Source organism: Podarcis vaucheri (genome assembly GCF_965113315.1).
Source record: "Podarcis vaucheri genome assembly, chromosome: 7".
NCBI classification, from domain to species: Eukaryota; Metazoa; Chordata; class Lepidosauria; order Squamata; family Lacertidae; genus Podarcis; species Podarcis vaucheri.
Window position 1 is genome coordinate 65,719,215 of NC_138765.1, and position 233,556 is coordinate 65,952,770.

Here is a 233,556-nt window from a genome sequence, read left to right on the forward strand (position 1 = left end):
ACATCATTTTCTTTTCAAGCGAAAGGACTCCCAAATCTCTCCTGATGACAATGCTGTGCTTCTCCAACAGTGGCAGCGCAGGAAGGATCATGTAGGTTGGGCCAGATGTGAGCTGGCAGTGCCGTAATTCTGGGCTTACTCCAGATTCACAAAAGGGCTACATTTCAGATTTATGGCACATGCATTCAGGGAACCTTTCCATCAAGAATAAGCCTCTCTTTTCAAGTCCTAGTACAAGGAGCTGTCCGTACTCAAGAGCGTGAAAGGCGAGACAAGTTTCTTCTTGGTTGGGGTGCTTCCAGGGACAGCGGAAGGCAGGCAAAGTGTGCTGGCTGCTTTTTTTCTGTTCTTCGTTCCCCAACTCAAAAAGGAAAGTTTAGGAGCCACCTTCTTGGTCTTATCTATTTTATCTTCTTCCATAGCCAAACAAATCAGAGAGTATGTTTTCTGCATTCCTGCAGAATAAGTTGCACTTTTGTTATGCTAGGAGGGAAAGAGCATAAAAAATATTAATAATCAGTCATCCATGATGGGTCAACATTTGGAAGACAACAAAAGGGCATGCAGTGTGTGAACCATTTGCTGAGACAGATTTTGCCATTCTTCAGCATTAATTATATTCCATGATGGACACAGGCCAATCTAGACCACTGAACTTTGCTTGTTAGGTCTGGAAAGGCTCATAGGGGGAAGCATGTTTTGTAAGAAGGCAATTTGTCCAGGGCTGCCTGCTTTTGAAAAGGGCTATATGCTCAGCATTAAATTCCTGAAACATATACTTGGACAGATCACTAGCAGCAACTTTGGAAAAAATAAGAATTTAATACTAGTCTAGTTAGCATGGAGACTGCTGAGAAAAAGTGAAATCCTTTCCCTAGTTCCTAGATTTAGAAAACATCCAAAACCAACATGAAGTCTACAGAATAGAAAAACAACTTTAGAGGGAAACAATCATAGCTCCTCGCCCAGACAGAGTATACTGAGTGGGCATGGAATGCTGGCAGGCCTTTTTTGTGGGGGAGGGAGAAGGAGAATGGAATGGAGTATCCTTAGAAAGGGAATGGCTGCCTAGTGCCTTCAACAAGAGCACTCAATGTGGCAACGCTTTGTTGTAGGTTCCCAACTCATATTTGAGAGTTACCTCTTTACTTACCATGGACACTGTGTTATCTTGGCAGCTGATGACCTGGATCTCAGTCTCTTGCCTGCTGACATTTCTCAATTTTTCCAAGACCTCACTCACTCCCAGCCATTTGCAATCCATGCCTTCAATGGAAACGACACAGTCTCCTTCTTTCAGACCTGCCAACTTAGGATCATTGGGTGCATCTTAGTATCAGCTGAGATTGGGCAGAAAGCAACATGGGCCCCACTGGACATCGTTTTTATTGCGTATATCTTTGATGCTTCATGCTCATGATGCTATCAGGACAGTCATACACAATCCTCTTTTCAATTCTGTTTGCACATGCAAATCTTTTGGGGCTTCATTTCATTACAGATTCTGTAACTTCCTGCTAAAATTCCATGTCACATATAACAAATTTTCTGGGGGTTTTTGTTTCATCCTCCAGACAGCAATAATGTGGTAGCTTTGGAGAAGTATTGCAGAACTGCTGAAGCAGGTTAAGTCCACTACTAGTGTATTATCACTGCGTCAAAAAGATGTCGCAGAAGATACCAGCAGAAAAGCCCCTGTCCAGAGCGGCCCCAGGTCACATTCTCTGGAAATATTTCCTCCTCTTCCCATATATGGCAAACAGTATGTGAGTGGTCAGGTGCTGCCTAACCCAGAGAAGGCTGCCTCTCACAGTGAAGGACAATCATAATTAAAGTCACAGGTATGCAATCCTATGTACATGTAAACTGGGAAGGAAGCCCCATTGAAGAACACCTAGCCTTTTCTCTCTACCTGCTGCTCTTTCTCTTTCTTATCCCCTTCCAAGGCTGTGCCCCAACTTCACCTTGTCCATACCTGACATAGAATCTGCCCCCATTGACCCACCCACTTCACAGGCCTGCTTTGTGAGCAAGACCTCAAGGTACAGGAGAACAGGTTTTTAATTTTCTGCCTCAGGCCTTCCTACCCCTGCTGTAAGGGGAAACCGAACAGCTGTGCAAGAGAGGGAAGGTTCAGCTTTTGCTAATTTTTAACTCTGAAAATTTTGCTGAAATTAACGCTATACCCTCTACACCAAACGTGGAAGGTCCCAGGGTGCAGTGAAGCTTTGCCACAGAGCCCTGTGAAGCCAGTGGAACGCAGCATAGGGAGAGTCCTACTTACTGATGCAGGGCAATCTGGATCCAGGCAGTAAACATGCACTGGGGGTCCTCCTTTCAGGGTAAACCCCAGACCCTCAGCTTCACACTGGAAACGGACAGTGCGAGGAGCAGTCCACCTCTGCTTTGCTGAAAAGACCGTCAGCGGACCCTGAAAGAGGAAGAGCAGTACGGACCATTATCCTCGGTGATCTGCAAATGTTAAGGTGAGCCATAGAAACTCTCCACCGCATGTGGGGGGCAATGGTGGCTGGTGCCCATTGAGACTGGTGGGGCAGAAGGCAGGGAACCCAACACTAGGTGGCGCCAGAGCCAACTCATTCTAGTCTTGCCCCCAGCCTCCTCCTTCCTGCTGAGTTCTATGTGGGAACCACCCCCTGGCCTTGTTAAGTCAAGTCAGAAGGCAGGCAGGTGAAGGCTGGCTGAGGGTACACTGAAGCTGGTGGGGCAGTGCTTCACTAGCACCAGTGGAACAGCCTCCACTACACATGACCATCCTCCCTCTTTTTCTCTCCTCTTTCATATTACCTAGAAATGTCCTTGCAATTTTTATGACATTTATGCCGCCCTGAGCTCTTTTGGGAGGATGGGTAGGATATAAATTTAATAAATAAAACCTAAATAATATTTTCTTAGGCCTGGTACAGATGTATGGCCATTTGATCAATTAGGTCCAATGTTACGCATTCTGCTGACTACTTTGCTAAACCATAGTTAACATTAACAATAATGAATAAGCCATAGTTAGAGCTGTGAATGTACCAGTTCCCAGAAACTGCAAGCGGGGAGAGTGCTGTTGCACTCAGGTCCTTATTTCAGGATTTCCAAAGTTGGCCACTGTAAGAACCAAATGCTGGACCGGATGCGCCTTTGGCCAGATCCAGCAGGTTCTTTTATGTTCTTAAGAGAAAGATGTACACAAGGCCAAGGACTGCAGGAGAGGAGCGCTGAAGCCTGAGGGGTGTTCCTAATGTCTTAACAATAGGTTCCAGGAAATGCTCTGTCTGCATCAGACTGTCAGTGAGGATCCAAGAGAAAAAGCAAATTTTACTTTTTACCCCTCTTAATCCAAGTGGTTCATGGTGGTGTGCGTGCACATGTAAACACAAATAGCTTAATCCACATTAACAACACACACAGATCTATAGTCCAGACTAAACAGACATGTACCTCAACGCACCTGACAAGTCAACAGATCCCAACTAGGTCTGGCTAAACTGGCATAACCCTGATTTGGGACGAGGATCTGAACAGAAAGCTAATTCTGTATTCAGATCACAGAAGTACAGTCTCCACTGCTAGTTGCAAGGGTTTAATGTATGCAATTTGAAAAGCTTCCCTTAATGAGCTCTATTAACTGCAGACTCATAGTGAATTTCCCTTTAACAAGAAAATGAATTTGCATTCATTAGAAGCAAAATTACAGAGGGCCCCCCGAGCAAACAGGAACAGGCAAGGTTGCTTCATACATACCAGCCTCTCAAAGAAGTCTTTGACTTTGACCTTGGAGAACAGAGGGGCAACCGCTTCTATTTTATGGTCTGTCTTAGCTATAAAAAAACAAAACAAAACAAAACTTAGTATTATTATTTCCCACACACACACACACTTTTGGCAAGGAGTGCAGAGCAGCACACATCACTTTCCCACCCAGCCCCCATTTTATCTTCACAACAACCCTCTGAGGTTGCTAAGGCCCCGATTAAGCCTCCATCTTGTCAGGAAGACAGAGCAGCTTCTACAAGAAGCAAGGCTATCTGGGAGCTTGGGAGCTCCCTTCCACAGAAGACTTGTTTCACCCCCTTCCTCACAACGTTGAGGCATTTATTTATTATTTACAGCATTAGAGGTCACCCAATAACAAAGCCATTTATAATGAAGCTGAAAACAATGGGTTTTGCTGTCATATTGTTGGGAATTATCCTTTTCTTTTAGTATATTTTTTTGCTCCTGGTTTTCAGAACAAGCTTGGCTTTCTTTTGATCAGTTTTTCTGAAGTGAGATTGTGATAAAGTTTTTCTAAACCACCCTGGTGCCATTTATTTGAAGAGCGGTATAAGAAGTAAACTAACAAAATTAGCATGCCAAGAACTTCCCTCTCCCCCTGCCTAGTGGGTCCTGGGCCGACACAAGATTTGGACGAGGCCCTTCTCAGCCAGCAGTTTAAGAGCTAAAGCTCCCGCTTGCTGCTGCTGCTGCTTATTTAAATCCTGCCTTTTTCCCTCACAGGGATTCAAGGCGGCTTTCAGATAAAAGAGAAACAGTATATGGAAGGGATTCGATTCTGGGGCACCCCGGACTATAAAGGACTTACGAAGGATATCTGGAGCCTGCAGCAAACTCGAAAAGTCATCTTCCTGCTCCTGCTGTGAATATTTGAGAAGGGACCGCTTGTGGGCAACTGACAGGATTTCCTGGAGCACCTCAATATTCCGGAGCTTTTTGCACAAGCCACAAACCCTCGAGGCTTCTTCATGATGAACAATGGCTCTCCGCAAGTGAGCTTTTGCTGGGGAAAGCAAATATACAGGACCATAATGCAACGGTTAGCTCCTAAAATATTCTCCCCGCTCCCTGCCACTTCATGTTCCGTAAATGTCAATGTAGATTGGCCCCATCACAACCAGAAGCCTAGCTGTTGTGGTCAAACACCCAACTCCCACAATCCTTAGCAAAACTGAACAAGCTTTGCAGAAGACCTTTCAAAGACCGGCATGCAATCGTAAGGATTGTTTCAGTGAGGACAGGAACATGGGATCTTCTGAAATTTAAAGGCCTGACTTGCTGGCCACAGCAAAGAAGTTACACACACACACACACACGCCTGGATTCACTCTTGCCAGCTGTATGGAAGAGCAAAACAATCCCCCGCCTTTGAGGCACTGTGCAAGAGCCAGATATGGGAGCCTTGTGTGCATATGGGGCTTGAGAGCTTAGCCATCTCAGATGGGGCATCTCAGTGCTTGGGGAAATGGGGGACACAGGTAACAATCCCTTTTGTGACTCACAAGTGGCCAAGAGGATCTGGCTAGCTGTGAGTGGCATAATCAGGTTCCTCCTCTGTCCCTCTACACCTTCAGTCATCAACCTCCCACTGAAGGCAGCAGAGCCACGTGGACAAGTCTTACTGAGAACAGGTGGGGTGGCTGTATCAAATTGCACCAGTTTGGGGAGGCATGGGAAGGTGGCTGTAGAAAAGACCAGAATCTGCCTGCTGTTCAATCCATGATTTTTGGTTCTAAACCAGGGTTAGTGAAAGCCCTGGTTTGAGGCAATGTCTGGACTGAGCCAAGATAAGGGAGCTTGGCCTCACCAAGTTGTTTCCGCTGAACTCGGTCCCGCAAAACAGCCAAGGGGGTCAGTCCTTCCGGCATGTGGTCATACAGCTGGGAAAAAGCCTTTTCCTGTTGGTCTTCGTCATCATTCTGGCGCACTAGAATGGTGTAAACAAATGCACATGAAAGAGAGGATAAATACAGGTTTACTTTCATTTCCGTCTGTTGGAGATGCCTCAAGGTCTGCTAAGTGAAGGTGTGGCCTGAAAACATGAACAACAATCTCTAAAACCTGTTTAAGTGGACTACTCTTTACATTATTTTGGATTCTTCATAGGCTCGTTTTGCTGACAGATGCCTGAATGTCATGGCATGCTCACCAAGGCTACTTTACTCAGAATGTTAAAAAAAAGCACACCTTCCATCTTCAAACCTGTTTGCAAACATTAGCTAATTGCAGAATAACAAGGGAATAGAGGGCAGGGGAACTTGAGCTCTACCAAAGTGCAATTTTATTGTTTAGTTTAAGATTTACTACCATATGTAGCAGATTTGTAGATCAAGTATGGAGAATGTTCCCAGCCAGAGGGCCACATTTCCCCTTGTCCAAAGGTCCGGGGGCCACATACCAGGTGGGGTATGGCGAGGATCAAGCACACAAAGTTTACAGAGCACCATTTTTGAAATTAGACAGAGGAGAAGAAATGGCAGAGCACAAAAGGATAATTTCTCTGGCATAAGGTACATATTAAGGTACACAAATAATATACTCTTCTTAGCTGGACCATTAGGGTATCTTTTTACCCACACTAAATAAATTGGTAGGTGGTACCACTGAATCATCACCAGCCAAGCTTAGCAACTGGGAGGTTTTTTAGTGATGTAATTTGCATACACGATATAATAATAGTTGTCTCCTTCTCAAGTCTGCATGTGCTGGCTAAGTAATTCCTCCCATTTCTTCCATCAGGCTGTCCAAGACTGCATTAAGCAAGCATCTGGTTGGCCACCATGAGAATAAGATGCTGGACTTGATGGACCATTGGCCTGATCCAACAGGCTAGTGTTATGCTCTTAAGTTTTTAAACAGACAAGGAAACCAATTTTCCAGATGGGAAATGCCAACGTTATTAAAAGGCTGTGTGTCCATGGGTTGTTTTTTTTGGGGGGGGTTGTTTTTTCTGGACAAGGGTGATATGATCCTCAGACAACAACCTGACTCCATCCCTACCACACACACATACATACATGCATGCGGTTTGGATGAATTAAAAAGAGGCTTTTATTTTGCTTATCAAAATATCCTATATTTCACCCATGGAAAAAAGGGACATTATTGCATTCAAATGCCTTCTGTAACAAAGTATAAGCACCTGTAACTAATTTTATTTTTTTATTTATTTATTCATACATAAATGCATGAATTTATTTCCCATCCAAATGCATAAGCATCATTCAGGTTAGCTTCCAGCAGTTAAAAATGCAATCATAATAGCAAACGGATTCTTACTACAAAATGTGAGAGAAAGAGGCCCAGCATGCTATGCTTCAAAGCTACTGATTCCCTGGCAAGGCAAAAGCCTAGTGGAACAAAAAGGACTTTTACTAGCCAGCAAAAGATCATCAGATAAGCCTTGCGGAACAAGGTGTACCACAATATTGGCGCAGTCACTGAGAAGCTCCCACCCTCTCTGTCTCTCTCCCCTTCCCAACAACCATGTCTCTGCCTTTGGTGGGAGACAAAGTAGAGCTTCCTCCTTGATCAGAGAAACCATATTTTGTGCAGTGTGTCATAAAAAGACTAGTCTTCCCCACCCTGGTGACCTCCTGGTGTTTTTGACTACAACTCCCATCAGCCCCAGCCAGCATGGCCAGGGGTGATGTCAACTGTAGTCCAAAAGATCTGGAGGGCATCAGGAGTGGGAATGCTGGCTTAAGAGTGTCCAAGATGTCTGCTGGGCTACCTCATGAGACCATAAGAGCCTGCTAGATCATGACAATGGCCCGTCTAGAGCAACATCCTGTTCCCACAGTGACTGAACAGTTGTCTGTGGGAAACCAGCAAGCAGGATTCGGGCACAAGAGCAACAATCTCTTCTCCTGTGGTTTTCAACAACTGGTATTCAGAAGCATTGCTACCTCCAACTGTGGAGGCCGAGAACAGTCATCATGGCTAGCAGCCATCAATAGCCTTCTCCTCCTCCATTAATCTGTCTAATCCTCTTTTAAAGCCATCCAAGTTGGTGCCCATCATTGCCTCCTATGGGAGCAAGTTCCATATTTTAACACACCAAAGTCTAACACCAGTTCCTCTCCTGTTTTTTGGCTTGCGCCATTTGCTGAAACAAAGGTAGGTAAAGAAGCGAATGAATACAAAACCTGACTTACGTTGGTGGTCACTCAAAATTGTTGCAACAAAATAATGTGCCAATGCTCTGAAATGGTCCGATTTGACTTGAGCCAGTTTTGACCAGGAATAAGGGATGTTCTCCTTGACTGGTGCTTGACTCATTGCTGTGTTAACAAGCATGTATGTTTCTCCAACCTGAAAACAAAAGCACAAAGTCCAACTCTGAGACATTTTCCTTGTCATTAAAAGCTCAGTCATCTGTGGGTAATGCCAACCATTTGCGGATAGTCAATAGGGTGTGCACACCCAGGAGGATTTGTAGGCTGGAAAGGTAGAAATTAGGAAGGATTCAAAACAAGAACTGTGAACCATTGGTGTTTTCTCCACATGCACTCACCCATGTGAGTGTGGAAGCTGAATGGCTGAAGCAAGAAGAGTGACTTTAAATGAAACAGGAAAAGCAACAGTCTAAGGCCTCCTCACTGGATGAAATCTGCTGTGGACCCTGAGAAGCGCAAGCAGAGTTCCACTCAAGCTTTCTTGCCTTTTCCTTCCTGATGAGGTTTGGGGGACCCTCAAGAAAAATGTGTGATGTTGTGTGCATGTACAGCAGCAGAAAGGAAATCCATGGGAATTGGTTAGTGCACCCCACCCCCTGGCCTAAGCAGAAATCCCTTCAGCTACTTTCAGCAATGCCTTAAGATCCAGGATGGCTTGGGAGTAACAGCCACTGTGGTACTATACAATCCATTATTCTTTCTCTGAGTCAAAACTTTGCCTCTTGTCCTGCCTCCTTAAAACACCAGGTTTTGCACAGGAAACTGCTTCATTGGTCCATCTGCCATGACTAGTAACACCTCTTCAGGGTCTCTGGCAGAGGTCTTGCCCATTGCCTGATCTTTTAACTTGTGAGGGTGGGAAGGAGAGAACCCCAGGCCTGAGTGGAGTTGAAATGTGGCCCTCTGGGGCACTTTATCCAGCCTCTGGGGTTCTCCTTTGGTCACCCCCCTTCACCAGCCCTGCTCTGCACCTTCCTCAAGTGCTTTTTCTTGGCTGGAATGCATCCTGCAACTACAACAACGCTTTTGTTTGCCTTAGATGAAGGATGGACCTGTTTGTCTCTCTGTGTGTAGAAACCTCTGACTTTTGCAAAGCCTGTAATGTAGACAATCATACAAAGGGAAAAGTCACACCCCTTGTTCCACCCACTTTGGCCTCTGGCCCCAACCACCACTGACATGTGGCCCCCAGAAGGTTCCCCATGAGAGAATAAGGTACTGAAGTAGAGGACAGCGCCAGATATCTTCTCCATGCAAAGCATGTGCATGTTCAGTACCAGAGTACTGAACCTTGAACCCACACTATCCACATTCTCTCATTACCAGCCAGGGAGTTTAACCCTTTTAAAAAAAAGGAAACAGTAGAAACTTATTTGTTTTCTAATTAATTTAAAATTTCACATTCTTAGTGTAATCTGGATTTTCTTGACTATGAAAGGGCACAGTCTGAGTCCTTATATACTGTGTAGAAACTGTACCTTTAAAGCACATAAACACCATCCATTCCTTCAAACAATTCTGGGCACTGTAGTTTCCCTCTCACAGAGTTACAATTCTCCCAGCAACCCTTCACAAACTACAGTGCCCAGAATTCTTTGTGGGAAAGAAAGTGCTTTGAATGTGCTTCAAGTAATCTGCCTGCTATAATGGGGATAGCATAATTGGTCGGCAAATCTTTCAGTTGCCTTAATGAGAAGAACTGTTGGCAGATGGCTAATTTAATCAACGTGCACTTGTTTCTGAAGAGCTAGATTAAAATCTGGATTTAGGTCCTGCTTGCAACCATGCCACTGGAACTTAGCATTTGCAAGCCAAAGTCTGAAGAGGCAGCTTTAAGTCATGTGCTCCATGACCTTCGTTGGCCGCTGCAAACTGAGGTACTTTATTTGCTCACCAGGTTATGCAATTTGGTCATCAAATCCAATTTCTCTCAGGCGCAATTCATGCACTCCCTGGCAACCTTCCTCTGCCTGTTTCAAATTCTGAGGAGGAGCCTTCTTTTTCTGAGAATCCCAAGGTAGGCAGGGTGAGATTCCCAGCTGGAATGTGCATGCCCAACTCCCCCCACCCTCCACTCTTTTAAAAGTTTGGCTGGCAGTAGAACAATTGTTTGCAAGTCAATTCCAGTAGTGGGAGAGATGGGAGGCAGGACCCATTCCACCTGATGGACGCCATCAGACTCCTCCTGTCCTTGAACTGTCCCCATTCCAATTCCATTTCATTATAAGAAATACTATAGAACTTTAAAAAACTGTGCCTGAGCTTGCCTTTTCCTCTTCCCTCCCCATTTCATCACATCTTTTTTACATTGCAAGCCTGTGGGGAAGAACTGCCTTGTTTTTAATTGACTGTTTGAGAGTGGCTGTCTGCTATGCGTGCAGGAGGCTCCGGTTTGGTTCCAGGGAGATCCAGATAGGGGACATTCCCAGCCCTATCTGCAACCCTGGAGAGCTGCTGCCAGCCAGTGTGGACAATACTGAGTTAGATGGGCCAATGTTATGACTCTGTGTAAGGTTCTATGTGTGTTCCTATGTTTCCATTAAAAAAAAAAAGTATCCCATTCATATTGACATAAATTATATGAAAGTTCTACAGTTACAATTCTAAGATGGCTAGTTCAGACATGCCATAATCAAATAATAAAAACATGCCTGTGTGAACAGGACCTTCACCTTGTCACCTACCTTTGCCACTTCCTGGGCCATTTTCACAAGTGTGAAAAATTCATTTTGTATTCCGGGAAGGCAAATCTGCTCAAAGTCACATTCCTGAGCCTGAGCCAACATCATCTTGACCAGCACACTCAGCATGGCAGGGCTCATGTCGTAACTTGGAGTGTGAGTAAAAGTCTCTTTTAGGTAATTTAAAACTCCTGAAATGGGGAGGGGAGGGAACAAAAAAAATGTTAGTAGTGATATGATGTTATAAGATATCTTGATTACTGGCTAACAAAATATTGAGTTTAAATTAAAGCTGTAACAGTGTGGCGGACACACTAAAGTATTCAGGTGTGGGGAACCTTTGGCCCTCCAGCTTTTGCTGAACTACAACTCCCAGAGGCCCCAGCAAGCATGGCCAATGGCCAGGGGTGATGGGAGTTGTAGTTCAGCAACAACTGGAGGGCCAAAAGTTTCCCATAGCTGCATTAGATAGCCAAGCATTCAGTATGCATTATCTGAAGCAGGCCAGACTTTTATCTCCAACACAGGTATCTGGCAAGTGGGTGGGGCTGCTTTTGCCCTTGCAGTTTTGAAATTTAACTGCATGGGCACAAGGCCCAGAGCAGCACGTGGATGTCCTGTGGCTCACTGGCACTGACCTGGAGACCTGAGTGGCTCTTGGAAGCCCTGGCAATTTACTGATTACTCAAAGGGTCAGGAAAGGGCAACAAAATGATCAAAAGGGTGGAGTGACTCCCTTATGAGGAAAGGTTACAGCATTTGGGGATTTTTAGTTAAGAGGCGACATGATAGGAGTTTATAAAATTATGCATGGAGTGAAGAAAGTGGATAGAGAAAAAGTTTTCTCCCGCTCTCATGATACTAGAACTTGTAGACATCCCATGAAGCTGACAGGACAGATAAAAGAAAGGATTACTTCACGCAGCGCACTGTTCAACTAAGGAACTTGCTCCCACAGGAGCTGGTGATGGCCACTGAAGTGTAGGTGGGTTTCCACAAGGCAAGACACAGTGACAACAGCAAGAACCTTTATTGAACTAACAGAACTGGACAACAGAGGCAAAGCAACTACTTGTATACATTTCTGAAGCCCTGGGCCACTCCCAATGTGATTGGCTGTCTAAACTTCCAATCTGCGAATCATGACTAAGCGTTTAAGGGCCAATGGCAGAGGTCCAAATCCTGAAAGGTTCTGTAATTGGATATCATGTATCGAATCAGAACACAGGAGCTCAGAATCCTTAGTCCAGACTCAAGCTCAGGCAAACACAGACCACCAATGAATACTTAACGGCCACCAACTTAGATGGCTTTAAATTATTATTGTTGTTGTTGTTGTTGTTGTTGTTAATTTATTTATTGAATTTATATACCACCCTATACCTGGGGTCTCAGGGCAGTTTAAAAATGATTAGCCAAATTCAATGGCTACTAGCCATGATGGCTATGCTCCAACTCTAGAGACGGAGGCAGCAATGCTTTGGAATCCCAGTTGCTGGAAGCCACAGGAGGTCCTGCTTGCAGGCTTCCCATTGGGGCCAATGTGAGAACAGGATATTGGATTAGAAGGGCCATTGGCCTGATCCAACAGACGATTCTTATGTTCTTAGAGCACCACACATAGTTCTATGCACACCTCTTTTTGGCCCAACTCACTCTTTACTTGCTCCACCCCAGCATCCTATATGACATCAGTTGGGCAGGTGGGTGAGTCTTGGCCAAAACTGCCTCAAAGGCCAAATGTGGAGGCCTGGTGGACCTAATTAGGCTGGAGGTTCCCCACCACAGAGTTAGACTGTGTGCACACTATGTGTTTAAAACACCTTCTTTCCCTCAAATAATTATGGGCACTGTAGTTTGGTACAGGTTTCTGTAACTCTGCGAGTGCCCAGAATTATTTCAGGAGAAAAGATGCTTTGAATATGCCCAAAGCCCCAAGAGTGCAGGACTACTACCAAGGAGACCCAGGTTCCAATCTTATTCTGCCACGCAGCTTGCTGTGTGATTTTGGGCCAATCTCCCACGTCACTCTGGCCTACCTCAAAGGGTTGTTGTGAGGATAAAAGAGTGGCAGTGAAGAGGAACACCGCAAGTGCTACCTGAGTTCCTTGGAGGAAATGTGGGATAAAAACAACTGACAGCAACACTGAAATGGCGTGGCAGTTAGGAGAGGAATGAAGAAGAGCAGAGACATTTGAGGGTCTGAGGAGGAAGAGAAATCCCTTAGTAACTGAGCCAGGGCACTCCCTCGAGCAGAGTCTGGAGCCGAGCCAGAGCTCTGCCATAGCAGCAAGCGAGCCAAAATGGAGTTAGATGACAAACTATCCTTTTGGAAAATTAAAACAAACATTTACTGTAGTATAAGCACTAAAGTAATACTTGCATGCTGGTGCTGAAATCTAATCTCAAAAATGCACCTTACCCGACCAGTTTGTCAAGTTTCAGAAGCAAGTTTTTAATTGCCCAATATGACAGAGAATGGAGCATTGCATTATTTGGTTCTGTGAATTCCCCCATCCCCCACTCAAGGGGGTTACTGACATTATGGTGGAGCTTTTGCTAGTTTTAAATTTCCTGCTTCCATTGTCATATGAAAAGCAGCCTTGGGTGGGGCAAGCTTTTATTAAATGCTCCTTTTCTAATACGTTTTGCCTTAAAAGCGGCTGTAAAATTCTGGGAGCAAAGGTTCTTCTCAACTTCTCACAGAAAAAGATGTCAGCTTTAGATAAAAATTGCCAGACCCCAATTTCTTAACAGATCCACAGACAAAAGTCCACAGCAGCTTGTCTTGGTTTAGTTCATCCTTACATCATAAGTACTTCAGCCGAGACCTTTTTTTTTTTTTTTTTTTGTCTCTTAAGTACATATATGTATGCACAGGGCTGTGTTTATAGACCAAAGCCATAGCAACAATCTTCCCTCTGTCCACAAAGAACTATGTGTGCAGTTATGAATGATAACGCATTGTGCACAATGCTATGTGGTCACGCCCCACAGGTACAATGAAAAGCATTTTGCTGGAAAGGCAAACTGAAGCACATCTTTGAAGCAGACAGATTTAGGCTGGGTGCCCATCTCAGAATAATCTCAGCTGGGCCTATGTGTAGTTTTGATTGTGTTCAAGGGTGGGGGAGGCAGAATCCTGCTCCAGTGGAGAAAAACAGATTCTGTGCTGAGTACAAATTATGCAAATTAGACAAACACAAGTAGGACCTGCAACAAAATGTTGCAGTGTGTAGCTTGTGGCTGCTGTTCAGAGATTAAGCCATTCCAATTCATTCCATTCCTGCCCCTGCCAAACAGCCAACATTCCATGACCACAGATAACACTTAGTCCTTGTTGGGCTGTACTTAGAGGTGTTGGTCACCCCCTCCCCAAAAAACCCCACAACTTTTTTGGACTTCTGAAAATCTTGGCTTTCTCCCAAGTCTTCTGATATTTCCCTCTTGTGCACAGATGGTACAATTTTGGAAAATTGTCCTGCCAGGCTTAGCTAGGTCACAGCCCCTCGCCTAGGGAGGAAGGGCTACCAACCCCTTTGGGTCTTTTTTATTCCACCATGTGAACCCAAACAGTACAGATGTCTAAGCTGGATGCTGGAAGCTTAGACCGTGTGGCTTTAGCAAGCCATATTTGTATTTCTATGCAAGTAATATAGAAAGTCTTATCATTTTGCAAGATAAACTGCCTGTCTTTTCTTGCTGCTGTATATAAAAGCACATGAATCTGACCTTTGAATAATTTGTAAGTAAACCATTTTTAACTTACCAAATGTATGGTCTCTTTCTATGCTAAGAGAAGTAGATAACTTTGGAAGCAACTTGGAAGGGAATATTTTAAAGGTCTAACAGCCTATATTTCCACACTTATTTTGTTGCATGTTTTGTGATTTTAAAATCTCTGCTGGGACTCTCTCACCAAAGAGTATTTGTCCCAAAAGTGGATCTGGGCATCCAGGGAATACTCCTTGTATTTCTCCATATTCTATTTTTCCCTTTAACTAAACCAAATTAAAACCAGCAAAAGTAAACCTTAGGGCACAGAAAATGCCCTCAGTCTCCTGTGACCACCACTGCAAGGAAATACAAACCAAGGTATGTGCTGGGACCCCTGAAACGACTCACCCATCAGAGATTGATGTGCACAATACAGGAAGCCATTGCACTTAGGGTGGGGATAATTTAAAGCGTGGATCATTGGAGACACAGGAAGCTGCCTTACACCAAATCAGACCCTTGGTCTCTCCAGCTTAGTACTACAGTGACTGGCAGCAGCTCCCTATGGTTTTAGCCAGGAGACTTTCCTAGCCCTCCCTGAAGATGCTGCCAGGGACTGAACCTAGGACTTTCTGCATGCAAAACAAGGGCTCTGCCACCAAGCTACAGACAGCCCTTACTTTGGAGTATAAGCTGCAATAAATTATATACCAGCCAGTGCAATGCCTACGTTAGGGAAGGAATGGAGAAAGACTTATGAGACTTAAAAAGCTGTTAATAATGGACCACAGTCTAAGGCCTTGAAACTACAGCTCATTAATTGTTAACCATAATATTCACTTTGGGTTGCATCCAAAGTTAGAAAGGAAACCCACGAAAATAGTATAACTAACACTGTCACTTCATTTCAATGGGTCTACTCCTGAATAAAACTTAGGCTGCATACACACCACACGTTTAAAGTGCACGCGCGCGCGCGCACACACACACACACACACACACAGACAAAATACTGGGAATTGTAGTTTACCCCTCACAGAGCTATGATTCCTAGGGTTTGGGGGAAGGGGTTATCAATATATGCTGTGTATGTAGCTTAAATCGGATACAACCCTTAGTCTCAACTAAATGAGTTACTTGCGCAGTTTCATATTTAATGGGATTAAACTTGAAAAGTGAATCTTTTAATTATGATTGTTTTAAGTGTGTGCCCCTCTCATGCTAAAAACCCGTTTAATCCTGGGTCTCTTTTGAGGGCAAATACGTTGAAATTAAATGAAGGCTGTGTACACACTATATCTTTTAAGGTACATTTGAAGCACATTCTTTCCCTCAAAGAATTCTGGGCACTGTCATTGGTTAAGGACTGCTGAGAATTGTAGCTCTGGGAGGATGAACTACAGTGCCCAGAAATATCTATGGGAAAGAACACGCTTTGGATGTGCCTGAAAGGTACAGTGTGTACACACAGGCTCATGTGGAATGTGTAAGGCTCTATGCATGCAAAAGAGAAGCAACTGGATCAAGCAACTATCCATCCAAAGGTGTTTGGAGAAGCAACATACAACTCTTCCCTACCTGCTGCTTTCTGAAAGGCTTCAATGGCCTTTTGAAGCCCAGCCTGCGTCTGCTGATGGCACCTTGTGCCAATCTGGGTGTAGAGGGCTCCGATGTTAAACAGAATACTAGCTTTTTCCAGCAACAGGTTCTTCTGGCAGACGGGAACACCAGTGAAAGAGTCGTACCTTCAGCAAAAACAGAAACGAAACCTAATATGTATGTAATTAAGAAGGGTGGTGTGGTGGTGAGGGGATTGGGACAAAGAATAGACAATTTTAAGACCCACTCCCAACCCTCTTAGCTGCAATTAAGCATCTGACAAGCATTACATTTGCACCAGCTCATTGATGGGCTCTTTTTTACTTTGACTAAAAGTCAACAATGCTCATAATCCAGGGCACGTAACACACATTAATTGCTGAGCTTTGTCAACTAGAAAGCACATTTCTTCTTGCTCTCTTAAAAGCAGCACACCCCTTCCTTGCAACGCTTGACTGGATCGCTAAGAGCTTTTTTGCCCAAATTGGAGGCTTTGCATTTTGCCTCCAGAAACACAGGGCTGCAATCCGCCATGTCAAATTTCAAACCCACTATGCAAAGCTGTGCTCCCAACGCATTAGAACCAACACTAACAACATTCTAAATGGAACTTACCAGGTAAATAAAATCCCCAGGTGTCTGCTTGGCGGAAAAAATCTATTCTCTACAAAGCCGAGCTGAACAAAATAGCTCATCAACATCTCAACTCCCGATTCATCTCTGCTGGGGGTACGGCAGGCCTTAGAATACAAAACATACATTCACCATGGTATGTCATCAACATGTGCCATGTAAATGGATTTTACATCATCACATTAGTACAGAGTTCTGAACACATTTTCATAGGCCGCAGCTCACTTTGTCATGCCCAAAGTGGCTTCTTAAATGATTGGGAGTACACTTACAAAAGTGAAGGTAAATGAAAACAAAGCATCACTACACTGTTAGGCAGTGTACAAATGAACACAAGATCCAGGCAGTGGGGGTATCCAAATTCCAATTATTCACTAGTAACAAACTAATGGATAGCAAGCAAACACCTAATGTATGGCGATTACTTTTTTGGAGTGAGCTCATTTCTGCTGGCATCTAGAGTCATAGAGGTGGAAGGGACCCCAAGGATCATCTACTCCAACCCCTGCAGTGCAGGAATTACAGCTACTATGTCCATAGTTTATACAGGTACAGGGTTTTTTGGGGGAGGGTCTAGTTCAAGTTCCTATGTAGCCAATGTTTCCATGGGGAGATGCCTAGGGCCAGTCTTGCATCTAAATCATTTTTTTAAAGTTCTCATCTACAGTTTTGTTTTGCTTTTTCAAAAACCACACCTGAAATCTAAGTCCATTTTCTAAATAGACTTAACTTACTTGTCTTAAGTCCATAAGATCAGCAATTTCATTTTCGTATTCAGAACCTTCTTCACTGTAGTGTTCCAGAATAAAGTCCTGGAAATGATAAAGGAGACATGGTACAGTTCAAATCCTGAATATCTTCACTATGGCTGTTCAAGTATTTTTAAAAACTTTGACAATGCTATCAACAAGTAATGAAGAGCTCACCTGATCATGTAGCCCTGAACTGACCTGTGCATTTGCCAAAAAGGAACTAACCTTAAGCAAGTAGAGTCCTTGACTCTGTATGAAGCCTAAATCCTCACCTAATTTTTAGAAAAGCTCCAAGCCTTGATGGCTGGTTTATAACACTGAAGCTTGGCCACTGAATGAGATTGGATTAGCATTTCTTAGTAAAGACAACCTTCATCCCCACAGCACATTCTAAGAGACAAAACACCCAGAGAAGCTCATGTCACACACACACTCTGAAAATTGAAATTGCTGCTTAAAGGCTATGACCACCACTATGCAAAAGATGACCCAGTTTCCAATTTTGTATTTGTCAACAACAATTAGAAGTATGTGAAGTATGCGATGAGACAGTATGCACACCTGGGGTGGAGGGAGTGGACCGAGTATTTTTCTCTCTCTTCTGTCACACTAGAATTTTGAGTCATCCAGCAAAATCAACACCACAAAATTAATTAGCAGAACTGACTGCCACAAGGCATGATTATGTCTGCTAGCTTTGCCTGAACACAGGAATGATCAAACTGAATGGAACGAGGGGGCATATACAAATCCGGTTCCCCTCTCCAGTATAGAACCTTCACATTCGCTGAGGAGCAACATCAGGACTGTGTTTTGACCTTGATGACCTGCTTGTTGGCTTTCCAGATGCATGTGACTGGTCACTATGAAGAAAAGGATGGGTGGCCCTTTTTCTGACCTAGCAAGACTCTTCTTACACTCTTGGGTATTCTAGAAATTGCTTCACGTCCACGTTGCTCCTCTGAGATTAAAAGGCTGACTATTCACAACTGACCAGGTTAAAAGGGAGCAAACTCAACTTCAAACCTTAGAAATGTTTGTTGGGAAGATCAGTCTGTTGCCTAATTCTGACATTTCTTTGCCCTCTGGCAAAGACAGGGTTTCCTGCACACACATCTGTTTCATAATCCCATTCAGGGCACAAGAATACTATTGAGAATGGACTCTGCATTTTAAAACGAAAGGGGGCAGGGTGTAAATCAGCAGAATAAACCTAAATATGCACAGCATTGTGGGAGGGTGGGTTCATTTGGAGGGATAGAGAATGGCCATGGAGAGGGGCGGAGAACCTGATTTCATTCATGGTGTAAATATTTGCCCAGCTCCCTAGTGCCCCAGACAGAATCTTGATAAATCTTTCTCTGTCCTTCTCTGTCTCTCTTTCCTGTTTCAAAAGGGGGGGGGGGTTGTTTATGTGATTCATTTACTGCACAGAAGCAGCAACAGCACTTGAAACAAAGCCTATTAAAAGTCACAACTGCCTGCCTGAGCCAAATCCTGCTCTCCATTCAGATTTCTGTGGAGATTTATTTGGTGTTTTACTCGTACCAAGAAAATTTAAAACCAGAGCTCTTCAGTCTTGTGTGTGATTGGCCCAAAGAAGGCACTTTGGGCAGACAGGGAATTTTTATACCACCAATTCACTGGAGCAAGGCAATACACACACATAAAAGCAGATCAGTAGTATCAGTCTAGGAAAGAGAACCATAAAACCTCACAACGATCTTGCAGTAAAGCCAGTAAAACCTGTCTAACACTCACTAAAAACTACAGGCCAACAAACCAGCCTTGGTCAACTCAGAACTCTGGGGCCCTTATCTAGGTTATTACACTGCAGGGCTACCAGTGGCCTCCAACATGCTACACTCACTGCCCTCACCCCAACCTCATAGTGGCTGCATTTAGATTTCAGCACCAGCAGTCCCTTCATTCCTACCTTTGCATGATCCTGGCAAACAGGCTTCTGCCAAGGCTTCTTCCATTAAACGTCACCCAAACCAACAAGTTAAGGGCTTTGAAACAAGTCAGGATATTAAGGCTACTTTAAACCATAGCTTAGCACCCTGGCTCATCCCAAAGCAATTTTGGACACAATGGGTTGTAACCAATGAAGTTCTACTTAAAGTAAACCCACTGGGCACTAGCACAATGAGAGTCCTCCCCACTGTGTGTGCCTTCCACCATCCCCCGATCTGCTCCAGAGAGTTGGGGGAAGCCCCAGAACAGATTGACAGAGGACATACAGGGGGAAGAGAGGGGTAGATTGTTCCATTGTGCATGAGAAATCCTTTCACTAATGGAACAATCTGCTTAATGCTACGTTGATAGCAACCCATTGCAATTAATGGACCCAAATTAGTATTGTGCAAATAACATTGGATATCACCCAGTGGCAAACTATAGTTCATGGATGATGTCTGGGTTTGCTGGATCATGCAATGGAACTGATTGTGCAGCCAAAAGGGTTTTCTATAGTTCAGCTTAATGAAGCAAAATAGGATTGTCTGAATATGACTATTGACCCAAGTCGTGTTCCTCATGCTGCTTTGATTTACTCTGCAACAGCCAGTCTTGAGCTGTTTTAAAAACCAAGGAAGGGGTTTGTTATTTCACGTAAATATATCTTCAAATAGCACAAGTGCCTACAATCTGTTATCAGCTGGGAAAAATGAGCCTCCCCAGTCGGGGGACTGGCAGGCTGTGCATTATGTGGTGCATTAATGCTCATGCATGTGGACTTGCACATCTCTGCATGAGAGTAAATCCAGCATCTCACAGTAACATTTGATAAGGGTAGGAAAGGCCCCTATGGGCAAAAATGGGCAAAACATATCTCCATATTCCTAAAGAAATGGCTCTTCGCTAGTGCCTCCACCACAATCTCTGGACACAATGGGACTAGCACAGTAGAAGAACCACAAGGTAGTGTGCAATTTTAATATTATGACAGCATGAATGAGACATTATTGTTTTTCTCAAAAGACAAGGTAATGCCTGGCCCATAATTGTAATCTGCTCTTGGAATTTAAAGCATGCAACTTTTTTTCTTTAATTCTCTTAACCATAAGAGCTAGAAATAATCTAGGTGGAAGTGATAAATTTACAAGATTTTTTTTAAACAATGAAACCCTGAGATTCACTGTCGAATCAAGGTTTTTATTGTGAACCTAAACCAACTTTTGTGGCTTGTAAATCTCTCTTGAAGCATTTCCCTGGAGAGCAAATTAAGTCATAATGAGAATTTGAATCTGTCTTATCACCCCAACATCTGCAGTGTATACTTTTTCCTGCTGGTGTAAAATATTGCTAATAAAAGTTGCTTAGTAGAAACGCTACCTTCAAAGGAACTGCGAAGTCAACCTCTTTGGTCTCTTTCAAGCCAAGTGGTATCAGAGGAATGCTAAAAGCCTCCCTGTGTTAAAAAAAGAAGAAGATTAAGATCAAACTTCCCCTCCCCCAACTTTTCAAAAACCGCAAATTGATGTAGGAAAGTGGTTGTTCTGTGAACCTCTATATAGTACCCATAAGTGTAGACTAGCTTGTTTGACACCTACACCCCAATAGGCTAAATTGCATCATTTAAAAAGAAAGCAAACCAAAAAGTGGTTTGCAAACTCTTCCTTCACCCTCGCAACAAACTGCTTCAGTGGGCAGTGATCCTTTCAATTTCAAGAAGAGGAAGTGGAGATGAAAGTTGAAGTGACTTGCCCAAGGCCATGCAATGAGTTAAACATAGGCAGACATTCATAGGCAGACCTCTCTTAAGGTTGACCTCCTGGTTCAGGGGTCGCCCACCTTTTATAAGCCTGAGACCACACTTACAAAATGGGGAAACTGCTGTGGGCACCACCCACTCCATGCCACCAAGCACACATGTCACTCAGCCTATTCTAATGGTGAACAGAACACTTCTTTCAAAGCCTAGTTTCAGCAAGGAAAGGAACCAGGCAGGCACCAAGTAAGGCCTCTATGGACACCCATGGGTGTATGTGTGTCACCAGTTCTGTTGTTGTCGTCACCAACTCAGCTCCTGAATCCAATTGCAGGGGATGGGGGGGCAGCGTTTCAAGGGAGGGTGAGCCAGCTAGAGCCAGCACTGACATTGACAAGGGAGGAGGGTGACTCCATCATTCTGTCATGATTCCAATTGCCATCAAGCCAGCTCTGCCTGAGAGAAGGACTGTGAGGCAGGAGCTGCCATATCCTCCCAGTCTGGACATTGTTACCTGCTCCACTTCTGAATCTGATCTGGGAAGAGGGCTTCAGGGAGGCGGGGGCTGCTCTTTATCAAGAGATAAAGCCACTGGCTGGAGATTGCTTCTTCTGCCTCCCTTTCCTCATGGAGGAGAGGGCTCTTTGTGGCTACTATCCATGGAGGCAGCAAGGCTTCTGAACGCTGGTTGCTGGAAACCACAGGAGGGGAGATGGCTCTTGTGATGAGGTCCTGCTTGCTGGTTTTCCACAGGCAACTGTTTGGCCACCATGGGAACAGAATGCTGAACGAGATGGGCCATTGGCCTGATCCAGCAGGCTCTCATGCTCTTATGTGTGCCATGGCTTTCCAAATTGTGAACCTGAGGACAGGAACCATCTTAACACTGTTTTTTGTAAGCCACTCAAACAGCCTTTTTGGTTAAAGTATGGAGTATAAATGCTGCAAATAATACAATGCAATGCAATGCAATGCAATGCAATGCAATGCAATGCAATGCAATTGTGTTGTTCAACTCTAGCATAGGGAAGGGGTCCGTGAAAGAGGGTAGGCCTTCTTTTAAATACAACCCCTCAGCATTTTCACATAAAAAAAATGCAAAGTCCGCCAAAGTAGTTTAAGGCTCCCTTCCTCCCAGCCTTCTTTTTCCTCATCACTGATGTACAAATAAACAACCTGACGCAGACCGGGTTACAAAACCAGTCCTTGTTATTCAGAGGCATACCACTCTCAGAGAAAAAAGAAAGGGAGGGGGGAACCACATGAAACCAAAACCAAATCCCTGGCATTAACCACGACATTAAAACGAACCCTTTGCTTGTTGATTTGAGGCATTCCCCTCTGATCCATCTTTATTAAGTTTGCCATGTTTGTGCACAAATTTCCATGGGCACCTGTGTCCCTGCCAGCTCTAAGATGAATGCAGGGTAGAATTCAATCTCTCATTGTGACCCTTTGAAATGCCAGGCTCATGGTGGGAGAAATAATAAACTTCTCAATTTTGACTGGCAGCACACACAACCTTTTGCATAATGTCCCTTAAATCTATGCTAAAGTGTGGGCTGTTAAGATCAATCAAGCAAAGAAACAGCAGCAACAAAAGCACAACAGAGCTACAGTATATTGTCTTTAAAAAGCAGGCTGGGATATATGTTTGTGACAGTGCCGACAATGGGCTTGAAGTTTAAGAGAATTAAAATGTATACCCCTGAGAGGATTATTTATTTTATTTATTTATTTGTTTGGGAGAGAAAGAAATTATTAAATGAGAGGGACAAATAACTATGAAAAGGGTAAGAACAGCTAAGCCTGGCATTAAATGTGTCACTGCAAATCAGCGCCCCATTTTGCCTGCTGGCTTTGTGCAGTTTAATACCAAGAGGAGAAGTTAGTTCTGGCCTCCTCTGCCACTCCCCATTCAAGCCACCTCTTCGAAGGCATTTCTGAGGATTAGGGATCAGAATTAATTGCTTTTAATACCTTTCCCAAGGAGGAAGGTAAATACCCGCTGTAATCTCCTCAGTCAACAGCCAGACCAAACTGAATATTTTCACCTCTCTCCTGTGCACCTTTGTTCTCTGCATTCCCCCCCCCCCCCGTCAGACAAATATTTGTTTTTGTGTATGTGTTTTTCATTCACAGGTAGCATACTTGTCTGGGGAACAATACTACAATAGCTCCTCCCCCACTCACTCTGTGTTCTGGTAAACCTCAACAGAGATGTTGAGTCCTTCCAACTCCTCCTTAAGGATCTGCAGGTCTGAGTTGACGAAGCTGAGTTCCAGTAGCACCTGCTCACGCACCTTGTTGCTGGTTGTCGCCCTGCCAGGAAGAAAAAGGCACACACGAACGTCAGAAGAGCCAGCTGGATCAGGCCAGTGGCCCATAGAGTCCAGCATCCTGTTCTCACAGAGGACAACCAGATGCCCCAAAAGGAAGCAGGACCCGGACACAAGAGCACTTTCCCCTCCTGTGGCTTCCTGCAGCTGGTATTCAAAAGCATTGCTGCATCTTATTGTGGAGGAAGTCCTTAGCCATTGTTGATAGCCTTAACCTCCCTCAATGAATGTGTCCAATCCTCTTTTAAAGCCATCTAGGCTGGTGACCATCATTGCCTCTCGTGGGAGCTAGTTACATAGTTTAACTATGCGCTGCACCTTTGAGAGCGCTTTTGAGGACAGCCTCTTTATTGTATAATGGGCCTCACCGGCATTCTCTACATTTCTGAGATTTCCCCCTTAAGAACAGACATGAAAAAACTCTGGTTTCAGAACTGATATGGCCCACTGCCAAACGAAAAGAATGTGGAATGGCTTTCAAGACAATATTCGTGGCACAGATACTATTGTTATGACTGTTAAGCCAAAGAAGACAAACAAAGCAATAGGCCTGCCTAACAATTCCACTGCAGTTTTGAATGGCAACGGTTTCCATTGACCCACAGCACTGTAGCCAAGGCCCACAAACACAGTTGACAGGTCGCCAAATGTTGGTGGGTGGCAGAGAGAACTTACAATTTATCCCTCACTTTTTTTTTTTAAGCTGTCGCTTAGGGTTTGCCCAAGACATTTTGCTACCCGAGGTAAAAAGGGCAAGATAGTAGCCGCCCACACAACTCTACCAGAACAACTGTTGAACCCTGGTGACAAGACTGTATCCTTCACTGAATGTGAGGGCAGCAGGCTAGAGTTTAGAGAGTACAGGGCAAGCCACACAGCACAAAGAGCTTAGCCCTCCATCAGAATGAAATGGTCAAGGGCCCCCAGGGAAGAGCAGCTCTCTGCTGTCCCTGCCCTCCCACTTGGGGAAGCTGCTTCATTCTCTAAAGGTAGGGCCTTAGTGAAAGGTTTAAAGGTAAAGGGACCCCTGACCATTAGGTCCAGTCATGGCAGACTCTGGGGTTGCGGTGCTCATCTCGCTTTATTGGCCGAGGGAGCCGGTGTACAGCTTCTGGGTCATGTGGCCAGAACCAGAGCAGCGCACGGAAACGCTGTTTACCTTCCTGCCAGAGCGGTACCTATTTATCTACTTGCACTTTGACGTGCTTTCAAACTGCTAGGTTGGCAGGAGCAGGGACTGAGCAACGGGAGCTCACCCCGTCGCGGGGATTCGAACTGCCAACCTTCTGATCGGCAAGTCCTAGGCTCTGTGGTTTAACCCACCGCGCCACCCGCGTACCAGTGAAAGGTTTACTTCTTTCAAAATGGTGCCAGGTGGGCTTTGTGAAGGGACACAGCATGGATCAGAGGAGTTGCTAGCAACAAAGGTTGCACACACATCATACTTTAAAGCACATTTCACCACTCAAATAATTCAAGGCATTGCAGTTTGTTAAGGGTTGCTGCAAATTTAATTCTTGAGGGGTAAGCTACAATGACCAGAATTCTTTGGGGGTGAATGTGCTTTGAATGTGCTTGAAAGGCATAGCATGTACACAGCCAAATCTAGGCTTAATATGCCCAGCTAAAATCTGCAAACTCCTCACCTTCTCCAAGCAGGACTAGCTCATATTTTTGCTATGGTTTCAGCTTCAAAACTCTGAACTAGATCCCTTTTAATAAAAGGGAGTCATTTTAATAGCTACATTTTGTCCAGGCTTTTGATGGACTATGACAATGCTGCTTTTGCTGCTCATGCGTAGTCAAAGCTTTCCAAGGTTGTCTGGGGCAAGGACTGTTTTGCATATTTTAAATTAATTGCATAGGTTTTTGTATGAATGTGTCAACATTATAATGTATTTCATGTAAGCTTATGTTATTAAAATGTGCCGCAAGTTCTTTGGAAATTGCTGTGTAACAAGCAACAAACAAGGCTAACAGACACCAACAGCAAATAGCAACATGCACAGCTTTCAGATGTCTGCTTGGATCCCAAGTTAACTTAAGAAAGTTTGGGGAAGGAATGTCTCCCCACCCCACTTCTGTGCCACTTTGTTTGGGATGGTCCCTGTGCCTGATCCCACTTTGCTCAGCAAATGAGGGCCCCCAAACCTCCAGTCAGGTTGCATGAAGAAAGAACGGATGAGAAACTTTCCTTCTGCAAACTTTCTTAAGTTACCTTATCTTAGAACCCAAGCCATTATTATTTATGAAATGAATGATTGAAATCATATTGTGTATTGAGCTATCCTAGCTGATCCCTACTACTGAAAAATATTTTTATTCAATGAATTATTATGGCATCAATTGATAGTTATGAAATTATCTATTATTGTGTTTGTTAGAAATGCTGACGTTGTATCTGTTTAAGATTGCTTTTTCATTATTTCTGTTATGCAGTTTGGAGTAAACATGGAGTGAGTTGTTTTAAATGGAAAGGCTGTACATAAATAAATGTGATTTCTTTTAAACAAAATAAAACACGTGTAAAGAAAAGCAAGGGAGAGCTTTTAGAGCAGACAGATTTCCTATAGATGAAAGTCTAAAAATACTACATGGAGTCTACGTGCAGGATTATTCCTAGCTACAATTTCTTCAGTGAGATGTTGAGAGTCACTGGGCAGCTGGCTGGGAATCAGAGGCTGCTCCTGTTGGATAGAACAAAGGCTGCATTCTGGGGCTGTGGGCAGAGGGAGGAGGGAAGTCGTGGGAACATACCGGAGGAGGTTTTCAGCGCCAGCTCTCATCCTCACCGCCTTCAGTATCTGCTGGTTGAGGACTGCTCTTTGGTTCTGCAGTTTGCTCCGTCCAGTCTCCGCAAGAGGGTTGCATCCCTGGATTACAGAAGCACACATCATTTATCAAAAGTGGGTGAGCAAAGAACTAAAGAATGAATGGACACCTCCCTAAGCAGATAACGCTGATCTCCACATTTTTTAATTAAAAAAAACCATATATGTCATCCAACACAGTGTTTCCCAATCCTCTTGCTAAAGAGGAAGCAAAGGGGAGTTGCATCTTTGACCCAAGCCAAGATCTCTCTACAGCCTTTGCCAATAGCTTCTGTCCTTTATAAATATTCTACAAATACCTCTGTGACTCCAAGCATGCCTCACACAGTAACAAGTGGAGCCTGCAACAAAATGCTGCAGCGTGTGGTGCTTGTGATCAGGACGCTCCATTCTATCATTCCGCCCTCCTGGCTTTTTTCCCCCAAACCCTCCAACAGTCAGCCCTCACTGGGCTGTTTGGGGTATCTATTTCCGCCCCTTAGAAGTTGTTTTTTCCACAGATTTATTTCATATCTCTGCAAACCTTGGGGTGCCTACAAGTCTGCTGATATTTCTTTCTTGGGTTATGCTAAAGAAGGCTCTGCCCCCAGTCCCTGCCAACCGTGCCTGTCTTGGCAATAGAATACATTGGAAGAGGAAGGCAGTTGGTAGGCAGGTTCAAGCAATAGTAGGTCATTAGTATTAATATTATTAAGATTTATATCCGACCCTTCATTCCAAAAGTTTTCAGAACAATGAGCAACAATCCATTTAAATAAAACAAAATGCTAGCAAATAAAAACTTGAAATCTCTTTCCAGTACTGGCTTTCCAGATGGTTGAAAACATGGCTGTGTATATGAGAGCTTCATAAGGACTTACAGTACGGGGTGTGTTTTCCTTCAACGTTCAATTACAAAATATTGATTAGATTAAAAGGAAAAGTCTTGGTTGCAGTCCTGGTGCAATCTCACAAAGAAAACCAGAAGGCATTCCACTTCTGCTATATTGATAAAACAGAAGTGTTTTCATTTTTGTGGTCAAAATCCTCTTACAGGTGGATAAGAAGTTCAAATATTATTATGACTGCAGAACAAAGTTAAAAGGGTTTGTTAAGAGCAAACCCAGTCATGGGAACAAGGCCTCGAGACCAAGAAAAGGATGGTATCTTATGCTTGTTTCAAGTTTTAGGGGCCTTATTTGGAACAGTTTGAGAGGACCCATAGCAAAAGTCCTCCAGCAGGGTGCCACATATGGGCTTACAACTGTGGGTCTAAACTGGCAGCATCAGACAAACAGTTTAATTTTCCATAAAGCCTCAGAGTGACACATTGCAGATATTATCATTTTGTATGCTTGTATTTTTTTTATGAAAGTGCAGTTTATAAATATTTAGAAAAAATAATATTGTCTAGAGTGGATGGGCAACCCTGTCTCATGGTGAGTCTGCTTCCTTTCCACAGAGCTGGAGTTTGCTGAAATTAGTAACGCCCATAACTATTAGCTATAGTGTTTCAGAAAAAATTGACATTTCTTTGAGCTAGGATAACCTGGCTACCAGCATTGCACAGGATTGTTGCTTAAGTTGCAATTTCTTGGATTAGTACCTAGGATAACTCTCTCACAAGACCGGTGGGTTGCTTAGGTACCTTGTCTCCATAACTTGTTCAGCATTCAAAGTCTTAAGTCTAAATCATGTCTTTGTTTAACCCAATGACAGAATAATTGCCTAATCACCAACACATCCTGCAACAGGTTTTCTCCAGGAAACACAGTGTTCTAAACCTCTACATGAAGTCCAATTTCAGCAAATGCTGGGGCTCTTGGTAGAAACACATATCATAGGTGCTGAGACTAAAAGCATCACCTGATGTTCTTCATTCATTAATGGGACTAATTCATTCTGTGATGTTGATGAAGTCTGAAAAGCACACCCACCAACACTGCAAATATGAAAAGAGGAGCAAGCCAGTAACACCTCCATCATAATTGCAAGTGATTACTGCCTAATTCCAAATTACGCATTTACTACATTTGGATGTCATGCAAAAACATAGCATGCATCTATGGGCAACAAAACAAGTTGTGGTTAATTTAAACCTAAAGCAGAAGCGGAAGTTTTCAAAGTCCTCTTCACAGCTGGGCTGGAGGTGGGAGAGAAGAGCCAGGGGCTCATTGTGGCTCATTCTCATGACATGAAACTATAGCTCTTCCATTGCTAAATCTCAAGTCTGTATTTATTTACTCTTAAGTATAACAGAAAGCCCTGCACTGTTCTCAAAACCAGTAAGATGTTTGGTCATTTAGTTGCCTGCCAGTTCAAACTGAGCTTCACCAGCACAGGAACCTTAAAGTTCACATGTGTGTGTATGCACACATTAGACGCACAGATACATCCATACCCTTAATTCAAAGAGGTGGATCCAGACTAAGTCAATTGGATACAACACAGAGATGTTAACTTCCACAGACCTGAAGCATGCCAAATGTCACGACTCACACTAACCGAATCTCAATAAGATGTGCCCCTAAAGGGGGGGGGAAAACAGGAGCAGAGTTTTCCCAGGGACATGTTCGCGAAAACAGGGGCTGTCCCTGACCAATAGGGATGGTTGGAGTATGTATGCAAATTGGCCCAAAAACTTGCATAATCATCTCTAGGAAGCTTCATGTTTGCCAAACTGCCTGAACAACATGTTACCGTGAATTAATCTCTTGTTACTGATGAGCTTTGCTCACTGAAACCAAGTACAAGGGAGAGGGGAAATGCAAAATCTGTGGGCCTGCTTGAGGCGCTCCTTCCAGGGGGGAAATCTCAACCCAATAAAAATCTCAAGTTTACATGCTCAGGCCTTGCCCTGTAGGGAGAAAAGCAATATTGAATCCAAGCTCTGCTGTACGTATTTCAACATAGGTAATGGAGCGCAGCTCACTGGCAGAGCAAACACTTTCCCAAGTGAATCTCCAACATCTCTAGCCAAAGAAGGACAAGGGTGAGCAGGGCCAGCCCTACCATGAACAATGTGAAGCTACATGGCTCAGGCAGCAGGCTGGGAGGCACAGCGGCTTGTGTTCCCCCATCCCTCCATTCAGCGACAAATCATTGTATGCCACTGCTGCCTACCCCAGCTCAACTGTCTGCTAGCTGCAAAGCAAAGTAGTGATGCGGGCACTCCGGGCCTCCCTTAGCACCTGTGCCAGTTTTCTGTCATAGCAGCAAACTACTATTTAACATTATCTGAAAAAGGGGGTGGGGGAAGCAGTTTGCCACCATCACGGTGATGGCACCAGAACTTTCCTGGTGACCTTGCCCACAATGCCTCAGAGGAAAGGGTAATCAGAGTTTAATCACTAGGTGGCACTGGGCTTAGATGCATCTGGGCGGAGTAAGGATCTCCCTGTGTCTGTAGCCCTCTAGATGTTGCGGAACAACAACAACAACCATATATGACCATTTGCCAGGCTGCCTGGCACTGAGAGGCACTGGCCTTCCAACAATACCTGGAGAGCCACAGATTCCTCAACCCTGATGTAAATCCCACATTTATTGTAAGAATGGATATATACTGGAATTCTAGCAGCCCAAAATACTTAAAAGCTGTCCTTAAGATTCTTATTCTGCAAACAGGGGCAGGAGGGAAGAGTCTGGCTATTGTGCAACTGATTTCACCTGGAGAGAGAGAGAGAGACATAAACCGCCAGTATTCACGTATTTATTTCTCAAGTGTACAGATTGCTTCATAGCCGGGGCTCTCAGAAGTTAGCAATAAGCTGACCCTGCTTAGGCAATATCCCACTCTTAACTGCCTAATGTGATAATTGATAGTGCTGCTAGCAAATCTGGAAAAGCAAAAGATGTAACACCTTGTACTTACATAAAACAGAAGCCAGATATACCCACCCACTTCCACACAGACTCTCCATTAAACACTGACAGTGTTGGATTTCAAAACTGGAAGCTGCAGTTGTGACATCATTAACAAAGCTCTGATTGCCAGATTATTCAGCGGAAGAGGTACAGTACTGAATGTTTTCAGTGCTGCCGGTAAATGAGATATTTCAAATGATGTCATTATAAGCTGACAACTGATAAGCTGAGATGCATGTTAATGGCACAGAGAAGTTGAAACAGAGTTGAATCTGGGTGTGCCTCAATGGTTAAAGCGAGGCATTCTGCTCCACCCTGTGTTACTGTCCTACCTCCAGAGCAAACAAACACTGACACAGCAAATACTCCCAAATACAAAAAGGTTTCCTCAGACAAGGAGCTCCATTAACCCCTTTGCTTGTATCCTCTGCATTCCCATGTCTGTTGAAAAATTCAGTCACTCAAGGAAACCGATGAAAGGAATTGATTCTTCATGTGAAATATCACCAGAGTGATACTACTCCACTACCCCAAAATGTGGCAATTGCCACTAGCTTGGATGCCTTTTAAAAAACAGAAGGATCCAACAATTTTATGGGAGGCAGGAGACTGTTCATTCAACCATAGGAATGGCTACATAGCAAGGCAGTGGACTCTCCCTTCCTGGGTGTCTTCAGAGATTGGACAGCCATCTCTATGGTTGGTCCAGCTACAGAGCTCCTACATCAAGCATACAGTTGGGCTAACGCCCTGCAGGGCACCCTCCAACTCTATGGTTCATTCTGTGGGGCTTCTGTATGTGGGGTAGTGGTGGGCCATCTAGTCTTTCACCTCAGGCAACAAAATATCCTGGGCCCAAGAGGGCATCTTGCTGGCCATTGTTTGAAACAAGAATGCTGAATTAGATGGATCTCAGTCTGAGCCAGCAAGATAATGTATTCCTATCACAGAATGGTGTCACTGAACATAATAGGGAACCTCTGTGTACAAGTAGAATTGGGCTGAATGGCTATTTAAAAATCAGCAGTTAATATATAACCACCTTCTGTGTGTACTCAGCACATAACAGTTACATAAATCTGATACATATTTGTGACAGCCAGAAGGTGGATCATAGCATAGAGGCCTGAGGCAAACTTGCCAAAACAAGCTTTTAGCAAAGTAGCTTGACTGGGGCCTGTTAAAAGCCTTTCAATCAATCACCAGAGGCAATGCAGGAATACCTCCAGGTTCCCAGGCAGAAAGGCTGGGAAAAGCTTGGAATCTGTAAGATGGTTTGCATATGCACACTTTTATCAGGCTGCCGCTATAGACATAAAATTAGACAAGCAGAGAGCCCTTAAGCAAAGAGAGGGGGCACCAATGGTGAATCCTATTAGATTAGGGATGGGGAACCTGTGGCTCTCAAGCTACTGTTAGACTCCCAACTCCCAGCAGCCCCAGCAGCTAGCCTAGCCAATAGCTAGGGATGCTGGGAACTGTAATCCATTAACATCTGGAGGGCCACAAGTTACCTGTTCCTGCCTTAGATAAAAAGTGTGAAAACTCCATGAGACTGTGTAAATAAAAACTGGCAGGTACAGCTGACATTAGCCTTCTGCCCAGACTTCCTGTATTTACATCTTTAAAGGCATGGGTGGATGTTCAAAAAAAGACAGAGGTCCATTTAAGAGCTTCCTCTTTCTGTATAATCATTGACAAGGGCAAGGACAGAAAGTTCTCTCTCCTTTTCAGATTTTCAAATGGTGAAAGCGGGCAAACAAACACATACCTAAAATGAAGCTGGTCATTTCTGCTTGGGCTTCTGCACCACCTCAACCTACACTAAAGCACCTGTTCCCTGTAGCATTTCTACCCTGGATCTCTTCAATATTTTAGACCGCTCCACACATTGTACACATGAAGGGGTCCTGACATAGTTACTAGGGACAATGATCACACTGCTGACCTCACCTCTGAGTCACATGGCTTCCTTTGGCTCACCTCTGATGTCCACACATTGGTCATGGATACCAGAAGGAGGAAAGCCTATGAATGCAAATCTCTCTATAAGGTTTCGTGGAAGCTGGTTGCTTGATTGCACAGGGTCCAGCTTCCAAGGAAGTCTATGGGTGTAGACTTTCCCTCTGCAAGTGTCTGTCAGATGCTGGGAAGGGGCGAAGCAGGGGAAGTGGGTGCAGTTACATCCTGCTCATGGGCTTTCCAAAAACATATGGCCGGTTGCTGTTGGAAAGAGAAATGTTGGCGTATGCAGGCCTTTGGGGGGTGTCAATGCAACATGGCTCTTCTTGAATTCCACTGTGAGAAAGGTCACTAGGACTACTGCTTCACAGATAATAAAAAGAGAACAGGGAATGATTTGTCGCAGGCCACCCACCCTGAATATGTCACACACAATTCACTAGAAATCTTTGCTTTATAACTTGTAGAACTATGCACCTTTCTCTCTCCATCTCTTTCTTACATGAGATTGTTTTGCCAGAGGTATCTGGTTGATATTCTGCTCTATAAGTAAAAAGGAACATTGTGGCTTTAAAAAAATCAGGAAAGAATTCCCTTTTCTCATGTCTTTGCTTCCTCCAGAGCTCAAAAGAGGAACACTATAGGAGAACAGGCATTTTTCTAACATACCTTTATAGGGGGTTTAAGTGAAATTTCTAAAAGTCTTCCCCAAGTACTTAATCAAATGCAAAGAAGCCCCAGGAAAAATGAAGGTGGAATTAAATGTGATCAAAAAGTATGTCTTAATTATTGAATCCACATTAAGAAAAGTGTTAATAAGATCACTTGCCAGCTGTTTCAACTGAGCAATGCAAATAAGAAAGTCAAACAGAATTTGAGCCAAAGCTTGTTTCCCTTTGTGCAGGTTTTCTTTTTCTTCTAAATGTGGGGAATGCACTCAACATTTCCCACCCATTGGCACATGCACTGTCCACGTGAAGATGAAGACTGGTCACAAATGTTCAAAGCCCTCATTCTCCAGAGTCAATTTCTCACTTGCCTGCATCTAAATATATAGGTGCGTACTTAGTAATAAGGAAGTCACCAGCTCCAGCTTCTTGCTAGTGAGTATGATTGTACATCACTGCGGAGCTACTGTACATGCAGCCATGTCATGCCCTGTGATTAATCATTCAGCTATCTGCTCCAACAGGCACAGGGCTGCAGTGAATGGCACCTCTTGCCTACATTTGCCAATGCTTGAAAGTTCATGCGATATAGATTTTAAACTCCCCCCCGAAGAGAAATTCGCAACTATCTCATACTCAACCATATTTACATAAGAAAAACAAAACTAGGTTACTTTTAAAAGCATGACTTTTTTCTCTTTTTTTGCCATATGAGAACATGCAACTGTTGCCTTTAAGATTATCTCAACATTTATTGGGCACATATTTCTTTTTTCTGGATAACTCTTTAAAGCTCACGTCCTCTATTAACTTTTACCACCTTCAAAGCCCCTAATAAGGACACCATCAGTTCAGTGACTAGCTCTGCATGAGCCATAGCTAAATTTTGTCCAAAGTTTCCTTCCCAATACACAACTTACTGTAGACTTCTCCTATGCTATGACTGATACAGTTATTAATGTTCTATTGATGCAAATGTGTTTACTGATAATTTTTATATTTGATTGCTACCATTCTGAAACTTGAATATTTTTGTTATGACCATTTGGTACAACATAACGTGACTACACATGATTTACTGTAAGAGGGGATGTTTTTTCCAGACATCAGGATTGCTTCTGATGGATATGAAAAGGCTCTGCCCAATCCACAGCAAGAACACCACCTCTGCCATTTGCATCACTTCAGTTGTCATATACATGATTCTAATGAGATATGCAAACAAATCAGCCTAGATTTTTTTTAACATGATCCTTGCTAACGATTATGCATGCAGCTGAGTGGCGAAAGCAAGGCTTTGAATGAGGTTCAGCTGACTGGCAGTTATGACAACTGCCATTAAGCTTTGACAGTTGTCAGCCACGATTATCATGTCAGGTGAATGACAGGCAGATGGCCTCTGGGTCTGGGTGCGAGAGATAAGGATCTGGCCCACAGATGGGATCCTGTTCCTACCCCTGCTGTAGGGCATGAAAAAAAATCAGATGAAAATTGAAAATGTTAAAATTCGAACTTTTCCAGAAAACCCACATCAAATCTCTGTGGCTGAGCAGGGGTTTGAACTTGGGTCATTGTAGTTAAATGCTCCAATACAGCACATGGTAGCTAGAATGTTGTCCCCAGGTTCCACAACTCTCAGAACTCTGCCTCCCTCAGTTACTAGAAAATAACATCTGCCCAGGGCTGAGATTGGATACATTTTCCTACAGGGAAATGTCCCAGCTTCTGCCAACCTAGCAGTTTGAAAGCACACTAGTGCAAGTAGATAAATAGGTACCGCAGTGGTAGGAACATAAACGACGTTTCTGTGCGCTCTGGTTTCCATCATGGTGTCCCGTTGTACCAGAAGTGGTTTAGTCATACTGGCCACATGACCTGGAAAGCTGCTCCCTCAGCCTGAAGTGAGATGAGTGTTGCACCCCATAGTCGCCTTTGAATGGACTTAACCATCCAGGGGTCATTTACCTTTACCTTTACCTACATCTTCCTAGACCGAAGTGCTTTCTATGCAGGAATTCTGATGTTTGTACCACTATTTAAAATGGAAATTGTTCCCTATCTACACATTATTAGGTCTGATGGTATGTTACATAGAATCATTGTAAAAGGGCAGAGGGTTCAGTCACGCACATATAGCAGCACTTACATAACTTTCTGATGAGGCACCTGATGAAACCTGTTGGGAGCTCACAAAATGAGCTGCCAGAGTTTCAGAAGTGCCCTAAATTTAACCTGGGTAATCTGATATGCAGGGTGAGGTTTACAAACCTTTTAAGTACTCACCTGGGGCTAGGTGCTGTATTGTCAGGCTCTTAGCCGGCTGAAAAATGCCCTAATCTAAAATGCCTTATCGTGTTTCCTTTTGAATAGCTTTCCCTTTACAAGCCTGGGGCCAGCAGTTCCCTTTATTAGCTGTTTTTAGCTAAAGTTAACTCAAGTTTCAGACCAGCTTCACAACCCATCAGAGTCAGAAGAATGTTTGAGGGGAAGGGGTGTTCGCACTGTGATCAAATTTGCAAGCCATTTTACCAAAGCTATAGTTGTGATCCACTTTGTTTATTTATAACCCATCTTTCTTCCATGGAACTCATCCTGGCATTGACCAGACCTGACCCAGACCTGCTTAGCCTCAAGGTGGAGGCGGCATCATGGAGTTTCAAACATTCCCAGACTGGGACACAAGAAGCCACCTTTTACAGGGTCAAATAATTTGTCCACCTTTCTCAGTAACATCTCCTCTGACTTGCAGCAGTTCTTCATACAGGGTCTTTCCCCCATACACACAATAAACCTGACCAGTTTAACTGGAGACGCCAGGGATCAAACCTGTGTGCCTCTGTATGCAAAGTTAGTGCTCTACCACTGACCTACAGTTGCATCTCCTGGGCTCAGCTTTAAGCCCAAGCACCCTTGCTGAAACGGCTTGTGGATCCCACTGCATGAGGGCTAGTCTAGAAATGTAGGCTGCAATACTTATTTTTTTAAAAAAACCCAAACTGTTTGCACTAAAGAAACCTTTACTTTAGTTCACTAAGCCACCCACTTGGTTTGGTCTGCAAACTGCAGACACGCACGCTTTAGTAAAAAATTAAGCTGAGCTGGCTTCTGGAAATCCCTGCCAAGTTTATTTTCTGCAAGGGGTGGTGGAGACAATGCTACATTTTTTAAAGAGGCTGTGATTCCCATCTAAAAGTACAAAAGTAGCAAAGGTCAGAGGTCACTTCTGTATCAGATTCTGATAATTGCAGCAACCTCCAAAATGGGAGGAATACACCATGCCATCTAGTCTATTAAAGAGGTTGCTTACTACTTGTTTTCTTACTTAGATGTACCTAGTGCTGGAATGTACCAAATTAGTACCTAACATTGCAGCAAACTATCAAGTTGTACCTATTTGGATGGTATAATAACAGCTTCCTTGTTTTATAATAGGATTGAATAAATCCTACTCTATAATGAGTTTCTACCTTCTGAAATTTTGAGGGCAATAGATTTGTCTCTCTCACACACAGTTTTGTAAAACTATGGGCTCTCTAGGCACTAGAAAAAAATATGTTATGAAGCTGAAAGTTGCAATCCTAAGTACACTTAAAAACTGGGAGTTTGTTAATTTTATTGCAATAAAATAATAATAATAATAATAATAATAATAATAATAATTTATACCCCACCCATCTGGCTGGGTTTCCCCAGCCACTCTGGGCAGCTTCCAGCACATATAAATACATAATAAAACATCAAACATTAAAAACTTCCCAACCAATAAAAACTGGGAGTATGTACTATTGAGTTCAATGTGAATAACTTCCACATAAAGACGAGCGCTAACAAAAATAGAAGGCAGGATTTTGTTAGATACAAACAAATTATTTTTTCATTTGGTAAATGTTGGCAGTTACTTGTGTATGGGCGTAGCCAGGATTTTTGTTAGGTGAGACAGACCTTTTGTTGGGGGTGGGGAAGGACATTAGTTTGCTATGTATTTCTATTGAATTTTATTTATTTAGGGGGCAGGACCCTTCCCTGTCTCCCCTTGGCTATGCCTATGTACTTGTGGCTACAATCCTATATATGTTTGCTTGTGAGGAAGCCTCACTGAACACAGTGGAAGTTATTTTTGAGTAAACATATGTAGGACTGTGCTCTCTTTTTCTCTCTATTTCCTCTGATAAGAGCTAACAGCTGTTCACAGCATAACAGTTCCCTGCTGGGAACATCTGTCCCTGTTGAATTTTTTTTTATGTCCAGACACTCATAGCTGTCAACTTTTCCCTTTTCTTACGAGGAATCCTATTCGGAATAAGGAAATTTCCATTTTAAAAAAAGGGAAATGTTGTCAGCTATGAGACACTATTATGGACAAGGTAGCCCTGCTAGGGAAAACGGTAGCAACTCTAAAGATTATGCACGCTCCTTCTAGAAGGCAGCACTGTCTCCAACAATTCCAGCAACTGCTAACTGCCCTCTCACGGTCATTTATGTTTCCATAAGATAACTATTGTTATTATCAACTTGCTCTAGGCAGATAAGCAAATACATTCACCCAACACAATGAAATAACTACTGTATTCAAATACCCCCGAGACTCCCCACTACACCTGTTATGCTTAGCTTTTACTAAGAGGGGGGAAAACACCCTTCAAAAAGCCAAATCAAAGTTTTGACCACACAGGCAACAGCATAACCGCCTCACTGCCCAAATTCCTGGCGGAGCGAAGGGTTCTTCAGGGCACGAAGTATAGATCGGGGTGGCAGGCAGATTCAATCGCGCTGCACCTTTGACTACGGAGAGCGGGGGGTGTGTGCGCGCTGCCACCCACCCACCTGTCGCCGCGATGCTTTTGCCTCGACTTACCTTTCGAAAGTAGCAGTCTCCCCTCTGGTCCGCCGCCCGGCAGCCCGAGGGCAGCAACGCGTCCGTCATAGCCAGAGCAGCAGAGTCCCGGGTAATTCCCACCTCGCCCTGCGATGAGAGACGATAGTCGCTGCGCTCGCCTTGCTCGCGGAGTCTGGCTCACCGGCGCTGCGCACCGTCCAGGCGATGAATGTCTGTCTGAGAGAGCCCGGATCCCGGCTAAACTCTCGATCCCCTCGCCTTCCGTCGCTCCTCCTCTACCTGGGGAAGCCCACGGGAGATCGGGGTGGGGTGAGGGAAGGACGGACGGACGGAGGGACCGCCTCCTCGGATCTCCTGTGTATTTGTGGAGCCAGGCGGAGTCCGCTCCTAGCAACGGCGTTATCAGGACAGCTGAGCCAGCCCTTCGGAGAGTCAACAGAGACACCTCGGGGTGTGCAGGGAGCGGCAGCTTTCCTCTCCCTAACAGCAGGCAGAGGGAGGATCCTCAGCTGATGCGCCGAGGAGAGTTTTTACCGAAAGTGACGCAGATTCAAGCAGCCGATTTGCCATGCAAAACTTAGGGGAAACACCAGCCAGGAACCCGATTCCGCAACTCCCCAAGCGACACTATTTGTGTCCTCCTGAATTCTGAAGAACCAGGTTGCCTCCAGACTGTCAGCATTTTGCAGGAGGGAATCAAGCACGTGCTGGATATTTAGGCGGGCACAGTTACAGTGAATGGCAGTGCTCCCTCCCCCTGGCGTAAAAAATCAACTTTTTAAAAAATAATGTTTTACAGCTTGAAAAGTGAGGAGGAAAGGCACTGAAAAGTGTAGGTGAATGAATGAGGAACAAGGAGTTGAGGTGCGGTATAAACACTCCACGGGCAAATCAGGAGCAAGGCTCCTTGTCCTGCAAACAAATCAGAACAGATGCTCAATCAAGGCCAGAGATAGACTAATAATCTGTGTGTAAGTCTTGTGCAAGCAAATGAATGCAAAATAAAAAGGGTCACCAGGAGGAAAAAGCAACCTCCCCCCCATGTCTGTGTGTGCAAGAAAAAAATCTCCGAAGTGTTTGTGCTGATAAGGGTTGGCCAAGAATTGCTTGCATCTGAAGGGGATGTCCACAATGCCATCCCCAACGCCTTTGAAGATAACACTAACAGTGGTGAGACTGGCCTAGCTGTCAAAGGTGGGCCATAGGCATCAGCCAGAGGGGATGAACCAGGAGAGGGCAACTAGCAGCTGCACAATAAGCCAGTAGTCAGGGCCAGAGCAAGTCAATAACCGCACATGCACCAAAACTTACCAACCATAGCAATCAAGGATGCCAAAGTTCAATAAGACCAGTTTAGGCAGGTACAGTTGGTCAGGGGCTGGAGTGCCTCTTCCTGAGAAGGTACCACTTGCAGTTCAGTGGTTTGCCAAAGTGGGCAGTGCCCACAGATCCAGCCAATTGAGTTTTTTTTCTTTTTAGAACAAAGTATTTTATGGGGCTTTTTAATCACACAATAAGCAAATTTGTCAATTTATTCCTACTCTCTGCTTCCTGCCACTTAACCAATTCCTGATCCACAAACGGATGTATCCTCTTATTCCTTGACTGTGCTAAGCTTACTCTGGATTCTTTGGTGAAGTATTTTGTTGAAAATAGTTTTGGCATCACCTGTTGCCAAGTTCCTTGGTTGTGAATTCTTGCGGAAAAAGTTCTCCATATACTGTACACTTTTTGTTGATACTTGGTCGAGTGTTTTGTAGAATGAATCATTTTATTAGTCACCTACGATCTTTGGAGAACATTAATTCTTAAGTTAATTCAGAGCAACCTTTCCATTGCCTCTTTGGCATGGGCAGACAATCGCAAGTGGCAGCTGTGTGAATCAAAGGAAAACAATTAGTTGCCAGGAAACTCTTCCCTGCTGGAAGCTTTCCTCTCCCTGGTGTTTTAGAGTTGCTTCTTTTGTCATCATTTTGTCTCTATTTCTGGAGAAGAATTTTCTTTCTATTGCTTCGCTTTATCTTCTGCAACACAAGAGATAATGTGGTCACTATGGCTCATTACCCTTCCCTCTTTCATGACTGAGTCATTCTCCATAGCGTGGGGAGCAGCTCCAAAATGCTGTTCATTCACAAAAAAAGGTCTCAGGATGAATTGCAACAGACCCAACATTCTTGAACACCCAGTGGTGTTCCGGTCAGTGGGAAGTACACATTGATAGTCTATAAAAATAGAAAGGCACTTAGGAAGGCTTTTACAACAACCACGGCAAAGATGACAAGTGCTATTTTTGTAGTGTTATTATTGAAAAACCCAAGCCTACTATTCTAAAAAGCTGTGAATTTAATTTTCTATTCATTTTAAAGTAACATCAAGGCAGAGCCATAGTTACAGGGGGTGGGGAGGGGCAGCCAGTGGGCTTCAAGAGTACTTCAACACAGAACCCATGGCCTGTACACTGCCTTGTTGCACAGGAGGGAGCAAGGTCAAAATATGTCCCAACCCCCACCCCTCATGCTGCTTTCCCAAAACCAGATAAGTAAGGTGCCAGATTTTAGAAAGGAGATGTGAGGCTCTGGCAGAATTCTAGAGCCCTACCACCTTCTTCCTAATGCTGGGAAAGCGCTAACTAGGATTTGGGAAGGAGACTGGAGGACCCAAGGATCCTGTCAGAGCCCTCATGCATCCTTCCCAAAACCAGTGGCTCCTCAAATGCTCCGGTGGGCTGATACAAAAGGCCTTGAGGTGGGCCCTGGGTAACTTGTTGGCCCGCCCTGTTTAAATGTAGCCCATCAGAATCAAAAGGCCGGATAGAAATTAAATCAGTCAATAACTGTGCACAGGACTGCCTAAATTAGTTGCTACTGAGAACAAAAATGATTGATTATACCTGCAGCGGTGGTTCCTAAACTCCCCCTATCCCCACAAACTACTTGAAAATCTCTGAGACATAATGAGCTCATGATTCTGTATATATCTGGTATGTTTGATCAATCCCAGCTTGTTTATCTTAACTATTATAAAGCTCTAGGTGGGGTGAGTGTGTTGTCAATTGTAAAAAGATTTATGTGTGTGTGATGCTAGTGACGAATGCACAACTCTAGTTCTAAAGGTCAGGTAGAAATTTTTATGGGTTGTCCAGCTAATATGGCACTCTGATGAGTGAGTTAGGATGACTATGTTGATAAGAACTTTTCTCTTAAGGCTGCCAACATGTTCCACAGAACAACCTTGCGATGTAGCTTAGGCTGAAAAGGGCTGACTGACACAAGCTCATCCAGACAGTTTTGTGGCCAATTATGAATTTGAATACAGATCTCCTGTTACGTACTCTAACAACACTAAATGTACAGTATTTATTTATTTTTGTATTGCATTTATAAATCACTTATTATATAATATCTCAAAGTGATAAATAATAGGCAAAGGTAAAGGTCTTGACAGACTCTAGGGTTGTGCGCTCATCTCACTCTAGAGGCCAGGAGCCAGCGCTGTCCGGAAACACTTCCGGGTCACGTGGCTAGCGTGACATCGCTGCTCTGGCGAGCCAGAGCCGCACACGGAACGCCGTTTACCTTCCCGCTAGTAAGCGGTCCCTATTTATCTACTTGCACCCGGGGGTACTTTCGAACTGCTAGGTTGGCAGGCGCTGGGACCGAAAAACGGGAGCGCACCCTGCCGCGGGGATTCGAACCGCCGACCTTTCGATCGGCAAGCCCTAGGCGCTGAGGCTTTTACCCACAGCGCCACCCGCGTCCCTACGTGATAAATAATAAAAAACTACAAATTAAACAATCAAAATAATTCTGTTTTTAAAAAATCATAACCAATACAGATACAGGCTGGGATAAAAATATCCACTTAAAAGTCTTGTTGAATAAGAAATGTCTTCAAAAGGCACCAAAATGACACCAGAGATGGTTTCTGTCTGTTACATAACAGGAGGGAGTTCCAAAGGGGAGGTACCACCACACTTAGAACATGATTCCTACTTCTACAGAGTGGACCTCCTGGTGCAATGGTATCTGCAGAAGGCTTTCTCCTGTGAAGTGCCGTGATTAGTTGGGTATATAAGGGGTGATATGATCTTTTAAGTACAGTACTGTATTTAAACAATAATACACATCCAATGAACTAGTGCATGCATTTGAATTTCTATATGGAATCTCTTCTGCAATTTTATTTTGTTTTTTCAGCCTTAAGTCATTTATCTGCACTCAACCTGAGGGATGTAGTTTTTTGCATTCAAATTCTGTTGGTTCGGATCAACATGAGTTTTTACTGTTGTTATACTTCATGCCAACTTTGTGCATGGACACAAAACTTTAAATTCAATTAACAACAACAGCAACCACTTTCCTTCAATAATTCTGAAGTCATGCTTGAGTATGTTTTATAGAGATATCATTTTACAGTACCTTTAAAGATTAAAGTGAGCCAGAGGGAAAAGTGCAGTGACAACATCCTTGATGCAATGGCTTATACTGTAGTTCTGAAAGTTTATATCATAATAAATGTATTAGTCTTTAAGGTGCCCCAAGTTGGATCACATCCATGTCATACATTTGAATCCTGGAAACTGGCCACTGTCACTGAGCTGCAGTTCCCTGGACTCTTAATGAACTGCACTTCCCAGGATTCTCTGGAAGAAGCCATGACTGTAAAAAGTGGCACAAGAGTGCTCCTACTCTACTTGCTGCATCAAAATGACAGGGCAACCCTTCCGGCAATTCTTCACGCCAAAATCTAGACACTGATGATAAGTCCTTGACTGACCTCTTCTGGCCAATGTATGACAGGTTTTAGAAATGTGTTCTTCAGAGACATGGGGTTAACGGCCTCATAACTTTTAAAACTGGGGTGGGGGAAATCACACATGCACATATAAACCAGCCAACTAAGGATCAGATGCATGCATCATGCATCTGGCAAAGTGGACTCTTAACCCAAGAAAGCTTATGCTACAATAAATCTGGTAGCCTTCAATGTGCCACCAAAGCCCTTGGTTGTTTTCACTGTTAATCTTTCAGGTGCCAGAGAATACTGGGGTGGGGTTATTTTTGTAAGAAATTTGACCTGACTTCCTGGCCCTTGAATACAAAGTATATATTTGAGGCACATTATTTCAATCAAAGAGTTCAGGGCCCTGTAATTTATCTGTCATAAAGAGACATTTCTCAACAAACCTTCACAAATCACAGCACCCAGAATTATTCAAGGGCAAAAAATGTACTTCGAACATGATTTAAAGATGACAGAAATACAAGTGGAGTTCATTCTACGGACCCTTTGTTGTAGGATGGGGTCCAGGGTGCATCCTAGGTGCCTAACAGTTGAAGTCTGTTGAAGTCAGGTTGGTGTAGTAGTGGTTAAAGTGTTGGACTAAGACCTGGAAGACCAGGGTTCAAATTCCTACTCAGCCATGAAGCTCACGAGGCTCACTAGGTGTAGTTGGGCCAGTCATGGCTTCTCAGACTAATCTACTTCACAGGGTTGTTGCAAGGATGAAATGAGAGGGAAAATTTCCTTGAGCTCCTTGGAGAAAAAGTGAGATAAAAACGCAACAACTACTAATAGTAACAATAACAATAGTTGGGGAACTGATGGACTGGTATCGACCTGTTTTTAGCACTATAATTCATTTCCCCCCGTTATATCGACGTGGTTTTAGCATTGTAATTTTAGCATTATAATTTGGTCTCCCCGTTATATCGACGTGTTTTAACAGAGGGCGCTCCCGAAAGGTGCTGAAAGCGCTCGGTTCCCTAGGACTTTTTTTTGAGATCCGAGGTGCTTATTTTCCACGACCTACCTTATCCTTGCTGTTGTTATTATTAAGTTATGATCGGAAGTTGTTCCCGGCTGTTTTCAATATTGTGTTTTGACGTTGCAACCATAGCTGTCAACGTTTCCTTTTTAAGGGAAATTCCCTTATTCCGAATAGGATTCCTCGCAAGAAACGGGAAAAGTTGACAGCTGTGGTTGCAACCTGCCTTGGGGCACCTTAGGGTGAGGGGGCGGGTAAAATAAAACAAGGAAAGAAAGGAAAAATCCGTGCTATTGTCCGTCGTTATAAAAGAGTCCTGCTGGCTGGCGTTGTGGTGGTTGTGTAGTCGCTATGGCGTTTTCCGTGCAACCGTTGCCGATGAGCCGACGGTGTGGGGTTTTGCCTTTCACCTCAGCAGCAGCAGAAGAGCCGCCCCGTCGGTTTCTCCGCCCGGCCGGCCGGCCGAGGCGTGTCAGGCCGCGGCTCTGAGCTCGAAGGCGCCGCCCCGCTGAGGGAGGCCGAGGAAGAGGCGGCACCGGGGCTCCTCCGCCCCTTTAGAGGCCCGGCAAGATGGCGGCGGGCGAGAGCAGCAGCAGCGGCGGCGACGATGACGAGGAGGCAGAGCTGGTGAGCTTTGGCACGCCGTTGGAGCCCCTGGAGGAGGGTGAGTTGGCGGCGGGCAGGCCCACCTCCCTCCGCTTCTTCTCGGGGCCTCTCTGAGGGGAGAGCACTGCCTGTGCTAGGGACCCCGCGCCCCAGAGTCCACTGGGGAGAAGGGGCGGGGGGGGGCTGATGTGCTCCTCTTGTTTGGGAGAAGGGTCCCAGGGAAAGGGGCTCAGGCAGGCTGGAGGCTGGGGGGTGTTTATTGGTTATGGGGGGCGGACCCTCACCCTGCCTAGAAGGATGTGCCAAGCCTTTTATTTCGGGGGTGGGGAGGTGGGGTACACACCTCCAAATGCTGCTGGACTCCAGACTCCATGGCACCCGATCTTTTTGATCATGGGGGTAGCCAACTGGTGGGGCTGTGGGGGGCAGTCCTTAAATTCTCTTGAAGTGTTTAAAAGCATTAAAAAATATTTAAGAAACTGAGGTTCTGCCCCTCCCCAAAAAGCAGAAGCCTCCCTCCATAGTATCCTCTTTTTGGTGGTATTTTAAAGAAAATGTCTGTGATTCCACCATCCCCCCAAAAAGCTCAGCCATTTTTGGGTCGATCTCACAAAGAAAGCTCAAACACTTTTTAATACACGCACCCTAACAAAAACGCCCATGACTTTGTCGGTGATCGCTGCTGGGGCTGAAGGGTGATGGGCACATGGAATTGTAGGGCTGGAAGGGATCCCCAAGGGGTCTTGCAACGCAGGAATCGCAGCTCAAGAGCCCCTGACAGGTGGCCTCGCAACCTCCACTTTAAAATCTCTAATGAAGGAGAGTTGTTGCTATTCGTAGGATTGTACAATTGTAGAGTTGGAAAGGGATCCCAAGGGTCATCTGGTCCAACCCCCTGTAACACAGGAACCGCAGCTCAAGAACCCCCTGACAGGTGGCCATCCAATGTCTGCTTAAAAGCCTCCAAAGGAGGGTCCACCACCTTCTGAAAGTTCTTCCTAATGTTTAGTCTCCCTGCATGTCCCCACAGTTAATGTGTAGATCACACTGGTTCAGGTATTCTTGCTTAAAATGGTGTAGGAATTAGGACTGCAGTTCTACTTGGGAATAAGTCTCATTGAACTTGATGGGACTTGCTTCTCAGTAGATAGCCATAATCTTGCACCATAAGACTGTTAAGCAAGTGGCTGAACTGAAGAAATTGATCATACGAAACCAGCCTAATACTTATGATGCTGTGTGTGTGTGTGTGTGCGTGCGTGTGTGTGTAGCTCAGTACTCCTAAACTGAAACAGTACATATTCCAGTGGTTTTGTTTGACTCCTCACTGGCGCCATATGTAGCTAGAAGTGCATGTTGGAGGTAGGGTGTAGTTGGAATGGAAAAGTAAGTGAAAATCACTGTATTTTCTACCTTTTGATCATATTGATTAGTGAGCCTGTTTGTTGCTGCTCTAGCATAATGTTTAGTTGACTCCCCCCCCCCCATGTCTCATCTTGTTTATATGAATTTGGGAAGAGAGCTAGTAACATGTGAAGGAGCCGCCCTCTGTGCATAAACCAGGAGAGGAATGGCTTCTAGGCCCTTTCTCCCCTGAGTCTGCCTTGATAAATTGGCATTGCTGGGCAGGGTGCAAACTAATTTTCATAGTGGAATAGCAAACCCATATGCCTCCTCTTTACACCTTTCATTCACTGTTCTGATTAATTTATGCTTCTTAAAACAACAATTGCAGGTGAGCGAATTAAGAAACCAGTTCCTCTCCAAGAGCAGACTGTCAAAGATGAGAAGGGACGATACAAACGTTTCCATGGAGCATTTAGTGGTGGTTTCTCTGCTGGCTACTTTAACACAGTGGGCTCAAAAGAAGGTGGGTAATTACTAATGTCTAAAAGTTCTTTTCTTTCTATCTTACACAAAACTCCTTGGGCTACCTCTTAGGCGAGCTTACTTCACAGGGTTATTTTGAGGATAAAATGGTGGGAAGAAGAACCACCTATGCTACCCTGGGCTCTTTGAAGGAAGAATGGGATATTTAAAATATTTATAAATGTGAATAATTTTCACCCTGGCTTTTGTGGCACATTGTCCTTGCAATGTGACTTACAAAAAGATTTTAAAACAAAAAACATGAATATGATAAAGCACTATCCAGTTAAAGCCAGTGGCAGTTAAAATATAACCTACGTTTGTTCAGTTTCTTGCTGATATTTTTTCATTATACACTGTTGGTATTCTTTAGCTTTGGATATGAATAGATATATATTGTTTGTTTCTAGTTGCTATTAGATGCCATTACATTATTTTTATATATCATATGTATTTACATTATTTTGTGACTAGTTTTTATCCTAATCTTTTTATCATGCCTCCAGTTTGTTGGCATTTATTTCCTTTTTTAAAAAAAACCAACAACACTTATTTGGTTCTTATAGACATTTGGAGGAGTACCTCTCAAATCCTCTTATGGTTCAGGCTTGCTTCATTTAAAAGACATCTATATTGTTCCATCTTGAACTCAGGGAAGTCTTCATGGGGTTCCAGACAGTCCCTTATCCAAGCAGTGACCTGAACTGCTTGGCTTCAGCAAGGCCCCTGTACCACCCACCTTCAGCCCATGCTTTTGGCACAGCCAGAAAGCTGCTCTGTTCACGTAGAGATCACTATGAAACAAAGTGAGGATGGTAATTGCAACAGTATGAAGGACCCAAGTCATTTGGGCTCTCATAGAGTAAAACTAGCATCTTGAATTAGGTCCAAATGCCTTAGGGGCCCCATGTAAATGCTAACTTATTGGCACTGCATAATTACAATGCAATACTATGCATGTTTACTCAGAGGTTAGCACCGCTGATTTCACTGGCACTTACTCACTTGTGAATGTGGACAGGATTACAGACAGGGTAACGTTATGTAATTTTAAACATAACTTTCCATTTCCACTATGAAACATTATGCTAGTGTTTTAACTACTCATGTCTTATAAGAATGAACTGTTATTGTCTTTAAAGGATGGGCACCGTCAACCTTTGTATCATCACGTCAAAACAGAGCAGAAAAAACAGTTCTGGGGCCAGAAGATTTTATGGATGAAGAGGTAAATTTGCAAATAATGCATTTTAAAGAAATATATAAAACACTGTCATAATCCTTTGAAGTTCCAGGTAAATGGGATGTGTATGTCTGTGTTCTGGTTATTCATTAGTCTTAAGTATATATGTATGTACTGTTATTTCTGCATTGCACAATAAATATGAAGTATGTTTTGCCAAGAACCAATACATTTTATGTTACAATGAAGCTGCTCTTTGTTTGTTTGTTTTCATTTCAATATAATTGTTTTAATATGTGGATTGAGGAGGAATCCTTTCTAATTTGATTTGTTTCTTCTTACTTTCTCCCCTTGCTCCAAAGGATCTTGGTGAACACGGGATAGCACCAAAGGAAATTTCAATTACAGATGAATTTGCTTCCAAAAGCAAAGATAAAATAAAAGAGAAGGCCAAACAACTTGCAGGAGTTGTTGGCCCGATCCCTGGAGCCACTGTGTTGGATGAATTTATAGCACCTGCAAAGTAAGTACCTATTATGGAAAATTATTTGTGTTCATGAATAAAAGGCAATACGACTGATAATGGGTTAAAATTGGGGAAGGGGACATAGACTCGGCAACACCAGCTTTTCCTCCTCAGACTTCACTGATGCGAAATCTAGAGCTCTGAAAACTTAGCCTGTGTTTTGCTTGATGTTTGCAGGTATTGTTTACACAAAGTTTTTAGGATATGTGGTTACAAAAACTAATAATAAATTTCCTTTTCAGAATAACCATTGGTATTGACTTGTTGCGAAAAATGGGCTGGAAAGAAGGACAAGGAGTTGGGCCTAGAGTAAAGAGGAAACCACGGAAGCAGAAGCCTGGTATATTCCATGAAATGTTTTGTATTGTATCACTCAACAACATAAAAAAAGGGATCTGTCTATTCCAGTCCACTATAAAGTTGTTTGTATAATCCCCATTTATTTATTTATTACACTTATATGCCACCTTTCCTCCAAGGAGCTCAAGGTAGTTTTCCCCTCCACAGTGAGTTAGATTAGGCTGAGAAATTGTGACTGGCCTTGGCATGAATCCTCATGGCGAGTGAGAATTCAAGCTGGCTCTTGCATTCCATTCTATGTCAACCTTATTGTGACCCACTTCAGTGGAGCCACAGCAGTGTAGCCCTTTGCATAGTTACCATAATGAAGAATGATAGAAATTTAACCTTGTGTCTTCATACTTGGTTGCAGAGCCTGAAGTGAAAATATATGGCTGTGCTTTGCCCCCTGGATCTGAGGAGTCAGAGGTATTGCTTGTGCAACACTTTACTTTGGGTGGGGGCCACTTTTTTGTTTCATCTGCAGTTGTGCAAAGCACACAAAGGATCATTTCCGATGACATTAACATTCTTCTTAAACTGTTACTCCAATTTTCGAGATCACTATTACTGTATGTAGACATTTACTAGATAGCATAGCTAACCAAAAAGAAGTCTCAGCCCCAAAAAGCTTGCAAATGTAACAGCTCGCAATGGAGCAGAGCAGGGCATCCTGGAGCCACATGAGTCCATTGGCCTAATTTCAAAAGCCTTTTACAAGTGGTCAGTTTAGATGAGAGTTATCTGTCCCTGCAGCCTTCTGGATGAAGAGAAATGGGGTTGGGGAGAGAGCAGAGGCTCATCTTTGTTCTGGCCTGTCCCTCCACTGGATTCAACTCTGCAGTTAGCCTGTGGCTTCTGGACACAAAACTGTTGTCCCCTGCAGCAGAGGAAGGATTGAGGCAAGGTTTTCTTGGGATGAATGCAAGCAAGGTCTTTTTGCTGACCTCAGTAACAATGCTTAGTTACAAATGTGTGTTAATTTCCTAAAGGAAGAAGAGGATGAATATCGCCCAGAAAACGTGACGTTTGCACCCAAAGATGTAGTGCCTGTAGACCTGACTCCTAAAGATAACGTCCATGGACTTGGGTACAAAGGCTTGGATCCCACCAAAGCCTTATTTGGCTCTTCAGAAGAACACATCGATCTTTTCAACCCCAGTACTGAAAACTCAAATTTTAGAGATCTGCGGCACAGTAAAGGACGGAAGCTTGGTATTTCAGGCCAGGTAAAATGCGGCTGGTTAAAACTTTTTTCACCCTTGTTGGCTGTGAAGATAGATGGGCTTATAAGTGAACGGATGATGCCTGTTAAAATGTTTGAAGCTAAAAGAGGATTTCCATGGGTGGTTTCAGTGCCCAGTGTAAATTACTATTCACCACTGATTAGGAGAAGGAGAGCAAGGGAGTCAGCTTCCATTGCTTAGTTAGTTCAGCTTATCTTGCTGCAGAATTTGAGTTAAATTCTGGGTAGATGGTGTGTGGGTTTGCGCATGTATACAGTGTACCCAGCCTTGTGTGTCATGATATCAATCTCACCGCTTGCCTTGTGCAGTTAATTTTCAGTGCCAGTGTTGTGGGTCATCAGTGGGCAGCTGCCAAGTTTGTGTGTTGACATACTGCTATACATAAAGTATGCTCACTCAGCTGCACTAGTAGCTGCCCCCACTTGCATCTGGGCCTGGATGGCAGCAACAGTGGCACTAGGTCTGGCATCTCTTCCTCCACCCCCTTCTGCCTGCCTGCTGCCCTTGGAAACCACCCCTCATCTACCCTCCCCTGCCTGAGAAGTTGAGGGAAGCTGCCGTTGACCTGCTAGTATGTGAGCCAAGAGCGGTGGGAGGCAGGAGCAGCTGCTGTGAAGGGAGAGGATAGAACCAGCAGCTGCCACTCATTTGCTAGGTGAACAATTGAGCGGCAATGGGTGGGAGGAGCAGAAGCTTGCGCCACTTGCTCATCGCCCCCACCCAATCCCTCCTAACAGTGAATGGTGGTTCTACCATCCACCCACCTGAGTCAGCAGCAATGGCACCTAGGAGCAAAAGGTATCATCATTCGCTTGCCTGTCTTCTCCTGCTTGAAACTGATGGTTGTTGCTAGCAGCAGCCATCGCTGTGTGCCCTCTGTCCTGAGGAAAGAAGATCCCTTCTTTGATGTTTGTTGCACCTACATGGAGTGGGATTTGGGTACTCGCTCACTGGCACATTGCCAGGCCCCTTCTCCCAAAAAGCCTGGAGCCAGTCATGCTTGTTGATGAAAAAGCTCAAAGTACATTTAAAGCAGAACAGAAGTTTTGCTGTTTGCAGAATTCTAGTAAATGCCTGTGTGCTACGTGGAAGCTCGTCCACATCTTTATTTCCATTTCTGTGAGTTCTTAAGTGGTTTCTCAGAAACAAGACACATGACTAGTATAAAAGGCACATGGTTTGTGTAAAAATATCAGGAAATAAATAGCACCTTGGTACATCCTTCAGGCAGACTTACTGTATTTTTCGCTCTATTGGACGCACCAGACCATAGGACGCACCGGACCATAGGGGGGGGGAGAACAGGGGAAAAATTTTTTTCTTGTTCTCCCCCTCTAAAACAAGGTGCATTCTGTGTGTTCACCCAAAGCCTCCAGAGCTTTGGGTTCCTTTCGACCTGCTCTTTGGGGCTGGCTCCTTTCCCCCACTGCCAGCCTCAAAGACCAGGTCGGGGAACAGCGGGAAGGCGGCGCTCCGCCTCCCCGCTGTCCCCCGAGCTTGTGGGGTTGGCGGTGGGGATAGCAGCGCTTCTCCCCACCGCCAGCCTCCAAACCATGTCGAGGAACAGCGGGAAGGTGGTGCTCCATAGTATCCATAGTTGCATTCGTGTTAGGTAGAGGTTTTGCAGGTAATGACATGTGCTAGGAGGATAAAGAAGTATACTGAGGTAATGTGTGTAATAAATTCTTTTAGGAGCCCTGCTTAATCCATATAGATCACTAGCTTTTGCAGCTTGTCATTGAAAAGGCCCTGTCCTGAACTATTGCCAGTTTTGAGTCCCCGTGTGGTGGTGCATGGAGCCAGGCCTCTTTTGTTTACCTCAGTAACTAGAGTGGTTCATATGAGAATTTTTTTAACCTTTTAGATTCCCTAGATTAAAACAGTATACTGCCTTGTATATATTTGACAACACTTTGAATTATCCTTGGAAAGGACTTGGCTAAATAGCATCCTAACTTGACAAGCAAGATAGCCTGCGGCCTGGTAGAACCAAACAAGGGAGTGCATTGACTTCCTTGTGAATTCTGTGTATATGACCTTGTGCCCATGTTGGTGCCAGGGTGGCAGTAGGGGCCCTGCCAGGGTTGCAGTGTACACAGTTATAAGTGCAGCACCCTGAAATTAACTGTAGATCCCCATGTGCAATTTTTGTAAGACAAACACTTAGTGGACTGTTGAAATATTCAGTTGTAACCATTCTACGTTATATTGTTTTCCTTAGGCTTTTGGTGTAGGAGCTTTAGAAGATGAAGATGACGACATTTATGCTACTGAATCACTTTCTAAATATGATACTGTTCTAAAAGATGAGGAACCCGGAGATGGGTTGTATGGATGGACAGCACCTAAGCAGTACAGAAGCAAGCAGGGTATGAATGTGGAATTTCTGGAACCCCAAAATCCTGTTCATCTGAAACTTCCTAGAGGGAGGGTCTTGTAGAGGAGGTTGCCATATATTGCCCAGCTCTGCTCCCATTTGTTTTTGCTTTGAAACCACTTACGCATTCTAATTTTGTTCATAGGAACAGAGAGAGAACATAAGTACATTGGGAAAATTTTGGATGGGTTCTCACCACCATCTAAGTCTATAACTTCTCAAAAGGTACGTAAACTAATTTATTTTTCCCCTGAACAAGGCATTTCATAAGATAGCTCCCTTTCCCTACATACCTGCAGATTTTTGCTCAAATTGGTATGGGGGAGGAGATCAGGAGATATGTTAATGGTTTATGGTAGGAAACTCGAACTGCCAACTACCTCCCTATTTATGCTGGTGATGGCTTAGCTGTATAAACAGAAGTGCTTCTAGTGGTATCAATTCCTTTATCTGTTAAATTGCCAACAAGATTATTTTTCATTTTCAAAATCCACAGCACAAAAAAACCCAAAAAGCATTTTTGTCAAACAATTCAACAAGATGAATTCATTCTTGCTTGCTTAACCCAAACAGGCATCTTACTAATTCTGTTTGAAAGTTAGGAGGATCTCTCCAATGCAGCTTATCAGGTTTTCACAAACTCTCTGTACTTCTTTATTCTTTCTCTACCCTAAAAATAAGGCAGGGAAGGTGTGAATGGTTGGAACTCCACTGCCCTGATTTGAACCTGGCAACTGAGAATGTATTGCCGGGGGAAATGACACAGATTTATTCTTCCAGTGATTAAGTAGCATAGTTCTAGATGCAATTTAACTTGCCATATACAGTGGTACCTCGGGTTACAAACACCTCTGGTTACAAACACTTTGGGTTACAGACTCTGCTAACCCGGAAGTAGTGCCTCGGGTTAAGAAATTTATCTCAGGATGAGAACAGAAATTGCACGACGGCGGCAGCGGGAGGCCCCATTAGCTAAAGTGGTATCTCAGGTTCAGAACAGTTTCAGGTTAAGAATGGATCTCTGGAACGAATTAAGTTCATAACCAGAGGTACCTCTGTAATGGAAGATGGCGTTTTTGCAGAGGTTGACAAGATTATGAAAACAAGAGAAGCTGTGGATGTATTAGGGCAACTTGGTGCCATGTGATGGTGTTTGATGGTCTGTGGCTATCAGGGATTTTGTTTACAGGTGAAATATTGCAGAATGAGCAGGACCTAATTCTGTGTACTGGTTTGTACACCTGATTTCAGTCTTAAACTTGGACTGTGTCCTGTGATTGATAGAGACATTGTATATATTTAAAGCTTAAGTAATCAAAATGAGACTACGTCTACAAAATATTCAATGTTCTCTGTTGCTTTTCCTTTACAAGATTTATCCTCCTCCTGACCTGCCAAGGGATTACAGACCAGTCCATTACTTTCGACCTGTGCTAAAAGTTAGCAGTGAAAACTCTCATTTAGTGCAGACATTAGCAGAATCCACTGGGAAACTTGAGAGTGATGCAGCACTGCAAAGCAGACACCAGAAGACTGCTGCTCAGCGGAGGGAGTTGCTGGGCGAGAAGAGTCTGGAAGGTACCCAGGATGCTGTATAATTCCTTGCATTTCACATGTTTCTATTGTAGGTTCCTGTTGCTTTGACCATTTTGAGGGGGTTTTTATTGGCAAATTTGTATTAAAGGCATTCATTTCTGAAGTTTACAGCAGTCCTCTCCTTACTGATCAGACCCCTCCTTAGTGAACATTGATTAACCCAGTGGGTTAATGGGTATCCCCCTTGTAATCATACATAACAAGCACAGATATTCTGGGCTGTATTTACTCTGGTCTGTGTGTGTGTGTGTGTGCATGCGTGCGCTTCATCTTTTCAGACTTCGCATACATTTTTACTCAGTAGGTTCACAGGCTCTTCAGCATTGAAAGCTCACTGAGAAAGTCCGTGCATCCTCTTGTTTGTTTTTTCTTGACCATAGGCTAAAGTTGAAGGCCTAAATTTGAAGGCCGTCTTGCTTGTCAGGTTAGGATGCTATTTTAGCCAGTTCCTTTCCAAGGACAATTCCAAGTGTTGGCAAATATATTTAAAGCACTGTACTGTTTAGATTCTTAAAACAAAAGTTTTGCTTGTTCTCTTTTTACACCATAACGTTTCTTTCTTAGGTCCAGCGACTTCCATTTTGGAATATTTGTCAGATAAAGACAAAGAAAGAATCCGAGAAGTGAAACAGGCAGCAGAACAGCAAGTGAAAGCTCCAGCCCTCCAGCCTCAGGGGCCCTTGTCTGACAAATCCCAGGTGCCTGTGTTACCTGTTACTCCACAGAGGTGGCAATTGGTGCTAGGAACCCAGCTGGCCACCACTGGATCTAGTGACTTCAAACCATTTGCAAAAAATCCAGAGAAACAAAAGAGATACGAAAATTACATAGAAGGTCTTAAAGATGGAAAGAAAGGTAATTGGCAAAATCACATGCAGCTCTTCTTTCCTGTCATGAAATAGGTTTTACATCTGGATCCAAATGTTGTGCTTGTGAAAAGCAGAGGGGTAACAAAATGCAAAGAAGGGGCAGGGTGTCAGACTGGTACTAATATACAGAAATTTACTATGATGTTGACTATTGGTATGTCTAATACATTTTGACACCATATTCTTCAGGAAATCTTATGTGATGTCATTGTACAGTTGTATGATAGTGATTCACTTAGAATTTGTATTTTAATGCAACCATACAGTTTTCTGTTTCCTAGAACCAGAATGACACTTTGGCTGTTCATGGCTTTTTAGTGCTTCTTTTGAGGCCGTTGTCTTGTAGTTTTCCTTTTTGTTTATGCTTTTTTGTGTACCATTTATTGGTGTGAACAACTTGATTGAGATAAGAAATGCACTCCCCTTTGTATATGTGTTGTACAAGGTTCGTTTGTTTGTGTGTTTTTAGTTTAGTTTTATGGGCTCCTGTTCACTCCTCCTCTCTTTCTATAGATGTGCTAGAAAGCTGCTTAGATCACAGTATGACCGAGTGGGAGCGTGGAAGAGAGCAAGATGAGTTTTCTCGTGCTGCCCTGCTCTACAAGTCCTCCAGCTCTGTGTTGGCCTCAAGGTTTACCACTGCAAAGCATGAAGACGACACAGAAAAAGTCGAAGTTCCTCGTGATGAAGAGGTCTGTTCTGCTTCAGTCCTTCAGTAACCAGTGAATTGTGATGACCTGTATTCACCTCCACAAAGCTCCTCTCTTTAAGATCATTCCCAAAGTTTTATTTTTCATAAATTTCAGTTTTTAAAAAATTGTGTGTGGAAGCGACTAAATTCAGAGTCAGTGTGCATTTACTGTAGCTAGTACATTATTTCCCCTCCAGCACTCTAGATACTAATCCCTTTGTGATTATTTTAGACAGCTGTCAGTGACAAAGAGGCTGCTGCAAAGATGAAGATGTTTGGCAAGCTGACAAGAGAGGCGTTTGAGTGGCACCCGGACAAATTATTGTGCAAAAGGTTTAATGTTCCTGATCCCTATTCAGAGTAAGTTGCTTGAGTTTCTAAATAGCATTGAATAGCTGAAGAACAGATGCTTAGATATGAAAAAAGCTAATTTTAGAAAATGTAGATTCCGCATGAAAACCTTCTTCTTTAGGCCTTCTTAGTCACATTGTTAATTTTAGTCTTGATTCTTGTCAATAAGTCATTTTCCACAAATGTCTAAAATTATGCTTCACTTGTAAACAGCTTGCTTGTTTCTCCTTTTGTGTGATCTTATTTCTATGTGATAGCAAAAAAGAAACTTGATGTGAAAACCCCATTTTTAAAATTTTCATCAGGTCATGTATTGTTGGACTGCCCAAAGTGAAATGTGACAAGTATTCTGTGTTCAACTTCTTGACTGTATCAGATGCGACATCAAGCATGTTGAGCCAACCCACAAAAGCAGGAATGCAAGAAAATAATGCTTCAAACAGTAAGTGGTCCATTTTGTTATCACTTGGGAGTAAAAGATTCAGGCCACTGAAATGCTGGTACTTGAGGCATTTTAAAATAGCATGCTATCTTTTAAGGAACACCAGAGGGGAATCAAACAGGACAGATGCACAATGCCAAGCACCTGGTGCATGAATAGCAAAAGAAAAACAATAACCTCCAACTGCTATTTAAATATCAAATATGCTTTAAAATATAAGCAGTAATGACAAAATCAATATAACTGGAAAACTAAAGAAATATGGGAATTTTGTTTGTATCTTTTAAGAGCCAAAGAAACCATCTAGATGGGATGTATCTGACAAAGAGAAGAAGAAAAATGATGCCATTAGTGAGTTCATAAGCGTGGCTAGATCAAAGGTTGTACAGGAGGCACAGTCGCCAGCACTGGTTGAAGCAAAGGACAAAAACAGAAGTACTGGAGCTGTTTCTAACAAGGTACAGTAGTGCCAGAGTTTTGATGCTTTCATTGTATGTTCTTCACATGGATCTTCCTTGTGAAGAAGTGGGGATGCAGCCAAGTGGTCAAGTGATTGTACACAGAGCATTTAGGGTACTTCCTCGTCACTGATTTTCCCTTTGTCCCGGTGCCCAGTACAGGCAGAAATGTGCTACAACTAGTTGTAGACTGTTGTAATACAGGAGTGGATTCTTCTTTAAAATGAAAGGTCAAGAGCATGAGACTGAAGGAAGCACAGACTTAGCAAGAGCAAGCAACAGCCACCCTCATCCAAAGGCCAAGCAGTTAAGAGAGCTATAGCTGGAATTTGAATGAATTGACGAATTGGTGGCCCCTTCTCAGGGGAAGAAATCTGCTCTAAACAAGACATTAAACTCTATCTCCAGATGAGCAAATCATCTGGAAGACCAGGGGTTTAAGCACTTCTCATGAGTATCTAACATAAATCTTACAATAAGCATTTTATTTCTGCCATTTTAGCCACATTAACATTGTGTGGAGCAGAGCAGAGCAGTGTCTGAAATGTTGTGGTCATCATGGCTCTATAGTCTGCTGATCTTTAGAAAACCTGTGTTTGCTATTCACATTCATAAAGGGGCATTTAAATCAAAATATGTTAAGTAAACCTCTTTCCTTTTGGTTCTCTTGTGCAGACACTAAGTGAAAGTACTGGTCAGAATGAAGAAACAGAAGAAGAAAGCAGGCCATCAATGGATTTATTTAAGGCCATCTTTGCCAGCTCCTCAGATGAAAAATCATCTGAAGAAGAAAGTGATGGAGAAGAGCAAACAACACCAGTGACAGAACCAGATTCTGAAAGTCTGAAGCCTTGTGATGTGCCAAGTGCTCCTTCACTTCATGAACAAGGTAAAAATCAGTGGCTAGTCCAGGACGGTGTCAAACTGTGCTTTGGTGCTATGGTAGTGAGCCTTGTACTCCCTTTTCTAATGCATAGTGCTTCAGGTACCATAATTTTCGCTCCAAAACACACACTTTTTTGCTCCTAGAAAGTAAGGGAAAATGCCTGTGAGTGCTACGGAGCGAATGCCCTGGATCGGAGTCAGTCAAGCAAAGCGGGAGCCGCTTGCAGGGCTTTGCTTGCTTTACAGCCAGGAGGAGGGGCTCTCTGAAAGTAAGCAAAGCGAGAGCCGCTTACACGCTCTACGAGGCTCTCACTTTGCTTGCTTTAAAGCGACCTACGGCTCGGAGGAGCCGGGGAGGAGGGAGGGAAGGAGAGCCATGGCAGCAAAGCGGGCAACAGCCGCTTACATGGGAGTAGGTAAGTGTATTTTTACCATTGCACATAAATGGCGAGGAAGTGGAGAGGGTTGGTAGTTTTAAATACCTGGGCATTTATATCTCGGAGGACCTCTCATGGACTGCAAATATTAATATGGTTGTGAGGAAGGTGCAGGGGAGGTTGTATTTCCTGAGAATGCTCAGGGGACTGAATCTATCCCAGCACCTACTTCTGTCCTATTATCATAGTACCATCGAGAGTGTCTTGACCTATAGTATATTATCGTGGTATGGGAGCAGCTCTGAAACGGATAAAAAAGCTTTACAGAGAACAATTAAAATTGCCCAGAATGTTATTGGGCTCCGACTACCAACCCTGGATGAGATCTTCACGTCTCGCATCTTGAAGAAGTCACATAATATTCTGAGAGATCCCACCCACCCTGCTCACAACTTCTTTGAACTATTACCTTCGGGCAGAAGATATAGGACAATGAAAACACGAACCACACGCCTTCTGAATAGTTTCTATCCAAGAGCTCTGATTGCACTAAATAATGATCTCAGGGCCAGTTGCAAGGTTTAGCAAGCAGGGAGTAGGAAGGAATGAGATAGGTTTTAGGTTATGTTGTGCCTTTAGTGGGTCATGCTATGTTCTGGATTGTGTTGTGTTTTATGGATTGTGTCTGAATGGGATGGGAGTGTCAGAGATGCGTGCAGATGTATGTGTGAACCCGGTCTTTGGGTGGGTGTTTGATTTTCGTTGTTGTGTATACTGTGTATATACGGACAATGACAATAAATTTATCTAATCTAATCTAATCTAAAAAGGAGGGACAGACGGGAGCCATAGCGAGCTGGGAGGAGGCAGGCGGCTCAAAGCCAGCAGGCGCTTTTAAAGTAGCCAGCAACAGCTGCTGCAGCCTCAGCTAGCAAAGGTCCGTGCGCTCTCTAAACGGAGCAATGAGGCTGCAGAGGGGACAGCAGGGCACAGGAGGGCTTGGATCAGGAAGGATAAAATTTAAGCAACCAGCAGCAAAAAAAAACCAACCTGGAGATCTCAGCCAGGATCGCAGTGAAAACCAGGAAGTAAAAAAAAAAAGGCTGGGGAGGGCAAGGGATGAGGGAGACAGGGAAACTAGGCAAATCCCCCGCTTCTCAGCTGTTTTCAGGCAGGATAGATTTGAGCATTGTCTGGGTCCTAGTGCCCCTATCGCTTTTTGTGCTCCATTCTATTGCTGCTGGTGGCTGCTTATCACTGATACCAGTAGCCACGTGTACAAACAAAGTGGAAGGCTGCAAGGAGGAGCGCTTTTACACAGCTAATGGTGAATCCCCTGCAATCCAAGTCCTACTCACTTGCTCAAATCTATTCTGCCTCAAAACAAGGAGCAGAAGGAACAGGCTGCAAACTGTTAAATGGAAAAAACCCCAGGCACAGGGCAAATACCTTAAGTATACCTTTAAAGCAGCAGTGCTCTTTTCCTCCCTGCTCAGCTCCCCGAAAAGCTCCTTCTTCACACACCCCACACGTGCTCCTTGTCCCTTGAGTGCTTTTCCTTCCTCCCCACTTAAAACGTAGTTACAAAGCACGGATCCACATGGATCCTCAGGATTTTTGCACTGGGTCACCCCAAATTCACCATCAGATCACATAGCATGTCCATGGCTACAGCCTGCACCAAAAAACATACACGCACCCACTGTTTCATGGGGCCGCAATGGCGCAAAAATGTGGTTACAAAGCATGGATCCTCAGGATTTTTGCACTGGGCTACCCCAAACTCACCGTCAGATCACATGTCTGTGGCCACAGCATGAACCACAAAAATCATACACCCACTGTTTCATTTAGAATATTTTTTTCTTGTTTTCCTCCTGTAAAAACTACGTGTGTGTTACGGTCAGGTGCGTGTTACAGAGTGAAAAATACGGCAGTTCCAGTTTGATCCAAACTGTAGTTTGCCACTATGTCCATATGGGGGCTTGTGCTTTCCTTCGTAACCAGGATTGAAAACCATGGTTTGAACTTAATTGTATCATACTGATTTGGAGGGCAAGTGCAGGCTGTAGTTTGCTGCCACATCCTAGCAAGTTTTGGCTTCTGCAAAAAAGGAAGCAACTGATGGAGCGCAAGAAGAGGGACGCACAGGGATGGTTTTGTGTTGCGTATTATGTGTGAATCAGCCCTAAGTGTCTGAAGAATTCTTGTGTGGTCTTGAGACCTTGGTGAAATCCTGACACTTTCTGATATACCCTGTAAGTAGAACTGGAGATAGGATAAAGTTTACTAGACCAACTGTACATTAATTGTCGACAGAAACCCTTAAAGTCCCTTTAAATAAGAGAAAAGGCTCTGATGTGGCACAAGCTCATAGAAATATATTATAAGAACCTTTTCTACCTTATCATTGTCAGAGATGGGATTCTGAATGGACCAACAAATCAAGGGATATATGTTTGGCTTAGCATGGTGATTCTTGTTGTGGTATTATACTTGAGACATTATTATCAAAGCGCCACTTCATCTTTTTTTAAAATTGTGCTTTTCCCATTAAAGAAAGTGAAGTAATCACACCCAAGCTTCCCGTTACCTTAACTCCACTCCCAATGGACATAGCTGAACCAGGAGAGGAATTTGGACCAAGATTGCCACCAGCTGCTGCTTCTGGTAAATACATTTCAGCATAATGTGTGAACATTTTGTATGAATTGCAATTCTGTAGTTTGTCTGAGTGTATATTTTTAAAAGTTTGCATACAGGAATATTGAGGACTTTCTTTATGAAGTTAAATGTGAAGGCAAACTAGTTGTGTAGACAATTTTGAGCTTGTATTAACATCATGCCTGCCAAAAGGATTTTTCGGCAGAGTCACAAAATGTCATCACAGCATTAAGGGATTTTCCTCCCTGTTCAATTTCTTCTATCATGAGAGCATGCAGTAACCTGTGAATGAAACACATTTAAGATCCTTTATTATTTAAGTGCACCTGGATCTCCTTGTAGCATGGTTGGGAGTGGGGGAGAGATCCCTTTGGGGGGGGTTATGATATTAAATTGGGCCTTTTTTCCCTAGGAATTTTCTTACCTCACAAGTATTTTTCTCACTAGAAAATGTTTATTTACTTTTAAGAATGTAACAAACTTTGTTTCTGTCATTTTTGAGAAATATTTGAAAGTTGATTGAAAATACTATCATTGAACCACAGACTCCTGAGCAAGGAAAATTTGAATCCTGCTGAGGCCCTGTACAGTTTCCAGAATCAGTAGATTTGGAAGAAGACAGAACTTTTTTTTCAGTATCAAAGCCTGTAGCTTCTATGAAGATATAAAAGCTTTAGTAGGATGTCAAGTTCTTTGAAAGGACTTAAAAACTAACGGTTGACATTCCTTGAGTATTTTTGATGTTTCTTGATCAGGCACTTACTCTGTATGTGATTTGATTTTAGACACTCTTTTGAAGCATGAAGAAATCCAGCTTACAAGTTCTCCTGAAGCCACTAAGAAAGCAAAACCTAAAAAGAGCAGAGAAAAACACAAGACCAAGAGAGAGCACAAACACAAAAAGGAGAAGGTGATTTTTCAATTTGACTTTTTGGGTGCAGAAACTGAGATTTATGCAAAACCATAGAAAATGCATACAGTATAATAATTGTCCTATGGAGATGCTGTGCAGTTCTCTCCACTGAACAGAATTGCACTGGTCAGCCCCTCCTCCTGCTGCTGCAAATGTTTTATTGTTGGGGCTTCAGCTTTTATGCATAAACCTTCCCTGCATGGATCTAGTCTCAGCAGCTTGTGGTGTGCAGATGATAGAAATAGCGCTTAAATTTGTTGAATTCTGCACATGTCAGCTCCTGTACAATCATGAGGTTCCTGCCCTATGTAAATTCTGTGCTTGGTGTTGACATGCCTTCATTGGGTAAATCCCATAAGGACTGGAGGCTTGGAATAACTGAGGGTGTTAAATGTAGTTATTTATTAGTAACCTCAGAGTGAGGGGGACTCTTCAGCTACATTTTGGCTAACACCTTCCTAAGAGTAAAACCCACTAAAGTTGATAGGGCTCATTTTCTGACAAATATCATCAAGCCAACCTTATTGAGCTTCTTCCAGCTTTTATCTTGGAATAACCATTGTGTCATCTCATACATGACATGCTCATACTATAAAAAATTCATTTTTTTGAGTTTTGGATTTCTCTTTGTAAGGTGCATCATATCAGTCCTAGAACTTGTTTTGCAGAAAAAGAAACACAAGAAAAGCAGGCACAAGGGCAAACACAAGAATAAGAAATCGGAGAAAAACAGTGACTCGGAGAAAAACAGTGGCTCGGACACAGCTGATAGCAGCAACAGTGAGGAAGAGACCACAGAAATCCCACCACAGGAACTTCTCAGAAGGTAAAGAGATGAAGGGGCTGATTTTCCAGTGGGGGGGGGCGGAGATCCTCAGGTGGGTTGTCCCTCCCACTTGTTCCTTCCTTCCTGCCCCCCCTGTGCAGGTCAAGTGACAGAGAATGCTTCCCCATATTGTACTGAACAAGCTTTGGTCTTTTTTCATCAAAGCAGATTAGAGAGAAGACATCACTAGTCAGCTAGAAATGGCACACTTGCCTCAGAGGGTGTTTTCAGCAGACCCTTCGGATGACAAGATTTGGGGAGCAGAGGCCACCCACGGTGGTGCTTGTATCTTCCCAATGGCTAACATTCCTCCCACCAGGGAAGAGATTGTGATCCAGGAGGTGATAGGAGTGTCTTGGACCAGCTCCAGAACTTGGCCATTGGGGCCACATGTGGCCCTGAGACCTCAAAGGGACCTGGCTTCTCCTGGGGCGGTGGGGTTGAGGGGAACACAGGGTTCCTCTCTGGCATCTCCTCCTCCCATTGTCATTGAAAGACTGGCCTTGTTCCAGTTCTTCTCTTAGGTTCAGCAGATTCTGGTGCAGGGCTGTATTCCCCCAACTGCCTCTGCGGCAGCAACTGAACCTTACCTGGGCCCCATCTGTACCTCAACTAAGTGGGAAGCCTCCCATGCACCCCCTGTAGTGGTGCTTCAGGGTTCTTTATCACCACAAATATGTGTAACAATCCGGATACCTTTAAAAAATCCCTTAGGAAAAAAACATTTTGTAGTAGGGGGGAAATAATCAACTCTTTTCTCCCCACGTAGCCTCCAAATTGCCCTTTGCCTAGTTTCAAATGCTTGTTTCCAGGGGATAAGGCTCCAGATTTTTCAACAGTTTACTGTTTTTTGGGGGGGGGGGGGTTGGTAAACTTTCTTGGACAATTTAGCTGAGTCTTACCAAGGCTCCTTGTTTATTTATTACACTTCCTATAGAAAAAATGCTTTAATTTCTCAATTTCTAATAAATCTGTCCCAGTGGGTTGTATTTTAAGTTGCTTCCAAAGAAATTGTGCACTATAGCCTACACTGTCCTTTGCATAGCTTACCTATGGCTCTGTTCATCTCAGAATTTACTAAAAGAAAGTTCTAGAATTTTGGGAGTGGTTCCCCCCCCCAAGTTTGTTACCTGTAAGGTAGCTTCATATGCACTATCAACTTGCAGAATATACACGCCTCAGAAAAATTCTCCTAAAACAGGTCAGCAAGCAGAGGGAAAGGAACCCTACTGGAAACTCATGAGGCAAATTATAATGGCCATAACAGAACGCTTGACTTTAATATGAGTACCTGCATCCCAGTATTTTATGGTCTGGTCACTAAAAGCTGTCAAGGCAACAATTACCAGAGGAAAGGGAAAATTGAGACTTTGAGACTGTTAATCAGGCTGTTCAGAAACTCTTAATGACTTCAGCATTAGCACTTGTCTTGGGCATTTAGCATCTGTAATTTTAGTTAGCAACAATATCACTGACCTGGTTCTCTTTTCCCTGGAGTACCTTATTTTAAGATTTAGCACATCACTGACAGACGTATCAAACAGTGTTTTGCCCATGATGAGCCAGACTAAGATATTGTCTAAACTGGGATAGATCTATTTGAGATACTTTATCTAAAGGGAGTGGAAGAAATAAACAAGTAGTTGCTGTTTGCTTCCCGAGTTGTTCAACAAAGTTTACAGCACTATCCTAGGCATGTCTACTCAGGAGCAATTCCCACCAAGTTCCATAGGTCTTAGTCCCAGGAATTCTAGCGTTCTACATCTAATTTCATCGTAATCACTGGGGCATAGTTCAGTTAAAACATGTTTATTTTTTCTGGCAGATATATTTGCCCATTTTCTTCCATAGATCACTACAAAAATTAGATACGAAATTGAAAGTCTGCTCGTCTAAATTTAAGTTCCCAATAGCTCTGATCTTGTTCCATTTCACATTCAACAAAAATGGAATGTGTGTGATTAAGATAAACCTTTATCAGGTCTGGAAAAATCAATACCACAGTTGTCTCCTTCCATCATTCAGAGGTTTTATTGGCAGTTACAGTGTTTGCCCTATTATAAGAAAAATCTCCCTGGATCAGATTGTCTGACTCATTTTTCAGTCTGTGCATCTCTTTGCTTACCTCGTTCACTAATATTGGACCACAATAAGGGATTCATGCTTTCAGAGAACAGCTAGTTTAAGTGGTGACTTTTTGTCAAATTTATTTATTGGGGTTGGGAGATTTGTTTATACTGGGGAACAGTGGCAGATATGTTGTTCATTGTTTAGCTCATAATATACCTGGACTTCTTTGGATTGCTGGTCAAATCAATATCTTGAAGACTCTGTTTGGATTAGCTGATAAGAGAAATGGATTATAATGGTTCAATTCTAGATGTTTATTTCCATTATTTACTTATTCAGTTCTTCCCATTTGCTTTTTTCTAGGCTGAAACATCTTCCACTTGTGAAGCGATAGTTTGGATTTTAAACGTCTTTTAGTCTCAAAATGGATCTCCTCTATGATGGCAGATCAACAGTGCAAAGCATATTTGAATGTTCTGTAAATACTGTATTTATGTTGGCTTTGATAGCATAAAAACATACAAGTTGAATTTATGATTTCAGAGTTAAAAATAAAAGGAAATGTGGTTTATGCTAGAGAAGTTTGTTCAACTTTATTGTAATATGAAAAGAAATCATGAAAATTATGCATTTTAAAGAGGATGAGCATGAAGAAATTTTAATAAAGTAAATTTACTGATCTTATGCCTAATGTCTTACAATCATTTTTCAAGCCTGAAGTATAAATATGAGAATATTGTAAAGCAGTAATATTCACCAACAGCTGCCTTTTTTGAAATATTTGACCACTGAAGTAGTATAGCAGTGTTCTGCTATTGTTATGAGGAAAATCAGTCTTTCCTTTAAAAATTACTATTTTGGGGACCCACTCTAAAGAAAAACCCATAATGATGGGGTTTGTGACTAGCTTTCTTTAGACCGGGGCTTTTTTGTCTTATTCAGGCTTTTCATGCTTGCTTATGCATCCTAACCCCCTGCAGGCACGATGGTTTAAAAGGCTGAAAAAATTGTTTACAATTAAGAGACAAGTGCAGTTGATTGGAAGTGGGAGAGAGCAGGCAAAGGTGAACTTGATTTCTTGTGGTAGCCCAGCTTTCCAGGAAACATTTCTTTGAGGACTGGAGCTTGCTACATAACCCAGCAATCCTTATTTGCAGAAGAAATGCTCCACTAGTTATCATCATTCCCATTTTTCTGATGCTTAGGTTGTGTGGGTGCCATCGCTCATGTACAGGAGAAAAGTATCAGGAGACTCAAGAGATCCCAAGATTTGCATAGGTGCAGAAAACCTGGAGGAGGAGAAAACCACTAAAAGTGTGTGGGAGGGGAGAGGATGGCCCAAGGAGGACTGAGCATGCTCAATAGCTGCAGAAAGCATCCTCGGTGTGAGAGGGAAGAAATGGAATGACCTCTACCATGGGAGCATCTGCATTCAAGTGTCAGATGTAAGTCGTGCCTATTGATAGTTGCTTTTGTACCGTAATAGAAATTCTATGGGATTTAGAGGGGTTTTATGGAAGGATGGGAAAGTTCAGTACTCTATAACCACTACAGCACATTAGAGAGCGGAGGGAGAAAGCTGAGCTTCCAATGTATGAGCCCCACACAACATATACCCCACACATCCAGAAAAGTGTTTTCTGCTATATGGCACTGAATTGCATCGAGCCCAATACTTTTCCTTCAGCACAAGACCTTGTCAAATGTCTGTCCCTACAATATTGCTCTGTACTATGGGGCATTCCAGGTATGCCAAATATCCCTTATATTCTTGACAAAGCAAGCATCCGACAGCCTTTAGAGGAAAAATGTGCTAGACCTGGGGCTCTTGTGGATACTACCATTCAAAATATTAATATGGTTGTGGTTTGTTGTTGTTTTAAAAACCCTTTTAGTTTGAGTACATTTTCAGTATGGAGATTATGTCAAAGTTCTCATTTCTCCAGTCTATTCACCACTGACCACATTGCAGTCTCTTACTCCTGTTTTGGATCCTACCTTATCGTAGGGTCCTCTCAAAATGGGAAACAAGGCTATATCAGAATGTGTAACTTTTTTCCGGTATGATGTTCCTGTCACCCAGGAGCAGCTTCATCTGGACTTTGGTGACCTGGATGCAGGATAGATGCAAGTATATCAGATAGACCATCTGTGGTCAGATCCACACACTAGACCTCTAGCAAGATTGGGAGGCTATCATCTTAAACATGGGGTTTGGAAAGGGCCTAGTTCATGGAAATAAAGGGTTTTAGCTGAACAAAAATATATGGGAAGGTAAGACAGTAGGATAAAATATGGATGGAAAAAACCATTGAAATCTATTTCAGTCCATACTAGGGAAACTGCATTAAAACTTTGGCATAAGTGAGACAGAGCCCCAGTTCAAATGTCTTGTCTTTTGTCTAATGTGGCCCCTGAATGTGGTACTTATTTTCACTTTATAATAATTTTATTGTTTTATCTTTTTTTGTAAACCCCTTTATTTTTTTATTTTTTATTATTTTATTTGCATTCAAGCAGTGTATAAATTTCATGAAATAAATAAAGTGATGGTGGAAATGCCTCAAGACCCAGGACTGCAATAATAGGAGTGATTTAGATGAGACTGCAGCTGGCCCTTCTCTCCATCTTCAAAGGAAATAACCAAGATGTTCTGTTTCAAGATATTTTGCTTTTCTTTAGTGGTAGCTGCCTGAGTTGACCATTGTGCAAAAATTGAAAACTTTACAAAACGTAGACCTCCTGGTGTAGTACAAAAAGTGTGGAACATGGCTCTTTCTGAAAAGCTTACGTTCCATCTTCAGGCACTGCGGGATCTTGCTAAACCTGATGCCTTTCCCACTATTTGGTGAGATTTTGTAACATGCTTTGGCAAACATTACTTGCAACAGGAACACCCAGCAAACTCTCTTGAGATACGGAACGCTTGATTTGATCCCTTGTTAAATTACAATGATCAGCATGATGTGTTGTTTTCCTTACTGTTGGGTTTTGTTATTATACCTACATTATTGACGTGCACTTTTCCTGTTCTCCCCCTTATATATATCAAAATTAAATTTAAAAAAGGTTTATACAAAAATGCATGCCTGTACATCAATGAGATCTAAATAAAAACACTAGCATTTAAAAAGAAGTGTAGGCTCAGATGTGATTCAAGACTTCGTTTACAGAGGAGATTCTGCTGGCATAGCCAGGATTTGGGGGGATGGGACAGAACCTCAATATGCTATGTATTTTTATTTATTTTTATTGATTGGGGGGCAGCTACGCCCATGGCTGGGTGTGTGATTATGTGATTAGTTGTGTGACCCAAAGCAAACCCTCAGCTCCCTGCTCTGGGCCATAAAATCTGAAGTTCCTTTTTTGTTGTGTTTTGTGTATCAAACTTAAGGGCAAACAAGATACTGGGCTATTAACATCAGCTGTCACATGACCCACCTACCTCCAAGTCAGCACCATTGAACTCAGCAGGAATAGAAATGCCTAAGATTGCGTTGCAAATTCCCACTGCTGAGGGGCAAACACTTTGTTTTGGGGTTGGTGGGTTGTTGTCTATCACCTTATAGTAGTTTCCTTCTAGCCTTCCCAGAAAATGTTATTGATTTTGATATGTGTGTGTTGTACATTCCTATCACAGTGTGTTGTACTTTACTGTACGTACTCAAAATACTTGTATTTTTTTAAACTATTATTATTATTATTATTATTATTATTATTATTATTATTATTATTATTATTATTATTTTAAAAACTTGCGCTCTGAGGCGTCAAGGAGAGTGCCCCAGGGCTTGTGCAGAGTACAAATTCCCGGTTTGTTTTCAGAGGTGCAAACTCTGCTCCCATAAGCGGCGCTGCGCCTTTTCCCGGGAGGAAGCCGAGAAGCGCTCCGTGATCTCGGAATCCGGGCGTCCCGCTTCGCCTCGGGCCTAGAGGGGAGGCGCGGGGGAAAGGCGGCTCTTTCCCCGACGGCGGAGAGGAGGAAGGGGCTGGCGGGAGAAGCCGCGAGCCAGGCCGGTTGCTAAGCGTTTGGGAGGCCGCCGCCGGTGGAGGAGCAGAAGGAGGGAAAGCGACCCTCGGCGTAGCTGCCTCCGCCGTCGGGGACGGGAGGGGAGGGTTCCCGCCCTTGGAGATGGCGCCTCCGCCGATGGTCTGCCCGGACGACCCCCTGGCCACCGAGACCCGCCCGCCGCAGGCCTGGGAGGGGGACCATGAGAAGCTGGCCAAGGTGGGGTGGCGGAGGCGAAGCGGGTGGGTCGAGTTGTAAGGAACGAATGATAAGGGGGCGGCGCAAGTTACCTGTCAATGGATTGATTTCTTTGATTAGCATCGACTTCTCCTTCCTGCAAGAAGCGGTGCATCCCTGGGTGGTATGGTATTAGTCCTGTTGTAAGGGCAGACCCCTCTTAAGTTAGTCCTGCTGCTTAATTTCAATGGATCTAATCATGAGTGTAGGCAGGGCGGGGCAGCTGCCCCCCCCAATCAACAAAAATACATAGCTAACTGAGGTTTTGCACTCCCAGCAAAAGGCCTAAAGGTAAAGGTAAAGGGACCCCTGACCACTAGGTCCAGTCGTGGCCGACTCTGGGGTTGCAGCGCTCATCTCGCTTTACTGGCCGAGGGAGCCGGCATACAGCTTCCAGGTCATGTGGCCAGCATGACTAAGCCGCTTCTGGCGAACCAGAGCAGCGCACGGAAACACCGTTTACCTTCCCGCCAGAGCGGTACCTATTTATCTACTTGCACTTTGACGTGCTTTCGAACTGCTAGGTTGGCAGGAGCAGGGAACGAGCAACGGGAGCTCACCCTGTCACAGGGATTCGAACCGTCAACCTTCTGATCGGCAAGTCCTAGGCTCTGTGGTTTAACCCACAGCGCCACCCGTGTCCCAAAAGGCCTCCCCCCCCAATCCTGGCTACGCCCATAGATCTAATTCTGAGTAGGACTGCAGACCCTCCAGATGTCCCTATTTTCCAGGAATATCCCTGATTTAGAGAATCGGTCCTGGTTTCTGATTTGATCCCGGAATGTCCCGCTTTTCCTTAAGACATCCCTATTTTCATTGGAGAAATGTTGCAGGGTATGGCGTTATCTGAACCCCCCTGCCGTCTGAAGGCAATCCTGTATAGGGAAGGGTTTTTTTAATGTTTAATTATGTTTTTATATATGTTGGAAGCTGCCCAGAGTGGCTGGGGCAGCCCAGTAAGATGTGTGGGGTTATAAATAGTAAAATTATCGTTATGGAATGAGACATCCCTATTTTCATCGAAGAAATGTTGGTAGTCACCTGATAAGGGAATCTCTTAAAAGTCACTCAGTGCAATTCTAACTGTGTCTGTTCAGGAGCAGTGGCGTAGCGTGGGGGGTGCAGGGGGGCCGGCCGCACCGGGCACAACATCTGGGGGTTAGGGTTAGGGGGCGCAAATCCACGGGTTAGGGGGCGCAAATTACTTGCCTTGCCCCGGGTGCTGACAACCCACGCTACGCCACTGCTCAGGAGTAAGCCCTATTGCATTCAATAGGATTTACTCCCTGGGAAATGAGATTAGGATTGCAGTCCTGGTTAAGATAAAGTATCAGGGGTGTCATGTAGCACCTTTCTTCAGACCCAGATAAAAACCGTTGTTAGGAAGCCAGTGGCAACCACTTCACACAACCATCAGCAGCCACCAGGAACTAATTCACATGTGGAGAGATTTAAAATAGACTCCAGTGAGCCATTTGCTCAGGATTCATGTAAATTGGCTTCAGTGAACGTGCAAGAGAGAAACTGACAGAACAGAAGGTATTTCTAATTACACTTTGTACAGCCCTGTTCTTGACTGGTGTATCTACAAAAAAACATTGACAGAAGATAACATGAGATACTCTGTTCTTTCACAGATTCATTTTAAAATTTTAAAAGGACATTCAGCAGCTGTGACCTCCTGTCATTTCTGTTTTGATGAAACAAAAGTTCTTTCAGGCTCTTATGACAGCACAGTGAAACTCTGGGTAAGCTTGTTACAGACCACAAGCAAGAAATCTAATTGATCATATTGCTTTGAAGTCTAAACCGTAGTTTATCATATTAGCACAAAGGTTAAGTGAATCATTGTTGAAAGTACCAAACATACACTGTCTCTAAGGTCGCACTCCTTTGCACACTCAGCTTGGAGTAAGTCCCCTTATACTCAGTGGAATTTATTTCTGAAATGACATATATAGGATTGAACTGTAAAGTATTTGACACAATTTTACTTGCCAAATTAAAGTGGTAACTTTCCCACTACTTGCACAATGAACACTTGGCCTGCAGAGCTCATTTTTGTAGGGTGTGGTGATGGTTCGGTATATATTATGTTTAAAAAAAGAGTAGAAAGGTTAGAAGCTATAAATAATATACAGTAAATGGAAATGTGGGGAAAACATTCCACTTTTGCATTGTGGGTACCTCTGAACCTGAGACACTGGGCAGAGAATAAGAATACAATTTATGCCCTGTGTGGTTGCATTTGCCTTCAAATAGCCCAGAATAGTTCTTTTTGAAGAGATAAATGTATCATGCAGCCAGTGTATCATGTGGCTTCATCAGGTAAACAGAGGTAATTGATTTATCGGATGCAAGTTCTGCGGGCAGCTTATAAGCAGAACTATTTAGAATAATTAAGTGGAAAAATATGTCCTACGAATTAGCCTTCATTGTCTTTTTCAGTCTGAACACACTACTGAATAACCAAGTTTATCTTTATTTCTTAAAGGATATTGCCGGTGCTGTCTGTATTCAGACCTTTGAAGGTGAGCACACTGGGCCCATTTCTGAATGCTGCCTGAGTCCTGATAATAAAAGGTGATAACACTGTTGCATTTTATATATTAATTAGTAAGCCACAGAACTAATTATATTCAGCAAGTGGGTTTATAGGAACAGGGAAAAGAATGATGACAAAACAGAACGGTCAATGCAGTCCTGCCTTAGAAAGCCAGTAGGAAAAATTATTACCACAACTGTGTTGTTATATATATCTTATAAAATACTTGAATCTTTTTTTATTAAAAAAGTAAATAGATTAATTAGATTTTAACTCAGTGTTGATATAGTATTACTACCACATGTAATGAAGTCCGCAAAAGCTTATGCCATGTTATATATGCCAGTCTTTAAGGTGCCACAAAACTGTTGTATTTGCTGCAAGAGACTAACAGTTATTCCTTGGGAGAGAGTATTGCCACTGAGTCTGGCTGCTACAATGTGGAGGAGCCAAGAGAGGAGCATATATCTGCAGTGCTACTCCATGAGTTCATATTGGGACAAATGGAAGATGGTGGGGTGGCTGGGGTCTCACCAGACACTATCATCATGCCACTTGCAGAGATCAGATGCATTCAGTGAGTGCAGCTGATAAGAGAAGAAAATTCTGTGTGAAGATGTACAGTTTTGCAGAGGCATCTTCAAGGGACGGAGATAAGCTAAGCCTCCTTTTGCTCCCACATTTATTTGCTACATTGCTGAATTTAAGTGCAACTGTTGTCAGAACTGAGTGGAGAGCCAGCTAAGAAGCACGAAGAGTTTCTATAAACCACTGTTTTGTTTTTTTAACTCTTTTCATTAAAAGATAACAGCGATGCAAATCAGTACAATATATTCAATTAAATCAATGCTTTCGCATTATGGCTAATTAATTTAGAAGAGACATTAGCTATCCAGACTGGTTATAGATAAGAGGAAAGCAAACAAGCATGATAACAAAATCATCTTCATGCCATGTTAAACCATACCTAATGTTTAACTGCAATTTCACGCCAATGCCCAGCATTCTCGAAAATCCCTGCTTTGCTCCTCCTTTGCTCCTGACTGTGCTGAAACAAATCATGAACTTTGCATTGTCCTGTCTTCTGAACCTGGGCTGCTTGTTTTCCCCAACAACCCATGAGTGCTAAGCCAAGAACAAACCTGGGCTACTGTTCATTGAAGAGAAAATAACCCACAAGCTGAGCCTGAGTTCAGACAACACATCAAGTCGAGACTTTGCGGTTTTTTGCTCATGGCATTGAGTGGCCAGGAGTAGCTGGGACTTTTAAGCTACATGAACCAGCTCACTGCTCATTCATCTTACACCAGAGCTAAATGCCTTTTATGGTTTAACAGGATGTGCAGACCAGACCACTGCATTAGTTGTCAAAATACTGAATGGCCATTAAGATAACAGTGCTTACGTTCTGGATTAGTCAAGAAAAATTGTTATTTTGGTCTAATGGAGGGTGCTGAAAAATAAACCGTGGGAGACAAATATAGATACTTATCCACCTTGGGATAAATATAATTGAATATCTTTGTTGTATAATGGACCTTAGTGCTTTTTTTTTTACTGCTGTGTCAATGACAGAGCAGTTACCAAGCAACATCAGCTGCCGGAAAATGCAGAGGAAAGCTAGCCCCAGAAAACCTCATATTCAGAATAGCACGCAAATTCTAAATTGAGTCCAATGACAGCTCAATCCTGTGGTCTCAGTACCTCAGGCATCCGTCACTCCATCGTTGGGATTCTGTGCACAGCCATCAGCAGCAGAGGCAACATTTCAACAGTCGCCATAGGAACAAAAGCCATAATAGCAACAACATCAACAGTGAAGAGACTGCATCTCTGGCAATCCTGCCCCGTTTCCCAACAGCAACCCCATATTAGCCATGCAGGGGGCGACAGCTGAATGACCCCGTGATATAAGGCAGGATGTGATGAAGCTTGAATATTTTCCTGCCTAGTCTATGCAAGGAAAACCAGGCAACCAGCACAAGACGCAGTTGCTTCTCCGCCGTGTTGCAGTTGGAAGGAGGGCATCTCCCACAGACTCCAGGGCTGTCTGACATGGGTACAAATTGTCTGGCAGCGCAAACACAAGCCGTCTGCAGCAGCTAGCCTTTTGCCAAGCAGGCCAACAAGGAAGAAAGGAGGACTGTTCCAGTCACAACTCCCAGCCAGCTTCAGAGCACAATAGGTGGGAAACAAGCATGGGAAGTCCGAGGTCTACCTAGGAGAAAGCTCAAGACCTGTTGTGGCCCAAATGCTTCCTCAAAGCACACATCATCAGACCATGCCAACCACTCCCATTCTGCTGGGTGTCTGTGTGAACAGACTATTTTATATTCTTTGCAAGAGGAGATGGTTGCATGGTAAAGGAAGAGCAGAAATGTCTATACAGTGGTACCTTGGTTTTCAAATGCCTTGGTTCTCAAATGCCTTGGTTCTCAAACTCCCAAAACCTGGAAGTAAGTGTTCCAGTTTTTGAACGTTTTTCGGAAGCTGAACATCCATTGCGGCTGTCAGCTATTGTTTCTGGGGCCCTTGCACCAATCAGAAGCTGTGCCTTGGTTTTCAAACATTTCGGAAGTCAAATCGACTTCTGGAATGGATTAAGTTTGGCGCTTTTGTTTTTGCTATTTATTTTTTGTTTTCGTTTTTGAGGCTTTTTCTGTTAATTTGTTTTTGTGACTGTGTGGAAATCAGTTCAGCTACTGATTGATTGATTGATTGATTGATTACAGAAATGGATAAAAGCCCCCCATTCAAACAATGAGTACCATTAGTGCAGAGAAGAAGAAAAATTAAATTTTCATTTTTATCATATACAATACTGTCTTATTTATTTTATAGTACAGTACATTGATTATTGCTTTCATTTTATGGATCAATGGAATTGTTAGATAGTAAAATTCATGTTAAACTGCTGTTTTAGGGGTTGTTTTTAAAAGTCTGGAACGGATTAATTTGTTTTGCATTACTTTCTATGGGAAAGCGTGCCTTGGTTTTGGAATGCTTTGATTTTGGAATGGACTTCTGGAACGGATTAAGTTTGAGAACCAAGGTACCACTGTAATAGAGTCAACTCATACAGAGCAGCACCAGAAGCTTCCGGGAGGATTAGTGTGAAAGAGCACCGAGGTTGGATTTGAGTTTCAGTTCAGGAGGTTATAAAAACGATGCCCACAAGGCAAAGTTTACCTGCCACATTGCTCTACCAGCAGTTATTTTAGTTGAGGGCACAGCAGGACTGCTCCAGACAGCAACTGCACCACCACATAGGCACTGCAGAAGGCGGACTGGCTTGATCAGCCTCCCAGGATCCCAGCCTTCCTGCTCTCTTAGCACCCAGGGGCACAGCCAAACAGAGCTAACTTGGAAGCGTGGGCCAGTGGAACAGCACAGACTTGTGACTTATGGGAGTCTATGACTCTGAGAGTGATGTGGCTCCATTCAGCAGGCCTTAATACACAAGGTACAATTTCTCCAGAGGCACTTTGCAACCATGCGGTGATGAGCTGTGGAGGCTTGCAAACTTATTTGGGCTCCTGATGCTGTGGGACTGAGAAAAGTGGTTGTCTGGGGCTGTCCATTAACTTCAGTGGGAGAGATTTAATGTATGCCGCTTCTGCATAATGTTACACAGGGGGAAGGAACAAGGCCCCAGAGAACATAGGATTCCTCCTAAGTTACATTCCACCTGGCTCAGCTCCTTAATTGCTATAGGGGCAGAAACTTTTGTTGCCACGTTAAAAGTGGGCTGGCCCAGGGATTTGGAGAAACAATTCCATCCTACCCAGTGGCCACAACTAAGTCATATGATTCCCCCCCTTAAATATCTTATAAGCCACATGAGCGGTTTGTATTTTCCTGCTTCCCAGGGTTTTCTGCTTCCTCCATAAGCACATCACATAAGAGAGAGAGCACCAGTTGATTTGCAAATGTGGAACATCCCAGTTTCCAGTTTGAGTGTAACTCTAATGAACAAAAGGGAGCTGTAGTATTTGAAGACATATCTATAGTGTCATTTCGCTTATCCTGAGGGCTTATCCATGCTTCCTCCTTTCCCGCTACTTTCCCCCAGGAAAAACAGCTCTTTAGCAGTCAATCGGAGCAAACACAACTTGGGTTTTCTCCAGATTGCCATTTGCTCCTATTTTGCACTAAAGAACAGGTTTTCCCTGCGAAAGGAGCTGGGCAAGGGGGAAACCGCTTGGACCCACACTTAGAAATCCCAGGTTAAGCAGAAAACCATTCCAACTCGTGCTTTTGAGGCAGGGAACAAGCAGAAGCACTAAATACTATATATGATGGAGGATGAATCTTTCCAGAATATGGGAGCGGAGCATAAAGCATATTCATAAGCTATTTGTTATTGCTATCATAATAATAATAATAATAATAATAATAATAAGCATGAATCAAACATTTTTGCTGTCTTTCAACATGTAAATGTGTTTATTGTTTTAGGTTGATAACAGCATCATATGATAAAAGTCTAAGGGCCTGGGATACGGAAACAGGGAAAGTGCTTGTATGTATTGACTTTTTAATTAAAAACTCCCTATTTAATCTCTAGAAACTAAACTTCCCTTTTACTCAAATGTTTATCCTTGCAAACACATGCAGTCATTTGCAATGGGGGAATAGTTTGGTGAAGCTTCTTGCAGTGAAAATTGGTGGTAGTGGGGTTATAGTTTTTTTATTACTATTATGTTATGCATTTTGTGTTTTTATGTTGTCAACTGGCCTGTGATCTTCAGATAAAGGTTGGTATATAAATTTAATAAATAACAATAATACAGTAATCTCAGCACTTGTCTGCTGCAAATCAACTCCTCCCAAAACGACTTTTCTCGAACAAACGTTGATTTTTCTGTGGGGATTTCTACCTGGCCTTCAAACGGATTCCAAGGATAAGCTTACAAAAATCAGAAATATAATTTTTAAAATTAAGCATACAGTCAGAAACTGCGTGAAAACAGCAGCCAGTGACAGAACACCTTGGAGTGAAAGTCCTGGGAAAACAGAAAGGTCTTTGGCACCAACCAGCATGACATATCTGAATGGGTGTCAAGTAAGCGTTCGTGTGGAGGGCCTTCCATAAAAATGGGTTAAATTCATTTGTGTGTAATGTTTGGTTCCACCCTAATGGTCTAATTCAATTGGTACAGATTTTGATCATGTGATTAAAAAACCAAAACAATAAAAAAATTATAGCAAAAGATAAACGTGTGCTGCATTTCATGTATTCATATATGACCAGGATTCTGGCTCTGACCAGGATTAAGCTTTCAGTACGTACTTACTGTTCCTACTAAACAGGACTGGGGCGGGCGTGAACCATAGGCTTATCTCAGAATGTTCTGAGGCATAAATACAAGATGTGACCGGAAGGTTTGGTGAATGGTCACAGAAATCGGACAGTGGGAAATATTTGAACATACACGCCTTACAGGCCTTCAAAATAGGCCCCCTCTGATACAATGCACCATTGACAAGGTTTGTAAAACTGTTGGAAACTTCTAGAGAAGTCCTCTTTTCGTACTGCTTTCAGTTCCCTTGTCACAGCAGCTTGGACATCTTCAATGGTTTGCAGACCTTCGTGGAAACGCTTAAACCACTCAAACACTGTCTTTCAGGTTACAGCTTCATCTCTGTACACAGTTTTGAGCATTTCGTGGGTTTCCAATGCCGGTTGTATGTTCGAATATTTCTTGCTGTCCGATTTCTGTGACCATTCACTGAATTTTCTGGTCACACCTTGTATAAATGCTTAAAAGTGAGTTAAATATTCTTTTTTTAAAACCTGTGAGCGTGATCCAGTCTGCCCTCTGCACGCTGCCAGGTACATGGTGGGAGTGTCGCCTTGGTCTCAGTCACAAGTAACTTGAGCTGCATCTGGTTTCATGTGCATATGCTTGGTCCTTGGCTGATCGTTAACCCTAAAAGCATAACCTCAAGGGCTTCTCTTCTCTTCTCCAGTGGACTCTAGAGCAGGATGGCCTTGTGACTTCATGCCATATTTCTCACGATGGCAAGTACGTCGCCTCCAGTTCAGATTTGGAAAATGCTTTATTCATTTGTGGTGTAGAAAATGCGAAAAAGGTGGCATATGTCAGAGGTAACATTTTAAAAACTTGGTCACAATCCTTTTCTTTATACCTGTTGAAAGACTCCCAGACGTACACATGCCTCTCACTTCAGTGGGACGTGTACAGGATACGATTCTGTTTGGCTGTGCCCCTGTCCGTTTGCATATTGTACATGTTTACCTGCATCTAGAGTATATAAGGATTTCTTACATATCACCCTAGAAGGAGCATGTCTTTGTACATGCTCCAAAAATTGTTAAATATTATAGTTCTGCTCTATTGCTTTGTTGTAGAGCACAATACAGCACACAGCACAGCTGAAAGCTTCAGCGAGCCTATTTATGTGGCTTATCTTGACAACTAATGCAAATATGGCTATAAGTGGCAAGCATTGTTTGCCAAGTACCCAATGAAATTGTGTGTGTATACATTGTTGCATGCACCCCAATCTCTGAGTAGCAAGATACTCCACAGGTTTCTGTGCTTACCGGTACCTAGAGTCTGGTTTCCTTTGAATGACAGCCAATGGATATACTGTGGTATCTTTTGAATATATGGTTTTATTGAAACATATATGATCAAAGCCAGGGGTCAGCAACCTTTTTTAGCCATGGGTTGGTCCACTGTCCCTCAGACCATGTGGTGGGCTGGACTATATTTTTTGGGGGGGTGTGTGTGAATGAATTCCTATGCCCCACAAATAACCCAGAGATGCATTTAAAATAAAAGCACACATTATACTCATGTAAAAACACCAGGCAGGCCCCACAAATAACCCAGAGGTGCATTTTAAATAAAAGGACACATTCTACTCATGTAAAAACACGCTGATTCCCGAACTGTCTGTGGGCTGGATTGAGAAGGTGATGGGGCCGCATCCGGCCCCCAGGCCTTTGGTTGCCTACCCCTGATCTAAGCATAGGATGGAGAGGCTCGCAGCATGAACACCCCAACAGATCTTAATGTACTAGGGAAGCCTCAAGTCACAGTTTTTGAGTCCAGCACAGAGCAAGACATATCTCTGCAGTCTCCAGCTTCCAGTGTCTGCCAAAATTCACACATGCACAGCCCGCCTCCCCCCTTAGCCTATTGTTCCCCATCCTAGGATGACATCAAGCCAGGTGAGTTGGGAAAAGGCCTGTCCATTTGTCTCTATGGCAACCTCTACGGACATGTAAATAGCAATACTTAAGGCCATGACCTTAACAAAGGAACTAGTCTGACCAGTTTACCAGGTTTCCTCTTGTAGATTCTAACCTCGCACAGGATCACAGGTTTGGAAGGGACCAATGGGTATCATCCAGACTGACCCCCCCTCCCAAACCTATAACAATACACACACCACATCTATCTCCTGAGGATACATTCCTATGGCACAATATTGAGCCAATTGAATTAACAGAGTGAATTCTAAGGCTACTTTTTGATGTGTAAAATTGCTAAGAGTTGAATAAATTGGGAATCAAGTGGTGGGTGGGCAAACTGACTTAAAAAAAATATCAAGTATTAGTGTCACTACTTCAGAATTATTAAATTGACATTTTGCCCCATACTTAGATGGTTAGTTGTTGTATGTGCAAGTGTTTCAGTTCCTGCTGTGTTTTGGAACTATAGAGACGTACATTAAAATAACAAAACCATGACAATAAGCTGAAACTCAGATGTGAGTAACCATCAGACTAGCTGGTAGCTCTAACCTTGTCCAAAGTGCTTGCAGCCTGTTACTTGGAGTGTTCCTTTCTTTCAGAGTATCACAGAAGCACAGTGAGAAGATGTCGTTTTGATCCTCAGAACCAACGAATAGCTACAGTGTCATCTGACATGTCTTTAAAATTCTGGGATATTATAGCACAGTCTACCACAGTCACAATTGAGCGGTAAAAGAGACAGTGAAGCAGCTACTGATGTGGCTCTTCATGAAGTCTGCTTCCTATTAGTGTAAAATCTGTAGCAGTTAAATGGGTAATGTGGCCACTTCCACTAAACTAGATGTTAATTTTGGAATCTACTTTTCACACTCATTTCATGGGAGGCCCATCCACATAATAGTCACCCTCCTGTGTTTTCCCACTTGTGAGTGCTGAGAGTTCAGTTTTTCAAAATATTTTTATGTGCTTTTCGGGCAGTACTGTTTTAATTTTGGCAGTGACGTATCAGGCAGCTGAGCCTACCACAGCTCAGTATATCCACACTATCCATTTTTTAATGCTTTTCCAGATATAATTTTAAAAAATATTAACAAAATGGTCCTTTAATGAAAGAGTGTTTATTTCATTAATTTCATAGCACTTCTTCTTTTTCTTTTTTTCTTTTTTTGAAGCCAAACCATTTTTCTGAGAAAGAAAGAAAACAGGAGTCCATTTTTAAAAGTATGTCTGTTTGCACTCAGAACATCCAACTCATCTTTTCCCCTTATCTACCATGTCCAGACTAGTGTTACTTTTACTTGCACTTCACAGGTGATTCTCCAAAGCTAGCCTTTGGAGGGCATTGTGTGCCTGGGACAAAAAGCATTTGCAGCTATGAGGATAGCCAGAAAGAGCAGCAACTGACCAGTAACTGGGTTTTTTCTGCAGTACCAGGGCTGAGGTCTAATAGTGTGCCCTACAGAAGAGTCAACACTGTAAATTTGAAGGTATCCTGCTGCAGTGATCTGCACATCTTTTTCAGGGCACACACCAACGCAATTGCAGATTGCCGTTTCTCCTTGGATGGCCATTATTTGTGCACAGCAGGTTGGGATGAAGTCATAAAGTTATGGGATATCAGGACAGGGGAGTTCCGTTCCCATGGACCCATTATTTTGGATCAGGGCCACATAGGAATAGTTGGCTGCTGTGATATTAGTAAGGATGGTGAGTAATGTGAAATGTCATATAATGGCACCTTCTACGCAAATGTATAAATGTGAAAGAAAAGTGTGTTTATTTCAGATGAGTCACAGGGGTCATGCTCAAACCACTAATTAAGTTCTCAACTTTCAGAATGAAATGATTTTCCGTTTTGATTAAATGGTTGCTCATTTAATTGAGGTAGACCGAACTTGATGACTTACGGTAGATTGTTGTTCAGTCAGCCTTCTAGAACACCCCTTAATTGATAAGCTCATTAAGATCTATTGTTAGGTGAACATGTCTGAGCAGAGAAATAAAATGTCAAGCTTTATGATGCTGTGTCAGCCCCTGCTTATTCTATTCAAACCTCTGCCACTGTTTAAAATAGCCACTTTCCCCCTATCAGTATGCTTCCATCCTCACTTTACTCAAACTCCTGCCATTGTTTTAAACCACCACTTTCCCCCTTCTCGCTCTCATGCCATTACCGCAGTTGTTTTGCAACACACCTTCACTTTTGCTCCCCTCCCCTACCATGACTTCCTGCAAATCCAGGCCTGTGATGTGGCCTAGAAATCTCCCAGTGGGAGCTGCGTGATGACATTTTTACATTTTCATTATATAGAAAGATATGGCTTAGTATTCTTAATGCAGTATTTCAGTTGTATTAAAAGTCAAATATTCATTCACTTTTTCCTGCATGAATGAATCTTAGTTTATTTAATAACAAAGCACAAGGCAGTCACCTGATGTAATTTTATATTTCAGCATCGCTTGTGGTGTCTGGAGGTTATGACAAAACAATCGTTATCTGGGACTCACGAGAGGCATATAAAAAGCTGTGTTTAAAGGTACTGTGTAAGCATTTGCCTGGGCAAAGGAGGACTTAATTTTGCTTAAGTTAGCTGTGAAACTCCAACTGACTATGCAAGATCAGTTCCTAAATGAAAGATAACTTTTTTGAAAATGCTCTTTCTATAAGAATAATTAAATTGGTGTCTCTTTTTTCCTCAATCTCTTCATGTCATGTTTGATATCCAGTAACAATGTTTAAAACACTGACAATTTCACCGCTTTTATAGCTGATCCATTGGGCAGTGCCCACATATCTCCTGATAGTGCAATTCAGAAACCATATTCTGCACATTTCCACCTCTGGCACTAAGCCATTGAGTTGTAGTTGCTAGGAAACTAAGCCATAATTCCTAGGGTGGTTCATGATCAAGCATCACAGTTTTTTGAACAGCAGTTGTACACCGAATATTTTCACTTGTAGGTAACCATAACATTGTGAGGCCTGTATATTCAATAATGCTTGAGGTTGGTTAAGGGTCCCCAGCCTCTTTTGGGGCTGTGGGCACATTTCAAAATTTGAGAAACTCTTGCGGACAGGGCAGGGCTGGCTCACCCTTGAGGCAAGGTGAGACAACTGCCTCGGGTTGCCAGATCTGCAAGGACAGTAGATCCTCTGTGATGCCCCTTTGATTCTGACTTGGGTAAAGATGCTTTGACACTTCCCCCTGTGCTTGATGTCAATATTCACTCCTTCCTTGTTCCTGGTGTAGATATTCATTCCTTGCTTCTTCCCTGGTGGCGGGGGAGGGAAGAGTGCCAGTTTGCGATTCGCCTCAGGTGCCGAAATGTCTTGGGCCGACCCTGAGGCAGGGCACCACCACAACAGAAATGGCTGCCCTGCAGGCTGGCTAGCCATGAAAAGCAAATAACTTGCCCAGGGAACTGAGTAGCAAGGCAGAGGTTGGGTCTGAGCCCCAAGCGGCAAAACGTATTTGCCTCCAGAAGGCGATTCAACTTCGTGGAAGGAAAAGTGATGGTGCTCAGAGAACTCCCCTCCCCGAAAGCACGCACAGACGAAAGACACAAATCCCACACAGAAAACAAAATATAACACAGGTCTCTCTCACACACACACACTGAAACTCACAGGCAAAGCATCTCCAGTTGCTTTGCTCCCCACTTCCAAGCTTCCTAGGCAGTGGGACGGTCCCATATTTTTTCTTTTTTAAAAAGGCAGCCTCCACCTTCTCCCTTCCTGAAATATACTCAGAGTCGCAAAGTGATTTCATGCTCTTTATTCAGCTCATAGTGGTGAGGAGGAATGAATGAATGTCCCCTCACAGTATCTGCTTTATATACATTATTTACACAATGGGCTGCACATGATTGGCTAATTCCGGAATTCTACTGTAAGCCAATCAGGTTGTGGATTCACTTCTATCTGGAGCAGGATTGGGTGGTTCCTGCCAACCAATCAAACTGCTGCATTGTTCCAGGACCAATCAGACTGCTGCATTCTGAATCCTATTGTTCTAGGACTAATCAGACTGCTGCAATTTGGATCCTATTGTTCTAGGACCAATCAGACTGCTTCAGTTTGGATCCTATTGTTCTCAGTACATAACACCCCTCCCCTCTAAGTTCCAGTCCTGCCCGGGAGGTCGCATTCATAGTCCTCAAGGTATGCCGGCGGCCTACGTGTGCGTTGCGGCCTGTGGTGTTCCCTGGTCCGGGCCCCAGGTTCTGGCTCATGTTCCAAGGATGCTGGCTGTGATGGGGTTGTTTGGTCTGGTGCAACCGGCTCGCTCAGTCGTGGTTCTGGTTCTGGTGTCCTTTCGGCCTCACGGGTCCTCTCTGTATTTACTGATTCTGCCTCTCCTGCTGGCCCCTCCTGCTCTATGGGCCTCACTGTCCCGCTGTTCCCTTGGGACTCCTCTGACCTGTCCTCCTCCTGGGTTTCTCCCGGGAATCGTCGCCGTATCTGGTCGCAGTGGCGGCGCCAGCATTGCCCCCCATCCGTTAGCACCTCGTACGACACTGGGCCAGTGACCCTGGTGACTGTGGCGGGTACCCATGCCGGGCCTGCCCCAAAATTCTTTGCGTACACTGGGTCCTGGGCCTCGAAGGTCCGGGGGTTCCTGCCTTCCCCCACGACTACCTCATCCTGAGCTCTATCGGGGTGAAGGCGGTCCAATCTAATTGCAAGGCGCCGACCCATTAGTAGTTCCGCGGGGCTCCGGCCAGTCGTTGAGCTGGGGGTGCTGTGCTGTGCTAGAAGGAATGTGGCAAGGCGGTACTCCCAGTCCCCTTGCGTCATGCGGCGGAGGGTGTCCTTGGTGGTCCGCACCATGCGTTCTGCTTGGCCATTGGTGGCAGGGTGGAACGGCGCTGAACGGATGTGGCGGATGGCGTTCTGTGCTGTGAAGGTTTGGAATTCTCCTGACGTAAATGCAGTCCCGTTGTCTGAGACGAGAGTGTCAGGGAGCCCGTGGGTTGCAAACAGCCTGCGTAGTACCCGGATGGCTGCGGACGTGGAAGTGGACGGTACCAGTGCGACCTCCAGCCATTTGGTGTAGGAGTCCACCACTATGAAGAATGTTTTTCCCTGAAAGGGGCCAGCGAAATCCACATGCAGGCGTGACCATGGTGCTCGGGCGGACTCCCAGGACTGGACTGGGGCCCTTGGGGGATCTGGGCGGGATTCTTGGCAGGCCTGGCAGTGTTTGACCCAAGCCTCTATCTCTCCATCGATCCCCGGCCACCACACATAACTCCTGGCAAGGGCCTTCATTCTTACTACCCCTGGATGTGTCTCGTGTAGGGCTGTGAGGACCCTTTTGCGGAGGGGCTGGGGAACAACGACTCTGCTTCCCCATAACAGGCACCCCTTGTGGGCCGACAGTTCATGTTTGCGGGTTGTGTAGCCGGCGAATTCTGGCCCGGGGCTGCTGCTGGGCCATCCCCTCCACACCCAGTCCAGGACCCGGGAGATGACCCTATCTTTCTTGGAATGGTGTGCAACTTCTTGTGCCTGAATGGGGCGGTCAGGAAGCAGCTCCAGGCTCATAACCTCTTGTGCAGGTGCTGGGTCAGGGCCTGTTTCCGGTAGTGGTAGCCTGCTGAGGGCGTCCGCATGGCCCATTGCCTTCCCCGGGCGGTGAATCAGTGCATACTGGTAGCTGGCAAGGAAAATTGACCACCTGAGGACGCGAGGAGACAGCACTTGGGGGGTCTGCTTTTCGGGGGCAAACAAGCCAAGCAACGGCTTGTGGTCAGTCACCACGGTGAAGGGCCGCCCGTACAAGAAATCATGGAATTTTTTTACTCCCTTCACGATTGCCAGACCCTCCTTGTCAATTTGCGAGTAGTTCCGCTCGGTTGCGTTGAGTGTCTGGGAAAAGTACGCCACCGGTACCTCTCTTCCATCCGGGAGTTGGTGCCCCAGGACAGCGCCAATGCCATAGGGTGAGGCATCGCATGCTAGCACCACTGGCAGCCTCTCGTCGAAGTGTGCCAAGACAGAGTTTGAGACAAGCAAGTCCTTGACTGCCTGGAATGCAGCCTCCTGGCGCTGGCCCCACACCCAAGGGGCCCGCTTGTCCAGGAGTCTGTGTAGGGGCTCCGCTACCGCCGCCTTGTGGGGAAGGAAGGAATGGTAAAAGTTCAATAATCCCAAGAAGGCCTGAAGTTCAGTCTTGCTCTTGGGCGCTGGGGCATCACAAATGGCCCGTACCTTGTCCCCCGTCGGGTGGACCCCTTCTGCGTCCACCATAAATCCCAGAAAGTCCACCTGAGGCACTCCTAGTAGACATTTTTCTCGCTTCACCTTGAGACCCGCCGTCTGGAAACGGTGCAGAACGGTGCGGAGGCGGTCCTCAAACTCCTCTGGTGTGGGCCCGGCAATCAACACATCATCGAAGAAGGGGGTGACGCCAGGAATCCCTTTAAGGAGAGAGTCCATTAGATTCTGGAATATGCCTGGTGCCACGCTGACCCCGAATTGCAGCCGCTTTACCCTGAACGCTCCTCTGTGCGTCACAATCGTCTGTGCCTCTGCTGTGGCCTCATCTACTGGCAGCTGTTGATATGCTTGGGCCAAGTCCAGCTTGCCAAAAATTTTCGACCCAGCCAGGGTGGCAAGGACATGGCTGACCACTGGCACTGGGTATGCGTGGGCCGTGAGGGCCTTGTTTATGGTACATTTGTAGTCTGCGCAGATGCGGACCGAACCATTAGGCTTGACGGGTGTGACGATTGGCGTTTCCCAGGGGGCATTAGGCACCGGCTCCAGCACTCCTTGCTCCACGAGTCGGTCCAATTCCTCGTCTATACGGGGTTTCAAGGCGAACGGGACCCGGCGGGCCTTGAGCCTGACCGGTCGTACTGCGGGGTCAAGCTGTAGCGCAATGGGGGGGCCCGTATACTGTCCCAATTTTCCGTCGAAAACCCCTGGAAATTCCTTGCATATGGCGTCCACGTCCACTTGTAAGCTAGTGTGGTTCACCCCGGTGACAGCTAGCCCCAGTGGTCCAAACCATGCCAATCCCAGTAAGCTAATGTAGGGGCCCTTGACCACAAGCAAGTCCAGTTGTCGCGTCCGCCCTCGGTATTGCACCCTGAAGGTCCCCACCCCCATTGTGGGGACCTTACGTTTCTGGAAGTCCCGTAGGGTGAATGGGGCCGGCCTGAGTTTGGGACCCCCAGTAGGACACAGTTTCCTTAAGGTCTTTGCCGAGATTATGGATAGAGTTGAACCCGTGTCAAGCTCCATGCGGCATGGGGCCCCCTCTATCTGTACCTCTACATAAATTTTCTCTACGTTGGGGTGGGGCAACTGGTATACCTGGCAGTCCGTGAGCTCCGTCGAGTTGCCTTGGTGCGTTGGGCCCCGGGACCTGGGGCTCTTGGGTTGGTCATCTGATGCCTGGTGTCGGGTGGGCCGAGCCCGACACACCCGGGCGATGTGTCCTGATTTTCTGCACTGCCTGCACTCTGCGTTGCGGAAACGGCAGGTCCTCCTCTCGTGACTCTCCCCGCAGCTTGCGCAGTTTCCTCCTTCTCGTCGAGGCAGCTGTGGTCTGTGCGCTGCTTGAGTGCGCTGCTGTACTCGGTGCACCTCCTCCCTGTCAGATCCTGAGTCGTCGGTGAGGTCTTCATGGTGGACCCTCGGTTGGGATGGCAGGCTCGGCCGTGCCTCTTGCGTTGACCTCTCGGCAGCTTCCGTTGCCAGGGCCTCCTCCAGAGCGACGTGGAACGTTAGGTCCTTCTTAGCGTAGAGGCGTCGTTGCAGCTTCTCATCCTTCAGGCCACCGACGAGACGGTCACGAAGCATGTTCTCCAGCTCTGAGAAGTTGCAGAACCGGGCGGCTTGGCGGAGAGAGGTCACAAACCCAGTTATGGTTTCCCCAGGGGCTTGTCGCTTTGCGTAGAAGGCATTTCGACGAGCCACCACTGAGGGCTGCGGCGAAAAGTGCCCCTTCAGCTGTTCCATTATTGTTTTGTATGGAACAGTAGCGACGTCTTCAGGCGCAAGGAGAGCCCGGGCGATTTCAAACGTCTCCTCTCCGCAGACGCTGAAGAATATCGCCCTCTTCTTGGCATCTTCTTCGTCGGTGACCCCTTTGGCTTCTAGGAGGAAGGTGAAACGGGAGGCGTACGCTTCCCAGTCTCCAGATGCTGGGTTGAATGGCGAGAAGCTGCTGTTGGCTGCCATTCTGAGTTCCTTGTGTCCCGGAGCTGAAGCCTGGATACACGGTGCGAGGCAGCAGTGCGGCAGGTGGCGGTGCTGCGGTGCTGTGTGTGGCAGTCAGCTCAGCGGGATCCCACCTTCATCGCCAGTGAAATATACTCAGAGTCGCAAAGTGATTTCATGCTCTTTATTCAGCTCATAGTGGTGAGGAGGAATGAATGAATGTCCCCTCACAGTATCTGCTTTATATACATTATTTACACAATGGGCTGCACATGATTGGCTAATTCCGGAATTCTACTGTAAGCCAATCAGGTTGTGGATTCACTTCTATCTGGAGCAGGATTGGGTGGTTCCTGCCAACCAATCAAACTGCTGCATTGTTCCAGGACCAATCAGACTGCTGCATTCTGAATCCTATTGTTCTAGGACTAATCAGACTGCTGCAATTTGGATCCTATTGTTCTAGGACCAATCAGACTGCTTCAGTTTGGATCCTATTGTTCTCAGTACATAACACTTCCCTTTCCTGTCAAAGATTCTCGGCACCACATCGGAGTGGAAGCTTCACTTTCTGGCCAATATAGAAACAAAAGAAATGTGAAGGGCTGAACCCCGACACCCGTGGGTGCCATGGGAGGAAACGGTGGCAATGTTTGTTTGCATCAGAACAGAACTTCCACCTTGGCAGGAGGCCCCTTTCTTGTAGGGCTGCTCCCCTTCTCATAACAGACAGAATGACAAATGCATCGGCTGGAAAAGGGGAACAGAACCGTAGTTCTTCCATAACAGTAATTAAAACTATTCACTATGAAGTTCTGTGGAAGATATTATATTTAAAATGATATATTAAAATTGTATGTAAGTGCTTAAGAAAAAATACAAAGTATTGATTAGATTATGCCAGAAACAGATGGGGTTTTTCTCCCTCAGAGTGTCACAAAAGACTCACACCACAAAGATCTTGAATGTAGAATACATCTTATAATGCACCTCTAAGCTTTTTTCATCTGTGACGTTCACAACAGAAAAAGGCCTTCAGTAGTATTGAAATAAAATAACAATGAAACTAATAGTGCAACCATAAGCATGCTTACTCAGAGGCACGTTGCACTTAGTTCAGTAGGACTTGGCTCTCTACAAATGTCTTAAGGGTGAACAAAATCCCATTTTTGTGTAATCGGAAAACTTTCTTTACAGGGTCATGCAGGTTGGGTGACAGACATTGCCTTGAGTAGCAACAAGAAGTGGCTTGTATCTGCCTCAAAGGTATCATCAGTAAGCTTAGTTAAATAATTTGAAACATAGTTCAGTGGCTGTCTTCCTCCCACTCCCGACTGTTTCCGTAGATACCTCATTGTGATACTTCAATCCCATAAGGTTTTTTGTGGGCCCCTCAAAACCCCGACAAGTTTGTCCTAAAAAAAGAGAAAACCTTGAAGACCATTCTCGTGGGCCTCCTGCTATGAGTCTGTGGTGCCAAAAAATATGTGTAACTGTACACCCACCCACACCTCGATCCCCTCCATTTTAAATATTTTAAAATTGGCCACAACCACTTTTGCATTTCATTCATGCCCACATTGACATGCAGCCCCCAAAGGTGTGGCCCTTGGCGTGAAAATGGTTATCCACCCCTGCTGTAAATTGATAGAAATGCTTCCGTTGTTTCAGGACTGTACTTTGAGAGTTTGGGACGTTGCAGATGCCCATGAAGTCCCTGTGGTGGTCCAAGCCATTAGAACAAGAGGCTCCAAGTTAGCAAAAGTCAGTCTTATTATTCCTCTCTTGGATGTAACTATCCTACAAGAATGTTTCTCTCTATTTGTATGTCCATATGCTTCCTCCTTTTCCTTTTAGCAAACCCCAACCTCCGAATCCTATGTGCCCTAAAGTCCATTCTGCGAGCCACAGGTGCATTTCACAGCCTTTGGATCAAAGAATGTTGAAGGGCAGAGCATCATTTAAGTCAGGGATGAAATCTGGAACTGGTTTTGAATGTCACACTTGAATATCGGAAACCATAATACAGTGGTGCCTCGCAAGACGAAAAAAATCCGTTCTGTGATTCTCTTCGTCTAGCGGTTTTTTCGTCTTGCGAAGCAAGCCCATTGACGGATTAGCAGATTAGCGCTATTAGCGTCTTATCGTCTTATCGGATCAGCTGATAAGCGGCTTAGCGGCTTAGAAAAAAGGGGGGAAGGGGAAAAAACCCCGCAGGAACTCGCAAGACATTTTCGTCTTGCGAAGCAAGCCCATAGGAGATTCATTTTGCGAAGCACCTCCAAAATGGAAAACTCTTTCGTCTAGTGAGTTTTCCGTCTTGCGAGGCATTCGTCTTGCGGGGCACCACTGTAAAGGAGAACATCTGAATAACAGGAAGCTGCATATCCTATAGTGCATAGCAGCCTTCCCTGGCCTGCTTCTTCCAGATGTTTTACATTACAACACCCAGCAGCCAGCTGGTGCTTTCCCCATATCCTTTCCCGACAGGAACAAGAGCTACCAGCATGACATTCCTATGGCAGCGAAAAAATATTTGAGGGGAAGGTAGGCAGGCTCACATATGTATGTGTCTTTGTGTCTGGGTACATCGTTGTCCCTGCACAGACTAGCGGCAGTGCATCTCAAATTCAGGATGCAATACAGTTGCCGAAACAATGTATTGATACCAGATGGAATTGCAGTCTTAACTTACTTCTGAGCACACATGGTTAGGATTGAGTTGTAGGGCTACAATCCTGTTCTTTCCTGGAAGCAAGCAGCATTGAACACAATGGGGCTTGCTTCTGACTGAACGCATACAGGATTGCACTGCACTGCAACCAAGAAATTAAGTCATTTTTATCTTGCCCCACTCATTTTGATGGGACTTAAGTGAACCCAGTATGGTCTGTCACCTAGTAAAATGCTACTAAAAAATTAGGAGCACATGCTGAATGTCTCTTATAGAGTGATTTCTGCTAAGCATTCATTAGCATTTGCAAAAATGGGTCTGCGTGTCAGTTTGTTTTTAGAATGGAAATTCCTCTTGTTTGAACCACTGATATGTTATTTTTTTCTATATAAAAAAATCTAGTGTGAAGAATGTAAGAAGTCTTTCCTGCTCTTCCACAATGATGAAGATAAAGTAGAAATCAATTGTGTTTTCTGTCGGCTGGCAAGTTACAAAGAAAGTGTTCCGCCAGATCCCCCTCCATTGCCTCCACTGCCTCCTGATTTTTAAAGGAATCGGCAACAGGCCATTGCTGGAAATTTTTTAAGCGATAAAAGTTATTTGCCTGCATTTACAGAACTCGGAACTGTTTTTTTAGTCTTTAATTACATACTGAAATTCCTATGGAATAGAGTCATTTGAAGGATCCACTGCGTCCTACTGGTTGACAAGCATAAAATAAAAAAAATAAGTACGGCCAAGTGGATTTACACAACTTCTAGTTCCACTGTGGTCCTCTCTTAAGTGTAATTGAAAAAGTAACCCAGTGATGCAAGAGGAAAGTCGTATGAATCTCAGTCTAGTGCGGAACATGCTCAAAAACATGTGCACCATTAAGCAACACGAGTCTAGCTGAGAGGTGGAACTTGCAGTCTGCGAAATTCTGAAATCCACATTAGAGCAATACCTTTATTGGGGCAATCAAAATGTCACAAAATAGTGTGCAAGCCATGAAGCTTCAATCTGATCAAAGCCTCAAAAAGGAAAGTGGGAGAAGGTTGCTGACATTCAAGGGAAGCTCTGTTAGGTGTGATTTCTATAATTTAGCAGAGCATCATTTGAATGTCTCCCACATTCAGTCTTGGAGATTTTCATCAGTTGCAGACCCCATGAATTTCAGCATCAACCAAATTTTTTCCTCCCCTCTACCTTAGGCTATCTTCTAGCCTGATTTAATATTATTTTACTTAACAGAATTATATGCTGTTTAATCATACATAACCTCTAAGCAGTTTACATAGAATATGAAATGTTCATTAAAAATATTGATAAAATCAAACATTAATAGCAAGTTAACCTGAAATTTACATCTTAAATACATCTTAAAACTATTTCTGGAAGACTTACCTAAACAAAAAGCCTTTAGCAGGTGCCAGAAATAATACAGCAAAGATGCCTTTTAATATCAATGGGAAGGAAGTTCCAGAGACTAGTTGCTGCCACACTGAATAATCAATTCCTTGGAACTGAAGAGTTCTGGAGAACTTGAAAGTGTGACCACAATTGTCTGACATTTTGCTTGGCCCAATAAAAGCATTGCCCCGATACAGATTTTGGGATTTTTCTTATGGACCAAGATGGCTACTTCTACGTTTTGAATCTTTGAAGTGTGTTCATATTTGGTTACATTTGCAAATGTAGATATACATACGTGCATAAATGTAGACTGCCAGTTTTAAGGAACACGGGAACAAACCGCTATTCTGAATAATGCTTTTTGTAGGAAAGGATAGGGAGCACTGGGGATGAGTTTATGGAACTTTGATGGCCCAAAAGGGTTTGAGAACCACTGATAGATGCTGCTACAATCAGGGCCATGAGGCAAGGTGAAGTGACTACCTCAGGTGTCAGGATCCGCAGTGGCACTGGCAGCAGATCCCAATGTAGACTTTTATTCCTCTTTTGTTCCTGAGGGAATTGGGTGCGTTCGGCCTGGAGACCGACAGGAGATCTGAGAGCCCTTTTCACATAACTTAAAGGCTGTCACATCGAAGATGGAGCAAGCTTGTTTTCTCCTGATCTGAAGGGTAGGACTGGAAACAACGGATTCAAGTTACAAAAAGAGAGATTCCAGCTAAAACATTAGGAAGAGTTGTTTGAGATTCCTGCATTGCAGGGGGCTGGACTAGATAACTCTTGGGGTCCCTTCCAACTCTATGATTCTGTGTAGATCTCCACTTACTCCTTCCTTGGTGGGGAAGGGGAGGGGTCGTCACTTTGTGGTTTGCCTCAGGTGCCAAAATGTCTCTGGCAGACCCTGGCTACAACCCACCATCTCTGCTCAGAAGCACAGGCCCATGGGGTACTGAGGCCCCCAGTCCTTCCAGCGACAGCCCCCTCCCTGTGGCCTTTCCTTGTTGTGATGGCCTCCTTAGTCTGTACAAGGCTGGTTTTTTTTGGGGGGAGGGTATTCTACACCCTCCTGGTCCCTTCCAACTCTACAATGCTGTGATCTATTCCAGCCATAGGAGCCAACTCTCAGGGGCCGAGGGGCTTTTGCCCCCCAATAAAATATTTGAGGGCCCCCCAAAAAGTTAATGAGCATCTCCAAATATGGTGTGTGTGCGATCGATTGTGTGGGGCGGGAATTGCCTCCCCCCACCAAAAATATTGTTTTTCAAGTTGGCGCCGCTGATTCTAGCAGAATCGACCCTCGGAGAAGTGCGATGCCGCTGGAGGGTCCTATTGAAGCCTACCCACGTCTACTCAGAGTAAGCTCCGCTGGAGTTCCGCGGGTCCCACTCCCCGGGAAATTGCATCTTTGCAAGGGGCTCTCCCTCTGCGCATCTTTGCAAAGCGCTTCTCTCAGTCAAAGCTGAGCTGTAGTACAAGCCCTACAAACTATCAACACCCCGCCCCCCAAAATACACAAATCCCGATGCCGGTCCCTGATCCTTAGGAAGTGCGGTGGGTGGGCATGCAGAAGAACGCTTCCCGTCCACGTGCGGATCCAGCCGCGGCTGCATCTCCCGCAGACCGCTTCCTCTTCCTCCTCCTCCTCCTTCCTGCTCCCTCACGGAGGTACATGAAGGCTGCTCCGCTGCTCACCCTACCGGCCGGCGCCGTGGCTTAGTTGGTTAAAGCGCCTGTCTAGTAAACAGGAGATCCTGGGTTCGAATCCCAGCGGTGCCTGCAGAGGAGTCGCCTCTGTTTTGCCTGCTCCTGCAGGAGGCGGCCTTATTTTTATGCCCACCCGCCCTACTCGGCGGGAGAAAGCGAGAGAGGCGCGCTCGGATCCTCCGCCTCCTTCGCTCCAGGTGCTGCTTAAAGGTTTTGCTGCTGCGCGCCGCTTTGCAAGAGGCTCGTGGCCAGGCGCCCGCTTTGCAAGATGCCCGATGCCCTTCCTAGGCGCTCTTAAGCCCCCATGCCCCACCTCCCGGCAGCAGCCCCATCGCGGATCCACGCGCGGGGGGGGGGGGCAAACCCACAGCTGAGCCCTTTGCAATTGCAGTCACGAGTAAATGTACACCTTTTTGCAAAAATGGGTTATCATAACAAGAGACAGAGATAATCTTACGTGTGGCAGTAGTTTGACATCTTCCAGAAAATACGTTTTAATTATTATTTTTTTACACGGAAGTGTGTTTGTTGCCTGCATCTTTTAGACTTGAACTGCCGATTTGTGTGTGTGTGTGTGTGTGTGTTTCTCCTTCCTTTAAACAGGGCCACTTTTAAACTATGCCAGGCATAGGGGAAAACACCCTCCAGCTCCCATGGATGACCCTCTTTATTCTTTAATGTTTCCTATTCTTTCATGCTTCCTTCCTTGTTGCTTAACATGGTGACGAGGATGCTCAGCAGATGCCCACTGGTGACGCATTATTCTTAAGACAGGCACACACAGAGAAACTTGACAAGGTATGGTATGTTTTTCAGAATCCTGCTTATTCCGACCACACAGACTTTGAAGGGAAGAGTGTTTGTCACATCATTCTACATTCATTCATTCATTCATCTATTTATAGTCATGTGTTTGTGTAGTTGTCCAGATTAATCCGGAACCACTGCTGTCCCTGCTTATTTCCTTGCCGTCATCAATACAGGCGAAAACTCGCAGAGGGACATGCATCAATATGTGCCAGGAAATGCTTTATCAAGTTGATTAATCCAACCCAAAGGGTCGATCCAGTTTAGGCTACAATCCTAAACACCATTACTAGGGAGGAACTCCCATCGGACTCTGTGAAATTCACTTTGGATAGTGGTCAGAAAGTGTCACTGGGACTTTCACAAGCAAAGCTCAGTGATGGTGGAAGTTTGTACCTTGTTGAGGTTTACAGACTTTATCCTGACCTCTTCCCCCATCCTCCCATTCAGAGCCTCCAGAGCTGCCCATTTCCTCCTCATTATGCCAAAGATGGAGACTTGCACTGACTGGACCTTATGTCGCCATAACACTGTCCTACCTCCCCGTACTATAATTAATTAGGGTCATGGGCGTAGCCAGGCCTTTTGTTAGGGGGGACAGAACCTCAGTTTGCTATGTATTTTTATTTATTTTTATTGTTGGTGGGAAAGCTGTCCCTCTCCCCCCCCCCCCCTTGGCTATGCCCATGCTTAGGGTTGCCCTGTGGTTGATGTCTTAGTAACAATCTTACCCTGGTCCGACCAGCATAATTCAAGGGCAATATTGCAGCCTTACAGCACCGTCTTGATTATGTCTACTCAGAAGTGAGTCCTGAATTCATTGGGGATCATCCCAGGCAACTGTGGTTAGGACTGCAGCTTTAAGTGAGTACAGTCGTACGTTGGATTTCAAACACCTTGGCTCCCGAACAAATCGACTCCCGAATAATTTTTGGAAGCCGAACATCCGGTGCGACTTCCACAGCCTCCGATAACAGCTCCGGGAGTCGAACAGCCTCCCGGAACACATTTTGTTCAAGAACCAAGGTATGACTGTAAATGATTTCTTAGATGCTAACACAACCACTGGTAAAAATGTTGTCTGGGTTACCGTGATTACAGTAAGCCAACAACTTACATACATGCTTTTAACTTGTGCGCATTCAGCTTTACATGTGTGGCAAACAAACAAACGAACAAATAAGGGTGGAAAGGGAAATGACTTTGGCAATCCCACCTGCCATCCAACCCAATGACTATATTGGTTTTGGCTTTATGTGTGATCCCCGGAACATAACACATGGTAAGTTGCAGGCTTACTGTACCCCAAGTCTCAGAAGGAGGATCTCCTCCCATAGAGGATAGGATATGTGCTGAGTCCTGCAAGGTTGTGGTGGGCTCCTGGAAATTCCACTGCCATGTGAAGTTCATGCGGTGGGGGTCGGGGTGCACGCAATAGGGCCTCTTCTATAGTGACCTCCAGAATATGGAATACCCTCCCCTCCTAGATGTGTCTAACCTCGTCAATGAACACATCTCAATGGCATGTCTAAATGTACTTGTTCCCACAGGCCTTTGTGGGTGGGTGAACCCTTGGGATAAGTAATCCCACCCCAGGACTGTGTGGTGAAAGGTGGAATGTAAATGCTAGTGGCAACAACAACAACAACTTGGGTGGCTTGCACTGGAAAAGTCCACAGGGGCCTTGTGAAGAATAGTGTAGATCAGGCTTCCTCAACCTCAGCCCTCCAGATGTTTTTGGCCTGCAACTCCCATGATCCCTAGCTAGCAGGACCAATGGTCAGGGATGATGGGAATTGTAGTCTCAAAACATCTGGAGGGCCAAGGTTGAGGAAGCCTGATGTACATACTTGAAGCAGAAATTTAGCCTGTGGTACTTCAACATTTCTGGAATATTCTGGTACTTTTCCGGTCTACAGAGCAGCCTCACAGGAGCAATAATCCACTTCTGGAGGATGTTCTCCGTTTTGGGCATATTTAAAATGGCTTTGCAAGCATTTTCAAAATGGACTTTAATTTTCTTTGTTAAGATGCCAAAGATCAATTGGTTGGGAACGTGTATAAAGAACAAAGCGATGGGGAAGGAGAGGTGAAAACATGAGGACAATCCGTCTTCTCAGAGGGATGGTTTGGCAGAAGGAAATACTGTGCAATTCAGGGACTTTTCTGAAGTCAAATGGTGTACAGGTATGTCACGTAAAATTAAAACAGGCAGAAGGAACAAAGTCACTTCCCAGAAAGAGGTCAATGACCAAAAGACAAGCAACACTGTGGAAGGCTACCCTTGGAGCAGCATCACCAAGTACTTTTCCTGAAAAGGACAGGACTGCCAAGGAGAGAACGCTTGCGGAAAAGGAATCACAAACAAAAGTGGCAACAGAAATCAGAGCTGGATGTAAATCTCTTAGAAGCTTGGCTGTCACAGGTATGGGACTCCATTCTTATGGACAAATTAATGGCCTTATAACAAGAGCACTGTACTGGAAAGAAAAACAGCAACTTCTATGCAACATGGCATCCTTTTATTGAATAGTACAAGCTATTAAGCATGGCTTCCATCACTAGCAACACACGGAACATTGTGGAATGACACTTTCATCTGACTACTGTACATTTGATGGACCACAACTGGAATCGCTTCATGTTATATTTCCTATATTTCCTTTCTCTCTCCCCCCCCCCAAGAACAAGCCATGACTAGATTTTATATGGCTTGCGGGTGGGTGGGGAGAGATTTGCAGTAAAATAAATTACAGTCTATTCTATTAACTATTAAAAGGCTTGGAAGCAGGCATAGAAAACAATAAATGCAGCCTCTTAAAGTAGATCAGAATCACTTAATACTGTCATGTTATGACTTTTGAATCAGGGTAATAATAAAAGCCACAATATAAATCAGTTGTCGGAATAAGGAATGACAGGGAAGTGGGGAGATGCTTGTGTATTATTGTTCCAGCTGTTGCGTTGTTTGGTTGGAAGTGAAAGCAGCACTTGGGGAACTCCTCAGAGAGCTGAAGGGCAAGGAGTGGATGTGAGGGCAAGATTTATATACCTTAAAATGAGCTTATTAAGGCCTCATCTGCACTATACATTTAAAGCAGTATTACCCCACTTTAAACAGTCATGGCTTCCCCCAAAGGATCCTGCAAATTGTAGTTTGTTAAGGGTGCTGAGAGTTGTCAGAAGACACCCCTCACTTCCCTTCACATAATTACATTTCCCTGGAAAATTAGGAGTCGATGGTTAAATCACTCCGATAACGGTTCATATGGGAAGAGGTGGTCCTTGACATATTGCGGTCTTGAGCCATTAAAGGCTGCATAGGTCAAAACCAACACTTTGAATTGGGCCCTTAAACTAATTGGCAGCCAGCGCAGCCAGGTCAGGATTGGTGTTATATGCTCAAGCTGTATTGCCATGGTGAGCAAGTGATTCCTGCAACCATTGAGGAAATACAGTAAGTCTGCATGTGTCTCAATCAAAAAATCACTTATAGTCAAAACCCATTGGGTTCAATGACAGGTGGGACTGCCAACATCATTTTTCCCAGAACCCCACCTCTTTTTCTTTTTTAATTTCTTTTGCTATGCACACAGGTTAAATGCATGTAAATGGTGGGCTTAAACTTCTTTCTGAATTAATGCTTTCCTGTCCAATCTCTCAACATTATATCTGTTCTCAATTTTAGATTGATTGATTGATTGATTGATTGATTGATTTTTACTGGACTCTGTCTTCTGTTGCTTTATTGTAGCTCTGGAGGTATTTGTGTTATTATTTCAAGGCCTTGGGCAGCAGCCACCAGTAATGTGTAGTTCTGCTCTTTCTTCCAAGTAAATTTTTAGGTTGGAGGTGTCAAGTAACTCAACACGCTCTGCAGTAAATGATGGTTGTGTACACATACATTCAAAGCACATTTCACTCCCCACCCCCAGAAAAGAATCCTGAGAATTGTAGTTTGTTAAGGGGGAGGGAAATTATAGCTCTGTGAGTGGGTAAACTATTGTTCCGGGATTCTTTTTTTGATGGGCATGTGCTTTAAATGTATGGTGTGTATGCAGCCCATCATGGTTATCCAACTGTGATCTTAGGGGAGCTGGGAAATCTAAACGGGCCTGCAAATATATATTGATAATCTTAACAATATGCACTTTATACAAGGAGTTTAACAAGATTGATTTGTGCTGCCTTGGTAACAATTAGCGAAGGCTACTGAAACCTTTCAAGGGAGAAATGAATTTTTTCTAAACAATTGCTCTAAAGTAATTGCTAATATAAAGCAGGCCTGTCACAATATAAAATGCTTGGCTAGGTGGTGGAACATTGCTTAATTTCTAGCAAAAGGGATTGTGGGGCTCAGTCTCCACTAGCCTGTCTAGAAACAACACCATCTGATCGAGTAGCTCGTCTCCTTGATTCCTGCTCTATGGAGACTCTGCATTGTATGCAGCTAAATTATGCCCACATTAGCCCCACTGAAATTAATGGACTTGTGTTTGTCATGTCCATTAATTCAATTGGATTTGCCATGAGTATGAATAGCTTTGGAAACAGCCCTCTGTACCGGCTCAAGAGGGCTTTCACTTATTTTTACTTCATATCTTCCAGAGTCAAACCTTAAAAGCACTGAAAACAAAGGTCAATGAGCCCTTGTATAAAATAAACCCTGCAGTGGAATAACCAGAATAGTTCACGAGAAGGAACAGTCTTGCAGATTTAGGAATGGCCTCTTGCAGTCTGGATGGGTTGGAATGATAAATTGCTAAGTGCAAGATCAAGTGTCAGTTCAGAGGCGCTGTTGCCTGTTGTGGGGACTTGGGCTAAACTCCAGCGCTTTCAAATAAAAAGCACACGTGACAACATCTTCTGAAGACCAATTCTTTAGGACAAAATGCAGAATAAGAGACCTTTGGCCCAATCATTAGTGGTAGCACTGAATCACTGACATGCTATTTACCAACCTACCATCCATTGTTTGTTTCTTTACTTTTACTCAAAAACAAGCCACCCTTTTTGAAACTGCTAAGTGTGAATTACCACAATGTTCTTCCTGTCACTTGTACTATGCACAGATAATTAAAGCATTAGAGAGAAACGAAGTCGTTAATGGCAACGTTTAACCCTGATTTATTTCACAATTGATGGTGGTGGTGTAGCTGTTGTATGCAAAGGGACCCACCGCAGTTGTTCATTGTGCAGGAACAAGATGCTGTTACTAACAGCTCATTATCATATATTCACAATTTGTCAGGGAGCCTGCTGTAAGCATCCACTCTGCATGTAGGGAAAGCATCACCCAAGGAGGCTCCAACTTTAAGGTACCACTGCTGCGAATTTCTGGGCTAGTGGTTGGCAGAGCAACCTACCGCTTTCAGGCTCTTATCATGGGAAGTGGAAAACTACCAACAGACCAGTCACCACTAGAAGAATCACCCCATCCTCTCATTGCATAAACCCTCAGTGAAGGCCAGCTGGCCCAATAAGGTAGATGGGGCACTGCCCCATCAACTTCAGGCTGCCCTCAGCCAGCCCCCCACCTGCCTACTTTCTTACTCACAAGGAGCCCAGGGAGTGGAATAGCTTGTCTGATGCTTCCTCCTAAGGGTTATGTTCACATAACCACTAACTCCATATCCACTAGTTTTTGAAGCCATGTTCACACAGTGTTAGCCACAATTCACATAGATCCCATAGTTTCTTATCAAATACTATATTTGATGAATTTCTCCCCAAAACAGCTTCAATTCTACTGGAAAACAGGATATGGAGTGTGAGCATTAAAGACAGGGGGTCACATAAGGAAGGCACTCATAGCTCCACAATTCATATTATTCCACTGTATGTTAAAAACATAAAACGAAGTCAGAAGGTACGCAGAATACTTTTCTCATGCTGGTGGGAATATTAGACTTCTTTTTTTTTAATATAATTTTTATTAGTTTTTTTAACATATCATTTTCAACAGTAATTAAACATACTTTTACATCTTATTCAAATTTTTGACTTCCATCAATCCTGTCTGAAAATTTTCCAATCTAATCTCTCAGTATGCATTTCTTATCTTCTCTATTACATTTCAAACTCGTAACCAACATCTCTATCTTTTTAAACTTTGTAACACTTCGTATATTTCTCCGTACAAAACTTCTTGTAGTCCTACTAGCATAATTTCTTGATTACAGTTGCTCTTCAAATAATTCATATACTTCTTCCAATCTTCTGTAAAGCTCTGGTCCCGCAGGTTTTGAATCCTTCCTGTCATTTTGTCCAATTCTGCATAGTCCATTAATTTCGTCTGCCATTCTTCTTTTGTCGGAATTTCTTCTTGTTTCCATTTCTGGGCTAATAATACTCTTGCTGCAGTTGTTGCATATAAAAACAGTTTAACATCTTGCCTATTAATGTCCTGACCTATAATACCAAGTAAAAATGCTTCTGGTTTTTTAAAGAATGTGTATTTCAACATCTTTTTCATCTCATTATATATCATTTCCCAGAAGTTCTCTACTTTTTTACATTCCCACCACATATGATAAAACGTTCCTTCTTTTTCTTTACATTTCCAACATTTATTATTTGTCTTATACATTTTAGCTAATTTCACTGGTGTAATATACCATCTATACATCATTTTCATCATATTCTCTTTCAAAGCATTACAGGCTGTAAATTTTATCCTTTCCTTCCACAGCCTTTCCTAGACTTCTTGAAAGCATTGCTCAAAATATGTTCTCATATTTTTGTTGCCAGTATTTTTTTTATAATTTATGTACAAACCCTCATGAGCACAATTTCTGCAACACATGCAGTAAAAGAAAGCGAAATAGAACGGTGCTGAGGCAAAAGGAATTAGGGATTACGGCAGTAATTTAAGGCTGATCCTTATCATGCGCAGGCACATATTGCTTGTCTGACTCTGCAGTGTCATTAGATCCTCCCCTTCAAATTCCACTATATTTCTTTCTCGTTAATCCCAGTTTACACCTCTTTTATTGAATTCATTTCTCTGGGATTTATGAGGGGTTTTTTTTAAGTGCAATCACAGTCTTAGGACTTCTGCAAACTTTGACACAATTTCTCTTCTAAGTCTGCATCTCAGGAATCATTGGCATACAATGGGTTTGGCATATAAAAACAAGTCCATAGCCTCCAGCATTTCCTAGCTCAAAAGAAGGACATGCTTGTTGCAAAATCTGCTCTCCTACCAAAGAATCATTTTGCGAAACTTCAGTTTTACATGTGGTTGAAGTCGTTTTCACAATTTATGCCTGGGTGCTGTATTTGTGTTTACTTTGCAACAGCCTGTCCTCCACTGATTTAAAAGCCAAAATGGGTAATGTTTCATTTGTTTAAAGTGAGTCTTGAAAAATGTAATTGTTCTACAGGGGCCTAATTTACACATAGCACTGAGACAAAACAATGGCTTAGTGCACAGAAGCAAGAGTGCGTTCCCAGAGCAAAGGGGAGTAAAATGCACTTTTAATGTGCACCAGTCTTTCCCTACACCAGTGGTGTCCAAACTTTTTTCAAAGAGGGCCAGATTTGATGAAATGAAGGGCCGTGAGGGCCAACCAAAGTTGTTAACCTTTTTTATGATTGAAGTTGAGGTTTTTTAAACCGACTGGTGGGCCGGATTGGCCCCCGAAGCAGACTTTGGACATGCCTGCCCTACACACTCCAGTTGTTCCCAACTAATACTGCAGAGCTGGAAAAGGGCACCCCAAATTATTAAGGATTAGCTGCAACTTGCCTACTAAGGAGAATAGTTCTCACATTTGGGGCTTTTTAGTTTAGAGAAAAGGAAAATAATAGGGTATATGACAGAAGCATATAAAATTATGCATGGTGCAGAGAATGTGGACAGAGAGAAGCTTTCCTTCCTCTCTCATAATATAGGAACTGAGGGCCAGACAGTGAATGTTGGAAGTTTCAGGACAGCACATAGCTAAATTGTGGAGTTCTTTCCCACAAGATATAGTGATGGTCACCAAAGTCATGGAGGTTAAGGCTATCAATGGCTACTAGCCACATTGGCTGCATTCTGCCTCCACTGTGGAGGCAGTAAATGCTTCTGAATGACAGTTGCTGGGAATCACAGGTAAGGAGAGTTGCTGCTATCGAACTCAGGTCCTGCTTGCGGGTTCCCCTTTTGGGTATCTGGACCGTTACTGTGAGAACAGGATGCTGGACTTGATGTGCCCCTTTTGGCCTGATCCAACAGGGCTCTTGAGTTATTTTATGCTCTCTCCACCACCTTAAGTCCCAAGTCTTAGCAGCGCCACAAGCCATGGCAAAGAGCCAAGAGAGGGGCATCATCTTCATCTCCAGAGGTGCCTGTCTGGTTATTTGGAAATGGGATGCTGGATCAGCCAGGCAACCTTAATGTTCTTACGCTCTTGGCAGCCGACCTCATATGAACCACAGCAGACGACAGTGTGAGAAATTATCAGGTCATAAATGTTTTTGCCTCATACATAATTCAGCAGCATGAATTGATCCGGCTAAAATCAATATATGAACGATCACAATACTTCAGTGGTGTTTTTAAGTGAGCTTCAGTACACGGCGAACCATTTCTCTTCAAGAAAAGATTTTTGAAAACAGAAAGGGGAAAATAAAGCTAAATAACCTTTTACTGCGAATTTGTAGCTTTCCCTGCTGCTATGGATCATAATTTAAAACGACTGTTCAAAAACCCAATCAGCTACATGTTTACCATCATGGGGCTATAAAATCTTTATAGAGATTTGGCTGGTTAGAGTAGGAAATGGGTAGATTTCAGTGGAGTGATTTATTGAGCTATTTTAAAAAAAGAGAAACGCACCACAACCCGTACTTTGAAGTAATGACGTCACAGCATTAAAAACGAAGCCAAGTTATATTAGGGATGCGAGGAGCCCAAAGAAGTCACTTTTCTTGCCACATGGGGGTCAGCCAGGGAGGTGGACTGGCTGTGACCCTCACGAAGCGAGACAGGAGGGAAACTTTGTCCATGCTCAGAGGCAACTTCTCTCTTTTTTTAATACTAAAAACATGACCTCGCAAGCCCTCGAGTGAGCCCCGACTTTAAAACAAGAGCAAGCGCTGGGGGTCTTCATCCCTCCCGGCCCTTCCCCTCACAGGCAGCGGTTGCTGGGGGAAGAAGGCGGCGGCAGTGGCGGAGCCCCTCGTGGCGGAGCGGAGGACGAGGCGGCCCTGCCAGGCCTGGCGCTCCGCTGCGCTCCCCCTTCCTTCCCGCCCAGGGCGGCCCTGCCCTCCGCCTGCCCCTCAGAGCCGGCGCGTCACGCGGGGCTGGGCCTCGGAAACGGCGGCGGCGTCCTCTCCTCCTCCTCCTGCCCGCTTCCTCGCAGCCGCTGCGGGACGAGCTGCCCAAGCGAGGAGGCCATGGAGAGGCGACGGCGGGATGCTCCCTCGCAGCCACCACCGCCGCCGCCGTCGCTCGGGGCAAACGCCGCCTCATCCTCCTCGGCGGCGGCGCTGTGAGGGGGCGAAGCGGCGGCGGCGGCGGCCGGAGGCTCAGCGCACCTCCCCGGGCGAAGAGACCCGCCGCCATGGACGCGGCGCCCTCCTCCTCCTCCTCCTCGTCGTCGTCCGTGGAGCTCCGGGCGCCCGGCGCGCTGGGGCCGCTGGCTGCCCTCTGCCTGGGTGAGTCCGGGCCGGGCGGGCCGGAGCCGTTACGGCGGAGAGGAAAGGAAGCGCCGTCGCTGCTGCTGCTGTTATTGTGGCTCCAGGCGGGATGCGGGAGAAGGTGCCGTTGGCTCTGTTTCTGCCGTGGGGCGGCCAGGTGAGGGACCAGGGCGCCAGAGGCCCGGCGGAGTGTGGCGGGAGAGAGCGGAGCATCCTCCTGGCCCGCCGCCACCTGGAGCAAGCAGGTGGGCAGCCGCTCCGGGGGCCCCCGGTGGGAGACCCCAGCCCACCCTACCTCTGGCTGATTTCCCTCACCCACCCAGCTCCCTGTCTCCTGCACCGACGGGCAGCAGCAAAGGGCCATTCCTACCCGCTCCCCGTCCCTGGAGGTGCTGCCGGCGGGGACTGAACCGGGGGCCTTCTGCAGGCAAAGCCAGGTGCCGAGTTGTGGCCTGTGCATCCGATGCCCGGTGCACCTCCCCCCCACAAGGATGCCCGCTGGTGGCAGCGGGAGAGGCTCTGTAAGAGAGGGCGATCCGCAGGCAAGAACTGCCCGCGAGGCTGCTCTCTTACACACCTGGCAGCACATGTGTTGGGGCGCAGGCCGTTTGATCCAACTTGCTCGAAAGTATATACGTATGCCCAGCCGGGACACACACATACTGGCATGTAGGGCCCCAGCCCCGACCTGGGAGTTTTCCTTCATGCGAGGGCACTGCAGAATGAAGTGACATCAGCTCTGTTTGCTCATGGGAGTGCACTTTTTCTCTCCCTGCACTCAGGTTATGCTCTGCATGGAAATGCTCGGTGAAACCGTGGCCTGTGGTCGCATTAAGAACATAAGTTGTTTGGACCCGGTGGTTCTCGAGGATCATTTTTCCTGTCTCTGTCGCTGTAGCTAGAGGCAGCAAGGTTTTCTTTTCGGTTTTTTTTTTGCAAAGTTGCTAGCCTGTACAGTAGTCAGAAAGGCAAGCCCGGAGTGGTGTTGGTGGCTCACTTCCATTTTACAAACAAGTTAGTGCAGTTTGTTCTGACAGCCTTCTTTGATTTGTTGCTGTTAACATGTTAATGGATTCCACCCCTGTGTTGAGAGGGTGGGAGGAGAGGAGAGGAAGATTCCTGCTAGGGTTGCAAACGTTTTTTTGCATAAACACCAAGATCATTTGCACAGACTAATGACACATAGGAGCAATACTTGTTTTTCATATGTATGGGAAATGATTTCAGGATAGAAATGGTTTACTAGTTTACAGGAGGGAGTTCTTTATAAAGGCATCAGAAGGCATAATGCAACTATAATGTAGCTACAGTCTTATGCCGGGTTACTGGGAGTGAGCCCCATTGAACCCAGTGAGACTTACTTTTGATTAGACACATCAACTGTGGTTTAGAATGTGATTCTTTTTTCATGGGGGGGGGCAAGGGAATTGAACAATCTGCTTGACAGAAAGTCATGCCGTTTTTCACAAACAAAATTTGGTGATAGATGCAAGAACCTAAAAATAAGGTTTCTGGCTCCCATGCTTATGAGAAACTGTACAAACCCTGCTCTTCTTGTGCCCCTGGGCTCTTGAATGTGTCTGAACTCTGCAATGCTGTAGATTTGAACTGTGACTCTTAATGGGCACAGCTTGCCACATGCAGAGTTTCTGTACAGAGTATATTTTCTCTGCTGTTCTTTACAAGAAGCCACTCTGTTGACAGATATTATTGCTTCGACACGGCTCTGAACATTTGACCAGATTTGGTATGGATGCATCCTTATGCTGGTCCCTGCATTTGGCAAGGAGCTCCTCATCCATGCAAGATGGAATAGGTGGCATTTAGCCAGTGAGCATTCTCATCTAGATCATAGTTGTTCAGTATTGTCAGGATGAAAAATTTGATTTGTTGCAGCTTTCCCTGTGTTCAGCCTCTCGCTTTCCTTCCTGTCTACAGCAATCTTTCTCTTTTCACTTTTGCATCAGGTTTTAACTCGCTAAATGCAGATAGAGTGTATGAGCAGCCTCTGATACAAATTTTGCACGACCCCCTTGTCTTTAAGCAAAGGCATTCAAGTAGCAAGTTCCCAACTCTTATTTCATCCTCTTATTCCTCCAAGATAAAGATGCATTAGGATGAAATAAATCGATAAATCTTACTCCTGGGTAATTAGAGTCACCTAATCATTTTATGCCTCCTGCTTTTCTGTTGGTAAAGGAGGACTAATCCCCCCCCCAAGAGCAGTCCTGATATTTGGGGTGGGGTAGAAGAGCTAGAAAAGTTAACAAAGAGCTGGTACCTGAAAGAAGATGGGCTGAATTTAAAAAGCTGTTTGAAAGGAGTCTGATGCCTGAGATATGCAGACTGCCTGCTGATAGACATGGTTTGCAAGAGGGAAGCTCTAGCATAAGCAGAAGTTTGAAAATCCTGACTCTACTGCAATGTGAGACCTGGCCAGAGTAGCACACACCTTAGTCATATCTAGATTGGATTATTTGTGTTCTACATAGAGCAACCTTTGAAGTGTATTTGGAAACATCACTTTGTCCAGAATGCTCCGCAAAGGGGTCAGTCAGTGGGGCCATATTACACCAGTCGTGTTTCAGTCTTCAGTTTGTTTCCAGGCAGAATTCAGCATCTTGGAGATGACACTTGAAGGTGAAGACCTAAATGGCTTGGACCCAGGGTACCTGAGGGACCACTACCTCCTGTGCCAGCCTGCCCATTCATTATGATCAAGAGGAGAGAGGTCTTTCATTGTGTCTCACCTATGATGAAAGTGTAGTTTGTTGAGACAAGAGATGGAGCCTTCTTGGGGGCTGCACCAATAATATGGAGCATCTTGCCCCATGGAACTCAGGTGCTTGACCCCCCCCCCGATTGTCTTCTGCCAGCTGGTAAATACTTAAAAAAACAAAACGAAATTTCTGGCAAGCTTTTTGCTTGCTATGCCATCCTCTGTTATGTTTTGTCTAAGATTGTTCTATTTTGGTGTTGTGATGTTTGATTGCTGAAAGCTGCCTTGAATAAGGCAGCTCACAGCTTTAGAAGTGTAAGGCAGAACTAACTAGTGTGTGGAGTTTCGTAATGTGGATTTGCTTTTTTGAAAATGAAGGGCATGTACAGTATTCTCTGGTCTGTCAGTCCTTGGAATAAAGGATGTGAAACACCCAGCCTGTTCCATGGTATTAGATCAAGAATTTCCACTATTACAGCTGTTTTCGTAAACGGAAGAGGCCCCTCTGTATATTTCTTCATAACTGCTGTCTTTGGCAAGCTGACTTCCTTTATTCAAAGTAGAAATTGAGATTTCTGAGACATCTGTCTGCTAACCAAAAACCAACAACATAGGCATAACTATCTTGAAGTGGGGGAGGCCTTCTGCTTAAGACTGTTCAGGTGGCTGTCCACCCACAAGCTGGGAATCCCACTAACATGTTTTTAAGTTGACGGGCGATAGAGTCATTGCTGTGGCAGGCTCCACAGTCGTGGAACTCCCTCCTTCTAGCAATTAGTCTTTATTCTTCCCTACCTCACCTTTGAAAAGGGCTCTGCCTAGAGCTTTAGTTGTGATTTATTTTTATTACATGAAACACAGAGTGCTGTTCTACTTCTGTCATCCTCCCTCCCATTGGAAATTTGAAATTAAGTCAGCCTGCTCAGTTCAGGCAGCAAAGTCTCCATTCTTCCTCCTCCTCTCATGTGTAGCTTCTCTTTCCTGGTTCGTTCTAATCATAGTTTGTTCACTCTAAGCAAGACTTGCTTTCAAACCATGATCAATCACCATGAACCAGGTGTCAGGAGAAGAGAAGGCCCGAGCAAGAATGGCAGATCTAATTAGACAAGGCGGGTCTCTCACATGGAGTGGCCTCCTGGCCCGGAGGTTTATTGACCCCAGAAATCAGCATATGCTGTGAAACTAGTGGAATAATTATTCAGGCTCAGCCCATGCATTAAATGTGTAGTAAAACAATATTCTGGTGGTTGTTCATAAAGATGCAGGGAGCAGTAAAGTGAAGCTGCCTTCATCTTCATCTGCTTTTCTACCTGGTCTCCAGGCAACTCTACAACTTCAGTCCCTCCCTGCCTCCATTTCTTTTGTTAGATGGGACAGGATATTTGTCAGGTTCCCTTCTTGTCTCTCCATCCACCCCCCTTGTAAAACCCAACTGTTGATACTACAGAGCAATCATTTTAAAAAGCACCAACCACATTTACTGTCCTTGCATTGCCATAGTGGTCAGCGGCCGGGATAGCAGAACGTTTTGTAACAAGAAGAAAAAAAATGATATCTCAGTGATAAGCCACAGCCCAGTTATTTGCATCAATGTGATGTCTACAGTCAGTCTGTTGTGGATATAAATTGTGGCTGTTCCTGCAAAATGTGAAACTTTTGGATGGAGGCGCAAGGGCAGAGAGTAGCTGCATGGCCTATGAGTAGCATCAAATTCTTCCTGTAATACTGATCTGCTGTCTACCACAGATGATGTTGTCTTTCTTAGGTTGAACAAGACACTCTAACTTCAGCTGCTTCGGTCCAAGACTAGAAAGAATGTATTGATGGTGTTGTATCTGAATGATTTTTACTGAAAGTAGACCCATTGATATTGATGGACCTATGTTCATTTCAATTGGTCTACTCTGAGTACGGCCAACATTGGGTACAGCTCATATTCTCTACTAACGCTCAGCATTTATGCGATACTTTATTTTTCAGTGTTCAGAGCACTCCACATACGTGATACCAGTGAACTTTCCAATAGCTCTATAAAGTAGATCAGTACTAGTATCTCACTATTACAGGTGGAGGGTTCAGCTGAGAGAACAGTGGCCCAAATGGCTACTTACTTGTGTGTCTTTGCTGCAGAAACGACCCAGCCCATGCCTCATAGCACTTGAGCTGTGACACTTTCCCCGTGTTCAGCTGATCCCCTAGATCAGTGTTTTTCAACCACTGTTCCGCGGCACACTAGATGTTGCCTGGTGTGCACGCGAGATGTTGCCTGGTGTGCTGTGGGAAAAATTAAAAAATTTGAAAGATTTTTTTTTTTTAAGTCAAATTTTCGATTGGGGCGCCGTCCCCGGAGGGAGGCGGGCGAGTCGGGCGGCGAGATGCGGAGCGGCGGCGGCGAGGAGAGGCCGCCCACCGCGGGGCTCTCGCCGTCTGCCTGCCTGGCTGCCTGCGAGCTCGGCGGGCAGCGCGTCCGTCCGCAGCGCCCGCCTCACGGCTCTCATTCCCTGCCCCTGCCAAAGCTCACCCAGCCAAGCCGCGCTCTCCTTCCTGCCTCGCTTTGCTGCCTCCCCACCCCACCCCCAAAGCTTGGAGGTTCCCCGGCGCCGGCCCGCAGGTTTGACCCCCTTCTCACACCTGTTCGCGCTCCTTGCACGGAAAGGGGCGGATGGGGAGGAACGGGGCTCGCCGCTGCCTCCGCTCGCCCTCCCCCCCCTTCGTGCATCCCTCCCGGCGTGACGCTGCGCGCTGACGTCACGGGGCTGTAACGTGGTGTGCCTCGAGATTTTTTTCATGAAACAAGTGTGCCTTTGCCCAAAAAAGGTTGGGAAACACTGCCCTAGATGATATAAACATCCACAGCATGATCTTAGGTATTTTTGCTCAGAAGAAAATCTGACTGTGTCCAGTGATGCTTGCTGCCTACTATATGTGCTTAGGATTGCAGCTGGGGGCGGGGTTATTTGGTTTTGATTTTGATTATATATTTTGTGCTTTTATATTGCAATTTTATCCTGTGAGCCGCCCTGAGACCTGCGGGTATAGGACAGTATACAAATTTAATTTTATAACAACAACAACAGCAGCAGCAGCTTCTGTGCCATTTTTCCTGTTCTATAAAAGAAAACAATTAGGTTCTCTCATACCTTAAATATTATACACACAAGGCATTGTGAAGAAAATGAAGACTCTGACTGAGCTATAAGCTAACTCTGGTGCTTGTTGGAAGAACATACCTTCTCTGAATGTGTTTTTCCATTTATAATTTTGTTAATTACTTATTGCCTCAACTGTAATCTGTAACAAATTAATATATTTTTTTCTGTTTTGAAAACAGTCAACCTCTTCTTGTCTGGGAAAATTGAAAGTGCTGTCACTTCATTAGGTAAGATACCTCTGTTTTCTATTAGCATTTGAGCTTCATTTTCCTACTGATAGAAAACACTTCCTGTAAAGAATCATTTTGAGAAAAAGGTGTCTTTTAAGAATAATTTTAAAACAATGTAAATGCTCTCTGATACTATAGAGATACTTTAGGCTGAAAGACTAGTCCAGATCTTCCCACATCATCCTCAAAAAAATTCACGCAGCAAATCCAGAATGTGAATGGCACATTTATCATGTTGGTTTCTATGCCACTGTAAAGGAGAGAAATTCATCTAAATTAATTAATGTCATTCTGGACCAATTTATATGTAGTAAATGTTGCCCAGACTATCCCAAAACCTTATTTTCATTGTAGATAGATGAACACTCTCACTTTACACTGTGCATTTATTGGCTTGAGTGTTAGCGGGAGCAGGAAGGAGGGGATGTGAGAGTAGGAAAAAAATATGACAGCATTGGAGAGACACGTGTAGTGATTAGGCAGCACTGGACCAGGACCGTCCCAGCTTCAAATCTCCCCTTGCCTTGGGCCATTCATGCTTTCTCAGCCTCATGTATTTCATAACAGGTTTATTATGAGGATAAGATGGTGGAGGAGATGTATTTGCTGCAATTAGAAAGGGCAGATGGAAGTGCAATAAAAAATGAGCTTCCAGAATGGACAAATTCTCTAGTACAGCAGGACTTGTTTTATTTCTTGGAGATTATGTTGTGTTGAAAGCAGCAGCAGCAGCAGTTGTGGCTGCAGTCCTTTATACCAGTGGTGGATGATCTCAGGCCCATAGGCCTAAGCAGGACCAGCATGGATCCTAATTTGTCCCATGAGACCATTTCCCCCATGCTGCTCCACACAGGTAAAGATGTAGCTGTCACATGGACGGCCCTGCCCATCTATTGAAATGGCCAACCAAGGGCAAGGGAGCCCATGGGATGGATCCTCTTCTTCATTCCTGCTCTGCAAACTTATCTGGCAGTAAAACCCATTTAACTAATTGAGGCCTACTTCTGTGTAGAGATGAATGGGTTTGTGCTGTATGTAAAGCATGCTAGTAAGTTTTATCTGAAGAATGGACTACAACTTCACTTTATAAATTCTATAGCACAGTTCAGTACAACTTGCGATCCACCCAGCAAGAAGGCTGGTTCTCACTAACCAAGTGCCAGAGCGTGACTGCTGTTTGACAACCCCTTTTCACTTTGAAGTTTTGCAACCCCAAGCAGGCAGCAGAAATTAGAGATTTGTTGAGCTCCTGGTGGGGTTCAGCCCTACACAGCAAGGGATTTGCATTTGGTCCTGTCAGCTCCTGCAACTTGTGACCCATTATCGTGGGAACGTGCAATGGCAGCTGTGTGCTCAAAGCAAAAGCCCCACTTAGCGTACTCTCTTTATAAAGATACTTGAAATCCAAAAAGCAACAATCCACAAGCCTTGCTTTCTCTAAGAACACTTTTCAAACCTACTTACAGAAATTGTGACGTTTAAAAGAAAGTGCCTGTTTGGGAGAGGAGGAAAACCAAGCATTTTCAGGACAATAGGTCTTGAAAATGATGTATTATTTACTTGGCTTTGGGCATGGATTTCCTGTGGTTGCTGGTTGGTTTGTTCCCTTTTTCCTTTTGGGCAGATCTGTTCAGCATTCCTTATCAAATCCCTTTTGCCAGGCTCATTTAGGGCTATTGATGTTCTCCCAGGAGATGCCCGTTGAACTGAATTTAAGCCAGAAGACCAGATAGTTTAACAAAGCAGAAGGAGCAGGAAAGGGTAATGGAAATATCTATGACAATAACTTTTAGAGACCAGGGAAAGCTGTTGTGGCAAAAAACATGTGTTTAACATTTAACATTTTGTTGTGGCTTTTGACAGCTGCTTGCAGTGGAAAACTGGAACAGCATACTGAGCGGCGTGGGGTCATCTACAGCCATTCCTGGCCACTCCACTATCCTCCGGCCACCAACTGCAGCTGGTACATTCAAGGTGATCGAGGAGATGTGATAACTATTAGGTACTACTAGTGAAAATGTTTTAATTGTCTTCCTTTGCTGAAATAAATTCTCAGACCAGTTGCCCAACATAAGCTTGGTCCGAAGGAACTTTATTCTTCATGTTATCTGTGGTGGTGAAAAAGCCATTTTTAGCCTCACAATAGGCAGGGATCTAGGCTAGGCTGAGTATTGCCAACACTGACTGGCAGCAATGGCTCTCCAGGGTTTCAGGCAGGAGGCAACTGATCCTACCTGAAGATGCTGCCAGGGATTGAACCTGGCACTTTTTGCATGCCAAACTGGTGCTCCAACACTGAGCTGTGATCCCTATCCGGTCTACCTGCTACTTGGAAGTCGCGGGGAGTGAGCTGCCTGCCCATCTTCCACCTAATTTTGCTGCCTCTTGGTAGGAAGGTGGCACACAAGGATAATCATTGTTTTCCTGCAGGAAAGAGTGTATTAACTTATTTGCGCCATTTCTCTTCAGATATATTGTAAATTGCTTTGAATTTATCAACTAAAAAGAACAGCAATTAACTCCACACATTAAATCTTTAACATCACATCACCTCAGAGCTCAACATCAAACTGGAGGGAGATCAAATGCCCTCTTGAACAAGCTACTTCCAAACGAGACTAGCAGTTCCTTATTACAACTTTAAAAATGGGGTGGGGGACGGGGAATGATCCAAATCAAATAACTGAAGACACCTGGTCTTGGGCGCTACCACTGAGCTCTTAAATGGTTAAAGTGATTAATCATTAAATTATTTGAAATATATTTGATATCATTTTCGAATGGTTCAGCAGACAGCAGATAGTAGAAATCTTACTCAGTTTTTTTATTTAAAAACACACACATTATCACAAAAGCAAGACAGGTGTTATCTTAGATAATACAGGAAGCAGTCCAGTACCTGCTCAGACCTCCAGGGTCAGAAGCAGGAATGCCTTTGCACATCCATTGCTAGGGAACATGAGGAAGGAAGTGTTCTTGTGCTCAGTTCCGGCTTATGGGCTTCTTCCCATTGGGGCATCTGGCTGGCCACTGTGGGAAGAGGATGCTAGACTGTGTCCTGTGTCCTGATCCAGCTACGGGGCTCTTCTGATGCTCAGAAGTTGTCAGCCTTCTTCCATGTCACCTGCTACCTGACTCTTAGATGGAGTTGCCAGGACTGAACCTGGGACTGCCTGCAGGCACAGATTGTCCTCCTCCCTTGAACTATGGGTTTTCCTCCCTGCCACAAACTTCTTTTGCAGTTTCGTTTCAAATTTATTTATTCTTTATTTCACAAAATTTGTGCACCTCTTAACTGTAAAGAAAACACACCTCAAAGCGCGTTACAAAAAGATAAAACTGAGAAAAGTGTAGGGAGGGGTGTATATTGTCATCTTGGCAGCCCAGGACCTCCATTCACACTGCTTAGGTTGTGCTCCAGAGAATAGTTTAAAACTACCAAAAGTTAAAATCTAAGACAGGTTTAAATTCAAAACTTTCTAAAAAATCTGGGTAGGTTTCCCTAAACAGGGATGTTTTTAGCAGACACCAAAAAGAGCCCAGTGAAGGCTCCTGCTTGATATTAATAGGCAGGGAGTTTCAGAGTGCGGGTGCTACCACACTAAACGATCGAGTTCTTACAAATGTGGAACTAGTATTATGCGGCAACTGTAGTAGTGCCAATTCTGCTGATCAAAGTGGTTGAGTGGGCATGTGGGGCAAGTTGGTCTTTTAGGTAAACTGGCCCCAAGTTGTTGAGGGCTTTATATACTAATGCATCTTGCCATGTGCCCAACTTATTCATTCCATCAGAGCCTTCAGACAGAACTTTCTGATGAATTGTGCCCAAGCCCGTCTTTAGCAGGCAAAGACATTGTCTGACCTGCCATTGATACCTGTTCCCATGGCCTTCAGGAGAGGGACAAATGCACCAAGCTTTGCAATTCAGCTCCGTTGTTCCTCGCATTGGGTAATACATCATGCCAGCAACTGAGGAGGAAATACAACCGAGGCTCTCTAACTTCCCACCTCCTTGTTCTAAGGAGTTGGGCAGAATGTTTTTAATGAGCCAATTAAGGCTTCAGCTGTGTTCACAGCCTGCCCTTATTTAGAGAAAGTCACAAACAATCGTGGCTTCTCTTGTTTTAATTGGATGCTATGGTTGCTTTGCTGTTGGCAGCCATAATTATTTGCGCTGGACTTCCAATGTATTTGCTAGCAGGGGAGGCAAATTAGATTTCCAGCATTTGCTGATTTCCAAATGCTTGATTTAGCGCTGGAAGCTTTAATCAAGATGTTATTGACTGATTAATCAAGAACAGTTTTAGTTGATTAATTGATGGGAGCCATTTTAATTGACTGGCCTGCATCCTAAAGGCAACTTTTGTAAATGTGCTAGCAGTTTTATTGCTGCACCACTAGGAGGAGGAGAGTTGGTGTTCCAACCTGGCAGAGGTGACCCCTCAGCAAAGTGTCATGTTGAATTTTGCTGTTCCTTTTCATGAGATGCTGTCTCAAAGCCTGCCTTCAAAGACATTCTGAAGTAACACCTGCATTGAAGGTTTCAGTGAAATCAGTATTTTTTTTAATGTTCCCCTCTTGCATTTCTTTAGTGCATTCCTCTAAAATGGTGGTCTCCCTTCATTCCTCTAAAAATAAGTCAGTCTCCCTTCATCTGTGCTCCCTTCTCCCGTTTTCCTCCTCTTGTCAGTTTTAAGAACTTTGATTTGGAGGACTCTCCCAAGTGTTCAACAGACTGGCTGATGATCGGTCCTCCTGCCAAGGGAGAAGAATACAAAGCATGTGGATCCTTCATCCCACCTCCTTTCATCTCTGCCAGGGATCACGTCTGGATATTTTTCCACTCTGATCCATCAAGTTCAGGGCAGGCTCAGGGATTTCGCCTTTCGTATATCCGAGGTAAAAGTTCTCTCTAGTTTGAATGGCTATGTTGATTATTGCTTTGCATTTATCTTATTTTCAACATTTCTATCTGAGGTTTATCACTATTTATCCTCTATTAGGCTGAGACTGAGGTGTGGCCAAATGTCACCTATTTATAGCTGAGTCGGGACTTGAACCCAGGTCTTTGTATCCCAAGTCCTTACACACTTTCCACTGTACCACACTGGCTCTGGATGTAGGCAGGAGGAGGGCCTTTTCCGTGGTGGTGCCTGAATGATGGCAGAGCCCAATAGGGGTGCCTTCTTTTGCACTGGCTCTTGAGATTGTTTTACTCCAGCTGGCATTTTCCAGCTGAGCCTGTGACATGCTCCTGTTGACGTGGTTTTTTATTATTCTGCTTCATGATGCAGCTTTACTGCTGTTTGTTTTATTCCTTGTTTCATTTTTGATTTTCTTGGGAGTTTATATTTCCATTGTACGCTGCTTTGATTTCACCACAAAATAGGGATCAAATAAATAAAACAACCTCCAGTCTGCTTCTAATGGTGACAGACTTGCACCTTTAGGTACAAGTGTGATTTTAAAGAACCAGAGTCTTGCGAGTGGCAGAGGCTGAGTCCTCTCCCTGCCTGAAGTTTTTTCGCTCTCTGTGCTTTTCAACCAGCTGCCTCCAGTACCAGGAGGGAGAGCCCCACCTGGAAGGAAAGTGTGTGTACAGGCAAGGGAGCAAAAGGGGCAGGGCTCAAGGGGGGCACCAGCCATTTTTCTGCAACAGCAAAAAGAGGGGGAAATAAGATTACACTGCACATGGCACCCCACCAAAAAAAGCTTTGCAGATCCTCCTCCCTCTTCCACATAACTGCCTCTCCTGTTGAAAATAACCCTGATGTGATATGTTCTCTTGGCATTCCGTGGGGGACTTGTCCTAAGTGGCAACAAGGCTCTTGTGATTTCCAGTGCTAGGAGCAATCGCTCTGGGCTTCTAGCATTTGTATGCTGGAAGGGAGCTCTTGAAAGCAGCTGAAGCCTCAGAAATTCTCCCTCTACAGATACCCTGTGGCAAATGAGCCAGAGCCTGTAGTTGTAAGAAGGATTCTCATTTGCCTTAATTGCACAGCACTCAGAAGCACTTCTCTGAGTCTCTTTACAGAAACAGCCATGCTTTTGGCAAGAGACTCTTTCCCCCCTTCATACACACTCTTTATTGGAAAGAAGAAAGGAGAGAGTATAATCTAGTTCTGCCTTTGCAAGGGGAAGTTAGAACTGCTGGCACTTTAAATCTGAGATCTTTTCTTTCAAATCCCGGCTCTTTTTAGCTCCCCTAATTTGAGAGTCATTTGTCCTCCTTCCACATTGCTCCTGTAAGAAAAAAGGGCCTCCCCTCTCTCCCCTCTTGCCTTTGTAAAATAGCTTTAGCTTCTCCCAGACCTGCTTTGCCCATCTAGGATACCCCTTTTTGTTTGCCTACAGTCTTCTGTTCTCTCAGGTTTTTGTCTTTGAACCTTAACTGGGACGGGGAGCCTACTTGAAAACTTTTCACAACACCCCAATCCCAGGTATTTGGGGGCTTTCTGGTTGGGGCAGAAAGGTCAGTAAGAAGTAATCTTCCCTCCATACTACAGCTGCTCCCCCCCCAAATGGTGGTGGAAATCACAGCTAGTGGTAGTTAGTTCTTTTTTCAGAATCGGGATAGAGGTAGGTGTGGCCAAGGTGGCCAACAGACTGCTGGTCACAGGTGTGCACATGTGCATGTACACAAATCCACACACTTAGACACAAAGGCAGGTGCACAGGCAGGCAAACAGATGACATTCCATGACAATGAAGCTGCTATGGAGAGGAAAAGCAGGGAGAGGGAATCCCCTTCCATCCCTTTGGAAAGGGCACCTCCTCCTTCTGAAGTCATGCCATTGCAGTGGAGCTACTGAAAACCCAGGTGAGTTGTGGGGGAGAGATTGTGTGCAGCTGGTGGGTAAGTCCGTCCTTGGCGAGAGAGAATTTTATACTTGTGTTGGCATAATAATATTTCAGAGTCCTCAAGAGCTGCTGCTTCCAAATCTTGATTGTCCTCCATGCTGGATTCATGTTTCAGGCACAGCATGGAGCCAGAAGTGCCCGGAGAAGTTTCCTAACGCTTGTCTCTCACTTCACAGGGAAAATGGGCCAGGCTAATTGCCAGTCTGATGAATTCCGCTGTCTGAATGGCAAATGCATTCCCGGCACTTGGAAATGCAATTCCATGGATGAGTGCGGCGATAACTCAGACGAGAAAAATTGCACTGTTCCTCCAACCGAGCCCCAGTCCAGCATCTGCCCTTCGGGAACCTTCCAGTGCAGCGTAGCCCATTCCACCAAGTGCTTGTTGAACGAGCTGAAATGCAATACAGTTAAAGAATGCAGCGATGGTTCCGACGAAGAGAACTGCCCCGACCTTTCATGCGGCAAAAGGCTGGGCAACTTTTATGGGTCTTTCGCCTCTCCCGACTTCTTCCGCTCGGACCACAGCCAGGCGGACCTCCTCTGCACGTGGCATGTGGACACCCAGGACAACCGCCATGTTCTCCTGCAGATTGACCTGCAGCTCGGCTACAATGACTACGTGAAGGTGTACGATGGGCTGGAGGAGAGAGGCGACAAGCTCATGCAGACCCTTTCCTATCGCAACAACAGGCACTCGGTGAGCCTGGAGTCCTCCAAGGGGCAGCTGACCATATCGTACCACGCCTGGTCCAAGAGCACCGGGCACGGGTTCAACGCCACCTACCAGGTGAAGGGCTACTGCCTCCCTTGGGAGCACCCGTGCGGCAACGACGAGGGGTGCTACACCGACAGGCAGCGCTGCGACGGCTGGTGGCACTGCCCCAACGGCAAGGACGAGGAGAGCTGCCCGGCCTGCCAGAAGAACGAGTACCCGTGCGAGGGGAACAGTGGGCTGTGCTACTCGCTGCTCGACCGCTGCAACAACCAGAAGAACTGCCCGGATGGCTCGGACGAGAAGAACTGCTTCACCTGCCAGCCGGGCAACTTCCACTGCGGCACCAACTTGTGCATCTTTGAGACGTGGCGCTGCGATGGGCAGGAGGATTGCCAGGATGGGAGCGATGAACACAACTGCCTGGTGATCGTGCCCAGGAAGGTCATCACGGCGGCTCTCATTGGGAGCCTGGTCTGCGGGCTGCTGCTGGTGATTGCCTTGGGCTGCGCCTTCAAGCTCTACTCCTTGAGGGCCAGGGAATACAGGTGAAAAAGATCAGCTTTGCTTTCTCCCCCCCCCCCAACCCATTTTGTTAGGAGGGCTTTTCATTTCCTTTCTGGGCAGGATAACATAGATACCTAGTTGAATCTTGGAAACTAAATTTACGTGTGGTATGACTGTTAAGACCCTAACATAATACTATTGTTTACATTAACTGCAACAGCTCCCCAGAGTTTCAGACAGGAGACTTGCATCACCCTCCTTGGAGCTACTAGGAATTAAGCCTAAGGCCTTTTGCTTCCAGTACCTGTGCTTCCCCGCTGAGTGGCAGTCCCTCCCCCTCGTCAGACCTCACGGGAAAATAGGGTTTCCTGGTACAGGAATGAGCCATGGTGAAGCTTGAGCTCTCTCCCCATTCCTCTTTCATGCCTGGGGGTAGATTGGAAGCACCCACAGGCCCCTCTGACGTTTGGATTTGAGGCACAGGGAATCCTGAAACCACAGTTTCCAAGTTTGGACATTGCAAACCAGGCGGTAGGTCTTCTCTGCAGCCAGCCAAGAGGCAGAGAGAGAGAGAGAGAGTGCTTGAGCTTGTTGATTATGCCCAGGAACATTGCTTCGGAACCCAGCCCTGATATGTTTCATGCTCAGCACAAGAAGTCTCATACTGTCAAACTGACAGTATGGCGGTGCAGGACTGGGGAGCCATCCTCCTGGCATTGGCATTAATGCTGCTTATCTGGAGGGAGCAAGAAGGGATGGTGGCTAGGTTGGAGCCGCGCAGGTGCCCCAGTTGGTGCTCCAGTTTGATGGCGGTAGTGCACCGCATGTCCTTAGGCCAAGAAAGCCTCCGGTTGCAGCCTTAGTCACGAGTGGGTGGTAGCCTTTGTCACTTCTACTTTGGGCCATGACAGTCTCAGAAAAGATGCCTACCTAGTCTATTCTAATCCAGCCAGCTTTTCTCTTCTCTCCCTCCCTCCTCACCCCAATTTCAGGGCATTTGAAACCCAGATGACCCGTCTTGAGGCGGAGTTTGTGAGACGTGAAGCTCCCCCTTCCTATGGGCAACTGATCGCACAGGGCCTGATCCCACCCGTGGAAGACTTCCCTGTTTACAACGCATCACAAGTAAATTACTCTGTCTATAATCATCTACCCATTATTGCAACACAAGTAGAGTCTGGATCTGAAAATGCCTTGCCTTGTACTATCAATGCAGTCACTTTTTGATGGAGCTAGAAAGCATTTCTCCTGCGTTCTGTGGTACTCCTTCAGAGTGTGCTCCGCACAACAGAAACAAAGTTTTGTATTTGTTGAGGGGAAGTACAGTAGAACCTCGGTTTTCGAGCATCTCGTAAGCCGAACAATTCGGAACCTGAATGCCAAAAACCCAGAAGTAGTTGCTTCCGTTTTTGAACACACCTCAGAAGTCAAACAGCTTCCACTGTATGTTTTTCCATTTTTCCAATGGATTTTGCTGACTGCCCATTGATCCTCAGTTTTCAAACGTTTCAGAAGTCAAACGGTCTTCTGGAATGGATTATGTTTTAAAACCGAGGTTCCCCTGTATTATGTTTTGCAAACATTTTTATATGAAAAGTAGGGATGAATATGACACCCCCCCCACGTCTAAATGCATTGAGATTCGTTCTGTTCCTCTTCAGATGTTTTGTTTTGGATGACATTTCTCTGACATGTCCGATCAAAACACAATTAGGACTGCAGCTTGATCACAACATCGAGAACCTGAATGATTGAGGTGCCTGTTGGTTATTTGCATAAATTGTTGACATTATGATTACAAAATAACACACCCAGGCAATAATCCAATATCAGCCAGCCAACTAATTCTGTATTTTGCAGACAGATATTTTAATTGAGAGAAGGGAATGATTGCCCCCCCCCCAATCTCACAGGCCTGATCTTTATAAGATACCCAGTGGCTGCTGTTTATAGTGAGGAAAAAATGTGTGCAAGGTCAAGTGATGTGTTTTAAAGCAACATGCAGCCTGGCCCTTAATGTTTGATTACGTGTCAATACAATTTTAATGCATTAAAGTACTGCAGGGATGGGGAACATCTGTGACCCTCCAGATGTTGTTGAGACTGCAGTTCCTGCCAACCCTGACTAATGGGCATGCTGGCCAAGACTGTTGGGAGCTGGAACTCAACAGGGCCACGGGTACCCCCACCCTAAAGTACTGTAGTATTGCTAAACCCAAGCATTTATCTTTGTGAGATGGATTTGGCAAAGGTGAGCTTTGAAAATAAAGAGATTTGGTGTTTGTTTGCCAGAACCCTGCGAGGAAAGAGAAAATAAATTCACTTTTTGCTATGATATTTTCACCACTTTTCACCTAGAAAATCATGGGGATACTTGTATACACAAGTCCTCCACACACACACCCGGCAGTGATTGGATTTTGTTTTGTATTTGCGTTTCCCCCAGCCCTGGCAAATGCATCCAGCCTCTACAGCGTGATCCTATTATGGCCGAAGCTCTGTATTTAGTTACACAAGCAGGGAGATCTGCTTTATGTTTCTGGTTTGGGTTTTTTGGGGGCTTTTCGTGCATCAGCCGCTTGCACTGCTGGAGGCTGAAACAGAGGTGACCATTGGCGCTGGATAATCCCGATAATCCCCTGCATTTGTGAGGTCAGGAGGTTCAAGAGGAAAGAAGAGATTGGGGAGAGGTTGCTGTGTCGTGGGCTGAGAGGTTCCTCTGGCTTCCTTTCTGAGGATGGCTTCCTTCCCGTCTTCTGACACTGGCCAGGATGTTAGTGTATTATCTTTGAATGAAAGCTAGGAAGGCAAAAAAAGAACCCACTCTGTTTGTCTTCATAGGCCTCCGTCCTGCAGAACATCCGAACGGCCATGAGGAGGCAGATGCGTCGCCATTCGTCCAGGAGGAGCTCATCCCGCCGCCGCTTGGGCAGGTTGTGGAACAGATTCTTCCACCGGCCGCGGGTGAGAGCTCAGATCCCGCTGCTGAACCCCACCCACACTTCCCAGACAGTGCTGGGGGATGGAATCATCAATCGCACAGATGGCGCGGCCCCCCAGAGCCCCCCAGCTTCTCCCGAGGGACCTAATGTTGAAACGGGGAGCTGCAGCCCAAACCGGGGACTCCTGGAATCTGAGAACAGCCATTTGCCTTCAGAGACAGAAGCTGCAGAATCGCCCCCCTCAGACGTTCTGTCAAACATTTGCACAGCAGCTCTCTCAGAGCCGGAGGACGGACATGACAAGCCTTCGGGTACTGAAGACCCTCCCAGCGGTGAGATCAGACAGACCAGCAAGGCTGATTCAGGGAAAATGTTCAGAGACCCTTTGTTGGAGAGGGTGGCAGAAACGCACCAGGGTGGGGGTTCGGCCTCTAGCAGAACTGTTGCCGAGTGCAGAAGCTCCAGCAGGAATAATTTGCTGAGCGAAGAGCCATGCCGGCTCCCCTTCAAAAAGTGGGAGTCGATATACTCTGACAGCCCCGTGAATGTCCCTATTCAGGGGGACGGCCGACACTGTTGTTGCCCCCAGTCATATCGCGAAGAGCCTTTGGGCATTCGCCCAGCTTGTTGCCATTCCATGGAAGTGCCAATCCTCGAATCCCCTCCCCCTCTCTCAGAAGTCACCCCCAGCGACGACGAGTCTTTACTGGTCTGCTAATTGGATTTTGCTGGGCTCTTTCAGGGGACACCTTTCATTAAATTGTGGTGCACACCACCCGCCACCAACATCACCACTTCTGTTGCAGCACATCTCAGTAGGACAAATGTGGTATCAGCAGCTGATGAGAGTGTGTTCACACGATCATACTTTTCTTCTTTAAAAACAAAACAAACAAAAAAAGCATTTACTTGTATAACATGTTATACATACAAGACACAGGTATTCTTCTGAAAGGGCTTGCAGTTTGGACTGTCTTGTCATCTCCTTTGGTATCTGCATACAGATTTCTGACTAGCAGGCTACAGTCATTAAAATATACCAGTTGTCGGTTTGGGCACCTCCATGTGTGTGTGTGTGGCATAAGTGTTTTGTAGCCATCATCAGATGCACAAAACACCTGGCAGGTGCAATATGTTCCTGGTACGGGAAAGGCAGGTGGGGGAAAGTTCTGTGCCGGCAGGTTAGAGAAAGGAACTGTTAAATCTCAATTCATCTGCCTGTATCGGCTGTGCTTCTTCCACTGCTTATAATGACATATGCTGGGAGGCCTCCCTGGTGCCCTCGCTTCACAATCTGTGTGTGGTTACCAGGGAGAAACTGACCCAGGGGGGTTTCTGCACAGGCACACAGGTGTAACTCTGGAAAGCCGCTGTGTCTCTGAGAAGAAGAAGAAAATATGCAGCTCTGCATCTGCCTCCCATAGGGACCCCCCTGGCTACAGTTTTCCCTAGCTGACCTTGATCTGTGGGTGGGTGAACACACAACACCTGCCCCAGCAGATCTGCCTTTGCAATTTGACGCTTCCCTAAATCCGCTTGTTCCTTCTGTTTGTGAAAGGCGCTTTCCCCTCTGCTTTCCGAGATAAAAGTCAGCTTATAGCTTCTCATTCATATGCTGGAGGGGATTCATCCAGCAGGCAAAGCAAGGCACCAGGCACAAGTAATTATGACGGACCGCTCAACTGGAGAGATCCAATTATTGGCGATTTAGAATATTTGTCTAAATTAAAGCTATATTTACAGAGCCCCGGGGTAAATCGTTTAACAGGAAACCAAAGGCAGGGAGCATCACATTCCTTTCCTTTCATACCTCCCCACCCCCCTTTTGAAACAAGAACAAAAAAGCTACATCCACTCATTTGCTTGCTCTCTTCGTCACGGTGCCCATAGCGATGGAGAAATGCCAGTGGCAGCCAAAGGTTCCATATCCTTCATTCACAGAAAATAATTGCATTTTCCGGTTGCTGTGCCACTGTAACAACAAAGCAGCCGAGTTTTGATTATAGTGGGATTGTAGCAAAGGCTGACTTCAGTAGGAGTTTTATGTTGAATTAAGTTGGATTCAGTTTTACAAGGGTATTTGTTGAGCTGTTGTTTATTGTAGGTTTGTGAACCCCTTTTACCCACCCCCATCCCGAGTTTCCAATGTTAGCAGAGTGCTGAATGCATAGAACTGTGAATTGGGAGGTGCTTTTTACCAGAACTGGGTAGCCTGTGGACCTCAGGGGTTATACATTTCCCATCAATGGGCATGCTGACCGAGGCTGAAGGGAGTTGGAGGCCATCAACAAATATCTGGAGGGTCACAGGGTCCATATCCCTGCTTTATTATTACTATTATTTCTTTATCTATTTATTAAATTCACATACAGTGGTACCTCGCAAGACGAATGCCTCGCAAGACAAAAAACTCGCTAGACGAAAGGGTTTTTTGTTTTTTGAGCTGCTTCGCAAGACGATTTTCCCTATGGGCTTGCTTCGCAAGACGGAAACGTCTTGCAAGTTTGTTTCCTTTTTCTTAACACCGTTAATACAGTTGCGACTTGACTTCGAGGAGCAACTCATAGAACGCGGTGTGGTAGCCTTTTTTGAGGTTTTTAAAGACTTTGGTGATTTTTGAAGCTTTTCCAAAACCTTCCCAATACCGTGCTTCGCCAGAAGAAAAAAATCGCAAGACAACAAAACTTGCGGAACGAATTAATTTCGTCTTGTGAGGCACCACTGTACTGCCCTGAGAATAATACTGCTGAGCAAGCAGATTTTCCATGGTTTTCAAAGGGAGTTCCAGAGAACTGGTCAGTTCCTCAGATACTCACTGGTGAGAACATAAATAGTGATGTAATAGCTTTCCTGAAAGCTCATGGAGGTTCAGGCATAATGAGAAGTCCTGGTTTCTTGTAGTATAAAGGAGCCTTGGGCTTGTTCACGCTCCCTCTTCCATGCATTAAAGAAGCATCCACGTGTGATTTCAAAAACAAACCGCATGGCTCAATGCTACTTCTGAGCTCAGGGAACAGTAGCTTGCCAAACCCTCCTTAGCGAGCAAACCTGGATCTGAAACCACATCTTGATTCCGCTTTGTTCTCTGCAACTAGAATTGAGTTTTTAAAAGACTACTTAACAAACAAAAGAGAAAAAACAACAACATTTTTTCTGAACGTCATGTGGTACGTTATACTTTGGGAACCTAGTGAGTTTAAACCAGCCACAGTTCCCCAAGTCATGTCACTGACGGTAATTTGACAGAGGACACTTCTGGTCTCTTTGTAAATGTGCACAGACCCTCTTCAGCAGTGGCATGGGGGAAGTCGGACCACCCATGCGTTTGCTGCTTGGAGTTGCATGAGGTCCCAGCATTGGCTGGGAGGACACAATTCCAGCCCCCTCAGGCAACCCCTGAACTGTCTCCAAGAATACTTCAGTCGCTTGTCCTTGCCATTCCCTTTTTCGTTTTCCCATAGACTGCTTTATTTTTTGTGGCTGCAGTCTCTGCGCTGCTGTATGTGTTGCAGTTCCATGGTAATCGATGGGATCTGAGCGCACTTGCTGGGCACTGGTATGCAGCCAGCATAGCCATTAGTAGCCGCTTCTCAGAGTGCTGATTGCTTTTTAACAACGTAACCAAATGTTTCTCTGGCATTCTGTCACTTAAAAATACCTTTTCAGTTGTTTTTGAAGTTAAGGGCAGGGAGGAGCAATGGTAATACAATCAGGTATACAGAGTGTGGTTCAGGATGCCTAGCAATACTCTCTATTTCTTTAACCCCCTTAAAGTCGAATTTAAATTTCTTGGTTTTGGCTGGACCCAAGTGATTGTGTGCCGTAAGCGGGGATGGTATAAATCAGAGCGTGCTGCATCAGCAAAATACTTCTTTTATTGTGAACTTTAGAGACGTCATCTGTTCCCCCCCTTTACAAATTACCAAGGAAATTAAAATGTTTCAACTATCTTTCTGTCAAAGCAAAAAGTAATTAAATTAACTTAACATTGTCTTTCCTTTGTGAGATGGGTTGCACAAGACCTGTCAATGGTACTTGAACCATCCCTTCCTCTTACTAGTGAATGCAGGAGCTGAATGCCGAACCATGGCCCCTGGCAAACAAGAAGGACATGTCAGCTTGGTTGGAGAACCTTCGAGGATTGCAGAGGTAGAAATATATTTTCTTTTCTAAAAAACACAACCACCTTAGGTGACTCCCCTTAAAAAAATTCCCAGTGAGAACTGTGCATGCTCCATAGTCCTAATCAATTCAAAAAGCAGACAAGGCAACTGGGAGTGGGTGGTGGAATGAAGTGTCCTGGAGAAAGCATAGCTGGCTGGAGGCCTGAATAGGAATGTTTCTATTGGGAGGTGAGGATGAACTGCGACATTTTGTGGACGGTCCCACTTGTTTAGTTTATCTGGAAAGTTCTGAATTCAAAATCTTGCAGGTGGTAGCATCTCTTGGCAGAACTAGAATGCATTACTCGTTTATTTAAAGTTAATATCACCGAGAAGATTTCTCGGAGCTTTTCCAAAAGATATTTTGGGGAATTTATTTTTTTTAACAAGGCCCATTCCTGTAATAAAGCTTGTGAAAAAGCTGAGTCAGGATTGCGCTGTCCGGGCATGATTTGTGCTTCAAAGGGGAGGAGGAGACCTGATTTGTGTGAGTCGGGGAAAGCGATCAGGTTTGCATGTTTCCTCTTGCTTGGCGTATTCTATCCTGAATCTGTACTTTGATTCTTCTAGTAATGAAGTAGAGCAGGAGGCTGAAGCCCCATCCTTTGACCACTATATATCTTATCCAAAAAGTCCTCTGGATCCTGATATTTAAGTAGGTGTTGTCCCCACATTTTCAAATGTATCTTCAAACATAAGGGCTAGAAATTTAGAGTCAGTGTTGCTGCTGATTTTAAATGAAAGCTCTGAGGTTCTTAGTGCAGAATTCTGCGGCTAATGTCACATTCTACATTTGATTTTCTGTATCTGTGTTGATATGCAGGCCTGTCTATATCCTGGACAGAAGTGGGTAGAATTGCTGCAAGGACAGCCCTTTCTACTAAAACAGATTAGGCGAGTTGCGCATTCAGGGCTGGAGAGGGAGACACTGCAACCTCCAGAGGACAAGTTTCCAAAAGCCATCAACAGATGGCAAGTGCTTTATCACTGTCGTCAATGTTGCACACATTTGTGATAAACACAAGCCGCTCTCTACGCTCTGCAGCAACAAAGAGGACTTGCTGCTTAAAATACAGCACCGACAGCATAGCAGTTGGTTCACAATATCACAAATCGGCAAAGATTGCCTAGTGGTTTGCTGCCCATCATTTAGTAAACGGCAGAAGAACATGTCTAGTGCTAGCATGTTTAGCCAAAACACACTTGATGCAGATATTTTCGCGGGCATTTTTAGTGGCGTTTTTCTTCTTTTTAATTAGCAAATAGGCATGAGCAAGCCAGTCCTGAGATGCGGAAGTGATGAGCCACACAAAGCAACCCCCCTCCCCAAGCTCTTGGCGTCACTGAACATGCAGCGTGGGTGGTCTTTGCTGTGGCTGTGAAGTAATTCCCCTCCTGATCAAGAAGACTTGATTGGATTTTCTCCCCCTCCCTAGGCAGCATCTGCTAAAATTTTCAGCCTCAGGATTGTCAGTCCAGCACCTCCCTTTGGTACTCAGGACCATCCTTTTCCATCTGGCGGGTCAGTTCTGCTGAGGTCAATCCAAGAATAGGATGACTTTGCCCGCTTTGGGATTGTGTTATTTCCCCATCTTTCCCTCTGTGCTCCTTCACCCAGGAGTAAGCAATGGCTTGGTGGTAGGAGGGACCAGTGGCGTAGCGTGGGTTGTCAGCACCCGGGGCAAGGCAAGTAATTTGCGCCCCCTAACCCATGAATTTGCGCCCCCTAACCCATGAATTTGCGCCCCCTAACCCGTGGATTTGCGCCCCCTAACCCTAACCCCCAGATGTTGCGCCCGGTGCGGCCGGCCCCCCCTGCACCCCCCACGCTACGCCACTGGGAGGGACGGTTGAATCTCTGTGTGCTAGGGGTCGTGCAGCTGACAGAAGTAAGCTTGGAGCTATTGACACAGCAGTATCTTAAGACGTAGTCAGGGCTCTCTGTATAATCTACAGTGGTGGGGGGATATAAAATCTTACCTAGCCCAATCGATGAGAGATGGCAAGTGGGTTTTTGTGACCCATATAAATGATGCAAAGTTGCAGGTGTTTCCTCCCCTCTGAGGACCCACTTTCCTTGGCTTCTAATGAGGTCAACTTAATGAAAATACAATATAAAAGCTTTGTTTATGTTGAAACCTAAAGATTTGCTCTTTCAAAAACAAAACTTGAGGGTCTTTAAGAATACAGTGGTAGCTTGGTTTACGAACTTAACCCATTCCACAAGTCCGTTCTTAAACCAAAGCATTCTTAAACCAAGGCGTGCTTTCCCATAGCAGTGGAGGACTCAATTTACAAATGGAACACACTCAACAGGAAGTGAAACATGTTCTGCTTCCAAGGCAAATACTTTTCTGGGAATACTTTTCTGGCGTCCCTGCTCTCTCATTCACCCTCTGGTCCTTCATTGGTGAATCAAGTGATGATGGGTGGTCTTTTCAACAAACCCTCAATCTGCATATGTTAAGGGAGGATATAGGTTTTAGGTTGGGACTCATAAGTTAATGGAAATAATGCCCTGGATGAACCTTTTGTGGAAGGAAGGGCTTCAAGTCAATGGGGGCAGGGTTTGTGTGTACAAGACATTCCCTTGTCCATAAAAAGAAAGAAAGTGATAGAGGCAAGCATTGAGATGCCCAGGGACTATTGCAGAAAGCAGCTCTCATCATGCAGTTCTGCATTGTCAGTCAAAGCTGTTTTCAACAAATTGCACAACTTCACATCACTTCCTCAAATATGTTATTTTCTCATGGCGAAACTTTACAGAAGTTCATTAGAACTACTGGAATAAGCAATGACAGTCAGAATTTTACATATCGGGCCTGAATGTAAATATATCACTTGACAAATATACATCACTAGGAAGAAACAAGCCAAGGAAGAAACAAGCCAGCTCATTTTATTTTATTTTTTACTCTTTTTTTCTTCTTTTTTCTTTTTAGGAAAAAGAGCTAAGTGCTATTAACGGTCCACTATAGCTGCTGAAAAGGTGTATCTCATTTTATACATTTTACTATTGGATTTCTAAAAAAAAAAAATCATCATGTAAACAAAAACAACAACAAAAATCTACTTCTCGTGTGTAAAATATATCGTTATTTCTTCAAGGTCTTTTCTCTTCCTGGAGGGGTGAGTGAGTGAAAGGTAGATCATCCTCTTCAATAGAACCCCCTTGTGGGTAGACTACAAAACACACCTTCTGGCCCCAGTGCGTCAAGGACTCTGGAAAAGAGGAAGTCGTCAAGCAGTCAGTTTAATCGTAGCTAGAACACCCACCATTCAGTGGCTCAATCTAGCTCAGTCACAGAGGTCCCACTTTTCCTGCAGAAAGTTTAATGGCCACTGGCATCTCCACTGAAAAGCAGGGGTGGGGAGCCTGTTCCTTGGAATGTCCTGGGAATCCAGCTCCAAACAGTCTAAAGCAGAGCCCTCCTGGATTAGGCCAATGGCCCCTCTAGTCCAACATCCTGTTCTCAGAAGTAGCCAGCCAGATGCCTGCAGGCAGCTAATAATAATAAAACCTGTATTGTCAACGTACAACCTGTGTACAATGAAATTAACTGAGACTCCCCCCACCCCACAAACACTAGCAAGCAGGATTCCAGCACAAGAACCCTCCCCACTCATGTAGTTTCCAGCAACTGATATTCAGAAGCATATCCTGACTCCAGCTCCGTTGTGGCTAGTAGCCATCGATGGCTCTCTCCATGAATTTGTCTAATGCTCTTTTAAAGCCATCCATGTAGGTGGCCGTTGCTGCCTCCTGCGACAGTGACTTCCAAAGTTTAACACTGTGATATGTAAGGAAGTCCTTTCTTTTATCTGCCCTGAATCCTCCAGCTTTTCAGCTTCCTTGGATGTGTCCCCAAGTTCGAGTGTTATGAGAGAGAGGGAGGAAAACTTTTTTCTTGCCACTTTCTCCACTCCACACATCACTTTTATAACTTCCTATTGTGCTGCCTCTTACTCGCCTTTTCTCTAAACTAAAAAGTCCCATTCAGTACGGTCAGTAATCAAGAGATTATGCGCGCCACGACATTGAGAGGCCCACAGGTGCCCATTCATCGCTGAGTTAGGAAGATCATGTAGCAGGTGAGGTGAGAGAGAGACCTTGTTCCCAAACTCCCTGGAGAGTAGCTGGCCAGTCAGAGGAAGAAGCTACCTTGATCCATCTAGTTCAGCACTGTCTACACTGACTGGCAGCAGTGGCTCTCCAGGGTTTCAGGTAGGAGCCTGTTCTCAGCCTTACCAGAAGATGCTGTCATTGGGGATTAAATCTGGGGCCTTGCTCTGCTCTGCCATTGAGCCACAACCCTTCCTGCCCTCCCTACCAGCCACAACAAGATGTGAGATGAGGCAGAAAAACTGAATGTTGCCCACTTCAAGAACAGACCTCGAGTTGGCCCTTGTGACCACAGGATGATGGGCTTTGGAAAGCCCCAAATTCAAATCTCTCTGCCCTCACTGCACACATTCGGAAATAGGCTGTCGAAATCTGTGACTACCCTGAGCCCGGCGACATTTTCTCTGTACATAATCAACGTCCTTTATCCCGTCTCTATGGTGACTGCAGATTTTACTCCCCATAGAAGCACCCTCCTGCAGGTTCCCCGCTTACCTGTTATCCTATTTACACACTTTGGTTTGTTTTTCCAGTATACTCCAATAAAAAACACTGGCACTCCAGTTAGTATGATAATCAGTCCAACTCCACAGACTACTGGCTCAGAATAAAAACTGAAGATCAAGAGAAAGGCCCAAAATGTCAGGTAAGTGATTGGAACCAGGAGATTAACCTGAGAGGGGAAAAAAGACGGCAAGTGTACAGAAGCCTGGCATTTCCTCCCGATTCCCTTTGCCCTGTATGCATCAAAGGTGTGATGATAGATTGAGAGGCAGTGTGATGTAGTGGTTAGAGTGTTGGGCTAAGTTGCGGAGTCCTGGGTTCAAATCTCCCACTTGGCCATGAATCTCACTGGGGTGACCTTGGGCCATGGGCCAGTCATTGCCTCACCACTAACCTAGACCACCCATGATACTTATGAGGAGAAAATGGAGGGGGCAAGGAGGACCTTTAGGCTGTCTTCAGCTCATTTGAGGAAAACTGGGATTTAAATGTATTATTACTGTTGGAGAACAATTTTATTACCATTTTTCACCCACCTTTCACACTAGGGTCCCAGGCTAGGTGACAACAATTTAAACACAAATATCAAAAACAATTTAAAACAACTTAAATAGGTAATACTAATAATAAGTAATATGTAATAATAATGTTCGTAATAATAATAATAATCAGTAATAATAGTTATTAACTGATTGAGGAGGCCCAGTTTCAAATCCTCTCTCAGACATGAAACTCAGTCATTCCTGTTCTTTCATTAAAAAAATTAATAAATCTGTTGTCTTGTTTGCTGCTTTTAGTAAAGTATTTAAGGATTTTGATAGTGGGTTGCTTTCAAACTTGGACTGAGGGCCACCTTCGGAGTTATAAAAATGAAAGGAAGGGTAAAAAATATGTTAAATACACAATACATATTCACAATTTAACTCAAGAGAACCCTGGGAACTACCCAACCATTTCCCAGAAATACACACCTGTGTGTTGCCACCCTGCTAGTTTGCCGTGATGGGACTGAATTTCTTTGTTGTGACTTAACACAGTAAAAGGTGAACTGAATGGGGTGCAGATTCTCCTTTTCCCAGAATGCTGAACAAAGCATTGGAGAGACCTGCAAAACTGGTTTTGTGCCAGGACTGCAAAATTTGAAAGCGTGTCCTTTACAGGAATCAACCAACGCACCTACATGAATAGGTGCCATCTCCCACTGTCACAAAAGCTACTATAGCTCATGGGATACTGCTACCATTCTCACAGGAGGTGCCCCTCATCATCACGGTACCCTCCTCAGGTCCCCATTCTTGCCTTTGCTGCACCAGTATTTGGAGGAATCTGGAAGAAGGTGGAAGCTGCAGTGGCAGAAGGAAGGGCCTGTCTGGGCAACCTGTTTCCTGATCAACCATCCTGATTTGCTGGCACAAAGCTTACGCGGAGGTCAAACTGTGTCTGACCTTTCTTGGACATCCATTCACATTTGTTTGTGGGGCAGATATAGGATGGTACACATTTGGCCTGGGCTGCCTGTGGGTCATTTGTATGCCTCCCTGTCAATCATTCGTGCAGCCCAACCTTCCCAGGGTGTTTATCCATCACTTTCCTGGCTGCAAACAGTATGGTTTTTTAAAAGAAGTGGATTTTCTGCTCTAGATTTTCTGCTCTAGCAGGACCCCTTAACCAGTGGTAGCTGGTGCCCCTTGCAGTGGGACAGAGGGAAGGGGAATGGCCCAAACCTAGTTTTCTCCTCCTCCTGGGAGAAGGAGAAAACTAGGAGGAAGAGGAGGAGAAAGAGGAAACTGGCAGGCAGTGATGCCACCTCCTGGAACGGCAGGTGGGCTTGGAAGAAGCGAGGCTGAGGTTGCCCCACTTGTCATCATGGACCAAACTTTGAGCCGCTGTGATGCTGCACACCAAAACTTCCTGTCTGTTCGAGCCCCTCCCTCCAAAGCAGTGACAGTCTGGAGATCACCCCCCTGGGCTGGTGGCGGATGAGAGGACCGTTTTGCATGGTTGTGGCTGCTGACTGGACTGCAAGGAAAGCCTCCCCTTTCACTCCTCCTTCAGGGGCATCGTGGGAAGTGAGCATCATCCGCAAGCCTACCAAACCCCTAAAGAAGCAAGAGAGGGTGCATTTGGAGAGCCCCAATATTTTTCACCTTGATGGGTCTGAAGATTTTGGGCTTCTTCCAGCGCAGCACAATCAAACCGATTATTGTCACTCCGTAGCAGAGGTAGTTGATAAAGGACACATAATTGATCAATGTGTAGGTGTCCCCAACAAGCATGATGACCACTGTGGCCAGACACTAGGGAGAGAAGAAGAAATGGAAATGGAAACATTACTGGAAGAAAAACAAGGAAACCTTCTCTTTTCTATGTTTTATTTATTGCTACTCCCTGGACAGGGGATACTTTTTCCATCAGCCCTGAGGCTTTTCTATATTGTGTACACGCTGTGTATTAAAAGCATGCCTGAAAAGTGTGCAGCCCCAGGAATCTTGGGTATTGTAGATGGCTGAAGCTATTATTCCCAGCACTCTTAACAAACTATGGTTCCCAGGAATTTGGGGGGATGGGGAATGTGCTTTAAATGTGCACTCAGCAATTCTCTCGGAAGTTTGACAAGCTTTCTTTTTGGCACTAAGTGAAGGCCAACTGCTGCCAAGGGAGACTTCCCACCAGGTAAAAGCATATAAGCAAAGCAATAGGTGTGACCAGGGGAGAGACAGCGTTGGGCAAGGTCCTGGCCTAGTGAGAGGCCTGGAGGGCTGCATTCAGCCCTCAGCCAGAGGTTCCTGAACTCTGCTTAAGAGGATTGCTATGAAACAGACAGACACACCTCTTAGCATGCACTCTGCCCCCCATGCTTATCCCTGGGATGCTCTCAGAGGTATCTGTAAGCCACAAAAGCTGGTATCAGAGGACTAGCAAAGCATCATGGCATTTATGCTTGTAAACTCCTGAGAAGCCTATTTGGGCACAGAGTCGTATGTAATGGAGAAATACCCACACAGACAAGAAGGGCTGGGATCGGGGTGCAGTGTTGGACGTGGATCATGGCCAACAAGCTGGGCAAATGTCCTTCCCGGGCTCCGGAGAAACACAGTCTAGAAGGAAGAGTAAAACTGGTTAGTGGGATCAGGAGATCATCAACTGCATGGAGAGAGCCACATCTGTTCTTCATTTTCTTCTGGCTACTGAAAGGCTTGAAATCAAACAGAGATGGCTCAACAAGGGGAATAATAATAATAATAATAATAATAATAATAATAATAATAATAGGCTACTTAAGGCTGCCAAACTGACCTCAAAGGAACTAACTTCTGTTTCTCGTAGTAAATAGAGAAAAAGACGGTAAGAAAACAGAAATATAAACCGCCCTAAGATCTGCTGGTATAGGACGGTATATAACTTCAATCAATCAATCAATCAATCAATCAATCAATCAATCAATCAGTGTCCCACCTGTTGATGCATTTGGGGAATTTGCATGAAGAAATGCAGCACACCCAGATGACCTGTTTATTGACCATTGATCCTGATTTCCCTGCACAAAGTTTGTGGGGAGGTGAGATCATGTTGGCCGTTCGTTGAGGATTCATCCTGATCGGTTTTTGCAGGAGATTTCACAATACTGTGTCAGGGCAGTGTTACATGAGCTAGTTTCCAGGATGGTTTAACCATCAATCCCTCTTCCCAGGGCACTCTTGAGAACTGTAGCTCCCTGAGGGAAATGGGGGGGTCGGGGTCCAAACAACTGAGCACCCAGAACAAATGACACTTCCTGGGATTCTATGGCAGGAGCCATGTCTCTTGAAAGTGGCCGGATCCTGCTTTCAACGTGTGGTGCAGATTGGGCCTTGGCATAAGGCAGCTTTCTTTGTTCTTATGTTCCTGTCAGTTTTTTTGTTTCTTAACATAATGGAGTTAAGAATTTGCAGAGCAAACTGCAAATTCTACACCTAATTTTTACCTCACAGACTTAACCCCAAATACACCACCACAAGTGATATGGAGGAAGGGCAGGACACAAATAAGATGAGTGAATAAATCTGTCAAAAGTGACCCACAACAAAGACTCAGAGCTAGCCAAGAAAGCAAAAGGTTTCCCCACACCCATTCCGGAAAAAGAAACAAAATCGTACTTCGTCTAACCTTGATGAGGTAAAAAGGTATCCGTTTATTCCTCCAAATGTAGACAGAGCCACAGAGACGGGCATAACCCACGAAAAATAGCCCAGTAACTTTTCACCAAATGTCTAAAGCAACAAAAGGCAGAGAAACTGAAACATAATACCACACGGCACAGAGCAGGAATAATCGTAATTAAAAAAAGGAAAAAACGGGGAGGGGAAGGAAAGGAAAGGTCCAGGGGCGCTTTTACTTACTACCGCCACAGCGTTGGAAGACAAGAGCTCTTGGGGTGACATGGCAGTGAAGTAGGCGATATTGGTGAAGGTGTAGACAAAGGTCACCAATGGGATGGAGATGAAGATGGCACGAGGTAGATTCCTGGCATTCGAGAAAGGAGGAGGGGGCAACAAAAAGCATTAACGGGCACACATAATGCGGAGAGCGCAGATCCGCACTGGATCTCTTTCAGCACAGACAGCGGGATGAGGTCAGCAGGGCAAAATCTAACCTAAAACCTGTAGGAAAAGCTTTCTGACGGTGAGAGCTGTTCAACTGTGGAATGGACTCCCTCAGAAGGTGGTGGAGTTTCTCCGTTGTTGGAGTTTTTCGTGCAGAGGCTGGGTGGGTGGCCATCTGTTGGGGATTACTTCAGCTGTGGTTCCTGCTTTGCAGAGGGCTGGACTAGAGGATCCTGACAGGCCCCTTCCAACTGTACAGTTTTGGGATTCTGTGAGTGGATCAAGGCTGAGTACACATGGTGTTTTATTCTACCATCGGTGGGGACTGAGTACGTGGCAGTTCCCCCCCCCCAATAATCCGCACAGGATCTAGATCGATTGTGTATTTTTGGCGCCATGAAAAGTGCTCCCTGATAAACTGTGTTTCGTTCCAAAAACAAAAGCTCACTGCAGATTGATTCTGCATTACCTGCAATGTTTCCATATGGAAACAGATGCAGGCAGTCCTGGCAATGTGTGGTGTGTGTGTGTGTGTGTGTGTGTGTGTGTGTGTGTGCCTATCTACACCTTCCCAATAATGATGTGGGTGGACATATGCAGTGGTGCCCCGCAAGACGAATGCCTCGCAAGACGGAAAACCCGCTAGACAAAAGGGTTTTCCGTTTTTGAGCTGCTTCGCAAGACGAATTTCCCTATGGGCTTGCTTCACAAGACGAAAACGTCTTGCAAGTGTTCCGATTTTTTTCCGCTTCCCCCCCCTTTTTCTAAGCCGCTAATAGCCTTTTAGCCGCTAAGCCGCTAAACCTTTAATAGCCGCTAAGCCGCTAATATGCTAATCTGCTAAACTGCTAATAGGGTTGCTTCGCAAGACGAAAAAACCGCTAGACGAAGAGACTCGCAGAACGGATTATTTTCATCTTGCGAGGCACCACTGTGCCAAGATAGCAATCCCCACTTCTGCCTTTACTCGCTGGGAAAAGTCAAGGGGTTCATTTTGCAAATGTGTGTCAAGCAGCCATGCCCACTCTTGTGGATGGAAGGATCTGGAATCAGCAGATGAAAGCAGTGCAAACCATTCCAGATTTAGAATAACTACATTTCTGTGCTGCAAACAGGCTCGTGTGCCCACAGCCTCATTCATTCTTATGGCTTCGCTCGGAATCTCATTCTAGTGCTGCTATGAAACTGAGCCCAGGGCTTTTGCTAGTCACAGGCAAACCATGGCTTTAAAAAAGAGAGGGGAAGAAATGGCGCCTGAAAAAACGCAGCACAACCAAAAAGCAGGGCGCACAAATATTCTAAACATGCAAATGGTACATCAATGCAAAAGATGGGAACAGAAAATATTCTCATGCAGGGATGACACCAAAGGAAGCCATGAACAGTCCCAGGACAGGATACACCCCAGAGCCAGACCTTGGATAAATTGGGCCCTGGGTGAGGGCCGCTGGGGTCAAGTTTGCAGTATCACCAAGTTGTGTGGCTTCTGCAGGATTTCAAAAGAAGAAGAAGAAGAGGAGTTTTGATTTGATATCCTGCCTTTCACTCCCTTTAAGGAGTCTCAAAGCGGCTAACATTCTCCTTTCCCTTCCTCCCCCACAACAAACACTCTGTGAGGTGAGTGGGGCTGAGAGACTTCAAAGAAGTGTGACTGGCCCAAGGTCACCCAGCAGCTGCATGTGGAGGAGCGGAGACGCGAACCCGGTTCCCCAGATTATGAGTCCACCGCTCTTAACCACTACACCACACTGGCTCTTGCAGAGTTAGCGGAAGGGCTTTAGTGGCAGAGCATTTGCTTTGCATGCAGAATGTCCCGGGTTCCATCCCCAATGGCATCTATCCAGGGAGGGCTAGGAGAAACCCCTGCCTGAATCCCTGGACAGTCTTTGCTGCCAGTCGGTGTAGACAACACTGAGTTAGATGGAGCAACGGACTGACTCAGTGTAAGGCAGCTGCTAATATTCCTAGAGGTGCCTATGAAAAGGACCCAGAGTAGACCCACCGATATTAAAAGACCTAAGTTAGCCAAGCTCATTAATTTCAGTGGGTCTCTCTTTCTCTCTTTTCAGACGTGTGCAGAAAGGTGCTAGGAGACACCGCGGGTGGTTTTCCTCCTAACCCCAGGTCAGACGGGAAGCAAAATACTTGCCTGCGAGGATCAACTAATTCCTCCGTCACATAATTTAGGAAGTTCCACCCACTGAATGCAAAGGAGCCCTGAAGGAAGGCTAGCGCCAAATGCCCCACCGAAGGGGTCATCCAGAAATTGAAGGCATTGCTTGGCAAGAGTTCTTCATAGTTTCCTACAAGCAGAGCGTAATGCAAAAGTTAATTCAGACATGCATCTCAGCGCCCAGCCACCCCCTCCTGCAGTCAATATGTTAGAAGAGCCGGGGTAACATGTCCCAGGGAGAAGCAGAGGCCTCCTCTGGACAGGGCCAGTCTCAGCTTCTTTGCTGTCCGAGATGAAAAGGCAAGGTTGCCCCCTTGCTTAGTCAGCCTGTCAGCCTCCCCTCACGCCAATGACCTACTGCACAGACTGGAAACACTTTGCGTTCTTAATTTCTGCATGCCAGTAAAGAAAGCCAGCAAATCTGCTCAAAGAAACGGAAGGACAATCTTGCAGTATAGCTGCACGACATATTTATTTAAAAAAAGGTTAGTTATCCAGGCTTCCCTAATCCTAGCATTAGGCAGAGGGGTCAGCATTGTGGGCTCAGTCTGAGGGCTGAATCCCTCTCAAAAAACCCCGCTCCTCAGGGCTACCTGGAGAAGGGGTGTGGATGGTACACCAGTTTACTTCTCTGGTACAATTCCAAGCAGGGGGACAGTAACAAGTTGAACCCTGTGCTCATCACCTGAAGCCCTTTTCCATGGGCCTCCTCTGAGGGAGGTGTGGGGCGTGGCAACATGAGAAAGGGCCTTCTCTGTGGTGGCTCCCCATTTACGGAACATTCTGTCCAGGGAGGCAGGCCAGGCACTATCCTTATCTCTTTGAGTCCGCCATTCTGGAAAAAGTGAAATAGGGGCAACCACAACAATAACCCTCTGCCCTGTCAGAGTGAGTGGGCTCTGTCTGCTAAGAAGGGCTTGGTTCCTGCATTAAGTACCTTTGAATATCTGTATGAAGCCCACAACAATGATCAGGCCCAAGGCGAGGAGTTTCCCTGCAGTGAAGATATCCTGGATGCGGGTGGCCCATCGGACGCTGGAGCCATTCACCCACGTCAAGAGTGCTGGAGAGCAGGAAACACAATTCCGTCCAGAGAGAGGTTTGTGCCACACGCGTCAAAGATCAAAGCCTTTTATTTGAGCTTCTTATTTTTCAAAGAAGACAGAAAACGCCTAGACATCTAAAATGGGCTATAAAGTGGAACCTCGGTTTTCAAAAGTAATCCATTCCGGAAGACCATTCGGCTTCTGAAAATCGTTCAAAAACGGAAGCATTCACTTCTGGGTTGTTGGCGTTCGGGTTCCGAAGTGTTCAACAACCGAGGTTTCACTGTAGCACCGGACTCCATTTTATTTGTTTGTTTTTAATAGAGAGAAGGATTGGGAAAACAAGAGGATGAGGCTGAGGATCCAAAAGGCAGCCTAGACTTCACTGAATGAGCACTGTGTTTATGTACCCCTCTCACTCCTATTATTATTATTATTATTATTATTATTATTATTATTATTAATCATCATCCCACCTTTTCCCCAGACTGGAACTCAAGGTGGCTTACTGATCAAAATATGTAAGCACAGATGGAATAGAAAAATGCTAAAAATGTTTCCCCCCCATGTTAATCATTGAAAAGTAATTAAACACCAACAAAACTAAAACGGCACCAGCCCTTTCTTGGTTGAGGGTGTCTCTGCTGGAGAGTGGCCCTCTTGGCAAATGCCGCTGGAAGCCCAAGGAAAAGGTTGCTGATAAATACTCACATAAACACACCATGGAAAGGACTCTGGAGGCATTATAGGGAGGGATACAGTTGGGAAACACTGGCTGGAGCACATAGTTTGAAAAAGTCAAGGCGATCACAGCCAGGCTGGTGGGGTACATGATGATGACTGCGCTCCATAGGAGGAGAAACCTGAAGCCAAGAGAAAAGGAAAGAAAAGGAGAATCTTCAGTTAAATGAGACGGTGCAAAGAGCCACATCGGGCTACCGGCTCCTCCAAACCGGGTCATACTGGCTGGCTTGCAGCAGCTTCCCTGGAGGTCAGGAATGATACAGCCATCGCCTGGAGTTCCTCTCCAGTTCTCATTTTTGCAGACTTAAATTCACTCCTCCACATTTCCACATAAGTTTGCTGATCCAGTTTCTTCATTCAAAAATTTACGAGCCTTTTAGTGTAAATTTCTCCTAGTAAACACATTTTTGAGTGCAGTTTTGCCACATGCATGCCACTTTAGAAACAAATTTCCCTAAAATAAAGCATTGGGTATGAATCGATGCACTCCCATGCACACCCCCCCCCCATACATGCATTAATGTGTGCTTTGCTGGGCAGGAGAACTGTGCTGCAACATTCAGGGAAATGCAAATTTTGAAGTGGAGCTGCCTTTCAGTTCATGGACTGGCTCAAGAAGAATCTGGTGTGAATCAGGTGCTTTCTCATTAAATTACAAATCAAATTGTTTTTCTCCCCCACCCCTAAGTGGAGGTCAGATTGATAGCGATCTTTACTGCACATTTGCTCTGCTGCATTTATGGGGTAGTTACCTGCCTCCACCTGCATTTTCTTGACCTTTAAACGTCTCCCTTGTCAGATGTTCATTCATCTCACACTTTCCATGCATTTCCCTATCACATTGCAAGCTGCAAAAGTCTGTTGTCGTTGTTTTTAAAAGTGAATTTGTTACGGAACGGCAACAGAGTGCCTTAATCCACTTTAATCTCACAAACGAAAAATTCTGACATGCATTCAAATCCCTCCCACAAAATTTTGAGAGACTGGAAGCACCCTGGATAAGGGGCCCTCCGATTCTCATAACAACAACCACAATCAGAAAATTGAGGGAGAGGGCAGCAAAGCTGCACAACATTCCTACACCCAGGTTTGCTTCAAGCTCCCCACCCGCCAGGGGCAGAGAGGGACCAGCAGCAAAGCTCCGAGGAACACCTCCTGCCACCCTCAATGAGTTGGCAATGGCTTTATCTTAAGGAGAAGTGCTTTCTGAAGCTCCCCTGCCCCTCAGCCTGTCAGGCTGGCAAGGCTTTGCAGTGCTTCTCCTTAAGGCAGGTATGTCCAAAGTGTGGCCCGGGGCCTAATCCTGCCCGTCGGTCAGTTTAATCCGGCCCCTGTGGCAGTTTATTTCCTAGGGTAAAATCCCCCCAAAAGCTCAACAACTTCAATCCTAAAAAAGGTCAACAACTTTAGCAGGCCCTCATGCATGTTCACTTCATCAAACCTGGCCCTCTTTGAAAAAAGTTTGGGCACCCCTGCCTTAAGGGAAGCCCTTGCAGAGCCTCTCATGCCCCCTCAACCGCATTGTAGGGACAGCAGGAGGCATTTTGCCTCAGGTGCCGAAATGTCTGGAGCCACCCCTGACTACAAGTCCCAGAATCCTCCAGTCAGAAAATTAGACTCATCTTTTCTAAGTGGCAGCAATTGCAAGCCAATAATCATGGAAGGCCACCTCCAAGTGTTAGTTTCAGGTGGTAGCCGTGTTGGTCTGACACAGTCGAAATATATAAAAAAATTGTCCAGTAGCACCTTAGAGACCAACTAAGTTTGTTCTTGGTATAAGCTTTTGTGTGCATGCACACTTCTTCAGATACCACGAAAGCTTATACCAAGAACAAACCTAGTTGGTCTCTAGGGTACTACTGGACATTTTAAAATTTTTTTTATTTATTTCAAGTTTTAGTATTACTGAAGGATTTAAAGAAAGGGGGGAACTGGCTCCCCCCCCCCGAGCCAAATCTGCTTATGATGCAACCCCTACTAATCTTCCTTTCCCCTTCATTTTTAGAAATAAAAAAATAAAATAAATAAAAATAAGATTAGGCAGGAATCTGAGAGTCATTATTGGAGCTGGGTGGTTTCATAAAACAGCTATTAAATGTGCAGGTTAATTAACTTCTGGTCAGAACAAGATTCTAAAAGTCATTTTATTGGCCAGGAAATGTTTAAATGGAAAGGGTTCCGGAAAAGTGACCACCTTTTAGTTTTTGTATTAACGTTTTTGCTACAAGGAGGGGGAGAACTATGTCCTTGAGTTCCTTGGAGGAAAGGTGAGGTACAAATTATAACAATAAATAAATCTGTACAACTGGAAAAGCACGAAAGAGAAACGTGTATTTCCTTTATGGAATCACCCATATTTTTCGCTCTATAAGACACACAAGACCATAAGACGCACCTAGATTTTGGAGGAGGGAAACAAGAAAAAAAATATTCTGAATCTTAGAAGCCAGAACAACAAGAGGGATCGTTGCACAGCGAAAGCAGTGATCCCTCTTGCTGTTCTGGCTTCTGGGATAGCTGCGCAGCCTGCATTCGCACCATAAGACGCATACACATTTCCCCTTAGTTTTTAGAAGGGAAAAAGCGAGTCTTATAGAGCAAAAAATACGGTAACTACCACAAAATCTGTTTTCCACCCCAATTTTTCCATTCCTGCCCCGCCCCCTGGAAAAAATAGCAACCCCCATCCCCGCAAAATTGGGTGGAAAAACCCCAGATGCGTTCCCTGCCCCAACACAGTTTTCCCAGTCTTCCCCTAGACCTTCACATCTCTGTGCTCATCCCAAGGGCAAGTGATGCCAGGTCCAGCTCTCTCAAAAACTACTGTCCCTGTTTAGCCTCAATAAAAACAGCCTTGTGGAGACAGGGCAAGGTTAACACGATCTCCCTGTTGAGTTATTGCTGGCCTGAGGGTGGAGCTGAAGCCTTTGTCAGCCTAAACTTTTAGGAAACAACACGGAGAGCTTTGCTGCTTTTTATATCTCCACGTACGACTCGTCGTTTTGGCACTTTCTTAGATGCAATAAATATCAATTCCTGGGAGGCGGCTGGCCCTGAAAATGATCAAGAGTTGCCGGCTTTCTTCTGGTTGCCTTTGTCCTTACAAAATCTTCACGGCCTGATTTACAGGCTTTGCAAAATGCAGCCCGCCTCCTGGTATCCTATGCAATTAGGATTGCATCTGCTCTTTGCCAGAGCAGATATTGCGGGGTGGGAGGGGAGGTAATCTGTTTTTATGCAGGTGCTCCCCTCCCCTCAGCAACATTGCATCAGCAGTTCAGGCTGTAACAAGAAACTCCCTAGCCAGTTCATTCAAACACCAATCAAAGTAAGGACGCTTGCCTCTGAACATGAAATAGGGTGTTTGGAAGAGGACTGTGCCAGGAACGGCTGCTCAGGCCTCCATGACAACAAGGGAAATCGTGAAACCTCTGGGAAGCTGGCGCAGCACAGTGTGGGGGTTAGAAGCCAGGAAGTCCTGGGTTCAAATCCAGAACTCAGTGGGAAAGCAATGATGCTTTGCATGCCAAAGGATAATAATTATTATAATTATAGTAATAATAATAATTTATTTTATTATTATTTTATAAGTTAAGGGACTTTTTGCTCAATTTGATATTTTACAGATAGTTATTTTGTATATTGCTACCTGCTGTTATTTTTATTGATTACAGTTCACAATATTTATCGTAATTGCTGAGAGCAAATTTCTGTTTCATTATTGTTTGCTGATGTTTTGAGAGTCAGTTTTATTGTGTACCAAGATTTTCTAATGGATTTTTGAATATTGCCTTATTTGATATAAGCCAGGGGTCAACAAATTTTTCCATCAGGGGGCCGGTCCACTGTCCCTCAGACCTTGGGGGGGGGCACGGACTATATTTTGAAAAATATAAACACCCTGCAAGCTGGTCCTGCAGCTGCCTCTGGACATGGAGGAGGAACGCATTCTGCACATGCTCAGGAGTGCGTCTCGGCAACGCCCACTCACCAGCATTGTTGACAAGCAGCCGCTCCATTGGCCTGTCCCCGCGGAGCTCCCAGGCGGTGTGCACCACGTGCTGCGGCCCATTGTCCGAGGCCAGGTCGGCGGGCATTCCACACATGCAGAGCACCAGGCAGGCAGCACACAGCTCGCCCTCCGGCAGCTCCAGTGTGGCCACCGAGTGCACCACCAGTGGCAGCCCCGAGCCAGGCACGGGGCCAGCAGGCGCATCAAGCTCCGGCTGAAGCCCCTTGACGTGCCCGTCACGATGCCCATGGCACAACCCAGACCCGTCGCCCACCCGCAGGCCTCCCTGTCCATGGCTGCGCTGGGCCAGGTTTACTTCAGCCACGGGCGGCAAGGCTTCGGATTGACTGCAGGAGCTTCCTGCAGCTAATCCGAAGCCGCGCCAGTGTTGCCACCTGCCCAGAAGCTGTGCCAGGGTCACAGAAATCAGTCCCCACGCTGCGAAGTGTCCACAGTGCGCGGGGACTGACTGAGTGGGCAGCAGGGTCCGCAGGTCGGATTTATGAGCCGAGGGGGGCGCATCTGGCCCCCGGGCCTTAGTTTGCCTACCCCTGATAAAAGCGGCTTCTTTTGCAGTCAGATTTTTATTATGACTTTATTGTATCGGATCAGATTGTTATAAGATGTGTGATCTTTGTTGTATATTTTGTTGCCTCTTCAGCAAGTAAACACCTCGTGTATACTGAAAGGCAGTATACAAATTAAATGTAAAATGAAATGAAGACCTTGGGTTTGATCCCCAGCATCTTTCAGTTGATTGACAGGTGGGCGTGGTTGGGGGGGGAAATAGAGCACTGACCCATTGGCTCTAGCTTCCTTGCCCCCTTTTTAGAGCAAAATATTGCCAGCTCCCTAGGCATCCTCAGCGCTGTCTCTTCCAAAGTGCTGCACCCACCACAGTCGATTGCTCAGAGGAGCGAGGAGCATGTGCCAATATAGCCCTCCTTGCAAGGTTGCCGTGACGATGCCGTGAGACCCAAAAGATTAAGCGTCATGCTGCTAAAGCGCCACTTACCCAGCTAATTCACCGAAAATCTCGGAGACGTAGGAATAATCCCCTCCAGACTTCGGGATGGTGACTCCTAACTCGGCGTAACACAGCGACCCGAGGGCTGCGATCCCCCCGCCGAGCACCCAGATGATGAGGGCGAGCCCCACGGACCCCGTGTGCTCCAGGACTCCTTTGGGGGAAATGAAGATGCCAGAGCCGATAATGTTACCTGGAAGGAGCAGAAGGTGTAGGAGAAGATGAATTAATATATAGGCATATCTTCTCATCTTGCTACTCTAGTATGCTCAATAACAACAATAGCAATAACTTGAAGAGGAGAATTTGGATAGTACTTGGCAGACGTATTTTTCTTCAGCTACACCAAAGCCATAGGAAGCTGTCTTCTACCCATTCTGACCATTTAGCATGGCCAGACCATCCATGAGACAGGCTGAAGCAGGTGCCTCAGGTGGCAGAATCCAATGGGCATCTCTGCAGACACAGACACCCTATTGCCGGATGAGCAAGGAGAAGCGGCTGAGGCGGCCTTTGGGTTCTGGTATGAGATCTTGCGAGAGCCTCATGAAATATCGCAAGAGTCCCACGAGATCTTGCAGGGATAGCACAAGATCCCACAGAGCTCTCGTGAGATCTTTCCAAAATACAGAAGCAGTGACCCCAATAAGCAAGGCTTTGGCAGAGGCAATAAGGAAGGGTGGGTGTGAATATCTGGTGTTCGTGCAGGGCAGCACCTTCCCATTTCAGCCAAACAGGATGGACCCATAGCTGTCAACTTTTCCCTTTTCTTATGAGGAATCCTATTTGGAATAAGGGGATTCCCCTTTAAAAAGGGGGAAAGTTGACCGCTATGGATGGACCACCCTTGCCGTTTGGGTCCATCTAGCTCAGCGTTGTCACCATCATCATTGTCAATCATATTTATATGCTGCTTAATGTTCAAAATCCCTAAGCGGTTTACAAAAAAACAACAACAACCCCACAGTAAGGTAATGTTGAAAAAGAATAATGTACATACCACATTTAAAACTCTGAATGCAAAGAGATGCCTCAGTAAAAGCCATCAATAAAACAGTAAATAATAAAGCAGAACGATGTGGTGACCAGTTTAAATAGATAGGTCTTTAGGCAGCATTTCATGATGATGATGATGATGATGATGATGAAAGCTTGCCACTGTTTCTGTCTCATGAACAGCACATGTGAGGGTGACTGACCTTTGGCCATGCTGTCTGGTGCAGATGAGAGTCTAGCAATAGCTAGACTTGTCAACAGTGACTGGCAGCCATTCTCTAGGTTTTCAGACAGCTTTACCTAGAGATGCTGACGATTGAACCTGGGGAACATCTGCCTGCAAAGCATCTGCTGTACTGCTGAGCTACGGCCCATCCCACTCTGGTATCCTCCTAGTGCTTCGGACTCTGACACCCATCAGCTCCAGTCAGAATAGGACCCAGCCCTATAATTCGCCACTCCCTAAGCTGGACTGACACCAAAATCTGCCATAAAGGAAAGCCCTAAGCAGACAATAGCTATTGAAACAACTATTGGATGCTTTTCAAGGAAGATCCCAGGATCATTTGCTTGGCGCTCAGGCGCTCAGTAAAAGGCATGGGATTTAAGAAATTGTTTTCATGACTGCTGTGAGTAAGACAGTCAATGGAAGAGGAGAACTTTCTCAGAACGACAAAGAAAGGAGGTGTTAGGAAGAGGTGGAAGAACTTTAATCTCGCAGCCAAATGGCTTTTCTGGCGAAGGTTTTAATCCGGACGGGGAAAGTCTAATTAATATTCAGAAGAACCTTCTCCAAAGGAAGACGGTCAACCTGGGCGGAATGCTAAACTAGGCTGAGGAAACCTGGAACCAGGACAGCTATGCTAATAGGCTGGACCCTGCGCAGTGAGGGGAGGGCAGCAGGGTCAGGGTCTGCCTTTCAAGAGCGATGGGTTACGTAAGGAGACGCTCAGAGGGAGCAAGTAGATTCCCCAGACCCAAAATGCAACTGTGCTGTAATCAAGCACATACGTGCATGTGCACACCCACCTACAACACAGAGATACACAGCATTTCTAAATGAATAAATAAAATAGTAGAGTTGGAAAGGACCCAAAGAGTCATCTAGTCCAGGGCAGGAATCACAGCTAAATAAATACATAAGATTTTGTGTTGCACAGGAGCCCAGGGTGGCAACAACAGCGTAGTAAAACAATGCCATTTAAACACACTAAAAACAGTTACGAACATCTAAAAACGTCAAAGGAAGAGTAACATGCCCAAGCAGCAAAGAATTTTGAAGTTGCTAGGAACAGTATCTTTCAGCCATCCATTGTCTGGGTGACTGTGAAAGTTTAAAAAATTCCTTGTGTGTGTTAAGAATGAAGGGGGTGAGATGCACCTCTCGCAGAAGGGAAACAGCCACTGAGAAAACGCTGCTGTGGCTCTGTGCCAACCGGGCAGGACCTAACAGTGCCACCAACAGGGTAATTTTCACAGGTCAGGGTGTTTAGTTTACATTTCCTCAACTTCCAGGTCAGCAGCTGTGCCGCTCTCCTGCTGCAGCAAAGTGTCAAGGAACCTTGTGTCACTCAGAAGCCAACCCAACTGTTTGTATTTAAGATGTCACAAGACACTTTGTTGTTTGTACCCGTTACTTCAGTAACCCTTTCTGCTACATTATTGAAAAGCAGACAAGGAATACTATTTCTTATTTTTCCTGCTGACTTGATGGGACTGAAACAATCAATGTGAGCTGCTTTCAACCACTTGGCGAGTCAACTGAACACAGACACACCCTTCTTAAATTTCGCAATCCTGTTTTATTGGGAATACATGCAAAAGATACTGTAGAAAGGGTGTGTGATCTACTGTCAGATCTTTGCTTTTGTTGTGACTTACATGGTCTTTCTTTCTGAAGAAATCTCCCAGAGAGAGAGAGAGAGAGAGCTATAGATTGTCATTGTGATGATGACTTTAATCATTTATTTTATTGCTTGGGTTTTATTGCTTCCTTTTGTTTTATTTTTGTTTGTTGTTTTAACTGATTCTACTTTCTATTTATGAAGATTGATATACATAGTATTTTCAATATTGGCATGTGCGAATGTCTGATCTGTTGAGATATATCAGTTCTGTTTTTGCACCAGAGTACCCCAAAACCGGTGGACGCGGGTGGCGCTGTGGGTAAAAGCCTCAGCGCCTAGGGCTTGCCGATCGAAAGGTCGGCGGTTCGAATCCCCGCGGCGGGGTGCGCTCCCGCTGCTCGGTCCCAGCGCCTGCCAACCTAGCAGTTCGAAAGCACCTCCGGGTGCAAGTAGATAAATAGGTACCGCTTACCAGCGGGAAGGTAAACGGCGTTCCGTGTGCTGCGCTGGCTCGCCAGATGCAGCTTTGTCACGCTGGCCACGTGACCCGGAAGTGTCTCCGGACAGCGCTGGCCCCTGGCCTATAGAGTGAGATGGGCGCACAAACCCCAGAGTCTGTCAAGACTGGCCCGTTCGGGCAGGGGTACCTTTACCTTTACCTTTACCCCAAAACCACTTATAGAGATTGATGGAGGCATCTAGTTTTGAGAGATATTTTTGGCCTTTGGCCATAAGCAACAAATGTTTCACACAATTAATGCAACTTTATTAGGATCTCTTGTTTACTTCCGCATTTGTGTGTGTAGGGGGGGGGATCCACCATGTGGACCATAATATATGGATATGGGGCACCCACATCCCATGTAACATTCATGGCAGTTGTGTAGTCTGGGAGACCTGCTGGGAGGATCTCAGAAGTGGCAACAGAATCTTCAGCCCAGGTCAGTGTTTGGTGTGGGCCTCGGCCACAGTGCTCCTTAGGTGGTGTGGTGGGGGTCAACCCCACAGCTGAAATCCCCTCCATATCCTGCTTTCACTTCTGGGCTAAGAACAGGGTACCAAACAGAATTGCCCAAGGGGCCAGGTTTGGCTCAAGCAGAGCTAGCTGCTGATCCCTAACTTAGGTTATAAACAGAAGCAAGGATGGGGAAGGGCAGAAATCTCAAGCCTGAAATGATCAGATGTATGAGGCTTCGTCTCCATCTGGTGGCCCTAGAATGAAAACCAGCCCCCTGGGCTTACACGGGAATCTTTGAAGAGAAACGTTGGGAATTCACTAGCCAAGCTTTTTTTCTTTCTTTTTTGTTTTTCACGCTGGAAAATTTCTCAAGGCAAGGGAATTCTCTGCCATCTAAGAGAATGTCTGCGGGAGAGCTTTTCACTTTCCCCGCTCTCGTTGATGTGAGTGAAATCATATGAATGAAAGTGAACTGGGAGGGGGAACACTAAAACGCATTAGCTTTGTGGGGGCGCTTTGTGGAGCCCCCTTTCCCAAGATCCAGCAGTCGCCTGATCATCGCACCTTGCAAAGCCCTATGCATGGCACTCCACGAGACTCGACAATCATCAGCGCTGGCAGAGCTTGCTCAGGGCTCTGTGCCCCCCCCCTGCTTTCAGCTCAGACAACATCTTACCCTGACCCACACCCATATGAATGGCATCAGGTGGGAGGGCAAGAAGTTCCTCAAAACTGTCACAGAAGAAGAGTGCCTAGCTATGGAACTCCCTTCCACAGGAGGCAGTAATGGTCACCAACTTAGATAGCTTTAGAAGAGCATTAGACAAATCCACGGAGGAGAGGGCTATCAATGGCTACTAGCCATGACGGCTATGCTCTTCCTCCATAGCTAGAGGCAGCAAGCTTCTGAACATCAGCTGCTGGAAACCACAGGGCTCACAACCTTGCTGGTTTCCCACAGGCATTTGTTTGGGCCACTGTGAGGACAGGATGCTGGACTAGATGGCCATTGGCCTGATCCAGCATTCTATTATTACGTTCTTATGAGAGTCCCAAGGGGAAGACGGAGAGGCCTGCAGGTGCAGTTGTTAGACCATCCAAAGAGCTGCTATGCTTAACCCATTTGCAGGCCACAATAGGATGGGGAAATGTTGGAAAAAAGGAACTAAAGCAACACACACACACACACACACACACACACACACACACAATGAAGCACTGCAGACATGCCATCAGCAACCTTGGCAACACTACAACCGCCCACCAATCTCAGGCTGACGCCCCCAGACAATAAAGGAGAAGCAACAGAGTTACTGCCATTGCTCTGCCAACAGCAACCCTGAGCAGAGAGCGAACCAAAGCTGCTCTAAAGTGTAGTATTTCCTGTATGCCTGTAAAACTCAAGCCATGGTTTGGAGTCTGAACCATGGTTAGTGTAAACTGTGGTTTGGCATGATGTCTGAACTGAGCCTCCATCTTCATTTCCCCACTCACTGAAAGAGGTATTAGAGAGGATTGATCTTAATAACAGGATGTGATAAATGAATGAACTTCCCAGTGTCTTAAAATGCGGCAACCATGTTCTCCTTGGTGCACCAGGCTGGGGGGGGGGCAGGCGGGTGAAGAAATAGGCAAACCCAGTAGCTGTGTACCCTCGATGCTAAAGAAAAGCCTTTTTGTTCCTAACAACTTTGAGAAATTCAGCCACAAATCGTTCAAGAGCCGTTCATTCATGTGAAAACACGAGCCTTGTAGCCCTGCCAAAGTGGAGGAGAACTGAGGTGATCCGCTCCAGAATTCCTAGTCACGCAAGTACACCCATTTAGCCTCGGTGGCACCGTTAATCTATGACACACGCAGTGTGTTTCGGGGTGTGCTCTTATGCCGGGGGGGGGGGGAGAGAGATTCTATAGTTTCCAGCAGGAAAGAAGTACCATTTCACTCTTGCGACTCAGTGGACAACTGCAGCCTCCCTCAAAACACACAACATGCAATACGAAGGAGAATTAAAATCTCCCTAACCAGGAGTGGCGTCCATCATGTTGTGTGCTTTTAAAGCGCATTAGCCAACTCTCTGATCTAGGTTAAAGTAAGGGAACATGATTGGCAGCCGCCCTCTTCTCCTGGACTCCTGTGGAAAAACATTCTCTGCTTATGAAGGATTATAATGCTATTTTTCAAATAGGACCACTCTCTCCTCGTAACCTTCTTTTTCACTTCTTGCTTTTTTCTTTTCTCTTTACTGTTGTTATTGCTTGTTGTATATTAGAAATGAAAACAGGAACAATTACATTAAAAACCCGCAACTATCTAATCTACCTTCAGAGGCTTAAACATGATGTTAACCCATATCTTCCTTCAAAAAAAGCACCCAAGGGTGATCCAGGCAGGCGTCTCTTGTAGGATGCTGCACCTCATGCCTGCAGTGTTATTTTAGTTTTATTGCACTTTCCAAATGACATCGTTGGCATAAAAATGCCAGTCTGGATTCCCCTCCCCCATTTAATCCAGATTTACCCTTTCCAGGGCAAATCAGATAAATAAATAAAACCTGTTCCCAATGACCCATTTGCAATACAGTGGTACCTCAGGTTACATACGCTTCAGGTTACATACACTTCAGGTTACAGACTCCGCTAACCCAGAAATGGTGCTTCAGGTTAAGAACTTTGCTTCAAGATGAGAACAGAAATCGTGCTCCGATGGCGCAGCAGCAGCAGGAGGCCCCATTAGCTAAAGTGGTGCTTCAGGTTAAGAACAGTTTCAGGTTAAGTACGGACCTCCGGAACGAATTAAGTACTTAACCTGAGGTACCACTGTATCTGAACAACCCCCATGTACAACATTAACTCTGTCTGGAAGCACCCTCAGGATCCTGCAGCATCTTAAAGGCAATGTCTTTATTGTGGCCACCTTCCCAAGCCGTTGCCCTCAGGATGCTTCAGACTTCAGTTCCTGACATGTGAAGAGCTGCCACTTCTGGGAGGGGACTGTAGTGTGAGCTTAGGGAGGTGGGGGACACTAATGTCTTGTACTTCCCAAAGCATCCTGAGATGGGAAAGAAATTTCACGCATTTCGCATTTCAAGGAGAAACTAAATAGCCCATGCTTTCTGAAACAATCCATGGACTGAAATGCAACCTCCATCCTTTCAAATCTGCACATCTCCGAACTTCTCAGTTGCACTTCTCTGGCCAAGTCATGCGCACAAGAATGTGCATGTCTGAATGAAGTGTGCAGAGAAAATGAATGCCACTTCGTCTGTTTATGTTTGAAGAAACTCTGATCCGGGATGGGAAATCAATGCTCACCCAACATGTTGTTGGGCTACAACTCTCACCAGTCCTAGCAGGCAGCGGGAGGGCCACAGGGTTCCTGCCCCTGGGCTTTTCTCAAAATGAATTCAAGGTGGTTTTACAATAATAAAATGTAGACTCATAAGGTGGATCTATACACAGGGGGTGGGATGAACACTATAAATAAGTCAGAAATTAGATCGTTATAACAAAATAAAAAAAAAACCCTACAGAAAAACACACATAAAAAGTTCCTGCTCTCTGGTGCCATCTGGTATTGCATGTTTATAGTGCATTCAAATCATTGTTTTTTTACTAATATAGCCGAGTCCATAGAGTTGGAAGGATCACAAGGGTCATCTAGTCCAACTGACTCTCTTGCCCAATGTAGGGCTTGAACCCACAAACCTGAGATTAAGAGTGCCATGCTTTAGCAACTGAGCTATCATGTCACACGCACACCAGTTTTATACATCAACTCTCTCTCTCTCTCTCTCTCTCTCTCTCTCTCTCTCTCTCTCTCTCTCTCTCTCTGTACAACAGTTGAACAGCATTAACACAATCAGCCAAGAACCCTAGCAAATAGAAAGAACAGTGACTCCTAAAATACCTGAAGATCTAAAGAGAGCAGCATTAATGTAACACAAAAAAGAGAAAAATGCTCAGATAATAACCTCCTTTTGAACAGCTGCATTTTAACCAAGCACATCAAAGTATCAAGACTTGACATGTCTCACCTGGAACAGCATTCCTCAAGGGTGGCCACTTTAACATGGCCGAAAGAGAAACCGCATCAGGATAAAATTTGCACGCTCTATTCTATAGGTATAGATGAAAATTACCACCATTTTTTTTAAAAAAAGGAACGCGTTCTGTTTCGTCATGGGGGGCTGGAGGAGATTGTGGCCTGGGGGCCCAGTGTCAGTGCCTGCTCAGTCCACTCTCCAGGTGGCAACTTCCTGCCCGTCTCCCTTGAACTATTTCACAGGCCAATCTCATTGTTCCTTCCATTTCCCAGAACTGGATAGGGATGCAACTGCATGCAAAAGTCAGCATTATTTTGGGATAGGGTTTGGTGGTGTGCAGTTCCCATATATATGGGGCACGTGCTAAGAGGCAGCAGTGAACAGACGGAAATGAAACAGAGCCTGCAAGCTACACCTAAATTCCAAGGCATAAATATACAGTGATATTTCATAGTAGACAAGAATGGCCTGTACGATGGTGGCGAGTTAATATGGACCAGCTTTACCAAACCTTCCAAGTGTCCTTATTTTCCAGGGACGTCCCTGATTTAGAGAAGCCATCCTGGTTCCTGATTTGATCCTGGAATGTCCCGTTTCTCCTTAGGATATCCCTATTTTCGTTGGAGAATTGTTGGAGGGTATGGTATGGAGTTATCCGAACCACCAAGCCATCTTAAGGCAATCATGTATAGGGAAGTTTTTTTAAAAAATGTTTAATGTTTTCTTATGTTGGAAGCTGCCCAGAGCTGCTGGGGCAGCCCAGTATAAACAGTAAAATTATCATTTATGGAATGGGACGTCCCTATTTTCATCGGAGAAATGTTGGAGGGTATGCTTTACTCTTAAGGTTGGGATCATTTTGAAATAATGGCAGTAATGGAAACAGGCACCCAACTCTGCCACAAGCGAAGTCAGTCTTCTAGTTTCCAATGGATGTCCTTTTCTGGCAATGCCTTATGGGAAAGCAAAGGGCAGCCATTAGAAACTAGAGGACGAAAGAGGACGCATCTAGTCTAATTTGCATGCATAGATATAAATGGAGAAATAATTGCTCTAATTTAACCAGAAATTCAATACATTTCACTGTGAATGGGGGAGGATGGTGACCAGGGCGAGCTGAGAGACTGCTCAGTCCGTGGTCCAAATTTGTTGAGGGACCATTTCAAGGGTCTCTCACCTGCTTCCAGAAACCAATGATGAACCAAGCCATTCTTCCAAGAGAGGAGGCCTACTTCAGCCGAGGCTGAGGCCTGCTTTGCTGGGCACGATATCCCACTGGCTTCGGTGTGCCCAGGACCGCAGTCTTGGGCTGGGGCTGGATTGTGCCCACAGTTCAACCACAGGCTCATTAAATTTGATGAGGGCACCCAGGTTTACTCTGAGGGCTGAGTGGCCGAAACAAAACAAACTTTACATAAGCCCGTCTTTGCTTTGCTACCGGGCATTGAACTAAGCAGGCCCCGGTTCAGCGCCCAGGGGTCTAATTGAGAAGGGATAATTCCCTGTGCCTTATGTAACAGGCCATGCCCTCTTGGCGGCAACAAGGACTGGCGATGAGCAAATGGAGGAGCCACCCTGAAATCCAAACAGGAGAATTTGGTCTTTTCAGGGTAAATGTGGATGGAGCATATGCTTTGCCTGCAAAAGGTTCGATCCCCAGCAGCATGTCCAGCTAGACCTGGGAGAGACACCCTGCCTGAAACCCGGGGGGCGGGGCGGGGGCTGCTGCCAGTCAGAGTACACAATACTAATCTAGGTAGACCAAGAGTCTGATTCAGTATAAGGCATCTTCCTATCTCCTGTCTTCCAAACTTTAGGGTGCTGAGGGGCATGGTGGAAATTGTTGAATGGTGGCATATTATGTAATCCCACAGCTGAGGGGGGGAGCACTGATGCAGTGGGGAGCCCACCAAGACTGGAATTGGCCTGCAGGATGGGGTGAAGGAAGTCCAGCAGAACAGAACATAGTTTTACTGGGTCAAAACAGTGGAGCAGATTCTCTCTGACTCCAACTCTTACGTTCCTCACACAAGTTCTTTGCAGGAGCAAAACATGGGACAAGAGAGGGTGGCTTTTTTGCTTGTGGTTTTTTCGCTTGAGCTATAATTCCAGCATTCCTCCTGGATTTTACTGAGGTAGGAATTTCTAATCGCATTATGTTATGACCAAACTTTAAAGATTTTTAAAAATTGGTTTTAAGATTTATTTATTTTTAATACAAAAACGTTATTCTTTAAACTGCCACTGAGTTGTAAAGAAGTTATTTGGCTGCAGGGCAGAAATGAATTTTCTTTATTAAAACACACACACACACACACACACACCTACAACTGAGCCTTTAATGATTTCGCTGATGTGATTTTTATGTAGAAGTTTTCTGAAAACAAAAGCTTGGAAAGGGGGTATGAGAAATCCACGCGTTCCCCTCCCCCACCTCTGCAATCCCACAGTATTGCAAGGCATCACCTCATGGATCAGGCTGATCAACTTGTTGCCCCTGCTGAGGATTATAATGAAATGTCTTGGAACTGAAGAACCTGGAACCCCAGATATAGAGGACAGAGGCGCCTTTCCCATAGGACTTAGTGGTTCGTTGCGCCAGGGCGCTGGCCTCTCAGGGGCGCCCCAGCAAGTGGGGGAGCTGTGCAGCTTTGCGGGTGGCCTCCCCTTTCCCTGCACCCGCCAGCTGCGCCTTGCCAACCATATGGCTGGCGGGTATGCAGCTTCCTTCCCAAGCCTCTGCGGGAGGAGAGTGATCCCTGCAGAAGCTTAGGATGGAAGCTGCGCCCCACCAACTATATGGCTGGCTGGCGTGCAGCGCTCTCTCTCTTTCTTTCGTCCACCTGCCCTGTGGGAAGAGGGAGGAGGGCAATTCAAGTGGGAAGGAAGAAGAAGATGAAGAGAGTCACACCCCCCCCATTTGCCCCCTATCTAGCCCGAGCCGTGAGTAGCAGCACCTGCTGCCCTGGTTTCTCTCTCTCTCCCTGGAATCGTGCCCTGTGTTTAATGTTATGGGCAACTCTATCCCAGGGAATGGAAGCCTCCTCCCTCCGCTCTTCTTCTTCTTCTTCTTCTTCTTCTTCTTCTTCTTCTTCTTCTTCTTCTTCTTCGGGGATGGGCTCCTTCTCCGGCCACCCCACCCCACCCCACAAACAAGGTCCCTAGGAGCTGTAAAGCACACCAGACCATTTAGCACCGACCCCATTCATTCCAGCAGCTGGCCATCACCCACTCACTCCAAGCCCTACAAAAAATATCATCACTATTATTATTATTATTATTATTATTATTATTATTATTATTATTACTAGTAGTAGTACTACTATTACTGCCCTCCACCCATAGATATCAGGGCAGCTCACAGCCAGAAACTACGGTACTAAGCACATGCTAAAAACTAGAACAAAGGCAAACCAAACCAAGCCAGCAATGCTCCTTCTCCCTTATTTGTGAAACAAGCCTGTTAATTGCCTATCCAACAAAAATAAAAGGCACTGAAGGTTTTTGAGATCAATGCAAGCTAAAAAGCATTGCAGGGGGTTGGGCTAGATGACCCGCAGGGTCCCTTCCAATTCTACGCTTTTCTGAAAAACACACACGCACAGCCCGACTATGGTTCCTCTGCAGTCCTCGGCCGAAGCAACTGTGTGTGAGGCTTGCTCCCCAGAAAGTGTGCCTTGTCTTGCTACCTGTGGTTTTTGGTCTCTCATCAGCTCCCTCCCCCCAATCTGCTCATATTCCTTTCTCCCTAATCTCCAATATTACATTTTCCTCTGGTTGAGACTTAAAAGAGAAAGCCCTAATTCCCAACTGTGTTTCTTGCTGCAGTCCTACTGTCTTCTCAGAAGTAAGGTCCTATTAGATTCAGCAGGGCTTACTCTCAGGTAAGTGCAGTTAGGGCTGCAGCCTTGGTGACCCAAGTTTTGGGTCCTTTTTAGGTTCAGGATGTCACTGCTTTACAACCCCACCCCACCCCCCACAAAATTTGAAAACGTCAGCTTTGTACTGAAAACACAAATTGGCCGGGAACTTCATTGTCTGTGTCTTTATTAATTTATTTAAAGAACAACAAACTGGCGATTGCTTTAAGTTTTTGATATGTGGTGATTTGAATCATGAGGATGAGTTAGAAGAACTGCTGGGTCTTGAATGAGTCTTGCTTTGGAGTTGAGGACTTCACTGGATTTTCTTCTGCCTTTTCATTTTATTTCATTTTATTCTCATTTGTTCTAAGCCAGGGCTTGTTAGAGACAATGTGTAAGCGTGGTGTCAGCTCCCTAAAAAAAAGTCAACAACTTTGGGGTCCCTCCCCCCTTATAAAAGGTTGACAACCCTGGGAAACCGGGGGGGGGGGGCGAAGGGATCTTAGCACCACAGCTCCAGATACGCTTAAGAAGGCCCTGATAGAGGAGCAAAACTACTACAGGGCCAGTATCTTTCAGGTGGGGGCCTGCTGGAGAGCACAGGGACCCACAGACCACTTTACAGTGAGCCTCAGTGCAACAACCTACCTAGCCCTTGAATGCCTTTGGGTTGGACCAATGCCTCGTGTGCTGGGGGAAGGAAGCTGAGAGTCAGGGAGGGAGGAACTCTTTCTCCAAGGTGAGAACTGCAGTGCAATATTATAATCTTAGAATATCTAACTGTGAAGATACATAAAATGAAAGGGTTTAAGGTCAGTGAGGAGGAGGAGGATTGGTTTGAGAAGATATTGAATTATTTGGGTAGGTTTGAACAATCTAGGGCAATTAAAATGTTAAAAGTTAAATAAACCTTGTGGAGGGAGGAGTGTTAAGGTATACAGAATTGTACATATGGTTGATTTGAATATGTCATTATTGATTATGTATATGCAATGTACTGTATCAGCCACCTGGGGGGGTTTCACTGTTTGTGTTTTGGTTGTTGATAATATATATATATATATATATATATATATATATATATATATATATATAATTAAAGAAAGAGGCAGAAGGTTAATATTTTTTTAAATGGTGAAAGGAGAATAGAAAGGAACAGGCTAAAACAGGGAAGCTGTTACGGGAGAAAGTGCAAGTAAAAGGAAGGATTAAAGAAACCGTCAATTGCGGGAGGAGTTAGAAGTTTGCTGTGAACGGGAGAAGAAATTACAAGAGATGAGGAAAAGAAAAGAAGTTTGACAAGCCTGGAAGAGGAGGGGAAAGCAATCACAGTAAAAGCCCCCTAGATCAGCAAATCCCTCTTATAATGGGGAGAAGAGTCAACATTCTTCCAGAGCTAATGTCTGTATTGGAACTGAGGAGAGATGAAGAAGGAGCCCCTTGTGAGAAGGAAAATGAGGTGTCAGAGAATTTAGCAGTGGTATGGAAAAGGCACCCACTAGAACTGCTTGCCAAGCAGAGGATCTCTTAGCAGTGAAAAGATGCACAACCCGCCTGCGTTAAGTGACCTGTGGTCTGCGCTTTGCTTACAAAGCGACGATGCACCTTCTTGAGTGAGGCGAGTCCCAGAATTCCTTGCAAGAATCCCAGCAAGCACTAGGTCACTGGCTCCCAAAATCAGGGGCACCACCCCCTGGGGGCACTGGGAGCAGCCGAGTGGCAAATCACCATCAGACTTCAAAAAGCTGGTATCGCTGGATCAAGTTCCTTAGTTTCGTTGAATTAATCAAACTAGAGTTTTAAATGGATTTGGAACAAATGTGCAATTATTCGTTACTGTTTTGAATTAATTGTGTCTTTATGTTCCTTATTGGGTCATGCAAACTATTCTTGTGAATAATGCTTTTTAAAAAATATGAGGTCGGTGGCCCAGAGGATGAGTTTATGGAACGGGGAGGACGGGACCCCCCCAAAAGTCTGAGAACCATTGCGCTAGGTGGTCTCCTAGCAGAGCATAATTTACCTTCTGCCTGACCTTGTTGTACCCATTTATTTCAACAAGGCCCAGGAACTATGGCTGTCTTTGGCAGCTGGGCATCCTATTCAGTGTTCCGTTCCATGCTTGTCTGTTCTGATTTTTTCCTCCCTTCAGACAAAACTTCCTCCCAGTCCTCTGCCTTTCTTCCCTTCCTGACATCCTGCTCCTTCTGTCTTGCCAGTGTGAGGTGATGCGGCTTGCATTTCATTAGGTGAAATCGAAGCCTCGCACAGCCAGACGGAGGAGAATCTCCTCGCCACACTCTGGGGTGTTATGCAAGGGAGCTCAATCGGCAAAAGCAAATCTGCGCAGCGGGAGAAGGAATCTGGGCTCAAACAAACAAACAAAGAATACCAGCAGAGCCCCCCCCTCCAGATCTGGTGTCAGGTGTCTGCCAAGAAGAACCCCCTGGCAAGAAGAGTCCCCTGGACTCACTGAGGGAAAACAACTTGCCCAAAGGCCCTCCGAAAGCTGGAGCTGACCCCAAAGACTTCACAGATGAAATGAGGGGCTGCCCTCTTCACCCCGACTCTCAGGCCAACCACCACTTCCAAGAGGTTAATTGATGGCTACTAGCCACAATGGTTCACAGAAGAAGGCAGAAATGCTTCTGTGTACCAGTTGCTGGAAACCCCAGAAGAAGAGAAGGCTTTGTGCTCGGATCCTGCTTGCTGGCTTCCCAGAAGAGGCATCTGGTTGGCCACTGTGAGAACAGGATGATGGCCTAGATGGGCCATTGACCTGATTGACCAGTGGGCTCTTATTCTTGTTGTTCCTACGTTCTTAGCCACTCACTCAGCACTGCGAAAGGTTCTTTCTCTGCCTGATGAATGTAAAAACTCATTATGGTGTATTGTAGTAGAGGAAATTGCTTGCAAAAAGGTATACATTGGTCAAAACTGTGCACAAAAAGATGTCTATCATGACACAACCCCCAATTGTCCCTATTTTCCACAGACAGTCCCAGATTTGCAAAAGTCGTCCTGGTTTCTGATTTGATCCCAGAATGTCCCCCTTTTCATTAGAATGTCCCTATTTTCATCAGAGAAATGTTGGAGGGTATGGAGTTATACGACCCCCTCCCTGAGCCAAGCGATAAGTAACTATACACTACAGCCTTTATAAGAGATCTGAAGGCAGTCATGTATAGGGAAGTTTGTTTAATGTTTAATGTTTTATTATGTTTTTATGTAGGCTGGAAGCCACCCAGAGTGGCTGGGGCAACCCATTCAGATGGGTCGGGTAAAAATAATAAAATTATTTATTATTAGAATTTGTATTATGAAATGGGCCACAGGGGGTCAGCAAACTTTTTCAGCAGGGGCCGGTCCTCTGTCCCTCAGACCTTGTGGGGGGGGCGGACTATTTTTTTTGGGGGGGGTGAACGAATTCCTATGCCCCACAAATAACCCAGAGATGCATTTGAAATAAAAGCACACATTCTACTCATGTAAAAACCCCAGGCAGGCCCCACAAATAACCCAGAGATGCATTTTAAATACAGTGGTACCTCAGGTTACATATGCTTCAGGTTACATACGCTTCAGGTTACAGACTCCACTAACCCAGAAATAGTGCTTCAGGTTAAGAACTTTGCTTCAGGATGAGAACAGAAATTGTGCAGCAGCAGGAGGCCCCATTAGCTAAAGTGGTGCTTCAGGTTAAGAACAGTTTCAGGTTAAGAACGGACCTCCGGAACGAATTAAGTACTTAACCCAAGGTACCACTGTAAAAGGACACATTCTACTCATGTAAAAACACACTGATTCCTGGACCATCCGTGGGCCAGATTTAGAAGGCGACTGGGCCAGATCCGACCCCCGGGCCTTAGTTTGCCTACCCATGGAATAGTGTGTCCCTATTTTCATCGGAGACATATTGGAGGGTATGCAGTCCTGTTCCAAAACATGGTGGCGGCTTTTATGTAAGAGTAAGGAAGAAACCTTTCAGGCTAATAGCTGTGCAGACTCAACAGCAAAGCTGATCTCTCCCCACAGGGTTCCCTGCATTTTTGAACCTTTTGCAGTATTTTCCTTTGCAATATTAATGTGTTGCTAAGGTAGCGAGTTCCTTTCGCAGCAAAGCGCAGCGCTTAAACCTCTTGGAGCTTGCGGACTCTTGGCAAAGCTGCCCCAACTGCGAATGCACATATTTAATTATAGAAAGCATATTGAAACTAGTGGCATCTCACAGTTCCATTCTCCTTTTTGAATTTGCTGGCCATGATCCAGCCAAAGCAAAGCACCTCTAAGTCCCATTGATGTCAGTGGAAAAGCTTTAAGCAGGGGTTTCATCCCCCATTGAAATGAATGAGGCCCAAAAGATAATGGAGGTGATCCCAGAGTCTGTCCACTGAAAGCATGAGACAGCCAAGCTCAGCCAGTATGAGCCTAGCTATGGCCTGGATAGCAGACTTGTCTCAAAAACGCTGTGTGTACCTCCCTCAAGTTCTCTAAAGAAAAAGCAGGATAGAAATGAAATAAACCAGCAGTTCTTAACTTTATCTTGATCATGGCCACTCTTTTAATTTTGGCAGCTACCTGGTCTAATCCCAATACATTTTATGCAGTGAAATCACAGCATTCATTAAGAAGCTTCTTCCTTCCTACTCTCGTTTCCTAAATTCCCATGAGCATCATAACAAGGATTCTGCAAGAAGGAAAGCTGAATCCTGTATAATTTATGTGTGTTTCCACCCTAATTTTTCAGTGGCTCATTTCAGACATCATATCAAACAATGGTTTGTACTAGCCACAATTTAGAGCCCAAACCATGGCTTGAGTTTCCAAACAGAGGCAAACCATGGTTTAGAGCCCCTTGTCTGCTTTCAGTTTTCATCTGCCCAGCATTCCCATCTTCAGGTGCAGAGAAATTGTTGTAACTGTGGTTTGTCAATTTAAGCATCATGCCGACAAGTGGCTAGCGCAAACCACAAGGTCTAAACCTTCTTTATGCAATGGTTTCATGGCCAAAGCAAACTGTCACCTGTCAATGAAGACTGCACACTAAACCACAGCTAAACCTTCCTTAATCAAGGTTTGGTGTGAGGTCCAAAATTAAGTCAGAGAACTGGAAGATATGAGCTCTGAGTTTAGATGGAAAGGAGATCCACAAATGCCCAGTTGCTTCCTTAGAATCCTGTTTAGGGTCATTGGTTTTGTTGCTTGCTGCAGGAAGATTAGTTTCTGGAGTGTTCTGCCTTGCTAGTCTATCGGTAAATCAAATATTACAAGATACCTCCAGTTGTGATACCTCCAGATGAAGGAAAGGAGAAGGTGTTTTCTACCTCACTGCCTATTCACTGCAGGCAGCACTGCTTCCATTCTGACAGTTTGTCTTCCACACAAAAAATGTGTTACTCGCTGTCTGCTGTGGCAAAATTATGTAACTGATGCAATTTATTACATATATGATGTCAGCTGCATCATCATTAAATGTGTCTACCCCATGCCTCTTATTACAAAGGAAACACAATGCAAATAGGAAAGAAATGCACTCTGGAATGTATTGTTTGCAAATGGACAGAAACAACAGCCATATTTGCTGGATTGATTTCCACCCAGGACACGTGGTATAAGTGCCCTGCTCTGCCAGGTTAAGAGTGGGGAGGAACATCCTACTATGTCGAAACCAGGGGTCATAGTTTGTTGCTCCCTTGCAAGCCACATTCCGTCAGCTGGCAACAAACCTTTACTCAAGGTTGGCCAGCGATTGTGGCCTGTGAGGAAGAAACAAACCACAGTCCCTGGGTTTGATTCAATGGGGAGCCAAGGCACAATGGTTGGTTTATCCCACTCGCGCCAAAGGAAGAGCAAAGCAGGCGCCATCTGGCAGCAGGGGTTAGCTTGCTGCTTCTTTATAATAAATCACAATTTGCCGGAAAGTCTGGCTTCCTGTTACCTGTGAATGCAGCCAGTGAGGGCATCTGCACTGCTTAAAGGGAAACCTGGAGTTTTTAAGAAATGCAATTCTGCAGCTAAAACCGCATTCAACAAGTTTTCTGTGCTCCCAGGAAACACACAGCCCTGCCTCCTTCCTCAGTCAGCAGTGAGCCTTATGCAATAATCTGGCCTTGTCTTGAACTTCTGGCGTATATAGATTTCACCCTGGGAAATTTGCAGGAGCAAACAATGTACAACTATTATATTGTAACCAAGTAAATGGAACCTATAAGCCCTCAATTCCTGAAAACACCCATGGATGTTGTAGTATCAACGTGGTGACAATTTGTATTCCAGAGGAGAGGAGACCAGAAAGTAACACTTGCAAGGGCAGCCATGATGGGTAACAACAGTTTAGCAGCTCAGATGCCTACACATTGCACCCAGGAAAGTCTGGTCCAAAATCTCAAGGTTCAGAAATTGTGAACATTTGTAACATAAAATCGTGATCTAAATGGCTAGCCTTCATCTCTTAATTTCCTGGCACGAACAAAGCGGCCTTTGCACCAGCTTTTGTATGCCTGACCTGTTTTGTTGTTTACATCTTATATCTGGTGCGCATGTACATACATGCAAGGAGATTGAAGCTACCTTCAGATATAATATCAAACCATGCATGGGCAACTTTGCATAGAGGTCATGTGACACAAAGAGTCAGCTCCTACTCAGGAACGGCTATGGGCAGGATTCCTGCTTTGCGGGGGGTTGGACTAGATGACCCTCGGGGTCCCTTCCAACTCTACAGTTCTATGATTCTATGACTCTTTCAGATTTGCAGTTCCCTTCATTGCTTCTCCCTAGCGTCACATGCGAGGGGTTGGAATTAGAAACATTCGCAGTTAGCATCCAAGCACAGCAAACAATGGTTTGCTAAGGCCACTGCATACCTTTAAACTAGGACCAGAGGGGTGTGAGCGTCAAACTGGTCCTTTTCATGCTAATTTGTTAGCCTTCAAGGCAAAGGCCACACCGGCTGCATTGAGACGTAACAACAAACCATGGTTGCGAGACAGGCAAGTGCAAACCATCGTTTGCCTGTTTGGATAAGGGGAGGAGGCAGGCAGGTGGACATGAGCCTCAGAATCAGGCTTGCTTGTTGTGCTAAAACTAGGGTGTGGTCCGACTGTAGCAAATATAATATATTTCCCCATCTTTCCTAACCTCCATGACAATTTATTTATTTATCTGTTGCATTTAAACCCTCCCTTTTCTTCCAAGGAGCTCATGATGGCGTATATTGTCCTCCCCCTCATTTAATCTCCACAACAAACCTGCAAGGTCCGTTAGGTTAGGCTGAGAGGCAGTGACTGGCCCCTGAGGACACATCAAGTGAGCTTCACACCTGTGGAGAGATTTGAACCCTGGTCTCTTGGGTTCAACACTCTAACCACCACACCACATTTGCATTCAGCGTTAGAACGGGGCCCTTTCATTTCAGCATCTATAAAGGAGAATATTGCCCTGCATTGCCTCTTACACCTTTCCTGAATCCCTGAAAAATGGGCAAGTAAGACTGAAGCACAGAACATGGTCCTGAACGTGTATACTGACTTTGAGCCTGATGTCTCAGCGCTCAAGGCAGGGAGCACACTGGGTTGTATTTGTGTTTTCTGCCCAGCCCCAACTTGAAAAGGAGTTGCAGGGATCAAGCTGGTGTTTGAACTTGAAAGACAATGCGGTATAGTGGTTAGAGCATTGGGCAAGGACCTGGTGAAGACTAGGGTTCAAATCTCCCCACAGGTGCCCTTTGGCTAGTCATTCTTTCTCAGCCTAACCTACTTCACAGGGTTACTGGCATGTACTATGGAGAGGGGCCACTTTGAGCTCCTTGGTGGATTATAAAAGCTATTACAATGGTACCTCAGGTTACATACGCTTCAGGTTACAGACTCCGCTAACCCAGAAATAGTATCTCGGGTTAAGAACTTTGCTTCAGGATGAGAACAGAAATCGTGCAGCGGTGGTGCGGCGAGAGCGGGAGGCCCCATTAGCTAAAGTGGTGCTTCAGGTTAAGAACAGTTTTAGGTTAAGAACAGACCTCCAGAACGAATTAAGTACTAAACCCGAGGTACCACTGTATTAAGTAAAAGTAATGACATGTAAATAAATAAATAAATTGTGGTCTTATCCTCTCAACAACAGCAGCAAATTTATTTCCAGTTTCTCAGAGCTATCACGCTATGAATAGTTTACAAGCCTAATTTACCTCGCGGGGTTGTTTTGGGGATTAAAGGAGGAAGGGAATAACCATACGTTCCTTGGAGAAAAATGTGGTGTATATATGCAATGAACAAATAAAAGTAATAAATGAGCAGAATGCAAAGCAACCAAGCTATCCCAAAGGCCTCACTTATAAAAGGTCAGAACTGGCCAGTGAAAAGGTCAGCTCATTGATTAGTTGTCCATTCAATATTGATGCATATTTCATTATTGGATTCTATAGCCAAAACATTAGGACATACTGTAATCTTTTCATCACGTGTTTAATATTCTTGTACTATTTAAGCACAACACACAAACATGGCTAAGGACGCTTGTTGGAATGGCTGTCACTCAGTGACAGAGCACCTGCTATTCACCTAAATTCAATTCTCAATAGCAGTATCACCAGGTGGGGCTCAGAGACAGCCCCTGCTGAGACCCTGGAGAGCCATTGCTGCCAGTCAGTGTGGACAATACTGAGCTAGGTGGACCAAGGGTCTGACTCGGTGTAAGGCATCTTCCTATGTTTCATGCTCTACCCCAAGAAAGAAAAATGTAGAGACGCTTTCACCCCAAAATAGAGTGACACTACACAAGAACAGAGGGACGCAGGTGGTGCTGTGGGTTAAACCACAGAGCGTAGGACTTGCCGATCAGAAGGTTGGCGGTTCGAATCCCCGCGACGGGTGAGCTCCCGTTGCTTAGTCCCTGCTCCTGCCAACCTAGCAGTTCAAAAGTACATCAAAGTGCAAGTAGATAAATAGGTACCGCTCCGGCAGGAAGGTAAACGGCCTTTCCGTGCGCTGCTCTGGTTCGCCAGAAGCGGCTTAGTCATGCTGGCCACGTGACCCGGAAGCTGTATGCCGGCTCCCTCAGCCAGTAAAGCAAGATGAGTGGCACAACCTCAGAGTCGGTCACGACTGGACCTAATGGTCAGGGGTCCCTTTACCTTTTATACAAGAAAAGGGACTTCAAAATAGCTTTGTCTCCATTAGAAGTCATGGATGTTGGATGTGGAAGACATGTTAAGAGGTTGCTGTACACAAAGCAAAACTACTTTGAATATGGAATCAAGTATGGAATAAAAAGCAGGGAAAAGCAAGCTACAGCTGCCTTTGCCAATCTGTCCAGATGTTTTGGACTACAACTCCCATCAGCCCCAGCCGTCAATAAAATTGTGAAACAGAACCCGATCCGTACAGAGCAGGGGGGAGAGGATCGCAGGGGCCTGTACAACAAAGAATCCTGAAAAGCGGGGGAGCCAGTCACTTGGAGAGAGGCCCATGTGCATACCACGGGGTTTGGCTCATGCGTGGTTGGAGGTAGGGACTGCTCTCGCAATCCCTATGAACATCCATTGAACAAGCGAAAAGAACTCATGCTCTGACGTGTACAGGCAAATCGCGGTGTGCCAGCAGACCAGCATCACCAACTAAGCTTGGTGGGAGTGTGTGTGTGTCTTCAAACCATGGTTTGTGATAATGATGGTTTAGCTTAATGTCATAAAAACAGAAGAAGAGCCTGCTGGGTTGTGCTAATGACCCATCTAGTCCAGCATCCTGTTCTGAACTGTGGGAAACCAGCAAGCGAGATTCTAGAACAAGAGGCCTCTCCCCTCCTGTGGTTTCCAGAAACTGAATCTCCTCAACACTCAGCTTCATTAGATGTGTGAACTGGCAGACCAAAATTATCAAGGGGTGATATGATAGCCATGTTCAAATATATAAAAGGATGTCACATAGAGGAGGGAGAAAAGTTGTTTTCTGCTGCTCCAGAGAAGCGGACACGGAGCAATGGATCCAAACTACAAGAAAGAAGATTCCACCTAAACATTAGGAAGAACTTCCTGACAGTAAGAGCTGTTCGACAGTGGAATTTGCTGCCAAGGAGTGTGGTGGAGTCTCCTACTTTGGAGGTCTTTAAGCAGAGGCTTGACAACCATGTGTCAGGAGTGCTCTGATGGTGTTTCCTGCTTGGCAGGGGGTTGGACTCGATGGCCCTTGTGGTCTCTTCCAACTCTATGATTCTATGATTCTATGATTATGGTGGTCGTTTCCCCCTCCAAGAGGCTTGCTGAGTGGATGAGGAATCAAAGCAGACAAGAAGCTCTCAACCATGTATGTTTGGAACCTCAAGTCATGGCTTGCTTAGGTTCTAAACTATGGTTAGAGCAAACTATGGTTTAGTGTGATGTATGAACTGAGTCACATGTTGCATTAAAATATTCGATCTGAGCTAGATTTTCACTGCGTTGCACAAGTGTAAGTTGTCCTACAAAAATGCTCTTGAAAGTCGTCTGGATCGTTACACTGTTTGTTGTCGATGTTTTCTTTTATCAACAAACTTTTTAAAAACTGCAGAAATCCATATCTCAATGGTTCCCTTTTTTGAAAAACATATAAGACAGTCTTAAAATGAAGGGGTGGGTATGTCAGTATTATTACTGTATTCCCATTTTGCTGTGTTTCTGGAGAGGGAGGTGAAACTGAGAGATTCTGGCATGCACTGAGTCACCTCCTAAGTCCATACAGTATTTGAGGCACAATTTAGCTCAGAGCCTTGCTGGGCTACACAGCTTACGCTTGTAACCACTATGCTCTGCCGAGCTCTCAAGAAAAACGCCTCTGTCAGAAAAGATGCCTGGCTTCCCTGCGACAGAAAGGTAACAAATTGTGTTCTTATTTATTCCTTTGGTTGCCTCCATTAAATAGTAAGCCAGGAAGCAGGGTTTGTTGGATTTCCCTCCCTCTTTTCTGACGTGCCTGCTAATAATATTGTTATTCGAATCAAAGCATTGTAGTGTTGGAAGGGACCCCAAGGGTCATCTAGCCCAACCTGCTGCAATCCAGGAATGAAAAACAAAAGCATCCGTGGCAGGCAGCCATCTTTATTAATCATAATACTAATATCACGCACATCTCCACACATCACCTTGGGTTGCCCTCAGTTTCCCCCATGCAAAATATCTCCATACCCTGACACAGCGGTGTTAACTATATTTTGAATGAACAACAAAAAAGGGGGTCATAATTAATATTCCCAGGACTGAATGCCATTGTGTCCCACAAAGAGGAAGAGGAAAGTGACATGGGCAGGTCAACCTGTTCCTCGCCATCAGAAACCACTTAATTCTTCCCCTGAATATGTTGGTGGCTACTCCTTTCTCCCTCCCTCCCCTTGGTTTTGTACCCAGGATGAGGGTCTTTGATGTTGGACGAAGATCAGCTGTGGCAGGAAGGCACATGGATGGACAAGAAAAATGGTTTTCTGTGTCCTCCGGGGACTCAATTAGGAAAATGGTGATGTATGTTGGTTTGTTGTCCCCCTTTCCCCTTGCCAGGAAACTCTTAATTAGAGCTCCTTGTTCTTTTCCTTTCTGTGTGGCTCGTTTTGGGACCTCAGAGGTGAGCTGCTAGTCAGGAAGGTTTTCGCGAGGGTGTCTTTCAAGGGAGCAGCAGCAGCTCCTTGCAAGAGATAGGAAAGACTCTCCACCTGCATTTCAGTTCCAACTTCTCAGCACAGACACATTCTGGTCTGTAGTTTTGACTGACGTACCCATTTTTGCAAGCAACACCCCTCTTAGAATGCATCTTTCTAATTTATTTTCACAGCCTGACTGTGTTTTGCTTCTCATGTGGGTTTCCTAGATATGCTGTTCAAAGCAAACTGAATCAAAATCTCTGCCCCATCCCTACCTCTGCTAGAAACCCTGCGAAGCTCCTGTCACTCAAGGACATGGCAGTGATGGTGATGATTACTATTCCTGATAGGCCACAGTCCTGTTGTTAATTTCCCTCCCTCGGATGATGCAGAAGCCCTGCTTTCCCTAAGCTGCTGCTTAAAAGCTTTTGGTCCTAATGGGAGCAAAAAAGGACGTTTTAAGAAAAAGGGCGTTTTAAGGACGAGAGGATATGCTAAAGACTCGGAGACTCGGCAGACCCTGAACCACATCCAGCCACAGCTCAGCCTATGCAGTCCACAACAGTGGACAATTCAGCTGTCAACCCATGTGAAGCAATCACATGACCCAGACCACACTCTCCTGGGTCTGCATGCTACAGGTAGGGTTTCCAAATGACCAAGGCCTGGACTGTTCCTGGGTCTCTTCTGCTTTTAACAGTATGGTATATCATCATCAGTGGATAATCTGAGAAATGAGACATTGGAACTTCTCACAGCACAGAGGGAGACACCAACTTACTCCAGATGTTTCGTGGCATGTGAATGAACGTTATATTTACACAACTCTCCCTTACACTCTCTGACATCTTTCCTTCTCAGTGTGTGGTGAACCATAGCGTGCCACATGTGATCTGGAAAAACTATGGTTAGCAGAAAACATGAGTTTCCCCACAAACCATGCAATGTCTGCTTTCGATGTATCAGAAAACAGAGCTTTGCTTCCGACACAAGCCCTATGAGGGCTCAATTCAGAACACACCCACAGAACTTATGCATCCTCAAAGAGCGGGAAGGCATTGCCACAACAGAGAGCAAAACTTGCATAAAATTTCCATATACTCTGGAGCAGGGCCTTTTCAGTGGCAGCACCCCAGTTGTGCAGCTCCCTCGCCTTGGAGGCACAAGGGACCACAGCACTGATAGGCTTCCAGCACACAGCAAAGACTCCTTTGGTCTCCTGAACTTTTAGAGGTCACGTTTGGTTTAAATTCTACTTCCCCCCACCTTAGGCTCTGACCGCACAGGAACGGTAGGCCCTCCTTAATCTAGTATCACCCATCACTTTGCAAACTCCTTTCCAAACCAGCAGTTAAGTTATATCCACCCTGGCATCCTAAAACACAGCAAAGTCCTTTTCCCTCCCCCTGCCCTACACTTCAAGTCTCCTTTGCGCACCAGAGAATCTTCCTTCGATGCACATTACCTGACTCCTTTCCCCATGCCTGCAACAATCCCCACAAACTCCGATTCAAGGAAGCCATCATCTGCACATGCCCAACAACTGTCCTAACTGTGCGCACCTCAGCTTAACCACAGTGTGTGTGTTTTCAAATTGGACGGAAGCTGGTTTGAGGGGAAACAAATCCATCAGGAGTATTCCTCAAGAAACTACAGATTGTCTATGGATTGTGGCTAGCACCCATGGGTCTTCAGCTTCATGCAGCAGCGGTGGGAGTGTACTGGAGCCAGGGCAATGGTCCTGCATGCAAGTCTACATTGTTGGGGCATATATCCAGGGACGCCTGGGAGAGACTCCTTGCCCAAAACTCTGGAGAGCTGCTGCCAGCCAGTGTAGACAATACTACACTAGATGGACCAACGGTCTTGACTCAGTGTAAGGCAGCTTCCTATTCCCCCTCGTTTCCTCTGAAAGAGCCCTATGAGGCAGGTTGGGCTGAAAGAGTGTGACTGGCCCTCAATGTCACCCAGTGAGCTTTGTGGCCTAGAAGGGCTCTGAGCATGGGTCTCCCCGGTCCTAATGCATGACTCTTCTCCATTACACCACACTGTCCTTGTTGCAAGTTCAGGAGACCATTGCAAGGAAGCCATTGCAAGGAGTTTGGGATCAGAGGGTGGGGGGCTTCCTCCCTTCTCCACCCATAATAGACCCATAATAGACCAGCTTCATCTTGGATGCAGCTGCTCCTGGGTTGAAAACAAACCCATACAGACTGATCCCCATCCAGTCTTTGGCCACAGGTGGGAAGGACCAAGCTCAATGGTTCAATTATGGAATCATAGCATTGTAGAGATGGAAGAGACCCTGAGGATCATCTAGTCCAATGGCCTGAAATACAGGAATCACAACTTATGCATTCCTGACTGATGGCCCACCCGACCTCTATTCAAAAACCTGCAACGAAGGAGTCCGTTCCACTGTCAAACAGCTCTTACTTTCAGAAAGTTCTCCTTAAGGTTTTGTCGCAATCTCCTTTCTTGTTGTTTGAATCCATTCATGGTCCTACCCTCTGGAGCAGCAGAAAACTAGCATGCTCCATCTTCCATGTGACAGCCCTTTGGATATTTGAATATGGCTATCATGCCAACCTCTCTCTGCCTCTTCTTTTCCAGGCTAAATCTATCCAACATCCTCAACTGTCCCTCATAAGGCTTGGTTTCCAGAGCCTTTTATCCTTTGCTCAGCGGGAAGAAGGTCCCTGGCCAGTGATGGGGAAAGAGAAAAGCCCGTGACTGAGACCCTGGAAAGTCACTGCCAGTCAGAGTGGACAATACTGTGCTGGAATCTCATTAAAACAGAAAGGGGTCAAACCATCGCAAGAGGCAGGCATCCCCAAACTTGGCCCTCCAGATGTTTTGGGACTACAATTCCCATCATCCCTGACCACTGGTCCTGGTAGCTAGGGATGATGGGAGTTGTAGTCCCAAAACATCTGGAGGGCCGAGTTTGGGGATGCCTGGCAAGAGGTGTTGAAATTTTGGGAGGCTAGATAGTTGCAATGGAACGGTCTCGGGGGTTGGGGTGCACGTTTTTATTTTTTATTATTATTACTTTGTTAAAATAAAAATAAAAATAATATTCACAAGGGGGAAAATCTGTACTGGAATCTGACTTAATAATAATATTTTTTTATTTATATCCCGCCCTCCCCAGCCGAAGCCGGGCTCAAGGCTAAGCCCTTTTCTGATGTCTAGTGTTTGGCTTCAGACCTGAGCTTGCAGCTAGCTGAGAAGACTCACCAGAGAGCCTGGCATGGTGGCCCCAGAGCCCTTTGGACTGGGTCTCTCCTGGATCCCAGCACCTAGTGGATGAAGTATTGAGGGGGGCCAGGGAGGAAAGGGGGGATAGACCTCTCTCTTCCTCGTCCCGTTCCTCAAAAGCCCCCACTAGGAACCAAGGTCCCTTCTGCTTCCCACAATATAATATTTGAGGGGGCCAGGCGTCCCCCAAAGTTGATAAGCACTGTCATTCAAATGGGGTTTGTGTGTGCTGCATCTTGTGATCGATTATGTGGGGCAGGTCACTCGGACACTTACCTGCCCCCCCCCAATATTTTATCCAAGTTAGCACCCCCGCCCGCTTCTCCAGTAGTATTGAATTATTTTAAAATGGCGGGATTTGAATAGATTTAAAACTATAAGCTGTGGTGTTTTGTTTTTAAATCTGTTTTGATGCACATACTAGAAGAGAAGCCAGTTTGGGATCCTGGTGTACCGGTATTTCTTGAAGTCCTGTCCTATCTTTTGGATTTGGTAGAGGGAGGTGTCTGGCATCTCAACAAAAGCAGCTGGATTTTCCTTCCTCTGGGACACCAAAGTTCCCACTACGGCCAGCATCCCTCAGGGCCAAACCACAGGTTGAAGAGAATGCAAAAATTCAGGATTATTTGTATATTTAAAAAAGCAAATAGCTGGAGGTGTGTGGTAATTAATAGGATCAGGGCACACAATGAGGGAGGATTTAACCCTTTTCTTCCCTGCTGTGGACCTGGGCTTGCAGGGGGGGGGGAGTGGATATATACTGAACGTGGCATTTGCTTTTGAGATGGGATGGGGGATTTCTTCTTAATGCAGGTGGACCAGTAATGCACATTAGCAGGGCACACTTGCTCACAGGTGATAAAAGTGCACAGGACAATGCACTTTGTCACTTGGACACTTTCAAAACCGGATCTCCAAAGAGGCAGTGTGACATAGTAGTTAGAGTGTCTGACTTATTAAGGCCAAGGAGACATGGGTTCAAATCACGAGGAAGCTCACTCTTCCAAACTCAGCCTGAAGTCTTCTCCCTCCCTCTCAAACCATCTAGAAAGGGCTGTTGTAAGGACAGCATGGGGGGCGGCAGAGAAACAGAAACGAGGATGCCCCCTGAGCTTTTGGGAAGGCAAGCTGGACAAAAACCACAATCCATACGGACGGCAAAGCGGCGATTCACACGTGCCCACCAACAAAGTCCTTTGGTAGGCTACAGGTGCCACCGGCGTTTGCCGCGAAGCAGGTGCCCGGGATCCGCGGAAGCTTGGCACTGCCACCGACGTTACTCCAGGAAGCTCGGATCCGGTCCCCATTCCCACCCCACAACGCAGGAGAAAGCCAAGGGCAGGAGAGCACTTTGCAGGGCGCGATCCTCCGACTCCCCCCTCCCCACAGCCAAAGCCCCACTTTTTGAGCCAAGATAGATCTCAAGGTGGGGGGGGCAGAGTCTCGAGGAGCCCCCGTCCCTCCCGCACAGACTTTCCTCGGAGTTTCTGCCCGACGCCCCCTTCCCCGGGAGGCGACCCCCTCCCCCCCCTCTCCCCCCACCCCAACTCTGACCTATGATGATGGCACAGGCGCTGACCAGCCCGATCTCCTTCTTGAGCGCGACCTTCTCGGCGGCGCCGGCGGGGCTGCTCGGGGGGGCGGCGCTCTCCGCCCGGCTGCCGCTCCCTCCGCCGCTGCCCTGCTGGGGGGTCTTCCCGGGGGGCTGCGGCTGCTCCTGCCGGGCGGGAGGGGCCGGCTGCTGCTGCTGCGCCGCGATGCTCTTGCGGAGGCTCCGCTGCTGGTTCTCCCCGGCCATCGCCTCGCCTCCCCCGCCGCCGCCGCCGGAGCCCTCCGCTCTGCTCTGCCGCCCAGCTGCGGGGGAGGGGGCAACGGGGAGCGGGAGGGAGGGACGGAGGCGCATGCGCCGTGCGAGGAGAGGAGCCCGGGGCGCCCGAGGTGGCCCGGCCCGGGGATGGCGGGGGGCGGGGGAGGTCGTGGTGTTTGTAACCCACCCACCCCCTCCGATTTCCAAGTCTGCGCGTCCAGTGAGAAAGAGAGAGAAAAGGATAGACGCGTGTAGACACATTCACACGCACACGCGGACCATGCAGTCGCGTCTGGGTGCAGAGACGCTTTTGGGGGGGGCTGTACGAGCAGCAGGGGCAGGCGAAGCAAGTGGGGTGGGGGGCGCTCGGCTCCGCTTGGATCCCCTCCCTCCACCGGCCTCGGCATCCCTCGCCAGCCCGGGATCAGCCAGGCAAAGGGCTCCTAGGGACTCTGGCTCCCCTCAGCTCCAACCATTGGTCCTGCTGGCCTTGGGCTGGAGGAAGTTGGACTGGACTCGTGCCTGTTGGGCTTTTCCCTTGGCGGGGGTCACTTTCTATGTGTGGCGTTGGGGGGGGGGAGAGGTACTCTGTTTGCCATGGAGGGGGTGTGCTTGGTTTCTCCTTTGCTGCCCCACCTGCAGCCCCAGGAACCTCCAGAAGGGAGTTGCTGCCACGGGCATTAGGGGGATGTAGATTTTAATGAGCTAAATCGAGTGGAAGATTATGAGTCGGGAGAACGGTGTAGGAACTTGACAATTTCTCTTTCGGTTGCTATTTTGTTAATATTGTTGCATAGATTATGCTGCGTTGATTGGTTAAACATATAATAATATGCACTATTGCTTTAAACGGGATGTTTGGCTTATTTTTTCCAGTTGTTGCTTTGTTAACAGTGTTTTATAGATTGCAATTGTTTGGCTGATGATTGTGGCAATCCATTCAGACTGGTGGGGTACAAATAAATTAATAATAATAATAATTCTATAGGACTCCTGGTGTATTTGTGATGTTCTGTTATGTTCTGATGTTTCTGTTCTCGTTTGTAAGCCGCACTGGGATTCATTTGAATGGAAAGGGGCATAGAATCATATTGATCAAGTCTCTCTCGCACGCACTCCTTGAGGAGCAAAATAAAAACCCTCAAAAGCTGATCTTGGGAGCTGTCGGAAAAGGAGATTTTGTTTCATTAGAGAGACAAATCCCCGAGGAAAACCCACGCACGCGTCTTCTCCCGTGGCACCAAAAAAAGACCAACAAATGACACGCTTTTGTCGCTTGCTTCAAACCCACCTGAACTTTTATGATCCTCAGGGTCCCTTCCAACTCTACCATTCTTTTATTCTATACAAAATAAAAAAATCCCTTCCAGTAGCATCTTAGAGACCAACTAAGTTTGTTATTGGTATGAGCTTTCGTGTGCATGCACACTTCTTCAGATACTGTTCTCCTTGTCCCGACGGGACGGGACTTGGCCGGAGCAACCTTCGCGCAAAGCAGCGCAGGCGCTGGACCCGGTCCGGATTCGGCCTTAACCTCAGATAACCGGCTCACTTGCAGAGCGCGTCAGCCCTAGATCTTCCCCTGCACCTGCCCCCAAACCTCGCAGAGCCTTTTCTTGGGGGGCGTCTGCAGTTCGAGGTGTGTGTGTTAAAAAATGTCCCTGTGAATCAGGAGAGGTTGACTCGACAACTCACGTTCTTCTGCATTGCTCCATACCAAAGTTTTTTCTTGCACCCTATTAGCAAAAATTTACCTAGACGATCACGGGGACAATTTGATGCTGTTCCCCTCCCTCCCTCCCTCCCTCTCTTTTTTTCTTCGAGGGGGTGGGGAGCTAAACATTGTGCTGCTTCCAGGGACGAATCTCAACATACTTGTCATTTTCCTTTCGGTGCCTGGAGTTCTGCAGCAGGAGACTGTCGCGAGTCATTTTATTGTTACGGGTCTCTCTGTTTGGTTTGTTTCGTTTGGTGTTATACGATCAGTGGCGTAGCGTGGGGGGTGGGGGGGGCCTGCTGCACCTGGCACAACATCTGGGGGGGGGGGCGGAAGAGACTCGAGTGCTAAAGTCCACGGGTTAGGGGGCGCAAATTACTTGCCTTGCCCCGGGTGCCGAGAACCCACGCTACGCCACTGTATACGATACTTATGCTTTTGATTTATTTCATAAAATTTATACGCTGCTTGAGTGTAAAAAAACACCCAACTCTCAAAAAACGCTTTGCAAAAGGAATAAACAATGAAATCAAATAAAAATTTACAACAATAGTTTAAAACATACAAAAAGTTAAAATGCTAAAATAGGCTGAAATTCACATTTACTTTCTAAGCGTCTGGGTAGACATGTCTGAACACGGATGCTTTCAGCAGGGGCCAAAATATATCTGGGCAAAGTTTCTTTTTTGAATACTGGTCGTTGGATCTTAATTGATTGAGTGATTGATTGATTGAGAAACTTCTGTCATGACACGTTTGTTAGTCTTTTAAGGTGTCGTGAGACTCTCTCTCTCTCTCTCCTTAGCTGCAAGGGACTTTTGTCACAAAAGAGCAAATTTCTCCTGGCGACCTTTATCACTAACGTTCTGGGGGATGAGCGCACTCTTCTGCTACGAGTGAAAATCACAGCCCCATCCCAGGATGTCTGGTCCTACAGAGGCGAGGCCCACTGAGTGCAATGGGGCTGCCTCACTTGGGCTGTGGACACCCGGCCGCTTCCTCTGCCTGCTGCCGGTGCAGATCCAGTGGCCGCTTGAGAAATTCTCCCCTTCTGACGCGCTTCCCCTCCAACCAGCTCCCCTCCAACTTGAAAGCCGCGGGCGCCGTCCCTTTGCGGAGGTGTGTCCTCTTGAGATGCGTCCCTTGCGCAGGCGCAGATGACAGCTTTCTCTACACGGGAGTTTTCAGAAAACAAACCAGAGGGTGGGCATTGCAGGAAGCCTTCCAAAAAAGTGGGCCCAGCGAAGGGGAAAGGCGGCTTGGAATGGGGCAGAAGGCTTTTTTTTGGTTAGCTTCTGGCTTTGCAAAGTTCAGTTTTGATAGGCAAGATTGTAAACTGAATCCAATTTATTTCCCTCCCCACCCCTCCTTGCCCCATTGCAACTGCCCACCCCTTGCCTCCCAGCTGGAATGGGGGAGCTTCAAAAGGCAGGGAGCCCCAGGGAGGAGGAGGAGGAAGGTCAGGGGACTGGCACATGGTCTTGTCAGGATTGTCAATGGGGAGAAGGGCTTTGTGGAGAGAAAAAATATTGTCCCCACAGCCAATTCTGGCTGAGTAGGCCCCCTACATTTGAATCATCTCCAAAAAAAGAACCCTGGGAATTGTAGCTGGTTAAAGGTGCTATGAGGGGTAAACTACAGTTCTCATGACTCCTTGAGAGAAGCAGCTTGCTTTAAATGGAGGGTGTATAAGAAATGATAAATAAATAAAGGTATCTGCTGCCACCGACTTGCCAAGAAGAAAGGGAGAAATGTCAGCCTCCCCTCCTAGCCTGCTGCTTTGCTTAATAAGCAACTTGCCCCTGCCCCCCCTCCCACCTCTGCCAGCAGTAAATTCCTCTATTATTTGTAGAAAAATAAGCTCTTAAGGGGTTTAGCTTGATTACTAAGCAATGTTGGTAGGCAACCCAAAACAAGCTTTCATGTGGACTAGCAACAGGGTCGTGTTAAAGAGGAGGTTTAATTTATTTCCGCAGTTGAGAAATAGTTTAGGATTTAATTGCTGATGCTGTTGCTGACTGGATTTGTGGTATTTTTTAATCTGTTTTAGATTATTGGGTTATTTTTAAAATTGTTTTATCTTTATTTTTTTACTGAGATTATGTACTGAGAGTGTGGTTGTAATTTGTCTTGAGTACCTTGGAAAGAGACCTCAGGAGGATTCAACACTAGATGATGGTTTTGCTTGGGTGTCTGAATGGTACTCCCTCTAAACAGAAACGTTCGCAATGGCAACATCTCATTGTGGAACACCAGGTTCCCCTCTACCTTTGATGGGCAGGTCTTCATGTGATGGCTCAGGTAGTAAAAATGCCCTACCCCCAATAAAACCAAGTGGGAGATATTAGCATGTTTGCAGAAGTACACACACACAAAAAATAATCTCGAAAAATCCTTCAAAAACCTTTAAGAATGTAAGAAGAGCCTTCTGGATTCTTTGGCGACTCTGCTTTCTACTTCTCTCCATTCAGAGGACTCTCCATTTATTCCTAACCTTTGCTTCCTTCCACTTAACCAATTCCTGATCCACAAGAGGACCTCTTCTCATATTCCTTGACTGTGAAGCAGCGGCGTAGCGTGAGTTGTCAGCACCCGGGGCAACGCAAGTAATTTGCGCCCCCTAACCCGGGGCAAGGCACGTAATTTGCGCCCCCCTAACCCCTAACCTGCGAGTTGCCGCTGGCGCTGCCGCCCAAACGACGCCGCTTGCCCCGAGGAGGAGGGGGGCAGAGAGGCGAGGAAAATGCAACGGCCTAGCAGCTGCAGCAGCACCGGCGGAGGCGGGACTGTGAGGAGGGGCTGCCTGGCGCGTCCTCCGCGGCGAGCGCTGAGAGCCGCTGCCTGCCGGGCGCCTTCAGCCCGGACGCGCGCACAGCTCGTCGGTTCCGCGAGACATGCAGCTCCGCTACAGCCTGCGCCCGAGGCTCTTCGGCGACTCCGGAGGCAGCGAGCGCGCCCCCCCCCAGATGTTGCGCCCGGTGCGGCCGGCACCCCTGGCACCCCCCACGCTACGCCACTGCTGTGAAGTTTACTCAGGAGTCTTTGGTGCGGTACTTTGTCAAAAACATTTTGGAACTTCAAGGACACCATGTCAGTAGAATCATCTCTACTGTATCTATATGCTTGTTGACACTCTCCAAAAATTCTAATAGTTTCGTGAGGCAGGGCTTTCCTTTGCAGAAGCCATGCTGACTCTGTTTCAGCAGGGCTTGTTCTTCTGTATGCTTGATTATTTTATCTTTAGCAATGCTTTCCACCAATAAGGGCTGAGAATGCTCTGGGGCCACATAATCCTGGCTGATTGGTCCATGACAGGGGTGTGTGTGTGTGTGGCAGAAGAACAGGACAGCTGAATGGAGCATCCTGGTGGATGGTGGAACAGGAATCTTTTCTTGCAGGACCAGATGGGCTGGATAGAAATAATAATAATCACCATCATCATAATAGCAAGCCATACACAGATACTGGGCACCCTTAACATGCCTGCACCCCTCACAGCACACTGCCCCAACCCCTCTCTAAGCTCCACATCATCCCAAAGGCAGCAAACTTAAATAAGAAGAGCCTCTGGGTCAGGCCAAAGGCTAATCTAGTCCATCATCCTGTTCTCACAGTGGCCAACTAGATGACTATGAGAAACCAGCAAGCAGGACTCAAGCACAAGAGCCTTCTCACCTTCCTGTGGTTTCCATCAGAAACATTGCTGTCTCTGGAGGCAGAGCATAGCCATCATGGCTAGTAGCCACTTTGTGAATTGATCAAATCCTCTTTTAAAGCCATCCAAACCATTTAAGCGTCAAACACTTAAATACTACTGAATTCTCAGGCAAAAAGGGGGAGCATTTTTTTTTTGAAATAATATTTATTGAACAATTAATAAAAGTACAGAATAGAAAAACATTTAACAGAATAAAAGAAAAAGAACAAAAAACATCAACAAACAGAACAGAAAAAAATTAGAATTTTCATAACCTATACTTCATCACTAGTTTCTTGACCTCCTCACACCTCCCTTTTTGTATTCCAGTTCTGATATTTAGTTCAGCAAATCCTTACCCTCTATCCTTAACTTTACTCAAGATCTTAACCTATATTAAAAATACATTTTCCCACATTATCAATCTATATTTACATATTCTTATTAATCTTTTTACCAATACTGCTAATTTTCCATCCGACGTCCATTTAGCATTCATAAATTTTACAGTATTTCTGTAGATATTCTTTAAACTTTTTCCAATCTTCTTCCACCAACTCCTCTCCCTGGTCCCGGATTCTGCCAGTCATCTCAGCCATTTCCATGTAGTCAATCACCTTCATCTGCCATTCTTCCAGAGTGGGTAGGTCTTGTGTCTTCCAATACTTTGCGATGAGTATTCTTGCTGCTGTTGTGGCATACATAAAAAAAGTTCTATCCTTCTTTGGCACCAATTGGCCGACAATGCCCAGGAGAAAGGCCTCTGGTTTCTTCAAGAAGGTATATTTAAATACAAAAAGGGGGAGCATTTTGACCTGACATCTACATGCAGAGAGTCCAGGTGTGGAAGGAGTTCCAAAATTCAACATCACTGCATCAGGGTGGGCAAGTGTAGAGAACAGTTCTCTATTTGATTAGCGCCCTGGGCCAAGTGTGGTTTAAATAATGTAGGAAGTATATACACAAAGTATCAAAAGTGGTGACAATAATGACAATAATGCAACAAAACAACACCACCACAAACTGGCTTATAAGTATAAAACCAAATTTACTAGAATAATAACTAGAATAGAGATAGACTTGTAACCATTCAAGCAACAAACATACTAAGGTGCCACGTGCAAAACAAAGCCTGGAGATACTGTAAACATGGAGTGGATAAATGTACAACTGTATCTTAACAAATGGATTCAAGTTGCAAGAAATAAGATTCCGACTAACTTTCTGATGGTGAGAGCTGTTTGACTGTGGAAGGGGCTCGCTCGGAAGGTGGTGGACCCGCTTTCATTGGAGGTTTTTAAGCATCTGCCATGGATGCTTTAGTTGTGATTCCTGCATTGCAAGGGGGTTGGACTAGATGACCCTTGGGGTCCCTTCCAACTCAACAGTTCTATGATTCTAGGGCTTGGTGCCTGCTTGGATTGGGCTGAACAGCCTCCCATCCTGCCTTTAGCAAGGCCACATGCTGAGTTAATATTTTAAATCATTTTATTTTTTTAAAAAAAGAAGTAGGGGGAAAGGCCAGCATTCAGAAGGCAGAGAGAGAGAGAGAGAGAGAGAGAGAGAGAGAGAGAGAGAGCGCAGCTGCTCTCCAAAGTCAGCTCTCCAGAGCAACGACTTCCTCTGGGCAGCCAAGTCCAGGCAGCCTGTGTTCCCCTTGAATGACGAAATGTTAGTAAGCAAAAAAGCCAGAGTTCTTTGCCGAGAGGGGACAGCCCCATGGCAACTGAACAGAATGGTGGGGGCAGGGGGTTGGCCCAGGGGCTCCTTTCCCAAAAAGGCTGCTGGCGGTTGCTCTTTTGAGCCTAGCTTTCTTTCACGCATTGAAATGTACAGAAATGCATATATGTACATAAACAGCCTTTTTGGGGCCTGCTTGTTTAATTATTAAGTTGAGTCCCCCTGTCGTTTGCCGTTTCTCAGCGACATTGGAAGGACTCTGCTGGGTTGCAGGAAGTTGCCTTTGTTCCAATCCAGGCCACGTCAGTACTACCTACACAGACTGGCAGCAGCTCCCCGGGATGCCAGGGCAGGTTCTCTCCCATTCCTAGATCGAGCCTCTGCATGCCAGGGCTAGTCGAGGCTGAGTCTGGGCTGGGAGCTGGAAGGGGACAGAGAGCCTGAATTTGCTCTCTGTGCTGAATCCAGTGCTACAGCTTTGGAGACCCCCTGGAACTCTAACGGGGGAAGCAAGATCAGCTTGTACTGTGAGCCCGCCCATCAGGTCATATATATGTGTGTAAATAAAACCAAATAGCCTCAAGACAACACAGTCTCCACTGCCCCTCATTTCAAGGAAGGCGAATGCTGAGTAAGTGCAGGAGTCTCTCGCTGCTTAGAGATTGGGGTGACACATAAGAATAATAAATGTGTCTTCTAAATATAGCCAATGGCTTCGGCCTTTCCTTATCCCCTTCTGCACCCCTGATCTGAAGCTCTTCTCCTATTCCTACATTTAGCTGTGGTGATTGTATGTTGCAAATCACTCTGAGACCTGCGGGTATTTTGTTGTCGTTTAGTTGTTTAGTCGTGTCCGACTCTTCGTGACCCCATGGACCAGAGCACGCCAGGCACTCCTGTCTTCCCCTGCCTCCCGCAGTTTGGTCAAACTCATGCTGGTAGCTTCGAGAACACTGTCCAACCATCTTGTCCTCTGTCTTCCCCTTCTCCTTGTGCCCTCCATCTTTCCCAACATCAGAGTCTTTCCCAGGGAGTCTTCTCTTCTCATGAGGTGGCCAAAGTATTGGAGCCTTAGCTTCAGGATCTGTCCTTCCAGTGAGCACTCAGGGCTGATTCCCTTAAGAATGGATAGGTTTGATCTTCTTGCAGTCCATGGGACTCTCAAGAGTCTCCTCCACTTGTGGGTGTAGGGCAGTGTAATAATAATAATAATAATAATAATAATAATAATAATAATAATAATGCAATGGGCGGGACTTGATGACCCTTGAGGATCCCTTCCAGCCCTACAGTTCTGTGATTCTCAGATTGTTACACAAGACAAACACATTCTTAGTCCCTTGTTTTTCCCCACCCTCCTCCTTTGCAGCCTTCTCCTACATCTTATTTTCTCATGTTTCTGTGTCGCTGTTTGTTTTCAAACAAAGGTGAAGGATAACGTAACACACGGCCCATAAATCTGAAGAAGGCCTGCTGGCGAATCTCGCTTCAAACCAAAAGATCTCTGGAAACCGCCAAGGTCAGGGTAGCGGGGCACAAGCCACGTGACGCATCCTGGCCATCCCACTCGGACAAACCGCAACTCTGCTGCATGACTGTGTGGACCTGTGGCTCCTAGAGGGATGGTGGATTCTTTTCCCCTCGGCAGTTTGCTTTGCTGTTGTGCCATGTGTGAACTGCCCAACCTGGGCTTCTGAGTTGCCTTCCAGAAGTTCTTGGACTCCAACTCCCATCTGCCTCAGCCAGTGCACCCAATTCTCAGGGCTGATGGGATTTGTAGTCCAGCAACATGTGGGAGGGCTGGGAGATCCCTAGCCCTATTTCACGGCCTGCCATTTCCCCTGGGGAATTATTATAATTGTTTGGATTTCTTAACTGCCCTTCAGCATAATTGACACTGGCTGCCAGTTAGCTGCCTGGCTAAGTTTAAGGTGTTGGTTTTAGTGCATAAAGCTCTATACAGCTTGGGGCTGGGGAACCTGAAATATCGCCTCACTTGTTATATATCCAGTTATATACCACACTCCACAGATGAGGGCCTCCTGCGGGCACCTCTCATCAGGAGGTTCCTTCCACACAGTGCAGGTATTGAGCTTTTAGTGTTGTGAGACCTCTGCCCTCTGGAATGTCTTCTGCTTGAATCTTCTTCTTCTTTGGAGATCACTTGTAGCAGAGTAAGATTGTCTTCCATGAACATGGTCTTAACAGTGACTGTGGAAGCCACTTCTGGATCCACATGTCCTTCCAAGGTGGGGACATAGATTTCTGGGTGGGAGTTGATCACGGTGAGAGTTTGCCAAGCGTACTTTCCTCTTAGTGTGTTTTTCCCTTTCATCCTGTTCTCCAATTGGAGCGCTTGCAGGCCAGTGTTTCCCAGTTGTCAGTGTTTATGCTACATTTTTTTTTTTAGATTTGCCTTGAGAGAGTCTTTAAACCTCTTTTGTTGACCACCAGAATTATGCTTTGCATTTTTAAGTTCGGAATAGAGTAGTTGCTTTGGAAGACAACAATCAGGCATCCGCATAACATGACCAGGCCAACAAAGTTGATGTTGAAAAATAATTGCTTCAACACTGGTGATCTTTGCTTCTTCCAGTACACTGGCATTAGTTTGCCTGTCTTCCCAAGTGATGTGTAAAATTTTTCGGAGACACCGTTGATGGAATCTTTCAAGGAGTTGGAGATGGCATTTGTTATGTACTGAAGATCTCACCCTGGGCCAGCAGGAGGATACTTTAGATAGTTTTCACTCAGGTCCACATATGCAAATAAGGGTTTGAAAGTGACGTTCAGTGATTGGATAGGTACAGAAAGTGGTTACTGCTGCGTTGTAGTGGAGCTCTATATAAGCAGGCTGGCTGAACCCTTCAGTTCAGTTCAGTTCTGTTCTGGCCTGTGAATAAACAAGAGCTGTTTGAAGAATTGCTGTGTCGTCTGATATGTTCACCCACAACTTAACAGCATTTATAATCTTGAATATTATATAGGTGCCATCTCTGTTCTCTTTTTGGCACCAAGCAAGTTCTTCCTTTTCCAAGAAAAGGAAAAAGCTGTTTCCCACCTGTATGGGGGGTTGTTTTAAAAGTGTTTTTTATTGTTTCATTGCTTGTTGTTTGCTGCTCCTTTGAGAGGCAGGGCAGGATGTGAATGTAACAAATAAATAAATAAGGTCCCTGGGCTGGTGGTGATAAACCATATACAAGTGCAATGTAATTAAGACAATTTACAATTACAAATCAGAAGAATAGGGTGTGTCCTCTAAGTCATGAACACACTAAGTCAAATTACAGTTTAGCTGGGTGTGACAGCAGAATGACCAAGGAGGAGTAAAGCGGCTGTTGTTATTATCTCATGGCCAGTTGGCAACACTATCCTCATTTTGGGTAAATTTATTTCTGTTCACCTGATTAATAAAGCATAAATCCACGTGACTTGTGGAAATAAAAGCAATGGTAAGAACATCATTAATTTGCACAGTTTGAAAGCATCAGTGCAAAGCCAGAGGGAACCTTGTATGGTCTGCAACCACATAGGCTGTCTAATTCTTTTTTTTTTTTATAAAATTTTTATTGGGTTTTCACATTTTATATAGACAAAAACAAAAACACAAAAAACAAATAAACACATAAACAAAGAAAAAAAAAAGAAAACAACAACAAACATATATACTTTCCCGAAGATATTATTTCCTAACCCTGGTCATTGACTTCCCCCTACCCCCTCTCTTGCATCCCCATTTCCAAATTTATGTCAGCAAATTGGCATTTCCCTGTCCTAATATTAGTCCTTTTATAAAAGCAAACAAAATTAATTTTTTCTAAGTTGGACCTCAATTCCCTTCCATCGATTTCCCATTTTGTCTTGAATAATGATCTTTTTAACCAAATCCCATAATCATGAGTGTTGTTAGAACTTAATTTTTCCCTCCCTCCCATCCCCGGTTTGCGTCCCTTCCCAAAGCATGTCCAAAATAACAGTTCTTAGCCCGGGTTCCTCACGTCCGAGGCCCTCCAGTCTCTTTCAGTCCCTCTCCGCCGGTCTTGTTGGTAACCCTTTATGCCAGTCGTCACATCTCGAAAGAGTTCTTTCACCTTCAATCCAAAGTCTCTTCCCATATTTGCAAACAGCTGCTGAAGAGTTTCCACAAGGCATGAATCTTGAAGGTAATCAAAGTCAGAGTCTATGTGGAGGCCCCAATTATATTTCTTTATTTTAAATTCCTTAATTTCATAGATTCCCAGGGCCTCCACTTTCGTCTTCTGCATCTTTCGTGGATTTATAGTAGATTTACTCCAATAATCTCCTTGTTTGTATTCCACAGGCGTCAGCTTCTGCTCAGTATTTTCCCACATCACTTCTTCTCTTTCTTGTTTTGTCTTCTCCTCTGCTTTTATTATCATTTCTGGTTCAGCTGTGGATTCTTTCTCATTGAGGTCCTCTTTACATTCAGCAGGACTACTTGTTTCAGAAGTCAAGGTCATCAATTGTTCACTCATAGCCGTAGTCTGCTCTTGTAAGATTCCAACCAAATAAAACATCCTTTCGATTTCTCCCAGTATCTTTCCATCCACAGCCATTGTAATTCCACAGAATTCCCTCTAGAGGGAATCTGGTTACTTAGTATTCTTTTCCCCAACAGTCCTCTGTCTTGTTATTGTTTCTTTATTTCCAACAATTTTAGATCAATTGTAACTCTTTTTAATCCAGAGGTAACTTAGGTAGCAATTTTCCACTATTAACAGTCCGTTTGCCAGCTTTGACAGCTGTCAAACTCTGCACTTCTTAAACCAGCTCCAAAGCAGGACGCTCCCGGGCCCGGGAGGGGGGGTTGTTTACAACAGAACATAAAACATCCAACACTCCTCTCTCCTGCTCAAAATTTCCAAATCTTGGAAGTTACTGTCTTTTTTTAAAACTCACCCTTTACAGGGTAGGCACTCCAGCTTAGTTCTTTTTTCGTTGCTCTAGATCGTCTGCAAGGTAGGGGGTGCGGACTTCCTTTTAGCACATCCCCCGATCGTCTCAAATTCAGTGGATAAATTTCTTAAAAGCCAAGTCCAAATTACTCACGGGTTGTTTTTTCAGCCGAATTTCAAGGAAGGAAGTCAGCGCTCTCCGGTCATGGCTCGCGGCTTCGCTCAGCAGAGGTAGCGATGGACTCTCAGTGCCGCGCCACCCCCCGTATCCCCTCCGCAGCCTTTAAAAAGGCTCTTCGCGAATCAGGGGGGGCGCTTAAGGCACCCGCCGAGTCTTCAGTCCGCAGGCATTCCGCGCCTGCGGTTTTAAGGGTCCCCGTGTCGCCGGCACGGCAAAGACCCGTCCCCTGCTGAGCCGATTCCCTCCGGAGCTCGGAGGGAATCCGCCATTCCCAGATCGTGTCAACCCCGGAAGTCGCCCACATAGGCTGTCTAATTCATTGTGCCTGGGAAGGGTGCTCCATAATCTGGGTGCCAGCACAGGAAAGACACTGTTTCCAGTAGATTCCTCTCCCCATTGGGGGCTAGTCCATTAGGATGAAGGTGGTACCATGTAATCGAGATGCTCAGGGTTTGCTCAGCAGATCTCAGCACGACCCACCTCACAGCAGCTGTATTCATAGAGACATAGAAATGTAGAATTGGAAGAAACCATGAGATCCATCTAGTTCAACCCCCTGCAATGCAGAAATCTTTCACCCAACATGGGGCTTGAACCCACAACTCTTGAGATTAAGAGTCACATGTCTGAGCTATAGGGAGGTCTAGCTGTGGTTTCCCAGCTCCCTGGAACACAGTCCAGTGCACTCCCCAACTTTTCTATTTAGCAAGGTGCTCAGTCCCACTTGCTTCCAGAAGGGGGAAAAACAAGCCTGAGAATTCCTGTTATAGTCCTGCTGCTATAGAGGCAGCTTGGCAGAATTAATACATGGCATCATAGTGACACCTCGTGGTAGAACCAGTGAAGTGTCAGATGCAAAATCTAACACTCTTTTTTTAAAAAATAAATAAATATATGCATTATTTAAATTGAACTCAGGGGAGATCCTCCACTTGCCAGCCTTTCAGATAACACATGACTTTTTAAAACTTATTATTAACTTTAGTTTTCAGTTTCTGAAAATACACAAAATTAACAATCCCCATATAACGCACCCTGCAAGAAACATTCCATGGACATAAAATGTAAATACTGCAGTCAAACATGAAGCAAGTTTGTAAATACAGTGATACCTCGGGTTAAGTACTTAATTCGTTCCGGAGGTCTGTACTTAACCTGAAACTGTTCTTAACCTGAAGCACTACTTTAGCTAATGGGGTCTCCTGTTGCTGCCGCACCGCTGAAGCACAATTTCTGTTCTCAGCCTGAAGCAAAGTTCTTAACCCAAGGTACTATTTCTGGGTTAGTGGAGTCTGTAACCTGAAGCGTCTGTAACCTGAAGCATATGTAACCCGAGGTACCACTGTAGTTTAGAGTTTATTACATTGGTTAAGTAGCTTCTACTCTCTGTCTTAACAGGTTGTCCCAGAGTGAGCTGGGGGTAGCTGGTGGTGAGAAGGCCACATTGTCCTTTCTGGTGTTCTGAATAAACATGGGCCATACAGTTTCAAAATCATTTTTTTAGTTCCCAAGTGCTCTGAGATGCTTAATTAATTTCTCTTTAAGGGCTGCATTCCATAGCCTCTCCCACCAGGTCTCTGTGGCGTTCAGTTAGAAGCTGTTTTCCAATACTGTGTTGTTATTTATCTAGCGGCAGACATGAAAAGGACCAGTAGGTCCTTAAACAATGAATTATTATGGTCATCTGTAAACGGATCCAGCAAAGCTAGCCTCAGATCACCTCTCCGATGCTAGAAGGAACTTATTTTCATAACAAGTTACTCTCAAACAATATTGTTGTGGTTGTTTGCAATTTAATTTGGAATATATCTTGCACCACTAAAGCAGGGAACCTAACGACCAAGGATCAAATGTGGCCCTCAATGCTTTTCTGTCTGGCCCTTGGGACACTCCCCTGGCCCCACCCCTCACCAGCTCCGCTTAACACCTTCCTTGAGAGTTTTTGCCTGGCTGTCATGTGTCCTTACTCAGGAACACAGGGAGATGTTTTATGCTAAGTCAATCCATCCGTCTATCTAGCTCAGTATTGTCTCTACCCTGACTGTCTGGGGTTCCTCACAGACCCAGCCTAAGATTGCTGAGCTCCTTCAGTCCATCAGCCTTTCCTCCTTTTAGCGCCTCACCCATTCATCCTCCCCATCTGCCAACCAAACTCTCCCAGCTTTCTCTCTCCATACTGACAGGGTGATAATGCTGCTGTTCAGAAACTAATTCTTCCTCGTCCCCATGGCAATAAGTAGCGGTGAGAGGTTTAAAGCAGCAGCTGGGCAGGGCGGCTCAGTGCTTGGTTGCACTGGATTCCTGGCACTGGGAATCAAGGCGGATGGGGTTGCATATGTCTACAACGTTTGCATGATGGGGCTGTTTTCCTCAAGCCATTCCCCTCCTGCCCTGCACCTGGCATCAGGTAAAGATGAGGCTCCACCAGCTGATTGGCAGACCCTGGCAAGCCCTCTTCCCTTGCCCAGGTGCTCTGCTTTCAGACCTTTACTGCAAAGAGAAGACTCGTCACCTGGTTGAAATGGCCTGTGGGGTCTGAGCGACCTCAGGATCTAGCCTGCCCGCTGGAGAAAGGTTTCCCTCAGGATGTTTCTCAGGACAACAGGAAGGGAGAATTCCACAATTGATATTACACCCACAAAAAGCAAATAGGGGTGCTTTTCTCCCTCTCTCATCACACACCAGCCATGACAGTATTTCCAAAAGCAACTACTAAAGCAACTACTGTACTCTATTCCGAACTTAAAAATGAAAAGCATATCAAAAGAGGTTTAAAGACTCTCTCAAGGCAAATCTAAAAAAATGTAGTGTAAACAGAGACACAGGTAGCGCTGTGGTCTAAACCACTGAGCCTCTTGGGCTTGCCTATCAGAAGGTCGGTGGTTCAAATCCCAGCAATGGGGTGAGCTCCCGTTGCTCGGTCCCAGCTCCTGCCAACCTAGCAGTTTGAAAGCACGTCAAAAGTGCAAGTAGATAAATAGGTACCGCTTTGGTGGGAAGGTAAATGGCGTTTCTGTGCACTGCTCTGGTCCGCCAGAAGCGGTTTAGTCATGCTGGACACATGACCCGGAAGCTGTACGCCGGCTCCCTCAGCCAATCAAGCGAGATGAGCGCCACAACCCTAGGGTCATCCGCGACTGGACCTAATGGTCAGGGGTCCCTTTACCTTTAAACACAGTCAACTTGGAAACACTGGCCTGCGAGTGCTCCAGTTGGAGAACTGCCTTTACCAAAGGTTTCACGGGCTTTGAAGACCCTCAAACTCAAGACAACAGGGAGAAACGTGCAAAGAGGAAGGCACGCTTGGCAAACCCTCACCATGATCAACTTCCACCTGGAAACCTATGTCCCCACTGTGGGAGGATGTGTGGATCCAGAATTGGCCTCCACAGTCACTTATGGACTCACTGTTAAAACCGTGTTTATGGAAGACAATCTTACTCGGCTATGAGTGATCACCAGCGCAGAAGCAGCTGTGTTTCCACAGCCAGAGACAGCATTGCTTCTGAGTAACAGTTGATAGAAGTGACAGGCGGAGAGAGTGCTCTTGTGCTTGTGGGTTTCCCTTTGGTGGCCTCTGATTGGACCACTGTGACACCAGGATGTTGGAACTAGATGGGTCCCCTTTGGCATCTAAAGGGCATCTTCTTATGTTCTTAGAAAATGACTCTTTTTTGGAGAGTCGCTTGCCTACCCCTATGTGGGAGCATTCACAGGAAGGTGGCCATTTTAGCAGCCAGTAGGGAAGTCGTTGGTTTAGTCAACTGACCAGGGAGAAAAAGCCTGTCTCTTTAAAAGCAGTCTGATCCATATGTGGTGGACCTGCCCAAAAATTAAAGAGTTCTGGAATATTATATACGACAAACTGAAAAAAATTGTAAGAACAACATTTCCAAAAAAACCTGAGGCCTTCCAGCTTGGGATTGTAGGGAGAGAAATACCCAAAAATGTGAAATAAATATTTCTGTACGCAACCGCGACAGCGAGAATTCTAACTGCACAAAACTGGAAGGGGGACAGGGTTCCTTCAAAAACTGAGTGGCAGAACAAACTGGTAGAATTTGCCGAAATGGCTCAAATGACGAATAGGCTGAGAGGTAATGTAAATCAGGACTTTGTCAAAAAATGGAACATGTTTAAGAACTATGAAATACAACAGCGGTGCAGTGTCTATGACAGCGTTTGAATTATTTCTGTACATACAGTATGAATTATAAAGTAAAAGGTTTCAAAAGCTGTAAGAAACTATAAGATTGTATAATTAAAGTTACAATTATATGTTTAATAGGAAAACAGAAAAAGTAAAGGCATTAAGGGGTGGTGGGAAGTCTTATGTATATTTGTAATGAATGTATGGCGAATAGTATTGTATAGAATTGAATTGTCATTGTTTTGTAATCTTTTTCCCTCCAAAGACCATACATACTAATGTTATGTTATTAAGTAAATTCAAATTTTTAAAAAAGCAGTTTGATCCTTAGAAATCAGCAGGTGGAACTTCTGAGGGCCTGGAGCTAAATGGGATCACCTGCTAACTTCTGCAGATCAAACTGCGGGTTAAAGGGACAGCAGCAGGGCCTGGCTTAAAAGTTGGTAGTAAGCCTGATTCCATGGTAAGCCATGTCCTTTGCATTATGAAGTTCCTGAGTTCAATCCCTGGCATCTCCAGGTGAGATTGGGAAAGATGGACCAAGAGCCTGACTTGCAATAAGGCACCTTGCTGTGTCATGGGCAGCCATCCCTCCCCCAGCTAGCAAAGTGGCTGTACATGCTGAGTTGTAAGCAGGTATATTAAGTGTGCACGCTACAGGCACAAATCCCTGTTTAATTGCTTGCTTGTCTGTGCTGTCTGAGCTCTGGCTCCATAAAGTATAAAAAGAAATCAAAGGAAATGCTTTTAAAAAAGATCCTTTCTTTAGCAAGGCTTCTCGCCCCCACATCCCACTTTTTAATTCTGAAGATCAGGCTTTTAAATCTTGCCTAGCGCTTTCCCAAAAGGAGTCCCTTGGAAACCACAAAGGTCTGATCTAATAATATACATGGTGTACATTTTGATCAGCATCTTTTAACTCAGTATCCATATACTAGTAGTACTTAAAGCAATCCTCTATTGGAAGACAACTCCGGTTTAAAGCGAATGACCTCCCTCAAAGAATCCTGGGAACTTTAGTTTGTCAAGGGGGGCTGGGAACTGTAGTTCTGTGAGGGCTAAGCTACCACAGCCAAGATTCTTTGGGGACGTGTGGGCTGTAAATGTGCTCTAAAGGTATAGTGTACACAGCCGGATTCATAACCTGGGCCTGAATTCACATCCTTTGCTGTTAAGAGGGGGGAATACTGTGCCCCATCCCTACTAACCCCTACCAGGCTTTCTCTTCCTGCTAATAAAGCACAGAGCCTGGCCTAGTGTGGGTGACTGATGCTTTCCTGCATTAATCCTGAGAACTCCTTATGGAGATGGATGCACGGGCCCAGCTACTGCCTGTCCCCCTAGTTGCAAATTGCCAGTGATTTTCAATTTCCCTCTTATCTCTCTTTTGCTTTTCCTCCCCTCTCTCGCTTGACACCTCTGCCTCCTAAGCAAAGCATGGCTGCAGCACACACTCCATTTGCAAAGGGGTTGGGAGCCCTCTCTCTCTCTTTCTCTGTGTGACATGTTGCAAATTGCCTCCTGTGAGGGTGCTGGAGAGACAGCTGGATGTGAAGAGGCTTGGGGAGGAGAAGGAGGGGGAATTAGAAAACCTCAAAACGAATGTTATTCATGCTTACTTAGCAACATTTGTTCCCTGCTTTTCTCCTAGTGCACTTGGCTCATCCACAGTTTAGGGTGTGCTTGCAACTTTCTGTGTTCCCATTTAACTTGCACAGGCCACATGAAGTTACTATTAAACAACACAAATCTCGATGGTGTCAGCACCTAGTTAGGAAATCTTCCCAGCAGCACCATCTTGGAACTGTTTCCCCAGCACTGCAAGAAGTTTAGGGGCCCAGGAGTGGCAGATTTTGAGCAAAATTTGGCCACCCACAAACTTGCTCTATAGGCATAGGCATAGGGTAGCGGGGCAGGCAGTTGCCCCCCACCCTCAATTTCAAGTACCGTAAATGATTAAAAATACTTAACTGACCAATCACGTCACAGATAGCTCAGTACTGCCCCCCCTAAAATAAATCATGAATACCAGCACCTCCAGATTCTGCTGCTTCTATACCAGGGTTTATTGTCACAACTCTCCCCGCCCCCAGTATCATGAGAACTGTAGTTTGGCAAGATGTTGCGAGAGGGGGGAAATATTCTTTGTGATCACCAACCCCTTCTCATGGAGCTACACCTGTTATTTATGCATTTAAAAATACTGATTTATTACATTTATATACCACCAATTAGATACATTTTAGACCAGAGATGGGGAACCTCAAACCCAGGGCTCAATTGCAGCCCTCCAGGTCTCTGGGCCTGGCCCCTGTGACTCTCCTTAAGCCACACCTCATCCCTGGCCTTGCTTTTCACCTTCCTCTGGTGTTATTTTCCCTGACTAGGGCATGATATAAGTAAAAGAAACACCTGCTCCTTTTCCCTTATAGGGTACCCAAGAGCCCATATAGAGTCCTTTTGTAGGTTCTCTATTGGTAGGAGAAAATAACAGAGACCAACCAGAGAATATTGAGAAGCAAAGCAGCTAGTAAGCCTGATCTTTATTAACTGTTGCAACAGGGTGCTCCCCCACACAGGAGAGAGGAGGAGGACCCCGAGCCATGCGTGCAAACCCTTATATAGACATTTTAAATCTGCCCCCACCGGAGTCCAAGACCACCCCCAGAAACATCATACATACATCACAGAAGGGGTGTAGCCCAAGACCAACCCCCAGATACATAATACCTACATCACAGAAAAGGCGGTCTACAACAGAAATCTGAGTGCGTTGTTTTTACCCTTTCGGCCAGGTTACCCGTTAATGGTCACTTGACTGGATTACCTGGGGAGCCTGGCCATTCTTTTGTAATGATAATACTTAATTCCTGAGCCTATTCACACCTTAAATGGTGCAGGATTTGTGAGGACAGAGACAATGGGGAGGTTTCTGCATTTCCTTCCACCTTGTAGAGAAATATTTGAGGTGACTGAAAGAGTCAAAATGGCTTTGGGACTTTTCCTGTGGGTTTTGGACATGTGGCTTATATATTTATATTTATATGTGTGTTTCCTTGGTACATTTATGAACATTTTTAAATATTTATATATACAGTGGGATGTGGCCCCTAGAAGGCTGCCTGTAAAATGCAGCCCTCAAAGTGCAAAAGGTTCCTCCCCCATGTTAGGCTGCACAGGCACCATACATTTAATGCATATGGTTTCCCGGGGGGGGGGGGGGCGGGAACCCAGGATGCTGTGTCATCCCCCAGCCAAAATTCTCAGCACCCTTAATAAACTACAGTTCCCAGGATTCTTAGATGGGGGCCAAAGAAAGTGCTTTCAATAGAAGCAGCCTCAGTCCCTGGGCTGAATAGCCTGAGGTTGCTCTGCAGAGTGGGGAGGGGCAGTCCCACGGCCTAGAGAACGGGGGGGTGGGGGTGGGCTCCTGCTTATTCCCTTGGTGCCCGAAGAGGTTATTCCACGCAGTCCCACGACCACCACCTTGGGCAGCTACTCTGCTTCGGGGGGGGGGTCCTTGCAGCTTCGCGCATGCGCCGCGGAAGAACCGGGGGCGCCCACCTCCCCCACCATTTCCTTGCGCGGGGGGAGGGGAGGGGACTGGAGCATGCAAGGCGCCCCCTCTGCAAGGCAATAGCCCCCTGGTACCTCAAGAAGCAGAGGCGTGTGTCTATGTGGGAGCTCAGCCCCTCCCCTCCCACAACGCCCCCCCCGCCGGGTGGCGGAGATGGTTCGTTCCCTCCTGCTTCGTCTCCCCCCCCCTTCACCAGGGCAGATGGTACGTTCCTCCGGCCGACATTCAGGCTGGGGTGGGAGGGAGGCAGATAGAGACCCTCCTTTCTTTAGCCAAGAGCGCTTAGGCGGCTGCTGCTGCTGTTGCTGCAACCACCTTGCTGGGGGCTCGTAGGAGAGAGAGAAAGGCGTCCCTTCCTCGCTGCTGGGCAGGCCGGGCGTGGGGCTCCCCCCCTCTTCCTCCCCTCCCCCCCCTTTGGGGGTGGCATGACCCTCTTCGGCAGCCGGGAAGGGGGCTGGCGCTGTGAGTACCGCTCGTGTGTGTGTGTGTTTGTCCCACTTCCATAACCCCCGCCTCACCCCCGGGTTGCGTACTTAGGAGTGGGGGGGGGGAGTCGCCCTCCTCCCAAAATAGGGGACTAGGAGCGGGGGCTCCACCGCCCGGAAGCAATGAAAGAGGAAGGGGGAAGCGTGGGGGGGGGGAGAGAGGAGGGTGTATCCGCTGGGTCCCCATCAAAAGCCCCATGCCGCCTCCTTTGATTTCGCTGCGCAGGAGGGGCGCGCGCGCGCGCCCTTCCATTTGCTTTGCGCCTCTTGCTTGCAGAACGAAGCAAGGGGGGGGGTGTCGCTTCCTAATTCTTCAGAGACATCTTTACTGGGCCCAACTCTGGGTGGGAAGAAAGTTGGATGAGGATTGACGAGAGCTCTCTCTTTTAAAAAAGAAAGAGAGAAATTGGCATTTTTATTTATTTATTTTTTTTGAGGCCTGCATCGCAAGAGGTGGCTAGGGCAACTTGGAGGGGTCCCGGGGTGGGTCTTCTATGAACCCCCAGGCAGGGACCTGCCATGGGACCGGGCGCTGATGCACTTGGAGGCCGTTTGAGGCTGGGACGGAGAAGAGTTACTGGAGCCCCCTCCCCGGCCCTTGCTCAGGAAGACCCTCGCTGGCCTCTACGTCCATCCTGAGACTCTGGCCTCTTCAGATTCTGGGGAACTTTCCCTTGGCAGACCAAGAGGAAGCATCCTTGCCCTGGGATGAGGAAGTCGGGACCCCTCCCCACATTTCTCTCTCTGCCTTGCAGGAAACGGGGCTCAGGATGCCTGGGTCTAGCATGCCAGTTGCCCCAGGGCTCCGGCTCAAGTCCCCTGATGCTGGGCCTTTGATGGTGCCCTGGAAATGGAGGGGCCCAGGCCCAAAGGAGCACATGCCCAGCCTCAGAGGTGTGGCAAGAGTCCAGGGGCAGGCAGGAATTCTGCCTCTGTGGCTCATGCCCAGTGGCAAAAAATGTAAACACTTAACATGGTGTTCTAATTAATTTTTCAACTTGGTTATAGTATTAAGATGCAGTTCAGCAGGCAAGTCGTTTTATTCCCTGCTGTCCTGCCAAGTAAAGGACAATAATGAGATGCTGCTCTGATTTGCCTTGTAGACAGATTGTGTAGATGAATGGGGAGGCTGGGGGGGGCATCTCTTTGGTCACCCCCTCCCATGCTGGGACACTGCCTCTGCTGACACCATTAAGTTGCTTTAATTGTTTTTAATACTGTATAATTTTTATCGCTGTAACCTACCCTTAGGGTGAGTAATAATAACACCTAATAATAATAATAATAACAACACATTTCAGTTCCTTGTATCTACAGTATAGAGACTACTCTTGTCTGTACACGAACCTGAAAAATCTAAGCTGGTTTATATCCCTGTGAGATGTTCTAAGGATCTGCCGGAGGGGGTCAGCCTTGGACTTTGTTAGGGGGTGCCTTCTGGAGTGACAGTGGCCTCCACCCAGCCTGCCCCCTCCTGGGCTTCTGGCCTCCTCCTTGCCCTGGGGCTTCTCTCTCATGGTCTTCCTCTTTCTCTAGATCTCGACATGGCCCGGGAGCCTAAACTGAGCCACGCCAGGCCAAGCCAGAAGAGGCAACACAGCGGAGGCCTGTACCCGTGAGTCTTTTGTCACCACGGATTGGATCCGGCTGTGCAATGTCCCGTTTACTGTGTCTAGGCAGGGAAGGGCAATCTGTGCGGCCCTCCAGGACTCCAGCTCCCATCAGCCCCTGCCAGCAAGCCCCTGCCATCACTCAGGGTGGTGGGAGTTGTACCAGCTGCTTATGACCTGGTCATGGTGCCCGCCCCCTCAGAAATGGCCCTGAGAATCTCCTTCTCCAACCCATTCACTGCTTGGGTTGAGTTCCAGGCCCCCCCCCCTGGCATGGAATTCCTGGTTGCTGGCGGTGAACTATTTATTTTTATTGATTTGCACTTGTTGCCTTCGTGTTCCACCTTCCCCCGTCCCAAGATGTTGAAGATGGTGTTACATAGTTCTCCCCAACCTCCTTTAACCCCCCATAACAACGCTGTGAGGTAGATTAAGCGGAGAAGCGGTCACCTGGTGAGCGTCATGACCAGGTGGGGATTTGAGCACTGATGCCCTTCTCAAGCCTCCTCTGTTGGGTGCTGACAAGCTGCTGTTTAAAATTCCCCACAGTGTCTAGACATGATGTTGGGACGTTGTGGATATTTCAAAAAAGCCTCTGCTTGGTCTAGAGTGGCTGCTTGCCTCCAATCAGGAGGCGTTGCTGCTGCTTTTTGCACCCAGAGCTGCTGGCAGAAGGTTTTCGCCACAGCTACTCATGTTCTGGTAACTGAAAGTTTCCAGCCACCGCTTATCCTCTGGCCAAGAAATGTGCTGCTTGCTATATTTCTGTGCCTCTTGCAACTAGACTCCAGCTGCCCTCAGTTGGATTGCTTTTTTTCTTCATTAGCTCATGACACGCAAATCTGGAGGCAGTGCTAGGAAGGGGGAGCATGGAAGCCCAAGGGATAGGTGCAGGCTTGACTACTGCACTAAGTGATAAGTGGGGCTGCTCTTGCAAACTGTTCGGAAGCGTCCGCTGCTCCAGAATGGGACAATCAAATGGTTAGCCGGAACTTAAATGCGGGAAACGTATTTGTAGCTTTGCTTCAACTCCCAGTTTTCTCTCAGGTAGACTCCAGGGGGAGGGTTTTTTCTATGGTAGCATTGCGGTTGTGGAACCCACCCACCCAAAGCCACTAACCTGGTCTGGCTGCTTTTCTGCTTTCTTTTCGGTGCCACCCGGTTTCACATGCATGGGCTGCGTTCAGTTTCCTATTTTCCAGGGCTGGAGAGAGAGGGACGAGCACTGTGCTCTTCTATCGCCGCTTTGCTTCATCTAGATCCTCACGTGGAGGGTATTCTGCTGCCAAGAAAACAGATTATAACCCTGGGATTAGGCAGAAGGGTGGTTTGTTGATTTTTTTTTGCATTTATTTATTTATATGGCTGGTAATGGAAATTGTTTGGTTGTAGCTGTTGAGAAGAGGAAGCTGTTGGGGTGGGGGTGGGGGGGTAGGCAGTGTCTGCAAGACACTTTTCCTGTCCTCTTAGATTCTGGTGGGATCCTGTACTGGTTATCCAGCCATAATCTCTGCCTGATCTCCCTGTGTAAAGGAGCTGTGACATGAACAGCTTGTAGGTAGGACAGAATCTGCTCCAGGGCAAAGGCAAGACAGAACAGGAGGTTAGTGGTGCTCCCAGACAGGGATGGGGTTGGTTTTATTATTAATTTAGAACAATTGTTATCCAGCTTCATAGCCCTGAGAGGCTCTCGGTGCATCTTAGCGCAAAAAAACTGCGAGTGGGCTGTTGAGATATCTCAGATGAGTTGCTAGCAACAGGATTTGTTGTGATGATTGGATTTCCCCTGCAGAAAGGGTAAATGGGCGGGGGATAAGAGATGGCGTTTTGATGCCAACGCCGTTGTGCAGATGCTGCAAAAATACATCCAAAAAACACCTGCCTGGAAGCAGACTTGGGAAATGGTTGGGTGGCCACTTACGCATTGCCAAAGCTGAGGAAGCCTAGCCCTGAAAGAGAGAGAGAGAGAGAGAGAGAGACACCCTTCTGCCTGATCTTAACACCTGAGAAGATCTGTAGGGAAGGAGGCAAGCTTTCATATATTTGTGGCCTTAGCCATTCAGGGTTTTAAACACCAGTGTGAGCTCCTTGAATTGGCCATGGAAATGAACTGGCAATTATAACAGGAGTTGTGTCTGTTATAAGCGGAACCCCAGCCAGTAATTTTGCCACTGCATTTTGGATCATTTGAAGCTTCTGAGGGGTCTTCAAGGGCAGCCCCATGTAGAGCACCTTGTAGTATGGCAGTCAGGAAGTTACCAGAACATGGACTACTGTGGTCAAGGTGTCTTTTGTCCAAAACCAGCAAATCGGATGGAGCTGGTAAAAGGCACTCCTATTTATTTATTTTTATAAATACAATCCTAGTCACTGAAGTCACCCAAGCCTCGAGTGAGAAGGCCAAATCCAGGAGAAGCCCCAAGCTATTGACCTGTTCCTTCTAGGGGAGAGCAGCCCACTAGGACAGCTTTTCTCTCTATCTCTTGGACTCAGAAATTCAGGATACCTAACACCTCTGTCTCTCAGTGAGTTGTTTTGACGGAGGAGGTTTTCCAGTTAAATGTAACTGCTATAAATCCTGGGAATTGTCATTTAACTGAGGGCGTAAAGGACAGTTTCCTAGTAAGCCCAAGCTCCCCTCACTGATGCTGACCCCTGTCCTGGAGCCCTTGCACAGGGTGGCTGCAAGTGGCCATCTTAAATTTCCCACAATGCCACAGAACAACCGTCATAAGGCTGCTTGGGGACATGGTTGGAAATTTTAAAATGGTGGCTGCCTGGTGTGTGCTGGGTGAGACTGCTCTGGGAAGAGGTGTCCTCAAGATGTTCCTAGGGGAAATCAGTGGGGTCTGGAGGAGAGCGAATGCTGGAGGGGACTGAGGCGATTCCACCCACCCACCGCCAGGATTGTGGCCTTGGAGGCCTGTGGTCACAGGAGTAAGAACCAGCGTTGCTGAACCCACAGATGGAAACTTGGAAAACAAAAGGACTGAACAAAGCCTCCCAAAATAACTTGGAGGGGCAAACAATAGCTGCTACGCAACAGCTTTTCCCAAATTCCTGGCTTCGGCTCCCCTTGTGGCTGCCAATGTGCCGTCTCACCGTGCCTTTAAAAGGAGGGGTGTTGCTATTGCCGGCGGGTGTGAGCCATTCTTCAGTCCTTCTGAAACCCTATAGCTCCCTTTGTCCTGCAGCCCAGAGGAATAGGCCCGGGAGCTGAGCACCCTCCCTGGTTTGCAGGCCTTCTCCTCCTCCACCATTTGGCCCCTGCCTGGGTTTGGCACTGGCTGAGTTCCAGGATCTGTCCCATTGCATACAAAGAGCCTGTGAAAGAGGAGAGGAGCAACCACAGGAAAGCAATAGGTTTTATTATGGCCTGACCCTTCGCAGGCCTTCATCAGGCATCCTTCATCACTCAGGTTCTTGCCCACCAGAGCTCATCCGAAGTGTCTCTTGTGTATGATACACACTTTCCTGCCCTTTCTTCGACGCTCTTCAAGAAACCTGGTCTGCTGGAGCCAGAGGAAGAAGGGCTTTGATGCAGAAAGAAACCCCCGTGCCATAAGCCAGGGTCTGTGTATTCTCCCTAAAGATAACGACACACCCATTCTGGGCATTCTGTGGCCTGTGCGAAATTAGGTGTGCAAATGTGCTGGTTTATTTTGTGGAAAGTTCTTACGATTCTGCTAGTTATGGGGAAGGGACGACCAGCTTCCCCTTCTACTGGTGGCAGTCCTGCTGGTTCTGCTCTGGAATTTTTTTGGGGTTCCTTGTAAAACAATAAAAAAAAAATTAATCTGCAAAACATGGGTCAAGTAACAGCAAGCAGAGGACAGCAGTGTTTGAGACTTGCAGGGCTGGCTATATAATAAGATGACCACCAAGGCACCCCAGGAGAACTTCTCCCCATTCCCTGCCCCATTCTTCAAGTGAGAAGCGCCAGAAGAAAATAATGGTGGCCGCAACTGGCTGTTGACATTCCCCTAGGCATTTTTTTTTTTTTTTTAGACCTCTGTATGTGCAGAATCAAAGGATAGAAAGAGTCCTTTTGCCACACCGGTCATGTAGCTGCAGAATTCTTTAATTTTTTTATTATTATTTATTATTTATACCCCACCCATCTGTGCAGTTTCCAGCGAATATAAAAACATAACAAAACATCACACATTAAAAGCTTCCCGATACAGGGCTGCCTTCAGATGTCTTTTAAAAGTTGTGTAGTTCTTTATCTCCTTGACATCTGAAGGGAGGGCATTCCACAGGGAGGGCGCCACTGCCAAGAAGGCCCTCTGTCTGGTTCCCTGTAACTTCGCTTCTTGCAGTGAGGGGGAATGATGGCTGTCCTATTCACCTTATGTGGTTGGGCCAAAGGGTGGAGGGGGGGCTTCACCCCACCCATGCCATCTTCCAGAGCCAGTTTGGCCAATGCCAGAGCCCTTCCTTTAGGAGATGGACAAGCCATCACCCTGGGACATGGTTGCTGCTGTGGCAGGGAGATTTCCCGAGTGGACTGGCAGAGAAAAGCTGCACAAAACAATCTCCTGGCATCGAGGCAGCCACAACAGCGATTGACGGTGCAGATGCACAGCGAGGGAGAGGCTTCCGAGAGGAAGCGGAGCTGAATTTTTTTTCAATTATTCTGCAAAACATTCCCGCTGATGTCTGGCAACTTGGCTCCCACGCACTCCCTTGTGGGATGGCAATCACTATCTAGCTCTGTAGATAGAATTTGACACACACACACACACACACACACCCCTGAATGCCAGAGGGAGTTGGAAATAAGGGGTTCTCACCCACACCCGCCCCCTTGATTCTGGACCCTCTTCCTGGATCAAATGAGCGGATTTGTGCAGGCTTTCCACTTGGACAAAGTCTCTTGCGTGGGAGAAGCTGGGCAGGAATGCTGGGCCAAGATGAGGGCAGGGAAATGGAAGATTCCCGCTCCGTCCGGGGGGGACGGGGACAGCCTAGCTGGTTTCCCGGGAAACGAAGCCACAGCCGTACACCGTTCAGGACTCGTGTGCCTTTTAATAGTCGCGTCGGGAAGAGGGAATGTTGGCAGGTGCAGCTTGCCATGCAGTGCAGAGAAAAGCCACACACACACACACCCCGTTAAAAAAATGTCATGCACGAGATGAAAGGGCCCAGAGCCCCACGCTTTGAGGTGGGCCAAATCAGCCCATAGGGGCTTTGCCGCAGCATTCCTGTTCTTTCGCTTGCTCATGTGGCATGAGATTTATTACAGGCGCATCAGCGCCTTCCTTCAGGGGAGGCGTTCCTGCTGACAGCCTTCCCCCCTCCGCCCCTTTCCATTTGGACCTGAAGGGTAGGCAGCTGGCACACAGAAACCACCATCCGTGAAATGTAAAATCAAGACTCTCTGATGGAAGATCAGCAGGGGGTGGAGGGTGGGGGGTCCGGGCTGATTCTTCCACTCCGGATAGAGTGCGTTTCTCCCTGAAAGAAGCCTTGACCCAATCTCACTCCCCACACTTTGGCCAAAGGGCAGGCCGGGTGTTGTCAAACTACAACTCCCATCAGCGGTCAGGGGGTTTGGGAGCTGGGGCCGCCTTGTTATGGGTCCTGGAGGATGTTCTTGCCCCTTCCAGTGTTTCCTCCCCATAGGCCAGCAGAGCTCATAGCCAAAAGGAAGGTGCTGGGTGCTTAAGGTTGCCCTACCTTCAACTCTCCACTTCCATTTTAAAAAGAAAAGGAAACTCCCCTGGTTCTTTTACTTGTGGGATCAGAAGAAAAATCCTGAAGGCTGGATTCTACTGGGATAAAAGGAGTAAACCAGCCCCTACCTTCCAGTGACCACAAATGCTCTGGGAAAAAGGGATAAGTGGCAGGCACTCACTTTCAAGTGGCATAAATATACGTTTTAATATAGAATATAATTACGTAACATTTGACATATTGCAATAACTGTTTAGGATCTGGTTGTTTTGCATTCATTTCCCTGCCCCCACCCCTCCCTTCTGGCTACCTCCTCCAGTGCTCAAATTATTGGAGAAAAGGCAGAGTGGCTTAAAGAAATCTGCAAACTCAACCCCCTCTTCCACCCTGATCCCTCCAGTTTTAGCCAAATCATGGCTCCCGCAGTACTCTTCTGGAACAGTAGCTGAGGGAGCAGCCAAAAGGGACAGAATCGTAGGACTGTAGAGTTGGAAGGGACCCCCAAGGCTCATCTAGTCCAACCCCCCCATCATAACTGAAGTCAAGGGAGGGGGGTTGCTGGCACCTCTGCAACTAAAGCATTACTAACCTCTCTCCTCTTTAGTCTCAGGTGCACCAGGGCCAGTATAAACTGGGAAATGAATATGCACTTGAATGCCTAAAACCTGCACAGGGGAGCTTGCACCATGCATGATTTGGCATGCTAAATATGCTACTGCATATACACTCCTGTCATGCTGACTAGTTACAAAACCCAGATTTACTTCCCGTTTTGCAACCTTCCTTTATTCAAGCCGAAGCACCCGAGGAGTTGATAGGGCTGCCTCCTGTGGCAGGTCAACATTTGAGATGCGTGCGGCAACACAAGTCTTGTTTCCAGCAAAAATTGTCGCAAGGCGCCTTGCTGACGGCAGAAAGGCAGTGCAGAGATGGAGCGGCAGCGTGTTGCAGTGGTTAGAGTGGGGGTGAGGTGCCTGTGGCCTTTCAAACAGCACAGGAACACCCAACTCCCATCATTTTTAGCTATTGGCCTTGTTGGCTGGGACTGATAAGAGCTGGAGCCCAGGGATAATTGCCGCCCCCCCCCCCCAGCTTCCCATCTCTGGGCCAGGAGTGGAGGAAATAAAAGGCATAACACTAGGGGAAAATGTTTATAAAATCAGGGCATTTACAGATGATATGATTGTGATGATGGAAAATCCAATTAATAGTACAAAGAAACTTTTAGAGAAAATGGAAGAATTTGGAAAGTGGCAGGATTTAGATTAAATAAAGAAAAAACAAAAATGATGGTTAAGAATATGGATAATCAGAGCAAAAAGGATTTAGAAGAAGCAATCGGATTGCAAAGAGTGAAAAAAGCAAAATATTTGGGGATTTACTTAACAATGAAAAATACAAAGGCAGTTTTCCATGTGCCTGTCTCGTGGTGCAGCGGAGGATGTTGAGAAGCATGAAATGGCGCCGAATTACCTTTTCTTCTCTTGTCTGCAGCAGCACCTGCGACCTGGACTATGAGCTCTATAAAGAGGATTTACCCTACAGGTGCGTTTTGGGGCTTTGCTCTCCCTCCCTCATTGCCGGCCCATCAGCATAACGGGTGGGAGTGGGTTTCCCCCACCATATCCTTGGACCTCAGCAACCCCCCCCCCGCCCACATTTGAGCTGTGGTTTCAAGGGGATTCTGCAACTGACCCTCTTGCTCTCGTTTCCTGCAGGGTCTACGAGTACCAGAAGATTCCCCCGCTCATCAGTCACATCCCGGTCAAGGCCAGGAGAAGCCACTTGGGGGCCGGGGGCAAGGCCAGCTTAGGTCCCCACGCAGGGCTGAGGGGCAGCAGCGGCTCCACAGCAGGCCGAACAAAGTGTAAGCGCTTTGGGGCAGAGAGGGCCTAGTGTCCCAGGTGCCAGGGGCACTCTTTCAGCACTTAGCACCAACAGTGAACGAGCCTGTCAAAGAGTGTTTGCAGTCCAGGCTCTCTGAGGGATGGAAAAGCAGTCTGTTTGGATGTGACTAAAACCCCACACTGGCGAGCACCTGGGTGGCCTGTGGGCTAGGAAGAGGGTCTAAAAGGGAGCAAAGCTGAAGAGCAGGGAGTCTCATGGAAGGGTGTAAAGCAGGCAGTCAACTGGGAAACAGTAGTCAGGAAGATGGGGAACGAAAGGAATTTCATGTGTTGTTTTGCACTCAGCAGCCAGTCTTTGGGTACAGGTTCTATTGTTTTGTTTCCATTTATCTCGTCCTGATGTGTTTCTCGCAGAAACATTTTACTATATTGGCCTGAATATAATTTTTCCAAATTCCAATTTTCCAAATTCCAAATTCCGACCATGAAAAGTGTGGCTTAAATTCACGACCTTACAAAAATAGACTTTTACGAGGCAAGTGAGGCAAGATGGCGGGCACCACTACAGCGCGTAGCTCCTAGGACAGCTTATATTCGGGTATTGTCTTTTTTTCTCGCCTCCCCCCCCCCCCGAATTCTAAAGAAGAAGCTTATTTGTGGGTGTAGCTTATATTTGGGCCAATACGATACTTCGTTTGGGCTCTGAGTTCAAAAAACAGCAACATTTCATATGCACCTTTCTATCCATGCATGTGCCAAGGCCCTTTTGATTTGTAAATATGAGCTCCTTGCCCACCACAGCTCCCACGAGCTAAAGAGAGCAGCCAGCTGACTGCGGTTTTGATCCACACACTTGGACACAACTTGTAGCCTCCCCCCACACCCTCCCAGTGACAAAACCAGTGAACAGCTGGTGTGAAACCCTCCCTACCGGCGTAGGTTTCTGCGGGGTGCCAGTAACGTGGTTTGGGCCGCTCACGCTGTCTTTCCCTTCCAGTGCGAGCAGAGGAGCTGCACTCCATCAAGGGAGAGCTAAGTCAGATTAAAGCTCAGGTGGACAGCTTGCTGGAGAGCCTCGACCGGATGGACCAGCGACGGGAGCAGCCCACAGGTGAGGAGGCGTGTGAGAGTCAAGGAGCCGTGAGGATGAACAGCAGCATTTTGTTGCAGGTCTTAGGCACATGCACACAAAGCAGAGTTCAGGTTTTCTGATCAGAAAACTGACCAGAAATTCTAAATCCCAGCTTCCTTGTCTACAGCAGGTTTGTGGGCTGGAGCATCATTAGGATTCCTGCCTGTCTGTAAACTCATTGAGGTGCAGGACCTGGCCCAGTGGAGCAGGATGCACCTGCCTTGTGGCATCATCATCGTTAATAATAATAATAATAATAATAATAATAATAATAATATTTTTTATTATTTATACCCCACTCATCTGGCTGGGTTTCCCCAGCCACTCTAGGCGGCTCCCAACAGAATATTAAAATACAATAACCTACTAAACATTAAAAGCTTCCCTAAAGAGGGCTGCCTTCAGATGTCTTCTAAAAGTCTGGTAGTTGTTTTTCCCTTTGACATCTGGTGGGAGGGCGTTCCACAGGGCGGGTGCCACTACCGAGAAGGCCCTCTGCCTGGTTCCCTGTAACTTTGCTTCTTGCAGTTAGGGAACCGCCAGAAGGCCCTCGGCGCTGGGCCTCAGTGTCCGGGCAGAACAGTGGGGGTGGAGACGCTCCTTCAGGTATACTGGACCAAGGCCGTTTAGGGCTTTAAAGGTCAGCACCAACACTTTGAATTGTGCTCGGAGCATAGTAAACCTAGGCTCAGTGCCTAGGTGAGAGACTGCCTGGGAGCACTACAAGCGGCACCCGGCGCCAGGAAAAAGGTGGTGCGGAAAAGTGTGATGAATGGGTAAGGTGGTGTAATGTGGCCTGCTTGCCTGCTTTGTCTGATCCCTCAGGCTCCAAGGAGGTCAAGAAGAAAGCAGCCGCCAGCACAGAGGCCTCCTACTCAGCAGGAGAGACCACCCGGAGGAAGGAGAGCCCCGTGCAAGATGGCCGGGCTGCTCTGCCGGAGGTGGACAGTGCAGAGGAGAGCACAGACACCGAAGAGGCGGTGAGTGGCAGCGCCGATAGCGGAGTAGCAAGAAGGGGAGCAACAGTGAGGCTGCAGGTCTCTCCCTCCCTCTTCAGCGGAAATTTGGGAACGCAATGCGGGTTTTTTTGTGATACCATGCAGATACAGTACTGCATTTTATTGCTACAACATTGCAAGCCGCACCTGTCCAGAGCGTCAATGGTCAAGGTGATACCTTATGCAGAAAAAGCTACCAAGGTCTCTCAGGATTGTCTCTTGCAAGAGCCCTTTGAGCCTTCCCCCTCTGCCTTTTTGTGCAAAGCAAGGCTGAACCATTTCCTAAGCTTTTCTGTCTTGCCTGCATCTGCGCCATTAAGCAAGGGCTGTAGCTTTGCATCTCATTATGTGCCCCAAGACACCCACACCCACACACCTTGCAAGTTCTGGGGCGGGAGAGCTGCAAGGAGCTCTCTCAGGCTATTGGAAGCTCACTAACTCCACAAGTTGCACAAAGGTCAGGTCACGGCCATCATCAAATGTTGAATATTTGAATGGTTTTGGTTTGATCAATGTTGTGTTTGTCATGTGACTAGGAGGGACTGTGCCTATCACAGAGGCAAGAAGGCCAGAGGGACATGGGGAGGGGGAGACTTGCAGAGCAAACACCAGGGGCCCAAATTCTTCAGCGGGGTTTAGCAACCATTCCCGCTTTTCTCAGGGAACTCTGGGAATTGTAGCTCCCCGAGATGAATAGGTGGTGCCTCCTATTGACTCTCAGCACCCTTATCAAACTGCAGTTCCCAGGATTATTTGGTGGGGGGAGCTGTGCCTGTCTAAAGTGCTTTGACTCTGCTTTAAATATGCAGTGCAGATTGGGGCTGAGGATTCAACAGAGAAAATGCAGTTATGCCTCAGGGACGAGGCTGACAAAGCCTCTTCTTTCATTGCAGGCAAGGAATCACACGTTGGACCTGGAAGGCAGCCAGTAAGAGGACCTGGAGTGCCCCCAACCCCTTTGCCCGGCGTTTCCTTCCTGTGTTTTGTATTCCTTCCGATGCCTCTGGCCGGTGCTGCGTCCGGCGTCAGTTCCCTGCCGTCAGGGCTGGTGCAGAGGCCGAGAGGCCCACCACGGTCTCCCTCGCACCTTTTTCTGGCCTGGCAGAGAGAGACTCCTGTGGCGCGTTCGAGGGAGAAGCAGCTTGGTGTTCTTTGTTGTGAAAATTAAAATATGCCGATGTGGGAGACGAGTGGGCAAAGCAGGCAGTGCCAACTTCGCACTTGCCCAGCTCAGCATTAAACAAAAAATAAAGCAGTTGCCATCTCCTACTGATAATGATGTGTTGCTTGCTGTCCTGTCTTAGCTACAGATTTACCATGTGCCAGACCAGATTGATTGCTGCCTTTTATCATTTCTGAGCCTGACGTGTCTGCTCAGAAGTACATCCCATGAGCTTCAGTGGGGCTTCCTCCCAGGTATGTGGGCAAAGCAGTCCCCAGCCCCCAAGATGTTGCTGGACTGCAATTCCCATCATCCCCGACCATTGCTCACTTTGGCTTAGGGCTGAGGAGTGGCAGTCTGAAACATCCAGAGGCCACCAGGTTAGGAAAGGCTGCTCTAGACTCAGAAGAGAAGCCCTGTGGGATCAGACACAAAGCCCATCCAATCCAGGGATGGGAAATCTGTAGCGCCCCAGATGTTGTTCTCCCAGCTTCCATCAGCCTGGACCCACATGCCTTATGATCAGGGATGATGGGGAACTTCAGCCAAACATCTGGAGGGCCAAAGAATTCCCATTGCAGGTGTAATCCAGCATCCTGTTTGCCACAGCAGCTGGTTGGGTGCTTCTGGAAAGCCCAGGTGACAACCAAAGCCTTCTCCTGAGGAATTTCCCAGCAAGGACTGATGTTTAGAGGCATCTGTGTGCTGCCTTGGACCTTGGAGGTGGCATGCAGCCATTGTGCCTAGTCGTCACTGGTAGGCTTTTCCTCCATATAGGACTTAATCCCTTCTAAAGGTGTCTGTTTGTGGCTCCCAGCAGTGCTTCACTTTCTGTCAGTGTCATCAGCTGACCCTGATTTCTATTACTATGATGATGTGGGGAGGGGGAACAAATATTCTGCAAAACCATAAGTGTCCCTTGTGTAGATTACTAGCTGCTTCTTTATTGCACCACCGGACAACAAAGACAGGAGTAATTACTGCAAGTACATTTTGCAAATATTTTTGAACATGGATAGGCAAACTAAGGCCTGGGGGCTGGATGCGGCCCATTCGCCTTCTCAATCCGGCCCGTGAATCAGCGTGTTTTTACATGAGTTGAATGTGCCCTTTCATTTAAAATGCATCTTTGGGTTATTTGTGGGGCATGGGAATTCCTTTCCCCCCCAAAATATAGTCCGGCCCCCCACAAGGTCTGAGGGACAGTGGACCGGCCCCCTGCTGAAAAAGTTTGCTGACCCGTTTTTGAACTTGTAAAATCCACTGGTCTGAAACCTGGCAACTGGCTGGCCTTCTCAGTCTTCTATAATAGCACTGGGCATGTGCGTTGCCCGTGAGCTTTGTACAGGAGCTCCTCTGAGTGCAGACCATCTTCTTAAGAGATGGCAAGTCCCTAGAATGGTCTAGGAAACCCATCCACAAGATGCATGGTTTTATAATGTACTTAACCCAGTAACCATTTTTTCAGGACATTTTTGCTCCGGACCAGCAAAAGATATGCATGTAACCTTGCTTTAAACCTAAATATATTGGTGCTTATGTCAGTGCCAGGGTTTATTTCTGGCTATGCTAACCTGAACCCCAATCTAGTTGTGTGGGCACCTTTTGTGCTATTCTAGATTTTACAGAGTAGCTCATTTTCAATCTTCCTTTTCCCAGTTTACTCCATTCGTTGACACTCTAGTAAACGCTGGAGTCCATAAATACACACTTTGTTGTTGCTGTTTAGTCGTTTAGTCGTGTCCGACTCTTCGTGATGATTCCCTACTTTAGCATAAATACACACTACACTAGTAGAATTCAACTGGTGGCCTGGGACCCAATGCTGAGTTACGGTCTGATCTAAACCTGATCACAACAGCAGCATTCCCACCGTGCAAATACATGGCAAGAAAACAAGACATGGGCTCCCAAATATTGGTTTGGCTTGAAAGTGGTTCCTGAATTTGAAACTGTTGACAATGACTGCATCAACTCCACAGTGATAGTAAGAGGGAGAAGACATGAAAATCAAAAAGCCTTAAGTTATGCAAAATAGTGTATTTTAATTATAAAAAGAGACTTTATTACAAGTATCTAATAAACTTTTCTCCATCAAGAACAAGTTCTCAAGCCTTGCATATCACAAGATACTAGTAGGTCCTAGTAAATCAGACCAAGTATTAATGAGTCCATGACAGAAGCAGATTGTGCTGGAAGTGGCCACTGAATAGTCAACCTGCAACTAGCTGCCAGATTAGCTAATCGCTCTACATCCACCTTGACCCCATTACCAGTTACTGGCTCACTTCCATCACCTCTGCAGGAAGAAACCATTTCAGTCTTTAGGATGCCCATTTGAGGTTGACCTTTTAACAAGGGAGGTCACACACAATTTATTACACCACGGGTCTGCAAAAGGAGAGTTCACATAATGAAGTAGTCCGATACAGTGTTCTTTCTTTAGTCCCTCATATGTTGAGCTAAACTTCCCATCATCCCTATCCAGATTAACAGATGAGATGATGGGACTTGTAGTCCCAATAATATCTGAGGACCCAAAGTTGAAAAACACCAGAGTAATTTCAGTAGCAAACATTTAGCCAATACAAAAAAAGAAACTTGCCGTATTTCCTGAGAGAAAATGCTGATTTTTAATTTTTTGTTTTTGTTTTAAAGCAAGGAGTTTCAGGGAAGTGGGGAGAAATGCATAGAATGATGTCACCTTATTGACAATTGCCTCAATGCAAAGCACACTGATTTGGATGGAAACTCCTTTGACATGAGAGTAACTTTCCAAGAAAGCAGGTTAAGAAGCAGGATGTGTGGATTAACCCATTTTGTTCCTTGACATTTTCGAAGTGTAATATTTTTAAACTTTGGAATTTTGAAAGCAAACATAGCCGCCAACAACTGGACTAATGAACAAATGCAGATTCCTATCCCAAACTGATAATCTGAAAACTCAGACCATGGTAGAACTTTGGATTCAACCAGCAGCAAATAACCCTTTTTTGTTTTGCTTGAGCCTCAGACTGTGCGCACATGGACACACACATCATATATTTACAACATTTAAAGCAGATTTTTTTCCCTCCCAAATCCCAGGAACTGGGTGAAAACTACACAGAGCAATAATTCCCTGCACGTTTAATAAACTAGCTTTCGCGCCTAAAGGTGGTGCGGTAGATAGACTTTCGGAAGTGTCTCTCCGTCGAAGTATCATTCGCAAAGAGTGCGGAGATTGTCTCGTGTGGATGCGGCCTGCCCTCCAGGGGAAAGGGGGTCGGCTCGCCTTCCCTGGATCGCGACTGGGCCCACCGTGGTTGCGGTTCCTCGCCAAGGAGGAAGCCAGGCAACTTCACCTACGTCGGGTAAACCACGCTCAGATCCCGTATCCAAAACCACGATGCAGCCGAAACCCAAAGAGACATCGGAAGAGGAGTCCGGCGAGGCGCAGCCCGAGAAGTTCCCGGAGCTCAGGCGGTGGCGGCGGGAGGCTGGACTGTGTCTGTGTCGGTCGGCGTTTGGGTTCCCGGCGCGGGTCGGCGCTTGGCAGCGCGCAGGAGGCTCTGTCGGAGCAGCGGGTAGAGGCGCTGGCATCCGTCGAGGCCGAGGCGCACGGCTTGCGCCCAGCTGTCGGGGGGCCCTCCCTCGCCGCTGCCCAGCAGCCCGGCCACCTGGTTGAGCGAGGGCAGGAGCGCCACGGTGAGGCGGGCGTCGGCGGCGCGCTCCTCGGGCTCGCTGGGCTGCAGGCTCCACTCTCCGCCCGGCGCCCGGCACAGCGCGCACGCCGCCACCAGGTCGTAGAGCTCCACGCCGGCGTCGGCCAGGGCCAGCCCCGCGGCGCACAGCGCGGCCGCCAGCGCCGAGCCGCCGTCCTGCAGCAGCAGCGCGCTCACCTCCAGCTGCGCCCGCGGATAGCGCGCCAGGCGCACGGCCGGCTCCAGTGCCTCCTGCAGCGCCAGCGCCAGCTCGGGCTCCCGCTCGCTGGGGCGGATGCGCGCCCCGCGCCCCGAGAACGGCGCCCGCCGGAACTCGCACACCAACCGCCCGCGAGGCTCGCCCGGAGCCGCAGCGCCCGCCCCGCCGCCGGCTTCGCGAGGCCCGGCCACGGAGCACAGCACTTTGGTGCCGCCGTGGAGCTCCACGTAGGCCGAGCCCTTGGCCTGGCTCAGCAGCCCCGCGCGGGCGAAGAGCGGCTGCAGCGCCGACGGGTCCCGGGGCGGAACCTCCGGCGCCTCGACGGGCGCGAAGAGCAGCGGCGTCTGGGACTCCTCCGGCCCCGGCACCCGGCGGTGGTCCAGCGGCATGGCTTCTTCGGCTGCTGGCGCGCCGCGCTCCGGAAGGGGAAGAGGAAGCTGCTCGAGGGAGGGAGCAGCGGCTTCGTTTCCGAGGCGCACGGGCGGTTTAGCGCCGAAAGAGCGCCGTGGCTGAGAGGGGACCTGCAGCCCCCGCCTCGCAGACACCCGTCGAGGCACGGAGAGCGCCTCGATTCCCGCATCCCAGCAGCTGCGGATCCTGCACTAAGAAGGAAGCCTCCGGGCTCGCTGGTGGATTCCAGCTCATCTTGGCTCCAGCCAGAAGAGCTGGTGGCCAGGTTGGAGGGAGTTGTGCCCCAATACTATCCATGATCCATTTTTTGTTTGGCAAAGAAATGAGCAGATGAAGGGCTCCTGCAGTTTCTGATGGGTTGGAAACAGCCTGTGTCTCGGTTTTGGGGTGTCACCCACACGGTGCCCACGCTCTCCAACTGGCAAGAGACAGTTTTTAAAGCAACCAGCTGCATACAGCTCTCCTCACTGTGTATCACTGCTTAAAAAGGCACATCTTAGAAGTGGGACTCTAAAATTATACAAGTAATAAATCTGTTTTAAGTCTTTTAACAGCTTGTCTTTTTAAGCTTCCTAGGTTCTTTCAAAGGGGGCTGCTGTGGCCTCCATTTGTTGGCACTCAGCAGCCTCGCTCACTATTAGGGAAATATCAGAGCTTGATGCATATAGGCTTAAAACAAGGCGCAGCTATGTTTTTTCTGCCTTTCTTCAGGGAAGAGGAAAGTAGTGGGTGGGGAGCCTCCAATCTGGGCTGAGCCCTCACGTTCTGGACTAGCAGAAGCCACAAACCTGCAGCTCAACCTCCAAGATGTACATGACATTGCAAGTACCAGAGCACCATTCTGTGCAACTTTAACCAGGACAGAGAAAGGTATTGCCATCGCAGAAGCCCATGAGCAAGTGGGCACAGCTGACCTCACTGTCCTGGTCAAAGTCCCCAAACTGTTTGGGCTGAGTCACCCACTGCTCCGGCAGCCACACTGCTCCCCTCTTCTGGCCCACATCAAACTAGATTAGCGCTATGCACTATTTTATGAAGTCATGCCCTCTGTCACATTCTGTTAGTAAATGCACAGGTGAATGACAATCCTATTTTGGAGCTCTGTCTCGCTATGGAATGTCCAAGCTGTCCCTACATCCCAGCTGCTACCATGGAACATTTAGCCTTTGTTCCAGTTAGCGAACAGTAATTTTACACTGTGAGCCTGCTGCTCCTGTGTGTATGGATGCATCAACTATTTCCAAAATTTATTATCTCTCTGTAATATGCTGTGCCACTGAGGATTTGTTCTTGTCATGTCAACAAGGCTGGAAATGATTAATGCCAGGATGGCATTCATTCATCTGGCTTCCATGAGGCCAAATGAAGCCTGGCGCTCAGAACCCCATCCTCCTCCCATGGTCAGGTGATCTCTGCTCCATTAAAGTTTGCTTTCAGAAATGATCTTGGGCTTAGCATTATATATGAAGGGGGAATTGTAAATTATGACGAGCAATACTTAAGCTTGCAAGTTGGCTTCTTTAGCAACAAACCATCGTTTGCTGTAACCCACAACCTGCATTTTGCACATAATGGTGAGCTGAGGTTCTCTGAAAGAAAGATATAAGCCAGGAGATGAGGGGCAGGATGGGCCAAGCCCCCTGTTCTGCTTGGGCTCAAGTGAGCTACTGGCTCAAATATCCCTCTGGCAGAACCAGGAAGGAATTTGCAGGTCTCCACTACCCCTTTTAGTTAACCACAGCCTCCCATGTCATCCAAACCAGCAAGTGCAATTGGCAGTAACTGGGCTTGATTTCCCCAAGCCAGCTTCTGAAACAAGCAGCAACGATGTGGGAGGAAGCGATGGGGTGAGCACCTGAGCGTGAGGCTGGCTAAGGCATGTTCCTGCTTACGCACTTCACACTAGACCATGGTTTAGCACAGGCATAGGCAAACTCTGCCCTCCAGGTGTTTTGAGGCTACAATTCCCAAAACATCTGGACGGCCGAGTTTGCCTATGCCTGGTTTAGCATAATCGTTCTTTGGTTCCACAGCAACAAATGCACTTAAACACACGTCTGTTCATTTATTCAGCACTGAACCTATTCTGATCAGAAGTCCTCATGCCAGGGCAAGTCTGCCCAGGTAAGGCTTTGCTACAACAGAGGTTAACACAACGAACCGAAGAAAGGGTTACCCCGTTACAACGAAAGACATTATAGCAGCCTTGATTGCTCACCCCCTGCACATGCTCACGTTACAGCAAATGCTTCAAGTGCTTGAGCATGGATGGAGGCGGCTGTGCAGAGCCCCCTTCAAACGGTGCAATAGGAGCAACACTGCAGAATTAAACTTCAGAATGTTAGGAAGCGTGTATGTGTCCCAGTGGCTGTGTGCAAAAAAAATGGAGGACACTCAGTTGGCAGCAGGCCCCTTGAGGCAGCTCAGTTATCACCGTGACAAGAGATCAGAACTTGTGCAGTCATGGGCTCTGGTGTCCTGTGATCAAGTCATCGCCTTACAGGGCCACCTTGTTTGGTTAGTGCCTGACAGGCTGAATTTAGAAGGACAGCAATGTGCAGTCTTTGTCTCCACAGACATAACGCTAAAGTAGAACTCCTAACCTATTGGCCAAGCAGACAGTTCCCTTTCTGAGTTTGCGCCACAGGCTGGGGATCAGTTCTTCAGCTCACCCAGCTTGAGCTTGGCAAAGTCTGTTGCCAGCTTCAGGGCTTCTTCAAGGCAGTCGGTGTTCTTGCCTGTGGCCTGGGCAGAGAGGTCTTTCCCGCCCCCCCTGCCGTCCATCAGCCCAGATACCTGTTGCACCCATTCGCTGGCCTTGAGCCCTTTGCCAACGACTTCCTGGGAAAGAATAGAGACAGCCGGCGTTAGAGTTCTGAGAGCTGCCAAGAATATACAAGATCCTGTGATGCTCAGGCTGTGCATGGAGGAGGGTGTTGTTATGTGCCCCCCAGAACTGAACAACTAAACAGAGTGTCCAGAGAAGAGTGAAGCAGGATAATGAGGGATCTAGAAACCAAGTCTTATAAGGGAACAGTAGAACAGTTGGGGACTCTCCAACGCCAAGGCTTTGAGGAAGGAAAGGGACTTGCTTTCAACTGCCCCCACCAGCCCCCAATAAACTTCTCTCAGAAGGGGCATGTATGCCTGCAAATATCATCCAATTCTGCCAAGTTACGGCCTCCCTTGACTTCCCAAATAGTGAGTGGGATTCCCCACACCCCAAATGCAATCTGCCTCACACTGGTACCAAATCTGCTAACTTCCAAAGCACTTTGGATCGAGGTGAGCTGTCTTCTGAAGTGCCAACTTGGGAGCCCAAACTGAATTTTCTGTTGGTGCACACTCCTTACTACAAAGCTTCCAGACGAGAGGCCAGATTCTATAGGAGTAGGAAAGCTTCTGTCTTTAACACCCTCCAAGGACAAAGAATGTTGAGACCAGAGGTGAGGAACCTTTCTATTTCTCCTCTAAAGGCGTCAGGGGGAAGTGGCTGGGATTGGAGGCTCCTCACAGTTGAAGCAGAGCCTATTCCTCCAGTTACCCAAATTACATCTGCTGAAATTAATGAACATGACCAAGTTTAGCCAATTAATTTCAGTGGGGCTACTCTGAGTAAAGCTTAGATAAATACCATCTTCTGCCTGGTTAGTTGGTCCCCAAGAGTGCTAAATCCCCACTCCCATCCCGGGCCTACCTGAGGGACTTGGCATAAGCAGGTGATCTTTCCGGCTTCATTATCCACGGTGAACAGCATGGCTGCTGTCTGAGGTGAATGAGTCTTCAACAGCTTCAGAGATTCATTAAGTGCCTGCAGAAAGACACAGGTGTGGTTACAGAGAGCACGTGCTATGCACAGTCACGTCCAATTCTGAGATCTTTGGGCAATTTGCAGTAGATCAGTAATTCCCAGTGGTTTGACAGGAGCAACTTGCTTGCAGCCACAGCAAGTTGCACAGGTTCCCTCCTTGCCCGATGCACCTCCGCCCCCTGTGCAAAGAGCAACGAGAAGAGATTTGGGGGATACCTTTGCAGAAGCACCGCTCTCCATTTCCAGAATGACCAGTGGCTGGTTGGGGTGAGCCTCGATGAGCTGCTTCGTCTTCTCCAGAACCTGAAGGAACAAAGAGAGGTCAGGCTCAGGAACGCTGGTGATGGGAGTGGGGAAAGAAAGGGAAAGCTCCTCTCAAATGCAAAGAGATGCTTCTTTGGTGCAGAGAACATAAAAACACAAGCAGCATGTCAGGCATAAGGATGCAGGTGTGTGGAAATGCACACATTGCTCTTTGGCCAAGGCAAACACTCAAAGAGTGGCTGGAAGCAACTGTAATCTGGCAAAAAGATCTGCTGTGTTTGGACTACGCAGCAGGTGTATGAAAGTTGGGTGGGTGGGTGGACCTCACAGTTCGCTCTGGTGGTCCAGGCTCTTCCCTCCAGAGAGAGGGAGAAGCTGGAGCTGGGCTTAAGCAGTGGCTGGAGGCTGAAGTCACACAACAGATAGGAGCAGCCTCATTTCCCTTTTAAAACGGTCTGAGCGAAGGGGCCCCCCTTTCCTGATCACTGCTTGCATGTGCTTTCAAAAAGGGAACCCTGCCATTTCTACCCATTTCCACTCCCTTTGCCTATGACAGTGGGATGGGAGAACTCACTCGTTTCTGGATGTCTGCTTTGCAGGCACGGTCGAGGTCGTCCATCACCTTCTTCAGGGCTTTGAGGGCCTCTCGGAGTTCATCTTTCTGCCACTGGGGAATGACGGAGGTGGCCAGCACCTGCAACCATAAGGCGGCACTGAAGCCACAGCCCACGTTTCACAAACAACAAATAATTTGTTGTATTTCCAGCATGTTCAGAGCGGGTCCAGATGCCTTCCACATTTAAGAACAAAAGGAGAGTCTGCTGGAATGGGCCAGTGGCCTATCTAGACCAGCATCCTGATAGCAGTGCTCAAGTGACCCCACCAACTTGAGAATTTGGGGAAAAGGGGCTGATCCCACTTCTCCCCTTCCTCTGCTCTCGTACCTCGCCAAGGTCTGCGATCTCGCGCTGGACTTCTTTGTTGGGGGCTGTCTGGACCTTCACCTTGTCTTCTAGGTCAGAGAGTAGCTTTTTAAGGATGTCCACTTTCCTCAGTGCCTTGGGAAGAGAAAGGGGGTTCAGGATTTTGAGGTGGCGTTGGAAAGAAACAGTGACTTTTACTCTCCCACAAGCGTAGCAGGGTCACTGCGGTGTGTGGCCTGGGAAGTGTTCTCGGGGCCAGACAGAGAAGGCTGCCCAGCCATACTTAGTGTCCAGGCCTGCAGGTCCCCACCCCATATTTTATTTCCCCATCTCACCCACGGCTTGATCCTTGCCTACTGCACCTGCCCACCCCCTGCTCACCTTCTGTGCTTCTGCTCCGGTGACAGCCACTATGCGCCGGATGCCCTTGGCAATTGCTTCCTCGGACACAATGACAAAGTGACCAGCGTGAGCAGAATTCTGTAAGTGCCTGTGAAAATATCAGTGTCTGAGAAACACCACGGACATTTACAAGCATCTCCTGACTTGGCAACGGAGGGAGCTTGACTTCAGAGAGAGGGAGATAGATATGATGATTTTGTTCTGGGAAGGAGCGAGGCAGCCTGAGCTTTGGGTACAGGTGAAGACCCCCTTCAACCACCCTTTGCTGTGTGGAGCACCAAGGAGAAAAAGCAGCAGGCATTCTCATGGGTCCACCATTTGGCAGGGCAGCTCTCTTGCTATGGATCTGGAGCCCTCCTTTGTCCCAAGCCCTCCTGCTGGACTTACGTTCCCCCGCAGAACTCAACCGACGTCATGGCACCTGCACCGCTGGAGGGGTCAGCCAGCATATCCTCGATGGGGATGCCGATCGAGACCACACGCACGGGGTCAGGGTACGTCTCATCAAACACTGCACGGAGGCCCTGGATGGCTTTGGCAGCTGCCAGGGGACAGTCTTTGGCATATACAACCTGGGGAGCAGACCACAGAAGTTAACAGAAGATAAGGACAAGCAAGAGCACAGGAAAATTCTTGCTGGATCAGACCGCAGGCTGGTATAAAACAAACATGCACAATTAAAAATCAGGGGAAGAGTAAATGAAGCATGTGGGGATAATACTGTTACACCTCATAGGATTGCTGTAAGGATCAATGAGATAATATAATGGGGAAATCAGAAGATAAATGCCGTATTTTATTTTTCAGGCATTTGCTCTGTTGCGAAAAGCCCATGCCACAAGTGGGTTTCTAGTGGGTTTCTGGCTCAAAGAAGGAGCATTCTTTGGAAGTCTCCAAGAACAGGACCTGGAAGTTCTCAGCATCCTCAAAACAGAGGCGGGGAACCTTTTTCACCCAAGGGGCTACATTGCCTTTTAGCAATCTTCCAGAGGCCACAATGCAGCAATGGGTGGGGCCAGAGGAGAGTTTGGATTTGATATCTTGCTTTATTGCTACCCGAAGGAGTCTCAAAGTGGCTAACAATCTCCTTTCCCTTCCTCCCCCACAACAATCACTCTATGAGGTGAGTGGGGCTGAGAGACTTCAAAGAAGTATGACTGGCCCAAGGTCACCCAGCAGCTGCATGTGGAGGAGCGGAGACATGAACCCGGTTCACCAGATTACGAGTCTACCACTCTTAACCACTACACCACACTGGCTCTCATGAAAGAATGGGCAGTGCAGTGAACACAAATTTTACCTCCGTGCAGGAGGCTGGTTTCTACACATGCTCCTCTCCACCCAGGGAACCAGGAGTCTTGGTCACGGAGAACCATTTCAGCCAGGTGAAGACACCCCAAGGGGGGGGGCAAAGCAGGACTGGGGAGGGTCCCAAAGGCCAACTACGGAGGCTGAGAGGGCTGCATTTTGTCCCTGGGCCCAAGGTTTCCCACCCATGAGAGAGACAAGCACGCATGCACCAGCCATACCAAGTTCCCCTCCTACCTTGGCTTCCTGAATCATCTGATTCGCAATTTCTTCCGCCTTCTTGATTTCCTGGGTGGACATGGCTCCCTTGGCTGTGAAATCAAAGCGCAGCCTGTCTGGAGCCACCAAGGAGCCTCGCTGGTCGGCCTCCCCCAGCACAGCGCGTAAGGCAAAGTTGAGAATGTGGGTGGCTGTGTGGTTGCTCATGATGGGCCGCCGCCTGGGCTGCGGGGGGAAGAAGAGATGAAGGTGAGCAGAGAAGGGAGGAGGAAAGAGGCGGCGGTCCCCCCTCCACTAGTGGCTAAAAGCAGCGGGGGCCAGGTCGTGGCCCACCCACCAGCTTTGTTCAGGGCTGTGGATTTGTGGAAGAAGATGGGAGGCAGCTCACTCAACATTTGCATTCCATATCCAGGCTGGTTTTTATTGCTTCTTTTGTTTTTTATATTTTATTTCATTGCACCACAATTTGAATTCTAAAGAATGCAATAAAACTCAGTGTGTAAGTAGAAATAAGAATGTAATGAATGACTGAATGCATAGAAAGACTGGGATTCTAGTCCAAAGCGCCTTTGATATCAAACGCACAAGCCACTCACCTCATCAACGTACAGCCGTACAGTGTCTCCCACCTTCAGGCTCCCATAGACGGTGCCCACGTGCAACACATAACCTCCGCGCACTTGGACGTTCTTCACCGTGAACTCTGTCTTCTGAAAAAAGCAAAGGCACACAAGAGCTGATGATTGGCAAAGGCAGGAACGGGAGCCCAAGGCCAGGCCAGTGTGGCTCTTTCTTCCCACCAAGCACTACCAGCAGAGATGCACTGGATTTTAAATGCTTATGATCGTGCTGCTTCTCCATCACAAGTCTACAAACGGACTCATGAAAGTAAAAAAAATCTGACATTAAAAAAAAAATCTTGTGAAAACTTACTATAATTACAAAAGCCTAAATGAAAAAGAAAGCAGACACAAAAATGAAAGCAACAGTCAACCAAAGAGCAGGACATGGTTTTCAAAAGAGGAAAGTGCAGAAGCTGCCCTTGTAAGCACCAGAAATCCTGGTGAAGATGCTCTTGCCTCGGCATCTAGAGGACGACTGTGTTGGCGACCTCACACTCTTAGAGTGCATTCAACACGAGGTGCCAACACATAGATGGATCTCTCCATGGTCACCACCCTCTCCATCTTGAACAACTGACACAGACTTTTCAGACCAGGCAGATTTAACAAGGGACACAGATATAGGGAAGGTTGGAGTGCTAGATTCTGGATCGCACTGCGATCCTCCGCCACTATTCTGGGGCAAAATAAGGCAACATGCCACCAATTTCAAAAGCCCCCAAAGGCCTTCCCACCACGAGACTCCAAGCCCCAAGACTCCCAAGCAGGCCAGCGAGCCCAACGTACATCCTCACTGCCTTCGTCCTCCTTGACAAGGTAGCCTTCGTCATACGTCTGCCCGCCCTGCTCAGCGTAGAAGCAGGTGTGGTCCAAGACAACCCCGCACTCTTGGCCCGTGGCCACCTCCTCCACAAAGGCCTTATCCCGGCGGAGGGCTTTGACGGTGGCCACCGCACTACTGAACTCTGCACGTCAGAAAAGAAACGTGGGAGTTAGCAAAGCAAGAGCCTCTTGCCTGTACCATGACCCTTCCCCTTATAAACAGTCACAAAATTAAACAGAAAAGAAAATTCTGAACCGAAATCTCCTAATGTCAACTTACCCACAAAAAAATTAAAAACCAAAAAAACCTATCATTTCAACATTAAGCTTTTTGGTTCACATTCCTCAATTATTAATGGGTTTTAGGTATAAAAAATATTGACAAGCAAGTTCCTTCTGACATGTTCCAACGCATCAAAAAACAATGTGCTGGACGAGAGGGAGCCACTTAGAACGCACCATAACTGCCACTGGGGTCTGATGTGTAGTTGTATTTTAGAGAGTCATCTGTAGCCTCCAAGCCCCTGGACCGGAGTTCTTCAATGGCGTAGATGTCCAGCATGATGAGATCTTCATCGCCACCACCCTTGCCCTGAGATTTGAGCTGGGGATGTAAGCAAATTGAGGGTGAAAAGCAGGCCAAGAAGCCTTGGGCATAAAAGCAACATCCTCAGGTACGGGCAACCTGTGGGCCACCAGATGTTATTCAACACCAATACCAATCAGCCCCAGCCAGCATAGGCAGTGGTCAGGAATAACAAGGACCTGGAGGGCACACAGTTGGGGAAGGCTAACTGAGCCCAAAGCTGCCTACCTTGGCAGGCAGCTGCCTTCCTCAAGGTCCCAGGCCAAGATCTCTCACAGTCTTTTTATCCAAGCAATGTCCTGCCACCCTTCCTGGCTTTTGAGGATATGAATTGCCTGCTACAAATGGTGCTATCACTCGCCCTTTCCTGTGCAAAGCTGACCAATGGAAGCTGCCGTAGAAGGTGGTAACAGCAGGAATAGAAGTACCTTGTGTGGAGCAACTAAGAAATCAAAGGGCCAACTGGACAACCAAAACCTGATGCAACTGAGTGGACGGATGCCTGCCTGGCTCTGCTTGTGCCTCTAGCTGTCTTGATGTTTATCTGCGTCAATACATATAGTGTGCTGGCGATGGCCAAGCCCTACCTGGGCAGACTTCCTCTCTTCCTCAAAACCTTCCATGTCCACCTTCAAGCCTTTCTCTTCCGCAATGAGGCCGGTCAGATCCACAGGGAAACCGTAAGTATCGTAGAGCAGCCACGCAGTGTCTCCTGGAGGAGGAAGAGGATTGCAGAAGAGTTAAACCCACCGCACAGCTTCTGATCAGCTCATGCTCCCTCTTGTGGGGTTTCTGCAGGTCTCATTACTAGCAAGCCACCCTGCCCTCCTGGCCAAGCACCCATTTCTCTTCACTGCTGACTCCTTGAGCCTTCAGGTAGACCAGGGGAACTTGAGCAAGGAACTTGTTTCGCTCGGGAAGAGGTTTGGATAAGGAAAGGAACAAAGAGCGGGAGAAGCAGCCATTGTCTCCTTTCCTCCAAAGTTCTACGCAAGAGAGAAAGAGGGGAATGATTCTCTCCCATTAACCTGCTCCGTGCAAACACCCATGGCTGGGGGAAAACAGGCAAAGCCTTGCCCTCACTGGGCCCCACAAGGGAAAGGAGGGTTGTCCTCTTGTGGCCTGGCCCAGCTCTGCACTGTAAGTGGGACCTGTTTCTCTCCCTCCTTCAAACCACCACCTTCTACTTAATTCATCACAATGCTTGCAGTGAGCAATGGGTATTCTCCTCCAGCCCCACCCAGTCAATGAGTTGAATTTCCCAAGCAGCAGGCGGCTTGGCTCACTTCCTAGCATCAAAGCCATTTCCACACAGGGGTTGCTGGCCTTGGGCCATACCAGGAATAGTCTTGCAGTCTCCCAAGCTCTGAATCTTCCTGTCGAGGATGCGGCGCCCTCTGTTGAGTGTCTTCAAGAACTGCACCTCCTCTTCGTTGATGATGTCTTTCACCATCTCAGGGTCTTTCTTCAGCTCAGGGAAGGCATCGCCCTGAGAGGAACAGGAGCTGTTAGCTAAGCGAAAGCAGCTCCCTGCCTCTCTCCCTCCATCCCAAAACCTGGAAGCTTCAAAGGCAAAGGAAAGAGGACAGGACTACAGATTTACCAGGGACTGCACCACCACGTCCACCAGGCTGGCAAAGAATCCCTTGGGGGCGTTGAGTTTCTCATGGGCGTAGCGCACAGCACGCCGGAGGATGCGCCTCAGAACATACCTAGGCAAGGGGAGCAGAAGGCAGAGGCTGGTCTTACTGGAGCCCCTACACTCTGGAAAACACCTCAGGGACCCCCAACTTTTCGCAGCACAAAGGACTCTTCCCACTCTTTCTGGGCCTCTAACCCTTGTTTCTCAAACCTGGGTCCCAGCTGTTGTAGGATCACAACTCCCATCATCCATGGCCACTGGCCCTGTTAGCTAGGGATGATGGGAGTTGTAGTCTAACAACAGCCAGGGGACCCAATTTTGAGAAAGACAATGTGAATCCACACATAAACTGGGTTCCCGTCCTTCCTGACAGGACCAAGGGCTCCTAACACATTTTTTTGGTCATCTTCAGACAACCAACTCATATCAGGGTAACCCCATTCCCACAAGACAACAGGCCAGATTAGGGTTCCCAGGTCAGACAATGTGGCAACAGAAGGGAATGGCTGGGGGGCTAAAGATGGGGAAAGGGAAGGCAGCCGGCTCCCGCATTGGCCACTCAAGGCAGTTTCCCCAATCTGCCTATTGGCAGGGCTGGTCCTGACTGTGACTTTCAACCCTAATCAGCTTAGCCACAGATGCTACATCCTTTCTTACCCAGCCCCTCACCACAAAGCTCCACACAGCCCACTCTCTCACCCCCTGCCGGTGTTATCAGGTCTTCCACCGTCTGAAAGGGCCACTGTGATGGTTCGGGCATGGTCAGCCAGGACACGATAGGCCATGTCTATGCCATCAGCATCATCCTCCCCGACCTGCCCAGTGTAGGGCCTGCAGCCAGTGCCCTGCAAGGAAGAAGGCATGTAGGTGACGTCCAAGAGATGAAAGAGAAATGAAATGGTTAAGGAATCAGAGCAGGTCTTGGAGATTACAGGCATTACAGGTTTTTCTTCTAAGATTCTCTGACCCTTTGCTTATTACTGTTAGTCGCCTCATAAGCAAGCTTCTCTGGGAAATTGGCAATGAAATTAAAATTACACATCTGACAGAACCCCATGTCAAATAGCAGCATAAAAATTCTTTTTTAAAAACCCCAAACCACCAGTATCAGGGTAGAGATTAAGACAAATGCAGTCACAATCATCTAACAGAGAGCTACAAAATCATCCTCTCTGAGCAGCAGTGGGAGATCTCTAACCTACAAGGCTAGAGTTGGCCCATGAGGCTGCTTCGGCCAAGCCACACCCACCCACCTGAGACCTGGCATCAAATGAAGGCAGGTAAAGACATGGATCCCTGCGAAGAGCCGGGTTTGCAGGCCCCACTGATCAGCTGAATGCCTCGTGTCACCTGCTGCCACTGTGATGCCAGGTGACTGACCCTGCCCACCTGTCAAGTTGGCCCATTTGGGGCAGGGGATGTAAGGCTCCAGCCCACCAGCCAGATCCAGCTCCCCACTTCAGTTACAGAGGTAAAGCATACAAGGTAATGCCACCAGGAACTGGAGAAATTGAGGTGTTAGTATAAATTTTAGAAGATCTGCATGTATTAAAAAGCACTGAAAGGACCCTGAAACGGCTGATGGGACTTGGGAGTCCAGCATCTAGAGGGAAGCAGGTTTAGTGCTGGAGTTCCTTCTACCTGTCCTCACTGCTTTAACTGCCAAGACCTGATGCAGAAACAGCAGCAGCAAAGGTCAGTCAGCCACACATGAGAGTAAAGGAAAGCTACCAGGAGGCCGATAAGAAAACACTGCGAGTTGTGAAATTCAGTGGGAGGAAGGTGAATGTTGTTGTCCCTGAGCCAGGGAGGCCTCAGGGCAGCGAGATGCACTCCATCTAGAGAGAATCCACATACTGGCAGATTTGCTCGCAGCACATCTGGACAGGTACCTTCTGGATAGCTTCAAAGTAGGGCACGAAGAGATCTGTGTCGTAGTTGGACATCTTGCTCTGAAGCACCGACACCAACCTCTCCAGACCCATGCCCGTGTCAATGCTCTTCTTGGGAAGAGGTTTCAGGGTCCCATCAGCCTCTCTGGTACAGGAGAGAGGAAGAAAAACACTCCATGATTCACAAAGAATAATGCAAACAGAGGGCTGGTTCAGGTGCTCACGTGTCCAAGCTTAATAAGCAGAGAGGTGAATGAGCTTTTCGCCTGCACTCTCACCCCATTCGCTCAAGCATGGAAATGGATCAAAGCATCTCCCCCTGACGGCAGTTTCCCATTTCACCCAAACCAGGAATTTACTCTTAACAGCGCTGGAACAAACCTGGAGATCAACCCAAGCTCAAACCACGTCTTCGTATCCAGGCTCATCATAGTTTTCCTGGTTTGGATGAAGAGGTCCACAACCAATTAAAGTAACAAAAAGTACAGCCCAAATGGAAGCGTCTTTGGTTTCGAAACATCCTGCCACAGCCTATGCAGAAAAAAGCAACACAGAACCCTCCCTCACACAACCAACCAGTATATGGTTGTCCTACTGTACTGATTGAGGAGAGGCTGTTTTCTCAGATATTATTTATATATCATTTTGGAATCTATCCCTAGCATCTGCTGTATTGCTGCAAAGATCAGGACAAAATTCTTAGGAATGAAGGGTGAGGAATAAATAGCCATGATTCAGGCCACTATGCTCAAGTTTCATCACTGGATGTGGAGTCCAGCATTACCTGCAAAGCAGGGGGAGAGGTAACACACCACAGGTGAAAGGCATCAAAGGGAAAGAGGAAGCTGCCTTGAACAGAGTCAGACCACTGGTCCATCAAGCTCATCTTGTTTCTGGGGACTGGCGGTGGCTCTCTGGGTTTTCTTTTGCAACCCCACCTGGTAATGCCAAGGATTGAACCTGGGACCTTTTGCATGAAAAGCACCTGCTCTGCTACTGCACTGCCACCATGTTATAGGGAAGGAAAGCAATTCTTGCAGCACCTGTTGTACTGTATGAACACCAGGTTCCAGATCTCCAGCACGTTGGGATCATCTTGATTGACGAGATGGGCAGCATCCCGGTCTCCGATTCGGTCGTAGTGCATCTCACTGCAAGGTCCACATGGCCCCGTGTCTCCCATTTCCCAGAAGTTATCCTTCATGCTGCCCGGAAGAATCCTACTCTCCGCCAAACTGCAAAGAAGGAAATGGCCAGTGATGCGAGGAATTCCACAAGTTACAGGTTCCTTGAACAGGCAACATACGAGCCATCTGAACTCTTTGACTTGCCCAGGTAACATCATCTGAAAAAGTATCACCGTCAGCTTCATCATGTTAATGAACCTACAACTTCTGGCTGCATGTGGAGGCCACACTAAACTATGGCTTAGCAAGATGCAAACAACCTAGCCTTCTCCCAGACTCATGCCCCTGCTCCTCGGTCAGGAAGAAAGAAAGAAAAAATCACTTTTGATTGACCACAGTTTGTTGTGTCTGAACCTTAAAAACTATGGTTAATCTTAACTATTAGTTTAAAATCATGGTTTATGAAGCTGCCTTGTTTAAACTGACCACAGTTAAGATTAACCCATAGTTGTAGGTCCAGACAACATGCTAAGCTGCAGCTAATCTGAAGTGAAGGTGAAAGCTTCCAAACTCCACCTCCAGGCCACATGGGGAAAGATTAGGCTCATTCGCAACCTTGCTCAATCAAAGTTAAGCATGAAGTCCAAACATAGCCATTGACTAGAAGAGAGAAGCATAGATGCATGGAACTGTTGAGTTGGAAGCAGACCCAAGGGTCATCTGGTCCAAGTCCCTGCAATGCAGGTATCTCAGCTAAAGAATCCCTGATAGATAGCCATCCAACCTGTTGAACAGCTCTTACTGTCAGAAAGTTATTCTTAACCTTTGATTTGATTCCATTGGCTCGGTTCCCCACCCCCCTTTCTAGAGTAACAGAAAGCCAGCTTGCTCCATCTTCTAAGCGACAGCCCTTCAGACATTTGAAGATGGCTGTCATGTCCCTTCTCAACCTCCTCATCTTCAGGCTAAACATACCCAGCTCCCTCAACCATTCCTCATAAGGCTCATTTTCCAAACCCTGTATCATATTGGTTGCCCTTGAAATTCAGGTCATGGCAACGCTTGGAGACATCAAAAAGCATCTTATAAATAGGATTTCTGCTTAAGCCCCAATACATTTTCTTTGCCCCCTTTGGTTTTTTTGTGGAAGACACCAAAGAAATCCTGGGATCATCCTGATGGCCCCTTCTCTTGCCATTCAGGAAGTGGGTGTCGAGTGCAATTCCCAGTCTTCAAAGCACACAAAGGCAGCTCTTGTGTATCCTTTGGATGTCCCAAACTCACCCGAGATCAAGCCAGATTTGCTTGCAATCCAAGTCTGGTTGCAGGCCAGCAGCTTCATTCCCACCAAAGTATGTGACATATAGCCTCTCAATGGGGATGTCGAACTCTTTGGTGAGCAGGTCCAGGGCAAACTTGCAAGCCAGCTCCTGAGTGGAAGAAGAAAACAGGGATGGGAAGGTCTTGACATAGAGAATGACATACTAATTTCTTTGACGAGTTTCAGATATGAGCCTTAAATTCTACAGCAGCCACTGCCAGCCAGAACACTGAATCAGCGATGCTCCTTTTCTTACAGTGGCCAATCAGATGCTTGTAGGAAACCAGCAAGCAGGTTTCGGGACCACTTCTGATTGTAGGTTGGCGACACACATGGCAATATTCCTCCACTGAAAATATTCTCTATTAAAGGGGCAAGTTGTTAGCCTAGCGTTCCTCCTGATGTGCTAGTTTTCTATGCACAAGGATTGTTTTCCCCCCCCTTTATGCGGAAGTATTCAACCATGTATGTAAGCCTACACCTAGATCCTGAAGTAATACAGCCCAGATAGTGATCATACCAGAGAGAAGGACTTGCAGCTGCTGTGCAGGAGACTGAGGCTGGGTAGGGTGAGCTGCCCAGGATTTCTAAGGGGAAGGAGGCCACTGGAAGGGCAGCATCTATGCACTGTAGTTCCCTGTCTACCCCCAACTCTTACCTTCTTCCTCTCACTGGCCACCACCCACTCATTAAGACCCCACTTTTTTCTTTGCCCTCTGCTACTCCAACTGTTACCAAACCATTCCTAATTCTGCCATAACAAACATTTCAACCAGCATAACCTCTAGATGTATGATCTGCCAGCAGCACCACCAGCAGCAGCAGAGCGTGAATGGCTTTAATTTTAAAATATGCACATTTGCCAAACATTTTACCAGTTGGTTACCTGTGTTTGTACAGGGAAAGGCCACCGGCAATGCCCTCACCTTGAAATAATCTCCAAAAGACCAGGAGCCCAGCATCTCAAAGAAAGTGTGGTGGTAGACGTCCTTGCCAACGTCGTCCAGGTCATTGTGCTTCCCGCCAGCCCGGATGCACTTCTGAGTGTTGGCCGCTCGGGTCAGCTTTGCCATGGGGTGAGAGGGGTCGATTGTGTTGAGGAAGATGGGCTTGAACTGGGAGAGAAGGAAGAAGAAGAAGACTTCCTTCAGCTCAGCCTCTAGGCAGAAGAGGGACTTCAGGCAAACATGCCAACAGGGACCCAAGAGATCAAATGGCACTTTTGTCTGCTTCAAACCTACAGATGATCAGTGCCATTGGTCGACCCCCTAGTCCTAGGCATGTAAAAGGGAACGGATGGCGCTGTGGTCTAAACCACTGAGCCTCTTGAGCTTGCTGATTGGAAGGTTGGCGGTTCGAATCTGTGCGATGGACTGAACTCCCATTGCTCTGTCCCAGCTCCTACCAACCTAGCAGTTTGAAAGCATACCAGCGAGAGTAGATAAATAGCTACCACTGCAGCAGGGAGGTAAACAGCATTACTGTGCATTCTGGCATTCTTCACAGTGTCCCATTGTGCCAGAAGTCATGCCGGCAACATGACCCAGAAAGGCTTTCTGCAGACAAACACTGGTTCCCTCGGCCTGTACCCCATAGTCTAGTGTGATTGGACTAGTTTGACTTAACTGTCCAGGGGTCTTTTACCTTTACCTAAGACAGGGGAGGAAACTTTCTCTAAACCATTCGTAATTCTGCAAATGTTTGTCATGTCTGACCTGATTCATGCCGGCATTGGCAAAGAGCAGAGTCGGGTCATCCATGGGGATGGTGGCTGAGGAGTGCACATAGGTGTGCTGGTTCTCCACAAAGAAGTTGATGAACCGCTGGCGGATCTCACTGGCTGTTAACGTCACCTCCATCTTGGGATCACCACTCACACTGGAGAGAACAAAAAAAGGGGGCGGGGAGAGAAAGGAAGTACTTCAAGGCAATGCTGCAAATCCGATATAAAACACTAGCTGGAGCAGCTCAAGTTAGAATTCAGATCTCAGCAGTTGCCGCCAAGGACACCCTCCAATGGCTTCTGGCTTGAGAGTGCAACCCTGACACAATTCAAGGCAGCCTGGCCATCAGTCACCACAGCTTGGCTCCTAGCTACACTGGAAGAGGGGAGGTTTTCCCCATGTTAATCTCTAAGGTCAACTAAAGGCCCTCACACCACACCAGGACAGCTTAGTCCAGCCTCAGGCAGTGCTGCTTATGAATATACATAAGCCTCATCTGCAGTATACATTTAAAATAGTCTCATATTAACAACACGTGACTTCTAAAGAATTCTGGGAACAGCAGTTTGTTAAGGTTGCTAAGAGTATCTTGATCCATCTTCCCCTCACAACAATCACCGGAGTAGTTTAACAATCAGCCCCTCTTCCCAGAGAACTCTGGGAAATGTAGTTCTGTGAGGGGAATGTGGTGTAAGATCTCTCAACACCCTTAACAAACTACAGCTCCCAGGATCGTTCTGGGGGAAGCCATGACTGTTGAAAGTGATAAGACATCACTTTAAACATATAGTGCAAACATAAACGTATTGTCCATTCCCTAAAAACAGCAATTGGCCTATGGCAGCTGCAAGGCCTTGGTAAGAAGGTCCCTTCTACTCAGACACCCCTGGCTGCTCCTTGCGCCCTTTTGCCACATTCATAATGCTGCCACCACATATCTGACTTCTGTGTAGCAAGAGGGCCAGCCAGAAGCACAGCAGCTATGGGGAAGGGAATAGCTATCTGGAAGAAGGACAGAGAAAACAGATCTCACCCTTGATCTCTGCTGCAATCTGGCAAATGCAAGCAAAGCTAAACTCTCCAGGCTATCCCAGAACCACTCACAAGGTGCCTGCAGAACTGACATAAAGGCCTGTGCTTGGAGGGGAAGGTGAATTCCTAGCCAGGCTTATCAGCTAAATCATACTACAGAGTTGGAAAATTCCTTCCAATACTACAGCCAGGCATGAACAAAACTCACCCATAAAATCCTTCTACAGAAGCACATTAGCACTACCTTATCTCTGTGAGGAAAACTACTACCCTACTTTCAATTCTCACAGGGAATCCTTCAAGGAAAATAAGAGAGACCAGAGCCTGCACAAGGCAAACAAATGGCCCCAACCACAGTGGACCACAAGACAGATGTCAGAATAAAAAAACCTTAATTTATCGGGTGAATACAGATGACCAGGCGCCCTGCATCAAAATCTATCTGCAGCACCACCACGTCAAAACTCGGCAACCTAGTTGCCTCCATTGGCACATCAAGCAGCAAGGTGGATCCTAACGTCCCACCGCCTCCCTAGAGATCTGACCAGGTGCACAAGTGCAGCTAGACTCTCCTTGCTGTGTTGGCAGGAGAAGGGAAATGGGAAAGCTTGCCATAGGGTAGGTGTGTCAGAGGCAATGCCCTGGTGACTTTTTGCCTTTTTGACAAAGATCGCCTTTGCCAACCGGGCGCTGGGGCTGATGGGAGTTGTAGTCCAGAAAAAGAAATCAGGGTCAGGGTTAGCAAAAACCAGGCAAAAGCATAATTTCTCTCTGTTTTTGTGAGTGTGTGTGTGTGTACACACACCCACACACCACCCTGACACCACAGAATGAATGAAGTCACTGCTGGCTTCAGAGACCCCATCCCACGAGCCAGACAGCTGTGCCTCAACTCAGGGCTGTCACCCCACGCCAGAACCATGAACCAGACTCCCAGAATGCGCCGCGGCTGTGGCCCTCAGACAGCCCCAGCTGGCGGCGGGCAGCGCTGCCTTCCTAAAAGTGGAGAAGGATGAAAAAGACCCCTCAGCCCCCAGCCAGCGCCCTCTCCCTCTTCAGCCCGCCCCCTTCCAGCCCAAACGCCTCCGCACCTTTCCTGCCGCTCTCCAGTCAACCTTTCCACGCGGAGCCGGAGCGACGCTCTTCCACTGCGCACCCAAACCTGCTGCGGGGTTTTTTCCCTTCCCTTAATCCCGCCCACCCCGTCGGCCAATGAGGCTCAATAGCCGGGCTGCGGTTGCTCAACGCAGCTGCCCGTCAATGTCACGAAGCGCGGCGCTGGCGAGGCGCGAGGGCTGATGCAACGGCTCTGAAACCGCAGTCACGTGGCTCCCCGGGAAAGGGCTGAAGGCGGCGAGGAGGCCGCCATTGTGGGCAGGGCGGACCCGTCTGTGGGGGTGTGAGCGTGGGGTGTAAAGCAAGACGTCGCGGGCTGAGGCTGTTCCCACTGCGTCTCCTACCTGATATATAGGAAGGCTACACGTCTGAGTGGATCTTTCTCCTCCTCTTCTCTGCACCCTCCAAATCAGCTCTGCAGGGTTGAGAGACCTCCCAGGGAAGATTTTGGGAGTGCGCAGGAGCAGGAGGGCTGCTGGTCCCTCACAACTCTACAATTCTGTGTGATTCCTCTTGTGTGTTGTGCAAAGGTAGGGCAAGTCCACGAGAGCATCCCAAATGTTCCCTTGGTTCTCCTCAGAGCACTGCTGAGGTGCATCATGCTCACCAGAGGGCGTCCTTGCCCTGTTTGAATAAAGCAGGAGAAAGCAGAATTTCGAGCATAAGCCCCCCAGACTGTTGATATGGGGAGATATCAGGTACTCAAGTGGCGTTGGCACTTCCTCATTCATATGCTTTAAAACGTTTGTTGACTTTGAGTAGGAGATGCTGTGAAATCCCGAGTGCAAAAAAACTGTCCAAAGCTGGTTTGGGGGCACTGCCTCCCCCTGTTCTTTTGCTCTGATTTCAGTTGTTCACCAGAATAAGAACGGAATGTGGTTGCTTCATGCCCAGCCAAGCCCTTCAGATTCAGATCTCAGCCTAGGACTGATCCGTCCAGCGCGTTTCATGCACTTGCAGCAGTGTAGGGCAGGACGCCTTTGCTAGCTCTCTTCATGACCTGGGTTGGTCCTTGCTCTTGCAGAAAGCCTGTGTGTATCAGGCAATTCTTCCCTGATTGGAATGCAGAGCAGGAGAAAAGTTTCAATGCTAAATGAGTGTTTGCCTCTATTGTGGAACGCAAAACGAAAGCTCAGAGGCTTCACCTTGGGAATGACAGAAGCCTTTGGGAGGAGAAGGCGTTCTTGGATTCACTGTGAGGGTCTGTGCTCACCAGCCCTTCACTTCTAATGGAAATCCATTTGCTTTAGGACCACCATTTCCTGACAGAAAACATACACAGCTGGCTATGAAAGGAGGACAGTCTTTATACAGTGAGAGACTCTAGGATCATCCACACTTCCCTTTGCCCCACAATTTCTTCTGTTTGATTTCTAGGCAGGGGTCTGAGAGGTTTTTCTTTCGTCCCACTGCTTTCCTTGGGAAAACCCATGATTTACCGCTGAATCAGAACAAAGTCAAGCAGCAGAAAACCCAGTTGATGCTCATTCCCATTCAGCAATAAACCACAGGTTTTCCTGGGGAAAGCTGTGGGACAAAGGAAAAACCTCTCAGACCCCTGCCTACAAATCACAGGACAGTGTGGTTGAGCCCTGTGTGGCATCAGGAGTACATGTCTGCCTTCTATCTATGGCGTGTTCTATTTATTTGTTTGTTTACTTCATAAAATTTATGCACCACTTGATTGTAAAAAACCTCAAAGCAGTTTACTATGAAAATAAAACATTAAAATTATCAGTAAAAACTACCCTTTCAAAAGTTCAATAAATAAATAAATCAGCAATAAATTAAAAACATGCATCAACATTCTACATGCCTGAACAGGCTTACCTAAGCAAAAATTCTTCAGCAGGTGCCGAAAAGCGTACTGTGAAAGCTCCTGCCTCGTGTCAATAGGCATGGAGTTCCAGAGTATAATGGAGCTCTGCATGTGCTCAGATACGTGTCAGAGGCTTTGGCAGTCCTGTTGCTCTCCCAAAGATACTGTTCCTATAGCCTACTGTTGCCAAGCCTCAGAATGTTGCATACAACTATATGGTCATATATTAAGAAATGGGTCCCCAAATACATGTTTAGCTCCAGAGTGGATTCTGGGTCTGAAAAGGTTGAAGATACCTGGTCTATACATTTTCTTATTACAAACAAAATAGATCTGAAGAGGACTGAAGAGTCCCTCTAGGGTTATATTTAAACAACAAATGCCACAGTCCTCCTGCTGACTGTGATTCACTTCAAATGCTTGCTGTTTTTCATTAGCTTGCAGTTTTAGATTGGGCACAGGCTGATGATCAGTTTTTCTCTTGTTCCCTGGAAAGACCAACCATCGAGGATTTTTTCTCTTGCTCTAGAGCAGCCAAGGGCATCGACAGCTACGGCAAAGCTTTGCTCCCTTTGCTTTATCTCAGCAGATTCAAGTGGGAGAAGAATTTATATGTAGAATGTGAAAAGGCCATGTTAAGTTTTCATGTGACCATGGATAATCCTGGCATCTGTTTCTGCAAACTTTTCAGATTGTTCTTGTAAGTTAATGAAAGAAATGAATTGTTACGACGTAGGCCTTAGTTAGCTGAGCAGGCAACAGACTCTGTAAGTTTTCAAACAAACAAAAGCGAAAGACAATGGGAACCTGTGGCCCTTCTGACTTCGTTCAATGCCCAGTGCTATTTTCCTAGAAAAAGGGGTGCCAAAAATCACCACGAACACCTCCCTTGTTCTCTTAGAATGGCAATGGAGAGGTGCCGGAACCCACCTGAAAGGTGCCAGAACTGAGTTTCTGTGAGTTCCCCCTGAAAAAAAAAGCTGCCAGCTCCCATTATCTCTGACGGTTGGGAGTCCAAGAGCCTCTGGAGGGCCACATGGTTCCTATCCTGGAGTTGGGAGGCTGCAACAGCACATTCTAGCACATGCAGAATGTAAACATGTCAAAGGGCTTGGGTTCAGGCCTAACCATCCTGGTTTCTGCAGGTAGGCAAATGGCAGGAAACGGCTGCAAATTTTGCTCTTGCTCAGCCTTGGCTTTCTCCTCTGCTTCTTCCTTGTGACCAAACAGAGTTTGCACATAAAAGTGGGACCTCCCCTTGACCCACCCACCCACCAAGGGCGCCTGCTGGCCAGCTGAAAAACCGCTGGCATGTCCTGTATGTGGCTTAATGTCTTAAGCTCTCTTCTGATTCCACCCAGCTATTTCTGTCCCACACATCAACATTCCTTCTCTCCCTCCCTCGCTTCCAGTGGAAACTGCAAGCAGATGCCACCAACTTAGATGGCTTTAAAAGAGGACTAGGCACATTCATGGCTAACAGGGGCTGCTAGCCAGGATGGCTATGCTGTGCCTGTAGTGCTGGAGGCAGCAATGCTTCTGAATACCAGTTGCTGGAAATCTCAGGAGGGAGAGAGGGCCCTTATGCTCGAATCCTGCTGGCCTCTGTGACGCTGAATAAGATGGGCCATTGGGCTCTTCTGATGGTCTGATGGAACACACACCCTTCTTGAAGGAAGCACAGTACCTTAAACACACAGCCAGACCTTGACTTGAAAAAGAATGACACACACCCATTCTTCCAGATAGGACAAAGGAAGGAAGAAAAAAGGCCTTGCCTGGTAGGAGTGGGGAGAGCATCATTTTGAAAGTGGCAACCCAGGGACGCGAAAAGCTTTCGCCTGCATGCAGTTCTGCCTTTTGTGCAGCTGGTTATAGGAATGGCCTCTTTAAAAGTAACTGCTTTGGTGCATCCTCGGTCCCCTCCCCTCTCGGCTGCCACACTAAGTGGGAGGGTGGTGGCAACACTTATCAGAGATTGGCAACACCGTGGGGCTGTTGTGTTGCAGCTGGGCAGCGAAGGGAGTGGGAGAGGCTTCTCTTAGGCTTCTGCTCTTTGTCACACACCCCAGGTCTTGTTTCCCTTGCCTTCTGCCCCCCTCCCCTCTGTGTTGCTCCGTAAAAGCAGAGCATTTCCTTCTCTTCTGCAAAGCCTGGGCTTTGGAAAAAGCACTCATATAGCAATGCTGCCTCCCTAGAAAAGGGGGAAATAGAAGCCTTTGATCCACAAAAACCACCCCCCTAGGCCCTGATGGGTGAAAGACTATAAACCTAAATCTCTCCCCTGAGGGCCACCCCACCCCTCAGCCTACAAGGCCTGAGCCCAGATCCTGCAAAAAGGTGCGAAGAGTCAAGTCCTGCTGAGATCTGGCAGTGCCATCTTCCATGTGTTGTGCAGTGACTAGTGATGTACAGGGTCTTCTTTCGTCGTGGCTGTTTCTGCATTACAGCAAAGTCCTGATGGCAGGAAGACGCCTGCTTGCCCCTGAGCTACAAGGGGAGCCTCTGCACAAAAATGTGAGGCCATCAAGAACTATTTCTTTGCCCCCGCCACCCCCAAAAAGGCATCTCCACTAGCATTTATTCATTTGACTATATTAATTCTCTCCAGCAACTATGTTTCTTCTTAACCCTCAACTGTTCCACTGTTCCTCCTGTATACGTGGTGTCTCTTGTACATATTGAGCCACCCGCACAGAGTCTCTGCCACTCCTGCTGTCTGCCCCAGAGATCAGTGCCAAGCAAGTTTGAGGCAGCTGTAGCCCCGAGGATGGAATCTCAGGGCTCGATGCCATTTCCAGCTTCCGGTTCAGTAAGGAGCCTCGCTCTCTATCTCAGGAGCTGGCATGTGGTGCAGAAATAAATTTTCCGTTTATTTTTAACTAGCCCTCGGTAAGTGTGTGTGTGTGTGTCTGTGTCCTTCTGTTTTGCAGCGTTTGGTTTCCACTTGCAGAAGCTGTGAGGGCCTTGGGGGCAAGCGGTCAACCTCACCAGGGGCTCCTCCTCTTCCTCCCAGGAGACCTGGCCGTCCACAGGGCATCCGCCCTGTGCCTCAGCCAACGTCTGACTTGGATAGCAGGTTGTGGGTGGCAGTTCTGTAACCCTCCTCAGACAACATCAGGTAGTTTTGCATCAGGGAAGCCAAGCAGATTATGGAAGGAAGAACGATGTGAGACCAAAAGCAAGCCAGGCAAACTCTAGAGCTAGTGATAAAGCTATACTCTCCATGCCTTCTGCCACATGACTCAGGGTGCAGAGTAATGTACAGGTATCAGTCTTGGGGGTGGCAGAAGGAGCGTGGCCAGAGAATTCATGGGTGAGCAAATATTTGAATCTGACTCCAATACCATTACAGTGGTACCTCGGGTTACATATGCTTCAGGTTACATACGCTTCAGGTTACAGACTCCGCTAACCCAGAAATAGTACCTCGGGTTAAGAACTTTGCTTCAGGATGATAACAGAAATCGTGCTCCGGCAGCGTGGCAGCAGCAGGAGGCCCCATTAGCTAAAGTGGTGCTTCAGGTTAAAAACAGTTTCAGGTTAAGAACGGACCTCTGGAACGAATTAAGTACTTAACCCAAGGTACCACTGTATCTCTTATGGCACCCACAAAAGGACTCAGAAAATCTCCCCTCCATAACCTGCAATGCAATGCAAGACAATTTCTCTTCCTGTTCAGCCCCTGCTTCCTCAGCTCCATTCCTGCCTCCAACCTCCTTGAACACAACCACATTTCACTGAGCACCAAGATGGGGCTCTGCCCTCGTTCCCCTCCTGGGCAGAGGAGAGGTGCAAAGAGCTTCTCCTTGTGAGCGGGGTGTCCACACACGGCCATAAGGTGTGTTCACTGCCTTCTGCACATTGTTTTTTTGCCAGCGTCCACACACTGTTGTCTTCAAATTGTTGGTAAGTCATTCTTTGGGTGCTCTCAAAGCGTCTTTCAGTTGCACATTTATAGGCCATTGTTCTACATTTCACAATGCGTTCCAGAACTACTTCTTAGTTTAATTATGGTGGTTTTTAATGTGGTGGCAGAGAAGGAAGTTTGGCAGCATGGACCCCTTCCAAACTGAGGCTGGACAGTTTAGGTGCTAAGCATTTGCACAACTGGACTGCTTAAGTGTCTGCCGTTTATTTGCAAGCGAAGAGGGTGGGCACCTCAGAAGGAGCCACCTCCTAGGCCATGCCCACGTAACCTCCTAGGCTCTGCTCAGGTACCCCACCAGGTCCACCAGCCCCCACTGGATGCTGGGAATTAGAGTCCAGAGAGGTCTGGAGGGTGCCGAATTGGCTCCCCCTGGCTTAGAATAAATGTAGCGATGGCGATGTTTGCCAGCAAATTCTGGTGCCGCGTGGCCCTCCCTCACTTGGGCCCTGGCACTGCTCCCACCTTGGCCAGAAGCAAAAATGGACCAAGGGCTTTGTTCTGCCGGAAGGTCCAGCAGGGAAGGGGTCAAGGCCCTTCTGCCTCTGAACTACTGTTCTCCTTCCCCAATGCTGCTGCTGCCACCCTGTGCCTGGCATTTCAAGTGGGCAGGGCGGGGAAGGAGGGGGGAGACAGACAGCCTTTGCTTGTTTCCTTCCAGTCCTCTCCCAGCTTTTCTTCTTCCTGGGCCTCCTTCAGCAGGCGGGAAATAAAAGGTTTTCTGTTCTCTCTATGCTAATAAGCCTGGATGTCTTTGCCACAAGTTGCCCCCCCCCCTCTCTCTCTTTCTGCCTGACCTCTGGGAAACGTCCGTGCCAAGGAAGGAGAAAGTGGAAATTTGCTGCACACCAAATGGCTGCTTACAGGGTGCATTGGGGAGCCTCATTCTATAGTATTTGCCCCCCTCCGTTCTTTTTTGGCTAGCAGACACGGAGCAATGCAGAGGGAGAAGCTGGGTTAGGCTGGTGATGCAAAGAGCCACCCGGTGTGGCTGTCAAGCCTTGCAGAATTCACTGTGGCATAAAACCCCCCTTGGGCTGGAGCTCAGGTTGGCACATGCATAGAATCACAGAATGCTAGAGTTGGAAAGGGTCCCCAAGTGGTAATCCAGTCCAGCCCTTGCAATGCTTAGATGTATTTTCCGACATTTCTCCACCTTGACAGTGCATCTGTCAGGGTCTCCTTCCAGGCACTGCGGCTGTTTTGGGGGGGGTACCCAACCACAGTTCACTGCAGGCCAGGAAGGAGGCAGGAATAACTTGCTGGCGGAAGCCCCCTCACCTATTTCTCCCCACTCTGATTCCAGGGAACAGCAGAGCTGTAGGGCAGAGGAGGGAGGGCCCCCACCTGCCTCCTGAGGGACTTAATTGCTCAGTCCCATCAGCCGTGCAAAAGGACCCTTGACACTAGCCAGATTGTTGGCATAGAGCCCTGTAGGGCAGGCCGGTGCTTCTGTGTAGGACGTATTGCACCATTTAATATGTTTCTAGCCCACCTTCTCCCCAAGCTGAGATTCAAGGTGGCTTACAGCATTTAAAAACATCAGTTATAGAATACAGGGTAACTAGTTAAAACAATACAGTGGTACCTCGGGTTATGTACTTAATTCGTTCCAGAGGTCCGTTCTTAACCTGAAACTGTTCTTAACCTGCAGCACCACTTTAGCTAATGGGGCCTCCCACTGCTGCCGCGCCGCCGGAGCACAATTCTGTTCTCATCCTGAAGCAAATTTCTTAACCCGAGGTACTATTTCTGGGTTAGCGGAGTCTGTAACCTGAAGCATATGTAACCCGAGGTACCACTGTAATTGAAATGCTTCCGTTGAAATACCATTTGCCCCAACGGCAGCCCTGTGACCGGAACCTGCTTCTGATGGTGTGGAAAAGGAACCCCCCCCTTTCTTTTTACAATTGAACTAAGGCCACTGTTTCATTGAACTGCTCTAGCAGGAATGATCTGCATGACCCAAATGTCTTT

The 233,556-nt window shown here is 46.2% G+C and overlaps 8 protein-coding genes and 1 long non-coding RNA gene across 19 annotated transcripts; 4 read left to right on the forward strand and 5 right to left on the reverse strand.

Annotated features, from left to right (window-relative positions):
• Positions 1 to 228: 228 nt before the first annotated feature.
• On the reverse strand, positions 229 to 38,388 carry RHPN2 (rhophilin Rho GTPase binding protein 2; the record flags this gene model as incomplete). The annotated part of the gene is made up of 15 exons (XM_082230821.1): positions 37,560 to 38,388; positions 26,155 to 26,270; positions 23,252 to 23,380; positions 20,683 to 20,758; positions 17,329 to 17,406; positions 16,577 to 16,701; positions 15,941 to 16,107; positions 10,649 to 10,836; positions 7,944 to 8,100; positions 5,594 to 5,713; positions 4,595 to 4,789; positions 3,754 to 3,830; positions 2,285 to 2,431; positions 1,154 to 1,309; positions 229 to 483 (listed from the first exon to the last, which is right to left on the reverse strand). The coding sequence occupies exons 1-15, from the start codon at positions 37,626 to 37,628 to the stop codon at positions 229 to 231; spliced, it is 2,055 nt and encodes a 684-aa protein (XP_082086947.1). The 5' UTR covers positions 37,629 to 38,388.
• Positions 38,389 to 43,796: 5,408 nt separating this feature from the next.
• On the forward strand, positions 43,797 to 64,281 carry GPATCH1 (G-patch domain containing 1). 3 transcript variants are annotated; one of them, XM_082230815.1, is made up of 20 exons: positions 43,797 to 43,972; positions 45,650 to 45,784; positions 46,926 to 47,011; positions 47,329 to 47,489; positions 47,735 to 47,832; positions 48,205 to 48,260; positions 48,824 to 49,060; positions 51,300 to 51,447; positions 51,601 to 51,680; positions 52,829 to 53,033; positions 53,616 to 53,906; positions 54,434 to 54,612; positions 54,844 to 54,971; positions 55,268 to 55,404; positions 55,693 to 55,862; positions 56,538 to 56,751; positions 59,684 to 59,794; positions 60,544 to 60,698; positions 61,370 to 61,527; positions 63,961 to 64,281. In XM_082230815.1, exons 1-20 carry the CDS (start codon positions 43,879 to 43,881, stop codon positions 63,989 to 63,991), a joined length of 2,874 nt encoding a protein of 957 aa, XP_082086941.1. In that variant the 5' UTR covers positions 43,797 to 43,878; the 3' UTR covers positions 63,992 to 64,281. The 3 variants fall into 3 exon arrangements, with proteins under 3 accessions (XP_082086941.1, XP_082086942.1, XP_082086943.1); XM_082230816.1 differs by having other exon boundaries at positions 43,798 to 43,972; positions 56,538 to 56,761; positions 59,688 to 59,794; positions 60,574 to 60,698; XM_082230817.1 differs by having other exon boundaries at positions 43,803 to 43,972; positions 60,574 to 60,698.
• LOC309536666 lies at positions 62,384 to 68,935 on the reverse strand. The gene is made up of 3 exons (XR_014221686.1): positions 67,897 to 68,935; positions 65,596 to 65,707; positions 62,384 to 63,870 (listed from the first exon to the last, which is right to left on the reverse strand). It is a non-coding gene; the product is annotated as an uncharacterized lncRNA (long non-coding RNA).
• Positions 67,442 to 89,075, forward strand: WDR88 (WD repeat domain 88). 3 transcript variants are annotated; one of them, XM_082230830.1, is made up of 11 exons: positions 67,443 to 67,825; positions 69,481 to 69,591; positions 70,338 to 70,426; positions 74,847 to 74,910; positions 76,362 to 76,500; positions 78,219 to 78,348; positions 79,142 to 79,326; positions 80,074 to 80,156; positions 86,990 to 87,058; positions 87,464 to 87,556; positions 88,869 to 89,075. In XM_082230830.1, exons 1-11 carry the CDS (start codon positions 67,730 to 67,732, stop codon positions 89,013 to 89,015), a joined length of 1,206 nt encoding a protein of 401 aa, XP_082086956.1. In that variant the 5' UTR covers positions 67,443 to 67,729; the 3' UTR covers positions 89,016 to 89,075. The 3 variants fall into 3 exon arrangements, with proteins under 3 accessions (XP_082086958.1, XP_082086956.1, XP_082086957.1); XM_082230831.1 differs by lacking the exon at positions 67,443 to 67,825 and adding an exon at positions 67,835 to 67,967; XM_082230832.1 differs by lacking the exon at positions 69,481 to 69,591 and having other exon boundaries at positions 67,442 to 67,825.
• Positions 89,076 to 101,858: 12,783 nt separating this feature from the next.
• On the forward strand, positions 101,859 to 120,173 carry LRP3 (LDL receptor related protein 3). Of its 3 annotated transcripts, none has more exons than XM_082230819.1 (7): positions 101,859 to 102,017; positions 108,050 to 108,097; positions 109,964 to 110,102; positions 112,791 to 112,999; positions 115,138 to 116,224; positions 117,176 to 117,308; positions 119,025 to 120,173. In XM_082230819.1, exons 1-7 carry the CDS (start codon positions 101,924 to 101,926, stop codon positions 119,841 to 119,843), a joined length of 2,529 nt encoding a protein of 842 aa, XP_082086945.1. In that variant the 5' UTR covers positions 101,859 to 101,923; the 3' UTR covers positions 119,844 to 120,173. The 3 variants fall into 3 exon arrangements, with proteins under 3 accessions (XP_082086945.1, XP_082086944.1, XP_082086946.1); XM_082230818.1 differs by lacking the exon at positions 101,859 to 102,017 and adding an exon at positions 102,094 to 102,244; XM_082230820.1 differs by lacking the exons at positions 101,859 to 102,017; positions 108,050 to 108,097; positions 112,791 to 112,999 and having other exon boundaries at positions 109,963 to 110,102.
• Positions 120,174 to 126,309: 6,136 nt separating this feature from the next.
• SLC7A10 (solute carrier family 7 member 10) lies at positions 126,310 to 169,881 on the reverse strand. Its single transcript, XM_082230829.1, has 11 exons — positions 169,623 to 169,881; positions 141,489 to 141,693; positions 136,429 to 136,580; positions 135,609 to 135,734; positions 134,648 to 134,801; positions 132,295 to 132,418; positions 132,062 to 132,165; positions 130,917 to 131,013; positions 130,063 to 130,212; positions 127,907 to 128,084; positions 126,310 to 126,510 (listed from the first exon to the last, which is right to left on the reverse strand). The coding sequence occupies exons 1-11, from the start codon at positions 169,864 to 169,866 to the stop codon at positions 126,392 to 126,394; spliced, it is 1,653 nt and encodes a 550-aa protein (XP_082086955.1). The 5' UTR covers positions 169,867 to 169,881; the 3' UTR covers positions 126,310 to 126,391.
• On the forward strand, positions 169,810 to 202,820 carry LOC309536661 (RNA-binding Raly-like protein). 5 transcript variants are annotated; one of them, XM_082230838.1, is made up of 8 exons: positions 169,810 to 169,813; positions 190,097 to 190,255; positions 191,815 to 191,893; positions 199,062 to 199,112; positions 199,286 to 199,434; positions 200,412 to 200,525; positions 201,372 to 201,526; positions 202,438 to 202,820. In XM_082230838.1, the coding sequence occupies exons 2-8, from the start codon at positions 190,219 to 190,221 to the stop codon at positions 202,474 to 202,476; spliced, it is 624 nt and encodes a 207-aa protein (XP_082086964.1). In that variant the 5' UTR covers positions 169,810 to 169,813; positions 190,097 to 190,218; the 3' UTR covers positions 202,477 to 202,820. The 5 variants fall into 5 exon arrangements, with proteins under 5 accessions (XP_082086964.1, XP_082086960.1, XP_082086961.1 ...); XM_082230834.1 differs by lacking the exons at positions 169,810 to 169,813; positions 190,097 to 190,255 and adding an exon at positions 189,736 to 189,997; XM_082230835.1 differs by lacking the exons at positions 169,810 to 169,813; positions 190,097 to 190,255 and adding an exon at positions 189,736 to 189,997 and having other exon boundaries at positions 199,065 to 199,112.
• A 3,197-nt stretch (positions 202,821 to 206,017) lies between these two features.
• EXOSC6 (exosome component 6) lies at positions 206,018 to 207,063 on the reverse strand. The gene has a single exon (XM_082230839.1). It carries the CDS (start codon positions 206,996 to 206,998, stop codon positions 206,165 to 206,167), a length of 834 nt encoding a protein of 277 aa, XP_082086965.1. The 5' UTR covers positions 206,999 to 207,063; the 3' UTR covers positions 206,018 to 206,164.
• A 2,002-nt stretch (positions 207,064 to 209,065) lies between these two features.
• AARS1 (alanyl-tRNA synthetase 1) lies at positions 209,066 to 225,931 on the reverse strand. The gene is made up of 21 exons (XM_082229582.1): positions 225,808 to 225,931; positions 223,676 to 223,838; positions 222,887 to 223,075; positions 221,924 to 222,069; positions 220,556 to 220,747; positions 219,513 to 219,657; positions 218,320 to 218,465; positions 217,582 to 217,690; positions 217,317 to 217,467; positions 216,566 to 216,690; positions 215,852 to 215,996; positions 215,357 to 215,535; positions 214,544 to 214,657; positions 213,966 to 214,172; positions 212,808 to 212,992; positions 212,400 to 212,508; positions 212,040 to 212,153; positions 211,670 to 211,789; positions 211,048 to 211,134; positions 210,718 to 210,831; positions 209,066 to 209,861 (listed from the first exon to the last, which is right to left on the reverse strand). The coding sequence occupies exons 2-21, from the start codon at positions 223,817 to 223,819 to the stop codon at positions 209,676 to 209,678; spliced, it is 2,907 nt and encodes a 968-aa protein (XP_082085708.1). The 5' UTR covers positions 223,820 to 223,838; positions 225,808 to 225,931; the 3' UTR covers positions 209,066 to 209,675.
• Positions 225,932 to 233,556: the final 7,625 nt, after the last annotated feature.

Coding starts and splice junctions, on each gene's coding strand:
- GPATCH1 (XM_082230815.1), top strand. CDS start 43,879: ATGGCGGCGGGCGAGAGCAGCAGCAGCGGCGGCGACGATGACGAGGAG. Junction 45,785..46,925: donor CACAGTGGGCTCAAAAGAAG/GTGGGTAATTAC, acceptor TTGTCTTTAAAG/GATGGGCACCGTCAACCTTT. Junction 53,034..53,615: donor GGGCGAGAAGAGTCTGGAAG/GTACCCAGGATG, acceptor TTTCTTTCTTAG/GTCCAGCGACTTCCATTTTG.
- EXOSC6 (XM_082230839.1), bottom strand. CDS start 206,998: ATGCCGCTGGACCACCGCCGGGTGCCGGGGCCGGAGGAGTCCCAGACG.
- LRP3 (XM_082230818.1), top strand. CDS start 102,109: ATGCGGGAGAAGGTGCCGTTGGCTCTGTTTCTGCCGTGGGGCGGCCAG. Junction 102,245..108,049: donor CCGCCACCTGGAGCAAGCAG/GTGGGCAGCCGC, acceptor TTTTGAAAACAG/TCAACCTCTTCTTGTCTGGG. Junction 108,098..109,963: donor AAGTGCTGTCACTTCATTAG/GTAAGATACCTC, acceptor GGCTTTTGACAG/CTGCTTGCAGTGGAAAACTG.
- AARS1 (XM_082229582.1), bottom strand. CDS start 223,819: ATGGAGGTGACGTTAACAGCCAGTGAGATCCGCCAGCGGTTCATCAAC. Junction 212,509..212,807: donor GTTGAGTTCTGCGGGGGAAC/GTAAGTCCAGCA, acceptor ATATTTTCACAG/GCACTTACAGAATTCTGCTC. Junction 211,135..211,669: donor AAGCAGACATCCAGAAACGA/GTGAGTTCTCCC, acceptor TTGTTCCTTCAG/GTTCTGGAGAAGACGAAGCA.
- LOC309536661 (XM_082230834.1), top strand. CDS start 189,751: ATGCGCCGCGGAAGAACCGGGGGCGCCCACCTCCCCCACCATTTCCTT. Junction 191,894..199,061: donor CACAGCGGAGGCCTGTACCC/GTGAGTCTTTTG, acceptor TCTTGTCTGCAG/CAGCACCTGCGACCTGGACT. Junction 201,527..202,437: donor GCACAGACACCGAAGAGGCG/GTGAGTGGCAGC, acceptor CTTTCATTGCAG/GCAAGGAATCACACGTTGGA.
- WDR88 (XM_082230830.1), top strand. CDS start 67,730: ATGGCGCCTCCGCCGATGGTCTGCCCGGACGACCCCCTGGCCACCGAG. Junction 74,911..76,361: donor CGGAAACAGGGAAAGTGCTT/GTATGTATTGAC, acceptor TCTCTTCTCCAG/TGGACTCTAGAGCAGGATGG. Junction 80,157..86,989: donor ATAAAAAGCTGTGTTTAAAG/GTACTGTGTAAG, acceptor CTTTCTTTACAG/GGTCATGCAGGTTGGGTGAC.
- SLC7A10 (XM_082230829.1), bottom strand. CDS start 169,866: ATGGCCGGGGAGAACCAGCAGCGGAGCCTCCGCAAGAGCATCGCGGCG. Junction 132,166..132,294: donor CTTCCAACGCTGTGGCGGTA/GTAAGTAAAAGC, acceptor TTGTTGCTTTAG/ACATTTGGTGAAAAGTTACT. Junction 128,085..130,062: donor AAATCTTCAGACCCATCAAG/GTGAAAAATATT, acceptor TTCCCCTCTCAG/GTTAATCTCCTGGTTCCAAT.